At 41.3% G+C, this 254,619-nt stretch overlaps 10 protein-coding genes, 1 long non-coding RNA gene, 1 other non-coding gene and 2 pseudogenes across 22 annotated transcripts in view; 6 read left to right on the forward strand and 8 right to left on the reverse strand.

Annotated features, from left to right (window-relative positions):
* HBEGF (heparin binding EGF like growth factor) overlaps window positions 1-10,881 on the reverse strand; it is a 12,885-nt gene extending 2,004 nt beyond the window's left edge. For both annotated transcript variants that reach the window (XM_047877815.1, XM_047877825.1), the window contains exons 1-5: window positions 10,559-10,881; window positions 10,198-10,371; window positions 6,973-7,150; window positions 1,365-1,520; window positions 475-565 (exon numbers count right to left, since the gene is read on the reverse strand). In XM_047877815.1, the coding sequence (XP_047733771.1) occupies window positions 493-565; window positions 1,365-1,520; window positions 6,973-7,150; window positions 10,198-10,371; window positions 10,559-10,604 (627 nt within the window). In that variant the 5' untranslated portion in view covers window positions 10,605-10,881 and the 3' untranslated portion in view covers window positions 475-492. The remainder of the gene's footprint in view (window positions 1-474; window positions 566-1,364; window positions 1,521-6,972; window positions 7,151-10,197; window positions 10,372-10,558) is intronic.
* A 13,546-nt stretch (window positions 10,882-24,427) lies between these two features.
* SLC4A9 (solute carrier family 4 member 9) lies at window positions 24,428-36,399 on the forward strand. Its single transcript, XM_047869121.1, has 21 exons — window positions 24,428-24,645; window positions 24,988-25,148; window positions 25,419-25,532; window positions 25,968-26,023; window positions 26,149-26,306; window positions 26,570-26,657; window positions 26,997-27,151; window positions 27,345-27,461; window positions 27,633-27,807; window positions 27,966-28,099; window positions 28,273-28,535; window positions 29,850-29,908; window positions 30,141-30,329; window positions 30,458-30,571; window positions 31,767-31,928; window positions 32,076-32,254; window positions 32,996-33,068; window positions 34,745-34,813; window positions 35,063-35,236; window positions 35,841-35,993; window positions 36,346-36,399. Exons 1-21 carry the CDS (start codon window positions 24,428-24,430, stop codon window positions 36,397-36,399), a joined length of 2,865 nt encoding a protein of 954 aa, XP_047725077.1.
* Window positions 36,400-63,500: 27,101 nt separating this feature from the next.
* On the forward strand, window positions 63,501-196,444 carry ANKHD1 (ankyrin repeat and KH domain containing 1). 5 transcript variants are annotated; one of them, XM_047860564.1, is made up of 35 exons: window positions 63,501-63,962; window positions 92,044-92,197; window positions 98,120-98,276; window positions 99,634-99,781; window positions 100,502-100,649; window positions 102,486-102,719; window positions 105,189-105,283; window positions 122,454-122,691; window positions 122,921-123,112; window positions 128,651-128,760; window positions 139,568-139,624; window positions 148,754-148,841; window positions 152,171-152,298; window positions 152,495-152,638; window positions 153,918-154,020; window positions 161,771-162,529; window positions 168,443-168,588; window positions 168,739-168,850; window positions 170,293-170,438; window positions 170,957-171,099; window positions 171,858-172,071; window positions 174,095-174,270; window positions 174,486-174,648; window positions 176,861-176,956; window positions 177,434-177,550; window positions 181,441-181,615; window positions 183,284-183,740; window positions 184,218-184,364; window positions 186,600-186,749; window positions 186,911-188,523; window positions 192,657-192,833; window positions 193,882-194,133; window positions 194,660-194,835; window positions 195,582-195,695; window positions 195,963-196,444. In XM_047860564.1, exons 1-35 carry the CDS (start codon window positions 63,672-63,674, stop codon window positions 196,020-196,022), a joined length of 7,680 nt encoding a protein of 2,559 aa, XP_047716520.1. In that variant the 5' UTR covers window positions 63,501-63,671; the 3' UTR covers window positions 196,023-196,444. The 5 variants fall into 5 exon arrangements, with proteins under 5 accessions (XP_047716520.1, XP_047716512.1, XP_047716537.1 ...); XM_047860556.1 differs by having other exon boundaries at window positions 63,502-63,962; window positions 195,531-195,695; XM_047860581.1 differs by lacking the exon at window positions 139,568-139,624 and having other exon boundaries at window positions 63,502-63,962; window positions 195,531-195,695.
* LOC125146845 (uncharacterized) lies at window positions 103,135-103,266 on the forward strand (annotated as a pseudogene).
* Window positions 105,633-106,687, reverse strand: LOC125166704 (60S ribosomal protein L7a-like; annotated as a pseudogene).
* On the reverse strand, window positions 180,390-180,496 carry LOC125147208 (U6 spliceosomal RNA). Its single transcript, XR_007145059.1, has one exon. It is a non-coding gene; the product is annotated as a U6 spliceosomal RNA (small nuclear RNA).
* Window positions 196,445-199,136: 2,692 nt separating the features above from the next.
* Window positions 199,137-202,218, reverse strand: LOC125166713 (uncharacterized). Its single transcript, XR_007152510.1, has 3 exons — window positions 202,040-202,218; window positions 200,601-200,672; window positions 199,137-199,259 (listed from the first exon to the last, which is right to left on the reverse strand). It is a non-coding gene; the product is annotated as an uncharacterized LOC125166713 (long non-coding RNA).
* Window positions 202,219-202,233: 15 nt separating this feature from the next.
* EIF4EBP3 (eukaryotic translation initiation factor 4E binding protein 3) lies at window positions 202,234-204,205 on the forward strand. Its single transcript, XM_047860698.1, has 3 exons — window positions 202,234-202,469; window positions 203,529-203,702; window positions 203,851-204,205. Exons 1-3 carry the CDS (start codon window positions 202,367-202,369, stop codon window positions 203,877-203,879), a joined length of 306 nt encoding a protein of 101 aa, XP_047716654.1. The 5' UTR covers window positions 202,234-202,366; the 3' UTR covers window positions 203,880-204,205.
* An 833-nt stretch (window positions 204,206-205,038) lies between these two features.
* On the reverse strand, window positions 205,039-210,940 carry SRA1 (steroid receptor RNA activator 1). Its single transcript, XM_047860678.1, has 5 exons — window positions 210,809-210,940; window positions 210,558-210,683; window positions 206,455-206,660; window positions 205,652-205,760; window positions 205,039-205,495 (listed from the first exon to the last, which is right to left on the reverse strand). Exons 1-5 carry the CDS (start codon window positions 210,831-210,833, stop codon window positions 205,296-205,298), a joined length of 666 nt encoding a protein of 221 aa, XP_047716634.1. The 5' UTR covers window positions 210,834-210,940; the 3' UTR covers window positions 205,039-205,295.
* A 707-nt stretch (window positions 210,941-211,647) lies between these two features.
* On the reverse strand, window positions 211,648-217,526 carry APBB3 (amyloid beta precursor protein binding family B member 3). 6 transcript variants are annotated; one of them, XM_047860619.1, is made up of 13 exons: window positions 217,322-217,526; window positions 216,911-217,074; window positions 216,751-216,827; window positions 216,128-216,188; window positions 215,733-215,885; window positions 215,483-215,610; window positions 215,225-215,230; window positions 214,936-215,050; window positions 214,714-214,795; window positions 214,388-214,471; window positions 214,005-214,120; window positions 213,680-213,871; window positions 211,648-212,205 (listed from the first exon to the last, which is right to left on the reverse strand). In XM_047860619.1, the coding sequence occupies exons 1-13, from the start codon at window positions 217,368-217,370 to the stop codon at window positions 211,969-211,971; spliced, it is 1,464 nt and encodes a 487-aa protein (XP_047716575.1). In that variant the 5' UTR covers window positions 217,371-217,526; the 3' UTR covers window positions 211,648-211,968. The 6 variants fall into 6 exon arrangements, with proteins under 6 accessions (XP_047716575.1, XP_047716557.1, XP_047716552.1 ...); XM_047860601.1 differs by having other exon boundaries at window positions 213,680-213,886; XM_047860596.1 differs by having other exon boundaries at window positions 214,936-215,071.
* Window positions 217,527-217,805: 279 nt separating this feature from the next.
* Window positions 217,806-219,861, forward strand: SLC35A4 (solute carrier family 35 member A4). The gene is made up of 3 exons (XM_047860689.1): window positions 217,806-217,985; window positions 218,948-219,046; window positions 219,658-219,861. The coding sequence occupies exons 1-3, from the start codon at window positions 217,971-217,973 to the stop codon at window positions 219,853-219,855; spliced, it is 312 nt and encodes a 103-aa protein (XP_047716645.1). The 5' UTR covers window positions 217,806-217,970; the 3' UTR covers window positions 219,856-219,861.
* Window positions 219,862-220,282: 421 nt separating this feature from the next.
* Window positions 220,283-221,957, forward strand: LOC125166675 (probable UDP-sugar transporter protein SLC35A4). The gene has a single exon (XM_047860665.1). The coding sequence runs from the start codon at window positions 220,283-220,285 to the stop codon at window positions 221,255-221,257; it is 975 nt and encodes a 324-aa protein (XP_047716621.1). The 3' UTR covers window positions 221,258-221,957.
* A 1,197-nt stretch (window positions 221,958-223,154) lies between these two features.
* Window positions 223,155-234,987, reverse strand: LOC125164285 (uncharacterized). Its single transcript, XM_047856893.1, has 15 exons — window positions 234,858-234,987; window positions 234,538-234,623; window positions 234,152-234,271; window positions 233,327-233,404; window positions 232,977-233,059; window positions 232,430-232,516; window positions 232,235-232,351; window positions 228,351-228,484; window positions 227,074-227,282; window positions 226,918-227,001; window positions 225,100-225,151; window positions 224,959-225,023; window positions 224,367-224,489; window positions 223,391-223,546; window positions 223,155-223,316 (listed from the first exon to the last, which is right to left on the reverse strand). Exons 1-15 carry the CDS (start codon window positions 234,985-234,987, stop codon window positions 223,155-223,157), a joined length of 1,686 nt encoding a protein of 561 aa, XP_047712849.1.
* A 13,547-nt stretch (window positions 234,988-248,534) lies between these two features.
* CD14 (CD14 molecule) lies at window positions 248,535-250,698 on the reverse strand. The gene is made up of 2 exons (XM_047860653.1): window positions 250,451-250,698; window positions 248,535-250,361 (listed from the first exon to the last, which is right to left on the reverse strand). The coding sequence occupies exons 1-2, from the start codon at window positions 250,451-250,453 to the stop codon at window positions 249,243-249,245; spliced, it is 1,122 nt and encodes a 373-aa protein (XP_047716609.1). The 5' UTR covers window positions 250,454-250,698; the 3' UTR covers window positions 248,535-249,242.
* Between the last annotated feature and the right edge of the window lie 3,921 nt (window positions 250,699-254,619).

Raw genomic sequence — 254,619 nt, forward strand, 5'->3', positions numbered from 1 at the left:
CACTAACTGCGAGATCATGACTTGAGCCAAAATCAAGAGTCAGATGCTTAACCAACTGAGTCACCCAGGTGCCCCTACCAAAAACCTTTTTGAAAACCATTCTGCAAGGAGACCCTAACTCCACAGTAGCCTATCCTCCAACCCGTAGGTCAAGAGAAGAATTCAGCATGCCTTGGGGCGCCTGGGTGGCTCAGTCGGTTGAGCGTCCCACTTCAGCTCAGGTCATGATCTCGAGGTTCATGAGTTCGAGCCCCACGTCAGTCTCTGGGCTGATGGCTCAGAACCTGGAGCCTGCTTCCGATTCTGTGTCTCCCTCTCTCTCTGCCCCTCCCCCATTCATGCTCTGTCTCTCTCTGTCTCAAAAATAAATAAACATTAAAAAAAAATTAAAAAAAAAAAAAAGAATTCAGCATGCCTTGAAACAGATCTAGGAAAGGTGGTGATGGTGCCAGGGGGCAAAGGATGGACCATTACCTTGAGCACAGGTCTCTCTCAGTGGGAAGTAGTCATGCCCAACTTCACTTTCTCTTCATTTTCCACATCATAACCACCTCTCCTATGGTACCTGAAGGAGACAAGTTTTGTGAGCAAGATTTGCCTGCTTTGATAGGGTGTGGGTCCAGAGAAGATCCTTCTAAAGGACACTGCCATGGTGGTTCTGTCCGTTACTTGGAAAAGCCAAGAGGGTATGGCAGCCCAACAGACCTCTGGTCAAACGCCCAACTTGCCCCAGGGAATGCCTGTCTCTAACAGCAAAAGCTATAATTTGCTGAGAACTTTCACCTCATTTACAGGATCCTCACAACATCCTGATGAGGTAGGTAGACAGAGATTACAATCACTGTAAGATTATAACCCTCAGAAAGACAGGCAACTTGGTCCAGGTCTCACGACAGATAATTTACATTGCTTGAAAACAGGCACAGAGTGCTTGGCAGGTTTCCCCCAGTCTAGAACATAACCTGGACTAGAAACATGGCCTGGGGTCAAGATGCCTCAGAATTAGAAGACTATACCAATAACCATATACCACCCAAGCTCTATCAAACCACACACTAATGCCACCAAAGAACAGGGCAAAGAGAAAGAACTGTGTGAAGAGGTGGATCCATGGATGGGTTACTGTGCCTGCTATGAGAAGCAGGAGCTGCTATGGCCTCACAATTTTTGCCCTGTGCTCTGGACACCGGATTCATGTCATGCCAGAGAAGCCGGGTTCCCAGAGAACCTGTACTCCAGAATGTCGGTCAAATGCCTAGCCCCGAGTTTGGGAGGTTGGAGGGCTCATGTGATCACAGGCAGAAGACCCAGGAGGAAGGATGGAAGTGATACGCAGAAACAGCCTGCAGGGGCCCAATACTCACCGAAACATGAGAAGCCCCACGATGACAAGCAGACAGACAGACGACAGCACCACAGCCACCACAGCCAGGACGGTCGTATGGTCATAAGTATATAAGCGGTTTTCCACCGGGAGGCTCAGCCCATGGCACCTCTCTCCGTGGTAACCTGGGTGGCAGCTGGTTTAAGACAGAACAAAGCAGAGAGGAGGTTAGTGGTTTGGCCTCTCTCTATAGGCAATGGCCCACCTACCTAAGCCAAACCCCAGTCCTCACAGCCTCAGTCTATCAACCCCTGATCCGATTCCTATCCTGATAGGATAGGAATCTATCCTTCTAGTAGGAATTCAGTAGAAGATTTTTCTTTTCAGTAGAAGAAAAATCTTCAGTAGAAGATTTTTGAGGAGCCCTTCTGAAGGTTCTGTCGCCTTCCTTCCCAATTCCTCACCCCCTTCTCCATTTCCTCTGGCTGTCTGGCTGGAGATTCCCACTCCAGGCAGGGAAAGAGTGAGGGAGGACTTGAAGGTCTTAGCTAGATACGTTCCATGTGTGGATGATTTATTACATGTGTGTCAAGAGGTTTTGTTTAAGGCCTTCAGAAGACTTAGGCCCATGAGCTGGTGGGTTGAGCTGAGGGGACTGAGTATCACTCCCTCTAGTGAGGCCCCTCAACTCTGACCCAGAAATAAACCCAGGCTTCTCCACCACTGCTTCCAGCATTCAGTCCCTCTCAGCCACGGCCCAGCCTATTAATAGGTCCTGTTCATTTGCCAGGAGTCATTTTTCTCAAGTTCCCTCCATTTAACTCCCAGCTCCCCCTGGGTGCAGAGCCCAACTTGAGAGCTTAACATCAACTTTTGACCTCTGAACCCTGGGCTATCTGGCCTCCTTCATCACAGGACAAAGCAAACAAACCAAGGTAACTTCTTGCCCAGCTGTCTTGCCAGAGTGTGGAAGAATGTCAGAAACAACCCCCTGGCTTTTCACACTCGAGAAATAAATCAGATGACAGCCACCTCTTCCAACATAAAGCACTTCCTGGAAGCTCTTAGGAAGACTCAGAAGTGCGTTCAGTTGAACAAGCACATTCATGCTCCTTTCTTTATCTGAGCACCCGAGAGGCCCTTTGATGTAGATGGAAGCCCCGTGCTAGAGAAAGGCCGAGCTATCTTCCCAGTGGTCACTCAGCAGAGCAGAGGTGTGGTCTTGGTTTGTCTGACTCTGAGCTCAGTTTGCTCCCCAATTGCACCCACAACTGCACTGGCACTGTCTGCCTGGGGACTTTAGGCCACTAGCTTGCTGAAGGAAGCACTGAGAACCTGGTGGGCCTCTATCCTGAGCTGCACCTCCTCTGGGAAGTACATTATGCATATGGTGCCTCAGAGCAAGGAATTCCTTCCTTCTGCCGAGAGGCACCTGGGAAACAGATCTCTCCAGACCTGGCAGCAACAGACAGGCCAGGCTGTGCTTGTGGGGTGCCAAGCACCTCTCCCTGCCCTGGATCCTCCTGGGTGTTTTGGGGAACCACCTCACTGAAGGATAAAATGTGGGTCAGGCCCATATACACATAGCAGGGCACACAGCTCTTTACCCAGCCTCTCCATGAATCTAATCTGTTCTATCAGCCAAGGTGGGCAAAACAATAACCCTCCCCCTGCTCTTATGGAAGACACTCTTAGGAGTGCCCTTGGGAAATCACATCTGCATAACAGTTTACAGTTGATAAGACACTAGCCTTACCTGCTAGCTCAGCTGAGACTCAACATCTGGTAGACAGGTACAGACCCATTTTACAGATTGAAAGAGTAAGATTAAGGGTCAGAGGGATTGTGATTTGCCAAAAGTAACACAACTAAAAAGCAACAAGGCTAAGACTAGAAAGTAGTCATAGCAGATTCCAATTCATGATTCTTTCTACTCTGAACAATGCAGGCTACCCCAAGGAAACACATATCTGATGAGGTGATGGGTTCCTGGGGCAGTCTGACCCTGCTCTTTGACTTACTATTTTACTATTATTATTATTAACTTGAATAATAAATACCAAACATTAAAGGCTTATGTGAGCCAAGTACTCTGTGCTAATTGCTTTATAAGAATCATTTCAGGGGCTCCTGGGTGGCTCAGTCAATTAAGCATCTGACTCTTAACTTAGGCTCATGGTTCACAGGTTTGAGCCCCATGTCGGGCTCCAAGCTGACAGCGCAGAGCATGCTTGGGATTCTCTCTCTCCTCTCTCTGCCTCTCTCTCTCTCTTTCTCTCAAAATAAATAAATAAACTTAAAAAAAAAAAGAATCATTTCATTTAATCTTAAAAACATCTCTCTGAAGTAGGAGCTACTACCCCCATTTTAAAGATGGAGAGACTGAGGCTTAAGTTGTTTAGCTAATTTGCCCAAGGTTACACAGCTAGTGAGTGGTAAAGCCAGGATTCAACCCAGCAGTCTAGATAACTTCAGAGACTGTGCTCCCTCGGGGGAAGGGAAGCCGAAGCTCAGTCTGTTTTTCACTTTCAGCCATCACTCAAACCCCACAGGTAGTTACTCAGATGATAGAAATAAAGCTTGGCCTCAGAGTCCCGCAATTCAGTTACATAATCCCTCCACCCCCACCCTGAGTCAAAAGGATAATAATGTAAACATCCTAATATTACCCACCTCCCCCTCCCTTTGCAGATGACTCCTGGCTTCCCCTGGGAAGGAGGGGGGATGAGAACGTTCCAAGCATCCTGGGTGGGGGCAAGATCATGTGTCTTACCCAGAGCCAGCAACCCACCAAACTGGAACATGTTCCTCCTACCAATGTTTGTGACCCATTTCAGAATTTGTGTTACAATAGAAGTTAAAACCCTCTAGGGTCTAAAGACATCTTCCAAACTGGGTTTCTCCAGTTTGGATGTCAGAATACATGAGTTCCAGATCAGTCCCACTGCTATTTCTAGCCAAGTGATCTTGAGCAAGTTACTTTTACCTTTGTAAGCTTTGGTTTCCTCATGTGAAACACAAGAATAATAAACACCTGCCTCACTAGCGTATTTTGAGATCAAATGAGAATATACAGGTAAAATCACTTAGCAAAAGACCAAATCTCACCAAACTGTGACTTATTGTATCATTAGACGCCAGAGGGTACTGCCCTGAGGTATGGGCGGCCAAAGTCAGATGGAGCCAAAGAGAAGGGGCTCACCATCCCTTTTCAGGATCTGGCCAATGAGGCCAAGGGGAGGCTCCAGACCCATTTCTCTTCCAACTGAGTTCTCCTCAGCCTGACTGCCCCAAGGTTTCCTCCAGCCACAGGAAACTTCACAGCCAGTTGCTGGGTCAGCAGCTAGTTAGGAGCCCCAGGAAACTGCTCTTTGAGGGCAGCGTTTGGCTGGTGACACAAAAGGGCTTTCCTGTGAATGGTGGCTGTGGAGGACCGGCTTAGGAAGCCAGCTAGCCTCAAGCTCACAAGGGCAGCCTGAACACACCCTAGCTGGTGGTTCCTGGGTCTAGAGGGAAGGAGGAGCAACAAAGGGCCCCAAAGGTAGGTGACCAGATATCACATTTGCCCAAACCAGGAACTATGTGTCTTCTTGCTGCATTCTGCCCAGAGTACCAAAGGCCGGAGTGAGGAGGGCAGCCAAATCAGACACTGAATCCAGCCCCTTGAAAATCTGCTTAGGAAGCAGAGACAAGGTCTTCAAATCAGGTTGGCATGCCCTTAGGCTAGTAAAAGCCTTAAGATACCTCTAACATAACAGCTGCCCTCTATAAAATCCTATTCAAACTCTGTAAGGACAGATAGGGAAGAAGGACACAGGCCAACATCCAATACAGCCTGGGGGCATGAAAAGCACGCTGGAATGGAAGTCAGGCACCTGAATCCCTGTCCTGTTTCCATCCACTTATTTAGCTGTTGATCTCAGGCAAATCACTTCCTACTTCCTGGCTCTAGTTTCCTTACCTTTCAACTAGAGATAGCAAGCCCTTGCCAACTTCCCTAGGGCTTTTGAGAATCCTAGGACATGACTGTAATTCCCTATCCCCTAGAATAGTTGGCACCAAGTAGGCACTCAACACATACCTGCAGGGCTCAGCTCATATTAAATGTTAATAGTGAAGTTACGGGGCAAAGGAGAGAAGGCATCATCATGAATATCATCACTATCCCTAGGGCCACCTTAGCTCTGGGCACCCTTATCTACTGGCCTTAGCTGGTGGGTCAAGCCCAGCCCTCTAGGACAGCAGCCTTACAAAGGTTCTCAGCTGAGCAGTGGAAGACCACCCACCAAAGCTCTGGATCAGTTTGGCCCAGACAGATTCCTGGCCTCAATCCATCTTGCCTACCCTCAGAGTCACTGCCTCCACCCTGTGCTAATGACAGCATTTTACAAATTTAAGACAAATATTCCCTACCCTATCCCAAGACCCTATGAGGACTGTCTATGTTACTCTAAAGCAACTCCCTCCAATACCAAGCTCCTGACAAGGGCGTTATAGGAGAGGACACACAAGTGATCATGGACAGGGTAGAGTGATGTCTTGCCAACTGCCAAATATAGGGCAGCTTTGCTATGTGAGATCAGACAGGACAAGGAAACTTTAAAAAAACAAGGGATCTTTACCAGTCACAACAGAAGAGATGCCAGGCAGTCAGCCTTTTTGACAGGTTGAGAGGTGGTGTGCACCTAATCATCTCCTGGCCCTGTCCAGAGTCTCCCAGGTCACAAAGACTGTCCTTTGTAGGGACCTTGTGTCCAGAGGAAGAGTGGATGTCTGTAGTCTGATGTGGGTGTTGGCCTCAGGCACAGTGGCGACATTATGCCTGCCAGAAAGCATGGCTGTGCCGTCACCCCTGAGGGGTCGCCAAGGCTGCCGTTTGCTGGGTTTGGCCTAGCAGAATAGCTGCGGAACCCATGGCCCTTCCACCCAGGGAAGGGGTGGTGCTGCCTGACCAGGGGCTGATGCCTACTGGGTTGGGTTCCATTTCCTGTTAATCTGGCACAAAGGAAGTGTTCTCCCACTTCCATGGCCAAAGGCCAATACCTACCATGTCCCCCACCTCCTGGCCCTTGCTGGGATGAGGAAGAAGAGAGGAGGGGCTTCTCCCTGCTCTCATGATGATCACTTCCTGTAGAGTCCCGCCGTTCCTTCAAATCAATCCATATGTGCTCACTCATATGAGTGGACATATGTCCAAGCACACACATCTGCACAGTGTGAGTCTGACTGCACCTCATACCTGCCTGCAGGGCTTGGGAAAGGAGGCCACAGGAGCTCCACTCCCCCCCAGGAAGCCTACTCTGCCATGTGTCCTATTGGCTTCTCCCATCTGGAGTAGGGCATAAGGTAGGAATGAAGGACCTGCCTGCAGGTATAAGCTCTCCTAGCCATATGCTCGTGTCTGAGCAAGCAGGAAATGTCCCCAAGGATGAAAGAGCGTCACAAACCTACACCACAGGAAATTACATCCTATGCGGGGGAGAGCCCCTTCCGCTGACTAAAAATATTTCCCCTCCTCCCAACTTCCGCCTAAAGATTGAGAAGAAACTGAGTAGAATTATGAATTCAAGGAACAGTGACAACGAGGAACAGCCACGTGACTGACAAAGAGTGTGCTGAGGAGAGTCAGCCCGGAAAGGGACACTTACATGCAGGATGGAGCCCGGAGCTCCTTCACGTATTTGCACTCTCCGTGGATGCAGAAGTCCTTGTATTTCCGAAGACATGGGTCTCTCTTCCTCCCTAACCCCTTGCCTTTCTTCTTTTTTTTCCCACGCTCCTCCTTGCTGGGTGTCACCAGAGGCTGTGGCTTGGAGGAGAAAGCAGCTGCAGGAGAAAAGTACCCTGTTAAGTTTTTACTTTCCTGGGGTTAAGAATTCCATCCATGTCTGGACAGAAAACATACTCTGTGACCCCACCTGAAGTGAGAAGACTTGGGTAGACCCCTTGGCTCAGTGCCTCCCAGGGGATACAGGAGGACTGGGCAGAACAACCAGAAAGCAGAGGAGGAAGTAGAGGCTACAGGGGTCCCAAGGAACACATTTCGCAAACTCAGTTTAAGAACTTCATTCTAACAATGTTAGCTTCTATTGAGTAACTGCAGCTGACGGGGCATTTCTACCAACCTCACTCCACCGTCCGTCCCCATCTACTCCTCCACACCCACTTGGTTCTATTTTGGCCTTAAATCAGCCTCATTTCCTGATGCTGCACTCAGTGACCCACTTGCAGGAAGACAGTGTCAGAGATAAAAATTGCTTCTGGAGAAGGTACTTGGAAGGGGTTTTTTTTTGGGGGGGGGGCTCCTAAAATAACAACAGTGTACATGTCCAGGTGGCCCCCTCTGAGGCACCTATTAGCACCAGGGTACCATGAGCTCAGGCCAGAGCCAGGCTTGGGGACCACAAGCAGGCCATGCCTGGTCAGGGCCTTGCTTTTTTGACTTCAAGCAGAATATTTACCCTGCTCTGTGCCCTTTGCAGCTCATCACTTCTCTCAAATGTCTATTTACATTTATCCCCTAATGTCCCATTTATAGTTTTCCAGGATGGGGAGTATGGTGTATACAAGGGGGAGAAATATGGAAAGTAAGGAACTATCCAGAAGGAACTGGAACAATGATGACTCCCCCCCCCCATTCTTTCCACACTTCAAAGGGGGAAAAATAGCCTCACATATCCAGCTGGGACTGACTATGGGCTACACCCATCAGCCCATCGGGGGTCTGATGCCAGTCCCCCCATCCCCTGCTCCCAGCAGAAAAAAATGTGCCCACTCTCCATGGCTGTAGCCATGTGTCTGGCAGAAGGGTGAACATCACATATTAGATTAGAGACTCAGGATCCTCAAACTGGAAGTGACTTGAAAGAATATCATGGGGGCGCCTGGGTGGCTCAATCAGATGAGCAGCTGACTCTTGATTTAGGCCCAGGTTATGATCTCACGGTTTGTGAGTCTGAGCCCTACGTTGGGCTCTGTGCTCATAGCGCACAGCTTGCATTGGATCCTCTGTCTCCCTCTCTATGCTCCTCCCCCACTTGCACTTTCTCTCTCTCTTGAAAAGAAATAAATGTTAAAAAAAAATAATATATACAAAAAAGAAAGGATATCATGGCTTTCCACTTTCAGATAAAAAACCTGAGGTCCCCAAAGGCATGACTTGGTAAAAGTCATGCAGAGTTGAGATCAGAAATGTGGTCTCTGGACTCCATCCATGTCCTGTATTCTTTCCCAATATACCAAGGTGCCTCATACACCCTTGTCCCTTCCCCTGGACAAGTCTGGAGCACCTGGGATGTTGAACCAGGAATGAAACAATGAATGGGCTCTGAAGTCAGCAGATCTGTGCTCTAATTTCATTCCTGCGATCTTGGGCAAATGGCTTACTCTCTCTGAACCTTGGGGTTCTTAGTGAGTAGTGGATAGCAGGAGTTCAATCTGAGAGGGTTGCTACAGGATTAATTAACCCACAATAGCATAATGAGTGCCTAGAACACAGTAGGTACTTAATAAATGGTAATGGCTATTCATTTTAGATGATAGGATCCTCAGACCTCACCTAGCAAAGCCAAGAGAAGGGAAAGCAGGCAGGTGCAGTAGTCCTCAGTTTCCTCTGGTGCAGACCCAAGCACCTTCAGAGCTCAGGTGAGGCAGATGCTCAGAGGAATCGAGTGACCAGAGCCGTGGTGAAATTGTGGCAGGAGGGCCAAGTCAATCAGAGAGGGGAGGAAGAGAGTGACAGGGTGACAGCCAGGCTCTTGCCAGGGACAGGGAGCAGTGAGTCAGGTTTGCAGAGGTATGAGGAGCAGCCGTGTGGGTGGAGGGTGAGTCACAGCCCAGCTCTGCCCTGACTAGGAGGAGAGGGCTAGGAGAATCCAGGTTGTTCCGGCCAGGGTGGCCCAAGAAGGCTACTATGAGGAGACGAAGGGTGGCAGCCCAGGCTCAGCTTTAGAGCTGACCCTTGATTTATACAAGCAGAGACAGCACCTGAGGGAAGTTCTGGGTAAGGAGAGGGAACGGTGGCTGAGGAGCCGGCCTAGCAGCAGGGCTAGAACAGGTGGGTATCTTTCCAACCAAATACAGTAACTCTGGGGCCCCAAGGCTCGATCCCTGCTCCACCCTCAAGAATCACTGCAGGTGGCCTGGGGCAGGGCAGTGGGCAATGCTGGAGACTCTGGACTCTGCCCTGTGCCAGTACTCAACCACAGCCACATCTGCTGGTTGGAGGATCCCACCTGGCCCTTCCTCCCTTGGAGTCTCTCTCAAGGACTCAGGATGGTCAGGAGGTCTCCGGGCTTTGTGTAGGATTTGTGGACACACAGCATTTCTGTATATCTCCCTAAGGACTTAGTGTCCACCATTCATAGCCTCCCCAGGAGGTGCTGGCCTCACCTGGGGGGCCAAGTGTTCCTCATTCCCCTCTGTTTCTCCAACCTGGAGACAGGTAGATGGAGAAGACTACACACCTACTATATTCCTAGGACCTCCACCTCTGTCATTTTATACATTATAGTCATTGGATATAGGAATCAAGACTTGCACCCATTTTTGTATAGAAACTCTAGGGAAAGCATCTCAATCATGACTTGTTCCTTACTCCAGCTTACCCCAGAGGAATGTACAAGACCCCAGACCCCTGCCTTCTCAATGTGCCCAGAAGGGCAGCAACTCGGCATGTGAAATTCAACAGCAAGAAAGACCCTGGGACCCACATTTCAGAATCCCCCAGTATGCTTGTCAGGCCCCGCAGCTTTTCCTTTAAGTCCTCCATGAATACCTCCAACCCACAAGTGTGCCCAAACAGCATGAATCCTGTATCCACTTATTTTTCAATTGCCCACTGGGGTCCGAGGATGGGGAGCCCTCACACCCACCTCTGAAAAGATCCAGGTCTGTCTCTTCCAAGTCCAGGACTTCCCTGCCCCGGCTGCCTCCCGAGGGCAGCAGCTGGTCTGTTGATTCAGTGGGAGAGTCCAGGTTGCTGGTTCCAGCTGCCAGTCCTCTTCGAAGCCGCTCCAGGCTCTCGCCAGTTACCAATGCCGAGAGCACTGCGGGTGAGGGGCAAGGCCGCATTAGACCCCGCGGTCACCACGCACCAATGCTGGCGCCCGTCCGCCAGGGAGCACGGGCCCCACCAAGTGGCCCGCGCTGGGGTCGCCGCAGCGACCTTCCCCCGTGCCCCCAGCACAGTGTCCCCAACCCCCCGACCTCCGGGGGCGTTGGCAGCCCTCTCACCTGCAGCCAGAAAGACCTTCAGTACCACCGACGGCAGCAGCTTCATGGTCCTGGACCCGGCGGAGGCGGCGAGGCAGCAATCACTTTGGAGGCGGCGGCCACGGGGCGCTGGCACGGGAGCCCGGGCGGGCGGAGCGCAGGAGATTGCGCCCGGTACGGTCTGCTGCGGGCCTCTGGGTGCAAGCCTGGCTGGGACCTGCGTGGAGCTAGCGGCCGCCGGGCGTCTGTCCGATTGCTCAGTCAGTCCGCCCGCCCAAGCCCTTGCGTCTCGGTTAGGTTGGCCAGCCACGCGCCACCCGCAGGTCCCTCGGTCGACTGAACGATTCCCGGCGCGCGGCTGGGAATAAGGCTCTGGGAGGCGCCGAAGCTCCGCCCCGCCCTCTCCCCCCCTCCCGCTCTGGGCCGCTCGCCTGGCTCGCGGCGCCGGCCGCGCAACCCCCACAGCCCCCCACTCCGCGGGCGCGGCGGGGGAAGGGGCGGGAGTAGGGGGCGGCGCTCACATATTTTGGGACAAGGCCAGGGCAGCCGTCGCCAGGCTGTGGGTAGTGCTACTGACCGGCAGGTGGCGGGGACTAGTTCCTACCTTTCCCCAGACGCTTGTCGCGCTGCAGCCTTGTGACTGCTACGCTCTGCCCTTGGACACCTCTCTTTCTGCGCTGGTTCCAGGCTGGTCCCTCCAGCCATCCCTGCTCCAAACCAGGGATCTGCACCCATGTCACCTTCTGAAAGGAGACACTTCCTTTTTTGCCTAGCAATACAGCAAATAGTAAATGATAATTTATTTTATCGTTTAAAAATTAGACGCATGAAAAAAATTAGACACACGAATGGCAGCAGGTCTCATGAGCTACAAGTAATCAGAGTTGCAGTTGCAGCAAAAACAAAGGAAGTTAGTATTCCTCCAGCAGCTAGAGTGGCTTCCCTCCATGTTTCTCGCAGGGGGATAAAGTCTTCATTAAGATTTTTGAACTATGGATTATAATTCCCAGGCTTCTGGGATTGGAAAGACAACGGTTGTGCAGCAAGCCTCATACTTTTTTTTTTTTTTTTTTTTTTTTGACTTGGAACAGCACCTTCTTCTCCAACGTAAAAACTGAGACCTTCTTCCACAGGACCCAGCTGGTTAGCCTAAGTTGCTATTTTCAACAGGTGCCAGGAGATTGATGCGTTTCTCTTCCAACCTATTTGTTTTTACAGGGGTCTTCGGCAGTCAGTGTCCTGACCCAAAGAAATTACTCTCCCAGTAGATATTTCAGCTCCCAGGGACGTACTGGGGAGGGAGTTGTATGACATAGGGCTGGGTTGGCATTCAGAGCCCTCAGATTGTGCCAGATAGAGCTGCTTGCCTGATTCAGCCCATGTGTAGGGATAAAAACAGGCCTCCTATTTATACACAGGCTATCCCACTGTCTCTCTCCGTCTCCACTTTTGCAGGGGATCTGCCCTCTTGACTTGCCCCTAGCAACCACTCCCAGGCTTAGGTTTCCATAGGAAACACTATGGAAATCACTATCTGGAATCACTACAGATCCAAGTTGGAATATTGACCTTGCCACTTATTGAGTGAGTGTGAACAAGATATTTAATCTCACTGTGCCTCAATTTCCAAATCTCTCAAATGGGAATGATAATAATGTGTATTTTATAGAGAACTTTTTAAAGATTGAATGAAGAGGGACACCTGGGTGGCCCAGTTGGTTAAGCATCCAACTCTGGGTTTTGGCTCAGGTCATGATCTCATGGTTTGTGAGTTCGAGCCTCGAATCAGGCTCTGTGCTGAAATCAAGGAGCCTGCTTGGGATTCTCTGTCTCCCCCTCTCTTGGCTCCTCCCCTGCTCATGCTTGCTCTCTCTCTCTCTCTCTCTCTCTCTCTCTCAAAAGCAAATAAATAAACTTTAAAAAAATAAAGACTTTACAAAGAAACATATATAAAGCAGTAAGTACACCGCCAGTCTTATTATAAGCCCTCAGTAAATGTGACCTGTCATCTTATTATCACTAGGCATTCTATCCTGACTACTCCATTCCCTTAGAAGTCTCTTTTCTCTCCCTTCTCCCCAGGTCTGAGGCTATATGTTGGGCTGGTATCGGGCGGAAGCTCACCTATCACCTATTTGGCCAAGTGCCACTTTGGGATTATTCTTCTGGGTGATCATTAGTACCTCTCTGGATGATCACCACCCAGGCCACACCTTAGTTCTCAGCAGCTGCCTGACCACCTCCTTCCCCCAAACCAAGCCACCTTAGGGTCAGGGCTCTCCCCAGGGGAGGGCGGAGGGAAACACTTCCTGACACACAGCCAAGTCACCCCCTTCCCCCCCCCTGCTGCCAGGTTCACACCCCGCTCTCCTGTCCCAGCCTGCCTCTCCCTTTGCATGCTCTGTCCTTCCGCCTTCTCACCTCCACATCAGCCTTAGCCCCATTCATGGGGCAACTCCAAGCTTTCATCACACCTAGGAGCCTCACCCCACCTTGGTTTGCGTGTCAGCCAGGTCTTACGGGAAGGGCATGGAAAAAGAAGACAAAAGGCCTGGAATAATTTTGGAACAGTCACTTCCCCTCTGAGAACCTTGAGTGTCCTCTGACCAAAAAAAAAAAAAAAAAAAGAATCACGATTCACGCTGGGGCAGCCTCATTGTCGTCTTTATTCCACAAACATACACTGAATGCTTTTCAGGCACTAGGGACACAGCAGTAAACAAGACGACTAAGAATATGTTCTCAGGGAGCTTATGTTCTACAGAAAGGGAGACAGGCAACGTATTAAGTAAATAAAAAAGGAAAAGCAGATACAATTACAAATGTTATAAGGAAAGTTAAAATACAATGATATCCTGTAGGATGATGTGTCCCAGTGCCTGAGATGACACTTGAGATTTGGTGACTGATCAGCAAAGTCCTCTCTGAGCAGGTGACATGTAGGCTGAGGCCCGAGTAAAAAGAAGGAAACAGACTTGTGGTCATCCATTGCAAAAGCATTCCAAGTCATGCAAATCGTGCAAAAACTAAAGTGGGAACAAATTGGAGCATTCAGGGAACAGCAAGAAGGCCAGAAAGGAAGGACGGATATGAGGTGACACTGAAGCAAAGGCTAGGGACAGATAACAGAAGACATTACAGGCTGAGGTAGATGCTGGGTTTTATTCTCTATCCCTGTGAGCATCAAATAGATGTTGATGGGAAAGCACAACTATGCAGGATTTTTCATGTCCTCCTCCTTCACTTGCTCTCCAGCTGTCAAGTGCCGTGGATAAACTCCTAAGGAAGCAGAGTCCAAACAGGCCACTCCATTTCCCCAAGTGTCTATGGAACATGAACAAACTGAGGCTTGGAGACTGGCTCTGGGCCACCAGTGAGTCACAAGGAGGCAAATCCAGAGCAGAAATCCTGGCATCCTAATCTCCAGCCCCGTGCTAGGTTCCCTGGTCTCTGGAAAGACAGGCTCCATGGGACACTGACTCACTGCTAAGCCATACAGACCTTGATTTGGGGAGAGGACTCACAAACTGAGGGGGAGGAGGTGGGAGCAAGGTGTACTGGCGGTGAGAAGAAAGGGGAGAAAGGGACTTGGAGCGGGAACCAGCCTGAAACCCTGTCCAATGTGGCTGAGATGTCTATGTTAGTAGATTGGTTCCTGCAAACCTGGCTGTGCAGCAGCATTACCTGGGAATGTATTAAAGATAAAAAGGTCCAAGCTCCTCCCAGTCCTCCTAATTCAAAAACCTCCTGGGGTGGGGCCCAGGTATTTATACTTTTGTCGGTAATCCTGACATCAGCCAGGTTCAGAAGCACCGGTCTGTATGATTCACTGGGGTAACATACCGAGCATCTGAACAAAATCTGAACCTCTGAGGCAGAGGCAGAGGCACTTTTGGTAAGGATACTTCTGTGCTCAACACCTCACACACATTTTCTTGCATGAGCCTCATAATTGCCCTCAGACTAGATATTCCTCCATCCTTTAAGGGGCTAAAGCTAAAACAGGTAACAGTCCAAGGTCACCCAGCTAGTGAGAATCTAGGCCTCAATTTGAATTCCTTCCTTTTTTCTTGGGCCTGTGTTCTTAAGCTCAACACTGCCCTTAACAAATGGGTGAGACAATGGCTGCCCTCTCTCTGCTTCCACAGACAGTAACATCATCAGCTTTACAGAGGCTCAGGGCTCCACCTGTCCTGCAGTGGGATGGTGATAAGGGTCTGCCTCACAGGCTGGAAAAAGGACCAGGTAGGACAGCAGAGCAGCTAGTGAAATGAGTATACCCTTGGGAGCCAGACAGTCAAGGGTTCAAATTTTGAACAGGCTATTTTTTTAGCTTTCTAACTTAGGACTTGTTATTCAACTTCTCTGACCTACAGTTTGTTCATCTGCAAGATGGGAATAATAATAGTAATAATAAAGCCCTATTATTATAGGGCTTTGTGATGGTTAAATCAGATCATGTATATAAAGCAGAATATGATGGGTGGCACATGGTAGGTGCTTACTTGGTGATGGCTGTTATTAACAACTGCTTCAAACCTCATGCCCACCCCCAAATCCCCAAATGGTCCCTTTCTTTCTTTCTTTCTTTCTTTCTTTCTTTCTTTCTTTCTTTCTTTTTCTTTCTTTCTTTCTTTCTTTCTTTCCTTCCTTTCTTTTCTTTCTTTCCTTCTTTCTTTCTTTTTCTTTTCTCTCTTTCCCACCTCTTTCTTTCTTTCCCTCCCTCCCTCCCTTCCTTCCTTTAAGCGGGAACTTTAAAAAGGTGCTGCTTGGTCATGGGGCAACCATCCTCCCTCAGAGCTGAAGTGGTCTCTCTCTGCTCAGAGATGGCCATGCTTATGTTGAGAGGGTGGACTCCAAGGCCTCCTAGAGTTTTGAAAACGTTTACCCAAGATAGCAACCCTGGTTCAGTTCTCAGAGAATAGCATGTGTCCCCTGGGGGAGGGGACTCAGCCACCTTCCCCTTCCACTCTGACCAGGAGGAGTGAGTCCTAATCAGACCCAGAGCTCTGGCGGCCAGGGAAAGGGCACCTCCACTGAGGGTACTACTATCACCAGGGGCCATGAGCCCAGAGTTACCTAAACTTGAAAGTTCATAGTTAAGGAGTCATTGTTCCCTGCCTCAGTCTGGCTTCATCCCTGCTCTGCATCCCCATCTGAGCCAGTTGATCAGGCAGTTTTGGGGGTACAGCTGGATCTGTACTCAGATCTGCCCTTTGGAGCCCGCTTGTAACTCCTCTGCTGACTGGAGGTTCCTGGAGATAGTGCCAGATAACATACTTCGTGCACACCCAGGAGTGAACGGGATCTCCTGTCTGATTGCCTGGGGTCAGGATCTATTTGCATAGGATGAAGACTAGGAACTGATGATTTGGGGAGGGGGTACAGGGGCATGAGGAGTCCCTGTCATCACCAGATGTCGAGGAAGGAATATTTATAAGGTGCTTGGCTCAGGCCTGGATTTCAAGCCATTCTCCTCCATTTCTGGGCCCATTTCTGGGACTTTGAGGGATTAACATCTCCAGTCTTAGGATTTTGTCACTTTGGCCGTCCCATAGCACAGATGGCTGTCTGTCATCAAAGAGAGGGCAAGTGATTCTTCTTGTCCAACACACAACCCACTCTCCTCTTTAAGCCTCAGGTTCCTCACACGGAAAACGAGAGGTTGAAACAACTGTTCTTTATTCAGGCACTGGCCAGTAAGGTCCATCATGAATTGTTCGCAGGCATGCTGCTATCCAAAGGCCTGCTGAGACAATTCTATGGCAACGAACAGTGCTTGATCTATGAGGCATGATAACGTTTCTCTCGGTGCCTCAGCTTCTTCGTCTCTCAGTGTGGAGAATAACAGTCTACTTAGGGGGTCTTTGTGACTAGGGATGTAGCACCTCTGAAAGTGCTTGGCAAAATGGAAAGCCCTAAGTAAATACGTCAGTACCATTATTACTAACTTCTCCAGGGTTCAGCCTTGGAATGAGGTCACATCACATCCTGTACCAGAAATGTGTAAGTTTGGTTCCTCTTAGAAATGCGATCATAGGGGCTCCTGGGTGGCTCAGTCAGTTGAGCGTCTGATTCTTGATTTCCGTTAAGATCATGATCCTTGGGGTCTTGATCAAGCCCTGTGCTGGGCTCCACGTTGAATGTGGACGCTGCTTGAGATTTTCTCTCTCCCTCTGCCCTTCTCCTCTGCACTCAATCTCTCTCTCTAAAAAATAAAATAAAAATAAACAACAACAACAACAACAACAAAGAAATGCGATCAGAGAGCTGCAATTTAACCTTATCTATTTGCTTTTTTTTTTTTTTTTTTAAACTGAGGGTTGATCTAAGACAATGATTCACAAAGGAAGAGATACTGCCCCCTAAGGGTCATTCTACAAATCTGCGGGGAGTCCTCAGGCATTTGTAGGAAAAGATGTCAGGCTCAATTAAAACGTGCCCCACCCCCCACCACACTGTCCTACATTCCACATGCTTTGTAAAGAGTACAAATAAAGCATGCAGAATTGTATCTCTATAATTATTTCAGTTTTTTAAACTTCACATTTTTTTAAAGTTTATTTATTTATTTGTTTAAGTAATCTCTACGCCCAATATGGGTCTCAAACTCACAACCGCAAGATCAAGAGTCACATGCTCTTCCAACTGAGCCAGCCAGGTGCCCCTCTCTATAATTATTTTATTTTATTTTATTTTTTGAGTTTATTTATTTATTTATTTGAGAGAGACAGAGACAGCATGAGTGGGAGAGGGGCAGAGAGAGAGAGAATCACAAGCAGGTTCTGTGTTGACAGCACAGAGCCCCATGTGGGGTCTGAATCCACAAAACCATGAGATCATGACGTGAACCCAAACCAAGGGTCAGGCCCTTAATGGACTGAGCCACCCAGGCGCCCCTCTATAATTATTTTAAAATACTTTTGAAAACCGGGGGCACCTGGGTGGCTCAGTTGGTTAAGCGTCTGACTTCGGCTCAGGTCATGATCTCACAGCTTGTGAGTTCGAGCCCCATGTCAGGCCCTGTGCTGACAGCTCAGAGCCTGGAGCCTGCTTCAGATTCTGTGTCTCCCTCTCTCTCTGACCCTCCCCTGCTCACACTCTCTCTTGCTTTCTCAAAAAAATAAAAATACTTTTGAAAACCTATGTATAGGAAAAAAACCTGGAAAAATACATCAAAATGTTAACATGGACAGATTTCTACAAAAGAGAAAAAAGTAAATGTGTAGATGCCATATTCTCTGTGAAATTTATTTCAGGATAGTAAAGGAATGTTACCGTATTGGCTCTAAAAAAATTGATTCTGAAAGGATTGAGGACCACTAAAACCAGAGGTAGTCACATGAGAAGCTTCTATGTATCCTTTGTAAAACTGCTGTTCTAGATACTATTACATATAAGGTCCCTGGCCATTGCCTGAATAAGGTGTAATAAATTCCTCTTGTAGTTGAATGTTAGAAATTTTGACTCTCATGACCATCTGGCATAGCTCCTTCCTTTTATTAGATAATGACAAATGTGGAATTCATGTGTTCCCTTTTTGCCTCCACCTCCAGGAAGCTCACAATTAAGTTTTGATTCTCAGCTGCAATGATTATCTCTAGCCTAGAATTTTGAGGACAACTATTTCTTTCTTCTCCAATTTGGTTTCATTATGAGGGATCGTGTTTTAAATATTTACTTGTATCTATGTATTTTATTGTCTTTAAATCTTTTCTGGAAGTAAGGGAGCATAAATAATTAATGTGAAGCTCAAAAATCACATACCTGCAGTTGTCTTCCCAACACTTCCCGAGTCTGGAAATCTCGGGGGGCCTGGAAAGCCTGAGGCAGAGCAATTTAGGGCAGGTGCAGGTGCTTTTGTGCTGCAGACTCAGTCTCTCTGATACCTCTTCCTCCTCTCCTTCAAACGCCCTCACCCCTCTACTCCAGATGGAGAGTGGGCATTATGAGGAGTAGAAGCAGGATCCAACTGTCAGGGCCCACTCCAAGTGTTGGCTGGATCTGGGTGGTCTGGGGTCAAGTTGCGTATCAGGGAAGGGCACCAGCTCCAGGGTCAGAGAAGCCCAGACCTCCAACTGGAGAGACTCTCCCTCCACACAGTTCTGCTAGCATCTTGTCTGAATCCCTCAGAGCATAGGCTTTGGAACTCAGGCTGAGGCATGCAACTGACCCCTTCCTGAACCCTGGCCCACTAGCCCGCAGCTATGACTTTGGCCAAGGTACCTCTGAGGCTCAGTTTCCTTATTCAGATGGATACCTACCTCCAGGGGCCATGGTGAAAACTCATAGGGGTGACCTGAGAGGTGCTAAGGCAGTGCTGGAAGCAGTCAGAAGCCAGTGAATACTGCTCCCCAGGGGGAAGGGGGGCAGCCCTGCAGCCCTGGGTCAGTGTTACTCTTGCACCAGTCTGCCATCCCCAGCTGGGAGCGCCTGGAGGCAAGAGTTTGCATTAAATATCAGCTCCTCACTCAGTAGCTATGGCAAATGGCTTAACCTTTCTGAGCCTCACTGTTCTTATAAAAAAGTGGGAATAATGAAATGTGCCTCATATTGGCGGTGTGAGTAAAATTATTAACAGTGGTTATTTTGGGGTAAGGGCATTGTGAAAATGTGTTATGTTTTATGCATATGGGCTTTTGCTGTTTTTTTCTACAACAAATAGGAATTTAAAAAACATGAATTATTTATGTATTGTAAGTCATTTCAAAACATGCCTTTTCTAAAAAAAAAAACTTAAATTTACTGAGTGCTCACTACATTTTTGGCATTGCTCTGAGCACTTTATTTTTTGATATTTATTTTTTAATGTTTGTTTGTTTGTTTGTTTGTTTTGAGAGAGAGGGAGAGAGAGAGAATCCCAAGCAGGCTCTGAGCTGTCAGCACAGATCCCAATGTGATGGTGAGTTCATGACCCGAGCCTAAATCAAGAGTCAGATGCTTATCCAACTGAGCCACCCAGGTGCCCCTGCTCTGAGCCCTTTATATACATTATCTCATTTAATTTTCCCAACAGTTGAGGCACCTGGGTGGCTCAGTCTGTTAAGCGTCTGACTTCAGCCTAGGTTATATCTTGCTGTTCCTGAATTTGAGCCCTGCATCAGGCTCTGTGCTGACAGCTCAGAGCCTGGAGCCTGTTTCAGATTCTGTGTCTCCCTCTCTCTCTGCACCCCCTGCATTCGCACTCTGTCTCTCTCAAAATTAAACTTAAAAAAAAAATTTAGTTCTCACAACTGTCCTCTGAGGAAGATAGTATGTTCATCCCCAGTTTAGAGACAAGAAAAACAATGTGGTTTTTATTTTATTTTATTTTATTTTATTTTATTTTATTTATTTTAATTTAATTTAATTTAATTTAATTTTATTTTATTTTATTTTATTTTATTTTATTTAATTTTATTTTATTTTATTTTATTTTATTTTATTTTATTTTATTTTATTTTATTTTATTTTATTTTATTTTATTTAAATTTACATCCAAATTAGGTAGCATTGTGCAACATGCATAGTGCAACAATGATTTCAGGAGTAGATTTCTCAATGCTCCTTACCCATTTAGCCCATCCCCTCTCCCACAATGCCTCCAGTAACCTTCTGTTTGTTCTCCATATTGAAGAGTCTCTTATGTTTTGTCCCCCTCCCTGTTTTTATATTATTTTTGTTTCCCTTACCTTATGTTCATCTGTTTTGTCTCTTAAAGTCCTCATATGAGTGAAGCCATATGATTTTTGTCTTTCTCTGACTAATTTCACTTAGCATTATACCTTCCAGTTCCATCCACATAGTTGCAAATGGCAAGATTTCACTCTTTTTGATTGCCGAGTAATACTCCATTGTATAGATATACCACTTCTTCTTCATCCATTCATCCATTGATGAACATTTGGGCTCTTTCCATACTTTGGCTATTGTTGATAGTGCTGCCATAAACATTGGGGTGTATATGTCCCTTCGAAATAGCACACCTGTATCCCTTAGATAAATACCCAGTACTGCAATTTGCTGAGTTGTAGGGTAGTTCTATTTTTAATTTTTGGGGTAACCTCCATAGTGTTCTCCAGAGTGGCTGCACCAGCTTGCACTCCCACCAACAGTGCAAAAGAGATTGTCTTTCTCCGCATCCTCGCCAACATCTCTTGTTGCCTGAGTTGTTAATGTTAGACATTCTGACAGATGTAAGGTGGTATCTCATTGTGGTTTTGATTTGTATTTCTCTGATGATGAGTGATGTTGAGCATTTTTTTCATGTGTCGGCTGGCCATCTGGATGTCTTCTTTGGAGAAGTGTCTATTCATGTCTTTTGCCCATTTCTTCACTAGATTATTTGTTTTCTGGGTGTTGAGTTTGATAAGTTCTTTATAGATTTTGGATACTAACCCTTTATCTGATATGTCATTTGCAAATATCATCTCCCATTCTGTTCGTTGCCTTTTAGTTTTGCTGATTGTTTCCTTCGCTGTGAAGAAGTTTTTTATTTTGATGAGGTCCCAGTAGTTCAAGAAAACCAATGTGTAAGGAAGTTGAGCAACTTGCCCCGCTTGTTGTGAGTGAATCTATACATGTGATACACTTTCATAAAACTATAATGGATACATACATACATGGATGTATACATACACATGGATATACACATAGACAAATGAATGCATGTAGGAACAAGTGAAATCTGAATAAGGCCTGCAGTCTAGCTAACAGTATTGTACCTATGTCATTTTCCTGATTTTGATATTGTGCTATCTTTATGTAAGGTATTACCATTGGGGAAAGCTGGGTGAGGTCCAGCTGGAGACCTCTCTGTAGCTTTTTTTTTTTCCTGCAACTTCTTCATTTCTTATTCTATAGACTCTGATAAATATATAGTCAAAAATTAAAAAGTTCTTAAAAACTAAAAGTTTTTTTTAAAGCTTATTGTAAGGATTACATGAGATAATGTGCCTAGAACACAGGGTTGGATTCAGTTGACATTTCAATATATATTTTCTTTCTTCCCCACTCTGGGAGTGACTATTTTCACAGATATAGTAATAATGGCCTCCATATAGTGTGTTCTATGTGCTAGGCTTAATTTCCATGCATTGTTTCACTTAATAAAACCTAAAAGGCATGGGTCCTTTTATTATTCCCCATTTGCTCATAGGAAAACTAAGGTTCTGCAGTGACAAATCTCTTCTCCACTTGTTAGAAAGTGACCAAGCCTGGATTTACACCAAGGCAGTCTGTTCATGACACCACTCCATCCCCTCCAGGTTCAGCTCAGAGTATTGCATAAAGGTATGCTTTGAACCTTGGAAATCATCTACCCCAGCTGTCTCAGTTTAAACACGCTAGAAAGGGGAAGGGCTTTGGTCAAGAACACCTAATAAACATGTGACTGAGCCAGGATGAGAACCCAGTGTTTGGATTCCTGGATCAGGGTATTTTCCAGTGCCCACAGGCAAGGCTGCTCACCCATATAGCATACTTCCTCTGAATCCTGCCTTGGAGACAACTGGTGCCCACAGATAGACCTGCGGGTTCTCACTCACATCCCTCACCCACCCGCACAGCTCAGGCCACTCAGGACCCAAAGGTAGGAGTGGGGCCCTGGGAGAGTGGAGGCATGGTGACCCTCTACTGCAGGCAGCCTTGAGAAGTAGGGTAGTTAGGGTCACAGAGAAGGCAAGGGCAGACCCTCTGAACTTTGGCAGGAATGGGGGTGGGAAAGGAGGCTATGTGCAAGAGGTCCCTGTTCCTGTCCCCCTTCAGGCTCTCCTGAGTCACTTGCTCTGAGGTTGGGGCACATTCTTGAAGGGGATGGTCACAGGGATTCCAGGCCCTCTCAGGCCCTAGGCCAGTTTCTATTCTTCCTGGGGCTGAAACCAACTCCCACCTCAGACTCAGCACCCGGTTTCCACATGGTAATATAATGACTCACTCCATTCCTATCTTGGGACCTCCTTGGACTTGGGGCAAATCGCTCCAAGTCCAGACCTGGGGTTGGTGGGAAGGGTCATCAGCCCAAGTCCCATTTCCCAGGGAGGAGGGGTGTCCCATGTATCTAGTGGAGCGTTTGACCCACGTTCAAAAGAGCACGATTGGCCCTCTTTCTCCATCCTTGTTGCGCGGCTCCCACATCCCATCCCGCCGGGCCAATCCAGGGAATGTTGGAGCATTAAGGACCCCTCCCTTTCCTCTTGTCACCTCATCGCCCTGGCAAGTCCACTGGGGAAGCAAACCCTGCAGCCTAGTGGACCAAGCGATCCTGTCCGCGGGGAGCAGCGCCCTCGTGTGGCCTCCAGGAGAAACGCGTTTATTTCCCAGCACCCTCCCCCCCAACCCCCCTCCCCACCCCCGCCCCTTTCTATGCTCTCATTGAACAAGAATTTATTGAGTGCCGTTAGGTACCTGCTCTGGGGGCCCCGGGGAAGAAGATAGGTAAAATACCTGCTCTGTGAACGGTACATTCCAGTGTGTGTGTAGGTGTGTGTGGGGGGGGGGGGGGGGAGGTGCAGGCAATATACGACAAATACACGAGGCAGATACTAGTAGTGATAACTGTTAGAAAATGAAACTGAGAAATGTGATGGAAAAACAGGGCTGGATGGAAAAAAAGAAAAAGGTCTCCTTGAATGGGTAACGTCTAAGATGACACTTAGGTGACAGGGATCCAGTCATGTAACCATCTGGAAGGAAAACTTCCCTTGCAGAGATGAGAACTAGAAGACCCCCAGGCAGGAACAGGCTTTACATAATAGACAAAGACCAGGACAGCTAGAAAGGAATCAGCAAGAGAGAATGGTACGAGATGTGGTCATGGAGGTAGGCTAGGGCCAGACTACAGATTTTATAGGTCATGACGGAGTTTGATTTTTCTTCTAGAAGTAATAGGAATGTATTGGGTGAGGTTTGAGAAGAGTAACATAGCTTGATTACCTTTTAAAACAATTCCTATGGCTGCTGTGCAGAGAATGAACTTCGGCCAAGGAAGAGTGGAAGCAGGGGGATTATTGCAAGAGATTAAAAGCTATAGAGATAATTCAGGTGACACATGGTGGTGGCTTGGAACAGGGTAGAAGTGGAGGATGTGGGAGATGTGGTTGGATGCTGGGTTTACTTTGAAGGTAGAGCCAAGAGGACTTGCCAATAGACCACATTTTCTTCTGCTCCTTTGGCCCTGGGAACTCCATACACATACTCTAGTTGGCTCCTCTATCCTCACTGGGGGTCTGGGTTACAGAGGCAGACCCCAGGGACCCAGCTAGATTGCAAAGTTTCCAGGATCAAACAAAGGAATTTAAGACTCAGGCATTGTGTTCTCCATGAACTGTCTCCACTTTCCATTATTAGCCCATTTAATGGGAGGGGACTCTGCCTGTTGTCTCCCTTACTTAATCTAGCCTTGCTTCTATACCCCTAGTTACTCATTAAGACATTTGTTTATCCAAATAGGGGCCCTTAGGGTGTATTGGTGACACCCAAAACAGTCCTGGGGGTGGTGGTGTTTGTATCTGATACAGAGTAGGGGGCAGGATCATCTGATGGTCTCAGTCTTCAGACCCAGGCCAGTGAGTTAACTCATGTTAATTTACACAAAACACAGTGGGGTCAGACCTGATCCCACAGAAAATGCACACAACATTTTTGCCCCAGGCTGGGCATTTCTTTAGAGCCTGGGAAAGATCAGGCTAGCCTTACAAACATTCTCGGGCAGCAAGGGCTGGGGAAAGCAAGCAAGAAAGGGGATTACCCAGTTGGCTCTGGAGTCAGCAGGCCCTGCTCTGTTTGTGTTGTGCTGCATGGAGGTTGGGGGTGCATTATAAATGCAGCCAGCCAGAGGGCCCCTGGCTCAAAACCTGGGACTCAAAACCTAGGACTGCACCATCCCTGGGAGTCTGTGCAAGCCTCCCCAAGATGAAGCTGCCAGGCCAGGAAGAGTTTGAAGTCTCCAGTGCTTGTGAAAATGTGCCCACAGGAGAGCTGGAGAATGGCCCTGGCTCTTGCCCCAGCCCTGACGGCACCTCAGACACAGACAGAGGGGATCGGGGGGTACCCACGGACCCTCTGCTCTTCATTCAGCTGAATGAACTTCTGGGCTGGCCCCAGGCACTGGAGTGGAGAGAGACAGGCAGGTGAGTGGGACCCAGGGCAATTTTATGGGGTCTTGCCCCTTCCCCAGCTGGTGACTCCTCCTGTTTGGGGAAATGCTCTGCCCCAATTAAGAGTTCCTCTCTGTGCTCTCCAATTCAGGCTCTCACCCTCCATGATACTCAGTTTTCTCTGCAGTCTACTTTTGAGTTCCCCAAGACCCCAGATGAGGGGTGAATGTCCAGGAAGGGGCATGCTATGCACCACTGGGCCCAGCCTCCCCCCACCCCCCCCATTGCTCTACTTTCCCTGGCTCTCCTGTGTTCCCGCAACCTGGACCTGGGAGAGATGGCCCCAATAACACAGTCTATTCCTCTCCACCACAGGTGGGTGCTGTTTGAGGAGAAGCTGGAGGTGGGTGCAGGCCGGTGGAGTGTCCCTCACGTGCCCACCCTGGCACTGCCCAGCCTTCAGAAGCTCCGCAGCCTACTGGCCGAGGGCCTTGTGCTGCTGGACTGTCCAGCTCAGAGCTTCCTGGAGCTCGTGGGTATGCTGGGAGCCTGTACAGGGAGGGCCTGAGTAGCTATGCCATTTCCCTAAGACTTCCCCCCAAAGCCTTGGAACTTTCCAGAGCTCACCCCACTGCACCCTAGGGATTATCCGTCCCTGTCACAGGGAGGAGGTGGAAAAGCAGAATGGAGGAGCAACTTTCCTGAGATTCCCAGAAGGGAAAGGGAGCCAGGCAGAGGGGAAAGGGGAAGAGTGTGGGGACAGGGAGCTCTCAGGAGAGGGTTGAAGGCCCATCTCTATTCTTTAGAACAGGTGACAAGAGTGGAGTCGCTGAGCCCAGAGCTGAGAGGGCAGCTGCAGGCCTTGCTGCTGCAGAGACCCCAGCATCTCATCCAGCCCACAGGCACCAGGCCCTGCCAGGGTGAGAGGCCCCTCCCTGGGCCCAGGACCAAAAGCCCTGGGTGAGAGGGTCCCAGATCCCCCCTGCGCTTCTTGGACTAAGAGCAGCCTAACCCTGGCTCAGACCTCTCAACCCGGGGCCTCAACCCAGGCCTTGTGGGTGAGAAGTGGAGGTAACGGTGAGGGGAGAAGAATGGAGGGGCCAGAGTTTTGTGAAGGGACGCTCTTGACAGGCACCGTGCCAGGAGCTTTACATGCAGTATATTCTCATTTCATCTTCACAACCATCCGGTGAGGCAGTACCACAATTAGCCCCATTTTAGTGATGAGAAAACTGAAGCTCAATGAGGGGAACTCTAGTTTTCATAGTTTATCACAGGTAAACCTGGTCAGGGAGCCCTGGTGTGTCCACCTCCAAAGCCTGTACTCTTACTCTCTGCCTGATCGTGTTTCGAAGGGTCTGCTCATCCAAGAGAGGCTTCTCACAATGAGGAAGCCCCGCTGAAGGAACAGGTTTGTGGTCCTTCCTTGGGCAGGGCTGGGAGAGGAGTCAGGCCTCATTATTAATCAGTACCCTACCAAAATCTGCCTTCCCACGTAACCACTCATCCGTGTGTCTCCTTGAACCCCCCATCCAGCGGCAGAACCCTCTGAGACGGAAGCTGCCTCCGGGGGCTGAGGCAGGGGCTGTGCTGGCAGGAGAGTTGGGCTTCCTGGCACGGCCCCTGGGGGCCTTTGTACGACTGCGGGATCCAGTGGTGTTGGGGCCCCTCACTGAGGTGCCCCTTCCCAGCAGGTGAGGCTGTGGGGAGTCGGCGGTCCTGGAGCCCAGAAGGATCTCTACTGGGGAGGGGGTTGAGAAGTCTCTGGTTCAGTTCTCTGAGGGGGCATGAGTGGGGATGGTGCTCAGGGGTCTGGGGAGGGGGTGGTGGTCAGGGCTGCAAAGTAGGTGTGAACATGATGAGCGTATGAATGGGGGCTGGTAGGAAGGTCAGAGGTCAGGGCTGCCTTGTGGGATAGCAGTCTCTTATTTTCTCTGGGGCCTGGTTCCTCCCTCAGGTTTTTCTGCCTCCTCCTTGGTCCCTCCACACTGGGAAGGGGCTATCATGAGATGGGCCGGGCCATGGCCGTCCTCCTCAGTGACCGGGTGAGCTGGGCAGGCAAGCGCATGCGTGTGTGAGTGTGTGCACGCACGCGCAGACTTTTGCCAGTGAGAGTGCACACTGTGGCCTCTAGATGTGACTGAATGCAGCAATGAGGCAGAGTGTGGCTTTGTGTCTGTGCACATGAGGACTTAAGTTTTCTTGGCTACCAATGTAACCCCCTTAACTAGGACACTGCTGGCACACAGTAGGCCCCCAATACTCATTGCATGCATGTATTAATGAAGGAATGCTTGAATGACTTGCGTCTAGCTTTGAGATCGTAAAGATTCATGTAAAGGTCCAGATCGGCATTTACTGCCCCTTTCTGCCCCTATCCCTAGCAATTCCAGTGGTCAGTTCGTCGGGCCAGCAGCCTTCATGACCTTCTGGCAGCCTTGGATGCCTTCCTAGAGGAGGTGACAGTGCTTCCTCCAGGTCGGTGGGACCCGACAGCCCGGATCGCCCCACCCAAATGTCTGCCTTCCCAGCACAAAAGGTATATGGGGGTCTTCTCCACAGACCTTGGGTCCAGTTCCACTGTTGAGGAGGGTAGGGGATCCCAGGAAAGGGATACTTACCTTTGGATTCAGGGTCTGCTGGCAGAGATAAGAGCAGCCACCAGGAGGCAGCAGGCCCAGTCACGTTTTGGTTGGAGATCCTCAGGCAACCTGGGTTCCCCTTCTCTTCAGGCTCCTCTCACAACTGAGGGAGGTCAAGGGCCCATCTGCCCAGCATGGGGCCCTGGCTGAGGACAGACATGGTCACTGGCCACATGCGCCCAGCCCAGAGTTACAGCGGACAGGCAGGTGAGGTGAGCTGGGTGAGAGCAGGGGTAAGGGTCCTGGGAGAGGAGAGGGGTCACAGGGGCACAGAGGTGTATGCTCACGATGGAGGGGCTCACCCAGTCACAGGGAAGGTAGCAGGGATAGGGGCGTGGGGTGTGGGCACTTGGGTCACTGACAAACCATGGGTGGGAGGCTGTTTGGGGGCCTTGTCCAGGATGTGCGTCGGAAGGCCTTGTGGTACACCAGTGACTTCCTGGACGCGCTGCATCCCCAGTGCTTCTCGGCTGTGCTCTACATCTACCTGGCCACCATCACTAACGCCATCACTTTTGGGGGTCTGCTGGGGGAAGCCACCGATGGTGCTCAGGTGAATCGGGAGATGTGAGGTGGGGCAGGCACAAGTTTCAGTATTCTGCTAGCTACCCCTGGGGCAATGGGTGGGCCGTGGAGGCTCCCTGGAAGCTTGGGTGGCTGTACTGAGGACTCCGGTGTCCTGTGCTGACAGGGTCCTCTGCCGGCTTCTAGGGGGTGCTGGAAAGTTTTCTGGGCACTGCAGTGGCTGGAGCTGCTTTCTGCCTGATGGCTGGCCAGCCCCTCACCATCCTCAGCAGCACGGGGCCAGTGCTGGTCTTTGAACGCCTGCTCTTCTCCTTCAGCAGGTAGGAGAACACCCCCACCCTCACCAGGCCCTCACTAGCTGCACTCTTGGCCTGATCCTGGCTGGGTCAATAGGGAAGGGAGGGAGCTGTCTGTTTGGCTCCAGGGGTACCTAACCTGGGGTAAGTGGGGAGCAGAACAGCCCTGGCAATCCCTGCCTGTCTCACTCCCCCAGAGATTACAGCTTGGACTACCTGCCTTTCCGCCTATGGGTGGGCATCTGGGTGGCCACCTTTTGTCTGGCACTAGTGGCCACAGAGGCCAGCGTGCTGGTACGCTACTTTACCCGCTTCACCGAAGAAGGCTTCTGTGCCCTCATCAGCCTCATCTTCATCTACGATGCTGTGGGCAAAATGCTGAGCTTGACCAGTGCCTATCCCATCCAGAGCCCTGGCTCTCCTGCCTACGGCTGCTTTTGCCAGTACCCAGTCCTGGGAGGTGGGTGAGGGGAATATGGAGCTGGAAGAGATGGGGGAGGATGCGGGAGGGGGAGGGGATGTCCCCTTGCTGTCCCCCTTGTTAAGTTCAACAAAATCCTGAATACTTTCCCAATGACCGGCAGCACTCTTCCCCACTTTTGTTTTTTTTTTTTTTTTCAACGTTTATTTATTTTTGGGACAGAGAGAGACAGAGCATGAACGGGGGAGGGGCAGAGAGAGAGGGAGACACAGAATTGGAAACAGGCTCCAGGCTCTGAGCCATCAGCCCAGAGCCCGATGCGGGGCTCGAACTCACGGACCGCGAGATCGTGACCTGGCTGAAGTCGGACGCTTAGCCGACTGCGCCACCCAGGCGCCCCTCTTCCCCACTTTTGTTTTGAATCCATTGAGAAGTAACAGAGCAGGCCCAGTATTATCTTTTTTTTTTTTAAGTTTATTTATTTATTTTGAGAAATAGAGCAAGCAGGGAAGGGCAGAGAGAGAGGGAGAGGATCCCAAGCAGGATCTTCACTGTCAGAGCAGAGCCCAAGATGGTCTCAAAGTCACGAACCACGAGATCATGACCTGAGCCAAAGTCAGACACTTAACCGACTGAGCCACCCAGGTGCCCCAATATCATCTTTATTTCTGACAGTGCTGATAGAAGAACATGCTTATATCTATGGGGAAACGGGCTTCCTAACAATGAAACCAAAATTAAATAGATTTACCCACCCAGTCATGGCTGCCCTGGACAGGGACTGTCTTGCCACAGAAGGGCAGAGCTAAGTTGCATGCACAGGGCAGGCAGCTTATTCCCAAGAGTGGGGAGAGGAAGGGACAGGGAGAGGCATGCTCCATTCCTTCTCTCAAATTCACCAATCAAATAAATTGCTGCTCTTCCCCTAGTCTGAGTGACTGACCGAGGGGGAGAGCAGCTCAGAGTTTTACACTTGCACATACCCCTGCACAAGGAAGCAGCAGGAATGGGGAAGAAATATCTTCTCAAGAGCGCCAGACTCTGTGTTAGGCATGAGCAAAACCAGTTCTGGTCCTGATAGAAACCCACAGATTGGTGTGCTCATCTTTTAAGCAAACATTTGCTAGGCATCTGCTCTGGCTGGTCCTATGCCGGGCACCAGGGATACAGAGACGTAAGGAATTGGTAGGGACTGGGAGATGTCCTGAGGAGCACAGCATTTAGGGTCAGAAGACAGATGAGTCAGAACTAAGAACTTTCTTGTTCAGTTGGATCCATGAGATCAGGCTCCTGAGGGGCTGGAGAAGGTTTCCAGAGGAGGCACATATACCCAAATTGTTCTCTGCTTCCCAGGAAATGAGTCTCAGTGGAAGAAGACAGAACCAAAAGACAGAGGTGACATCTCAAGCATGGTGAGGGCCAGTTCCTGGGAGAGTCCTGGGAAAGACACGGTGGAAGCCAAAGAAGTCAGTGGTTCCTGGCTTTTCCCTCCCCACAGGCTAGGGAAACCCTTACAGTTCACAGAGGCCCAGACATTTGCTGTGGCTGGAGACCTCCTATCCTGGGCCCTTGGTGTCTCAGTGAGTGTCAGTCAATGTTTATTCTGCCACCCATAACCCCAAACCTGAACACCCTTCCATACAGGACCTAGGCCTGGTCAATGCCTCCTTGCTGCCCCCACCTGAGTGTGCCCGACGGGGAGGCCACCCTCGTGGTCCCGGCTGTCATATAGTCCCAGACATCGCCTTCTTCTCTGTCCTCCTCTTCCTTACTTCTTTCCTCATAGCCACGGCCCTCAAGCATGTAAAGACAAGCCGCTTCTTCCCCTCTGTGGTGAGTGTTACCTCTGTCTGTGGGAGAGTACTGCCTCTTGCCCTTGGGCCTTGTCTGTGAATGGGAAAGGGTAAAGAGGGAGGGGGCTGGCAGGCCTGAACCTGACCAAGTGTCCACTGTGTGGCCAGGTGCGCAAAGTGCTCGGTGACTTCTCCTCAGTCCTGGCCATGCTGCTGGGCTGTGGCCTCGATTCCTTCCTGGGTCTAGCCACACCAAAGCTCATGGTGCCCAGCGAGTTCAAGGTGAGAGCTGGGAGTGTAGAACAGAGGGGAGAGCAGGGCCAGCAGACAGGACTTTGGAGGAGGAAGATGAATGGATACCATGCTTTTCTTCCTCTGAGCTTCCATTTCCTTGCTCATAAAATACAAATAGTAATAATAATGACCTCACGGAGTTGTTGTGAGGATTAATGAGGTGTTGCTGCCAACACAGTGGGTACAGAAAACATGGGAGTTATTATTATAAATTAGGGGTTAAGAGGTTGGGTTCTAGTCAGCCAGCCCTGGGCTCGAGATCCAGTTCTGCCACTTCCTAGCTGTGTGACCTTAGGCAAGCCAACCCACATTTCTCATCAATGAGCCTCAATTTATTTACCAGTAAAATGGAAATAATAAATAACAATAGCTGCTACTCTATAAGTTGTTCTGAGGTTCACAGAAGATGAGTGTAAGTCACTCATCTGGCACATACCAAGATCTCAAAAAATGTTACTTATTGTTGTCATAGGTTGGCCCTACCCACCCTACTACTCCGCACTGTCTTCTTTGCACCCCTGTTTGCCGGCTCTGATCTGCTAAAGCTGGAGCTCCCTCCCAAGGGCACGGCAGTGCACAGGACAAGGCTTAGCACGGACTTAGCACCTAGACTTTGCCTGTGCATTTGGAGACCTCCTCTCCAGCTTCCCCCAGGACAGGAGAGCAGGGAGACTCTACCTGGGGTAGCCTCAGGGGCTCAGAATCTGAGATGGCAACTGGGGTCCCCTCCCCCACACAGACGCTTATAATCAGAGCAGACGCAGACACACCCAGCCCTGCCCTGGCCCCAGATCAAGGCAGGTTTGAGCCTGAGTCGCCCCACCCTGGTTGTAGGGGGCGGGGGGTGCCTAGGGAGGAGGGCTCTGTACATCAAGAAATGTGGGCAGGCCTCACCCACCATCTCCTCCTCTTGCAGGGAGGGAGGGCACCTGAGAACCAAAATCCAGAGCCCCTGGCTCCAGCCCAACTCCCAGGCTGGTTCCCCTTCTTCTGCCCTCTTTTAAGGCACTGGAATGCTTTCAACCAGTTGTACATGCACACGAACTGCTCCCACCTACCACCCAGGGTCTTGGAACTGGGGTAAGGGGGTTGGGGGTTATGGAGGAATGCCAAAGCCGGGGTGTGCAGGTGAGGTGCTCTTGGGAGACCCTCTCTAACTTGTCCACGGAATGCCCTCTCCCAGCCCACACTCCCTGGGCGTGGATGGCTGGTGTCACCTTTTGGAGCCAACCCCTGGTGGCTGAGTGTGGCAGCTGCCCTCCCTGCTCTGCTGCTGTCTATCCTCATCTTCATGGACCAGCAGATCACAGCGGTCATCCTCAACCGTGCCGAATATAAACTGCGGGTAAGACCTGCTGGGTAGGACCAGAGGCCCCTAGACCAAGGTACAGAAACTCCAGGGTGGGGTCCAGGCCCTCCCTCTCCCACTCCAGAGGACAGAGAGCCCAGATCTGGCTTAGTTTCATCCTCGATGCTCTACCACTACCTGCAGAAGGGAGCTGGCTTCCACCTGGACCTCTTCTGTGTGGCTGTGCTGCTGCTGCTCACATCAGTGCTTGGGCTGCCCTGGTATGTCTCAGCCACAGTCATCTCCCTGGCCCATATGGACAGTCTTCGGAGAGAGAGCACAGCTTGTGTCCTGGGGGAACCCCGCAGCTTCCTGGGCATCAGGTGAGGCCAATATTGAGGAGGCCAGAGTGAGAGATCCGTCAGTAAGGTGGTGTAGGGGAGTACAAGGCAGAGTGATTTGGACAGGTTAAATTCTAAGCCTCCAGAGGGCTCTCTCACTACTCCATAAGCACTGCAGTGGGGTGAATGGGTGGGTTCCGGGCTGAGATGGGCGTGTCAGGTCTTCCCTCTTCTCCTTGGCCATGGGTGTGGGAGGGCCCGTGGGAGGAGCCTCATGGACACAAAGGCAGAGGCGGCCAGGGCCAAGGGAGGGTGAGGTGCCACCTAACAACCACCCTCCACCCCCCCCCCCACAAGGTAGGAGTGCCTCACTGATGTTACAAAGTTACTGTCACAAAAACAATTTTCTAACCGTTGGAAATACAATCCGTGGAAAGTTTGTGAAATCAACTTTGAAACTGTGAAATGAAAGTTTTTATGGCAGTGTAAAAATCGCTAACGTTGCACCAAAATAAAAAATAAAAACAAAGAGCAACTATGAGGTTGAGCTGATGGAGAGGCCTGGAACATCCCAGCTCAAGTGCCCTGCCCCTTCCTTTCCACCAATTTTGCACATGATGCTAAGGCCCCCTCCCTGCTAGGCTACTATTGGGAGGGTGGGGGGGGAAGGGCTCTCTCCACTTCCCTCCTGCCAGTGCCTGTAGTGGTGTCTGGTCAGCATCTCCAAGCCACGCACCCTGGGGGCTCTCCCAGCCCCTAGCTAACTCTTCCCTCATCCCACAGGGAGCAGAGGCTGACAGGCCTGGTGGTGTTCATCCTCACAGGAGCCTCCATCTTCCTGGCACCTGTACTGAAGGTACCTTTGTTAGGCTGGCATCAGGGACAGGGCAGTAATAATAACAAATACAGCAAGAACTGACACTGGCTAAATACTTACTGTGCACTAGGCACCGTGTTAAGTTTTCTCCACACTTGGTCTCATTTGATCCTCACGTGAACCCTGAGAGACATTCATACTTCACCAATGAGCAAACTGAAGCTTGTTTGTTTTGAGAGAGAGAGAGAGAGAGAGAGAGAGAGAGAGAGAGAATCTTAAGCAGGCTCCACGCCCAGCTCAGAGTGCAACGCAGGGCTGGATCTGACAAGCGTGAGATCACAACCTGGGCCGAAATCAAGAGTCGGACGCTTAACCAACTAAGCCACCTAGGTGCCCCAAGGAAACTGAAGTTTAAAGAGATTAAGTAGCTTACAAAAGGCCACCAAAAGAGCTAGTTTCTCAGATCTATCTGAGAATCCAAACTCTTACCCGGTGGGTTTTCTACCCAGTGGAGCCGGGTATGGGCATGCTACCATCCCCTATGGGCCAAGAGGTATGGCAGTCTTGCTCCAGCCTGCCAACAAACCTTAGACTAACAGTGTGATCATCACATCCCAGGAAAACCTTGAGACAAAACCCCTTCACTTCTCCCTTACCAGATGTTTATAGAACACCTGCCATGTGCAAGGCTCTGCTAGGCACTTGGGAGAAGTGGCAGGGAGGAAGGGGAGACAGGAGTATTGAAAAGAGATATGGAGCCAAGCCCCTATCAGCAACATACACACATGAACAAAAATTAAGTAATAAGTAATCGTAGAAAGGTTCAACAAGCTAAGGCGAGGACACGGAGAATGGCATACAAGAGTCACCAGGGAGGAAAGGTTTGGGGAGGGAAAGGTCATGGAGGCTGGGTGAGAGTAGAGTAGTTGAAAGAGCCAGATAGACTGGACTGGCTGCTTGCTAACTAGGTGACTCTCATTCAGCAGATATTTACTGAGCATAAACCATATGCTAGGCACTGTTCCAAAGACTGAGGATATAGTGGTGATCAAAAGAGACCATCCACTGCTTGAAGTCTGGTGAGAAGAGACAGAAAAAAAAATTAAAACAATAAAACAGGAAAATTTCAAATAGTGATTACTTCTAATGAAAAATATAAGAGCGTAAGGTGATTAAGAGTGCCAGGGGTCCACTTTAGATTGAAAGGTGTCAAGACACCCCACCACTTCTGGGGTATCAAGAGATGAGCAGTGAGAAGCCTGAGTAGCGAGAAGGAAGTCAAGGAAGAACATTTTAGCTAGAGGGAAATAGCAAAGCAAAGCAAAGGCCTTGCAAAGGATAGAAATAAACCTCGGCATGTTGAGAGAAGGAAAGGAAGCCATATAGCAGGAACAGAGGGAGCGAAGAAGAAAGTGATAGATAAGATAGGAGAAGTAGGCCAGGTAGTGGACAAGTTAACTTAATCTCTCTGAAACCCATTTCCCCCTTTTGTGAAATGGAAATTATAAAATTTACCTCATCTGACCATCTTGAAGCTTCAGTATCAGGCATGCAAAGTGGGAAAGGAAGAGAAAGACTTGGGTCGGCTTAGGTGTGGATGCTGGAGGCTGGGGTTGGAGCCTAAGGCTGGGGTGGGGGTGGAGGTGGGGGAGTGTGGGTCTGGGCAGCTAGCAGAAGTGAACTCCTTTGCCAGCTCTCTACTTTTTTTCTACCAGTTCATCCCGATGCCTGTGCTCTATGGAATCTTCCTGTACATGGGAGTGGCAGCGATTAGCAACATCCAGGTGGGCCCATTAGAATCACCAAGCAGTCTCACTCCTCCTCTTCTTTCCTGCTGGTGCCTTCTGCTTATACTTGCCAAGTCCTCTCCTCTCCTCTTCCTGTCTCTCCTGGGCTCAGGAACTCTGATGCCAGGCTCTGAATGGGGAGGGCACCAAGGGAGCCTTCTGACTTCCCGCTCACGCTGGACTTGGACAGCTAACAGTGACACCCTCCAGGTTGAACACCCTGCTCTCCTCCTCTTATTCCCCTAGTTCACAAAGAGGGTACAGCTATTATTGATGCCAGCAAAACACCAGCCAGACCTCCTCCTCTTGAGACATGTGCCTCTGAGCAGGGTCCACCTCTTCACAGCTATCCAGCTTGCCTGCCTGGGTCTGCTTTGGATAATCAAATCTACTCCTGCAGCCATCATCTTCCCCCTCATGGTAACTTGGGGCAAGGTTGGGTAATGTCCTGGGGGTCCTGGGAGACTCTGATCCTGGGAGGGTGGCCAAAGCCTACACAGGAGGAAGACATTCCCCTCTCACTTGCCCTAGCTCTGGTTGGGAGTTTTAGGACAAAGAAAGATGGCCAAGAGATGCCTACGGATAGGTTAGTCTTGGGATACCTGATTCAACTCCATTTTTCTAACCTCTTTGGGCTGATCAACCACAAGTAGGAATATAAAGTCCAAAAGAAAACTGAGGTCCTGGGAGAGGCAATACAGACACTTTTATTACTCAGTGAGGTGATAACACAGGTGGCTTCTGGCCTTATTCTTACGCTCTGAGGAAGTTAAGAGCGATAGGCTTTGTAGTAGGACCAACCACATCCCAGCTATGTGACTTCTGAGAAGTTTCTAAACTCTCAAGGCCTCAGTTTCTTTCTCTATACAATGGGAACAATTATATCTACCTCGTAGGAATGTGTTAGCTTTAAGTGAAACAATACACAGTGTCTAGTACATAGGAAGTGCTCAACGAATGTTACTGTAGTTCATGTTTCTGCTGCTATTGCTGACAGCTCTGGGTTTTGTTTGCATCCCTGCAGTTGCTGGGCCTGGTGGGGGTCCGAAAGGCACTGGAGTGGGTCTTCTCACCACAGGAACTCCTTTGGCTGGACGAGCTGATGCCAGAGAAGGAAAGGAACATCCCTGAGAAGGGACTGGAGCCAGAGTACTCACTTAGTGGTGACACTGAAGATGTAAGCCGCAGGATGGGCCCTCTCAGGAGAAGGGGGCAGGAGTGGGGAGGACCTTCTTGACCAGGAATTATCCCTAAAGTCTAATATTTCTATTAAGCCTGAACACAATCACTCCCCTTAGCTCCTCACTGACACAGGTACACTGAAGGGGTGAGGGAAATCTTTCTTTATAGGGCCAAGGGCCCTAGTTTATCAACCCATGGGATTGGAAAGGTCTGATGACAATTTGGTGGGCTTTTTCAACCTTGATCTTTGTCTCAGTGTGGGTTTATATCCTTTCACTTTCTGGGTCCCTTTCTCTCTGCTCTGTCTCTGCCTATTCCCAACTCATCTTGGGATCTTTCTTCCACAGTCAGAGCTGATGTATCAGCCAAGGGCTCCAGAAATCAACATCTCTGTGAATTAGCTGGAGTAGGAGGAATTTGGGAGTAGAGACTCCAGGAAACTGAGCATGAGGTGAGGATGTGAGGGAAGTGCCCCTGGAGTCAGGGATGGGGAAGTGTGCGCTCAGACCTTGGAAACTTCCAGTGTGCTGACTAGCCTGTTTTGCCTTCATGTTCCAGTCCCTCATGAACCCCACAGTAGAGGAGGGAATAGAACCGTCTCCCCAGAGGGAAGAATGAAATAAGCCAGGGTACCTGGGCTTGGCTCCCTGCGGCACTGAAGTCTGGCCAGTAGAGGGAGCTGAAGCTCACACCAAATTAGATGTAGAGATGGGGGGGTGGGGGGGGTTGGTGGGAGGAAGGGGTAAGATGATGAAAGAATGTAGGGAACTGGGGAGGAGATGAAAGGAAGATAAATGTCCCTGCTGCTTTCCTTCGCCCTGGAGGCCACTTCCTTAGGCTGCTGAGAACCACACTCCAGACAAGTGGAGGGATTCTGTCACTTGCCCACTTTGCCATTCCTTCAATTTTTATTCCTCCACTTATGAAAACATTTTATGAATACTGTACTTAAGGAGTATTTAGATACTAGAGAGACAGGGGTAAGATAATCATGGTCCCTAACTTCATCAGTTTAAATTCCACTGGGAAAGACCAACAGGCAATTGTTGGAGTGGGATAGAGGTGGCTAAGGGAAGCACCAGCTGTGGGAGCAGAGAGGCCTCTAAGCCCTTCTTGGAGGGTGGCGAAGGTGGGGTGGTGGGAGTTGGAGGAAAGGAAGGGGTGCATAACTTGAAATTTGAAGAATGAATAAACACTGTGCAGGGTAAGATGGAGGGACATGTTCTAGGCCGAGGGTGCGGCATGTGCAAAAGCCTGGTGTTTTTCCCCTGTGATAAGCTGAATTTCTGGGGTCATAGAACCCCCTTCTATCCATGCTTTTCCAAGCTCTAGAGTGCAAGAAGCCCCACCATTTGCAATGGAAAATTCTAGAGGCCAGAGGGAGAAAGGGCAATTCAGTGGCAAACCCAGAATAAGATCCAATTTTTCCTTATCCCCTACCAACTCCTTTGCCTTGTTCTTTGCTCTACTGTGCCCCTGAGCACTTGCTCTGACTCAACTATGTCTTCTCTTCGTTCACAGGTGTTTACTCAGGAAGTTAGGACATTGTTGGTTTTTGGCTTAACAGCCAGATGTTCAGTCGTCTGGGAACAATGGGGCAGGACTGGAGGGCAGCTGGCCAAGACTTGTATTGCCCTCCTGAGCAGGAGGTAGAGAGTGGCAGGGAACAAGCAGGTCTGCTGGTAAGCCCTGGTGACTGACTAGGCCCTATTCACTGTCTATCCCATTAAAAGGACCTGGAAGCCCTTCCTATTTTAAACTTTCTGCCCTTACAAATTCTTCTTTACAGAATTGGGGGTCTTCAGCAAACTTTCTTCAGTTTGCAAAAGGGGAAACAAACTTTCCAGAAAAAGTATTTCTCTATTTAAAAGTTTTCTATACATATAAAAAAAAACTTTACTGATTTTTGACCACAAAAGTAAATGAGGTTATTGAAAATATCAAAACATCAAAGACACATATAATTTTGAAATGAAAACCATGCCAGTGATAACCAGTGTTCACATTTTAGTGTATATTGTTCAGATTTATTTCAAGGGACACGTTAATATTTTTATTAAAATGGGATTATACTCTTGAGTTCTACATGTTTGTCACTTAATGTGAGTTGAATATGTTCCCCTGTTGGTACATACATCCTTTATCTACCTCATTCTTTTTGTAATCTGCATAGAATGAATAACCTTATAATCTGAAAAAGGTATCATATACACAAGAGAGTATATAAAATGTCTTCTGCAAGTACAAGAATTTCTTCAGAGTATATACCTAGGAGTGAAATTAAAGAGTAATGATAGAAAGAGCACTTGTGTATGTCAGTTCATCTGTGAATTTTAAAGTTAAAAATTATATTTAATCTAGCATCTAGCATTTTAGTTGTTTTAGTCAGGAAGGTTATTCAAAAAGTTTAATCTATACAAGGCCAGAAGTGGAAATTCTTTTTTCTATAATGTTTTATTTTTAAGTAAATTCTCCCCCCAATTTGGGTCTCAAACTCACAACCCCAAGATCAAGAGTTGTACATTCCACCATGAACCAGCCAGGTGCCCCAGAAGTGGAAATTTTGAAGGCTCTTTTTAGTGCCTTTTTTTTTTTAAAGATGTTGTTTTTTTATTTTTTATTTTTTTATTTTTGAGAGAGCAAGAGTACCCGAGTGAGGTGGGGGGGGGGGGAGAGAGAGAGAGAGAGAGAGAGAGAGAGAGAGAGAAGTGGGTCTCACCTGGTGGGGCTTGAGTTCACCCATGTGGGACTTGAACTCACTAACGGTGAGATCATGACCTGAGTCAAAGTGAGATGTATAATGACTGAACCACACAGGTGCCCAGCTCTTCTAAATGTTTTTTTTAAAAAGGCTCCTAACATTACAGCCTGAGTACCTATTGATTGAGAGAAAATATATACCAAAAGTATAATTTAAACTTAGATAGTTATGTATTTTATTCATTTCAGCAGCATCTACATAATGTTGAAAACATCTTTATTTAGACTTATTTAAACATTCAACAAATACTTATTGAACATCAGCAATGTCTTGTCAGATAAAATTTCTAACATCATGGAGTTTATACTGAAAGACAGAAATAACAAACAAAAAATAACATTATCTGGGATAATGACAAGTACACTGAAGAAAATCAGTAATATGATAGGGACTGGGAGAAGTTTACTAGAGATGGATGCTCAAGGGAGGCCTCTCTGAGCAGGTGATCTTTAAGCTGGCACCTGCATGACAAGGAACCAACTAAATTATCATCTGCCTGCAGCCAAGACATGGTAAACAGAGACATGAATTTAAGTGCCCTACAGTCCCCAGATTGGGAACCACTGTCATAAGGGGAAGACTATGAGGTGAGCTCTGGCTTTAGATGTAGCCCTTAGCTTGCTCAGTCCAGGCCATGTGAGCCTGAAACATTCCTTTCCTGGCTCTAACCCACAGTCTTCAGTTTTCTGTCAGTAAAATCGGGCCACAGTCCTGATTCTAGGGTGCTATAAGGGTTAATTGATGCCTATAACATTTTTAAGATGTTTAGATGAAAAACTCAGGGCTGTATGGAGGGTTATTAGAGCCTCCCTAGCCCCAGGGAAAATCTCTCCATATCAGTAACATAGGTCCTCTCTTCTCTAGTCTGTAGCTGTGGGACAATGACTTTCACACTTTTGTGGGTATTAGGTTGTTATAATGTGAATTCCTTGGGCTCTTGGCCTGAGGTTCTGATTTTCCCTGAGGTTCTGTGTCCTTCTGTCCCCTTGTCCAGGACCTCATGTTTCCCAACACTCTAGATTTCTGTCTTTGCAAATGGACCAGAGTATATACTTGTCCATATATACTGTGGTCAGAGACATCTTAGGTCATTTTTCCTAAGAGCAATCAAGAGGAGACATTGGGGAAGGCAGGAATGTGTCTGTATCTACTTCCCAAATGTAGACCGATATTAGGAGGAGGATTAGGAGAAACCTTTGAATAAGAAGGGAGGAATTGCCGACTGGTCAAAAATGAGAAAAGAAGGTGAGTACAAGGAAAATAATCCTGGTGTGAGGCCAGTTCACTGCTTCTTACCTCTTTTCCTGGTGCTGAATTCCACTATAGGAGCTGTCCAGGAGTTGACAACAAATTCCTTCAACAAATACACATATATTAAATGTCTATTATATGCCAGGCAATGTAGTCTATTGTATTACTAGGTGTAGGAATTCAATGTGAAATAAGATCTCTGCTTTCCTGGAGCTTCCATTCTAGTAGGGGGAGGCAGCAAATAAATAAATACAATGATATATTGTAAGACTATTTCAGACAGTGGTAAGTACAATAATACAAGATAACATAATAAAGAGGGAGAGTTTGGCGAGTGACTGTCTTAGATTGGGGGTTAGTAAGGGCCTCTCTGAGAAGATAACATTTGAGCAGAGACCTGAATGACAAGAAGTCAGCCTTGGGAATAGGGGAGAGGGAGTGGAGGGAAAGAAAGCATTTTTTGGCCAAGGTAATATCAGTGTAAAGGCCCTCAGGCAGGAAGAGCTTCAGAATGTTTGAGAAGGCCCACAGAGCTAGAGTGGAGGAGTGAGGGAGACAACAGGGGAAGGTGAGGTGGAAGAGATGAGGATCAGTGTGGTAGGCTACATAATGAATACTTTGAAAGAGGCAATATGGATGAGGCCTTGTCCCTTTGGGTAAGAATAGTAGAGGCCAACCTAGAACAGCCAAAACAATCTTGAAAATGAAGAACCAAGTTATAGGCCTCACAACCTCTGATTTTCAAAATTACTTCAAAGCTCCTATAATCAAGACAGGGTGGTACTTGCAGAAGGAAATACATACAGGATTGACAGTCTAGGAACACATACTCACACTTACGGTCAATTGATTTTTGATGAGAATGCCAAGACAACTCAATGGTGAAAAAAATAGTCTTTTCAACAAATGGTTCTGGGAAAACTGGATATCTCCATGCAAAAGCAAGAAGTTGGATGCCTGCTTCATACCATATGCAATAATTAACTCAAAATGCATCAAAAACTTAAATATAAGAGCTAAAACCATCTCTTCTTAGAAGAAAATAAGCCTTAATCCACATGACCTTGGACTTGGCAATGGTTTCTTAGAATGATACCAAAACACAAGGAACAAAATAAAAAAATAAATTAGACCTCATAAAAATTTTAAAACTTCTATCCTCCAACTGGCACTATCTAGAAAGTGAAAACAACCAGCAGAATGGGAGAAAATACATGTAATTATACATCTGATAAGGGACTTGTATCTAGAATATATTAAGAAGTCTTACAACTCAATAACAAGAAGACAAATAACTCAATTTAAAAATAGGCAAGGGAAGGGGCACCTGGGGAGGCTCGGTGATTGAGTGTCGGACTCTTGATTTTGGCTCAGATCATGATCCCAGGGTCATGGGATTGAGCCCTGTGTAAGGTTCCATACTGAGCATGGAGCCTGCTTAGGATTCTCTTTCTCTCCTTCACTGGTGCATGCTCTCTCTCTAAAAAACAAGACAAAACAAAACAAAAACCCCAAAACAAAACAAAGCAAAAACAAAAACAAAGGAAGGGGCATCTGGCTGGCTTAATCAGTGGATCATGCGGCTTTTGATCTTAGGGTGGTGAGTTTCAGCCCCACATTAGGTGAAGCACTTACCAAAAAAAAAAAAAAAAAAAAAAAAAATAGACAAGGCCTCCAAATAAACATTTGTCTAAAGAATATATAATAATGGGAGGACCTGGCTGGCTTAGTCAGAAGAGTGGGATCATTTGACCTTGTGGTCATGAGTTTGACCCCATGTTGGATATAGAGATTACTTTAAAACAAACAAACAAACAAACAAACAAACAAACAAACTAGGGGTGCCTGGGTGACTCAGTCAGTTGAGTGTCTGACTTCGCCTCAGGTAATCTCATAGTTCGCCTCAGGTAATCTCATAGTTCGCCTCAGGTAATCTCATAGTTCCTGAGTTCAAGCCCCACATTGGGCTGGCGGCTGTCAGCACAGATCCTGCTTCAGATCCTCTGTCCCCATGTCTCTCTGCCTCTCCTCTGCTTGCGTTCTCTCTCAAAAATGAATAAACATATATAAAAATAAATAAGTAAATAAACTTAAAAAATAAAAAAGATATACAAATGGACAATAAGCACATGAAAAGATGCTCAACATCATTAGCCATTAGGAAAATGTAAATCAAAATCACAATGAGATACTGTTCACACACATTAGGATGGCTATAAATAACAAGTATTGGTGAGGATGCAGAGAAGTTGGAACCCTCACACATCACTGGTGGGAATGTAAAATGATGCAGCAGCCCTGAAAATAGTTTGTGTCCTTCTAAAAGTTAAATATAGAATCATCATATGATCTAGCAATCCCACTCCTAGATATATACCCAAAAGATTTAAAAGCAGGGACGCAAACAGATACTTTGTACCAATGTTCATAGCAGCATTATTCACAATAGTCAAAAGGTGAAAACAACTCTGATGACTCAACAATGCAAAGTGATGAATAAACAAAATGTATTATATCCATACAGTGGAATATAATTCAGCAATAAAATGTAATGAAACACTGATACATGCTACAACATTGATGAACTTTGAAAACATCATTCTAAGTGAAAGAAACTAGTCACAAAGGACTACATATTGTATGATTCCACTTACGTTAACTATCCAGAATAGGCAAATCTATAAAGATAGAAATTAGACTATTGGTTGCCAAAGGTTTAGCACGTGGGAGGGAAGGGGTGGGGAGGTTAAAGGTAATGGCTAAGGAGTATAGGACTTATTTTTAGGGCTGATGAAAATGTTCCAGAATAGATGTGATGGTTCTACAACTCTGTGAATACAATAAGAGCCACAAAATTATGTGGTCTGTAAATTATATTTCAATAAACCTATTTAAAAAAATAAAAAGAAGGGTGCCTGGGTGCCTCAATTGTTTAAGCATCTGACTTTGGCTGAGGTCATGATCTCGTGATTCATGAGTTTGAGCCCTACGTAGGGCTCTGTGCTGACAGCTCAGAGCCTGGAGCCTGCTTTGGATTTTGTGTCTCCCTCACCCTCTACCCCTCCCCTGCTCACGCTCTGTGTCTCTCTCAAAAATAAATAAACATTAAAAATAAAAAAAATAATAAAAAGAATGGTAGGGGCCAGAGCCTGGTATCTAATTAGCAGGGTCACAACAGGGAGGCTGAAAACCTCTAGGGCCTCCAAGACCAAAGGAATTACCACTGCTGGGCAAGAACTGGGGGAATTCTCTAATACCGACTCCAGGAACCTAACAGTTAAGTGAACCCAAGGGAAGAACCATAGTCTTGGGAGATTTCTCCAGGTTGTTTTTAGAGACCTGTGTTTGTTCATCTCCTGCGAATATATCCGTGTCCAAAGGGGAAAATGTATAATGATGCAAACTAGAGCTGTGTTCTCTTTCTAGATCCTCTGCTCTTCTCAATGATAATATATTAATGTCAGAGTCCTTAGCTCCAGCCTGACATATCTTCTCTTTATTAATAACCACAGGATCATAGAGCTGGAAGATCATCTCCTCTTAAAGATGCATAACTGAGGATTCAGAGGAGAGTTACCTGCTTGATCACACAGCCAGTAAACAGCATAGAGGGGACTCAAATTACAGTGAAACACCTTACCCCTAAATTCCCCATCCTAGTGACTAAATCCCTAATGAATCAGTAATAGCCTAAGGAAGGACAGCTGTCAGGCCAAGGGGAAGGGATGGATGGTAGGAGAGCAAGGGAGAGGTGCGGGTGGATGTGGAGGTGGAAAGTGACATATGTGGCAAAGTAGTTATTATGTTGCTTTACATTTTTTTTCTAAGTTTGATTTCTTTCCATATTTGTCCATTCTTTAAAAAAATTTTTTTTAACGTTTATTTATTTTTGAGACAGAGAGAGACAGAGCATGAATGGGGGAGGGGCAGAGAGAGAGGGAGACACAGAATCGGAAGCAGGTTCCAGGCTCTGAGCCGGACCGAGGCTTGAACTCACGGACTGCGAGATCGTGACCTGAGCTGAAGTCAGACGCTTAACCGACTGAGCCACCCACGTGCCCCATCCATATTTGTCTATTCTAATTAACCATATGGGGCTGTGGCCTGGAAGAATTGTTGGTTCTTAAAACTCATTGAAGGGCTTAGGTCATTTTAAGAAATGGGCCAGCACAGGAGGAAGGAAATACAAGTATCACTGTTCTAGGAGATGTCCCTGGCTCCTCCCAGTTCCTGCTATTGAGCCCAAGTGGGCCAGTTGTGGCCCCTTACAGCTTGTCCCTACCATTTAACTTCAGGTTTTCTAAATAAACTCCTCATGGCTGGGAAGGTCCCTGTCGTCTGCCCTATCTAGTCTCTCTCTTCACCCTATGCAGACAAAGTTTTATCTGGAGACTTAGAAAGAGAGAGAAGCAGGGAAAGGAGTATCTTTTCCCTTTCATAGATTCACATCAGAGATGCCCAGAGCACATTCAGAGCTCTTGCTCCCAAGCTTTGACTGCTGAGTTAAAGACGAGAGTTGGCTGAGTAAGGAAAGACTGAAAACCCAGCAGAGACTTCATAGATCATCTCCTCCATCCTTCTGCCTCCACTGCAACTGCTATATAGTACTGCAGCAGTCCTGAAACTTTCTGGTTTCATAACCCCTGTACACTCTTAAAAATTATTAAAGACCTACAGTTCTTTTATTTATTATTAAAGACCCAAAGAGCTCTTGTTTCTTTATTTTTTTAATGTTTATAATATTGATTGTACTTTTTTTTTTAAGAGAAAGAGTGTGTGAGCAGGGGAGGGGGCAGAGAGAGAAGGAGAAAGAGAATCTTAAGCAGGCTCCACATTCAGCGTGGAGCCCGACCCGGGTCTCGATCCCATGACTCTGGGATCATGACCTGAGCTGAAATCAAGAGTTGGATGCTCAACCGACTGAGCCCTTGTTTATAGAGCATCCTGAGCTCTTGTTTATATATGTGGGTTTTTTCTATTAGTGTTTAGTGTATTGGAAATTAAAACAGGAATTTACAAAACTCTGTAAGTTTAATTCATAAATGTGAACATAAGTAACATATTTTTATGAAAAAAATCTATTTTTTGACGCAAAATTTAGTTAAGAGTTAATTTTTAATGTGTGACTTAATAAAAGACAGATGGATTGTCCATCCTATCAACTTCAAAATTCAGTCAACTGCAATTAGTATTTTGGTTGAAGAATATGAAGAAAATCTGGATTCACATGGATATGTAGTTGGAAAGGGAGGGATATTTTAATGTTTTTTTTTTCAGATAATTGCAGTTATTATCTTTAATACCACACGAAAATTCAACAACTGTTAGTTTTCTAAAGGTTGAAATCATAACTAGAAAATTTTCATACTCTGTTACATTAAAATCCACTAGCCTAGCTTTGAATGTTGTTCTATTCATTCATGGTTTTATAACATCATGTATTGGTCATTTGGGAAATACAGTTCACTGAGTTATGCAGTTCTTGCAAATACTGACACATTTTATTATATAATGTCAAAATAATATCAGAAAATACATTTTGCAATATCATCTCCTATCTCACCAAAAAAGTCTTTAAGTTTTGGGAAACTGTCAACCAATGACAGTGGATGCAACTTTCCAAAATCCGCATTTATGCCCCAAGACTTGAATTTTATATTTGGAAACAATATACTGTCAGCTGTTTTCCTTCAAATGGCAGGCTCCAGAAAATGTCTGCCAAATACACCAGTCTGAATTACCAAAATTTATGTCAGTCATACTTTAAAGTAAAAATGATGTTCCATGAAAAAATGGTTAGTTCAACTTAAAACAAAAATAGTTGCATGAGTGTTTTCCCTGGAGACAACCAATGTTCAGCAGAAGTGCTCTATGTATACTTCTCATTTCCTCAAATAGAATATTAAAATACATGTAATGAAAGGCTGAGATTTAATTAATAAAATTAATTTTTACTTATTCATTAAGGACTTTTTAAAAATGTTTAAATATTTAAGAGAGAGAGCGTGTGTGCACGCAGGGGAGAGGCAGCAAGAGAGAATCCCAAGCAGGCTCCGCACTCAGCACAGAGCCCAATGCCAGGCTCAGTCTCACAAACCATGAGATCATGACCTGAGCTGAAATCAGGAGTCAGATGCTCAACTGACTGAGCCACCTAGGTTCCCTTGCATGTCTCTTACTTTAAATTTTTTTATTTTTTAAAAAAATTTTTTTTTTTTAACATTTATTTATTTTTGAGACAGAGAGAGACAGAACATGAATGGGGGGAGGGCCAGAGAGAGAGGGAGACACAGAATCCGAAGCAGGCTCCAGGCTCTGAGCTGTCAGCACAGAGCCCGATGTGGGGCTCGAACTCACGGACCATGAGATCGTGACCTGAGCGAAGTCGGACGCTCAACCGACTGAGCCACCCAGGCGCCCCTAAATTTTTTTAATGTTTATTTATTTTCTTTTTTTTTTTCAACGTTTATTTATTTTTGGGACAGAGAGAGACAGAGCATGAACTGGGGAGGGGCAGAGAGAGAGGGAGACACAGAATCGAAAACAGGCTCCAGGCTCTGAGCCATCAGCCCAGAGCCCGACGCGGGGCTCGAACTTACGGACCGCAAGATCGTGACCTGGCTGAAGCCGGACGCTTAACCGACTGCGCCACCCAGGCGCCCCAATGTTTATTTATTTTCGAGAGAGAGAGAGAAACAGAACGTGAACAGGGGAAGGGCAGAGAGAGAGGGAGACACAGAATCTGAAGCAGGCTCCAGGCTCTGAGCTGTCAGCACAGAGCCCGAGGCGGGGCTCAAACCCACGAACAGCGAGATCATGACCTGAGCCGAAGTTGGACGTGCTTAACTGACTGAACCACCCAGGTGTCCCTGCACGTCTCTCACTTTAAATCAAAAGCTAGAAACAATTAAGCTTAGTGAGGAAGGCATGTTGAAAATCAAGATAGGCAAAGTAAATTGAAAACCTTCTGTAAAGGATTCACATTCTAGATGCCATCAAGAACATTTGGGATTCAAGGGGCACTTGGATGGCTCAGTCAAGGGTCCAACTCTTCATTTCAGCTCAGGTCATGATCTCACAGTTTGTGAGATTGAGCCCTGGGTCAGACTCTGCGCTGACAGCCTGCTTGGGATTCTCTCTCCTCTCTCTCTGCCCATCCCCCATGTGCATGAGTGCTCTTTTTCTCTCTCTCAAAATAAATAAATAAACTTAAAAAAAAAAGAACATTCGGGATTCAAACCACCAACATTAACAGGAATTTGGAAGAAGTTGATTCTAACCCTCATAGACGACCTTGAGGGATTCCAGACTTCAATGGAGGATGTAACTGCAGATGTGATGGCAATAGCAAGAAAAATAGAGTTCGAAGTGAAGCCTGAAGATATGACTGAACTGCCACAATTTCATGGTAAAACCTTAATGGATGAGAACTTGCTTCCTCTGGATGAGCAAAGAAAATAATTTCTTAAAATGCAATCTACTCCCAGTGAAGATGCTGTGAAGATTGTTGAAATGACAATAAAGGATTTAGAATATTACATAAACTTAGTTGATAAAGCAGCAGCAGGGCTTGAAAGCATTGACTCCAATTTTTTTTTTAAGATTTAATTTTGGGGGCACCTGGGTGGCTCAGTTGGTTGGGTCAACATCGGATCCGACTCGATTTCAACTCAAGTCATGATCTTGCAGATCATGGGATCAAGTCCCTCACTGGGCTCGGTGCTGACAGCAAGGAGCCTGCTTGGGATTCTCTTTCCTCTCTCTCTGCCTCTCTCGCTGGCTCAGGTGCTCTCTCATAATAAATAAGCATTTTAAAAAGATTTTATTTTATTTTATTTAAAAAAATTCTATGTTTGTTTTTGAGAGCGAGAGAGACAGAGAGAGACAGCGCATCAGTGGGGAAGGGGCAGAGGGAGAGGGAGACAGAATCCGAAGCAGGCTCCAGGATCCGAGCTGTCAGCACAGACCCCAACATGGGGCTTGAACCCATGAACCACGAGATCATGACCTGAGCCGAAGTCAAATGCTTAACTGAGCCACCCAGGTGCCCCCCAAAAAGATTTTAATTTTTAGTAATCTCCGCACCCAGCATGGGGCTCAAACTCGCAACCTTGAGATCCAGAGTCGCATGCTCTATCAACTGAGCCAGGCAGACACCCAGGACTAACTCCAATTTTGAAAAAAGCTCTACTGTGAGTAAAATGCTGTCAAGCAACATCGCATGCTACAGAAAAATCGTTCACAGAAAGGAAAGTCCTTCGATGAGAAAAACTTCATTGTTGTCTTGTTTTAAGAAATGGCCACAACCGCCTAAACCTTCAGCAACCACCATGTTGATCAGTTAGGAGCCATCAGCATCAAGGCAAGACCCTCTACCAGGAAAAAAAAGACCTTCTAAAAGCTCAGATGATGGTTAGCATTTTATAGCTGTTCCTCTACTTATTTAACCACTTATTGATGGACAAATGTAAGGCTTCTGTGAACATCTTCACACACATATTTCTGAGCTCATGTGTGAGTGTCTCTATGCCAATTCTCCCAGAATTGGAAGTGGATTTTGCTAGATTAAAGGGTATGTGCATTTAAAAATTTGAAGGCAACTCCAAACTGATTTCCTAAAGATGTTATCAATTTACAATCCTGCTAATGGCATATGAGAGGACAACAGGGAACTTGTGAGAATAATTGTTGGGCATGAGATGATCAGGCTCTGCTAAGTGGTCTCACCAGTGCTCTTGAGGGTTTTAAAATATTTGAGTCCTGGGGCACCTGGGTGGCTCAGTCGGTTAAGCATCTGACTCTTTTTTTTTTAATTTTGTTTTTTATTTTTTAAAATTTACATCCAAATTAGTTAGCATACAGTGCAACAATGATTTCAGGAGTAGATTCCTTAGTGCCCCTTACCCATTTAGTTCATCCCCCCTCCCACAACCCCTCCAGTAACCCTCAGTTTGTTCTCCATATTTATGAGTCTCTTCTGTTTTTCCCCCTCCCTATTTTTATATGGTTTTTGTTTCCCTTCCCTATGTTCATCTGTTTTGTCTCTTAAAGTCCTCATATGAGTGAAGTCATATGATTTTTGTCTTTCTCTGACTAATTTCACTTAGTATAATACCCTCCAGTTCTGTCCATGTAGTTGCAAATGGCAAGATTTCATTCTTTTTGATTGCTGAGTAATACTCCATTATATAGATATACCACATCTTCTTTATCCATTCATCCATTGATGGACATTTGGGCTCTTTCCATACTTTGGCTATAGTTGATAGTGCTGCTATAAACATGGGGGTGCATGTGTCCCTTTGAAATAGCACACCTGTATCCCTTGGATAAATGCCTAGTGGTGCAATTGCTGGGTCGTGGGGTAATTCTATTTTAGTTTTTTGAGGAACCTCCATATTGTTTTCCAGAGTGGCTGCACCAGCTTGCATTCCCAAGCGTCTGACTCTTGATTTCGGTTCAGGTCATGATCTCAAATTTCATGGGTTTGAGCCCCGTGTCTGGCTACCTGCTGACAGTGTGGAGCCTGCTTGAGATTCTCTCTCTCTCTCTCTCTCTCTCTCTCTCTCTCTCTCTCTGCTCCTCCCCTGATCATGTGTTCTACCAAAATAAACTAAAAAAAATTAAAAAATATATTTCACAGTTCTTCAATTATTCTCTAGGAATTCTAATATCCATATGAAATCCCTAGTACACAGAACAGTATTGCTGCTTCCTTTGGACACTATTATGGCTCAATCTTGGTTAAAAATCCTTCCAGCTTAAGGGCAGAGGCACTAGGACAGTTTAGGGCTTTAACCAAATCCCAGAGGCCACTGACAGGCTTGCCCATTTCTCAGACATTTGCCCTACATAACTCTTGTAAGGGTGAAGCAATCCTCTTCAAATGGCAAACATTTTTCATCTACTAAATCTATGCTGGAACAGTCCAACCCTGGCTGTTTTTTTCTTTCTTGTCACCAGTGGTGCCAATGCCAGGGTTAAAGAGGTCCTTCTAGGTGAAAAGTTTCAGGGTAGAGTCTTGACCACAATTTTTCTTATAGCTTCTGTGAGCTTGTACTAGGCTCATGTTTCAGCTAGACTGTCTATAGTCCTCTTGGGGCCACAGCAAAGACCCTGCCACTTCCTTGGGGAAGAACATCTGGGAGGTGGCACTGTTACCTGCCCTGCAGGTGAACGCCATGCTGCGTCTCTTGCTTTATAGGCCTGCCTTGATGAGCAAGGGGTGTGGTTAACGAAGGTGAGTTCAAACACTCCAAAAGAGTCTCTAAGATCAGTCTTCAGAGTGACTCAGTTCTCACTTATAAGCCAAAATTGCTCTCCGAGTAGGAACCCCAGGCTTGCTCTCTTCTCACTTTGGTAAGCAATGCAATGATGTACTTCTGATTCTGACAGGAAACATCAGAAGGTGATGGATGGAAACGTCCCCTTAGAGATTTTTCCAGGAGGTATTGACTCTAATACACAGTTCTCCAGTTTCTTCTTTATTAAACAGGTAGTATGAAGCCTAGAGGACTCCTCAAGGGCCCTTCTGATTCAAAAGTACTGACTCACTATGAGGCAGACCACCATGACCTGGAAGATAAGCTGAGTCTTGATGTGGGGGTTTCTAAATAACTATTATCTTATCAGGAAAGTGCTCAGACAATGAGATTCTAAATTTTCACCAGTCCTGGAACCTTCTAGAGTCTGTGGCAGAGGTACCTGCCAAGGAGAGCTTCTAGAGAAGGTAGGTGTGGCTGCCCAAGTTGCAGTGTAGAAGAGGATATGAAACAAGGTGTTTGGAGTAGTCAGCCTCGGGTTTCCCACATGTGTGGAATTGCAGAGGTAGGGGCTTCACTGTAATGCACTTGGTAAGGTTCTGGGTTTCTTCAAAGGATCTGTGATTGCAGGTTGTTAGTAGCCTGTTCTTGTCAAATGAGCTTGTACAACTGCGGATCAAGGTATCTGGGATGAAGGCCTACACACTTGCTGATACCTATTCATCAGTGTGATTCTTGGGCTTCCCTTTTAATTACTCCTGAGGGGTGGAGGAAAACACACAGAATTGCTGCTAGTACTCAGATTTTAAGTATGCATCTTTCTGTGGAGGCAGTACCCAAAATATATTCACCAAGGATTCACCTGGTGGAAAAGTGACTTAATCTTCATTGCTAACATGACCTTTCTGCAGAGTGATGTTTTTTTAATGAAAACCAAAGCTACAACTCAACATCTTTTAAAAATTCGTTCCCAGTTCCTTATTGCCAATAAGTATCCCAATTTGATGAATCTTCTGATTTTACACCTATAGTGATTTTTTCTTACAACCTTTATTTTTTTCTGATCACCAGAGTAATACATTACTTATAGAAAAATTGGAAACATAAATAAATAAAAATAACCCACTATTCCACCATCCACAGATAATCTGTCTGATATTTGTTATTTTTTTTTAATTTTAATTTTTTAAATTTAATCTCTGTACCCAACATGGGGCTCAAACTCATGACCCTGAGATCAAAAGTCACATACTCTTCCAACTAAGCCAGTCAGGTGCCCCTGATGTTTGTCATTTTGAGGTATGTCATTTTCTATTCACTGTAGTGTATTGAGAATATATATACATCTTGTCTTATAACCTTATTTTTTATTTAACATAATATGAACTTCATTTTTTTTTGAAGTTTATTTATTTTTTAGAGAGCATGAGTGGGGGAGGGGCATTGAGAGAGGGGTACAGAGGATCTGAATCAGGCTCTGCACTGACAGCAGAAAGCCAGATGCGGGACTCAAACCTAGTAACCTGAGATCATGACCTGAGCCAAAGTCTGACACTCAACTGACTGAGCCACCCAGGCACCCCTGTGAACTTCATTTTTTTCTATACAATATTTTTGTTCCTATGTCTGATTAAACCTTTTTTTTTTTTTTAAGATTTTGATTTTTGGGGGCACCTGGGTGGTTCAGTCAGTTAAGCATCTGACTCTTGATCTCAGAGCAGGTCTTGATCTCAGTGTCGTGAGTTCAAGCCCCACACTGGGCTCCACAATGGGTGAGATGCCTACTTAAAAAAAAAAAGATCAGGGGCGCCTGGGTGGTTCAGTCAGTTAAGCGTCCCACTTCGGCTCAGGTCACGATCTCACAATTTGTGATTTCGAGCCCCATATTGGGCTCTCTGTTGTCAGTATGGAGCCCGCTTTGGATCCTTTGTCCCCTTCTCTGCTCTTCCCCTGCTCACATGTGTGTGCATTCTCTCTCAAAAATAAATAAGCATTAAAAAAAATTTTTTTTTTTTAGATTTATTTATTTTGGAGACAGAAACAGAGCACGAGTTGGGGAGGGGCAGAGAGAGAGAGAGAGGGAGACACAGAATCGGAAGCAGGCTCCAGGCTCCGAGCCGTCAGCACAGAGCCCAACATGGGGCCGAACCCAGCAACCACGAGATCATGACCTGAGCCGAAGAAGATGCCCAACCGACTGAGCCACTCAGGTGCCCCAATAAGCATTTTTTAAAAAGATTCAAAAAAAGATTTTATTTTCAAGTGATCTCTACATCCAACGTGGGGCTTGATCTCACAACCCCAAGATCGAGAGTCATACCATCTATTGACTGAGCCACACAAGTGACCCAGCTCATAAACATAAATTCCTAGACTCATAAACATAAATTCCTAGAAGTCCAAAGGAATAAGCATGTTAAAAATGCTCACAAGAGGGGCCCCTGGGTGGCTCAGTCGGTTAAGCGGCTGACTTCGACTCAGGTCATGATCTTGCAGTTCGTGAGTTCAAGACCCATGTCGGGCTCTGTGCCAACAGCTCAGAGCCTAGAGCCTAGAGCCTGCTTCGGATTCTGTGTCTCCCTCTCTCTCTGTACCAACCCCCCCCCTCTCTCTCTCTCTCTCTCTCTCTCTCTCTCTCAAAAATAACCATTTTAAAAAATTGGAAAAGGGGTGCCTGGGTGGCTCAGTTGGTTAAGCGTCCAACTTCGGCTCAGGTCATGATCTCACGGTTCAGGGGTTTGAGTCCCATGTTGGGCTCTGTGCTGGCAGCTCAGAGCCTGGAGCCTGCTTCGGATTCTGTGTCTCCCTCTCTCTCTTCCCCTCCCCTGCTCATGCTTTGTCTCTCTCTCTCAAAAATAAATAAACATTAAAAAAATTATAAAAAAATTTTAAAAATGCTCACAAGAGAGATCTTAAAAGTTCTCAACACAAGAAGAAAAAATTGTAACTATGTGAGGTAATGTATGTTAACTAAATTTATTGTGGTAATCATTTTGCAATATATATGTATATCGAATCATTGTGTTGTATACCTTAAATTAATACAATGTTATAGATCAATTATGTCTCGGCAAAACTGGAAAAAATAAAAATTAAAAAATTAAATTTTAGAATAGTGTTAGATTTATAGAAAAGTTGGGAAGACAGTATAGTTGCCACATAGCCCATCTCCAATCTCCTCTATACTAATATCTTAGTATCTTATATTAGTATGGTACATGTGTTGCAATTAATAAACCAACATTGATATAATATTAGCTAATTAGTACATAGTTACTAAGATCCATAATTTATTTATTCAAGTTTATTTTGTGTTTATCTCATGTCCTTTTCCTGTTCCAGTATTCCATCCAGGATACTACATTACATTTAGTTATCATGTCTCCTTAGGCTCCCCTTGACCATGGCAGTTTCTCAGACTTTTGCATGTAGTATCAAGGGTATATACTATCAACAGGAGTTATCACTGATGATGTTAATCTTGACAACCTGGCTGAGGTAGTGTTTGTCAGGTTTCTCCACTATCAAGTCACTTGTCCCTCTCCCATTTCCATATTTTACTCTTTGGAAGGATATCACTATGCACAGCCCAAACTTAAGGAGAGGGGAGCTAATGCTTCACCTCCTCAAGGGTAGAGTTTCTACACCAATTTGGATTTCTTCTGCATGGGAAACTTACCTATTGTCCCATTTATTTATTTATTCATTCAAACATTTATTTACCCATATGGACTCAAGGACATTTATTTTATACTTTGGGCTATAATTCAGTATTATTTATTTGCTCAAATTATTCCAGCTTTGGCCGTTGGGAATTGTTTCAGTTAGCTCCTATTATCTCTTTGAAATACCCTCATTATTGTGTGTGTGTGTGTGTGCGCGCGCTCACGCGCGCTCACGCGTGCGCCCGCATGTGCGCATGCATATTTAGTAATTTCTTACTTTCTGGCACTCTAAGATGTTCCGGGTTCATCGTGTATATTTCCTGTCCCAGTCCCAGATTCAGTCCCAGTCCTAGATTTCTCCAAGGAGTCTCGTTCCTCTCATTGGAGAATGTTATTAAAAGCCAAGATGTGGGTGCAAGGTGTGCATGTTGCTACTGGAATATCATTTCTAGGTCCTCTCTGCTGACAGACCAAGAAAAAATATGTGTGTATACTAACTTGTGTATATGCACATACCTATACATATTCCTACATGTATCCACTTGTAATTATATTAAACTAACTAGAAGTTCTGATGTCTCCAACTCTAATCCATTACCACATAGATCATTCTAGCTCCCTCCCCTTGCTTATCTGTAATCACCCACTCCACGGTGAGAAACAGAAACTGCCAGCCATTTACATAATTGTTCAATTCCAATACACATATATGGTTTTAGAAATGTTTGTTAATGCACATCCCCAGGGGAAAATAACTTAATCAACTATTGTACATTGCTTATGTGCTGTTCCTTTTGCCTTTAGAGTGACAACTGCTTTCCAAACTTACATAGGTCAGTTGCTTTTTCTTTCACTCCCTTCATTGAAGTTGTTTCACACATTTGTAATACAATTATATATATTTTTGTCACCATCTGCATTCCATTCTAACATATCCTGACCTACTAAACAAATGAAAACATTTTTTCATACGTTAAAGTTCACTCTTGGGGTGCATGGCTGACTCAGTTGGTAGAGCATAAGATTCTTGATCTCAGGGTCATGAGTTCAAGCCCCACATTGGGTATGGAGACTATTTAAAATAAAAGTAAAAAAACTAAAAAGTTCACTCTTTGTACTATGAAGTCTATGAGTTTTGACAAATGCATAGTGTCACGTATCCACTATTATAATTCCGTACAAAATACAGTATCATACAGAATGTTACCAATCTGAAAGTCCCTGTTCTTCACCTGTTCAACCCTTCCCCCACTCCAATCCCTGGCAGTCATTGATCTGTTTACCATCTCCACAGTTTTGCCTTTTCCAGAATGTCACATAGATTCATTCAGTATGCAGACTTTTTAGACTGGCTTCTTTTGCCTAGCAATATGTATTTAAAATTCATCTATGTCTTTGCATAGTTTGATAGTTCATTTGTTTTTATTACTCAACAGTCTTCCATTGTATGGTGATAACACAGTTTGTTTATTCATTCACTTATCAAAGGATACCTTGGTTGCTTCCACATCTTGGTGATTGTGAATAAAACTGCTATAAACATTCACATGCAGAATTTTATGTGGATAGGTTTTCCACTCAGTGGGTAAATACCCAGGATTGCAACTATGGATTACACGGCAAGACTACATTTAGCTTTGTAAGAAACTGCCAAACTTTCTTTGAAAGTGGTTGTACCATTTTCATTCTTACTAGCAGTGAGTGAGTTCTTTTAGCTTTGCATCCTCACCAACAATTGGTATTGTCAGTTATTTGGATTTTAGCCATTCTAATAGATGGAAATAAAAACTTAAAGAAAGGATCTTTTAAAAAAATTTTGTTTAGTGAACTCTGTCCAGAATACACCTGGAACTCACTGATACCAAGAGTTGCATGCTCTACCAACTGAGCCAGGTGTCTGTAAAGAAAGGATCTTGATACCTAATGCCACATTTCTCTTCAGAACGTTTGTATCAATTTTTCTGGAGTAACTTTGTTTTTATACTACTGCTCCCCACATTGATCAGGCACCAAGTCATGCTGATTTTTTACGATTGCTGATAGTAAATTTTACTTAACCTGACAGTCACTACCCTGATCCAGGCCTTCATGATCTCACACCTGGACTAAGCACAACAGCAAGACTGCTCATTTCCCAGACTCCAGCATTTCCTTGTTCTGACAAAACCCATGCAATGCAGCCAAAATAAAACAAAATTGTAATCGTCCCTTAACTTTTATCTTGATAATTTTGCTTTTCAAGAACAATGGTATGTGGCCTATTGAACCAAATTTAAAGCATTGAGTCCAGTATTTAAGATTTCTTTAACCGAATTTCTCTTTAATCCCCATTTTGAGTTCTCTGTATGGTGCAAGTTAGTCGTTTTACCATCCTGACATACAATTTGAAGACTTTTACTTCTTTGTGATCATTCCCATCATTTCTTTCCATTTGGGATGCTCTACCTCCTTTATTTCCCTGTCATTATCCTAGCTCAAAATGGTCATAATCAAGCTTTTTCCTAAATAAACTTACTCCATGTTAATTTCTCTTTTACTTCCTATCTACTCAACACTATAAAATAGTTTGTTATACTGTCTTGAATGTCTTTCTGTTCTCTATTATTCCATGTGCATTTTATCTACTTAACCATCAGTCAATAAGTATATGTGCATCAGCACAGTTGAAAGGAAGTACATTAAGTCTTCTTTTTCTTTTACGTTTTCTCTAAAGCACTTGGCACAGTGCCCTGCAAATAGCAGGAGTTGAATAAATGTTGGTTGAATGAACAGATGAGAACATTGCACAATGTGATATAGGTTTATTTAATTTAAACATTTAATTTTTTATTACACAAAAAACATGTTAACTATGAAAAAAACTAAAAAAAAAAAAGCCTGTAAAATGCAAACATTCAAAAAATAAAAAGAATTATAAATCTTTGTATAATTCCATTACCCAGAGATAATTACTATTAACCTTGGTTTTACATGTAAATGACCGTATTTTTTCTATGCGTGCATGGTATTTGATTTGAAATGATGACTACATTTTGTAATGAAATGCTTCTTAAGTTATGTACCTTTAAAGTATACCTTTAAAGGTCAAGTGGACAAACTATCTAGGTCTAAGAGCACTATACCAGTCAATTGAAGTAGACTTGTATTTCTGACTCCTGGCTCAGAGATCTTCCCACCAAAACCTAATTCTTCTCCATAACCTTAATGCATATTCTCCTTGACATGCTGTCCTTTATCCAACAATTCAAGGATTAAGGAGTTCTAGCAGAGCCCCAAGGAAGAAGGTGGATATTAATTGTTCCATCATCTCTCCTTTGTTGAGAACCTGAATGATTCCACCACAAGAGGTATTTATATACTCATTAGTTTTAGAAGTTTGAAAAAAAAAAAAATCCCTGGCATGAAAGGTGTATAATCAAATGGACCAACATCATTTATTGCCTTCATTCTTGTTGGGCAGGCAGTAAGGACAGAACTTTTAGGAGGTAAGCAGGCCTTTTTGTGTGAATATATATTATATTGTCCCTTTTTAGGAAGGATAGGCTCAGTAACAGAATAAATTCTAGGCAACTTTCTGAATAATTTGGTAAATTTTCTTAGGCTGTGTGGTGTGTTAGTCCAGCTGCATGCAGGCATAACTCTTTATTTTTTAAAATATGCCTAGTTTTGGGATGCCTGGGTGGCTCAATCAGTTGAACGTCTGACTTCGGCTCAGGTCATGATCTCACAGTTTGTGGGTTTGGGCCTTGCATCCGGCTCTGTGCTGACAGCTCAGAGCCTGAAGCCTGCTTCGGATTCTGTGTCTCCCTCTCTCTTTGCCCCTCCCCTGATCACGTTCCGTCTCTCTCTCTCAAAAATAAACATTAAAATTAAAAAAAATATATGCCCACTTCCTGGATGTCGCTAGACATCCCTCTTGCAGGTATATTCAACTATAGCTCAAATAAGTAGTTGCCTTCAGTCCAATTGCAATTTATTTTTATTTTTATTGATTTTATTTTATTTTTGAGAAAGAGAGAGAGAGCAAACAGGGGAGAGAGGCCAAGGGAGAGAGAGAATCCCAAGCAGGCTCCATGCTCTTTGTGGGGGCTCAATCCCACGACCCTGGGATCATGGTCTGAGCAGAAATCAAGAGTCAGACTGAGCCCCCCCAGGAACCCCTCTAGTTGCAATTTTACAACTTTTCAATTAAATTAATTTGTGCCCACCACTTACTGGAGGCCAGACAGATTAGAAAGTTACACATCTGTAGCACTGTTAAGGAGAAAAAAGTAAACAATCTAAATATTCAACATTATCATGTAAACAGAATACTATGAAGTAGTAAACAAAAATGACAGAGCTCTTTATAGACTAACGTGAAATATCTCTGGAATAAATCAGGTGAGAAAAGCAAAATATAGAAGCATGTATAGTAATAAGCTGCCATTTGTGTTTAAAAGGGAAAAAATAAATTGATATATATATGAAATTACTTATATATGTAAACACCTCTGGAAGAATATTTATTTATTGATTGATTGATTTTTTATTCCCTTCTGATTTTATTTTTTTATTTTAATATATGAAATTTATTGTCAAATTGGTTTCCATACAACACCCAGTGCTCATCCCAAAAGATGCCCTCTTCAATACCCATCACCTACCCATCACCCTCCCAATCCCCATCAACCCTCAGTTTGTTCTCAGTTTTTAAGAGTCTCTTATGCTTTGGCTCTCTCCCACTCTAACCTCTTTTTTTTTTTTCCTTCCCCTCCCCCATGGGTTTCTGTTAAGTTTCTCAGGATCCACATAAGAGTGAAAACATATGGTACCTGTCTTTCTCTGTATGGCTTATTTCACTTAGCATCACACTCTCCAGTTCCATCCACATTGCTACAAAGGGCCATATTTCATTCTTTCTCATTGCTACATAGTATTCCATTGTGTGCATAAACCACAATTTCTTTATCCATTCATCAGTTGATGGACATTTAGGCTCTTTCCACAATTTGGCTATTGTTGAGAGTGCTGCTATAAACATTGGGGTGCAAGTGCCCCTGTGCATCAGTACTCCTGTATCCCTTGGGTAAATGTCTAGCAGTGCTACTGCTGGGTCATAGGGCAGGTCTATTTTTAATTTTTTGAGGAACCTCCACACTGTTTTCCAGAGTGGCTGCACCAGTTTGCATTCCCACCGACAGTGCAAGAGGGTTCCCATTTCTCCACATCCTCTCCAGCATTTATAGTCTCCTGATTTGTTCATTTTGGCCGCTCTGACTGGCGTGAGGTGATATCTGAGTGTGGTTTTGATTTGTATTTCTGGAAGCATATTTAAAAGCTAATAAAATGGTTTGCTTATGAGAGAGGATCTTGGTGTTTAATGGGCAAAGTAAAATGACTCCTTTCATTGTATTTTTAAAATTCTTTTTGAGATTTGAACCATGTGAATATATTAACTATTCAGATTTCTTAATGTAAAATTATATGGTCTCAGAAATTAACAATGTAGTTGGAAAAAACAGAAAGTGTTTTAAATGAAATGTTTCCATTTAAAAAGAGAAAGATACTAAATTGGGTGGCAGTCAGGGATAAATCCACTTAAGGTGCTAATTAGCATGTCTATAAGAAAGATATAATGGTTGGATTATTACATCAGTTTATCACATTGATGAAGTTCCTCTGCCTTTGAGGGTACCAAGGGATCAATGTGATATAGTGGGAAGAGCATGGGTTTTGAGATCAGGCAGAAATAAATTCAAACCCTAGCCTTTCCATATATTGGTCTTATAAGCTTGGGTAAGTTACTTAACATTTTTGGAGTTTCAACTTCCTTATCTATAAAATGGGTGAAATCTTGATAAATTTATTATAAAGGTTAAGTGACATAACATCCAAGTACAACAAATTTGTTGGTTTGCTTCTTTCCTTCTATAGATGGGCTGAACTGAGATGCACTGACATACAGAAATTAAATAAATGTCTTGAGAGAATGCAAGTTGCATGTGAAAGAACTATAGCTAAAGTAGCTTAAGTCCCTGTATCTATAATTTCATTTGTCAATCTCGTATTTCTTACAAGAAATGAAGACTTTCATTACCTCAGATGTTTTAAAAATCCTTGGGATATACAGTTTCTCCTTTTGCCATTTCCTCATCTGTCTAAAAGATGGTCAAAAGTTGATAAGAATGCTTTGAAACACACTACAGCTACAATCTAATAAATACTCCCACTGGCTTTTTGGAGGAAAACATTTTATTCTAATGCTCATTTCTAAATTTTTTTTCCAACCTTTTTTATTTATTTTTGGGACAGAGAATGAACGGGGGAGGGGCAGAGAGAGAGGGAGACACAGAATCGGAAACAGGCTCCAGGCTCTGAGCCATCAGCCCAGAGCCCGACGCGGGGCTCGAACTCACGGACCGCGAGATGGTGACCTGGCTGAAGTCGGAGGCTTAACCGACTGCGCCACCCAGGCGCCCCTCTAATGCTCATTTCTAACAAATATGTATACTTAAAATTTTTTAAAAACATTTATTCATTTTTGAGAGACAGAGAGGAGTGTGAGTGGGGGAGGGGCAGAGAGAGAGGGAGACACAGAATCTGAAGCAGGCTCCAGGCTCTGAGCTATCAGCACAGAGACTGACACGGGGCTTGAACTCATGGCCTGCAAGATCATCACCTGAGTGGAAGTCGGATGCTCAACTGACTGAGGCATCTAGGTGTCCCCAAATATATATGGTTTAAAGAGGAATTTTGCTGTTTATTTATCACTTGAAAAATCAGTGTATTTTTTCGTTTAGTAGTAAATATCACCTTAAGAAACAATATATCAAAACCAATGTTACCCACAATTCATATTAAACTTACTGATATTTTACACTGAATACTTTGAGTGTGATTTGATATATTCACCTAATGTATTACTTGATATAGTGATGATTTCTCAATTATTTTTCACTTTTGAAACACCAGACGATGCTGTATATACAGTAATATTAAGTTCATAATTAACACAGTCTCAATAATAGCAGTCACCAAAATCCAGGATATTGGTATTCCTAAACCCTAAACTGACTACTCAATTGTTGTCAAACTCCTGACAACAAGTGTCTCAGGTAAAGATCCAGGTGAAACAAAGATTATTGCTTACTCATATTTTCCTGACTATATACAGGGTTGATTGTTAGGCAGTGAGTAGAGATTGTATGTTTCTCTCTCAAATATATTGGGGAAAATGCATAGATTTCCTTTCTCTCTGTTCTTGAGTTTCATTACACTTCTTCAAAGAATTTAATGAGTTCAGGGAGTTGCATCAGAAATTATTTTTGTATTAATGGTAGGAATGACAAGCAGTTCCTTTGTAATGTTGTACCAGTCAATACCTGTTTTTGCCTAAGGTTGTATCCATACCAATTCTGGATAATCCAGCTTTGAAGTGGGTTGGGCAGAGCTGGGTTTCTTTCGTTGGTGCTATTAGTTTGTGTTGTGACCTAGTCACACATACCTTGAAAATTTAAACAGCACCAAGGAAACAGGTTAATTAATTAAGTTCCACAAATTCTAACTAAAGACAGGACACATGGCATTTATATCAAAATAGTTTTGTAGAAAAGCTACAAGAGTTCTTTCCATTTCCTACAACTTATTATCTAGAAAGATCATTCACCTAATATATTCTGCTTATAGAAAACACTCCCCCCCCCCTTTTGCATGTGAAATGCCAAAATTTAGCAATTACCAAGCCAATGAAATGTTCACAATCTTCAAAATGTTCTTTAAATAAATGTTTGGCAGGATCCATTTTTTTAACATCGTTATATTCTTTATAGAATTATCAGATTCCAATTTCAAGGGAGGTGAAATATTAAAAATTGCACAATCAAGATACACACAGCCCTTTGTTAGAGCTGTAAGAGAGGAGACGTGCCAGATCTTTTGCTTTGAGCCAACCTAAGTCATATAGACTTTCTCTGGGTCAAGGGGCATTTGCCATACAAACTTCACCAAATGCCTTTCTTCTGGTGATCTTTGATCATAGGATTACTCGAAGCTTGAGTATTTTAAAACCCTTCTTCACTGACAAAGGAGATAGACGGATAGAGATAACAGAAGTAGAGACAGATCCTTAGGGTGGGGTGGGGGTGGGGGGATACCTCTGCCACCCCCACCCAGCCCCCGCCTTAGTTAGCTTGTTTTGCATCACCAAGAACTGACAAGAATTAGTTTAGTTGGCGGGACCCGGGGGCAGGTGGAAGACTCCTCAAGGAAGAGTAACTAAAATGGGGCTTTAAGTTTAGCACTTCGCTAAGCGCTTTCTGTTAGTTAGCTAGCTAATGTATTCATAACAACAATGCGACGAGGGACGTACTCATATTAGCCCCATTTCACAGATGAACGAACGAACTGAAAGGCACACAGATTAAACACCAAACGCTCGTAGGTCACACAGCAAATAAGTGGCGGCACCAGTACTGGAAACTGCTCCAGAGCATACACTCTTAACCACCGCTTTCAGCCCTATGGTCTGATTCCCCCGAGGTGTGAGCGGCCTTCCCACCGTCCTTCGTGGGACAGTTCCCAGTACTGAGGCATGGCGCTGTCCAGCCCTCAGGCCCGCCGCCTTCCTCCAGCAAGAGAACGCGGCCCCGCGGGGCCATCCCGCCGGTAGGTTGCAGAACCGCCGCGCCCAGCCACGTCCCGGCACGCGGGCGGGCCGAGTCGCCCCGGGCGGCCATCCCAAGCAGCCCCCCCACCCGGTGCCCTCAGCTCCAGGCGCTGGGCTCCTCCACTCGGAAAGGCTGGAGGCGCCAAGCAGGAACCGCCCTGCCCCCTCGCCTGTCCCAGCCCCCTACCCCCTCCCAAAGAGCAGGCGGCAGATCGGTTACACAATCTCACCTGTCCCAGAGGTGGCGACCGCTCTAGTGACTGACGCTCCGCTCCTCCAACCAGAGACTGCGAGGAAGGTGGGGACTAGACGAGACTGATTGCTTCATTCCTCCAATCCCCGTGCAGCAACTCTCCGGCCGCAGTCTCGGCGTCTGGCGGAGAGCGACAGGTGGCAGCTTGGTAACCTCTGTGCCTCTTGCATCCTTAACGTATAAGCCTCACCAAGCTCAGGGTGAATTCTACTCCAAATCTCACTAATTCTGGCGGGTCGTCACCTCAGCCGTCATTTTAATCAGAAGTGGAAATTCCCCAACCCTTTCCCGTCACCTCAGACGGGGGCGGGATGAATGGTACTATTGCCTGCCAATTGTACCACGCGACGTCCTGTGACAAAGTGATCGACACTTTATGGCGCCAATGAAGCCTCCCCTTGTCAGGGGTCACTATGACTGACCACGAGGCCAACTAATCCACTTTAAGGTCGTGACGCGATGGTTACAGAGGTTGACCAATAGATGTAGAAAAAGACCGGAAGTCGGCGCGTGGGGACTAGGAGGCGGGTGTTCGCAACCGCCTAGGCCTGCGCGGGTCAACGCAGCTTGGGGGCCGCGAGCCAGCAAGCGGCGCGTGACGAAGAGCCTGAGCGACGGGTCACCTGGTCCAATGATCTGCAGCCGCTGGGGAACTGCAGCCAGTGGCGAGTGTGAGGGGCGGGAGGCAGCAGGTTAGGCAGTGAGAAGTTAGTGGCGCTGCTGGGACGGGGGGAAGGAGAAGCTTCTTCCTCCTGCTGTTCCTTTCGTTCCCGGGATCGGCGGCGGCGGTGGCTGCGGGTGACTCGGCAGCGTCTCCGGCTCCGCGTGCGAACCATGCTGACCGATGGCGGAGGCGGCGGCACCTCCTTTGAGGAGGACCTGGACTCGGTGGCTCCGCGATCCGCCCCAGCCGGGGCCTCGGAGCCGCCTCCGCCGGGAGGGGTCGGGCTGGGGATTCGCACCGTGAGACTCTTTGGGGAGGCCGGGCCCGCGCCTGGAGTCGGTGGCGGCGGCAGCGGTGCGGCCGGAGGGGACGCGGCGCTGGATTTCAAGTTGGCGGCGGCGGTGCTGAGGACCGGGGGTGGAGGTGGTGCCTCTGGCAGCGACGAGGACGAGGTGTCCGAGGTACGCTTCCAGGACCCCCGTCTCCCATACAGTGTGAGGCATGAATTCTCTTTGGGCCAGCATAGGGTCGGGGCCACCTTCTCGCTCCCCCGGCGTTCTTTGACAGCGATCGGCTCCATGGCGGCAGTGGCAGCGGTGCGGGCCTAGTGCGCCCTCAGCTTACTCTTCAGCCGGCGGCTCGAGCCGGACCGGTTCCCGTCACCATCCGTAGACCCACAATGGGGAGTCCTTTGGTCTCCAAGCTTCGCGCGGGAACAAGGACTCCTCTGGCTACCTCCCGCCCACCCCGCTTTGGAGATGGGGGGGCGGGGTCTTGCTTGAGTCCCTGCCCTTGGTACTGAGAGAGAGAGAGAGAGAGAGAGAGAGAGAGAGAGAGAGAGCGCGAGAGCGAGACAGAGGGAGAGACAGACCGAGAAACCGAGTTTGCTAGCTGCAAGACCATTTCCACTATATGCCCGTGCCCAAAGTTGAGTTGTCTGACATTTATTTGCCTTGTGCCTTACCTGTGTATGTAAGAAGACTTCTTAATTTCCTTTTTTTACTTTGAAACTGGTTAGTATGAAGAAGCTCTCTGCTTTTACTCTGAAAAAGCACGTGAGCCTTTCACCTGGGACCTTTTGTGAAGTTATGCAGGAAAAGGAAATTCCAGTGCATCTTTGAGCTTGGGAATAGTTGGGTAGATGAAGTCTGTAGGTTTTTAGGCTTGGGGAAGGTGAAACCCTGGACACCTTTTGCAGAGATTAATGATTAGATCCTTCATTTCTTTTAACTCTTTAACTCTTAACTGTGTGTTTTTAGGTCTGAGCAACATGGGATGCAAGGCATCATTATCTTTTGGGCTTTAGGGAAAAAGGAGGTATTTTATGTATGTACTTTTTTCTCTTGACCATGACTTGGATATGGTACTGTTCCTTTATGGCTATTGTTCTAAGTGCTCAAGAGTATTCTGTTTTGGTTCTAAGGTGCCTGGTTCATTCCCCTATGACCAATTATTTTAACCTCTGATCTTGGTGTTAAAGTACAGAGATTTCTCTGTGTACAACTATCCTGGCTGTTGTATTTGAGAGGAATAAGAAACTATTTGTGAGTTGCTGAATACAGTTAGTGCATTGTCTTACCATTCTACCATTGTCTTACCATGCCTGAACAGGGGTTCATTTAGATTTAAAACCTTAGTACATTTTTCATTCCAACATTTTGCTTTGGAAAAAAGCATGTGGGATGTAAGGGAGCTAGTCCCTTGAATGTCCGTATCTTTGAATTTCACTATAAGTAACTTCTAAGCCAAAGTGGGACAGAATTTTATTTGAGTACACAATTATGGGGAGAGTCTCTGGAGCACCTCCACTCTTGCACTTATGGAAGGCTTTCTTTTATCCTTTCAATGGAAATTGATGACCGGAACCTAAAACACATGTACTTTTTACCTAGGAAATAAGTGGGAATTTGTTTAGACTCTAAACATTAGAGTTTGTTTGTTTGTTTGTTTGTCTAACTTGTTAGACTGAAAAGGTTTGCTTTGGTCTAAATGTGATGTCCTTGATTTTCTGGTCCATTTTCACATAATCATCATAAGTGAGATAAAAGATCACTAATTCACATAAATAATATTTTTGCGTAAATAGTATTTTTTTACATAAATATATCTGGAAAATGAGCTTTTGTAGTAACCATTTCTGTAAGGCTTGTACACACACACACACACACACACCCACTCTCAGTCTCTCTTTCTGTCTCTACCTTACTGTATTTCATTTGGAGTCTCCCTACCATGCGATTAAAGCTGTGGGCAGAATCCACAGCTCTTTGGTTTTTTGATGTTTATTATGGAACTTATATATTCATGATTCTTTTACCCATTTAGGCTAATGGTAGAAGAACTTATTTTCCTGTTACTTAACTGTTCTGTGCCTAAGAAAAATTTAGGTATTTAAGTGTATATGGGTGAGTCTCATTTTGTGTCTAGGATACCCAGAGACTTTACCAAGGTCTAAAATGATGGTCAGTGTGTATATCTTTCTTAACCTGTGGGGAAAGGAAATTTCGTTTCTATGTCTTTTTTCTCCCATACCATATAAAGAAGAAATTCCTGGAGTATCTAGTCTCTCCTGTACAGTGTGTGTGGTAGACTACAATCTCTGTGGGAGTGAAATGAAGTATCTTCTCCCATATTATTGCCTTTAAATTCCTGGTATGAAGAGACCATAATGTTCTTCAAAAAACACTCACCCAATTGGCATTTTATGAATAATCCTAAAATCTTTTTTTTTCACCTTCCCTAGATGTTTTAGAACCAAGTATTTAGAATCTACACATCCAGAGAGATAACAAGTTATTTTACAGTTTGAGAGTAAACTTTGTCGTGTTCCCCCAATAGGGCAGGACTTGGTGAGAAATAAGTAAGAAATGTGGAGGCTTAGTGTATTTGCTTGAGAATAAGTCGAAGTTCTATACATTTTGTCTACAGAGGCATAGATACTCCAAGGACCTTTTTTTAAATTCATTATTAGAGCCAATAGATTTGAAAAAACAGGCTGGTTTTCCTTGCTGGCTAAGTCAAAAAACCTAGTTTCCGGAAGGAGCTTGAGTATTTTTGTAAAATTTTTATTAGAATGGTACCACCTTACAGAATACCACCATTTGGGATCTTTGGTTCTTGTTTTAAACACTCGTGGAGTGCCTGGTAGCTCAATTGGTTAAGCATCTGACTTTGACTCAGGTCATGATCTCGCAGGTTCGTGAGTTCAAGCCCTGTGTGCAGCACTGTGCTGACAGTTCAGAGCCTGGAGCCTGCTTCAGATTCTTTGTCTCCCTCTCTCTCTGCCCCCCATCAATTCTCCATCTCTCTCTGTCTCTCAAAAATGAATAAATGTTAAAAAAAAATTTTTAGGGGCATCTGAGTGGCTCAGTCACTTAAACATCCAACTCTTGATGTCGACTCGGGTCATGATCTCAAAGTTCGTGAGTTTGAGCCCCACATAGGGCTCTGTGCTGGCAATGTGGAGCCTGCTTGGGATTCTCTCTCTCTTGTCTCTCTATCTCTCTCTCTGTCCCTACCCTGCTTGCTCTCTCATTCAAAATAAATAAATAAAATTTAAAAAAATTTAAACATTGGTAAATACCTGTTTTATATTTCTTCAGGCATAGCAAGCATGTTCCTTAGCTGTCCAAGGCCTTGAATAGAAATTGGAACTTGCATTGGATGCTATTAAATGTACCCATTGTTCAGAATAGAGGTCAGGTTGGAAACAAAAATTTAATATTTATGTATTTTGAGAGAAAGAGTACAAGCAGGGGAGGGGCAGAGAGAGAGGGAGAAAGAATCCCAAGCAGGCTCCAAATTGTCAGCGCAGAGGCCAACTCAGGGCTCGAACCCATAAACTGTGAGATCATGACCTGAACTGAAATTAAGAGTCAGATGCTTAACTGATTGAGCCACCCAGGAGCCTCTATAGTGTTTTGAATTTTTTTAAGTAAAAAGAAGAAAATTCCTAAAGAAAAGACTCTTGTAAGATTTATGACTTTTAATTTTCTCTCATAAGGATGTGTGCATATACTGTATATATTTTTAAGTTATAAAAATCATATAGTCTCCTGGTGAAAAATTCAGCAGTATAGGTAGAAGATATAACATGCAAAGTAAAAGTCATTCTCATCCCCACTGACCCTTCAAATTTCATTTTTCAGTGACAACCAGTATTAAAATTTTTCTTTCAGAAATTTTCTAAGCCTATATAAGCCTATGTATGTGTGTGTGTTTCTTCATATATACACACTGTAGAAACAAATATCCAGTTAGAAAGCATAGCTTGATATCATATTGAGGCTTTTTTCTTATCTTGAGGCAGGTGCCATATTTACAGTTATGCAAAAGCACACTAAAACTGTATACAGCAATTTATAGCAAAAGCTTTGTAGGGAATTTTTTTCCTGAAAATTATTTTTAGAGGCAAAAGTATAGGCATATGGAATTTCCATTTTGATTTTCTCTAGTTGGAGAAGAGATGTATCATTTCCTTTGGAGTTTCTTATCATTTATAATCTAGAGCAAGATTTCTCAACAGTAACCTATCGATATTTTAGTCCAGATAATTCTTATTGTGGGGGGCCATCCTGGGTATTAGCAACATACCTTTACCCACTAGATGCCATTAGAACTCATCCAGTTGTGACAGCCATAAATGTCTGCAGACATTGCTAAATGTCTCCTGGGGACAAAATCACCCCTGGTTGAGAACCACTGGTCTAGGGGCCACTGTTATCGACAGGGATGGCAGTTTTGTCATGAATACTCTGTATTCAAACTTTAGGTAAACAAGGTGAGTCAGTACTTTTAATAGCATCTCAAGGCTTATGCTCATAATCTGGACAAGAGAGAAATTGAAAAGTAGTGAAAGGTTTAATGCTGTCAATTTTCTGTAGTAAATTTATCATTTGGGGGAAATTTCACTTAAAATACTATATTATTGTTTAAAAATTTATTCTTAAAAATTAATTTCTAAACAATCTTTATGGGGACTTTATTCAAGGTAGGAGGGACTTTATTCCATAAATTATTAATATTAGTGATAACATATGAAATATAACTTAAAAAAATTTTTTTTTAATTTTTTTCAACGTTTTTTATTTATTTTTGGGACAGAGAGAGACAGAGCATGAACGGGGGTGGGGCAGAGAGAGAGGGAGACACAGAATCGGAAACAGGCTCCCGGCTCCGAGCCATCAGCCCAGAGCCTGACGCGGGGCTCGAACTCACGGACCGCGAGATCATGCCTGGCTGATGTCGGACGCTTAACCGACTGCGCCACCCAGGCGCCCTGACTTAAAAATATTTTTAATGTTTATTTATTTTGAGAGAGAGGGAGACAGATCTTAAGTGGGGGAGGGACAGAGAGAGAGGGAGACACAGAATCTGAAGCAGGCTCCAGGCTCTGAGCTGTCAGCACAGAGCCCAACGTGGGGCTCGAATTCACAAACTGTGAGATCATGACCTGAGCAGAAGTCAGATGCTCAACCAGCTGAGCCACGAGGTGCCCCTAGGAAATGTAACTTTGTATTCTAGTGAGCAAATTTTGGAGACATAGGAAATGTTTACATAAGGCAAAGTTATATGTTATCACTGTAACAATTTGTTACATTGCATGAGTATCAACCTTGCACAAGTTTCATTCTATAAAGCCTTAAGGCTTTACATACAAAATGATGTGTTGATAAATATGATTATATGAATGGTGGGCCAAACCAGAGTTGATTGGATTTGGGCAGAGCAAAACCTTATTGTGAAGTGTGAAGGACGTAGGGGTTTTCTTTTGGTTGTTATTTAGTACATTACATTGGGTGATTACATGCATACAGTTTATGAGTCACGGTGACATAAAGGAAAATACAGTGAAAAGTCTTGATCTAACTCCTGCTCCCAAGTATCCTGCCCTCTACACTTTGAATGTCTTTTTTTTTTCCTTTCAGAATTTCTTTATGGAAATACAAACATGTATTTTTATTTTCCCTATTGTGATACAAAAGATAACATACTCTTCATGTGAGATTTGTAAGTGGTAAATTTGAGAAGCAATTTAGACTTAAAAAAAAATTTTTTTTAACCTTCATTTTTTGAGAGACAGAAAGAGAGCACAGCAGCGGAGGGGCAGAGACAGAATCCGAAACAGGCTCCAGCCTCTGAGCTGTCAGCACAGAGCCTGACATGGGGCTCGAACTCATGAACCGTGAGATCAGGGCCTGAACCAAAGTTACTTAACCGACTGAACTACCCAGGTGCCCCTAGACTTTTTAATCTAATCAGAGTGATAAAATATTTTAAGAATGAAGCGTTGGAAATGAGTTTAAGCACATTCCTTTTTGAGTCTGTCTGGTAGTGATCTGATAATGTACTAGATGACCTCTGAAAATCACTTCTGGTCTTCTGATTTAGTGATAGATAAGATAAATAAAATATTTTGCTTTAAAGAAAGCAAAGCAGTTTTTTAAAAAGTATTAGTCTTGAATTGGCAAGTAAAAGAAAAAAAATGAGAAGTCTACCATTTTTTGTTTTTGTTTTTGCTTTTTGCCTAATTTACCTTCCTAGAGAACCAAAGGTATAAGAAATTCTTTTTTTTTTTTTACCAATTATAAATTAACAATTTCAGTATATCTATTTTTTTGAACCTTATTGTTTTCAGTTTTTCTCTCGTTGCTTGTCTGTAAAGTCATAGAATCTTGGTGATAATCCTGTCTCATCTGATTTTTAGGTAACTGCTACCATTTATTGAATGCATATTATATGCCAGTACCATACTAGATACTTTTGTTATTTTATTTAATCATTTCAACACCCCTTTGAGGTAGGTGTCTGCATTTTTATAGATGAATAAATGTAGGCTCAGTGAAATGATGAATCCATAAAACAAACAAAAAAATGGTTAAAATGTTTTATAGCTAGTAAATGGTAAATCTAGGATTTATTTTTTTAATAGTTTTTTTTAATGTTTTTATTTATTTTTGAGACAGAGAGAGACAAAGCATGAGCAGGGGAGGGGCAGAGAGGGAGGGAGACACATAATCCAAAGCAGGCTCCAGGCTCTGAGCTGTCAGCACAGAGCCTGACATGGGGCTTGAACTCACGGACTGTGAGTTCATGACCTGAGCCATAGTTGGATGCTTAACCAACTGAGCTACCCATGCGCCCCAGCTAAGATTTAAATCTAGAACTCATGCTATTATTTTGCTTCTTCAGATTAAGAAATAGTCAGTTTTGGGTTACAACATGCTCTTTCTCCAATAAATGCTTACTTAGTCCCTATAGAAGTTATTGTTTATCTAAAGTGAAATGAGAAAAGTAAGGATAGCGTAGTGAGTTTCTCGTAAAGGTAGTTTTTCCTACTTTTTTTATATTTTGAGAAAATGCACTTCTTACTGTTACAAAATGAATTTTTAAAATATCCATATTTGACCAACTATCACATTAGAAACTTCGTGTTGGGACTCTGGGTAAAGCCTCACAAGTCTGGAAACAGTTGAGTTAGTGACTTGTCCAGGATCACACAGCTAATTCATAGTTGAAATAGGTTATATGACTCCCGTTCTAGTTATCTTACTTGTCCTGCTGTTTCTTTTCTAATGGATTGTACCAGTGAATTTAATTAGTTGCTTAAGACATGCCTATCTCAAACTAGCACATAAACCATAGTTGGCCTTGTTGGAAAAGTTTTATATTATTTAATGAAATTGGTGACTGCCGTATAGATCATTATATTAAAAAAGGCTATTAAAAGTACACCACTGTGGTGCCTGGGTGGCTCAGTTGGTTAAGTGTCTGACTTCAGCCTAGGTCATGATCTTGCTGATCCTGATTTTGAGCCCTGTCAGCTGTGCTGACAGCTCAGAGCCTGGAGCCTGTTTCATATTCTGTGTGTCTCCCTGTCTCTCTCTGTCCCTCCTCTGCTCATGCTCTCTCTCTCTCAAAAATAAACATTTAAAAAAAAAATTTTAAAAAGTACACCACTTGAGTATAGGAGGAGCACTATTCTAAGGTAGTTTTGTAATTGAATTTATTTGAAAAGTTCAGGCCTTGTCATTATTCATCTTAAAATAATTAAATAAATATTAAAACTACTGATATGGAAAGGCATATACCCAACTTTGCACTTTTGTCAATTTGGGAAACATTGGTTTTGTATATTGTTACACTCTAATTAATTTGTAGAAATTAAAACCGGTATGCTATTCTATTGGTAGTTAATGACAGTGTGTAGTTCCTGTGAATGAAGATCATTTGCCTTATGATGATTGACTGGTTTACCTTTCTTCTGGCCAACTTTACCTAAACCAGAAAGAAAGTAAAGTTATATTTATATACATACACACACATCTATATCTATATATATATATGTATATAGATGATATATCTATATATCTATATATAGATGAATGTACTTAATGCCACTATCTATATCTATATATCTATATATGTATATGTATATCTATATCTATATCTATATATATATGTATATAGATGATATATATATGTGTATATATATATATATATATGGCTGTATTTTATTTGCTAGACTGAAATTTAGCACCTGTTTGTCAAAGAACACATTTCATCTTTATCCTTTTTTTTTTTTTAATGTTTATTTTATTTTTGAGAGAGTGCAAGCAGGGGAGAGGCAGAGAGAGAGTGAGACAGAGGATCTGAAGCAGGCTCTGTGCTAACAGCAGAGAGCCTGATGTGGGGCTCAAACTCACAGAGAGATCATGACTTGAGTCGCTGTTGGATGCTTAACTGACTGAGCCACCCAGGCATCCCTGATCTTAATCCTTTACATATAGTTCTGTTCTCCTAAAAATTTTTCCCTTAGTGAATATTTGCGGTAGTAGAGTGTTTTTGTTTTGTATTCTTTTATTTTGTTTTGTTTAAAGTAGATACCCAGCGTGTCCTGGCTATTTGATTCACCTACAATGGTGTGCAGTTTTGAAAAGACAAAGGCAAGTATACCCCCCAGGGATTAGCTCTAAGAACCAAAGAATTGTACAGGAGAGCAGTTTATTAAGTTGTCAAGGTAAATTTGATTTAACTGTTTCTATGAGGACAGTTAGATCAAGAACACTTTTTTTTTGTTTTTGCTTTGTGTGTGGTAGAATATAAATAGACAACATTTACCATTTTAACCATTTTTTTGTTTTTTTTTTTGTTTTTGTTGTGTTGGAATGTACCTAACACAAAATTTACCATTTTAGCCATTTTAAAGTGTACATTTTAGGGGCGCCTGGGTGGCGCAGTCGGTTAAGCGTCCGACTTCAGCCAGGTCACGATCTCGCGGCCCGTGAGTTCGAGCCCCGCGTCGGGCTCTGGGCTGATGGCTCAGAGCCTGGAGCCTGTTTCCGATTCTGTGTCTCCCTCTCTCTCTGCCCCTCCCCTGTTCATGCTCTGTCTCTCTCTGTCCCAAAAATAAATAAATGTTGAAAAAAAAAATTAAAAAAAAAATAATAAAGTGTACATTTTAGTGGCATTAAGTACATTCATGTTGTGAAACCATCAACAGCAGCCATCTCCAGAATGGTTTCATCTTCCCAAACTGAGATTCTGTATTCATCCCCATCTGCCCTTCCTCAGCCCCTACCAACCACAGTTCTACTTTCTGTATAAATTTAACTACCCTAGGTACGTGAAGTAAGTGGAATCATACAGTATTTCTACTTTTTTTTTTTTTTTTTAGTGCATGCTGGGGAGAGGGACGGCGGGGGGGGGAGAGAGAGAGAGAGAGAGAAAATCTTAAGCAGACCCCATGCTCAGTGGGGAGCCCGATGTGGGGCTCAATCCCACGACCCTAGGATCATGACCTGAGCTGAAACCAAGAGTCAGTCGCTCAGCTGACCGTGTCACTCAGGCACCCCACAGTATTTCTACTTTTGTGACTGGCTTATTTCACTGAGCATTGTGCGTTCAAGTTTCATCCATGTTGTAGCACACGTCAGAATTTCATTCCATTTAAAGGCTGAAAACCATACCATTGTATGTATATACCACCTTTTTTTATCCATTCATCTGTTGATGGACACTTGGATTGCTTTTACCTTCTGGCTGTTAAGAATATGCTGCTGTGAGGGGTGCCTGAATGGCTCAGTTGGCTAAGCATCTGACTCCTGATCTCGGATCAGGTCATGATCCCACAGTTCATAGGACCATACCTCACATCGGGCTCTGCACTGACAGCATGGAGCCTGCTTAGGATTCTCTCTCTCCCTCTCTCTCTGCCCCTCTCCCAACTTTGCACATGTGTGTGCACACACACTTGCTCTCTTTCTCTCTCTCTCTCAATAAATAAACTTGAAAAAAAAAAGAGGGGTGCCTGGGTGGCTCAGTCAGTTTAAGTGTCTGACTTTGGCTCAGGCCATGATCTCACGGTTTGTGAGTTTGAACCCCAGGTTGGGCTCTGCTGACAGCTCAGAGCCTGGAGCCTGCTTCAGAATCTGTGTCTCCGTCTCTCTCTGCCCCTTCCCCACTCATGCTGTTTCTCTCTCTCAAATATAAACAAACATTAAACATTTTTTAAAAAGTAAAAAAGAAGAATATGCTGCTGTGAACATGGTTTACAAATACCTGTTCAAGTCCCTGCTTTCACTTCTTCTGGGTATATACCTGGTAGTGGGATTGCAGGATCATTTAGTAATTCTATTTTTAATTTTTTGAGGAATCACCATACTGTTTTCCAAAACACCTGTACTATTTCACATTCCCATCAGAATTGCACAAGGATTCCACTTTTCACACATTCTAGCCCATACTTTCTATTTTGTTTTTGATAATGGCCATCCTAACGGGTGTGAAGTGGTATCTCATTGTGGTTTTAATTTGCATTTCTCTAATGATTCCTGATGTTAAGCATCTTTATGCGCCTTTGGCCGTTTGTATATCTTTGGAGAAGTGTCTTTTCAAATCTTTTCCCCATTTTTAATTGGGTTGTTTTTTCATTGTTTAATTGTAGATGTTCTTTGTGTATTAATCCTTTATCATTTATCTAATTTGCACCTACTTTTTTCCATCCCATGAGTTGCCTTTTTACTCTGCTGGTAGTGTCCTTTTGTGCCTAAACATTTTGAATTTTGATGAAGTCCAATTTACTTATTTTTTTCTTTTGTTTGTGTGTTTGGTGTCATATCCGTGAAGTTGTTGCCAAATCCGGTGTCATGAAGATTTTCTCCAATGTTTTCTTATAAGAATTTTATGGTTTTAGCTCTTACATTTAGGTCTTAGATGTATCTTGAATTAATTTTTGTTTACAATGTAAGGTCAGGGCCCTACTCCATTCTTTTTTGCATGTAGGTATCCATTTTTTTCAGCACCATTATTTAAAAGACATCTCCCCCATTGAATGGTCTTGGCATCCTGTTGAAAATCAATTGGCCATATATTGGAGGGTTTATTTCTGGCCTGGCCTGTTACATTGGTCTGTTTTATGCCAGTATCCCACTCTTTTGATTATTGTAACTTTTGTAGTAAGTTTTGAAATCAAGCAATGTTGGCCCTCCAAATTTGTGCTTTTTCAAGATTGTTCTAGCTATTCAGGGTCCCTTGAGATTCCACAAGAATTTTAGGATGAGCCTTTGTATTTCTGCAAAAATTGCCCTTGGGCTTTTGATAGGGATTGCTTTGAGTCTGTAGATCACTTTTTGAGTGGGAACAAGTTTTAGGTTTTTTTGTTTGTTTGTTTTAATTTTTTAACATTTATTTATTTTTGAGACGGAGAGAGAAAGAACACAAGCAAGGGAGGGGCAAAGAGAGAGAGAGACACAGAATCCGAAGCAGGCTCCAGGCTCTGAGCTGTCAACACAGAGCCTGACTTGGGGCTCTGCCTCACAAACTGCAAGATCATGACCAGAGCCGAAATCGGAGGCCTAACTGACTGAGCCACCCAGGGACCCTTTGGTGAGAACAAGTTTTGATGCAAATCTTATGTGATTTTTTTTATCAGATTAGATTTAGCAAATCAAAAGGTTTGAGTTTGACAAAATAATAAAAATCATGTATAATAGGGAGAGACTGTGTGAGCACTGAGTGATGGCTTCCCTAAAGCCTTGAACCCAGTTAACATGGTAATGTTCTGAGTAGATGTTTCTGTAATATAATCCTTTTTTTTCCCTGATTTGTCCTCATATTGACTAATTTGTGATTGATCACAATGCTTCATATATTGATTAAATGCTAGGAAGAATACATTTTATCCTTTATATCATTAGAGATGAGTTCAGTTTTGTAACAGTTATCTCAATATGGTAGTAAAGCTAGATAAATGAACTGTAGTATTTTCTTTAATGATGTGGAATTGAAAAAAATTTCACATGTGCTTTTTATGATATCTGAGTCAGAAAATAAAGGTTTGGCCACATCAGTTGATACTTCGAGAGGTACACTTTGGAAGGGCTTTCAGCTCTTATCAGTTTCTAATTAATTTTTTTCTGTTTATTTTTCTTCTACATCTGTACATTTTTATTTTTGCCTTTTAAAAATTGTACAGTCACTAAATTCAGCAACATATGTGAAACAAAATATCATTATTAAAGAGTAATCCCAAAAGGGGAAATAATCCAATTATACTGGATACATTATCTTTGTTACTTTTTATTTTGATATAATTTCAAATTTACTAGGGAGTTGCAACAATAGTACAGAGAATTCCTCCCATATATTCTTTACCCAGACTCACCAGTTGTGTCCATATTGTCCTATTCTCTCTCTCTCTATGTAAACAAATAAGCAAATAATTTATTTTTTGAATCATTTGAAAATAGGTTGCACGCATCATGCTTCTTTACCCTTAAATTCTTCAGTGTACATTCCCTACATATTCTCTTACCTAACCACAGTGCGTTTATCAAAATAAGGAATAATAAGTTTCTGAAGTACTTTTCAAATTCTAATTCCTAAAGTTTTAAAAATTGAAATATAATCCAATATCATAGGATCACTCTTTATGTACAGTGCAGTGGTTTTTAATATATTCACAAAGTTGTACAACTATGATCATTATCTGTTTGAAAGAATTTTCATCAGCCCCCCAAACGTCTCCATTAGCAGTCATTTTTGTGTCCATCTTCCTACTCCCACCCTGCTTTCCTTGATAATCACTAATATGATTTTGTGTCTGGATTTGCCAAAGACAGTGTGGGTATTTCATATAAATGGAATGGTACAGTTGTTCCTCGCTTCTTTCACCTAAGATATTGTTGCCAAGATTTCTACATGTTGTATAATGTATCAGTATTTCACTGGAAAAATATTCCATCTTGTGGATATACCACATTTTGTTCATCAATTATTTCTACATTTTTGTTCATCAATTATTTCTACATTTTGGCCACTATAAATAATGATGCTGGGTACATTTTTGTACAAGTTTTGCATGAACATTTCTTTTCAGTTCTCTTGGGTGTATGCTTAAGGAGTAGAATTGCTAGGTCATATAATTCTGTGTTTAACTTTCTGAAGAACTGCCAAGCTGCTTTTTATGCTGCTGTACCATTTTACATTCCCATGAGGGTTCAACTTCTCTACAACCTTGGTCACTTTTTTTGTTTGTTTTTTATTTATTCATTTTGAGAGAGAGAGAGAGAGAGCAGGGGAGGGGCAGAGAGAAAATCTCAAGCAGGCTCCTGAGCTGTCAGCACAGAGCCCAACACACAGCCCGGTCCCATCAACCTTGAGATCATGACCTGAGCCAAAATCAAGAGCAGGGAAGTCCAATCCACTGAGCCACCCAGGGGTTTTTTCCCCTCCCTTTTTTTAAAAAAAAATAGCCATCCTAATGGGTGTGGAGTGGTATCTCATTGTGGTTTTGATTTGCATTTCCTCAGTAACTAGTGAAGTTGAGTATCTTTTCATGTGCTTATTTGTGTATCTTTGGAAAAATGCCTATCTTTTCCCCATTTCTTGTTTGGGTTATTTGCCATATTGTTGAATTGTAAGTGTTTTTTATATATTCTGGGTACTAGTCCCATATCAGGTACATGATTTGCAAATGTTTTCTCTCATTCTATAGGTTGTCATTTCACTTGTTTGTGTACTTAACAATTTTAAGTTTTGGAGAAGCTCAATTTTTATATTTATCTATTTTCTTTCTTTTGTTGCGTGTGCCTTTGGTGTCATGTCTAAGAAACTATTGTGTAATCCAAGGTCATGAAGATTTATGTCTGCTTCCTTCTAAGAGTTTTATAGTTCTAGCTCTTACATTTAGGTCTTTGATCCATTTTGAATTAACTTTTATATAAGGCTTGAGGTAGAGGCCCAGCCTCATTCCTTTTTTTTTTTTTTTTTTTTAATGTTTACTTACTTATTTTTGAGAGAGAGAGAGAGAGAGAGGGTTATTTTGAGAGAGGGAGGGAGGGAGGGGAAGGGGCAGAAAGAGAGGAGAAAGGGAATCCGAAGTAGCCTCCACACTGTCAGTACAGAGCCAGATGTGGGGCTTGAACCTATACAAACTGTGAGATCATGACCTGAAGGATGCTTAGCTGATGAGCCATCCAGGTGCCCCAACCTCACTTATTTGAATGTGCATAACCAATTTGTCCCAGCACCATTTGTTGAAAAGACTTTTTTTCTCCATTGAATTGTCTTGACACCCTTGTCAAAAATCAGTTGACTGTGGATGTGAGGGTTTGTTTCTGTTAAATTCCATTTGTGGATGTCTTATGCTGGTTGCATATTGTAGCTTTTTGCAGTAAGCTTTGAAATTGGAAAGTGTAAGTCCTCCAACTTTGTTCTTTTTCAAGATTGCTTTTGCTATTCTGAGTTACCGGATATGGTCTCGTTCTCTTGATCTGGTCCTCAGAAGAGTTTAATAGGGAGTATTTAATATGCTATAGAATTTGTGGTCACACAAAAAGCTCCCCATTTCTTCCATTAATAATATTCTAGCTCTTGAAATTTCTACCCCTTTTATACATACTTTTTTTCAAACTGGAGGAACAACTCGTGTGATTTAAACCTGTGTTTGCTAGGCTATGACAAGAGCAAGTTGTCATAATATTAGTGTTTGATTTTTTTCATGTGTCCTCTTCTTGACAAACCATGGATATATGTTTGAGAGGAAGAAAACTGAAGTGGGAGGAGATGGTTGGTTTCGGTAGTTGTAATGTGAATGCACCTGAAATAGACTATAGTCTGTGTGAAAAATATGGACAGAATTTCTTTTTTCAGGATAATAGAGATAAATGAATAAGTGGAATAAAATATAAACCATAGTAATTAGAGTTTTTGCATCTGGTATCTTCTAACAACTACTTAAGAGGTGTGATTCCAATATTTAAGTAACATACAATTTGCTTGACACTTAAGCCAGCGTTATCACCTATGTGATTAAATTGCAAAAACAAATCTTAGATGTCACTGCTCAAATGGCTGCAATTATATTAAATTATTAGTTATTTTGACTCTATGAACAGGGAGAGTTTGTACTATATTTTAGTACCTATTTTACTAAGGATTTGATAAAGAAAAGTTTATTTTCTTTTAGTTTGAAGAGGGCATTATTTAAGGCTATAGTTAACTCAGGTGCATGGATTTGACCTCTTAGCCTCCTATTATTTAGAATAATGTGATGGTAGAGTTTTAAAGGTACTTTCTGTTGTGTATTATCTCCCCTGCCCCCGCCCTTTTTGTAAGTATGTTTCGCACCTAGCATGGAGCTCACCATGGGGCTTGAACTCAGTACCCTGAGATCAAGACCTGAGCTGAGATGATGAGTTGGATACATAACTGACTGAGCCACCCAAGTGCACCATTGTGTATTATTCCCTTGTTGCTAATCTGTAACAATCGTTTACTCATTCTCTAGAAAAGAAAGTCAGAGTTTAGTTTAGGGTAGGACCTCTTCTTGAACTCACATCATGCATAATAAAATTACGTCTTTTAGAAGTTAGAGTCCTTGGCAGTCTGTTTAATTCTGGTTAGTATTGTAGAGTAGAGTTGTTCACTTAACAATAATTTATATAGAGGCTACTATTTGATAAGCTTTGTGCTGGGGTTTTGAATTACAAAGATGAAAAACTTTGGTCTCTGCCCTTAACAACATCAGCATTTTCACAAGTATGAACATTTCAGGGAACTTATTAAAACAAGGTAAATTATTTATTCAAATTATATTTGACCTTCCAAAATCCTTTCACATATTAACAAATTATATTTAAGTGTGTCAAGGCATTGTGTACTTTAATTACATTAACTCTTTTAATATTTTCATGGTTTTGTGACTGTCCAGGATGTTAAACACAAATGTATGGGACACTATCCTGTGTAAGTTGGATGATCATTATGAATGTTGATGTTTGGATGTCTTATTTCAGGAGTTTGATGAGTTTCAAATGGCAAGTTTAAAGGGGCAATGATTAAAAATGAAAGGATACAAAGTCCATCAGCATAAGATTATTTTGTGCTCATATTTAAGCAAAACCACAACTGCTTCATTATGTTCTATAAACTCTCTAAGCATGTCCTGCTTCAGAGCATTTGGCATTTGCAGGTTGTTTTCTCAGAAACTTTCTTCTCTTAGTTATCCATGTGGCTTCTATCTCTTACTTTTAGCAGTCTGCCAAGATGCCTTCTAACTGCCTACTATACGTATGCTCCCTAAACATCTCAGGTCACCAATTTTAATTCTGAACCCATCATTTCCCCCTCCACCCCTATTTCCCCCTGCCCCTTTGTAAATTACATTGCCCTAAAGTTAGTTACTGTAGTCAAACCTCAGAGCTCACATCTGCTCTTTCTTCTCATTATACACATTTAAGCAGACACTGAGTCCTGTAGGTTCTTTCCTAACATCTTGTTTATTTGTCCCTATTTCTGAATCCTTAATGCTCTGCCATAAATAAAAACATCATCTTTCACTGGCAGTTATTTCAGTAATCCCTGACTCTGTCTACCTCCAAGAGTATACCTCTCTAATTCTTCCTCTACCCTGCTATCAGAGTAAATTCTGTAATGGCAGTTCAGTCATGTGACTCTTGACAAAAAGCCTTCTCATTTCTTAGAGAAAGGATAAATCAAATTCTTTGATGTGGCATACAGTGTTATTTAGAATTTGGCTTCTGTCTAGTTTTTCAACTCTGTCCTTTTTTTTTTAGAGTGAAAGAGAAAGAGAGCAAGCACGAGTGGTAGTGGGAGAGGGAGAAAATCTTAAGCAGGCTCCAGGCCCGGTGTGGAGCCGAACATGGGATGGGGCTCGATCTCAGGACTCTGGGATCATGACCAGAGCCGAAGTCAAGAGTTGGATGCTTTACCAACTAAGCCCACCCCAACTCTATCCTTTTTGTGCCCTACTTTATTTGCTTTTTGTATTCTATCCATACCAAATTGTTGTAGTTCTCTGAACATATCGAGCTATTATAGGCCTTGCTTTAATTTGCTTCTACTGCTTTGGCTTCTAGGATTATAATAATAGCTACTATATGCTGAGTGCTTATTGTTCACTGGGTTAAGTACTTAACCTATATATTATCAAATAAACTTAACCAGTACCATTTGAAGATAGCAATATTTATAGATATTTACAGTTTACAGATGAGGAAACTGAAGCTTAGAGACATTGTGTAACATACACAAAAGTCATATATCTAGTTGATGATGGAGCCGGGATTTGAATTCAACTATCTTGGAACTTAAAGCCCATGTTTCTAACTACTGCTATACACTGATGCTGCTGTCACTGATGTCCCTCTTCCCCATCCTGTTGGATACCTTCTTGTTCCAGAGTTGTCATCTCTAACTCATTTCCTTCATTACTACCCTAGGTGGAATTGACCATTCCTTCTTCTGTGTTCCCATGTTGTCCGTATATAACTATTACAGCATATATAATACTTTATTGCATTTACTTGATTGTCTTAATGAGCAAGAATCATGTCTTATTTGTTTTTGTCTTATTTGTTTTTGTGCTGCCAGTATACAGTAGAATGTTTGGCACATAGTAGATGCCTGATAAATGTTGAATGAATGTGTCTGTAGTGCTTAATATGCTCAGGTTACTTGTTAGCCTAAGATGAATATAATGGATTCTATATTATTTTTGTGGAGTAGAGAGTATGAGTATAGGAAGGAAATTGACCTTAATGATAGTAGTAGTGGTAATATTAATAAGAATAATAGCAACTAATATTTGTTGAGCAATTACCATGTGTTAAGCCCTGTTGTGAAATTTTAGATACAGTATCTTGCTTACTCACCAATAACCCTGCGATGTAGTTACTGCTCTCCTTATTTTATAGTTGAGGAAAATGAGTTTAAGAGAAGGAGAACAAGTTTGCTAAGATCACACTATGAGAGATGAAGTGGTATTCTAAGTGTCCTTACTCTTAGTCATTATTCTTTCTTCCCCTTCCTAGTATTAATTGGAGGTTTACGGGTGTTTGAGGCTCCTCTTAATTTATTAAAATCAATTATTTCTTTCAAGCGTTGAATGCTTGTTTTCTATTTGGGATAATGAGTAGAAGCCAGGACTTCATCTAACTGTGGGGAAAACAGGAAGTTTTTCCTTTCAACAGTAAGATTTTCTTGGCTTTAACTGCCATATACTTCATTCCTTGTGACTTTTCTAATGACTTTGTGAGCAGTCTTCTTTTTAAAAAACCTGTTGTGGCACAACATTTTGTTGTGTACGTGTTGTATGTATGCATTAGAAATAATGCAGTTTTGGGTGTCACAAATTACTAAATGAAAGCATAATTTGTCTTAAGACTCTGGCAGAGAAGTGTTAGTGGGTTTGATAATCTTGATTACATTTATTTTATTTAGACAAGTTTTTTCCTGACATTACTGTTATTGCTAAATTGAGGTATTACCATACTTCTAGTTTTTTTTTTTTTTATTTACTTAACTGGTTAGTATTTGTTTTAGTTATACTCCATTGTTTGTTTATTATAATTTTTTAAATGTTTATTTATTTTCAAGAGAGAACGAGCAAGAGAGGGGGAGAGAGAGAAAGGGAGACAGAGAATCCAAAGCAGGCTCCTCTGTCAACACAAAGCCTGATGCAGGGCTCGAACCCACCAACCATGAGATCATGACCTGAGCTGAAGTCAAATGCTCAACCAACTAAGCCACCCAGGCACCCCATTATACTCCATTGTTTAGAATATTCGCTTAATACAGTTTGGTGTAGTGAAAAAGGGTATGAGTTTTGGGGTCCAAAATACGTGGCTTCAGATACCTGGATGGTTATGTGATCTTGGGCTAGTCCCTTAATTTTTCTGAGTTTCAGTTCCTTAAAATGACGATCAGTTAGTCTACTTTATCGAGTAGGTAAGATGATTGAATGGAATAACATATGGAAAATGCTGATAGATATGAGGCATTTTATTAATGGTAGCCTATTTTTTTAAAAGCACTTGATTCATGGGAGCTTTTGTTTTATTTTTTTGAGAGAATGAGTGAGAGGTGCATGCAAGCAGGGGAGGGGCAGAGAGAGAGCAAGCTCCATGCCCAGTGCTAAGCTGATGTTGGGCTCAGTCTTACAACCATGAGATCATGACCTGAGCCAAAATCAAGAGTCAGATGCTTAACTGATTAAGGCATCCAGGCGCCCCTATTTTTTTTAAATAGCAGATTTATTATTATTATTATTATTATTATTATTAATTTTAAAGTAGACTCCATGCCCAATGTGGGGCTTGAACTTACTACCCTGAGATTAAGAGTCACATGCTCTATCAGCTGAGCCAGCCAGCCCCCTCAAGTAGCTATTATTTTTAAGACCTTCCTTTCTGCCATCTTTCATTAGAAACTTAAAAAAAAAGTAGATTCTGTATTAAAAGTGTAGTTTAGAAATTAAGTTTTTGTAGCTGAACAAAGTGAAGTTAATTTTCTCCAGCTTTAACTTAGAATTAGGAAAAGCACATTGGTTCTCTCTTGTGCTGTGTGAAACTAATCAACTTCAGAAATCCGAAGATACTGTTGCATTTTTTAAAAATGTTTATTTATTTATTTTGAGAGAGAAAAATAGAGAGCAAGCAGGGGAGGGGCAGAGAGAGAGGGAGACAGAGAATCCTAAGCAGGCTCCATAGTAATTGCGGAGTCCGATGCGGGGCTTGAACTCATGAACCATGAGATCATGACCTGAGCTGAAACCAAGATTGGGCACTTAACTGACTGAGTCACCTAAGTGCTCTACCGTTGCCTTTTTTTGAGAAAAAGATGTGGGTCTGAAATTGGCAATACAGTTTTCCTTGTAGAAAGAAACTTGAAAAGCATATATGTTAAAGAATACAGCCTTTTTTGTTCCCGTATTCCAAGATGTTTTTGCTGATTTTATTGGGCCTTACAGTATCAGCAAAACTCATTCCTACATTTATCATTATTTCGTCCTAAATTGCAACTGTATTACTTTCTCCCTTTGAATACATCTTGGGGCATATTTGTGGTTGAAACTTTTTTTTTTTTAAATTTTTTTTCAACATTTTTAATTTATTTTTGGGACAGAGAGAGAGCATGAACAGGGGAGGGGCAGAGAGAGAGGGAGACACAGAATCGGAAACAGGCTCCAGGCTCTGAGCCATCAGCCCAGAGCCTGACGCGGGGCTCGAACTCACGGACCGTGAGATCGTGACCTGGCTGAAGTCGGATGCTTAACCTACTGCGCCACCCAGGCCCCCCTGTGGTTGAAACTTTTGAATACTGTGTTTTTTGCAAAAAGAAATTGCTATGTCCTTCAGTAATTATCTCTTGGAACACTGATCCATCCTTTTTTGCCCTTCCAAGTGGAAATCAATAGTAAGCCACCTACATTCTAAAATTGGTGTAAATGCTGATTCTGGCTTAAAGTAGAGGGCTTACTTTGAGTGGGGAAAAGTAAGACATATTGGTCTATCCAAATATAAATTGTACAAAAGTGAAGAGAAATAGCAAATACATTTTTAAAAATTTTTCAGATGTTTAAAATGTTTTATTTAGCTTTCCATTTTATTTATTTATTTATTTATTTATTTATTTATTTATTTATTTATTTATTTTAAAAAGTTTATTTATTTGTTTGTTTTGAGGGAGAAAGCGCAAGCAGTGGAGGGGTACAGAAAAAGGAGAGAGCAAGAATCCCAAGTAGGCTCCACACTGCCAGTGTGCAGCCCAATGCGGGGCTTGAACCCACCAACTGTGAGATCATGACCTGAGCCAAAGCCGGACACTTAACCGACGGAGCTACCCAGGTGTCCCTTAGCTTTACATTTTAAATGATCAAATCTGAACCTCTTAAGGGAGCTCTATTTTTGAAAGTTTGTGAGGAAAAGTAGTATAAAAAATTTAGCCTTCCCTTGAGCTTTCTCATAGCTCCAGTTGGAATTCATGGGAGTGATGATTACTCTTAAAGTTAGCAGGAACAAAATTTGTGGCTACTAATATTTTAGTCTCTAAGTCAAAATACAAATTTATTTAACATGTTTAAGATAAAAGCTTCATAATTTATTGTAACATTAACAGGTGTTCTATGCAAAACAATGTGTTTTCAACTTATATGTGAGAGCTTGATAGTCTTTATTTGATATAACCACATGACTGGAGAATATATAAACAAACATATATATGTGCATTTTTTATGATCGAATGTTTCTTTTTCACTAACTTTTTGCCTCTTAACTAGCAGTTGCTCTTTCCAGAAATATACCTTAGAGAAAGTAGCAGTTGGTTCTTGACGAATATATAGGTGAGGTTTTATTATTTTGCTTTTATAAGTCTTTTTTAAAACACTAATATCATAAAAGTTTTAATTATAACACTGCTTACTTAAACTTGTTAACTTTTGGGGCGCCTGGGTGGCGCAGTCGGTTAAGCGTCCGACTTCAGCCAGGTCACGATCTCGCGGTCCGTGAGTTCGAGCCCCGCGTCGGGCTCTGGGCTGATGGCTCAGAGCCTGGAGCCTGTTTCCAGTTCTGTGTCTCCCTCTCTCTCTGCCCCTCCCCCGTTCATGCTCTGTCTCTCTCTGTCCCAAAAATAAATAAACGTTGAAAAAAAAATTTTTTTAAAAACGTGTTAACTTTTTAAATCTTATTTATTATTTTTTTATGTTTATTTATTTTTGAGAGAGGGAGAGCAAGAGAGAGAGAGAGACAGACAGACAGACAGAGTATGAGCAGGGGAGGGATAGAGAGAGAGGGAGACACAGAATCTGAAGCAGGCTCCAGGCGCTGAGCTGTCAGCACAGAGCCCAAGGTAGGGCTTGAATTCACAGACCGCAAGATCACGACCTGAGCTGAAGTTGGACACTTAGCTGACCGAGCCCCTGAGGTGCCCCTGTTTATTTTTTGTGGAATTGAGTTTTGGCCAAAGCATAGCTGGGTTAATCAATGGTTTTTCTAACTAGATTTTGGTGATATAACTGACATCATTTTTTTCAGGTGATAATATAATAGTTGAGTCTGTGGTTAATTTTGCTGGTAACTGTTGCCGTCCGGTTGTTCATTTCTGAAATGTCAAATGAGGTAAAAAATAGGAGAAAATGCTTGTTTCTGTTTTCCTTCTTGCCCTCCTTTGCATAAATTCTAGTTGAAGAGACTTTAGTTATGTTTTTTAAAAAGAAGGGAGGGAGAGAAAAAACTTTTGGGAAGGAAGACTTAAAGTATTTTTGCCTTTAGCATTTATAAAAGATTACTTATAAAAAAACAACAGTTTTTGTGAACCAGAATTCCTCTCATCTTTTTACTTCAACCGTTTATTTTTGTACCTAATCAAAGATAGAAAAAAAAAGTTTGCAATCTTTAAGACTTGAAATAAACTTTATGGGTGCCTGGGTAGCTCGGTTGGTTGAACATCCGACTTTGGCTCTGTTCATGATTTCACCGTTTGTGAGTTCGAGCCCTGTGTCAGGCTCTGGGCGGACAGCTCAGACCCTGGAGACTGCTTCAGATTCTGTCTCCCTCTCTCTCTGCCCTTCCTCCACTTGTATTCTGCCTTTCTCTCTCTCTCAAAAATAAATAATCATTAAAAATTAATTTTAAAAAGGCTTCAAATAAACTTTATTGTCATTGGCAAAAACAGTACCATTATAAGTGGAAGTTTGATGTTTTGTTGCTCAGTGTAGTTGCTGGATAGAGATGAGCTATGTAACTGTCACTGGGCAGTAGAGACATATCTGTGATCCTTTAGCTGTATATAAGATAAAAAACTATGAGCCTTCTGTATTTATACATGATAAAGACTAATTTAGCTAGATCTAACATTATTTCGGACTTATCCATTTTGTGGACCTGTTTTTGGAGACTATCTCACCAAGCCTTTTATGTTAAATATACAGAATTTGTCTAATTTACTATTTCCATAGAGCTATAGATGGTTTTCATATTGGCTGACCAGATATATTTTGAGATAATGCTATTACAATCTGAATTATAAGTGTATGTATTTCAACAGGTTTATCAGGTGAGATATTTATGAACTGCCAAAAGCAAGCCACCAAATATTCCCAAAGTAATAGACATAACTGGGTATTTTTTACTTTTATTGAGTGCACATTGAGACAGGCTTTTAAAATTTTGAAGAAGGGGGTGCCTGGCTGGCTCAGTCAGTTGAGTGGCCGACTTCAGCTCAGGTCATGATCTCACAGCTTGTGAGTTCGAGCCCCATGTTGGGCTCTGTGCTGACAGCTCAGAGCCTGGAGCCTGCTTCAGATCAGTGTCTCCCTCTCTCTCTGCCCCAACCCACTCACATTCTGTCTCTGTCTCTCTCAAAAGTAAATAAACATTAAAAAAAATTTTTTTAATAAAAAAATAAAATTTTGGAGAAGACAAGACAAAGGATATATTAGAATTGAGTGCATTTTGGTACCTCTGATTGACATAAATGTATTCAGATCATTTGTGTATATAGTTATGTATAATTATTAACTCATTCTGAGAAACTTAACACTTTTCTAACAAGTGTTGAAGATATTTAGAATTTGATCTTTTGGGCCAGCATTTAAATATAAAATGCCTAAAACTACACTTGAAAATTCAAGTGATCATCACAGGAAAAATTATAGCTATGCGAAGTGGTGGAACTTGCTGTGGTAATCATTTAGTATATACGTACATGAAATCATTATGTTGGACACCTTAAGCTCATAAAGTCTTGTATGTTAATTATATCTTAATGAAACTGAAAAAGTTAATAAAATGAAAAAAAGGAATTCAAGTGAGTGCTGATGAAAATGTATCATGTGAGATTCTTCATGAATATCACTCTTCCAGTTTGAAAAGGCATAGAATATAGACACTGGTGAGTGACAGGACAAAAGAGTTATAATTACATAAAATTTTAAAAATTACATTTATATAGTGTTTTATTATTTTCAAGTTATTTTACCTTATTTCATCATTTCAGTAGCATTGTAACATAGGTAGGGCAGGTATTACCTTTGTTGATTGAGGAAGAAATGGAACGTCAGAAACGCAGAAAGTGACAGCTTAACATCACACATAGTGCCTGATGAAACTGATACTTCAACCTAAGTCTCCTGATTTCTAGTACAATATTCTTTCCATTATGTCATGTTGCCTGATTGAAACTTGAATTTACATGCATTTTAAGATGTAGGAGAATTAAACTGAGTAAGTTGTTTTATGAATTTTAGTTTTTGGAGAGAGGTTGTAAGCCTTTTGAAGGCATGGGACACATCTCTATTTTGTGTTTTTCTTCCAAACTTGATTCTTCCCAAGCGCTTAGGCATGTGCTGTCTTGTGTATGTGATACTAACATTACTGACATCCAGGATGACATTGCTACTGATGGTCTCTCCTTCTCCTGGTGGTGACCAGATAGACCATGAGCAAATCAACTTTTGCATGTTGTTATTCAAATCTCTCCCGGGTTGTTCTGTGTAGCCTAAAGCTGTAGTTGTACTTTAGGTACTTTATAGTTTTTTAAAAAATTGATCTAAAGTTTACCTTACCATAAAATTTAGCATTTTAAATGCATTTTAAATTCAGTAGTTTTTTAGTATATTTACAAGGTTGTACAGCAACCTTCACCAGTATCTAATACCAGACATTTTCATTATTCCAGAAAGAAACTTGAGACCTATTAGTACTCACTCTCATTCCTCCCTCTCTGACTGACTCTTCAGTTAACCACTAAATTACTTTCTATCTCTATAAATCTGTTTCTGTTGGCCATTGCATGTAGGTGGAACCATACAATATGTGACTTCTTGTTTCTTCTTTCATTAAGCATAGTATTTGCAAGGTTCGCCTTGCATTCTATAGCATGTGTCATTACTTACTCCTGTGTTTTTAATTTATTTTTTTTAATGTTTTTATTTATTTTTGAGACAGAGAGAGACAGAGCATAAGCAGGGGAAGGGCAGAGAGAGAAGGAGACACAGAATCTGAACCAGGCTCCAGGCTCCAAGCTGTCAGCACAGAGCGTGACATGGGGCTGGAACCCACAGACTGTGGAGCTCTTGACCTTAGCTGAAGTCGGATGCTCAACCAACTGAGCCACCCAGGCACCCCTCATTACTTACTCCTTTTAATGGCCGAATAATATTACATTATATGGATATACCACATTTTGTTTATCCATTTACCAGTTGATAGACTTTTTTTTTTTCTAATTTTTGTCTATTGTGCATAATACAGGTATGGCCTTCTGTATACATATTTTTGTATGTTTTAAATCCTCTTAGGTAGGGGTGCCTGGGTGACTTAGTTGGTTAAACATCCAACTTTGGCTCAGGACATGATCTTGTGGTTTGTGGGTTCAAGCCATGTGTCAGGCTCTGTGCTGACAGCTCAGAGCCTGGAGCCTGCTTCAGATCCTGTGTCTCCCTTTCTCTCTGCCCCTCCCCCACTCATCCTCTGTCTCTCTGTCTCTCTGTCTCTCTCTCTCTCTCTCAAAAATAAATAAACATAAAATCCTCTTAGGTATATACATAGAAGTGAAATTTCTGGGTCTTTTGGTTATTCTATGTTTAATTTTTGGAAAGCTGCAAAACTGTTCCCCACAGGGGTCGTGTCATTTAGATTCCCACGAGCAGTATATGAAGGACCTTGTATTTTTTTAGTGTGGACCACTCATTGCTTTCCAAATGCATCTTCAAGCCCATTTTTTATTTCATTCCCTTCTACCTCTATCCCCATGTCTGACTACCTAGTGAAATTCTACTCATCCTTCAAAGCCTAAGTTAAATGCTGCTGCTTGTGCAAAGTCTTGGAAGTGATTTCTCACTGTTTAATGCATGTAGTTGTACCATTTGTTTCTCTTTGGGGCCTTTTGTGATAGCATTGGTACCTTTAACTTCTATCTTCTACCATATTTTTGTACTGTCAGGGTGCTTCATATAAAACAGGACTTGAGTAAATACCGTTTACTCATTGGGGAAATGAATGGGAGAGAATAGAAAATCCTTAACTTGGATTTTTAAAATGTTCCATGGTACCTATAATCTCTGTTTGTCTTCATAATATGTGTAATACCACATTAGACCAATACTTTTTATAAAATAGAAACGTTAATTTCTCAGTATGATTTGTAATAAAAAATTCTAGAATTTGGAATGATGGTTTTTCTGTTCTCATCACTGGTAAGTTCCTAATAATACCTAATAATTTCTTGGGCCCGTGAGAAGATTTTTATTGTACACACAGTTATCTTTTAATATAATTTAACAACTGGTAGGCTGCATTTATCTTTTGGCATGGATTTAGAATGGCATCTTTGTCTGTAATTACATATTAAAGAAGCTGTGTTACAGGATAGTCATGTGGCTCCATGTTATTAGATCTGAAGTTTATTTTGTAAAATTTTAGTACTTCACCAGATAATAAAATGTAACCAAATCATTTTCACTTTACAGTCTTTCTTAGGATGTTTTTTGGTGTCCATTATGAAACTGATGACAACAGCCAAATATGCCAAATAATGTAGTCTAAGTACTGTGGTCCTGTATGGTGGCCTTGTCTAGTAGTTAAGAGCACAGATTGTGTAGCTATGTGGCTTGGGTTTGAAACCTGTCCTTGTCTTTGTTATTTATTAGCTGTGTGACCGTGGAGAAGTACTTAACCTTTCTGTTCCTATTTTTCTATCTGTCTACAAATATGTTAACCTCCCTGGTTATACATATTTACATATTGCAGATGTATCTAGGTATATAAGTATATATTCATTATATACATGAGTAGTCATGTTCATGTTTACAATCATATATGTGTATTTTTAGCAAAGTAAAGATCGTACTGTTTTGAATTTTGTGATTTTCATTTAACTTTATAAATGCTTTCTCATGTAACTAAATTATGCTTTAAAAACATTGTTTTTAATGACTGCATGGTAGTCTATGCTGTGAATGTACAAAATGTATTTACCAAATTCCCCGTTGTAGTTTTTTTTCTCTCATTTTTGGAATTTGAATTAATGTGCAGTGACTACCCCTGCATATTTTTGTCTGGCTTTCAGATACTAAAAAAAACATTTTTTTTTTTTTAAGTTTTACTTATTTAAGTAATCTCTACACCCAATGTGGGGCTCTAATTCACGACCCCAGATCAAGAGCCACATGCTCTTCCAACTGAGTCTGCCAGGTGCCCTGTGGTTTTCAGATACTTTTTAAAGGATAGATTCCTTAAAATGGAATTACTGAATCAAAGGGCATGAGCCTTTTAAAGCATTTTGGTACACATTTCCAAATTGCTTCCCAGAAAGATTGTACATATGTTACTTGTTGAGAAAATTAATTTAGAATTAACTTGTTTTGAAATTAGAGGGTTACATGTTTATTTTCATCAGTTGCTTTTGCTTATACCATTCGTTCATTTCAACGATTATGTATTCAATACCTACTTTATATGATGTATTCTTAGGCCAGAGGATACAGCAGTGAACAAACAGGTATGTTTCCTAACCTAATTTAACTTTCTTGTCTGTAGGGCTCTAGATATTTGGCAGTGTTTTAAATACTATTTTCATTTAAGAATCAGAATTTAATAAATTGATTAGAAGAGAGGAAAAAATGTGCCTTAATGACCTATCCATGCTATCTAGTCTCTTTTACTATCTAGTCCAATTTTCATCTTCCCGGGGGCTATGTTCATGTACTTGTTTCATTTAAAAACAAAAAACGGGGGTGCCTGGGTGGCTCAGTCGGTTTAAGTGCCTGACTTCGGCTCAGGTCGTGATCTTGTGGTCTATGAGTTTGAGCCCTGCGTCGGGCTCTGTGCTGGCAGCTCGGAGCCTAGAGCCTGCTTCGGATTCTGTGTCCCCTTCTCTATTTGCCCCTCCCCTGCTCACTTGCTGTCTCTCTCTCTCTCTCTCTCTCTCTCAAAAATAAATAAACATTAAAAAAAATTTTTTTAAACAAAAAGAAACCAAGCTCTGTGCTAGGCACAGAAGATGAAATGCTCTTCAGGAAACTTGAATCTGGTGTATCTGAATTAGACTATAGTCATGTCTGAAGATAAGCAGATAGGCAGGACGCTCCCTCAAAGACCCTTCCCACAGCCTCATGTTTCTACGGTAATTTATCTGCTTATACTTAAATTCTAAATCAGAAATCATATTACTTTAAATTATAGTTATTCTGACAATATGGAGATTAGTTTCATAGATACTGCATTTTTAACTCATAAACAGGTTGAATCGTTTATTTTGGACCAAGAAGATCTGGATAACCCAGTACTTAAAACAACATCAGAGATATTCTTATCAAGTACTGCAGAAGGAGCAGACTTACGCACTGTGGATCCAGAGACACAGGCACGATTAGAAGCATTGCTGGAAGCAGCAGGTAATTTATTTCTTGTTTTGTTATTTTCATGTCTTTAAAAGTCTAGATCTCTGTAAAAAGCTGTGCAAGATTGCCCCAAAATTATATAACATTATATGAGATTTGAACTCTTAGTATGTGTTACGTTTTTTATTGTTCACATTTTATATTTAAAAAATTCTTGGTTGAAAGTTTTTAGAGAATGATTTCTGGGCTCAACCCTATTTTTAAAGGTCTTAGATAATCAGATACTTATAAATGAAAACTTATCTATTTCCAATTACATTATAAATGTGTGAGATAAATTTGGTTCCTTAAATTATGAATCTTTGATCTGAACTGATTTAAGGGTATTCTGCATGTGATTTTTTACTCATTTTAGTCTAGGGATAACTTAATTATTATAAGTTGCTAGTTTTTTAATGTTTATTTATTTTTGAGAGAGAGAACGCTCTTGTACATGCGCTTGTGTGCAGGAGGGGCAGAGAGAGAGGGAGACAGGATCTGAAGCAGGTTCTGCTCTGCACTGACAGCAGAGAGCCCAGTGCAGGGCTTGAACTCACGGACCAGACTGGGAGATCATGACCTAAGCCAAAGTCAGATGCTCAACCACCTGACTCAGCCAGGTGCCCCTATGAGTGGCTATTGTTTAAAAAAAGATGTTTATTTATTTTGAAAGAAGGAAAGAGAGAGGGTATGCATGCATGTGAGCAGGAGAGGGGCAGGGAGAGAGGTAGAGCTGCGAGTGCAGAGCCTGATGCAGGACTCAATCATACAAACTGTGAGATCATGACCTGAGCTGAAATCGAGAGTTTGACACCTAACTGAGCCACCCAGGTGCCTCATAAGTTGCTATTTTTTATTATATTATTTTATTTTATTTATTATTTTATTACTGTTGTTTATATTGAACACCCTGTTTATTATTTGCTGTACCAAGTCTCCATTCCACTATAAAGAAAGGCTTTTTATCAGCTAAAATTGTTTTAAGAAGGAAGTTAACTTTTTTAAATCTTCTATGTTGTTTTTTTTTTTATATTGCTTTTGAGATATGTTCACTTTGTGTGACACTCTTTTTAGTTACTTATTTAGCATAAATATATGTGTATGTTAAATACATGTAAGAATTTAATCTAGAGGAATGTATAGGTTATTTTTTAAAATAGTGCCTAAAAAGTAAATAAAAAAATAGTGCCTAAAAACTTGTTAGAGTGCCATATATACTTTAAACCATGTTAAAGCTATTAAACTCCAGAAAATTCAAAATAAAAAAGTTTTAAAGTATAGAAATTTGATTCAGTTACTGAGTACTCTAATAAGCATAATATTAAAGATTCAGAAAAATCACAGCAGCTTTTTAGCACATTTCATATTGACTGAACAATACAGCATCAATTTCATCAAATAATGACAAGGACAAGAGCTAAAATAAATTGAACATTTTTTGGTAAAGTTTAGTCATTTATTCTGAGGGGCACCTCAGTGGCTCAGTTAAGTGTCTGACTTCAGCTCAGGTCATGATCCCACAGTTCATGGGTTTGAGCCCCGCGTCGGGCTCTGTGCTGACAGCTCAGAGCCTGGAACCTGCTTCAGATTCTGTGTCTCCCTCTCTCTCTGCCCGTCTCCTGCACACGCTCTGTCTCTCTGTCTCAAACTTATTTATTTTGAGAGAGGGAGTGGGAGAGAGTGGGGGTTGAGCCGAGGGAGAAGAGAGAGAATCTGAAGCAGACTACGTGCTCAGTGTGGAGTATGATGCTGGGCTCAATCTCATGACTGTGAGATCACTACGTGAGCCACCCAGGCACCCCAAATTGAGCATTTTTCTATTCTTGGAAAGACAGATGTTATGTTAAAAATGAGCTTACTTGTTATCATCTTGTTATTCCTTTAATTCTGTCCTGTTATGGAAAAGCACAGGTACAATTTGTAGCCCATTGACTTTTAGTCTACCTTACTGTATCTTTTTGGAACTGATAGAAACTTAAAATTAAATTGAACAAAATAAGACTGTTTAAATTAGGGCAGAACTAGTAATAAAAAAAAAAGGTATAAAGATCACATCACATTGATAATGACATTGAATGTCCTTCCCTTCTAGTCTGGATTTCCTGTAAATCTCCTACTTGTGATTTAGGGATATACTGTATAAGATTCCTGAAATGGGAGTGCCATGACCACCCTCTAATTTGTTTGTTTGTTTGTTTGTTTGTTTGTTTGCTTTGCTTTGCTTTGGAATCTTACATTCTTTTGCTTAGAGCAGAGAGAAACTTGGAGAAAAGTCTTCTCTGTTTTCCTTTTCTTAGAAAAGGTTTAGGCTTTGTTTTCTGGTGGTAGCATATCTTTACTCTCTGGTTTAGGCTGACACTTCACTCATGTTGAGCGTACTATTCCTTAATTCCTAACTAAGGGCTTTAAACTAATTTCTCCTTTTTTCTGGCACCTCATGATTGTTATTCAGGGCTGTTTTCTGGTACATTAAGCACTTTTCTTTCCCTGTTTTCTCTTAATTCATAGAAGTCTAGAAAAAGTAGCGAGATACCTTAGAATTGCCTGTTTTTCATACATATATTGATAGAAAGAAAATAAACCTTGAAAGTAATGCTTATCTGCCTTTTAGGAGGTGTTAAAAACTATCGAATTTAAAAATTTTGCTTATTTTGACAATTTAAACTCCATACACAGTTAGATATGTTTTTGGTGTGTCCAAAGAAATTGTCAAATGTATTTTAAAATGATGTGCTTCTTTCTAAGAACTGTGCAAGTCAACTGTTTAATGAATATTTTCTTTTTGCCCTAGAGCATTTTCATTTGCTTTTTGGACATTGTTTTCAGGAATTTTTAGACTCTGTGGTTTTTTGTTTTTGCTTTTAAGTAGTCTCTACACCCAATGTAGGGCTCAAACTCATGACCCTAAGATGAAGAGTCACATTCTCCACCAACTAAGCCAGCCAGGTGCTCCTAGATTCTGTGTTTCTAATTGTGAGACTATATTAGGCATTACTAGGCTTATTAAGGAAAATAGAATTTTTGACACTATTTTAACTGAAAAAATGAAATGGAAAATATTTTTTCTTTAAGATTCTTTGATATTCTTAGAGAAAATGAAGAATCTTAAAGCTATTTCAAGAATTTCATTTATTTATTTATTTTTGTTGTTATTTTTAATTTTTTGAGAGGGGAAAGAGCATGAGCAGGGGAGGTGCAGAGGGAGGGAAAGAGAAGGAGATAGAGAATCCCAAACAGGTTCCACACTGTCAGAGCAGAGCCTGACACGGGGCTCAAACTCAGGAACTGTGAGATCATAACCTGAGCCGAAATCAAGACTTGGATGCTTAACCAACTGAGCCACCCAGGCACCTCTGTTTTTAATTTTTTTAAAGATTTTATTTTTGAGTAATCTCCACATGCAATTTGGGGCTCAAACTCACAACGCTGATACCGAGTCACATGCTCTACTGACTCAGCCAGTCAGGTGCCCCACAAGAATAATTTTTAAAAATTATGTTCTTCTAAATTATAAATATAATACGATCAAAAGTAGGTAAAGCAATATGAAATGTATTAGATAGATAATAAAACCTTCCTGTTGTTAAGGTTTACATATACTTCCAGGCTTTTTCCTGTGTAGCTTTATAAATGCGTGTATATATTTAAACACACATAATTTTTAAAACAATGAAGTAAGCGTCACATTACACAAAATGTATTGTAACTCCCTTTTTTTCACTTAATTTATTGTGGGCATCCTTGTATAACATGGTATGTCTCCTCTTTCTCCTTGTTTTGTTTTGTTTTGTTTGTAATCATTTTGGGAAAGAGTGGGAGAGAGAGAGAATGAGAGGGAGAGGGAGAGAGAGAGAATCCTAAGTAGGGTGTCAGTGCAGAGCCCATCGCAGGGCTCGATCTCATGAATTGGGAGATCATGACCTGAGCCCAAATCAAGAGTCAAATGCTTAACCGACTAAGCTACCCAGGTGCCCCACTTTCTCCTTATTTTAAAGGGTAAGATAATATTCTCTTGCTTAGATGTATCATGATTTATTTTACAGTTCCTTATCGAGGGATATTTAGGTTATTTCCTCTTTTCCCATATTACAAATAATGATGTAGCTGATATTCATTTATAATTTTTCTTATTTGTGCAAGTATCTTTATAGGACAAATTATTAGAAAGTGGTATCACTGTGTCAAAGAATGTTTACACTTAAAGTTTTGCATTTAAAAAATTATATATATATAAAATTTTATACATTTAGATCTTCAGTCTACTTGGTATTTATTTTTGGGAATGGGGTGAATTAGAGATCCGTCTTAATTTTCAAATGATAATCATTTTCTGAACAGTGTTTTTGAAATAAGCCCTCCCATCTCCTTTGATTTGAAATGTCAATTTACAAATGATCTAGGGCTTTTTTCTTTTTTAAGTTTATTTATTTTGAGAGAGAGAGAGCATGCATATGCATGCAGAAGGGGTAGAGAGAGAGGGAATGAGAGAGAATACCAAGTAGGCTCCCACACTGTCAGCACAGAACCCAACGTGGGGCCCAAACTCACAAACTGAGATCATGACCTGAGCTGAAATCAAGAGTCGAACACTCAACCGACTGAGCCACGTAGACACCTCATCTCTTGTATATCCTTGATATAATTATCTGTTTCTGTGCAGATAACATACTGTTATAATTTTCTTTCTTTTTTTTAAATTTTTTTAATGTTTATTCATTATTGAGAGACAGAGCATGAGTATGGAAGGGGCAGAGAGAGGAGGAGACAAAAAGTCTGAAACAGGCTCTGGGCTCTGAGCTGTTACCATAGAGCCTGATGCGGGACTCGAGCTCACAAACCGCGAGATCATGACCTTAGCTGAAGTCGGACGCTCAACCGACTGAGCCACCCAGGTGCCCCTCATGCTGTTATAATTTTCATGGCATCCTAATACATTTTATATCTTATTGGGAAAATTTTCCCTTCTTTCTTTCCTTGTTGTTGTTCTCCAAAACTTCATTATTTTTCTCTCATTTGCAGCAGTGATCAGGCAATGATATTATCATCAAAATTTTCTATTACAGCAGTATCTGATTCCTCACTGAATCTAGATAAAAAGATTTATTGGCAACTTAGACACCTAATAGCCCCACTAGACTGTGAGCTCTGTAAGGACGGGAACTATGCCTTATCCCTTTTTGCCTTCCCAATGTCTGGCAAATCACAAGCACATAATAAATATAAGAATGAACTTATTTCAATTTATACTGTTATCCTAGAAGATGGTTCTAGGTGGCTCTTCAACCAAAGGGAAAAACTGTTGGATTGTTTGTTATAATAGTACAGAATATTCCCTTTATTACTACTGAAAAGAGTATAGATAAATATGATCTTATACTAGAGATCTTACAGTATGACTATATATTTTGAAAGAACTTTCATTTTCCTCAATGAGCCTCACGTTAAGTTACATTTGGAATTAGGTAGGGAACAAATTAATATGATGTACATTGTAAAGATGGAAAGACTAAAACAGGTGGTTATGTGATGGCCTTTTGACATTAGTGGCAAAATTGATACCAGCCTTATGTTCTGAATGTCAGCCTTATTATGGCGACTCTGCCCTACATAGTAGTGTTTAGAAATGTAATTACAGGGGCGCCTGGGTGGCGCAGTCGGTTAAGCGTCCGACTTCAGCCAGGTTACGATCTCGCGGTCTGTGAGTTCGAGCCCCGCGTCAGGCTCTGGGCTGATGGCTCAGAGCCTGGAGCCTGTTTCCGATTCTGTGTCTCCCTCTCTCTCTGCCCCTCCCCTGTTCATGCTGTGTCTCTCTCTGTCCCAAAAATAAATAAACGTTGAAAAAAAAAATTAAAAAAAAAAAGAAAAGAAATGTAATTACAATTTGCACTTTATGTTTTTTCTTCCCCTGTGCTGCCGATTCATTGACGCATGCTGAAGGAATTGGCAAATTGTCAACTGCTGATGGTAAAGCTTTTGCAGACCCTGAGGTACTCCGGAGACTGACATCCTCAGTAAGTTGTGCACTAGATGAAGCTGCTGCTGCACTGACCCGAATGAGAGCAGAAAACAGCCACAATGCAGGACAAGTAGACACGTATGTGTATATAATGAATTCTTCTGGATATTAGACATTTTCTGGAGTGGACTTTGGGGAAGTAACAAATTTTGGTCAAGTATATCTTTTGGAGGGAATTATTATAAACTTTAGCTAAGTGGCTATTAGAATGGCTATTAATGTTTTAAGTATATATATGTATATGTATATACATATATGGCATTATATATATATATATATATAAAAATAGATATTATATTTTTATTCTTGCATTCTACTCATATTCATTGAGCGTTCTTGTGGAATGAAAATACCACAAGTGAAAAATCCAAAGTGAATAAAGATCTGATTTCTATTTCTAAGGCAGTTACTTACTCTAATGATTATCCTAGTACACTCTAAACTGACTGCTTAAGTAATAATAAATGAAATAGGTTGCTCTAATCCAAGTGCTTGCTACTCAAATATGATTCGTAAGTAGCAGTAGCAGCAAGCAGCTCCTTAGATCTCATTAGAAATGCAAAATTCCAGACCTCACCTCAGAGCTACTCAATCAGAATCTGTATTTTAACAAGAAAAATGGGTGATTCATGTGCATATTAAAGTTTGAGATTTATCAATTTTTTTTAATGGTTATTCATTTTTGAGAGACAGATAGACAGTCAGTGTGAGCAGGAGAGGGGCGGAGGGGGTGGGGCGGGAGACACAGAATCGGAAGCAGGCTCCAGGCTCTGAGCTGTCAGCACAGAGCTTAATGCGGGGCTCAAACCCACAAACCACGAGACCATGACCTGAGCCAAAGTTGGATACTTAACCAACCGAGCCACCCAGGCACCCCTCTTTTTTTTTTTTTTTTAAAGTTTTGGGGTTTTGTTGTTGTTGTTGTTTTAAGTAACCTCTACACCCAACATGGGGCTTGAATTCACAGTCCTGAGATTAAGAGTTGCATGCTCTACTGACTGAGCTAGCCAGGCTCCCTGATTTTGTTAAACACTCTGTAGTAAAATTTTTACATAGATTGAAACTTCTGTTACCAAATAAAATTTTAAACCATGGAATTATATCCCAAATGTCTTTGGGGATTATTGCATTGGTAGAGTTTAAAAACTTGTACATGTACTTTATTTAAAATTTAATATGACAATATGTTAGAACATTTCACAAAATAAAAATGACAGCTGTTTTCATATTCACTTATTGGCTTTCTGGCTTGGTTGGCCTACATGAATAATTAGTATTGCAAACAAGATGCTCAGCACACAAAATGTTCATGCAATTTTTTTTCCTTACCATATCAACATTTTTCTATGTATGACTCTTTGTATTTAATGTAATTTATTTTGAGAGGGTTCTGAGTCTTTCTGTGTTGGCTAATTGTTGATGGTTTTGTTTTCAGTCGTAGTCTGGCAGAAGCTTGTTCAGATGGGGATGTGAATGCTGTTCGTAAATTGCTAGATGAAGGCAGAAGTGTAAATGAACATACAGAAGAAGGAGAAAGTCTGCTGTGTTTGGCTTGTTCAGCAGGGTATTATGAATTAGCACAAGTAAGCAGAAATTATCTTGAGTGATTGAAATGTGGAAGGATTTTGATTTTTGTTATCACTAATAAAAGAAATTATAATTAGAGGGCAAGTTCTTTCCTTTCAGGCAGTGGGTAAAATAGAAACTGTACATAATTAATTTTGTTGCCTACACACGCAATTGGGCATGGTCCATTTTTCTGCTCAAAAATTTTTTTACTCAGAACTGTTCCTAATGAATAAGAAGCACATAGAAATAATAGTAATATTTTAAAACTCATCCTTAGAAATAATACACAGCTATAATAGAAATTAGTGATTTATTTTCATTTCATCCAGATTACCTCAATTCTTATAGTTTTTTTTCTGTTTTAGCGGTATTGGGAAATACCCATGTGTTTACCAGATAGTTTCTGTTTGGGGAGTATAGTTTTGCCGTTCTCTTGCTAGATAATCCCAAGCATAACACAAATTCTTTGAAAAGAGCAGTTAACATTTTATCATGGTTTGGCTAATGTGATTACCTACATTACCTAAAGATTAATATGTAATGGAATTGTAAAAAATAACGTCTAACTTAGTGTTTTAAGTGGTGAGCACTGGCATATTTTCCCAAAAGGTGGTTATTTTTTTATTTTTCTTCACCCCCACTCTAAAAGAATATCTTTCCAGATTCAGTATATTCTCTAGAAGTACTATTAATAGTAAGAATTGACATTCCCTCTGTGTGTATGTGTTTTAAAGGTATTGCTTGCTATGCATGCTAATGTTGAAGATCGAGGGAATAAAGGAGATATAACTCCCCTAATGGCAGCATCCAGTGGAGGTTACTTAGATATCGTGAAATTATTACTTCTTCATGATGCAGATGTCAACTCCCAGTCAGCAACAGGTAAGTAGAAAGTGATGTGTAAATTTGAGGAAAGGAAATTGATATATTTAATTGTAACCTGAGAGATAAAAATTTGATTTTTACATCTGCGCAACAGTAGTGAACCTACAGAAAAATCTTAACCATTGTTCAGGATCTCTGAGTAAAATATAAATTAATTTGATATCAAAAGACTGAGATTGTGTTTGCCTAAGAGTGACAGTTTTTCTTTTGGGGACACTTTCTTTTTTGCCATAATGATATGTAACATATAAAGAGGCAAAATTATGAACTGTATCTCTTATAATTCTTTATCTCATTTAAATCCAACTCTCTTGTCTTTAGATTATAAATTAACCTGAGATTATTTACCCTGTGGTAAATAATTTTCATGTCAGGCATACCGAATGCATTTACTATTAAGATATTCTTGTGGCAGAATGAAAGTTATTATAGTAAGGGCTGTTCTTTTAGTTATTTGTGTTTCCCAGACACACAGACTGGAGGAGCCTTTGTCATGTGTCTTGAGTTATAAGTATAGTTTTAGTAGTAGGATTCCTTGGATTTAATGAGGCAACAACATAATTTTTAAAAATTTGCATAATGAAAGCATATCAGTGTTTCATACCATTAAGTGAATATTAAATGTAGCCTTATTTTTTTTTTAATGATTTTTTAAAGTGAATTTATTTATTTTGAGTGAGCGTGAGGGTACATGCAAGAGGGGAAGGGCAGAGAGAGAGGGAGAGAGAGAATCCCAAGCAGGCCCTGTACTAGCAGTGAGGAGGAAGCCCCTAGGAAGTCTTGCTCATTTTAAAAATAAATTAGGTGAGATGCCTGGGTGGCTCGGTGAGTCAAGCTTCTGACTCTTGGTTTCGGCTCAGGTCATAATCTCATGGTTCATGAGCTTGAGCCCCATCCCCGGCTCTGTGCTGACAGTATGGAGCCTGCTTGGGATTCTCTCTCTCCCTCTCTCTCTGCTCCTCCTCTGCTCATGTTCGCTTTTGCGTGCATGCGCTCTCTAAATAAACAAACAAACTTCAAAAAAAAATAATAAAATAAGCAAGACTTCCCAGAAGGATTTGTAGACCATTTTGCTGACCACTTTGTCTTAGTTGTAATAATAGTAATATGCTTAATGTGTAACATGGTTGAACAGTTGAATTCTGAACACATTGGATTCTTTAATGTTACTCTTCTTGCTGAATCTTTAAAACAGTCTTCTTTAGTCTCATACTGTTGGATAGTTAAACCACTTCTCTTACCCCCTCTAATAAATAAAAATCCTCAAAATAAAATCAGGAAAGAAAGAAGTGGCAAACCAAGGGATAATGACCTTGTAAAGAGATTTTTCTTTTGAAGGAATTATGCTGAGGGGGGTTTATATCTTCCTACTTCATTAGCTTGTCAAGTGAGATTAAGTGTCATTTAAAAAAAAATCCCCTTTTAGCATATTTTTATCTAAAATATTCTATGTATCATTCAAAATGATTCTTTTTTTTCAGTACAGTACAATTTATGAATATTTAACATTTTCTTTCTATGTATATTCATGTCTTAATTTTCTTTTACCTTTCCTTTATACATTTTATTCGTAAGACAATTCATTGTTTTAGGTACATTTTCCATCTGACACATATCTTTAGCAGGAAGAGAAGTAAATTGACCTGCTTATAATAAATCTTTTAATTAGTAAGAAAATTAAGATTGCTACTTCTAACCAATAGAACAAAAAAACTTGAGATGATAGTTTTAGTGGTATATGTAAAGGAATTGAAGAGGTAGAGCTCGAGCATGGCATAATTATAATTGTCTCCATTTTATCATAATTCTATATTTCTTTTTGGCTTCTGTTAGGAAATACTGCACTAACTTATGCCTGTGCTGGAGGATTTGTTGACATTGTGAAAGTGCTACTTAATGAAGGTGCAAATATAGAAGATCATAATGAAAATGGACATACCCCCTTGATGGAAGCAGCCAGTGCAGGTCATGTGGAAGTTGCAAGAGTTCTTCTGGATCATGGGGCAGGCATCAACACTCATTCAAATGAATTCAAAGAAAGTGCTCTTACCCTTGCATGCTACAAAGGTACTCTCTCTATATATGAATATTTATATATATTTTTCATATCAACTTTGAATATTTAAATATTTGAATTTTGAGGGTTCTTTTTTAGTGTGTGTATATTTTGAGCAAGAGACAGAGAACAGAGAGCACGTGCATGTGCATGTGCACAAGCTGGGGAAGGAGCAGAGAGAGAGAGAGAGAGAGAGAGAAAATCCCAAATAGGCTCCACGCTGTCAGTGCAGAGCCCAATGTGGGGCTCGATGTCACAAACCATGAGATCATGACCTAAGACGAAATCAAGAGTTGGACACTCAACTGTGTGAGCCACATAAGCACCCCGAGGATTAAATATTTGAATTAATTTTGTATTACTTAGGTTTTCCTTGTGCTGTCAAATTATCTAGCTTCTAAGAGATTATATAGAAAGTCTATTTTAAGCTTTGCACAGTGGCAGTATCGTAGCCAATGAGGTTTATCCGAGGCACGATTATTGCTAATTGAAAAAAAAAAAAAAAAAAGAATATTTTAGTCTGTATCTCATAAAGCATAATTTAACAGTGTGTTTATTATTTTAATTTCTATTTATTCAGGTAGCTATGAAGTCAACGAAAACTTGTAGCATAAAACTTGAAGGTTTCTGTCATTTAATAACTTTTGTTTTATATGATTTTTCCAACTATTACTTCAAAAATAAAGCACACTCAGATAACAGTAAAAATAATAATCACAGTTGATATAGAAAACTTGAAAAACACAGAATAGGGTAAGGAAAAGAAATTTTACAATGACATGTAATGTTACCCCCTAAAGATGAAGGCATGTAAACAGTATTTTAGTGTATTTACTTCCAGTGTGTTTTTTAAGCATATATATATATATATAAACATACGTATAATTTTTAAACTAAACAACCAAACTTAACTGTTTTGTAGTGTGCTTATTTTATTTAGCAATATGTCATGAACATTTCCCATCTCAAGAAATATTTTTCTAACACAGCTTTTGGTGGTCACATAGTACTTCACTATTTCAGGAGTGGGTTAGGCTGCACATGTCATGAAACCTAAATTAAGAATTATTTGAACAAAAGAGAAGCTTTTTCTTTTTTACATAAATCAAGTCCAAGGGTAGGCTGTCTAGAGCTAGTTTAGCAGCAGTTCCACTGCTATCAAGATCTCAGAATTCTCTTTTTTCTGCTCTACCTTTCTAGTATGTGGTTTCTATCCTCAAAGTTACCTACACTCCAAAATGGTAGCTAGAGCCCCAGCAATCCATATTCTAGGAAGGATGAAAGGGTAAGGGCAAAATGGGGAGTGTCCTTCAATTTAGTAAGCTACCTTTAAGGAATCTTCATAGAAGTTCTGCCTTATAGCTACCACTTATATGTCACTGGCTACACATAACAAGGGAGGCTGGGAAATGTAGTCTTTTAGTCAGGCATGTTGCCACTCAGATAAAATCAGAGTTCTACTATTAAGGAAGACTGAAAGAGTGGGTATTGGGTAGGGAACTCGTAGTCTTTGCAAATACTTCAGATGGATGCACCATAATGCCTATTGTTGGACACTTGAATTGTTCCCAGTTTTTCACTATTATTAAAAACACTGTAATAACATCCTTGTGTAGACATCTTTGCCTAATCTCTGATTATTTCCTTAGGATAAATTCCTGGAAGTGGAATTGCTGGGTCAAAGGGTATGGACATTTTTAAGGCTTTTGATACATATTGCCAAATTGCCTTCTAGAAAGGTTGAACCAATTTACACTCCCACCAGCAGTGTTTGAGAGTGCCCTTTATCCCACCCTACACCCTCACCAACACTGGGTATTATCATTCTTTTTAATATTTGCCATTTTGATAATAGAAAATGGTGTCTCATTTTAATTTGCATTTGTTTAATAGGAAGGTTTTTTTTTCCAGTTTAGTAATCATTTGCTTTTCTTTTTTAATAACCATTTCATGTCCTTCATCCATTTTTCTACTGGAGTGTTTGTCTTTTTCTTGCTGACTATTAAGGCTTTTTATATATTAAATGTATCCAGAGGGTTGAAATTATTTTGAAAGGATTATTCTATGCCTGTTCATTTCCACAGTGAGTTTATGGTCATTATGTTAATGCTGTTTTCATGAAAAATATGATGCAAACATACTTTACCTGGCATTTGATTTGATTTCGGTGTTTTGATTTGATAGTTTGATAAGTAGTTTATAATAGAATATATAATAGTATTATTGCTTTATTTAACTTGAATTATGTGCTTTGAACTAATTCAATCTTTAAAACCTAGATACCTTGACGAGAGCCTGCTTATTAGTTTGGATTGGCTTTGTAAAAGTGTCATTGCTTTATTGAATGAAAAATTAATTCTCTTGTAAACTTTTGTATAGATACCTGAAAGAAAATGATTCCTCATTTTAATTCTTACGTATTAAATTAATACTCAGTTCTTTAGAAATACAATTTTAAAATTTGTGTTCTTTTCTTTAAGGCCATCTGGATATGGTTCGCTTTCTACTTGACGCTGGTGCAGATCAAGAGCACAAAACAGATGAGATGCACACTGCCTTAATGGAGGCTTGCATGGTAATTTTAAATTGCACTCACTTGAAACAACATTATTGAAAAACAATGTTTTGTTTAACCTTTGTTTTTGTTTTTGTTTTGTTTGTTTTGGAAGAGAACTTTTTTTAATGTTTATTTATTTTTGAGAGAGAGATAGAGTGTGAGTGGGTGAGGGGTAGAGAGCAAGGCAGACGGAGGATCTGAAGCGGGCTCGACGCCAACAGCAGAGAGCCCGATGTGGGGCTCAAACTCAGGAACTGTGAGATCAGGATCTGAGCTGAAGTAGGATGCTTAACCGACTGAGCCACCCAGGTACCCCAGAAGAGAAGTTTTTATTACTTTTATGTACAGAAAATTCAACAGCATACACTTAGCCCAGTTTGGTGGACAGTTATTTAGCCTTTCCTTTTTCCAACTTGGCAATGCAAACCACTGACTTTGGACCCTGTACGTTGCTTCCCCAGTGATAGTGGATCTCATCATATCTGTCGTTGTAATTGGTCCTGATAGCTTCCACCAGCTTAGGCAGAGCTTCTTTGTCTTCCAAGTTAAGCTGTGTGAAGTCAACAATGGTACAGGTCTTTCCGTGGGCCAGAAACCCCAATCTGGGCCTTCCCCTTGATAAAGCAGTAGGGAACCCCCATCTTAAGACACAGGACATGTAGGAAGTCAATCAGCTCAGTGGGTCCACATCATGTGCAGTTACTACCAAGTGAACCTTCTTATTTTCTATTGAGGTGGTGATAGTACTAACCCCAGCTTGAAGGACAGGTGGTCTCTTAGTGGGGACACCCTCTTTCCCTGCAGCTTTCTTCTCAGACCAGGTCAACAGTCTCTCCTTCTTCTCTTGCTTTGTCTCTGTTCTGTATTTATGGGCCAGCTTAAGCAGCTGAGTAGCTGTTTGGTGGTATAGAGCCTGGGTGAACTGGCTAATTGCGGGAGGCACTTTTATTTTATTTTTATTTTTTGTGCGGAAGGCACTTTTAAAGTTTATTTATTATTTATTTTGAGAGAGTGTGCGTGCATGAGCAGGGGATTAGCAGAGAGAGAGGCAGAATCCCAAGCAGGCTCCATGCTCACAGTATGGAGCCTGACGCCAGGCTTGAACCCACAAACTCTGAGATCATTACCTGAGCCGAAACCAAGAGTTGGATGCTCAACCAAATGAGCCATCCAGGTGCCCTCGGGAGGCACTTTTAAATGTTCATAGAGTTTATAGCCCTTTGCCACTATAGGTGGATGTAGTGGGGCCATTTGACAAAGCAGGTAAGGTTCCTTTTGGGCTGGACATCCTGTCTGATGCCAAAATTCTTGGACCTTTTCTCAGGTGGAATTGACTACCTTCTTGGCCTCCTGCTTCTTCATTGCAGCAGGGGCCAGAGCCACCTTCCTCCCTGTAACCTTCTTTCCTTTTGGCATCTTGGATGGCTGGAGGAGACTTGTTTAACTTTAATCGGAAATCTGTCAATGTAGGAAGCACTACAAAAGGCAGGCTTGGCTCTGTCATTTCCAACACACCGATAGACTTATTCCCCCCCCCCCCCTTTTTTTTTGTTTTTGTGTTAAAAGACACATAACAGGGGCGCCTGGGTGGCTCAGTCGGTTGGGTGACCGACTTCAGCTCAGGTCATGATCTCGCGGTCCGTGGGTTCGAGCGCAGTGTTGGGCTCTGTGCTGACAGCTTGGAGCCTGGAGCCTGTTTCGGATTCTGTGTCTCCCTCTTTCTCTGACCCTCACCTGTTCATGCTGTCTGTCTGTCTCAAAAATAAATAAATGTTAAAAAAAAAAAAGTTTAAAAAAAAAAACTGAAATCCTGTACTCATTCAATAACAATTTCCCATTCCCTGCTTTCCCTAGCCCCTGGCAATCACCATTCTATTTTTTGTCTATGATTTTGACTACTCTAATTATCTTGCTGAAGACCAATCATACAGGGCACCTGGGTGGCTCAATTGGTTAAAGTGTCTGACTCTTGATTTTGGCTCACATCATGATCTCAGGGTTGTGAGATTTAGCCCTGCATCAGGCTCTGCATTGAGCACGGAGCCTACTTAAGATTCTCTCTCCCTCTCTCTGCCCCTCTCCTGCTCTTTCTCTCTCTCTACAATAAAAAATGAAAGAGTAATCATAAACGTAATTATAGTAAAACCTTGGTTTGTGAGTATAATTCATTCCAGAATCATGCTTATAATCCACAGCACTTGTATATCGAAGCAAATTTCCCTGTAAGAAATAAGGGAAACTCAGATGATTCGTTCCACAACCAAAAAATATTCACATAAAAATAATTGCAATACAGTAATATAATAAAAAATATTAAATAAAATACAAAATATAAAGAAAGATAAACAAATTAACCTGCACTTCCCTTTGAAAACATTCGTGGCTGGTGTGAGGGAGATGAGAGAGGAGGGTTATTGTGTAGGACGACTTTCACTATCACTAATGGAATTACTGCTGTCTCTTTGCTCAGTGGAATCTTTTTCTTTTCATGCAACTTCAACAAGTAACCTACTCAATGACACTTGGTTTTGCCTCATTTTGAGGATTTCCTAGAAATGTGACTTTGCATTGTCATTAAACAGATTCATCGCTCACACTGCTACAGCCTTGTATGGGTGGTACTTTTCTACAAAATTTTGCCGTTTCCCACATTTTATACAGCTCCTTAATCTCATTTCAAGTGAGGGAATCCTCTGCTTTTTCTCCTCCTCTGCAGACGAGATGCAAATGTAGACTTATAAAATCTTGCATTCTCGGCCACTCACATACCTCATTTGTACTTCTTGATGATTTCCTTCTTAACTTCCACTGTAATCACCTCTTTATTCTTAACACCTTTCTTTTCAACCTGTTTCTGCATGGGGTCCATTTTATATGCTCCCATGGCTGTTGACTATAGTACAGTATTAATAAACTCTTGTCGTATGCTGTATTTAATGTAACTGGCAATAAGACAGCACAGGAAAGGGTCTATAACTATCTGCAGGCAGCCTGACCTGGAATGAAGCAAAGCATTCCTAAACTTCCACTTGAATGGAAAAGCAAAGGACTGTCCATAGGTGCTTTGAAGTGACAAAAAATACACTTGTGCCAGTTGTGGGCACTTTCTTGTGTTCTGAAAAATCACTGTTTTCTGCCAAATACCATGGCTTGAGCCCAAGCATCTGAGCATGAGAGATGATCACCCACAATCCAGCAGCAAGCAAGTGAGAAAGGGAGAGGGAGAACCATTGACTCAGTTTGATCATGTGATGTTCAGCATTACGTACCACTCGTATTGCAAGACGTCGCTCGTTTATCAAGTTAAAATTGATTAGAAATGTTTGCTTCTCTTGTGGAACCAACTCGCAGAACAAGTTACTCAAAATCCAAGGTTTTACTGTAATTAATTAATTTAAAAAAGAGGAATCTTACAGGATTTGTCTTTTTTTGACGCCTTATTTCACTTGGCATATTTTTCTCAAGATTTATCCAAATCGTAGCATGTGTCAGAATTTCCTTACTTTTTTAAGGTTGCATAATGTTTCATTTTATGTATATAACATATTTTGCTTATTCATTCATCCTATGGTGGACACTTGGGTTGCTTCCGTGCTTTAGTTACTGTGTATAATACTGCTTTGAACATACCTGTACAAGTATCTGATCAAGTCCCTGCTTTCAGTTCTTTTGGGTATATACGTAGGAGTGGTATTGCTTGATCATATGGTGTTTCTAATTTTTTGAGGAATTACCACTTACTGTTTTTCCACAGCGGTTTTACCAGTTTTATCTTTCTACACTGTACAGAGGTTCCAATTTCTCCATATTCTCACTAACACTTGTTATTTTCTGGAGTTTTTTTTTTGATAGCAGCCATCCTAATGATTGTGAGGTGGTATCCCATTGTGGTTTTGATGTGCATTTCCCTAATGATTGTGATGTAGATCATCTTTTCATGTGCTTATTGGCCATTTGAGTATCTTCTTTGTTAAATTGTCTATTCAGATCCTTTTACTGTTCTTGAATTAGGTTGGTTGTTTTTTGTTTTTGAGTTTTAGAATTTCCTTATATATTTTGGATATTAATCTCTTAAACCCATTATAAATATACCCAAGTATTTTCTCCTATTCTGTTGGTTGCCTTTTTACTCTGTTGAATAGTGCCCTTTTATATAAAAGTTTTTATTATTTATTTATTTTAAAGTTTATTTATTTATTTTGAGAGAGAGACAGCGGGGAAGGGGCAGAGAGGGGGAGAGAGAACCCCAGTCACACTCTGCTGACAGTGCAGAGCCCGATGCAGGGCTCAATCCTAGGAACTGTGCGATCCTGACCTGAGCTGAAATGAAGAGTCAGACACTTAAATGACTGAGCCACCCAGGCGCCCATGTATGTAAAAGTTTTTAGTTTAATGAAATCCAATTTGTTTATTTTTTCTTTTGCTGCCTATGCCTTTGGTATTATATCCAAAAAATCATTGCCAAATCCTATGTCATGAAGTTTTGTCCTATGTTTTCTTCTAAGAGTTTTATAGTTGTAGGTTTTTGATCCCTTTTGAGTTAATTTTTACATATGTTGTCAGGTAATGGTCCAGCTTCATTGTTTTGCATGTGGTTATATAGATTTCCCAGCATCATTTGTTTAAAAAAAAACCTGACCTTTCCTAATTGAATGGTCTTAACATCCTTGTCAAAAATCATTTGGCCATATATGCAAGGGTTTATTTCTGGAATCTTTCCTTTCTTCCTTTTGTCTAGGTGTCTGTCTTTATTCCCATACCAAATGTTGTATTTATTATAGGTTTGTACATGTTTTGAAATCAGGAAATGTGAATCCTCCTGCTTTGTTCTTCTTTTTCAAGATTGTTTTCAGGGTTCCTTTAGATTGTTTTTTTTTTTTTTTTAATGTTTATTAAAGAGAGAGACTGAGTACAAGCAGGGGAGGGGCAGAGAGAGAGGGAGATACAAAATCTGAAGCAGGCTCCAGGCTCTGAGCTGTTAGCACAGACCCAAACACAGGGCTCAAACTCACAATCCGTGAGATCATTACCTGCACTGAAGTCAGACATTCAACCTACTGAGCCACCCAGGTGCCCCCTTTGACTTTTCTCTCTTTTTCTATTCTCTGTCTCATTTATTCTGCTCTAACCTTTATTATTTCCTTCCTTCTGCCAGTTTTGAGTTTAGTCTTTTTTCAATTACTTTAATTCATTTCTAGTTTGTGTAATTTTTAAAAAAATTTTTTAAGTTTTTATTTTTATTTTAATTCCAGTATATTTAACATACAGCGTTAGATTAGTTTTGGGTGTACAATAAATTAATTCAGCAGTTGTGTACTAGTGCGTATCATGGTGAGTGTACTCTTTAATCCCCATCACCTATTCACCCATGCTCTCCCCACTCCTCTTCCCCTCTGGTAACCATCAGTTTGTTCTTTGCAGTTAAGAGTCTATTTCTTGGTTTGTCTCTCTCTTTTTTTTCCCCTTTGTTCATTTGTTTTGTTTCTTAAATTCCTCACATGAGTGGATTCTCTAGCTCCATCTATGTTGTTGCAAATGTCAAGATTTCATTCTTTTTTATGGTTGAATAATATTCCATCGTATATATGTACCATTTATTTGTCCATTCATCTATTGATGGACACTTAGACCACTTCAATAATTTGGTTAGTGTAAATAACGCTGCAATAAAAACAGGAGTGCAGGGGTGCCTGGGTGGCGCAGTCGGTTAAGCGTCCGACTTCAGCCAGGTCACCATCTCGCGGTCCGTGAGTTCGAGCCCCGCGTCGGGCTCTGGGCTGATGGCTCAGAGCCTGGAGCCTGTTTCCGATTCTGTGTCTCCCTCTCTCTGCCCCTCCCCCGTTCATGCTCTGTCTCTCTGTCCCAAAAATAAATAAACGTTGAAAGAAAAAAAAAAAACAGGAGTGCATATATCCTTTTGAATTAATGTTTTTGTATGCTTTGGATAAATATCCAGTAGTACAAATCGTGGGGTAGTTCTATTTTTAATTTTTTGAGGAACCTACATACTCATTGCCACAGTGGCTACACCAGTTTGCTTTCCCACCAAATAGTGCATGAGGGGTCCTTTTTCTCTACATCCTTGCCAACACTTGCTGTTTATTGTGTTGTTGATGTTAGCCATTCTGATGGGTGTGAGGTGGTATCTCTTTGTAGCTGTGATTTGCATTTCAGTAATGTTGAGCACCTTTTCATGAGTCTGTTGGCAATCAGTATATCTTTGGAGAAATATCTATTTGTCTTCTGCCCATTTTTAGTTTGGTTGTTTGTTTTTTTGGGTGTTCAGTTGTAAACGTTCTTTATATTTTTTGATACTAACACTTTATTGCATATGAAATTTGCAAATATTCTCTCCCATTCAGTAGGTTGTCTTTTAGTTGTCTTGATTGTTTCCTTTGTTGTACAGATGCTTTTTATTTTGAGATAGTCCCAATTAGTTTATTTTTGCTTTCATTTCCATTGGCTCAAGAGACATATCTAGAAAAATGTTGCTATAGCCAATGTCACAGAAACTACTGCCTGTTCTCTCTTCTGGGATTTTTATGATTTCATGTCTCACATTTAGGTCTTTTGTCTTTTATTCACTTTAAATTTATTTTTATGTATTGTGTGAGAAAGTAGTCCCATTTCATTCTTTTGCATGTAACTGTCCAGTTTTCCTAACATGATTTAAAAAAAATTTTTTTTAATGTTTATTTATTTTTGAAGGAGAGAGAGACAGAGTGGGGGGCGGGGTGCAGAGGGAGATGGAGACCCAGAATCTGAAGCAGGCTCCAGGCTCTGAGCTGTCAGCACAGAGCCTGATGCGGGATTCAAACCCACAAAACGCGAGATCATGACCTGAGCCGAAGTCAGACGCTCAACCAACCGAGCCACTCAGGTGCCCCTTCCCTAACACCATTTGTTAAGAACCTGTCTTTTTCTTCAACATAGTATTGGAAATCTTAGCCTCTGCAATCAGACAACACAAAGAAACAAAAAGGCATCCAAATCGGCCAGGAGGAGGTCAAACTTTCACTCTTCGCAGATGACATGATACTCTATATGGAAAACCCAAAAGATTCCACCAGAAAACTGCTAGAATTGATTCATGAATTCAGCAAAGTTGCAGGATATAAAATCAACCCACAGAAATCGGTTGTATTCCTATACACCAACAATGAAGCGACAGAAGGAGAAATCAAGGAATCAATCCCATTTACAGTTGCACAAAAAACCATAAATACCTAGGAATAAATCTAACCAAAGAGGTGAAAAATCTATATGCTGAAAACTATAGAAAGCTTATGAAAGAAATTCAAGAAGACACAAAAAAAAAATGGAAAAAGATTCCATGTTCCTGGATAGGAAGAACAAATATTGTTAAAATGTTGATACTACCCAAAGCAATCTACATATTCAATGCAATTCTATCAAAACAGCACCAGCATTCTTCACAGAGCTAGAACAAATAATCCTAAAATTTGTATGGAACCAGAAAAGACCCTGAATAGCCAAAGCAATCTTGAAAAAGAAAACCAAACCAGGAGGCATCACAATCCCAGACTTCAAGCTATAGTACAAAGCAGTAATCATCAAGACAGTATGGTACTGGCACAAGAACAGACACTCAGATCAATGGAACAGAATGGAGAACCCAGAAATGGACCCACAAACATATGACCAACTAATCTTTGACAAAGCAGGAAAGAATATCCAATGGAATAAAAACAGTCTCTTCAGCAAGTGGTGCTGAGAAAACTGGATAGTGACATGCAGAATAATGAAGCTGGACCACTTTCTTACACCATACACAAAAATAAACTCAAAATGGATGAAAGACCTCACTGTAAGACCATCAAAATCCTCGAGGAGAAAGTAGGCAAAAACCTCTTTGATCTTGGCCACAGCAACTTCTTACTCACCACGTCTCTGGAGGCAAGGGAAACAAAAGCAAAAATGAACTACTGAGACCTCATCAAAATAAATAGCTTCTGTACAGCAAAGGAAACAATCAGCAAAACTAAAAGGCAATGGGGCGCCTGGGTGGCTCAGTCGGTTAAGCGTCCGACTTCGGCTCAGGTCATGATCTCGCGGTCCGTGAGTTCTAGCCCTCCGTCGGGCTCTGTGCTGACAGCTCAGAGCCTGGAGCCTGCTTCAGATTCTGTGTCTCCCTCTCTCTGACCCTCCCCTGTTCATGCTCTGTCTCTCCCTGTCTCAAAAATAAATAAACGTTAAAAAAAAAAAACAAACCTAAAAGGCAACCAACAGAATGGGAGAAGATATTTGCAAATGACATCAGATAGAGTTAGTATCCAAAATCTATAAAGAACATATCAAACTCAACACCCAAAAAACAAATAATCCACTGAAGAAATGGGCAAAAGACATTAATAGACCCTTCTCCAAAGAAGACATTCAGATGGCCAACCGACACATGAAAAAATGCTCAATGTCACTCACCTTCAGAGAAATACAAATCAAAACCACAATGAGATACCACCTTACACCTGTCATAATGACTAACATTAACAACTCAGGCAACAACAGATGTTGGCGAGGATGCAGAGAAAGAGGATCTCTTTTGCATTGTTGGTGGGAATGCAAGCTGGTGCAGCCACTCTGGAAAACAGTATGGAGGTTCCTCAAAAAACTAAAATAAAACTATCCCATGACCCAGCAATTGCACTACTAGGCATTTATCCAAGGGATACAGGTGTGCTGTTTCGAAGGGACACATGCACCCCCATGTTTATAGCAGCACTATCAACAATAGCCAAAGTATGGAAAGAGCCCAGATTTCCATCGATGGACGAATGGATAAAGAAGATGTGGTATAGCTATATAATAGAGTATTACTCGGCAATCAAAAAGAATGAAATCTTGCCCTTTGTAACTACGTGGATGGAACTGGAGGGTTTATACTAAGTGAAATTAGTCAGAGAAAGACAAAAATCATATGACTTCACTCATATGAGGACTTTAAGAGACAAAACAGATGAACGTAAGGGAAGGGAAGCAAAAACAATATAAAAACAGGGAGGGGGACAAAACAGAAGAGACTCATAAATAATGGAGAACAAACTGAGGGTTACTGGAGGGGTTGTGGGAGGGGTGATGGGCTAAATGGGTAAGGGGCATTGAGGAATCTACTCCTGAAATCATTGTTTCACTATATGCTAACTAATTTGGATGTGAATTTTAGAAAATAAAAAATAAATTAAATTAAAAAAAAATTTTTTTTAACTGTCTTTTTCCCCTGACATATTCTTGCCTCTTTTGCAGAAGATCAATTGATTGTATAATTGCGGGTTTGCCATTGATCTTTGTGTCTATTTTTGTTCCCATACCATACTGTTTTCATTAATACAGCTTTGTAGTATAACTTGAAATCTGGAGCTGTGATACCTCCAGCTTTGTATTTCTTTTTCAAGATTGTTTGGCTATTTGGGGTCCTTTGTAGTTCCATACAGATTTTAGGATTATTTATTCTAGTTCTGTGAAAAAAAAGCCATTGGTATTTTGATAGGGATTGCATTAAATCTGTAGATTGCTTTGGGTCATATGGGCTTTTTAACAATAATTGTTCTTCAAGTCCATGAGCCTGCAATGTCTTTCCATTTATTTGTGTGTCTTAAATTTCTGTCATCAGTTAGTATTTTATAGTTTTCAGAGGATAGGTCTTTCATCCCCTTGATTAGATTTATTCCTAGGTATTTTATTATTTTGGGTACAATTATTAATAGGTTTGCTTTCTTAATTTCTCTTTCTGTTGCTTCATTATTAGTGTATAAAAATGCAATGGATTTCTGTACATTGATTTTGTATCCTGTGACCTTACTGAATTCATTTATCAGTTCCAGTAGTTTTTTGGTGGAGTCTTTAGGGTTTTCTATATGTAGTATCATAACATCTGCAAACAGTGAAAGTTTTACTTCTTCTTTACCAATTTGGATACAAAATTGTATTTCCTTATTGTTGTCTGATTGCTGTGGGTAGGACCTTTAGTACTATGTTGAATAAAATTGGTGAGAGTGGACATCCTTGTCTTATTCCTGATCTTAGGGGGAAAGCTTTCAGTTTTTCATCATTGAGTATAATTCTAATCTATTCTCTAGAATTTCCTTCCTTCTGCTTGCTCTAGATACATTTTGCTCTTCTTTTTCTAGGCTTTTGAATTTTTTAAAAATGTTTATTTATTTTTGAGAGAGAGAGAGAGAGAGACAGTGTGAGCCAGGGAGGGGCAGAGAGAGAGAGGGAGACACAGAATCTGAAGCAGGCTCCAGGCTCTGAGCTGTCAGCACAGAGCCCAACACGGGGCTCAAACCTAGAAACTGTGAGATCATGACCTGAGCTGAAGTCAGATGCTTAACCGACTGAGCCACCCAGGCACCCTGTAGGCTTTTAAAATGTGTGGTTAAACATGCAGAAGAATGAAACTAGACCACTTTCTTACACCATTCACAAAAATAAACTCAAAATGGATAAAGGACCTGAATGTGACAGGAAACCATCAAAACACTAGAGGAGAAAGCAGGAAAAGACCTCTCTGACCTCAGCCACAGCAATTTCTTACTTGACACATCCCCAAAAGCAAGGGAGTTAAAAGCAAAAATGAACTATTGGGACCTTATGAAGATAAAAAGCTTCTGCACAGCAAAGGAAACAATCGACAAAATTAAAAGGCAACCAACGGAATGGGAAAAGATATTTGCCAATGACATATCGGACAAAGGGCTAGTATCCAAAATCTGTAAAGAGCTCACCAAACTCCACACCCAAAAAACAAATAATCCAGTGAAGAAATTGGCAGAAAACATGAACAGACACATCTCTAAAGAAGACATCCGGATGGCCAACAGGCACATGAAAAGATGCTCAACGTGGCTCCTCATCAGGGAAATACAAATCAAAACCACACTCAGATATCACCTCACGCCAGTCAGAGTGGCCAAAATGAACAAATCAGGAGACTATAGATGCTGGAGAGGATGTGGAGAAATGGGAACCCTCTTGCACTGTCGGTGGGAATGCAAACTGGTGCAACCACTCTGGAAAACAGTGTGGAGGTTCCTCAAAAAATTAAAAATAGACCTACCCTATGACCCAGCAGTAGCACTGCTAGACATTTACCCAAGGGATACAGGAGTACTGATGCATAGGGGCACTTGTACCCCAATGTTTATAGCAGCACTGTCAACAATAGCCAAATTGTGGGAAAAGCCTAAATGTCAATCAACTGACGAATGGATAAAGAAATTGTGGTTTATATACACAATGGAGTACTACGTGGCAATGAGAAAGAATGAAATATGGCCCTTTGTAGCAACGTGGATGGAACTGGAGAGTGTGATGCTAAGTGAAATAAGCCATACAGAGAAAGATACCATATGTTTTCACTCTTATGTGGATCCTGAGAAACTTAACAGAAACCCATGGGGGAGGGGAAGGGGAAAAAAAAAATGAGGTTAGAGTGGGAGAGAGCCAAAGCATAAGAGACTCTTAAAAACAGAACAAACTGAAGGTTGATGGGGAGGTGGGAGGGAGGGATGGGTAGGTGGTGGGCATTGAAGAGGGCACCTTTTGGGATGAGCACTGGGTGTTGTATGGAAACCAATTTGACAATAAATTTCATATATTAAAAAAAAATAAATATAAAAATAAATAAATAAAACGTGAGCTTAGGTTATGATGTTGTTTTTTTTCTGCTCTTCTAATTTTAGGCACTTTGAGGTATAAGTTTCCCTCTCAGCACTACTTTAGCTGTGTCTTATAAATTTTAATATGTTGTAGTTTGTTTTCATTCAGTTCCATGTATTTTTTTTTTATTCCACTTGAGACTTACTCTGTGACTCATAGTTTATTTTGATGTGTATTTAGTTTCCAAACATCTGAACATTTTCCTGTTATCTTTCTGTTACTGGTTTCTAGTTTGGTTCCATTGTGATCAGAAAGTACATTCTATATTATTTTAGTTTTTAAAAATGTTTGAAGTTTGCTTCATAGCGAAGATGTGGACATATATTCCCTGTGCATTTGAGGACAATGTATATTTTGCTGGTTAGGGGTGGAGTGTTGTATAAATATCAATTAGATCCTATTGATTGATGGTAGAATTCTACATTTTTTTTTAATTTTTGTGTCTAGTTTTTCTAACAATTGTTGAGAGAAGTGTGTTATAATCTTCATCTGTACTTGTACTTATGGATTTGTGTGTTTCATTTCGTTGGTTCATTTTTTCACATGCTGGAGCTCTGTTGTTTGGTACATACACATTTTCAGAATTGCTATTTGTCTTTTTCACGATTGCACTTTGATCATTATGTGAAGTTTTTCTCTGGTAATCTTCTTTGTTCTGAGGTCTAATTTGTTAATATGGCTCCTGATATTATTATAGCTACTCTTGTTTTCCATTGATAAATGTTTTTGCCCTTTCCTTTCAATCTTTGATATGTTTGATATGCCTATATTGTTATGCTGAAGTGATTTTTTTTGCAGACAGTGTATTTTTAGGTCATGTTTTGTAATCCACTCTGTCAGTCTTAGTATTTTAATTGGTTTGTTTAGACCATTTACATTTAATGAGGGGCACCTGGGTGGCTCAGTTGGTTAAGTGTCAGACTCATGATCTCAGCTCAGGTCTTGATCTCAAGGTCATGAGTGCAAACCGTTGAGCTCCGTGCTGGATATGAAGCTTACTTAAAAATATAATAATTATTATTGATGTGGTGTTCTTATATTCTGATTCTTTGTTGAAATTTATTATTTTTTTAAAGTTTATTTTGAGAGAGACAGCACAAGTGGGGAAGGGGCAGAGAGAGATGAAGAGAGAGAGAATCCCAAGCAGGCTTCTGCTGCCAACACAGATCCTGACGTGGGGCTCAAACTCACAAAAGCGTGAGATCATGACCTGAGCTGAAACCAAGAGCTGGACACTTAACCGACTGAGTCATCCAGGCACCCCTGCAATTTATTTTTTATTCGTTTTCTCCCCTTTATTTTCTTTAATATATCATTAATTGCCCCTTTTTAAAAATCATCTATATTTGATTTGCTTCTAGGTCTATTTTTATTGTTTATTTTATATCTTGACAATTATATTTTCTTGCCTTTTAATATGTCTAGTATTTTTAGCTGTAAGTCATATGCTGTGGATTATTCCTTTTCACGGATCTTGATTATCCTGTCTTTTAACAAAAAAACAATATTTTTGGGTTAATTTATGTTGAGAGACTGCACGTGTGCACATGCAAGCCGGGGAGGGGCAGAAAGAGAGAGAGAGAAAATCTCAAGCAGGTTCTGCACTTAGCATGGAGACTGATGTGGGTCTCAATCTCACAAACCCATGAGATCACGACCTGAGCCGAAACCATGAGTTCGATGCTCAACCGACTGAGACACCCAAGTACCCCTATCCTGTCATTCTTTTTAAACTGTTAAATTTTGTTCTAGCAGGCAGTTAAATTACCAATGGATCACTCTAATCATATTGAGGATTAAATTCATCTTTACTCTTTTTTTTTTTAACGTTTATCTTTGAGAGAGGGAGAGGGGGGACATATGCAAGCAGGGGAGGGGCAGAGAGAGGGGGACAGAGGACCCAAAGCAAGTTCTGTGCTGACATCAGAGAGCCCAATGTGGGGCTTTGAACTAGTGAACTGCGAGATCATGACCTGGCTGAAGTCGGACACTTAACCAACTGAGTCACCCAGGTGCCCCTAATTCATCTTTTCTCTTAAATTACTGGTTCCTTCCTCCTTGATCTTTGGGTATTCCTTAGTATGGATCTATACCATCTCAAATGACATCCTGTATATTCACCATGATCTTTCTATTCTGCCTGAGTCTGAACTCCCAAAGCTCCAACCTTTCAGCACCCAATCTCTACTAGGCATCCTGGAGTATCATCCTCAGTGTGTTCAACTCAGCAGTTGCCCAAGTTTTTGGAGAAGATAATTTTGTATAGATTTTTGAGACTTCTTCTCTGTATTGTTTTTCCTCAGGTATCCTGCCCATCTCCCCAGGTCCTAACTGTTTTGGCTGCCTTGTATTCTCATCTTTGTTTTCTTTGCTGAAAGAGATCTTCACTCTTTGTTTAGCTTTCAGTTTCCTTAGACCATGGTTTGGGAGATGCCTAAAGAGAGAAAGTTGTAGTGAATGTAGGGTTCAACTTATGCGCTGCCTTTTATTAGTGCCTAGCCTTAGGCTGGGTGTGGTTCATGCCTCCAGTTGCTTTATCTCTTTTGCCCAATTTTTACAGTTGTTTATTATAGGAGAGTGAGTGCATTACCAGCTACAGATCTATGGTTAAAACTCTAAGTCTTATATGTTTTGTTAATTTTTTAAACATTTATTCATTTTTGAAAGACAGAGCACAAACGGGGGAGGGCTAGAGAGAGGGAGACACAGAATCCAAAGCAGGCTCCAGGCTCCGAGCTGTAAGCACAGAGCCTGATGCGGGGCTCGAACTCACTGCGAGATCATGACCTGAGCTGAAGTTGGCCATTCAACCGACTGAGCCACCCAGCCGCCCCTAAAGTCTTATAATTTAAAAAAATTCTAATAATGATATTAGACCTTTGAGATTGGATTATTCTGTTTTTACTTCTTATATTTTCCTTTGGCAAAATAAATATTGTTTATTAAAGCAAAAAGTGCTTAGTGTAATTTTTCTCTTAATATATGTACTCAAGATATGGCAGCAGAGTAGCAGAGTCAATGAAGAAATTGAAGTAAATTCACACAAAACTATTGGGAGCTAGAGGAGCTATGCACAACAGTAGTTCCCTGATCTGTGAATACTCATAAATTCTTTTTCCTTTTAAATTAGAAATGTATTTCAAATGCCAAATAACTTAATGCAGTAATTTGGTTAAAATACATTTTATTTTAGGGGCACCTGGTTGGCCTAGTCAGTTAAGTGTCTGACTCTTGATCTCAGCTCAGATTATGATATCAAAGTAGTGAATTTGATCCCAGCATTGGTTGGGCTCTGTGCAGGACATGGAGCCTACCTTAAAAAAAATATATATATATAGTGGGTGGTGGGCACTGAGGAGGGCACCTGTTGGGATGAGCACTGGGTGTTGTATGGAAACCAATTTGACAATAAATTTCATATTAAAAAAAATATGTGTGTGTGTGTGCGCGCGTGCATGATTTTACATATATCTGAAGGGTTAGTGTTTAATAGTAAAGATAGAATTTTAGTTTTATTTTTGTTTTAGTAGAACTGAAATTTTAATGCCAAGTTATTTGTTTTTGACATCATGTCAACAGTGATTAAAGTTGGTGGGCTAGTCATTTAGTTAAATATAATGAAATTTTTGTTGGATACTGAAATCTAACATTTAATAAGGTTTCTTTATTTTTTATTATTTAACAAAAATTTTTTAAATTTTTATTTTTTTCAACGTTTATTTATTTTTGGGACAGAGAGAGACAGAGCATGAACGGGCGAGGGGCAGAGAGAGAGGGAGACACAGAAACGGAAACAGGCTCCAGGCTCTGAGCCATCAGCCCAGAGCCTGATGCGGGGCTCGAACTCACGGACCGCGAGATCGTGACCTGGCTGAAGTCGGACGCTTAACCGACTACGCCACCCAGGCGCCCCTAAAAAAAATTTTTTTTTTAATGTTTATTTATTTTTGAGACAATGAGAGAGCCAGAGTGCAAGCAGTGGAGGGGCAGACAGAGGGAGACACAGAATCTGAAATAGGCTCCAGGCTCTGAGCTGTCAGCCCAGAGCCTGACATGGGGCTCGAACTCCGGAACCGTGTGATCATGACCTGAGCCGAAGTCGGATGCTTAACCGACTGAGCCACTCAGGCACACCTAATTAAGGTTTCTTTAATTAATTCTTTAATAAAAGAATTGCCTAACCTTATAAAACCTTGTTTTTATACTCAGTCTTTGCCTTTCATTAGCAATATTTTGGTCATTTTTGAAATACAGAACAACACAGCATTTGACTTTATATGGCACAATAAGAATTAAGGCCTACATAAAATTTTGAAGTAAAGAATTTGAAACTAAAGAAGGATATTTATGGTGATAGAGGGGTAGAATGAATACCCTCCATGAGAGTGACTTATTAATTGCGTTACTGTCTGTGCAGATGGACCCATGGTAATATTACTTACAAGTGAATTGATACTGATTTTTAAAAAAAAATTTTTTTTTAACGTTTATTTTTGAGACAGAGACAGAGCATGAACAGGGGAGGGTCAGAGAGAGAGGGAGACACAGAATCCGAAACAGGCTCCAGGCTCTGAGCAGTCAGCACAGAGCCTGACGTGGGGCTTGAACTCATGGACCACGAGATCGTGACCTGAGCTGAAGTCGGACGCTTAACCGACTGAGCCACCCAGGCGCCCCGATACTGATTTTTTTTTTTTTTAATTTTTTTTAACATTTATTTATTTTTGAGACAGAGAGAGACACAGCATGAACAGGGGAGGGGCAGAGAGAGAGGGAGACACAGAATCGGAAGCAGGCTCCAGGCTCTGAGCCATCAGCCCAGAGCCCGACGCGGGGCTCGAACTCACGGACCGCGAGATCGTGACCTGGCTGAAGTCGGACGCTTAACCGACTGCGCCACCCAGGCGCCCCATGATTTTTTTTATCTTTGTAAAATTCTTTGCCTCATTGTAACAAGCTAGTGCTGAGGCAAATTATAGGTTACTATCAGACCACAGGGGTTTTCCTTGGTGACATAATCCCTAGTGGTAATGACTTCATAGAATTTATTGTTATTTTTTTGCCAAGTCTTTGTTTTTTAAACAGATCTAACAAAGTTTCTATGCTTCAACATGACACCTAGGTTTGAGGGTATAGGTATATTTTACCTGGCAGTTGTATACACAATAATTGTTTGAGGTACTATTACTCTTGACTATGGATTTAACAGTTTTTTGAACTTCAATGAATGTGGAAATTTGAAATTATTTAGAATTGTAAATATGTCATAAGTCTGATTCTTTTCAATATTTGGGCTTGCTCAAAACTAAGGGAAAGTAATTTTAATGGAGTTTTTGATAAAGTCAGCTCACTTCTCATCTGGGCATAATAGTATATATGTATCTAAGGTGCATCTCCTTTTCTTCCTTTCTGACTTTTCTCAATCTCTTCTGTTCTTCCAATTTTAAAAACTCAAAATAACAACCAAACAAAAAACGTTTCTTCTTGTTTTACTTCTGAAAATCTGCAGGATGGACATGTTGAGGTAGCACGTTTGCTTTTGGATAGTGGTGCTCAAGTGAACATGCCTGCAGATTCATTCGAGTCTCCGTTGACGCTAGCTGCCTGTGGAGGACACGTTGAATTGGCAGCTCTACTTATTGAAAGGGGAGCAAATCTTGAAGAGGTTAATGATGAAGGATACACTCCCTTGATGGAAGCTGCTCGGGAAGGACACGAAGAGATGGTGGCACTACTCTTAGCACAAGGTAAAGTAGTTTTATTTCTTTAATTAAAAGATCTATTTCCTTTGGATGTTTTGTGTCATCAGTCAAGGTTACTACTACTAACATATTTTTTTGCATTGATGATAAAGTAAATTTTCCATGCCCTGAAAGGAATCCCAGAAGCTGGGAGAGATCATTAACGCTGTTTAGAGCAATATCTTTATTGTAAGTCTTTTGCCGCTAGTTTTACAAACTTTTATGCTTTTCTCAGGAGCAAATATAAATGCCCAGACGGAAGAAACCCAAGAAACTGCTCTGACTTTGGCTTGCTGTGGAGGATTTTCTGAAGTTGCAGACTTCTTGATTAAGGCCGGGGCTGATATAGAACTTGGCTGCTCCACACCTCTAATGGAAGCTTCACAGGAGGGACACCTCGAGTTGGTTAAATATTTACTGGCTGCCGGTATGTGGCTTTAAAAGTGCCTTTTAAAAAAAGGCTTTTTATATAGCTTTTGTAACTTTATCAATGAAACTTACTGTTTTATATCTATAAAAGGTGAAAGCCAGCTCCACAATTGAATTGCTCTTCTTGGGCTCCTAAACCTCTGAAATGTCATTTTTATTATTATTATTATTTTTAAAGTTTGTTTATCTTGAGAAAGAGAGAGAGAGAGAGAACGCGAGCACAAATGGGAGGAGGGGCAGAGAGAGGAGAGAAGGAATCCCAAGGGAGCTTTGCACTGTCAGCACAGAGCCCGACACCGGGCTCATTCTCAAGAACTGAGAGATCATGACCTGAGCCGAAACCAGTAGTCAGACGCATAACTGACTGAGCCACCTAGGTGCCCTGAAAAAAGGCATTTTTAATGTTTGTTTGTTTATTTTATTTTATTTTATTTTATTTTATTTTATTTTATTTTATTTTATTTTATTTTATTTTTTTAAATGTTTATTTATTTTTGAGACAGAGAGAGACAGAGCATGAACGGGGGAGGGGCAGAGAGAGAGGGAGACACAGAATCCGAAGCAGGCTCCAGGCTCTGAGCTGTCAGCCCAGAGCCCGACGCGGGGCTTGAACTCACGGACCGCGAGATCGTGACCTGAGCTGAAGTCGGATGCTTAACCGACTGAGCCACCCAGGCACCCCAATGTTTATTTATTTTTGAGAGGGGGAAGGAAGGAGCAGAGCAGAGAGAGGGAGACACAATCTGAAGCAAGCTCCAGGCTCTGAACTGTCAGCATAGAGCCTAACATAGAGCTCAACCTCAGGAACTGCAAGATCATGACCTGAGCTGAAGTCAGATGCTTAACCGACTAAGCCACCCAGGTGCCCCCAAAATGTCATTTTAAAAACGTTTTCTTATTGTTATTAATGTTTGTTTAGTGACCATAGGCTTCTCATTGACCTTCTCTTTCCATTGAATGGTTTGAGGCTTTCTGCAAGGGAAAAGTTAGCTTCTCCGAGTCTCTTTTGGAGAGATGGAGGTGGAGATGACATTATAAGAGGTTATAATTTGATACTTTTTAAAAAATATGTTTAGTTTTGAAAGACACGGAGAGCTGTGCACATGCGCCTAAGTAGGGGTGGGGCAGAGAGAGGAGGACAGAGGATCCGAAGCAGGCTCTGTGCTGATAGCAGAGAGCATGATGCTGGGCTCAAACTCATGAACCCTGAGATCATGACCTGAGCTAAAGTCAGATGTTTAAGTGACTGACTATAATTTGCTACTTAAAAAAAAGGTTTTTTTAATGTTTTTATTTATTTTTGAGAGACAGAGAGACAGAGCATGAGCGGGGGAGGGGCAGAGAGAGAGGAGATAGAGAATCTGAAGCAGGCTCCAGGCTGTCAGCACAGAGCCCACATTCACAGACCTCGAGATCATGACCTGAGCTGAAGTCGAGAACCGACTGAGCTACTACCCAGGCACACCTATAATTTGATACTTTTAAGCCTATTGATTTCTTGACATTTCTAAGTCTTCTTAAAAGAAAAAAAAAAAAAAAAGAACTAGTGGGAATTTAATTTTTGGCAGAAGTACTTAGTTTTAAAATAATTTGTGGTTAGGGGTGCCTGGGTGGCTCAGTCAGTTGAGCATCTGACTTTGGCTCAGGTCATAATCTCAGGGTCCATGGGTTCTTGCCCTGCCTTGGGCTCTGTGCTGACAACGTGAAGCCTGGAGCCTCCTTCAAGTTCTGTGTCTGCCTTTCTCTCTCTCTCTCTCTCTCTCTCTCTCTCTCTCTCTCTCTCTCAAAAATGAATAAACTTTAAATAAATTTTTTAATAAAAAATAAAAAAATTTTTGTGTTTTATACATTGTTGAGCATTAGTAAGAGATAAGTAGTTTTGAACGAAATATTTGTAGTTTATAGAGCAAAATAAGAATATACCAGAAAAAAAAATTGATACAGATAGATATATACCTTTATATATTCTTTAGAAAGTTTTTCTTTTTTATCCATGTCTGATATATTCTTTAAAACTTGATATATTAAAGAAATTAATATGTAAAGGAAAATAAAATATATAGCAAAATTTTATTCATCCTTATTACTTTATTCATCCTTTCACTGTTAACATTAATTTCATTACAGCTCAGCTGCAATTTTTTTAAATTATTACTGAAATAATTTCTTAGTGTTGTTAATGGGTCAGATGATTGTTTAGATTTTGACCAAAAGTACAAACCAATCATACCTAAAAGCTGAACTCTTCTTGCACTCACATGTTATTAATCACTGAAGTTATTGTATGCATTAATCAGTCATTATACCTCCACCATTTTCAGTAACTGTCTGTGTCCCCTGTAGGAGTCCTTACCAGTGGTTACCTTTCTATGGTCTTCCCATGTCCCTCTAAGTAAAGTCTTGCTGTTTTGAGAGGCTTTTAAAAGAAGGCATAAATGTTTACTAAGAAGTTATTGAACACCAGACATTCTGCTCAGTTCTCATGTGATCTCTATTAATTACCATTGGTCCTGGTATAGTAAGAAATATTAAACACATTCTTATGGATATGGAAACAGTGCTCAATCATGTTACCCTAAGGTAACTAACCTAATAAGTGACAGACAGTATTTAAACTTAGAACTCCTGACATTGTTTTTTCTATTGTACCACCGTGGAGTCTCATATTTAGCTACTTATGGTAATTTGAAGTATGTAGTTTCCAGAACTATCTCAGGGTTTGAGAATCAATTTTTTATATGATCACTATTTTAAAAAATTATTTTTCCACATTAGAGTGTGCTTAACTTACATGAAGTTCTTTTTAGAGTGTAGCACTAAAAAAACACCCAACAGATATTTTAATACATTGCCTATACCATTTTAAAAAATTCAAGAACCTTTTTTTTTTAGGAACTTTTTTGTTATGGCATTTTTTCAAACAGAAAATAGTATAATGAACCCTTAGAGCCTATCACCCAGCTTTACCAATTTTTAATTTATGGCCCATCTCATTTCATCTATACTTTCTCCATATCCCCCATTTATTTTTATAATATTGTTTTTTATTGAGCTATAACTGATATATAACATTAGTTTCAAGTATACAACCGAATGAGTTGATATTTGTATATATTGTGAAACGATTACCACACTAAGTCTAGTTAACATCTGTCACCATATGTACTTACAGAAACATTTTTATTTTCATTTTTATTTTAAGTTTATTTATTTTAAGAGAGAGACAGAATATGTACACAAGCAGCAGAGGGCCAGAGAGAAAGGGAGAGAAAGAATCCTAAGTATCCTCTATGCTGTCAATGCAGACTCTGACACCAGCTTGGCTCCCTCCCAGGATGGTGAGATCATGACCTGAGCTTAACCGACTGAGCCCCACCCAGGCACCCCCTACCTAAAATTTTTTTTTTTTTAATTTTTTTTTTTTCAACGTTTATTTATTTTTGGGACAGAGAGAGACAGAGCATGAACGGGCGAGGGGCAGAGAGAGAGGGAGACACAGAATCGGAAACAGGCTCCAGGCTCCGAGCCATCAGCCCAGAGCCCGACGCGGGGCTCGAACTCACGGACTGCGAGATCGTGACCTGGCTGAAGTCGGACGCTTAACCGACTGCGCCACCCAGGCGCCCCTAAAATTTTTAAATAATAATTCCTTAGTATCATTAAATGTCTAAGCAGTTTCACATTTTTCTTACAAATGTGAGTGTGTATGTTTAATGGCTTTTTTGAATTAAGATTCAAGTAAGATTTATACAACTGTTGATCAGTATGTCTCTTAAGTCTCTTTTGTCTATGGGCTCCCCTTCCAGGCTTCTCTTCCATCTTTCTATTTCCTTGCAAGTTTTGATTGAAGAAATGGAATGTTAATCCTTTAGGCTTCCCACAGTATGGGTTTTGCTAATTCTATCTCCATGATTTTATTTTACTTGTTTTTCTGTCTCTTGGGTTTCCTTCAAAGTAGTAGTTAGATCTAGAAAAAATTTGGGTATGACATGTTTGTTTGTTTTACTAGACTACTTCATAGGTAGTATTTGTATACTTTCTTCAGATGGTAGTAAATGTGTGATTATCTCTTTTTGTGATATTGTTAGCCATAAATGATCACTGCTTATATCCATTAATTCGTTAGGAGTTACAAAGTGGTGATGTTCTCACTTCTTTTATTCCTTACTTGTTTAATAGCTGGAATATGTCCATAAAGAGAAACTTCCCTTCATCACCTATCTGGTTACCCTTAGGTATAAATCATATGAAAACAGTAGTTTAATCTTTTCCCCTTTTATTTACCAGTTTCCAAAATAATGAGGTGATCCCCTAGCATCCTTCAGTGGTGACCAATGAAGTGGTTTTTTGTTTTTTATTTGAACATCGTTTGAACTTTCGAGTTTAAACATATATGATGGATTGTACTGCATCACAGTCCTTATTCTTTTAGAAGCAAAAACTCTGGAAAGGTGAGACCATTTGATAAATTTTGGTCAGTAAGGTTAGGTCCTAAATCCTTTTGATGTGACCTCGCTATATAGTCTCTGATAGTTTCCCTGCTTTCTGCTATGGCGAGGTATTTCAGACACATCTCAGTACAGATTCTGCCCTAGTCTTGGTACCAATCATTTTTCTAAAAAGCCCTAATTCCATTTTGTAGGAAATAGTATGTAGCAGAGACCACAATGTAAGCTAGAGACTGTTTCTGTTTGGTCTGTCATTGTCTCTAGGACTTTTTGGTTTGTCAGAGTTAGGAAATATTTATTTTTCTTATGGATAAATTGAACTCTTAAACAGTTCATGTCAGTGCTTGCAGTTCAGAACCATAGAGTTTTTACTTAACCTCAACAATCTTCGATCTTTGGTTTCTTTCAACCGTGCCAAAATTTCACTCCTCACCAAAGGATTGCTCATTTGATTTTACCGTAATATCCACAGAACTATTTCAGAGTACAAACCAACACTACCACCAATATGATTTCTGAAAACTGATATTTTTTGGTTTTTCAGCTCTTCTCTCCTCTCCCCTCCACTTGGAGTGTATCTTACTGGGGACATACAGGGGAATTACTGTGTTTTAAAATAATTTGCTTTATGTGCTTCAGCACATAAACTAATATTAAAATAATTTGATTTAGTCCCTTTCTGTATGCTCAAAGGCATTTTTACAAAGCAGACTGAAAAGAAAATTAAGGTGCGCCTGGGTGGCTCAGTTAAGCTTCTGAATTTGGCTCATGTCATGATCTCACAGCTTGTGAGTTTGAGACCTGCGTGGGGCTCTGTGCTGACAGCTCTGAGCCTGGAGCCTGTTTCAGATTCTGCCCCTCCCCCGCACTCTCACACTTGTGTTCTCTCTCTCTCTCTCTCTCTCTCTCTCTCTCTCTCTCAAAAATAAACATTAAAAAATATGTTAAAAAAAGAAAATTAGGATACTTAAAATACTTTCTAATATTTTCATATTTTGAATTCATCAATTTCACGAAATTATAAAATTTAACCATTTAATATAATTTTACAGTTTATGAAGTAAACGTTTGGTTTTTTTGCTTGCTAGGTGCTAATGTTCATGCTACAACAGCAACAGGAGACACAGCCTTAACCTATGCTTGTGAAAATGGACATACGGATGTTGCAGATGTTTTACTTCAAGCAGGCGCTGACTTAGTAAGATACAATTCTTAAATTTCTTTTGTGAATGTTGATGCTACATCTATTTTTAACATTTAGAAAACACAAGGAAAAGAAATCAATAGTTTGCATACTTTGTAGAAAATAACTTTTAAAAAAGTTTTGCTATTTGTTGCATTTATTAAATATATTTGAAAGTACTTAGTTTTTAATAGGTCATTTTGTTTCCTGGGTAAAACTATTAGTTGGTTTCTTCCACTTCAATCTCATTTGTCATTCCCGAACTTTTTAAACGGCTCTTTATTAGACATATCATAAATTCAGCGATATGTTTACAGAATAGAATAACCTATCAAATCACTTTGAGTGATTTCTTTTGTTTCTTTAATTAGTTTGACATATAAAAACAAAGCTACTATCCTCTTCCTAACAACATTAGTATAGTATTCTATTCTTTTTTGTTCTTTTAGTATTTTCTATTTTGGTTTTTCAAAATTTCAAATTAGATGGCAACTTCATTTGTGCAATAATTGTTGCAAATGTGGAAAATTATACATAATTTTTCACTTTAAAGATGACTGCTTCTTCCTGAAATGTGTGCTTTGACTAATTTTCATTTTGTGAGGGTACTTTAAACTGCTTTCTAGAGTTTCTCCCTGAATTACCTTTTTTTTTTTTTTAAGTTTATTTATTTTGAGAGCGAGTGTGCACATGCATCTGCGTCAGTTGGGGAGAGGCAGAGAGAGAGGGAGAGAGAGAATTCCGAATAGGCTCTGCGCTATTTGCGCAGAGCTTGACTGTGGGCCTTGATCTCCCGAATCCAATTATGGGATCATGACGTGAGCTGAAATCAAGAGTCAGATGCTTAACCCACTGTGCCACCCAGACACCCCTCCCTGAATTTCCTTATATATTTCTTAAAAATCTATGTGTGATATGCACAGCTATGAGTGTTTTAGAGAATTTATATATTAAAGTTATTTTGGAAAAACTATGCAAACATTGCCTTTTAAACCATTTCTAATAATAGACATTCCCACATAGATACCTGAGAACATTGTTGGAAAATAATTATGGGTTAACATAAATGCATAGTATGATTGTCCTATTTATTATCATTTCTACTAATACTAAATATTATACTGATAACACTAGTATTCATTCTCAGTAATCAGGATCTGCCCCATCAGTTAGAATTTCTGAGAGGTGTACCTTTTTTGCTTGAAAATTATGCAGAATGATATGTTAAGTAGATCTTAATATTCTGCCCTCTTTCTATATCTTTTTCCTTTTTTACACTTGCTTTGGGTCATCCATAAAAATTAGAAATTGAAGTATTTCATCATTTGAAATAAAGAAATAGGATACAGTATAAAAGCTATATGCAAAGTTTAATACTTTTATCCTCTGAATTCTCTCTTCTTTCCATTTTTCTATAGCAGTCATTTTCTTAATCTGTTTATTGAGAATTATTATGGAAATGTTAAATAGTAAAAAGAGGTACTGTCTGTTAAATAGAATCTAATATATAGCAAAATTTACGGGATTTTAACTGAGTTAAAAATCTGGTATGAAATATTTTTAAATGTTTTACTTTTATAATCTTCTGTAATTACATAAATAGGGTGTGATTAAAATTCGTCAGGACAATTACATTAAGTGAGCATATAGAAAGATTTGAATTTATCATACCTGTACATTCAAACTGTAAGATTAAGAAGTGGCTCAGATAAACATAAACATATATATATATATATATATATATATATATATATATATATATATATCTTAATTAAGTAGAAAGGTAATACTGTTATTCTAATATAACTTTATTTTTCTATTTTGCAATCTGTCTTTGCATTTATATTTATGTGTAATTATAACCATAGTGTAATATAGTTCTCTATTTTTTTCCACTGTGCATTCTATCGTAATCTTTTCCATATTGCTACATAGTCTCTATATTTATAACTCTTCTGTTAAGTTAATGACCCATAATATTCACTTATTAAATTGAACTTTTGACTTGCTTTTCATTTTTCACTATTATAAATACTGGTAAGATTTAATACCTACATGTGCATAACCTTTTTTCTTTTGAATAATTTCATATATTGATTTTAACTTTAAAAATATATTGCCCATTCCATGCTTTTGCTGTCTGTGGAAAGACATTTTAATGTTAATACCAGTTCTTTTCTTGGTTAATAAGAAGCGGTACTTGTTCTTTATATAAAATGCGGCAAGTATGGGAAAGTATAGTAAATTTGCTAATTAAAACCTATAAGTAAATTGTGATTTCAGGCCTTACTATATAAGCCAGAGTGGGGGAAACAGGACATAGTCAAAAATAAGAAGTGAGTAAAGCAGGCAGATCAGTGCGAATCCTGAGGAAAAGTGACTGATGATTTTTACTAGCTGAACCTTGCAAGGCAGTAGTTTCTCTCTTGTCCTCCCTTCTTTGCTGCCACCTCCTAGCATGTGTTTTGGACTGTACTGATTTCCTCCATTGGCTTGCAGACGGAAGACTTTGCACTCCCCTTCTATTCCTGGCATCCCATAATTGTGTTCCTGATACCTAGATTTGCTAGTTGTTTAAGTTAAATGAATATTTTGGTGTGTGGGGGCTGGCTGAGAACCTTCATTTGGGGGCAACTATTTTTACCTTCAGTTTTAAATAAAGATATACAAGTCAACCTTTGGAACACAGATTGAACAAACCCCTATGCTTTGTTAGATTTTGGAGCCTAACTTTTGCCACAGTTTAAGGTTTTGATATTACAGTTTTTAAAGAAGAGCTTAAAAGCTACTGTTTCCCGTTCATTAAAATATCTCGTACCAGAATCAGCATATTAATTTTGGTATTATAAAAATTTGGGGCTCCTGGGTGGCGCAGTCGGTTAAGCGTCCGACTTCAGCCAGGTCACGATCTCGCGGTCCGTGAGTTCGAGCCCCGCGTCGGGCTCTGGGCTGACGGCTCGGAGCCTGGAGCCTGTTTCGGATTCTGTGTCTCCCTCTCTCTCTGCCCCTCCCCCGTTCATGCTCTGTCTCTCTCTGTCCCCAAAATAAATAAAAAACGTTGAAAAAATTAAAAAAAAAAATTTAATGCAACAATTTGGTTTTCTTATATTGTAGCCTGAGATTAAACTGAAAAGTTTTAGGGCTTTTTATTCTAAATGTTTAGTAGATATAATTGAGGGCTTAATGTTAAAGGAAATCTAGAAATTTTCTTATTTACTGCTTTAAAAACATTCTCAGCCAGAGCTGATGGCATACTTGAGCATTTTCAGGTAGATCCTCCAAAATATGTGCATGTTCTAATTTGAAACTTAGTTATTTGAAACATCACTTTTCCTAGTTTAAAAAAATATTTTAAATTAAAAATTTTTATGGGTATTTCTAGTAAAAAAGGACATTAATATTTCATCATATTCATCCATATCAATTTGTGGATTGGTATGTAGCTTGTCTAGCTTTTTCATAATTGAATACGTTTGAATAATCTATTTAAAACCTAGACTTTTTATTATCCTTAAATAGGCCACTTAAAATGTTCTTTTTGAAAATCAAAAATTAAATGAAAAATCATCCATTGATTCCAGAATTTTTTGAAAATTCTTCCTGTTTAACAAGGAGAATCATTTTAACTACCGTAAAAGTAGAGAAATCTCTGAACAGATCATCTAATCCATATCTTCCTGGTGTTTGTGTTTCTTATTACCACAGTAATGGGAATAATTGTATATTGAAATATACAATGTTTTCTTTTTCTGCATACCATCTTTGTTTATTGGGCCCATGTTTGTGTTTAGTATTTGATGTGATTACAGGTATATGATGTAAACCCATTGTAAGAAAGTTTATATTAAAACACATTAGCATTACTTAAAATTTAAAAGAAATATTTTTTTAAAAACTGCCCTTGGAAACTACGTAATCTTGTTTCTCTGAAAAGAAATTTTTATATTATTCATGTCCTGGCACATTTATTACCTAACTCTTTGATCAGAAATTACTAATAACACCATTTAATAACTGAAATTGACTAACTCCTCTAGTCTTTTTGACACTGCTCTGGTATCCTACATTATTACTCTAGGCCATTCTCCCCGACTACTGGTCGTTAGACCAGAAGGCAGAGTTTTAGTATTTCATACTTGTTCTCATCTCTGTAGCTATCCAGCTTCAGCTAAAGCACTTAGGGCTTTATTTGTTTTACCACAGTCTTCCCATTACTATTACTTTTCATGTTTAAGGTGGAGAATTTGCGCTGTTAACTATGCAATAGTATAATTTGATTATAAAACTCTGCTTCTTTTTTTTCCTCTTGGCTTGCTTTTAATTTTGACTTTGTGTTAGCTAATATGTCAGAGGTGTTTTGATTTGGTGTTTATGTTTTTCAAACCATTTGTGAAGATGATAGAATCTTTTTCTTTTCATCATGACATGTTCATTTCAGTATTAAAACTTTGACACATTTGTAAGATATAAGTTGTAATTGTCATCTGTAGAATTTCCTTCACGTGTATTTGCCACCAAGGCCAACTTTGGAATGGGAAAAAGAGTGATATATAAATCAGGTAAATAAGTATTTCTTTCTTGTCTCCAGCTCCTTGGCCTTTCATTTCTAGAAGAGTTATATCATAGTATAACTGATCAGTAAGTTCTGAACTCAAGGAGTACTTCCTATAATAAACAACTAATACAGCTAATAGGAACTGTAAGTACATTCTAGTTATGTTCATATAAAGAGATTTAGTGACCCAACTCAGCATTTTATAGGCCAGCATTGCTATTCAAAAGTAGAACTTACTCTAGGAAGAAGTACCTATGGAAGGCATCCTATAATCCTGTATCTGACTGGAGGTCTAATGAGTAACAAAGTCTACTCTTAGTTGTTTAAAAAGAACTATGCTATGGAACATTAGAGAGTGCATATAAGTTTTCATTATAGCCATCAAGTCACTGATACAATAAGCAAACACTTGCCTCAATCTTCTCGTTTGTAAAATGAAATTTAGTATTATTTTCTGAACTCTTGTACCAAGTCATGTAAATCTTCTTTCTTTGGCTCTGCTGGGTGTTGTTGGGCAAATCACTTAAATTCTCTAGGTTTCTTTGTTTCTCTTCCTCCTCCTCCTCCTCCTCCTCCTCTTCCTCCTCCTCCTCCTTCTCTTCCTCCTCCTCCTCCTCCTCCTCCTCCTCCTCCTCCTCCTATTCTTCTTTTCCTTTTTTTATGAGGAGTGTAGACCAGATGATCTTTAACAACCTGGCTTAAGAAATCTAATTTTCTGTGGCGCCTGGGTGGGTCAGTTGGGTAAGCAGCTGACTTGGGCTCAGGTCGTGATCTCACAGTTGTGAGTTTGAGCCCTGCATTGGGCCCTCTGCTGTTAACACAGAGCCTGCTTCAGATCCTTTGTCTCCCTCTCTCTCTTCCCCTTCCCTGCACTCACTCTCCCTCAAAAATAAATAAACATTAATTTTGTGATTTCTGAAGAGCAAGTGAACTACCTATTTGGAGGAATTAGATGGACTAGATGATCTTCAGTGGTTTGTTAGTCCAAGAATGTATAAAGTGCTATGAAATCCTTAAAGAAAATGAATTTTTTTAAGTTTATTTATTTTGAGAGTAAAAGAGGGCGCATGTGCATGTGCATTGCATGTAAGCCGGGGAGGAGCAGAGAGAGAGAAAGGGAGAGAATTCTCCACAGTCTCTGCATTGTCAGTGCGGAGCCTGATGTGGGGCTCGAACCCACAAACCGTGAGGTCATGACCTAAGCCAAAGTTGAAGCTTAACCAACTGAGCCACCCAGATGCCCCAAAGAAAATGAATTTTCAAGATTATAAACCGTCACTGGTAATGGTGATAAGTGTTATATAAATTATTCTCTCTCTTAAAATATTTATATATATTAGATGTATCTTGAATTACCTTCAACATTATTTTTGTTGTTAATTTTAATTAATAGCAGATTTAACTTGTCATAACATATTGTATAGATTATCTTACTAGATAAAAGCTATTAATCCCTAAAATACACAATTAACTTAGACTATGCCAATGAAGCAAAATCTGGCATTATAATGATAAATCATTATTTCTTTGACCCTAAGTCTTTTATCAATATTTTATCCTAAAAGCTGTTAAAGAAATAGGAAGAATTTCCTTGACGTGGATTTTTGTTTTAAGTAAGCTATTTGCTCAAGAATAGAAGTCTTTCCAGTTATCTTTGGAATTATTCAATTATAAATACTTTCTTTTTTTCTTACAGTTGACGTTTATTTCAAATAGCAAGATAAACTTGTGTTACATCTTCTCATCTTATATACCTTAAAACTTTTCAAAATGTCCTCTGCATAGGATTCTTTTTTACAGCTTTGGCTTTCAAGTATATGTAGACATTGTTCAATGAGAGACAAAGGATTTAGAATACCATTTTACTTTAAGATATTTGCCACCTTGAAGATAAGGGATGGAAGGAAAGGATACCAAGGACATGAGAAAGAACATGGTTTTTTTGTTATGCTCACAATGAACCTGTTTTAGAAGAAATAAATAAATAGAACCAACCTAAAGAAGTGTGGTAGGTACACAGCCTTGCTAATTATGATATCTCTGCTGTACTGAGGAGTAGTTGGTCCTGGGCCAATCAGTTATTTTCCTCATTATTGTGGCTAAATTATTGTATAACTAAAGTTTATAATTGATTGAAAAATTTGTTTCTTAGTTTTAAATAGGTGATTTCTTTATAGGGTTCAAAATTCACAAAATATAAGTGTCCCATAGGCACTTAGTTTCCATTGACAATCAATACTGTTCATTTCCTGTATCCTTCCAGAGATATTTTATGTGTGTATGATGAAAAGTCACATATGTTGACGGAAATAGTCATCACTGTTCAATGCTTTGTATAAATTCTTTATTGAGATACAATTTTGTTTTTTTTTATAAATTAAAAAAAAATTTTTAATGTTTATTTTTGAGAGAGAAGACAGAGCATGAGTAGGGGAGAGGCAGAGAGAGAGAAAGACACAGAATCAGAAGCAGACTCCAGGCTCTGAACTTTTAGGACAGAGCCTGTTGCAGGACTTGAAGTCATGAACTGTGAGATTGTGACCTGAACCAAAGTTCGATGCTTAACTGACTGAGCCACCCATGCACCCTTGTTTTTTATTGCATTGATTTTCTCTGTAGTTTTGACCATAGCTTTTAAGGGTTTTTAATATATTAATAAAAATTGAAGCCCTTTTGCACTGATGAGGAAATTCGGCACTTTGAATATGTCATAATGGTCTATCACTAATTTTCATCCCTAACCATGAAGTAGACTGTCTGACTCTTTTTGCTTTCCTTGGATTGTATTTTACCAGCCAAAGAATCTTTTTCAAGCATTTTTTTAGAATAGTTGAAACTGAGTGTTTTGAACATAGATATGTTAACACTCTCCAGTTCTCAGTCTCTTGGAAATGAGATTTGATATGGAGTTCGTCAAAAGAAAAAGTTTTGAAGGATTAATTTGTTACCTATATTAAATATGAATAGAAATGTGAACCAGTTCCTCTTTCATAATTTTTTTTTTATTTAAGCAATATGTTGTGTGTCCTTCTAGACATTTCTATACCCTCCAAGCATATATAGAGTCCACGTATGTGAGCTATAGGTCTTTTTTTATATGAACAGATTTGTTATCACATAGACTGTTCTGTAACTTTTTTCTTAAAATATTTTTCTCTGGTGGTTCCTACAGATTTCTCATTCTTTTTCACAGATACCCAGTGTTCTATATAATTTATCGACCATGTATTTATTCATAAACTTCTGGGTTATTACAGTTTTTTAATTATTGTAAGTTGTGCTACACTAAATACTGCTAAACATATTTACGTATCTTTGCTGCTTTTGTGAATGTATATATAGGGATAAATCCCTAGAAATGAAATTACTGGTTATCAGAGGGTCCACATCTAAGATTTTGATAGCTGCTGCCAAATTGTTAAAAAATGCTGAACCAGGGGCGCCTGGGTGGCGCAGTCGGTTAAGCGTCCGACTTCAGCCAGGTCACGATCTCGCGGTCCGTGAGTTCGAGCCCCGCGTCAGGCTCTGGGCTGATGGCTCGGAGCCTGCAGCCTGTTTCCGACTCTGTGTCTCCCTCTCTCTCTGCCCCTCCCCCGTTCATGCTCTGTCTCTCTCTGTCCCAAAAATAAATAAAAACGTTGAAAAAAATGCTGAACCAGTCTATATCGCTGTTAACAGTTGAAATCTGATTCTCCACATTCTTATAAACATGAATTCGAGTTCTTTGTTTCTTCCTTCCTTCTTTCCTTCCTTCCTTTCCTCCCTTTCTTCCCTTCCCCATTCTTTTCTTCTTCCCTTTTCTTCTTCCCTTTTCTTTTCTTTCTTGCTTGCTTGCTTGCTTGCTTGATGGTTTAATTTTCTAATCTCTGATCATAACCCCCATGTTTATTTTATCTAAAAAAATCTTTTTGTGTTCCAAGTAGCCCTATGAGCTGCTCATTAATTGCTCCCAAAGCTTTTGTGAACTGTTGAAGCCTGGTATAAAGTTACTTTCTGAAAAACTATTCAGACATCATTTACAAATGCAAATTTTGAAATAGTTTGTTAATTTCTTTAACAAAATGATTTTTTTAAAACCTCAAATATTCAGACAATATTGACTCCATTTTTCTTTCTTTTTTTTTTAAGTTTATATATTTATTTTGAGAGAGAGAAAGAGAGAGAGAGAGAGAGAGAGAGAGAGAGAGAGAGAGAGAGATTGGGGCAGGTGCAGAGAGAGAGGGAGAGAGAATCCCATGCTATCAGCATGGAGCCTGACTTGGGGCTTGAACTCGTGAGCTGTGAAATCATGACCTGAGCTGAAATCAAGAGTCGGATGCTTAACTGACTGAGCCACCCAGGCACCACTTGACTCCATTCTAAAAGAGGAAAATAATGTATCTTCTACCATAGGATTTGCATGAGTTATTTTATTTTTGCATTGTCATAGTTTTATAACATTTATATTTACAATCCATTTTATGACCCAGTTTCTCATAGTTGTTTAACTTTAACTGTATGTTTAGAGGATTTAGTGTTTGCCTTACTACTTTTTCATAGCATGTAGCTTCTTAATTCCTGAGTTCCTAATCTTGACTCACCTTTTGGCTAGCTGATACTGGTACTTTGATTTGAAATTACTCTCTTCCCCCTCAAAAAAGGAGTTTACAGGTACTTGCATTTTTAAGACTACTGTATGTTGTATTTATAAATGAATGTAGCCATATAGCAAATTCTTGAACTGCTTCTTTTTTCTCCTCAAAATTTTAAGCCCTCTATTCTCTCTTCTGGTACTGAATATTTCCAAAGCTTGCTAGAATATTCCCTATTATATGTAAGTAAACTTTCTTCTGCCTGGATTATCATAAGAGTCTTTCATTATACTTTTAAACCTCTGTGACTTCATCACAATATGTCTTGGTGTTTATTATTTTATAGTAGTTTTTTCCTGGAAATTAGTGAGTGCTTTCTGTCTGAAGATTTTGGGTCATTCCCTCAGGTCTTCCCCTCTTCCCCCTCCTTCAGTTTTCTTCTGTTATATCCTTCTATGCTCCTTTTTCTATTCTGTTTTCTTCTGGGATATTTATTATTTGTATAATGGATATTTCTTGTTCTTATTATCTTTGTGGCCAATTCATTTCTTTCTTCTTTTCGTTTGCGTTGTTTCTTTCTTAAGCCCATCCTCCAGGTCACTTTTTTTCTTGTGCTTCTGTGTGGTTTTCATGGTTTCATTATTTCATTATTACTTAGTTTCTTTGGTTCTTCCAACTTACTTTTAAATCTCTTGCTGCTGTATCATTTTGTTCAAGTTTTTTAATTAAGAGTTCAGGTTCTCTTTATTTGGAAGTATAGAGATTATTTGGCTAAAATTTTATTGTTTGCATTTTTGTGAGAATTTCTCAATAGGTTCTCTGTTGGATACTTTGTACTTATTATTTATATTTGAGTGAGGCTTGCTATTTGTTGAAAATCATATGACAGTAGGGGAGGGAGAGAAAGTGAGCCTTAAGAGTCAGCTTCTTCAAGTCCTGTAGTTGTCTCAGCATACTTTCTCACCACATCTCTACCATAGGAGCACACATCCCCTTAGGTAAGCCTACCACCCAAGTAAGAGGCAGAGGTGACTTAAGAAGTAAAGCTTTCTTTAGGCCATGTTTCTTTTATTTGGAGACTTAGTTAACCCTGGTTGTTGACTGCAAGGCTTATTACACTTTCTTCTATTGTATCCCTGTCTTACCTTCAAGTACTTTCTCTCTGTCATGAGTCTAGATCGAGAGAAAATAGGTCTGTTCCATCTCTCAAGTCCTTTGGAGGTTCCTGTTGTAGTTGAAAAGTGTGAGCACCAAATGCATTTATAATTGGAGAGAAAGCTATATAACTATTTAGTCATCTTCTAGTATTTTCCTTACTTTTTCTCCCAACTTTTGATATTCCCAAATCACTTGATTTAATTATTCTCCTTGGTTAGATACTAAGACACTGCTGTTGATTCTGTGGCTCTAGTTGTATTTGAGGACAAAGGCACGAGTTCAAGAAATTCAGCAGAATTATATCTGCATGTGTTAAAGTTTATATTAAAGTTATTTTGTAGAGAACCACATCATACCCTTAAAATAAAATCATAGTCGGCTTCTGAGATTATGGTCTCTATAGATGAGACTCCTTTTAGTTGAAGATCCTGAGTTTACAAAACCCAGCACCTGAAATACCAGTCACAAGGTCTTCATGGCCAAATGTGATTTTCATTTTTGGAATAAGATCCGTGAGTTCTTCTTTTTCCTTTCACAGGACAAGCAGGAGGACATGAAGACTATTTTGGAGGGCATAGATCCGGCCAAGCATCAGGTGAGGGAGGCCTTTGATGCTTGTAAGCTACTACATAAAGAATAGATGTTATAGGTAACCAGAACTCTGGATATCTGAATTCCAGCCAAGAAGTTCCAGGACCTTGCTGGGTGACAAAAGAAATCCTCTTCAATTGAAAAAGATTATGAAGTTCCAATAAAAAGAGTTTTATGTTACTAGTAGTTTGCTTCCTTAGTATTCTTTTTATGTGGTATTCCTAAGAAATCTTAGGTGAAAATAGATTTTCTTATTCAGATACTTCTTTTGCATTCTTCCTTACTGGGACATTTAACATACTCCAGAGAGAAAGTCTCAGTTACCAAATCCTTTGCTTTCAACTTTTTTCATCAAAAATTCAAAACTCAGATAGATGCAGGGAGATATGTTAGACTTTTTTATATAATCCTCAAACAAACAAAAAAATTAGTTTAGTGAAACATTGACTCTATTATTCATGCCGTTAATTTCTATAAAGTTAAAATTATTTTCATAAAATTGTCCCCTGTAATATCATTCTGAAATTGGTTTTTAAGAAGGTGAATGTGTAAGCAAACTTTTCTTTTGAGAAAATGTGTTAAATTTGTACTGATGATTTTAAGCAAATTTAGTATCCATTTTAATGCAGAGAGATTTGTTTAAACTAAGGAGCAGTGCTTAATTTTAAAATTCAGAATAAATTGTGATTGTATCACAATTAGCTTAGACCTTCTAAAATAAACTTCCTAGTATCAAGCTGCTCTTAGTCACAATGCTTATTAAACATCTTCATTATTGGCTTATTGAGTACGAAGTTGTTATATTCATTCTATTTTGAAAAAAGTAAATATATTTCACAGAATATTATGTGAAATTACGAATTTTAGTTGTATACTATCTTAGGCTCCGATCAAGAATGTAAAGCTAAGTGTTATTTCAGATGAAGTATTTCTTTCTCCCTAGATTTATTATAGGAAATCTGATTATAAGTCTCTCTCTCTGGCTGTAAGTCTCAAAACTTGAGATGCTTTTTTTAAAATGAGGTTTGTGGCCCACCTTTTAGAAGTTGAAAGTTAGCAGATCCGAAATGGGGAATCTGCATTATAAATGATATCCCAGGAGATTCTGATGACAAGTTTTCCATATTCCACACTTTGAGACATTGCTAGAGTCCATAGATTATTCTGTATCACTGCTGAGTTCTGTTCCTTTTCCATCTTGGCTTTATAATCCATCCTTCTTCCTCCATCCAAACTGAGAAGTTTGGTTTTTCTCTTTGTTATTTGTGATTTTTAGAAACTGAGCTAAACACAAGCCCTAGACTAGTGCCTCAATCTTTTTTGCATTTCATGTTCTCCTGAGGGATATGAATAAGATAAGTAACAGCACATCGCTCAGGTAATAATTAAAATAACAGTGGTGGATTGAAAGAACATACCCCCCAGGGAAGTCCATCAGAATCCTCTAGTACATATATGGTATAAAACAGTCTCCCTCACTTCCCTGTGATTCTGGTCCTTCCCTTGACAATGTCCTCCTCCAAACTCCAAGAAGTGCTGCCTCTGTGATATAATTACAATCCTTAGATGTATACCTTGGATATCCATGGCTGTGAGTTTAAAGGAAATCACTTATTTACAAAAATAATAAAGTTTATTTTCAATTAAATTTTGTTATCTAAGCCCAAATGGGGAAAAAAAAAAAACAAAAAAAAACAAAAAACTACGCCTTTTTTCTCCTAGTGCTTATTCATCAGAACCAGAACTTTGCAGTGTATTTTTCACGGATAAGATTTTAGGGGACTTATCAGTTCTAATTATTCATTTATCAGTATATTTCAACCATGAGTGATTAGCTACCTTAATTAACTTTAAATATGACTTCCCACTTTTTAACTATTAACTTTTTATTAAAGAATAACGTATACATATTTTTTTAGTTTAACTGTTGAAAGCTGGAAAACTTTTACCTATTTTTTTCTTGGTCGAAAACTATTTGTGAAATACACAAAACTCCTAATACATTTTTTTAAAGGCCAAGTTCTCTCTGTCTAGGTTATTGTGTGTTTAATGAGTCCTTTTCAGCTATTTCAAGCTTGTTTAAATATAGGTGTAAATGACTTCCAGTCAAGAAGGTAAAGTCAGTGTTGGTCTGTTTTGAAACCTCTCTGCTCTCTGTCGTTTTCAAGTCCATAGATACAAGTAAAATATGGGAGCTATATTAGACTAAAAATATGTAGTTATATTAGAAACAAGATTTTAAAAGTCTGGAGTCTGGACTAGAAATGGATCATGGCCCCACAGCTGAAGCTGTAGGCCCGAGGAAAATTAAGAGTAAAAAAACCAAAACAAAATGGGGTGGGAGGGGTTGGGGACTGGCATGTCAGTTTCTGTAGGGACATAGGGACCGAATGCATAATAGACAGGCCAGCAGATCTACTCTGCTAGATTGAAGCAAGGAACTGGACCTTATTGCCCTACCTATGAACAAAGATGGAAAAAAAAATAAACCCTCCAAGCAACTGCCATTGGTTGCGATTAGAAATTATCTACTTGTTCTTGGTAGAATGAGGATGCAAACATAACACTCTAAATAAGAACTGGGAGGCCACTGGTTTTTGATTTAGTGAGCAGAACTGAAATTACTCCATAAGACTGGAAATTTAAGTTGCCAGTGAAAGATCTACTTTTGAAATGGACTTTAAGGACCAGATTCAGGCAAGTTTCAAACCATCTGATAATAAGGGATAAACCTATGGATGGAAATAAAAGAAACAACTCCCACGCAAAATGAGCTTTTCAAACAAAAAAATTATGGCATTCAAGACCAAATCTACATCAAGAGATAGTCAAAATGCAAACAAACAAAAAGTTAGCACAGCAGCAGAATACAAGCCCGGGCAATTGAAAGAAAAGACTTTAAACATGCTTATTTTAAGCTATAACCAATAGTCATAAAACAGTGTGAAAAAATGAAATGAAAGCCAGTAATTATGAATTAACAGACAGGTATGAAATAAAAAATTTAAACTTTGGGGAGAAAGTTGTGGAAATAAAAATTCAACATATGTTAAGTAGTATATTGGACATGCTGAATAAAAAAAATGAGTGAATCTGATGATAAAACAAGAAATAAGATATAGGATAAAGATAAAGAAATGGGAAATATGAAAGAGAAACGGAGAGAAAGGGTAGATTGAGACGCTCTACCACACATCTCTTTGAAGTTCCTGAATGAGAGGATAGAGATGCAAACAAAGCAGAGGCAATGTTTGAAGAGCTAATGGTAGAGAATCTTCTGGAATTGAAGTTAGACATGAATCCTTGGTTGAAAAATCAATCACTAAGCAGAACAAATGAAGCTGTAGAATTTGAAAGATAAAGAACAGTATCTTAAAAGCTACTAGAGGAAAAAAATGCGTTACTTCAAAGGAACAACGATCAAACTTTGACAGCAGACTCTCATCAACAGTAGTAATCACAGAAGACAATGGGAAGTAATATCCTCCACATACCAAGAAAAAAAAATAGAGTTCTGTATTCAGCCACTATTCCAGAGAAGGAAAAATAAGCTTATTTTAAGATCTACAAAGAATAAAAGAGCTTATCACCTCAGATCCTTGCCAAAAGAACTACTAAAAGATATGTACATCAATAAGGAGAGAAATATATCCTGGAGGAAGGCGTGGGATGCAAGAAGCTACGGTAAGCAAAGAAATTAGTGAAACATATTATAAATAAAAATTTATAAATACAAAACCCAAATTTTTATGCTTAAAACCAAAGTAATACTAAAATTCTAGGCAGCAATAGCATGAAATTCAGAAGGATGTGTTAGAAGGTGGAAAGGCCACACTAGAGCCCCTGTGTTGTTCAAGAGAAGAGGATCAGGTACTGAAAAACTTGACTTTTTTTTTTTTTTAAACATATCAGTAATCAGAACAAACGTAAACCTATTGGACACAGCTGTTAAAGGCAGAGATTTTGAATTAGATGAATAATACCAAAATCTAGCAAATTCTGTTTTCGGGGGATAAATCTAAAGACAGTGATAGAGAAAGGTAGACAAAGTGATGGAAAAAGTATGTAAGGCAGTATTAATACCAGATGAAGTAGAATTTTAAGTAAAAAGCATTTTTAGAGATAAATGCTCCCAACTGATCATAACAATCAGTTACTAATCAGTAACTAGCGATCTTCTAAGTAAAATAGAAAATTGCAAAGTTACAAGAAAAATAAGTCTACATTTGTGGTGATAGGATGTTTTCCATACACTTCTGTATGAAACTGATCAAATAGACAAAACAATTGTTAAGAATAGAAAACTCAAGTTTTCTTTTTTTTAATAGTTTTTTTTTTTTTTTTTTTTTTTTTTAATTAGAGTGACAGAGAGGGTGGAAGAGGAGCAGCTGGAGAGAGAGAGAGATTGAGAGAGAGGGAGAGAGAATTTTAAGTAGGCTCCACACTCAGTGTAGAGCCTGACATGGGGCTTGATCTCATGACCCTGGGATCATAACCTGAGCCAAACCAAGATTCAAACACTCAACTGACTGAGCCACCCAGGTGCCCCAAATTTGGTCTTGTAAGTAAAGAGCTAACATTGTTTCCACTATATATGCTATATATTCTTTAACAACACATGGAACACGTATAAAAATTGTCCATGTTTTATGCCACAAAAAGTCTTTAAAACAAACTTACTAGTCATATGGGCTACATTTCTTTGGTCTCTATTGCTTTAAAATTACAAATCAACAATAAAAACTTTTTAAAAATCCCATACACCTGTAAAATGAAGAAAGATACTTTTACATAGTGCATGGGTTAGAGACAATCACAGTTATAATCATAGTAAAAATTACAAAGAAGTTATCACAAAAACTACACATCAAAACTTAGGTAAGAGGATACAGCTAAAGTGGTCCTTAGAAGGAAATTTTTTATATTATATAAAATGAAAGTAAATGAGGCTAATAAAAAACAACAGGATAAACAAGAAAGGAATAAAGATAAAAGCAAAATTTATAGAATAGAAAACAACAAAAAATAGGGATAAAAAAGGAAAAATAGGGAAAAAAAGCAAAATTAAAAGCTGATTTAACAACAAAACACAACTACTGAAATAGATAAAATAAGGCAGACTATTTTTTTTTAAGGGGGAAAGGCACAGGTAAATGATAGAAACTTAAAGGTAGTTATAACTATATGATACATTAGAGATCTTTAAAATGTATAAGGCAGTCAGTCATATGAACAGTGAATAAGTTTGAATGCTGACATGAGATAAGTACTGATTTTTTTCTGTGAGTATGTAAATTATCAAAATTGACTCATGAACAGGAAACCTCAATAGAACAATAAGTGTTACACATTGAATTCAGTAGTTTAAAATCTAATCCAATGAAGGTAAGAAACCAGATGGATTTATAGGTGAGTTTACCAAATGTTCAAGGAACAAATGAACTCTTTATTATTCTAGCTATTCCCCAAAACAGAGAAAGAAGCAATATTACAATGTCAATATTAAGTTTATAACCTTGGAAAATAATTTTCTGTGTTTATGAGGGAAAAATAATCATAATTTATATGTTAAAGTTTGATTGATCTTGAACAAATATTGGCTGTGCTAACAAACCCAACATTCATAAGTAAGTAGTATATATTACTTTGATTCCTATTTTGGGAGGGGGGCAAAGACTTTTTTTAAGTTTATCTATTTATTTTGAGAGAAGCAGAGTGTGAGTGGGGGAGGGGCAGAGAAAGAGGGAGAATTTCAAGTAGGCTCCATGCTGTCAGCACAGAGCCCACACAGGAAACAGAGAACATGACTTGAGCCAAAATCAAGAGTAGGATGCTTAACTGGCTGAACTACCCAGATACCCCAATTCCTATTCTATTTTTATTATTATTATTATTTTAAGTTTATCTTAAAATAAAGTTTATCTTTTGAGAGAGGGCATGAGTAGGGTAGTGACAGAGAGAGAGAACCCAAGGCAGGCTCCCCACCGTCAGCACACAGCCCAATGGGGGGCTAGAACTCTCAAACTCTGAGATCATGACCTAAGCTGAAATCAAGAATCGGATGCTTAACCAATTGAACCACTGAGGTGCTCCCTGCCCCATTCCTATTTTAAAAGAAAGATTTAATGGTCAGGTGTTTTGGGGCAAATGATATATGTTGTGGGATTTACAGTATTGATTTTAGATGTGAAATATTATAATGCCTTATAAAGTTGGGGCATTGTTTTATCAACCATTTTCTCAAACATAATAATGTTTCTCAAAACCAAAAAGTACATGTATGTATATTTATAGGGAGGAAAATAAAACAGGCATCTTTTCACACCTTTCATTTCAGAAATTTGGTTAGTATGTTGAATTTTGGAATTTGACTTGGGGTGAGGATCTTGGGACTGTACTTTTGTGATTTCTTATCCTTTAACAGCTGTAGTAATGTTTGATATATGCAGACCTAACAGTTATTTTAAAAGTTTATTTTAAAGGAGGGCTTTCAAAATCTTTTGTCTTTGCCATTATTCACAGGACCTTGTTATGCTGATGGGTGTCATTGCTAGGCTTAAGAGATAAGAAAGAAAAAAAAAGGAAAAGGAAAAGTGATGTTATTATTGCCCACCCATGTTCTAGTAACAATGTATTATCAAATGCAGATAATGAATGTCTTACTCTGAGTTTAGCTACTACTCTTAATTTCTTGTCAAATTAACTTTTCTTTCTCTTATTTACCTAGTAGAAAATTAAAACTTCAAACCTCAGTACTATGAAAGGGAAGATTTGAGAGGTCAGTTACACTTAGGTTCCTTCTCGGTAAACCTTATTGAAACACGTCATTGTTTTAGACATTAGGTATATAATGGTAAGCAAAAATGGATGTGATTACTATGCTCATGGAGCTTACAATTTAGTGGCAGAGACATGTTAGCCAAATAGTTATACAAACTAATATATGATTGAAAGATGAAGGAGCGGTTCATATAGCTACGTCCATATAGATGGTCCCCATTTATAATGGTTCACCTAGGATTTTTCAACTTTACAAAGATGCAAAAGCAATATGCAATTGCAATATTGCAATATGCAATAAGCAGTATGCATTCAGTAGAAAGCATTCGAATTTTGAATTTTGACCTATTTCTGGGCTGGCATTATTTGGTAAGATACTCTTAAAATGCTGGGAAGCAGCAGTGAGCAGCAGCTCCAGTGAGCCACGTGGTGTCAAGGATCTCAGGGATAAACAACCAATGCACTCACAACCATTCTGTTCTATGCATAGAACCATTTTCACTTTCAGTACAGTATTCAATAAATTGAATGAGATATTAAGTACTTTATGATGAAGAAGGCTTTGTTCTTGGTGATTTTTTCCAACTGTGGGCTAACACAAATGTTCTGAGCATGTTTAAGGTAGGCTTAGCTAAGCTATAATGTTTAATAGGTTAGGTGTGTTAAATGCATTTTCTTATTTATTTATTTATTTATTTATTTATTTATTTATTTATTTAGAGGACGCAAGTGAGTGAGTGGCAGAGAGAGAATCTCACGAGGGGCAGAGAGAGAGAGAAGCAGGGCTCACCCAAAGTGGGACTCGTGCTCACCCGATACAGGGCTCGTGCTCATCCGATGCGGGACTCGAACTCACAAGCTGTGAGATCATGAACTGAGCCGAAGTCAGATGCTTAACCAACTGAGCCACCCAGGAGCCCCTAAGTGCATTTTCAATTTAAGATATTTTCAACTTAAAATGGGTTTATCTGTACATAACAATCAAGAAGTCGAAACATTAATTTTTATAAGAGGCTGAGAGATTCTACACTATCAAGATAAAAATATTAAAATCTCTTTTAGACTGTAATTTCCATCACTGCAGACCAGTTTGAAGTTTCCATTAGGTTGACAATCTACTTATTTCTCGTTGTTAGTTTGCCCATGTTGTAGATTAGGTATAGTTATATAAACTGACTAAATTGCATCCTATTGGCAAAGCACACTAAGTTTTTTGGTTCATTTATTTTGAGAGAGAGAGCATGTGTGCACATGCGAGTAGGGGAGGGGCAGAGACAGAGGTAGGGAGAGAATCCCAAGCTGGCTCCATGCTCAGCACAGCACCCGAAGAGGGGCTTCATCTCACAAGTGTGAGATCATGACCTGTGCTGAAATCAAGAATTGGATTGGATGTTTAACCGAATGAACCACTTAAGGCGCTCCAGAGCACACTATTTTTAAGTTGACTGTGTGGTAGCTAAAGGATTCTGAGTTAACTAGAATAGAGCTGAAGTAAAGCTTGAGTTAATTACTGTTCTTTATCAAGTTTTTCTTAGTAGCAAAAGAGGACCAGAACAACAGAAGTTAATGCTTGCATAGATAATGAGAGAGGGGATAGGTGAGTGAACTTTTCATGGAAGCAGTTTATCAGCTACATTTTCATACTGAGATGAATATAGTAAGAGTTTACAGTTCTTCCAGCAGGACTACTTACTACATAATATAAGCAAGCTCCTTTTAGTGGCATTTGATATTTGGATGGTTGGAAGCTGTTTTATCATTCACTTCTCTTGCTGGCAAACTTCCTAAAAGGAACAGCAGTCTTTCTGCTATTATAAAACTGTTGTTTTTGCCTTTCACTACTTACATATTTAATTTCTAAAAAAAATGTCTGCCTATGGGTATATTTTTCTTTTCCCTTTTTTCTTGAAATACCATAGTGTTTTACTTTAGGGACTGGTTTCTGCCCTTTGATAGAGTTCTCATTGGTTTCTAATCTGTTAGGATCACAATCTTCCTGCTCACCTGTATGACTAAGGTTCCTTTTTCATAATTCATATGAATAGTTAGGAAAACATCTTTTTAGCCTTATGCTTAGAAAAATGCAGCTATTTCTCTTTGAGGATCAAACTGAACATAAATATTATCTTTAAATGCTGTTTGGTATGCAAAACTGAACTTGCCCTTAAAAAAGTTACACCATCTAGTGTGGACTGAAATTAATCCTACATTTTGTAGGAATTGAAATGGGTAGTATAAGTGGCTACATTGAGTAAGTATTAAATCTCTTATTTATCATGTCATTTGTACTAAGTGTTTAAAATAGATGGTTAATGAATTGGCACTGATGGATTATTTTTTGTTTCTTTAATAGGAACATGAATCTGAAGGTGGAAGAACACCTTTGATGAAAGCTGCAAGAGCTGGTCATTTGTGCACTGTACAGTTTCTTATTAGCAAAGGTAAGGAAAATATAAGTCATCATTTGTAAGAAGCTGTGATTTCTGGCAAAAAAAATCCTTAACTGTTTGTTTATTTATTTATTTTTATTTATGTGAAAGCGACTTTTCCTACAGTACAAGCATTGTATTCTAGTCTTTTTAGAAAATACTTTTGTAAGTTTATTTTTTGAGAGAGAGAGTGCACAAATGGGGAGGGGCAGAGAGAGAGAGGGAGAGAGAGAGAAACCCAAGCAAGCTCCGCGCTGTCAGTGCAGAGCCTGGTGCGGGGCTTGAACCCACAACTGTGAGATCATGACCTGAGCCGAAATCAAGAGCCGGACACTTAACCGACTGAGCCAAGCAGGAACCTCATATTATCACCTTTTCTTGCTGTCTTTTATTTAGTAAGTGTAGAGTTCATGAGGTACTTATTGGGATTTTTCTTTATTAGTTTTGAGTTTGAAGTTCATCAACCAAGTAGCATATTATTGCTCCCAAAAGTAGGAAAAGCCAAATATAAAATATCCAGCTATATTTAATAGAGTATTGTTCAACACTTAATGATAAGGAAGTTTTGCTGGAAGGTTGGGTGGGGAGGGGTGGAAGAAAGTCCACTACTGTTGTTTACCATACACTTGAATTAACCAAGTATGCAAGGCTGTTATTTATTAATTTTATATTCCTCTAGAGATTATATTATTAAAATATATTCAAGCAAAGAAGTTCAAATGATGAGTGAAAAGGTAGTTCAAGACTGTTTATTATGAAAAAGTGAAACACTGCTAAAGCCATGTTAGGTTGAACCATATAAAACTGTCGTTTTATATATCAAAAATGGTAATATCAGCAATTTCATTTGGTTCAGCCTAACTCTGTGTATAGTGTTAAAGGTACTCTGGCATCTGATGAAAGATCCTGGGGTAGGATGCTAAAATGCAAGGAAGGTCTGCTCAGGTGATGTTATGTTTTGTGAAATAAAAATTTTAGATAAAAATAAAAATTTGATATCTACATTCCAGCAAAACTTGGGACATTTTGTGTTATTTAGAAAGCAGTATAAAATTTTATCATTTTAAATATACTTTTCTTCTTTAATTGGATACAACTAGGTTTCTTTTCTTTTTATTTATTAAAAAAAATTTTTTTTACATTTATTTATTTTTGAGAGACAGAGCACAAGCAGGAGATGGGCAGAGAGAGGGGGAGACACAGAATCCAAAGCAGGCTCCAGTCTCTGAACTGTCAGCACACAGCCCGATGCAGGGCTCGAACCCATAAACCGTGAGATCATGACCTGAGCCAAAGTCGGATGCTTAACTGACTGAGCCACCCAGGCGCCCCATCTTTTCTTTTTATTTAAAAAAATGTTTTTAATGTTTATTTACTTCTGAGAAAGAGAGAAAGAGAGACAGAGCATGAGCTGGGGAGGGTCAGAAAGGGAGACACAGAATCCGAAGCAGGCTTCACGGTCTGAGCTGTCAGCACAGAGCCCAATGTGGGGCTGGAACTCATGAACTTCAAGAGCATGACCTGAGCCGAAGTCATTTGCTTAACTGACTGAGCCACCCAGGCTCTTCTAGGTTTATTTTCTTAATGTCACATTTTTGTTGTCAAATAAAGCATATCTTTACACAATGCTATAACATAGTCTGTAAAAGCAGTTTACCTCAAACATACTGAAGTAATAATAAACAAATGGGTAACCTTTGGAATTCTCGCATGCGGCTTTACTGAGGAAGTTATCTAATCATACCCTGTGACAACTCTGCTAAGCATGTAATTAGGCTTGTCAGGAGGAAGAACACATTGATTATAGCCTTCCTAGGCTTCCTAGCTGCTAACCAATCCTACCATCTAACTTTATTATTATTAACAACCTTAAAACTAATTTCATGTTGCTAATGTAAGAATGTTTATTGGTGTGTCTTGCCCTTCCCAAAAGGTACTTTTATGTGAGTTAGGATTAGGTTCAACTGGATATTTCTGAAAATTAAGTAAATTAATTATAGCCGTGGGGCGCCTGAGTGGCTCAGTCGGTTAAGTGTCCGACTTTGGCTCAGGTCATGATCTCACGGTTCGTGAGTCCGAGCCCCGTGTCAGGCTCTGTGCTGACAGCTCAGAGCCTGGAGCCTGCTTCAGATTCTGTGTCTACAAAAAGATTTTGCATTTAGACTTTCTTCAGGTCATGTTGAACAACGCTTCTGAACAACTTACTAAATAGCCTTTCAGATAACATTTTTGGATATTGTCTTCTCTCCATATCCAGGTCCCTCTGACTCTTAAATTATACAATATGAAGAATTATATATCTCTTAATGTCTTTGAAACATTTTGAGAGTGACATATAATATTATCTGAGGCTTTCATTAACCTGTATATATTTATTAATCTTCGTCTTCTAGATTTTCCATTTTAAAAGTGATATTGAATGAATGAACTACAGCTATGTGCAACATTGTGGATGAATCTCACAAATATTAAATTGGGCAGGGGCGCCTGGGTGGCTCAGTCGGTTGAGCGTCCGACTTCAGCTCGGGTCACGATCTCGCGGTCCGTGAGTTCGAGTCCCGCGTCGGGCTCTGGGCTGATGGCTCGGAGCCTGGAGCCTGCTTCCGATTCTGTGTCTCCCTCTCTCTCTGCCCCTCCCCCGTTCATGCTCTGTCTCTCTCTGTCTCAAAAATAAATAAATGTTAAAAAAAAAAAAGAAAATTAATTAAATTGGGCAAAAGAAGCCAGACACAAAAGAGTACACTGTGTGATTTCATTCATATAAGTTCAAAAACTAATACCAGTTTGGCAGTCAGGATGGTAGTACCATTGGAAGGGTGGGTAGTGACTGAAAGAGGGCACAAGGTGTGGGACTTCTGGTATGTGGATAGGGTTCTGTTTCTTTATCTGGGTGCTGGTTACACAGGTGTGTTCACTTTGTAAAAATTTTTCAACTGTACACTTAGGATTTGTTTGCTTTTTTTAAAAATTTATGTCAGGGGCGCCTGGGTGGCACAGTCGGTTAAGCGTCCGACTTCAGCCAGGTCACGATCTCACGGTCCGTGAGTTCGAGCCCCGCGTCGGGCTCTGGGCTGATGGCTCAGAGCCTGGAGCCTGTTTCCGATTCTGTGTCTCCCTCTCTCTCTGCCCCTCCCCCGTTCATGCTCTGTCTCTCTCTGTCCCAAAAATAAATAAACGTTGAAAAAAAAAATTTAAAAAAAAAAATAATAAATAAATAAATAAATAAATAAATAAAATAAAATTTATGTCATACTTCAAAAAAACTCTAAAGTGATATTATTATCTGCAAACTTGACTTGATTCCAGCTTTCTCTAATTTTGCTGTTGATGTTTCTTTGAAGGTGCCAATGTGAATAGGGCTACAGCCAATAATGACCATACGGTAGTGTCACTGGCTTGTGCAGGAGGTCATCTGGCAGTTGTTGAGCTACTGTTGGCTCATGGAGCTGACCCTACTCATCGACTTAAGGTATTCTACTTAAAAATAAGTAAATAGTTTTTATTAAAAGATAATGAAACTATGCTTGCCTCATCTCGGTGCTTAATATTCATTACTGTTTATAAATGAATGTTTGTTGTAGGCAGGTTGCCAAGAAACTAAATGTCTATAGCAGTCATAAGCAGAAATTTGCAGATAATTAATTAATAGCATCAATTTTTCTCAGGATGGCTCTACAATGCTCATTGAAGCTGCAAAAGGTGGCCATACAAATGTTGTTTCTTATCTGTTGGATTATCCGAACAATGTTCTGTCAGTTCCTACTACAGATGTGTCTCAGCTCACCTCACCTTCTCAAGATCAATCTCAGGTAAAGTAAAACAGAGTTGATTTATAAATATAGGGTCTTCAAATCGATTGGAAGTTTTTGTTTAAAATTACTTTTAGGGGTGCCTGGCTGGCTTAGTCAGAAGAGCACACAACTCTTGATCTCAGGGTCGTGAGTTCAAGCCCCACGTTGGGTATAGAGATTACTTAAATAAATAAACTTAAAAATTAAATAAATAAATAAATAAAATTAGGTTTAAAACAATTTTTTTAATTTTAGAAAAAGAATGTGAGCTGGGGAGAGGGACAGAAGGAGAGAGAGAATCTTAGGCAGGTTTCATGCCAGTAAGAAACCTGATGTGAGGCTTGATCCCATAACCCTGGTAACATGACCTGAGCCAAAATCAAGAGCTGGACACTCAACTGATTGAGTCACCCAGGCACCCCAAAATAAAATTAGTTTTAAGCAAAATGGATTTGTTTCTCTTTTCTATTACTTATTGAGATAAACATGATCCCAAATCTTTAAGGTTTATTTTCTTCAAAAGTACATGAAAATTTCTTATTATCTTACTGAAAAAAAAATCCTTTTTACAAAACACTTAATACCAAATATAAATACAAATTTTCCAAGTTGTCATCATACTGTAGGGTTGTTTTTAATAAACACCTTAAGCATAATCTTGAACCAAGAGATAACTTCTTCCTGAGTACCTCCCAATACAGTATTAATTATTGTAGAGATAGCTACTTTTGTCAACCAGGGTATAGTTAACTAGGATATATGCATCAGAAATTCATTAAAGTAATTTATAAGCCTACCTAAAAATATGGAGAGACTGTAGAGTATACTAAGTATACAAAGTTCAGTGAAATCTTAAGTTTTTTTCCACAACGGTACCCTGAGAACTGCTAAAATACCACAATTTGGCGACTATGTTGGCTTTTCTTTTTTTTGACCCATACAGAATTTGAACAAGGGTAAATTGGCCAGTTAATATGTGACTTGTACTCTTAACTATAATCAGAACCAACAAGGCCCCAACAAGGCTTTCTGTCTAACAAGAGAGTAATACTAATTCTCTTTAGCTTAAATCATTCACGGCTTATAGATTGCCCGAGCTTGTCCAATTCACTATTCACTATTCTCAGAAATTATTCTTTGGTGAGGCTTGCTTTTTTTTTTGTTTTTTTTTTTTTTTTTAAGAAACAAAAAAATGAATTTGGTGGCGTATAAATAAAATCTAAATTTCCATTTAATTTAAGGGCCTCCTTTTTATTCTTTGGTCTGAGATGGTATTTTTTCTGAGTTAATTTTTTAGGTTCCACGTGTACCAATGCATACACTTGCCATGGTTGTACCTCCCCAGGAACCTGATAGAACATCACAGGAGAACTCTCCTGCCCTTTTAGGAGTACAAAAAGGTTAGTTATTGAATTATTTTCCTTAAAATGGGTATTTCATCACCTAACTAATGAATTCACAAAAGTACTTTAATGGTACACCGTAACTGTGTGCCCAGGATTAATTGAATTAGGGATTTCTGACAAATGCTAGTAGTCTTACAGATTATTTATAAATGAAAGAACATAAATACTAAGAAAAATGATTTCTAATTTTCTTGCTAACATACTGCTAGTTGGAGTTTTCATCTTGCACAGGTGAAAATACTTTAAAAGCATATCAGGCTGTTGATTATATTACAGTAGCAAAAATTTATCAGGCATTCATTCTGCATTTGACAATTCTTTTGTTGAACAACAGTAAAATATGAGGAATGAAAATGTATGTTTGCTGTCTAGTTAAGTCTTAGTAGCACTTTTCAACTCTGGGAGTTAGAAGTTTAAGAATTATATGTAGTTTCTTTCATGTAATGCTGAATATGGTGGGCTTACATCTGTCATGTGAACCTAGACAAATAACTATCAAAAAGTATATAAATGATATCCAAGTGAATATTAAGAAGGAGCATATGTTATTTAAAGGACTTAAGTTTATGAACTCTCATATTTTCCTGCTGTCTTCACTTGTAGATAGAAAGTACCTTCGCTTGACAATCGTGTAGTTGTCATATCTCTGAAATAAAGTAGGTAATATGTAAGGTATTAAAAACTACGTAAAAACAAATTTATGAGCGTATTTCATTCAATATATAATAACCAAGCTTTAGATTTTTGAAATTACAGTGAAGTGTGTAAGTATATGTTAGTACCTCTAATACTATGATTTGAGAAAAGTTGGTTAGAGGTGACTATTATAGCAGCAAACAGAAGCTACTTTTAAATTATGTCAATTTTAGTAATTTAGAGTATTGAGGGCCATGATCAAGGATTAGTTCATTTCTAAACTATTAATTTCAGAGAGCAAATATCTGCAATCTCTCTGACTTAAGGTAGTTATGGAGTTTTCTATTGGACACTTAGCTACTCAAACTCTTCAAAAAATAAGACTGCTATTTTTTTTAAGACTGCTTTTTTTAATCTTAACAAATAAAAAAACAAATTAAGCATGTACTTGTTAAGGAATCTGAGTATCCTAACTGACTGACAGCCTTTAGTAAAATACTTAAACCTAAATGTCTCTGTTTTTATAATTTTTTGTTTGGCTATACATTGTAGAAGACTATAGTAACTTTGGCTAAAGAAATTCAGTACTAAATAAGAAATGATTAAAAAATACATTAATAACACAGAGGCACAAAAGAATCAAGAAATAAGCTAGGAAGGACATAAAGTGTCAACAGAGAAGAAGTAAAACATTTTAAATTCAGGTTTAATATGTAAGGCAACAGAAACGTTTGGGTAAGGTTTCTTTAAGTTGATGCTCAAGTGAGTAATATTTTTTAATTACTGAAAGACCTTTACTGAGTATCTACTTATTTTCTTCACTCTGATGTTTTATTACTTACTGAATAGCATAAAAATGAACTAATTTTTTAATGATCTTTCATTTTACTAAATTATTAGAGAAGGAAAAAATTAACACTTGTATTTAGACCCTTGGGTACTTGATGTTGTCAGCTGCCAGTGACATTGCCAACCTAGTAGTTCTTTACGTAGAGCCAACTGTGATAATCCACTGTGTTAAGATGTTATTTTAATATAAATCATGTGCATCGTAGAGTATTATATCACTATGAATTAGGAAAAATTAGTTGGTGTTGTAAACATACATACTGAAGTATCCAGATAGATAGGAAAACGTTATCTTAAATTATGGAAGAAATATTATTACTTTTTTCTCCTCAAAGTGTCTTTTTCTCCTCAAAACTCTGTTTTTTCTCTAAAGAAATTTCTTTGAGTGGTGAAATCTCTGTTCAATGCTCGTGTTTTTGTTTCTTCTAAGTCCTTAGACTATCTCTGTGTTGCATGTTTGATTAGGGATGGAGGAAGAGTTCTTACTCTTTAGGACTCTCTTCCTTTCCTAGCAATCAGTTTTTAAGTTCTTAGAACATTTCACTTATGTCTGAAGTGTTTTTATTATTCATATCTGTATCCTTCTAGAACATATCATGCCCTTAAAACTTAACCAGGTATTTTGGGGCACCTGGGTGACTCAGTGAGTTAAGTGTCCAACTTCTGCTCAGGTCAAGATCTCACAGTTCATGAGTTTGAGCCCCGCGTCAGGCTCTGTGCTGACAGCTCAGAACCTGGAGCCTGCTTAGGATTCTGTGCTTCCCCCTCTCTCTGTTCCTTCCCCCCTCATGCTCTGTCTCTGTCTCTCTTTTTCTCTGTCTCTCAAAATAAACATTAAAAAAAAAAAAAGACTTACCCAGGTATTATATATATATCCTACTCAGATATTCTTTTCTTTCATGATCCATGTGCTTCGTTTGCCTAGGCTCCATCCATCTTGACCCATATTCTCCTTTTTTAGGCAACTAATCTCACTTATCCATGGTCGGTTTTCAAAGGAATCAGCATTCTAGGTGGTATTTGACAGAGGCCTCAAGATCACCTCTATAAACAAAATGTGAAACCAGGTGATAGTGGTATGCTCCGTTTTCTAGCATTATTTAGCTTTACTAACTATAGTTTTGAACGTTCAGTTGGGAAAGAATATGTAAATAATATCAACCTTTTGCCCTTCCAAATCAGTTTTGTAAATAAATTTGTTACTTAAAGCCACTCTTGCATCCAACTTATTTGTTGTAACTGGTTCTCCAGGAATTCTAAAAGATAGGACTCATAATTATCTTCTGCAGGCTGTACATCTTAGAACTAATTTGTTGCAAAGCACTAAAATGATGTCAGGATAAACAAAACACATCTTTGTGTGTACCTCAGGCCCTCTTGAGGAGTAATTTCTTTTCTCTGGAGTCCAACAACACTTCATGGGATCTTCCTTCAGACTCTGGTCACTCCTGCCTCTTCCCCTCCCCTTGGACTTCAAAGTGTAGAAAGAAGGTTGAGTTAATCATACTCCATTCCTGCTGCTTTATTGTCGTGGATTCTCTTTTGTTTTATTTATTCTCTTTTCTCCGTCTTCCCATTCCCTTACTTCCCTTGTAGGCAATGACTCTACTGTGTTTGATGTGAGTTCTTTTGTTCTTATAAAATGTTTACTACTTTGTGCGTATTTTTGATTTACATGACTGGTATTGTGCTATAGGTTGTGTTTTGTTTTTTACTTTTCTCACTCAGCACTGTTTTAAAGATCTATCGATGTGTATCCACCTCTAGATTATTTCTACTGGCAACACAGTGCTTCACCCTGTATATTTTTCTTGTTTTACTTCTCCTTTTCCAGTGATGGGTATACCAAATAGCCTCTCATTCCCCACCACCACAGACAATGCTGTGATGAAAGTCATGGTACAGTCCCCTTGTGGGTCTGTGTGAGAATTTCTTTGGGATATAATCAGGAGCAGAATTACCTGTCTGAGGAATGCATAATGTTTATCTGACAAAATGCCACAAATTTGCTCTCCGGGATGGCTATAGAAGTTTACACTCCCACTAGTAATGCATAAGGGTTCCCATATTATACACCCTCCTTCCCATTTCCATGCTTTCCAACCCTTGACTTAATTCTTACATTTGGATTTGTACATCTTTATCTCCCCTTTTAGACTGTAAGCTCCTCAAGGGCAGGGTTTATGTTGCTCATCTTTGTATGGCTCACTATGCCTTGCTTATACTAGATGCTCATATATTTGTTGAATAAATTAATGGTGCCAGGCTAAGAATTTAGATTATTCTGAAGACAAAAGAAAATTATTAAGAATTTTTTTAAGAAGAGAGACATTGTAATTAAAGAGGATGTGTAAAAAATTAAGAAGTAGTATTCTAGAGTGGTTCGGACAAGATCGCAAAAAATTTGAACATAAACTAAGAAATTAACATGCTGCTTTGTATCCCAGAATTGTTTATTAGAGTAGGTAACATGAGAAGTTCTTATTTTTATATCAAATCAGTAAAATCGTATAGAAATTATATGTACAGTGAATGAAATTGAGTGTTCCTCTGGAAATTTTACTCCTAATGTTCTCTAGTTTAGCAGATTTCCATGTAATCATGCTTATATGGATTTACATATGCCTGAATTTAATCTTTTAACATATAGCTGTTTACAGTAAAAGGCAGAAAGTTGAACTAATCTTTTAGGATGTTACACAGATGCTCTGTCTTTGGACATGCTTGGTTATCCTTACTGTATTAAAGCTGTATAGCATGCCCTGTTACTTTGGGAAATTCTGAGATAGAAATTTAGGCATAAAGGCAAAATAAGTCTTTTCTAGGCCAGTGGCTTTCATTTTTGACACATTTTGACTGTGACCATAACAGGAAATATTTTATATTGAAACTCAGAACACAATATACATCTGTTTACCCAAACATAAATTCCATTAGATAATATATACTCTACTACACTTGATGTATTGTGTTATTTTCAACTGTATTTCATCAACCTTTTTTTCCATTTAAGACCCAGTTGGGAGTGCTATTTCATTCTAGTAAGATGCTGTGTAGTAATGTAAGAAAGCAAGGGAATTGTGGAACAGCGCTTAAATGTCCTTAGACAAAATCAAGTAAGGAAATATGAAACCAAATCCAGACCCATCTGTATGTCCTATAATTTTCCCTTTGGCCATTATTTTTTATTGCACACTATCCTATTTTATACATGAAAATAACTGATGGAATTAAGCTCATTTCAGTAGTAAACTAAATTTTTGTCAAATATATGTCTACCTCATTCCCTTACTGCGCATAAAAGAAAGGCTATGTTTGAAACCGTCTCTGTGTTATGGTTTCTTATTACAAACTCTTAGTTTTATTGATGGTACAAAAGGGAAAGCTGAGGAAGTAGGATAAACACCAGACCAAAGAGTTAGATGTTGCTTTACCTATATTCCTAAATAGTACTTTATGATGTCTCTCACTGCTGCCAGTGAATAGATTTAATTTATTTGTACGTGACAGTGGGAGATGTTTTAAAGAGGTGGAACTCTTATTTTCTGGCATCTTACACAACTGCCTTCCTACCTACTAAAATTTTTGTTGCTAGAAGGATGCTTGTCACATTCTCTTCTTTTCCCAAACACAGAAGGTGTTGCTTTAACTTCTAGGAATAATTAGGTGACATTATTTGTGCTTCACCACCTTGTTTTATTCTTGATTTATAGCTTGAATTAGTGCTCTAATGTGTAGCTATGCAATCCCACTAACTCCATGATTACAGATACTCAGCCATTGGCTATTTTGGGAAGAACTGTTTTTTGTCCATTATTTTCTACCATCGTGTTCTTCCTGCTACATATGTCCTCAGCTTATAGTCTTTATATTCAGTTACATAAGTTACTTTTAGTAATCTTGTACTCTAAACTTCTTGGATTTTATTTGTTAATAAGATAGGGCTTGGGGTGCCTGGGTGGCTCAGTCCGTTAAGTGTCTGACTCTCAGTTTTGGCTCAGGTCATGATCTCATAGTTTCATGAATTCAAGCCCAGCGTTGGGCTCTGTGCCGACAGCACAGAGCCTGCTTGGGATTCCCTCTCTCTCTCTCTCTCTCTCTCTCTCTCTCTTTCTGCCCCTCCCCTATTTGAACTGTCTCTGTGTCAATAATAAATGAATAAACTTGAAAAAAAAAAAAGATAGGGCGTATTCCTGTTAGTATACTAGCGTGTTGTAAATAAAATTAATGAGCATTTAAAGGAACATTCATTCTTTGCAGAGCTACTAAATTGCTGATGTTATTGCATTTATTACACGATTGAAAATTTCTTTGCTGGACTAGCAGATGTCTACATTGCTGTTTGTGGCAGTAAATCTCCTTTTTCTTACCTGTTGATTGTTATTAGGTACTTGGAACAGATAAACCAAACCATGAATTCCTGTAAGATCTTATAGTAGTTATTAAATTATCTCACAAATATAACAGCTTTTGCTCAGGAAGATTAAAGTCTTTACCCATCTCTTAGTTCAGATAAAATTAAATATGGGCAATACATTTTGATGAGGGTTGCTTTCAAAGAATAATTCTCTTAAAATGATTGCCTTAATTTCAAAACTGTGGTATCCTGACCCTGTTAAAGTCAATATCTAGGGGGAAAACTGTTAGACTTTTTCATTAATAACATGTTGAAGATGCTTGAGGTATATGCAGTTTTGAGATCTCCGACTCTAGAAGAAAAAAACCAAAAAACAGTTGACGCTCTAATTTTTTTCCCTAGTGGTTTCATTACCCTCTTGTAATTCAGAGTATTTTAACATCAAACGGGTGATGACTTTTTCCTTTGGACTTAAGAATCATTGTGAATACATTGGATGATCTTATTTTTAAAAACCTTAAGTTACTTATATTATTCATATGTTGACTGCAATTCAAAATAGTAAACAACTATTTTTTACCCACATCTTTTTTAAAAGCGGCTCTATTGTTGTTTAACTTACATACGTTAAAGGTCCTTCGTTTTAAGTGTACAGTGCAGCGAGTTTTAGTAAATTTACAGAATTTTGTAACCATCACCACCATCTAGTTTTAATCTCTATCATTCTGAGACCTTTCATGCCAGTTTGTAATCAATCAATCTTCCTTCTCACTACTGTAACCCCAAGCAACCACTACTTTTCTTTCTGTCTCTATAGATTTGCCTTTTTCTTTATAGATTTGATATAAATGGAATTGCATAATATGTGATCTTTTGTGACTGTCTCCTTTCACTTAGTGTAATGTTTTCAAGGTTCATCCCCCTTATAGAATGTATCAGTAGTTTGTTCCTTTTTATTGCTGAATAGTCCCAATTCTTCCTAAACAGGAGGATTAAGCCTTGAGTATGCCTCAGAGTAGTTACTGTATATATTTTTTTTCCATTTTATGTCCCAATGTTAGGATTGTTAATATTGATAATTATTTTGTAATGAGGGGAGTAACTTAAGTGCAATCCAAAATCTTAAAATAACACACATTTACTTCATTTTTAACATACACTGTCAGTATGAGAAATCCTATATGAGAAGCCTGGTTTCTCCTAGGTAATACTCAGTTTCTCTCGTAGACTTTTACATGAAGAGTTTATTTAAACTCAGAATAATTGTCCTTTGTGACTTAAGTTTAATATAGTTTTCAGGTAAAGAAATGCTAAAGACTTATTAGTGGAAAATTTTAGGATAGGTCCTGAAAAAACTGATTTCATGCTGTATTTTAATGTAACAAGACAAAGGTTTTGGCCGCTTGAAAAATACTTTTCACCACTTTGATTTATAAGTTACAGTTTCCTGTAGTAACCTTTACTTGCACAGTTAATATTGTGAAGAAACAATTGAAAAGTTAAGCTAATACTGATGATATCCTCAATGCTATTTTGACACTATTTTAGATTTGACATTCTTTAAAAGTCCAATCTACTAAGCAAAATTTCGAGATTTTTCCTCTTTGATTTCCTTTCTCCCGGACCTGTTTTAATTTCCAGAATCCTCCTATCCTAAAGATTCGATTTTTTAATTAAAAAATTCCCATTTTTTGAATTGGCAACATCCCAGCGTGTGCTATGTGAAATAGAGGAGTCTAGTCTTTAATCTGCCTCCCACCGGTGTGAGTCTTTGAACATTCATTTTACAGCCTTAGTTAAAAGGGTTTTGGGAGGGAGGTCCGTGTGTGTGGGAGGGGGAGCTGATTTTTTTTTTTTTTTTTTTTAGCATGGCACTTTTTCAAACATTTTTCATGTGCTTAGGTACATCCAAGCAGAAGTCCAGTTCCCTGCAGGTAGCAGATCAGGACGTACTGCCACCTTTTCACCCATACCAGCCTTTGGAGTGCATAGTAGAGGAGACTGAAGGCAAGCTGAATGAACTGGGACAAAGAATTAGTGCTATTGAAAAAGCACAGCTTAAGTCACTGGAGTTAATTCAAGGTGAACCTCTGAACAAAGATAAGATAGAAGAACTTAAAAAGAACAGAGAAGAGCAAGTCCAGAAGAAGAAGAAAATACTGAAGGAACTGCAGAAAGTGGAAAGGCAGTTGCAGATGAAAACACAGCAGCAATTTACCAAAGAATACTTGGAAACCAAAGGTCAGAAAGACACAGTATCTCCACAGCAGCAGTGCTCTCATAGCGGAGTCTTCCCAGAAGGGGAAGGAGATGGTAGTCTCCCAGAGGATCACTTTGCAGAGTTACCTCAGGTTGACACACTCTTATTTAAAGATAACGATGTTGATGATGAGCACCAGTCTCCACCATCGGCAGCACAAATTGATTTTGTCCCAGTCCAGCCTTTATCATCTCCACAGTGTAACTTTTCCGGTGACTTAGGTTCTAATGGGACAAGTTCTCTTGAACTTCAGAAAGTATCAGGTAATCATCAGCTTATAGGACAGCCTCAGATTGCTATTACTGGACATGATCAGGGGCTGTTAGTTCAAGAACCAGATGGACTAATGGTTGCAACTCCAGCCCAGACGCTTACCGACACTCTTGATGACCTGATAGCAGGTGGGTTAAGAAATATATCTGTAATAATTTCTCTTTAATCTGTGTGCTCAACTTCTTTACACGACCCCCCAAAGACACCAACCTGGTACTTTTCCATTTTAGACCTATCTTTGTAAAATTACTTATTCCTAGAGGTGTTTTGGAAGTGAATTTAAGCCAGACAGCACTAATGCACAAAAGTGTGTTTTCCCCTCTTCTTTTTCGTTATTTGCAAAGGCAAAGAAATAAAATTGACATGATCTTTTATTTTAGAACTTTGGTATCAAAACCACCCTGTGGGGGGGAAAAAAATCATTAAAAAATTAAATTAAATTTAAAAAAAAAGAAAAAGAAAGAAACCACCCTGTGGGGGCACCTGGGTGACTCAGTTGGTAGAGCATGCAACGCTTGCTTTCCAGGTTGTGAGTTTAAGCCCCATGATGGGTGTAGAGACTACTTTAAACAAATAAGCAAAAACATATCCTGTGTTGTATCTTGGGTAGGAGACCTCTAAATAGAATTTCTTTGTAGACCTTAGAGATATTCACGTAAGATTATACGTTAAATTTTCCTGCTATTGATTTTCATATGTGGAAATCGTAATTCTAAATTACATGGCTTTCTCTTTATTTATAATTATATTAGATCACTTTAATATTTGTAATTAAAAGGGATGTTCAGAGAAAACTACGCATTCCATGTTCTTGTATCTGTGGTCAGAAGATTCAAATTACCCTGAAGTTATCATCAACTGGATGATGATTTGGAGATTGGGATTTTCATATTTACTATCCTGATGAAAGCACACAAAGACACCACACATACACACAGGAAAAGAGAAAAAGAAAGGCCTGATAACCTTAAAGTATATGTTTCTGTTTATTGTTGTGTGGAAAATTACAACTAGATTTGAAATGAGGTGCACAAGTTTACTTTCCCTTTCATTGTCCTTGCAGCAGTGGGAAAACAGTGCAATTAATCATTTACCTTCCTAAAGATGGCTGGTGAATGTATCACCTCCATGAGAGCCCAGTTCAGAAATGCAGCCAGAATGGCTGTTGACAGTGGATGAAGACCAAGAACTAAGATGTAGCTGGAGTGATATTCAAAGGCAGGCCAGTCCTCTGTCTCTTGATTGCAACATTTTTTTCCTTACTGTTGTCTGTTTCCTCTTGTCATATTCTCCTCCCCTCTTCCCATCCCAATTATGCTATCCCAGTTTCCTTTCTTCTTTTGTGAGCTTTTAGCCTTCCTAATCTTTGCTGAATCTTTAAAAATGTGGAATAAGCTTACTTAAATCAGGAATTATATTGGGCTTGTATATGACTTGTAATGGTTATAGAACTGTGATACTGCCTATGAGTTTCCTCTGATATGTAATTAGTATCACTGTGCAGAAGAGGAATATCTTAGTTTCCTAGAAAGAGAATAAAAATGCTGGGAAAGGTTTTAAGAAGTTAGATTCTTTATTCTTTAATTTGGGTTTTTTATACCTGCAGCCAACAGTCGCTTAACTCAAATGAACTTTATGTCATTAGCATTGAGAGTTGTTATAAATTATGAATAAACTCTTAAGGGTTCATTTATAGTTCTAATTTCTAATCTAATATAAGCAGATATTTGAGTGTCAAGTACAAATATGAATAATAATAATGAAACCAATCATATGGGAATAAAATTTTTAAGACTTAGGATTCTATAAGTAGCATTATAATGTTTGTAATTACATACTCAGTTTGCAGTTATGAAACGCACATTACTGCTCAATCTAGCTTTGTTGTAACTTAGAACCTGTCTTTTTTTTTTTTTAAATAATGTAGAAACAGCTCTAAAAGGAATTTGAAGATATTAACTTTATGGTAGTATTTATGGGTGGTTCTTGTATGGGAGGTGAAATTTTATTTCATTCAACTATTTGTTAAATTGAAATGGTCTTTTATAAAGTTCAAAATATTTGTTTAGAAACACCTTTTATTTATACATGTTAATATAAACTGAAAAATTAATTTCTGTTAGACATTAGTCTAGTGATAGTTGGCCTATCATTTTGTACGATATTCTTTTATTAACAAGCTTTCACATATAAATCAACCAATAAATACAAAAGTTATCTTCATATAAAAATTTTCCATTTTTATGAAGGTTATCTGTTTTAAAATATATAGCAACAATTAAATTTCCTTTTTCAGTATGACAAACTTTCTCACTTAAAGTTAAAAAATGTTATTAAGTCCCGGTTTCTTTTAATTTTCTTTATTGAAGGTGAAAGAAATCAGACAAGGGTGGATTAGGTGAATACCTAATTCTACGATTGCATGCTATATTAATATATTAATAATAATTATAGATCAGGCCAAAGATGTAATTAATTTTACCCAAATTAAATCTAGTTCTCATCCCTTGTATTTAATAAAGGAGAGAATACTGTATATCTTACAGTTTTACTTTAGAGAATATCCATTAAATAATAGCAATAAATTTTGCTCTTTAAATATAGGAGTATTTTTTTCTTTATTGCTTGTATGGCAAAATATTTTCATGTAAATGAGTTGGTTAGATAAGTAATTTAGTAAGACGGTGACTTGATTAACTTAGTATTTTAGTGTATAGTCTTATATGTGTCATACTTGATATAGTCCCAGACAGAATGTATGTAAACTCTTGATTGGGAGCATGGTTCTTCAGGTCCTTTCCTTGTAAAAATAAGTGTTGGGCTTTTAGAAGTTATCATAACGACAAGTGATTCTCAGTTCAAATGTATAGAACTAAGATTTAGAAATCTAAAATTCAAAATAGCTTTGACAATTGAGCATTTCTAGAAACATCTAGTAAAAATTTTATCATTAATATATAAAGATCAATTAAAAATCAAGTAATATCAATTTATTCACATTTATTGAGCACTTACCATGTACTAAGCTCTGTGCTCAATGCTTTATATACATTATCTCATGGCTATTTATAATAATCTTATAAAATAGGTCCTTTTCCCACGTCTGTTTTTCTGTTGAAAAACTAAGACATATGGATATTAAGTTACTACTAGGTGCCAAGATTTAAACTCAGTTCAGCCATGTTTAAAAACCTTAAGTGTAATATGCATGCATCTGATTCATCTTGAAGTTCTGGTTTTATCTTAAAGATATTTGTTATTCCCTTGGACTTCTAAAAAAATGAACAGTTTCCCTTATTTTTATATAAAGATTTTATATATATGTAAGTTTTATATAGTTTTGTGGCTAGCACATTGTTAGTGTTGTTGGCACCTTAATAGGTTCTCTTAAAACAAATTCTCGTTCAAAAGTATATTGCTTTAAGTAATCTTATAGTATAATCTTAAGAATAAAAAGGTACTTAGGAAATCCTCTTATTTTTGAGAGAATTTGCAATAAAATATCTTTAAATAATTTCTTCTAATGTTAATATTTTACTTATAGGCTTTTATTTATTTGTATATATTTACTAAAGTTACTATTATATAAAACAGATTATGGTAATTTAATTTTCTAAACTCTCACAGCATAGTTTATGTACCCGTAGTATCTGAGATTTTTATATAGTAAAGTTTATTATTATCTTCCATATTGCCTACAAAACCATGTTAAATTTCATAAAGAATTAAGTAGAATATTGCAGTTAGTTCTTCTATCACCCCATTTTAGGATAGTGCATAAATTTAATTTGAATTGTATAGTGACTTTTGTGGCAGCAATCTATATTAGTCATTTTCAGAGACATTTCATTCAGAGGTAGGAAACGTTTTAGGGTTTATGAAAATGTAATAGTCCTGGTGTAATTTTATGTTAATAAAACCTTTATTCCACATGTACCTTTTTAAATCTTGCTACTTTCTAGTCTTCATTACTTTTCGTATGTAATTAATCCTATTAAAGTCACTTTTGTGGAATGTTTCTGATTGTCATTATTGCAAAGAGGAAAAAATGTTTCTAGGATAATATTGTACAAAAATGTATGATAGCTGATATAACAACACATTTTTGGTAATAGAGCTGTTAAATGCACAAAAGTATTTTTTAAAAACCATCTCTGTGAAGAAGTCTTTTTTGTATCACATCTGACATAGTGCTCTAATCAGTTATTTAAAAAATTTAAGTATCAGGGCGCCTGGGTGGCGCAGTCGGTTAAGCGTCCGACTTCAGCCAGGTCACGATCTCGCGGTCCGTGAGTTCGAGCCCCGCGTCAGGCTCTGGGCTGATGGCTCGGAGCCTGGAGCCTGTTTCCGATCTGTGTCTCCCTCTCTCTCTGCCCCTCCCCCGTTCATGCTCTGTCTCTCTCTGTCCCAAAAATAAATAAACGTTGAAAAAAAAAAAAAATTAAAAAATTTAAGTATCTGTTTTTCATAATAACAAAAGGAGATAACATGGATAGACAACATTAATAATGATAAAAAAAAGGAGTTATGTTAGTAAGGTATATGTGGATAATTATGAGACTACTGTTATAAGCTTATTATTACAGAGAAGCTACATATTACTCTTTAGTGTCTTATTTTCTAGAGCTGTTTTCCAAACGTATCTGCTGTTTTGAGGAGGTATAGCAAAATACTATCTGCTTTTAATTCATTGATGACAAAAAATTTTTTTATTAAACTTTGTTTCCATTGTGCACATTCTTATATGTGAAACAAAAATACATAATAATTATTCCTATTCGTAACCATGATAGAAGCTATAGAAATTCATATGGCCAAGACAATTTTATATATATTGGTGGGGAGAAGAGCGGGACAGATCATGTAGAAATATATCCGAACATCTTAGGTTTGCAAGTTATTTAAGAAGTAGTATACTAAACTTAGTCATTTTTTCTTGTGAATGGTATCCTTGATTAGGATCCAGTCATATCAAAATTCTAGAGACTAAACATTCTCTAGCATGTGAAATGATTACATTTTCTGTTGAGACCTGTGTTTTTGATTTTTGGTCTAGGTAAGAGAAGGTTATTGTTATCACTGAAGCTTTGTCTTTTTTTTTTTTTTTTTCATATTATTAATGGTTATATGTTTTTTTCTGAGTATTTTCTTAAGTGAGTAGTAATGTTTATATTTTTCAATACAGTGAACAATAGTACTGAAAGTCCTATAAAATATCTGATACTTACATTTATTGAGCACTTAACATGTGCCAAACACTGTGTGTTTTAAATGTTTTTTGTTCCTTACCTAGCAGACAACTCATAACATCCCTCTGAATAGGTCCCATTTCTCCCTCTGTGGGGTTAACACTGCCTCTTAAGAAACATAAGCAATATGCAGAGACATAAAGATAGAATGTAAGTTAACTCAGTTTTCAAACACCAGACTGATATCTCTAATAAAAGTTCCAATGTTCATTTTAAGAATAGTTTTATTTTCAGACATTGATGCATTTTAGCAAATTTTCAAAGTAAATATTGAATTTTAAAACATATTCTCTGCTATTTATGTGAGAAATATTTTAATGTATTCTCTCCCCCCCCCCTTTTTTGTATTGTCTTTAGGATGTTTTTATCTAATTACCTTTTACAAACTAAGATACAAAATTTATTACTTATTGGAAACTACTTTTTCCCTATTGACAGGATAAAAGGCTATCATTTGTTGTATATTCACTAAATAATGGGCACCATGCTAATAAGTACTTTACCTGCATCATCTCAAGTGGTGTTTCCAACAATTTTTCAAGGCAGGTACTATTATTATCATCCTCATTTTACATATGAGGAAAATTGAGACTCTCCGAGGTTAAATTACTTGCCCGAAATCAGAAAGTGGTGGAACTAGGATTTAAGCATAGGTCCGTTTGACTCCAAAGCTTGTGATTTGACTACTACATTATATTCCTGCTATAAAATTTTCTGTTTTTTGTGTTTTTCTGTATACAAATGACTTCATTCTTTCAAGTAGCATTCAGCAATGTGAATATTGTTTTTCAGCTGTGAGTAGCAGAGTGCCCACTGGTTCAAACAGTTCCTCTCAGACCACAGAATGTCTTACACCTGAACCCTGTTCACAGTCTCCAAGCAATGTGGCTTCCCAGTCTATGCCCCCTGTGTATCCTTCAGTTGACATTGATGCACATGTGAGTAGATTGCTTTATTTAAACTTATTTTGCAAATTCTGATTTTCTTTGGAAAAGAAAATTATTGTACATTCATTGTACAAATAAGAATTATTTGCTCTTCAATTGATAATCCCATTGTAAACAAAAACCAACCTTTTTTCCTTTTAGACTGAGAGCAATCATGACACAGCATTGACATTAGCTTGTGCAGGTGGCCACGAAGAACTTGTGTCTGTACTCATTGCACGAGATGCTAAAATTGAGCACAGAGACAAAAAAGGTAAGACATGTCAGTCAGAAGTAAAGCCTAAGAGTTTTTCGTGTGTGTTTTTGTGTGTGTCTGCCTGTTTAGAAGATAATTGTTATTTTTTTAATATTTATTTTTGAGAGAGAGAATGGGAGCGAGCAGGGGAGGGGCAGAGAGAGAGAGAGAGGGAAAGAAGATCTGAAGCAGGCCTCATGGCTGATATCAGCGAGCCTGATATGGGGCCCAGACTCACAAACCTTGAGAACATGACCTGAGCCAAAGTTGGACGCTTAGCTGACTGAGCCACCCAGGCGCCCCAAAAACAATTATTTTTTTATTATCAATAAGTAGTTCCTAAACTATCTCAGTGAAAAGATGGAGAAGCAGGGGTACCTGGGCAGCAGCTCAGTCTGTTAAGTGTCTGACTCTTGATTTCAGCTTAGGTCATGATCTCATGGTTTGTGGGTTCGAGTCCTGCATCGGACTCTGGTCTGACAGTGTGAAGCCTGCTTGGGATTGTCTCTCTCTCCCTCTTTCTCTCTGCCCCTCCTGCTCTTGCACGTGTGTGTGTGCGCGTGCACGTGCGTGCGCTCACTCTCTCTCTCTCTGAAAATAAATAAATTTTTAAAAGGTGTATATGCATATTTCAATTAGGAATATCCAGATTTGTTCATTTACAGAGCCAAATTATTCTCAAAAATTTTTTTAAATTAAGACTGTATATCATGAGTGAAATACAGCAAGTTGTGGTTGCCTTTTTTTTTTTTGTAATTTTTTTTTAATGTTTATTTATTTTTGAGAGAGAGAGAGACAGAGCACAAGCGAAGCTGGGGAGGGGCAGAGGGAGGGGGAGACACAGAATCTGAAGCAGCTCCGGGCTCTGAGCTGTCAGCACAGAGCCCGACGCAGGGCTCAAACTCACAAACCGTGAGATCATGACCTGAGCCGAAGTCGGACGCTCAACCGACTGAGCCACCCAGGCACCCCATGGTTGCCATTCTTCTTAATCCAAAAGTGTAACATCCAGAGCTCATTATGAGTATAAACTTTAGTAGTTTTGTTTGACTTAGCATTTAGTTTTTATCAGGTATTTTGGGGTTTTTGTCACTAACAAATGAGAGCTTAGAGCAGTTTGTTAAATGGTTATAATTATCTACCTTAATGACCTTATTCTATTAAAATAATAGAAAAGTGAGGGGCCCCTGGGTGGCTCAGTTGGTTAAGTGTCCGACTCTTGGTTTTGGCTCATGTCATGATCCCACCGTTCATGAGTTCAAACTCGGCATTGGGCTCTGCACTAACAGCCAGGAGCCTGCTTGGGATTTTCTCTCTTTCCCTCTCTTTCTGCCCCTCCCCTACTCACGCTCTCTCTCTCTCAAATAAATAAATAAACTTAAAAAAATTTTAATAGAAAATTGAAAACAATGGTTCAATAAGCAAAAAACACAAATTTGACATTTTTATTTCTCCTTTAGGTTTCACACCACTGATCCTGGCAGCAACAGCAGGGCATGTTGGAGTTGTTGAAATCCTTTTGGATAAAGGTGGTGATATAGAAGCACAATCTGAGCGAACTAAGGATACTCCACTTTCATTAGCATGTTCTGGTGGACGTCAGGAGGTGTGTTAATATTAATTTTCGCTTTGTAACCATTATGCTCATATTTTAAATGTGCATATACTAAGTAATTTAGCTACATGAATAAAACTTGCCTGTGTTTTGACATGTTCCATATACTAAGTTTAATGGGAGTAGTGAATCACCTTTCATAGAATCTGTTTCTTGCCATTTAGGCAAAAAAATTTCTGTTTATCCTTACATTTATTGGGGGCTGAATGAACCATAACCCTAACACATATGAAATGCAAATTCGTCACTCAACAATTGACGAGTAGGAAGAGTAACATTTTAAAAACAAAAAAAAGAGAGAGTAATATCTTGTTATTGTAATATAATTGGGATTTCAAAGCTCCAAATTCCTGATACGAAGTTTAATCCATTTCTCCAGTTGCTGATACTTGAATATCTAGGGCATAATTAAAATGCCAGATATTCAGGCAAGGAAGTTACAGGTTCCATTTCTCTGTGCTTCCTTCATTATAAGTTGAACACTTGTTTTTTTATATTTTACTTTGTAGGTGGTAGACTTGCTGCTGGCTCGAGGTGCAAATAAAGAACACAGGAACGTGTCTGATTATACACCATTGAGTCTAGCTGCATCTGGAGGATATGTTAATATCATTAAGATTCTACTTAATGCTGGGGCGGAGATTAATTCAAGGTATGTATCTTCATTTTATTATTCATGATTAGTACATTACTACATTGGGATTAAATGTCTTCCTCTATATATCTGGACAGATACCACTTTTAATTAAGATAGTATTAAAATCAAGTATACTTTAACTAAAAGTGAAAAATTTTTTTAAAGATTGTATTAAAGTTACAAGACCAACAATTATTACTGTAATGTGCTTATAAGTAATCACAGCTTACTTCAAAATGCTAACATGGCTATTTTTAGAGAGGTGTCATTTCGGAAAGTACTTCATTATGTGTAGTTGGAAATTTATAACCTCTAAATAGGGGTTATCTTTTACATTGTGTAGTTTTCCGGGGTGCCTGGGTGGTTCAGTCAGTTAAGCATCTGACTTCTCAGCTCAGGTCATGATCTCATGGTTCATGAGTTTGAGCCCTACATTGGGTTCTATGCTGATAGCATGGATCCTGCTTGGGATTCTCTCTCTCCTTCTCTCTCACACACACTCTCTCTCTCTCCCTCTCTCTCTCTCCCTCTCTCTCTGCCCTCCCCCCCATGCTGTCACTCTCTCAAAATAAATAAACAATAAATAATATTAATCTATAGATAGATAAATAGATTTTCCTATTCCTAATTAGTAGTCTACACAAATAAAATTTACACTGGTGTTAGAAACCTTTCTTTTTACTGAATCATTTTCATCTTTTATATTCTCTATGCTTTTTAAAACGCAATAGGCAACATATTACCTAATTTTCTAAGCACATTTCTCCCTTTAGGACTGGGAGTAAACTGGGTATTTCTCCCCTGATGTTGGCTGCCATGAATGGACACGTTCCTGCAGTGAAACTGCTGCTTGATATGGGTTCAGACATTAATGCCCAAATAGAGACCAATCGGAACACGGCTCTTACTTTGGCCTGTTTTCAAGGCCGAGCAGAAGTCGTGAGTTTGCTTCTGGACCGAAAAGCCAATGTAGAACATAGGGCAAAGGTAAGAACTTTATAACTTGTCAACTACTTCTAGTATATTTCTAGTGTAAAAAGTGTGGCATTTTGGGGCACTGGACTGGCTCAGTTGGTGTAGTGTGGGACTCTTGATTTTGGAGCTCTGAGTTCAAGCCCCACATTGGGTGTAGAGATTACTTAAAAATAAAGTCTTAAAAAAAAAACATCGCTTTTCAACTCAAATTGAATGTGCTATTTTAAATTGTTGTAAGTTAAAACTGACAACCCAAAGCAGGACCAGGGAACTGTGCTGTATACAGTGGTCAGTGACACAATATCATCATTTGTGACTTTTGTTAAGAACAATGAAGAAAGTAGAATCGGCACGTTTTCCAACCTCAACCTTGAGTAGCTCTCTATGAATCTTCGAGTTTGCACTTTTGACTGTAATAAGATTTTGTGTTAAGATTATTTTGTAGAGTTCTTTTTTTTTAATTTCTTAGGTAAGTTCTACTCCCAACATTAGGCTTGAACCCACGACCCTGAGATCAAGAGTTGTATTTTCTATCAACTAAGCCAGCCAGGTGTCCCATATAGAGTCCTTTAATGTAGATTTTTAAAGAACTGCATGGATTATATATATATTTTTTTTCAACGTTTATTTATTTTTGGGACAGAGAGAGACAGAGCATGAGCGGGGGAGGGGCAGGGAGAGAGGGAGACACAGAATGGGAAACAGGCTCCAGGCTCCAAGCCATCAGCCCAGAGCCCGACGCGGGGCTCGAACTCACGAACCGCGAGATCGTGACCTGGCTGAAGTCGAACGCTTAACCGACTGCGCCACCCAGGCGCCCCATGAACTGCGTGAATTATAAAATTAAGACAGCTAAAATCTAATCTGATCGTGACAGATTCTGACAATTTCATGAGTGTTTGGCATTTAGAAAGGAGTTAGTATCTTGGCGTTTTTAATTGTTATGCTTGGAATTATTAGGAACTTACAACCCTAGAAAAGCGTAGCTTATATAGAATTCATTATAATCACACAATGAATGGCCAAATTTTTAGTCATTTCATATTTGAAAGATCTGAATGAAATTCTCATATTTTCTCTCTGAACTGCATTAGTTATGTTTCTTAAAATTTAATGCAACATTTACATTTTTTTAATCTATGAAATTAGGGAGTGTAGTTTTCCTTAAATTTTTCATAGCACAAAGAAAAATGAGCCTTTCCTGCTATCCAGTTTATCTTTTTGTATTATGCGTATTTAGTGTGGCCCAATTATCTATTAGATGTCCTAGAGAAACCCGTATTACTTTGGAAATGATACCAGTAGGAAATGTCTCTTGGCAAATATTTTGAAAACTAATGAGCAAAAGACACCTATGCATAAAATTTAAGAAGTGCTATTTTAATCTACTTTTCCCAAGTTTGAATAGGATTAAAGGAATTTATCCAGAGTTATTTAGCAAACTAACATTCTCAGTTAGATATTTTAAACAAAATTTTCCCAGGGTGCCTGGGTGGCTCAGACAGTTAAGTGTCCGACTTTGGCTCAGGTCATGATCTCACAGTTCATGAGTTAGAACCCTGCGTCAGGCCCTGTGCTGACAGCTCAGAGTCTGGAGCCTGGTTCAAATTCTGTGTCTCCCTCTTTCTCTGCCCCTCCCCCACTCACATTCTGTCTTTCTCAAAAATAAAAAAATTAAAAAAAACATTAAACAGAATTTTCCCATTAAACAGTGATGTGCCTTATTTAATTTTCTTTTTATTCATTTTTCATTATCTGTATTCATTGTGCAGAGAAGTTACTGTCTCATGTATAAATTTATAACAGTATAGAAGTTGCGAAATTGTTTTTTTATGAGTTGGGATGAGTGAGTTCATTCCAGCATGTCTAACTCAATTCAACAATTTTCACTTGTTGTTGAGTGAAATTGAAGGCTGAATACTGCTTAGTTCTTTTATGAGAGAAAATCAGAAATAGAATCCACTTATAAGTCAGTTGTTTTAGTCTGTTAAGATAATTGTATTCATTTGCTTGCATAAATTTTTGGTTTAAACAGACTGGTCTTACCCCCTTGATGGAAGCTGCTTCTGGAGGATATGCAGAGGTTGGAAGAGTTCTCCTTGATAAAGGAGCAGATGTCAATGCCCCCCCTGTGCCTTCCTCAAGAGATACTGCTCTCACAATAGCAGCAGACAAAGGTCACTACAAATTTTGTGAGCTCCTGATTAATAGGTGGGTAAATTTTATATTTACGTATAGAAGTTTTTGTGATCCTTTTTACTTTTCAGCACCTTTACAATTAATCAGATTGTTTTTACTTTATTGGCATTTTAAAGAATGGATTATTTGTATGCTATTTTATAGAAGATAAAAGACAAATAGAGGAAATAGAAAGTCACCCTCTTCTCATAGGATACAAACTATACTAACATTCTTTGACTTTATAGGGGAGCCCATATTGATGTTCGAAACAAGAAGGGAAACACACCACTTTGGCTGGCCTCCAATGGTGGTCACTTTGATGTGGTGCAATTGCTAGTGCAAGCAGGTGCCGATGTGGATGCAGCAGATAACCGGAAGATCACACCTCTTATGTCAGCGTTTCGCAAGGTAATTTAATGTGGGGGAAGAAAGCTAAATGCAATCATTTTTAACTAATTCTAAGTTGAAACCATGTGAGAAAAATGAATTGCTCTTGGAGAATAGACTGCATTTCCATACATAAATCACTGCTATCTTTCCACTCTCTTTGTGGCCAAATCTAAGAGCTACGTGGTAGCTCACCATAAGCAACTTTGTTTGTAAAACACTTGGCATCTTGACTAGTTTTGTCGTGTTGTACGCAAAACACGGGATTTAAGTATGTGGGTGAATGTCTTCTCTACCTAAAAAGGAACAAAAAGGAATGGTCTCTTTCATAAAAACTTACTGTGTCTCGTATGTATGTTAAAGCTTGCTTGTCTGCTATATTTTTTAAAGCTTTCCCACTACAATTATGATAAAGTATAAACCACTTACCATGGCTTACAAAGCCCTGCAGGATGTGGTTCATGCCCACATCCCCATACCAGTCATTTATGCTACCCTTCACCTTTGCTCACTACACTTTAGCTGCTGGCCTAGAATGCACTATATTTTTAACTGCCAGAGGGCCTTTGCTATGTGTTTTCTCTCCCTTGCTCTTCACTGGCTCACTTCTGCTCATCTTTTAGCTCCTATTTTATTTTATTTTATTTTATTTTATTTTTTTTTTATTTTATTTTATTTTATCTTATTTTTTAAAGCTAATTCATTTATTTTGAGAGAGAGAGAGAGTACACGTGCATGAGTGCAAATGGGGGAAGGGCAGAGAGAGAGAGAGAGAGAGAGAATCCCGAGCAGACTCCGTGGTGTCAGTGCAGAGCCCACTGAGGGGCTCAATCTCACAAACCGTGAGATCATGACCTGAGCCACCAAATCAAGGGTTGGAAGCTTAACTGACTGAGCCACCCAGGTGCCCCAGCTCCCATTTTATATGTCACCACTTAGAGAGTCCTTCCCTAGCACTCAGTCTGAAAAGGTCCTCTTGCTCTTTTTTATAGTACCCTATTATTTTCCTTATACCAATTTGTAATTATGCATTCAAATATGTATTTACTTTTTTAAAGCTTATCTCACCAGTTAGACTGGAAGATCCAGGAAGACCAAGCTTTATGAATATCACTCTTTATGCACATTGTTTAGCATAGTGCCCAACACATATTAGGCAGTCACTAAATAGCTATTGAATGAGAATGGTGTAAGTTTTAGGCCTTACAAAAAAAATCTTAGGGGCGCCTGGCTGGCTCTGTCAGTGGAACATGCGACTCTTGAATCTAGGATTATATGTTTGAGCTCCATGTTTGGTGTAGAGATTACTTAAAAAATAAAATCTTCTAAAAAAAATCTTAAGGGTGGGGGAGAGGGGAAAGTGGGTAATGGGCACTGGGGAGGGCACTTGTTGGGATGAGCACTGGGTGTTGTATGGAAACCAAATTGATAATAAATTAAATTTTTTTTAAATATTAAAATATTTTCTAGACGTAATTCTTTAAGTTTTTGCCCTTTCCTTTTAATTGAGGCATCATTTACATATAGTGAAATATGCAAACCAAAGGTGCATAGTTTAATGAGTTTTGATAACTGTATACATCTGGGTAACCCACACCCCTATAAATTCATAAAATACTTCTGTAATCCTAGAAAGTTCCATCATGCCCATTCTCAGTGAATTTCCTGCCCTAGAGACAACGACTTTTCTGATTTTTGTCGCCATCAGACTAATTCTGGAAGATGTTTTAGAACTTGGTAGGAAGGAAAACTATGCAAGTTTGGTTATATTGAGGTAGATGATACTTAGAATTAATTATAGATCATTCACCTCTGATCATAGCATTTAGAAAACATTTTCCCTAGATTCAAGTCATGGGTCTCAGATAATTGTGAGAATCTACCTTGTGTAACTAAGATGGACCCAAAATAATATTTTGCAAGGTAGAACATCTCTCTGTTTTAGGACCTATTTCCTTTTTAAATAAAGGTTCATTTCACACTGCCAATTTTTATTAATACATTTATTCTAGGAAACACTTGTTTTCTACAAAAGTTTTTCTATTTTCAATGGGAAATGCTAAGTTAAATTTAGGAGAAATACCTGGGCATGTTGTTTTTATTTTCATAATTTCAATTTTAAGTTTAGTAAATGATCTGGAAGTATCTTTATACCTTTTACTCTTAGGTTTTTAAGCATATGAGCAAATTTTCAAGGAATTCTTCTGTGCATTTTTTGTTGTACTTCTCACAGGGTCATGTGAAAGTTGTTCAGTATTTGGTGAAGGAAGTCAATCAGTTCCCTTCTGATATTGAATGCATGCGATACATAGCAACAATTACAGATAAGGTAGGTTCACTAGAACATTGAAACACATTTGTGTTCTTTGTGGAATTAGATGCCAAAGTGTGCAATTAGCAACCTTTGTTTTGTCCTCTGTGACACCGATCACCTCATCTGTCTGTGCTTTAGTTTCTCTATTTGCAAATGAAGAATGGATATAATAATTTTGATAAATTATTTTGAGGATTCCTTCCTGTTATGGACTATAATTACAGTGAATGCAGCTAAAATTTATAACTAGACTGTTACCTTGATTAGAAAGTTCTCTAAGAATACAAACTTTAAGAAATAGTGCTTTTTTTTTTTTTTTTTTTTTCATGAAAGATTGATACATGACTACACTCAAAGGATTGCTTATATTTGGCTCAACGAATTTCAGTTGTTTGGGCTTTATGCCCTGGAATTCAGTGTGCTTATCAACTTAAGTTTTATTTGGCCTGTTTCTATGTTCCTATATTTATATTATTCCATTTTCCACTGTAGGAACTCTTGAAAAAATGTCACCAGTGTGTTGAGACAATTGTGAAGGCTAAAGACCAACAGGCTGCAGAAGCAAATAAGAATGCAAGTATTCTTTTGAAAGAGCTTGATCTGGAAAAGGTGAGTAAGAAAAATAATTTTTCTTATTAGAAATTGTTGAGGGGGTGTGGGAGGGAGGATGGGCTAAATGTGTGAGGAGCACTAAGGAATCTACTCCTGAAATCATTGTTGCACTATATGCTAACTAATTTGGATGTAAATTTTTAAAAAGAAAAAAAAAAAAAGAAATTGTTGAGGGACGCCTGGGTGGCTCAGTCGGTTAAGCGTCTGACTTCAGCTCAGGTCATGATCTCATGGTTTGTGAGTTCGAGCCCCGCGTCGGGCTCTGTGCTGACAGCTCGAGACTGGAGCCTGTTTCAGATTCTGTGTCTCCCTCTCTCTCTGCCCCCCCCCCCCTCACGCTTTGCCTCTGTCCGTCTCTGAAAAATGAATACACCTTAAAAAAAACTTAAAAGATTTGGTAATAGCTACTGATGGCAAAGGTGTGGATAGATTAGCACTCTAGCGAATGATTTTTGTTGTATGGTATAAATTGCTATGACTATTAATGGAAATGCTTTCACAAATAAAAGGGTGGTTACCCTTATTCAGCTATTCCACTTGCAGAAATTTAGCCTCAGGTAAATAATTAGACAAATGCTCGAAGATGTGAACTTACAAGGACATTCATTGCTGATAATAGGGGGAAACGTGTAAACCTTTAAGTCTTATCATTAGAAAATTAAAATTTAGCACCTCCATGATAAAGTTGATTACAGGTAAGATCAGAAGGGAAAAAAAGTTATATTCATTTTAAAATAAAGTGAAGTTCATAGTTAGATGATTACTAAGATAGTTTTCATGTCTATAATTTTGATTTTTGTGTAACTTCTCAGGGATATGGTCAGCAGTTCCCTAAATAGGTAGCCAGTTTGTTCTTATGCCAACAGAGTGATAAAATTCCGTATTTAGCTAAATGTGCAATGTCTTCTTTCACTCGTTTCTCATTTACGTAGGGGATTGGCAAACTTTTTCTATAAAATGTCGAATAGTAAATATTTTAGGTTTTGCAGGCCATATGGTGTCTGTCATACGTCCTCATCTCTGCCATCAGAGCACAAAAGCAGCCATAGGCAATAGGTAAATGAACAAGCATGGCTTTGTTCCAATAGAACTTTATTTATAAACACTGGAATTTGAATTTTGTATAATTTTCAAGTGTCACAAAATAGTCTTTTTATTTGTTTCAACCGTTTAAAATATCAAAGTCAGTCTTAGATTTTAGGCCATCAAACATAGCAGACTGGATTTGGTATTCAGGCCATAGTTTGCCAACCTCTCATTTAGGTAAATCAAAGAGTAATCAATTTATGCCTCAAAATGATAAATTATAATTTTGAGGAAAATGCTTTACCTGATTACCATAGAAGAATGAATAACTTGATGTGTTTCAAACTCTCATCATGATGCTAGGCAACTTACTACCATGTTTTCCTTTCCGAAAAAAATGACATTTTATAGTACTAATCACAGCAAAATCTAAAAGTGATCAGAATTCTGTATGTGGCTTAAAAAATTCTATAAGGTAGAAAAATAATTTTTACAATAGATTCTGGTTAATATTTTTAAAGTGAAATGTTTTAGAATTTTATAAAGATCATGATAGCTGAATTTTAGTCAAATAAACAGATACTGCATACATGTACATTCAATTCATCTATCATACAATTCACCCATTTAAAGTATACAATTGAGGGGTGCCTGGGTGGCTCAATCAGTTAAGTGTCCCAACTCAGTTTTCGGCTCAGGTCATGATCTCACAGCTCGTGAGTTTGAGCCCCGCATCCGGCTCTGTGCTGACAGCACAGAGCCTGCTTGGGATTCTCTGTGTCCCTCTTTTCCTGCGCCTCCTCTGCTCTCTCTCTCTTTCCCTCTCTCTCTCTCTGTCTCTCAAAAACAAATAAATAAACATTAATATATAAATAAATAAGTAAATAAATAAACAAAGTGTATGATTGAAGTGTGCCTGGCTAGCTCAGTCAGTAGGCATACAACTCTAGATCTTAAGGTCATAAATTCAAGCCCCATGTTGGGTGCAAAGATTACTTCAAAAACTAAAATAGAAAAAATATTTTAAAATAAATAAAGTGTACAATTCAGTGGCTTTTAGCATATTCAGAGTTGTGCATTCTTTTTTTAAAAAAATTTTTTTTTTTTCAACGTTTATTTATTTTTGGGACAGAGAGAGACAGAGCATGAACGGGGGAGGGGCAGAGAGAGAGGGAGACACAGAATCGGAAACAGGCTCCAGGCTCTGAGCCATCAGCCCAGAGCCTGACGCGGGGCTCGAACTCATAGACCGCGAGATCGTGACCTGGCTGAAGTCAGACGCTTAACCGACTGTGCCACCCAGGCGCCCCCAGAGTTGTGCATTCTTCACCACAGCCAATTTTAGAATATTTTTACTGTCCTGGAAAGAAACCCTACACCCTTTAAGTGTCACTCACTTTATTCAATCTCTCCATCCTAGGTAACCACTAATCTGCTTTTTGTCTTTATGGATTTGCCTATTCTGGACATTACACATAAATGGAATCATGCAGTATCTGTTCCTCTGAGACTGGCTTCTTTCACTTCATAATGTTTTCAAGGTTCAACCATGTTGTCACATATATCAATACTTAATTTCTTTTTATTCCTAAATAATATCCCATCTCTCTGTCTCTCTCTAGCACACTCTCTCTCTTTCCCTCCCACTCTCTCCCTCTCTGTCTCTCTCTCACACACACGTGCACACATACACACCCATATATCCATTCATTAGGTGATGGATATTCAGGTTGTTTCTACTACATAGGTATGTAAGTTTTTCTCTTTCTTTCTTTCTTTCTTTCTTTCTTTCTTTCTTTCTTTCTGTTTTTTAAATATGGATCACTTCATGAGTTTGCATGCTATCCTTGCGCAGGGGCCATGCTCATCTTTGTATTGTTAGAGGGTTTTTAGTGTATGTGCTACTAAAGCAAGCACAGTGTTCAAGTTTTTGTATGAATGTGTTTTCATTTCTCTTGGGTATATATGTATATCTAGGAATGGCATTGCTAGAGCATGTGGTAATTCTATTTGAGGAGCTGCCAGATTGTTTTCCAAAGCAGCTGCACCATTTTATGTTCCTACCAGCAAGTGTTTGAAGGTTTTAATGTCTCCATACCCTCACCGCTATTTGGTATTATCTGTCTTTTTGAGTATAGCCATCTAGTGGGTATGGAGTGGGTATCTTATTGTGATTTTGATTTGCTTTTCCTTGATGTCTAGTAGATATTGAGCAACTGTCTTCATATGCTTTGGCTACTCATATGTTCTTTAGGAAAATGTCTGTTCAGGTCCTTTGTGTATTTTTTAATTGAGTTATATTTGTCTTTTTATTACTGTGTCATAAGAGTCATAAGACTCTTTATTACTGTGTCGTAAGATTCTTGATACAAATCCCTTACCAGATGTATGATTTGCAAAAAAAAAATTTTTCCCATTTTATGGGTTGTATTTCTACTCTATTGATGGGTCCTTTGAAGCACAAAAACTTTTAACTTTGATGGCGTCTAGCTTATCTATATATTTTTTTTTGGTGCTCTTATAAATGTGTTTTAACACTGGTATCCATGGGAAGCCTCATGTCATAAGCAAAAATACCCATTCTTTATTTTATTTTATTTTTTTACTGTTCATTTCTTTATTTTGAGACAGAGAGAGAGAAAGAGCATGAACCAGGGAGGGGCAGAGAGAGGGGGAGACAGGGAATCCCAAGCAGGCCCTGTGCTTTCAGCATGAGCCCAGACACAGGGGCTCAAACCACAAACTATGAGATCATGACCTGAGCTGAAATCAAGAGTTGGAGCCACCCGGGTTCCCCACCCATTCCTTATTTTAAATAATTGTATTATTGGTGAAATGATACACCTGCACTTAATTTTCAGTCAAGAGAGGAGAGCAGAAAGCAGGCTCTTGCAGCTAAAAGAGAAAAAAGGAAAGAAAAGAGAAAAAAGAAAAAAGAGGAGCAGAAAAGGAAACAGGAAGAAGATGAGGAAAACAAACCTAAGGAGAATTCAGAACTACCAGAGGATGAAGATGAAGAGGAGAATGATGAAGATGGTAAGAAACGACTTTTTCAAATTAATGATAAAATTCTGTTCATCAACTTCATTTTGATTACTTTTTATTCTAATTAATTCTAGTTAGATATTCATTATTTTAATCTGGAATTGACAACTGGCTTTCATAGTAAATATTTCTAAATAATTTACATTGTAAAGTGATAGACACAGAAAGGGTAAAGGCAAGCATGTAATTTGAAGGTTCAGTTGTAATTTAAGTCCCTTTGTAAAACATCATGTATGTCCTACATGTAATACAGTAAAGAGATTTGCCAGCTTCTGTTCAGTTTCTTCCCTACCCTTTCCTCCTCCATTTGGAAACTGGGGAGAGATCCAGTTCCTCAATAAATTTTGAGCTAAGACTTGGGCCCAAAGCTATACAGGTTCATTATTCTCAGAGTTGTTTTTTGTACATTCTAGTAGTGTTTGTAATAGGCAAATAATTGTTCTCTATTTGAATTCTAATTCTAAAATAATATGTGAAAATTTCCCTGAATTTAAAATTTTTAATTAAATTCCCGTTTGTTAATATACAGTGTAATATTAGTTCCAGATATACAATTTGGTGATTGAACACGTCCACACATTACCTGGGGCTCATCACAACAAGTGCACTTTTTAATCCCCATCACCCATTTAACACATCCCCCCACCACCTCCCCTCATCGACCTCCCCTCTGGTAACCATCAGTTTGTTCTCTATAGTTAAGAGTCTGTTTCTCGGTTTGCCTCTCTTTTTTTCCCTATGCTCATTTGTTTTGTTTCTTAAACTCCACATATAAGTGAAATCATATGGTATTCGTGTTTCTGTGACTTAGCATAATACTCTCTAGCTACTAATTCAAAGAGATCCATGCACCCCAGTGTTTACAGCAGCATTATCTACAGTAGTCAGACTAAAAATTTCCCTGAATTCAAACTGTATTGTGAGTTTTGGTTAACTCATGAGACTAACACCTCAGATCCTAAGAATGTTATGGTACATGGATGGAACTGGAGAGCGTTATGCTAAGTGAAATAAGTCCTACAGAGAAAGACAGATACCATATGTGTTCACTCTTATGTGGATCCTGAGAAACTTAACAGGAACACATGGGGGAGGGGAAGGAAAAAAAACAAAGAGGTTAGAGAAGGAGGGGGCCAAAACATAAGAGACTCTTAAAAACTGAGAACAAACTGAGGGTTGATGGGGGGGTGGGAGGGCGGGGAGGGTGGGTGATGGGCATTGAGGAGGGCACCTGTTGGGATGAGCACTGGGTGTTGTATGGAAACCAATTTGACAATAAATTTCATATTTAAAAAAAAAGAATGTTATGGTATAAGAGGCACCTGGCTCACTCAGTCGGAAGAGCATGCAACTCTTGATCTCACGGCTATCAGTTCGAGCCCCACGTTGTGTGTAGAGATTACTTAAATAAATAAATAAAAACTTAAAAAAAAAAAGAATGTTATAGTGTGAATGTTTTATACCAAGTTACACATCAAAATATGATATAGTATTTTTGTTCTAACAACAATAAAGATTTCTTTATTTACTAGTGAATACTGATGAAAGGAAAATATGACTTAAGGAAGTGAATTACTCTGAATTATTATGTGTATCTTGTCACAACTTGTTCTGAGTTCTGTGCTCTCAGTGTGATTTTTATCCTTTTGCTAATTTCAGTGGAGCAAGAAGTTCCCATAGACCCTCCTAGTGCAACCACCACCACCACCATTGGAATCTCTGCAACATCTGCAACATTTACAAACGTATTTGGGAAAAAAAGGGCCAATGTGGTGACGACCCCCAGCACCAATCGGAAAAATAAGAAGAACAAAACGAAGGAGACCCCTCCCACTGCACATATAATATTACCAGAACAACACATACCCTTGGCACAGCAGAAAGCTGATAAAAATAAAATAAACGGAGAACCCAGAGGTGGTGGTACAGGTGGGAATAGTGACTCCGACAACTTGGACAGCACAGACTGCAACAGTGAGAGTAGCAGCGGCGGTAAAAGCCAAGAGTTCAATTTCACCATGGATGTGAATTCCTCCAGTGATAGGAGATACCCGTCACTTCTTCTCCATTCCCAAGAAGAAAAGACAAGTAATGCCACTTCCAAAACTCAAACACGGTAAATTTTTCTGATTTGTTCACTCTCCATCCACCTTTCCTTTCTCGTGCCTGGCACAAGAATTTAAAGTACATTTTTTAGCACAAATTACGTTACACAAAGTAAGGCTACCACATTGCCTGACTGCAGTATTCAAACCTGAAGTTCACTAATATCCTAATCATGTGCACGTTATGAAGTGAGATTTTTAGAGATGTTTGATTCAATTTTGAAGCTGAAAAAGTTAGCATACCTTGATTTTATTTTAACTGTGTCATTTTTATTGATTGTAGTCCAACTTTGAGCTTCTGAGTCCATTTAAATCCTAAAGTAGATGATGAACTCTTTGTCCTATTTCTGCCTTTCCGAATTGTTGATAATTTGATGTGCCAAATTTTAATTCAAATATTTCAATGTAACTTTGTGTATAAATGAATAGTCTCTTGAGTTTCTATCTTAAAATGTGTTTTATTGGACTTGATAATTCTTTCTTCTCAGACTTGAAAGTGAAACAAATACTAATTCCTTATCAACAAGCTATAAGTCAGTGCCATTGCCATTAAGTTCTCCTAACATAAAGCTGAATCTGACTAGCCCCAAAAGGGGACAGAAAAGAGAAGAAGGGTGGAAAGAAGTTGTACGAAGGTAAGTAGAATTAGTCTTATCTTTTTAACTTTCATAGACCATGTAAGTTCTATCTAATGAGGTAGTTACCCAGTTAATTAGTGAATCATTTGAATGTGGTTATTATTTGTGCCACACTAAATCCAGATAGGCTAAAGTAAAATGAGAAGCCGTATGTAAATTTTGCATATATATTTTATATGACACAAAAAAATGTTGGCTTTACAATAACAAAAAATGTTTTATTAAAACATAACATCTACAGATGTTTCCAGATATACCATACAAAATGGTCACAAGCTTCTTACAGGAAAGATTCTACGTTTGACAGAAAAATCACAATGTTATTAGTGAGGACTACAAGGTTTGTTTAATTATCCCATTTTGGTTCAAACAATCAAATTTATCTGTATACAGTGTTTAAATAAAGTTAGACTTCACTAGAGAACCACATATCCTAAAGAACTGGCTAGCTGCTATTAACTAGTGCAGTTGCTATCCCGATAAGGGGGAAAAAGAGCCCATAAAATTAAAATAAAACTACCTTCACCCTCAAAAAAGAAAGAAAGAAAAGAAGAAAGAAAAGTACAGTAAATCCTTGGTTTGAGAGCATAATTCATCCCAGAAACATGCTTGTCATCTAAAGCCTGTGTATATCAAAGCGAATTTCAAGAACCATTGGCTCAGTTGTGATCATGTGATATTTGGTATCACATACTACTCATATTGCAGGACATGGCTTGTTTATCAAGTTAAAATTTATTAGAAATCTTCGCTCATCTAGGGGCGCCTGCATGGCTCAGTTGGTTGAGCGTCTGACTTCAGCTCAGGTCATGATCTCACAGCTCATGAGTTTGAGCCCCTCATCGGGCTCTGTGCTCACAGCTCAGAGCCTGGAGCCTGCTTCAGATTCTGTGTCTCCCTCTCTCTCTGCCCCTAACCCACTCCCACTTGCATTCTGTCTCTGTCTCTCTCAAAAATAAATAAACATTAAAAAAGAAAGAAAGAAAGAAAGAAAGAAAGAAAGAAAGAAAGAAAGAAAGAAATGTTTGCTCATCTTGTAGAACACTTGCAGAACAAGTTACTCACAATCCAAGGTTTTACTGCACCTTCAGTCACAGTGTTTATATTTAAGCTAGGATGGGAGAAATGAATAAAAGCAGACAGGCCACAGCTTTCAAATGTTTTATACAATCCAGATGATACTTTTAGCCTCTGTTCATACTTTACAACAGGGAATCAGGACAAGATACAGAAATGCTAATGTATATCAAATCATATTAAGTCACCAAAGGACTGAAATGTCTGGGCTTTTATTCTGTATTGCTTTTGAAGTTTGTGTCCATTAAATGCAAACAGAAAGAAGTCTTGGCAAAATAGGAGAAGTGATACCTGATGATCAGATCGATTTAAATGTTACAGCATGTAGCCTAGTCTATGCTCTAGCTTTCAAAATACCCAAATATATTCTTCCCAGCATTAAGATAATAAATTTTGAGCATGAAGAGTATTTTAAGGGCTGCCTCTGATACTCTTCTAGATGGAATAATTCAAGTTTGAAGGTCCCTCCTTGAAAAGGGGAATCCTGGGGTCCAGCACTGAGCACTTGAAAATAATGGGTGTTGCTCTCATCTGGTTCTGCTTTACTTAAAAAGTGCTTCTGCCAGCAAACACTGGGTTTGTTTGATAGTCCTTAGGGACAGCCAGGCCAGGCCATCTTATTAGATCCCAAGATCAGCCTCTGGTCATCTCTCGGCTCTGCTCAGCTCACATGTAAGTGGAAGTCAAGTCCCAGGCTCCACTTGTGGGTTGCTTTTTATGTAGTTCAAACCTGAACTGCATTTATACTTGTTATTGCTAAGTATAAATTACTGATATTGATAAGCTGGTCTCTCTTACTTGGTATGAAGTTTAATAGTATGTTATGCATTGTTTTCGTTTAGAAAAAGTCAGTCCATATGGTCATTGCCGTTTAGTTGATGTGTGATGTTTTCAGCAGATTGGAATGCTTAGATCATGAGTTATTTAAAATATAATTTTGTTTTAAATGACAAAGTAATATTTACTTTCACTAAGTTAAATTCAATATGAGAGGGAGTCAGTTTCTAAAACGAAAATTTATAGTAATTTCCCCTTTAAGGTTTGAGACATATTATTCTACATGAACATACTAGCTGAGACATCTTTTTAAGTAAAGACGTTTGTTTTCATAAGCTCATGTTTTGTTTCATAAGCTCATAAGTCTTCATTTTATAGGTCAAAGAAATTGTCTGTTCCAGCTTCCGTGGTTTCCAGGATAATGGGAAGAGGAGGATGCAACATCACTGCAATACAAGATGTTACTGGAGCCCATATTGATGTGGATAAACAAAAAGATAAGAATGGCGAGAGAATGATCACAATAAGGTAATTGTGGAAAATGTATATTAGTAGTTCTGTATGGAAATTAAATGTTTTTAGAAGCATACTTGTGTTACACATGGCACAATCAAGAATTTTAAGGTTAAAATTACCTCTGTTTTTATCTCTTTGATCCTGTTTTTATGTTTTGTTGGTTTTCTCCCCAGGGGTGGTACGGAATCAACAAGGTATGCGGTTCAGCTTATCAATGCACTTATTCAAGATCCTGCTAAGGAACTGGAAGACTTGATTCCTAAAAATCATATCAGAACACCTGCCAGCACCAAGTCCATCCATGCAAACTTCTCATCTGGAGTAGGCACCACATCAGCTTCCAGTAAAAACGCATTTCCTTTGGGTGCTCCAGCTCTTGTTACGTCACAGGCGACAACATTATCTACGTTCCAGCCCACTAATAAACTTAACAAGAACGTTCCAACAAACGTACGTTCTTCTTTCCCAGTTTCTCTACCCTTGGCTTATCCCCACCCTCATTTTGCCCTGCTGGCTGCTCAGACTATGCAACAGATTCGGCATCCTCGCTTACCCATGGCCCAATTTGGAGGAACCTTTTCACCCTCTCCCAACACTTGGGGACCATTCCCAGTGAGACCTGTGAATCCTGGCAACACAAACAGCTCTCCAAAGCATAATAATTCAGGCCGTCTACCGAACCAGAACGGGACTGTCTTACCCTCAGAGTCTGCGGGGCTAGCTACTGCCAGTTGTCCTATCACTGTCTCTTCCGTAGTTGCTGCCAGCCAGCAGCTGTGTGTGACTAATACCCGGACTCCTTCATCGGTCAGAAAGCAGTTGTTTGCCTGTGTGCCTAAAACGAGCCCTCCAGCAACAGTGATCTCTTCTGTGACGAGCACTTGTAGTTCCCTGCCTTCTGTTTCCTCTGCACCTATCCCCAGCGGGCAGGTTCCCACCACCTTTCTGCCTGCAAGTACTCCTCAAACACAGCTTTCTTCACAAAAGATGGAGTCTTTCCCTGCCATGCCACCCCCCAAAGAGAAAGCGTCCACACAGGAGCAGCCCATGGCCAACCTGTGCACCCCATCTTCAACTGCAAATAGTTGCAGTAGCTCTGCCAGCAACACCCCAGGAGCTCCAGAAACTCACCCATCCAGTAGCCCCGCTCCTCCCTCCACTAACACACAGGAGGAGGCACAGCCACCCAGTGGATCTGACTTAAGTCCTATGTCCATGCCTTTCGCATCCAACTCAGAACCTGCTCCATTGACTTTGGCATCACCCAGATTGGTTGCTGCTGATAATCAGGACACCAATAACTTACCTCAGTTAGCTGTACCAGCACCTCGAGTTTCTCATCGAATGCAGCCCAGAGGTTCTTTTTACTCAGTGGTACCAAATGCAACTATACACCAGGATCCCCAGTCTATTTTTGTTACAAATCCAGTTCCTTTGACACCACCTCAAGGCCCACCGGCTGCAGTGCAGCTTTCTTCAGCCATGAACATTATGAATGGCTCTCAGATGCACATTAACCCAGCAAATAAATCTTTGCCACCTACATTCGGCCCGGCCACACTTTTCAATCATTTCAGTAGTCTTTTTGATAGCAGTCAGGTGCCTGCTAACCAGGGTTGGGGAGATGGTCCGCTGTCCTCACGAGTTGCTGCAGATGCCTCTTTCACTGTTCAGTCAGCATTCCTGGGTAACTCTGTACTTGGACACTTGGAAAACGTGCACCCTGACAACTCCAAGGCACCTGGCTTCAGACCACCTTCCCAGCGAGTTTCTACTAGTCCAGTTGGTAAGTTATTTTAACTATTACTGCAGTTCAGTATGGGGCTCTTAAGTGTAATTGAATCCTTCAAGATAATAAAACACTTATTTTGTACATCATATCACATGATCTTAAAGAAATGAGACTGTGTCGGGGCACCTGGGTGGCTCATTTGGTTAAGCCTCCGACTTCCGCTCGGGTTGTGATCTCCCAGTTAGTGAGTTTGAGCCCTGTGTTGGGCTTTGTGCTGAAAGCATGGAGCCTGGAGCCTCCTTCCAGTTCTGTGTCTCTTCTCTCTCTGCCCCTGTGCACGCTCTGTCCCCTGTCCCCTTCTCATGCTCTCTCTTTCTCTCTCTCTCAAAAATAAACATTTAAAAAATTAGAAAGAAAGAAAAAAGACTGTGTCATAAATACTAAAGACCCTTTAATGATTGCTGTTTGAGGGGGCAGCAATATAGCTGTAGATAATCACTCACATACAATGAGCTGCCTTATATGGTCTATCTGATGTTTCAGTCCCTCATAGCAAGGAGGTTATACCTTGTGTCAGTCCATTTTCTAAGAATTGGTATAATGATATTAATAAAAAGGGACTCAGGATACTTCAAGGATTTCAAATTTATAGACGTTTTTAAAATCATCATGAATGTTTGCATGTCTCAGATTTAAAAAGTTTGTGTTACAGAAGCGTTTAGATACCAGTCCATAACCTACATTATTCTTTGAAATATTCTACAATATTTCAGTCTTGGGTGCTCAGGCTCAATGTTAATATTATTATTAGAGATCCAGTCATTTGTGGGCTCTTAATGTAAAAAGACCAACTTAGATTCAGCTCTTTGGTTTTTTGAAATTACAAATTAGCTGCTGAGGCGTTATAAGAAAGATATAGATATGAGTCTAGTATTGACTTGGATATATTTAGAAAACCAGTCTTTTTTCCAGAGTCAAAGAGCCAAATTTGAGTCTAATGTGCACTATTCTGAAAAACAAATTAGAAATTGCAACTGACATAGAATGGTGTAAGAGGCTCTGTTGCCTCGTAGTATTTTCCTTCCAGTGAGAAAACCGTCTTTCATAACCCAGCCTTCCTTTTTGTTTATTACAAACTGACCTATGGTGTTTAAATCTGGAAGTTTATGGATATGGTGTGACCTTAATTTTCATTTCAGGTATGCTTTTATTTACTTGTCTTTTCAGGAAAACAACTATTATATCATCCTTCCTTCTTTCCTTCCTTCCTTCCTTCCTTCCTTCCTTCCTTCCTCCCCTCCCTCCCTCCCTCTCTTCCTTCCTTCCTTTCTTTTTCTCTTTCTTTCTTTCTTTCTTTCTTTCTTTCTTTCTTTCTTTCTTTCTTTCTTTCTTTCTTTCTTTCTATGTTATTCACTTTTGAGAAAGAGACAGAGACAAAATCCAAAGCAGGCTCCAGGCTCTGAGCTGTCAGTACAGAGCCTGATGTGGGGCTCAAACCCACGAACCGTGGGATCATGACCTGAGCTGAAGCCGGACGCTTAACTGACTGAACCACCCAAGCACCCCTATATCATCTTTCAAGTAAATATATAAGCCTACATAAGATCAACTGTGGTCCAAATGTTCTCTAGGATTTTTTTTTCTTAATTTTTTATTTTTTTCTATAAATAGATATTTGTTTTCACTTTTTGTTTGGAGGAAACTAAAAGATTTTCAAAGGCCACACACAGGGTGAAAGAAGAACTCATTGCCAGTGCTCAGGCAATCAGTGTAGAAAGCATTTATCTTTGACTTGACTGGCACTGACATGTGAATTCCGAATGCCTTAGCCAGTTTGACTTCAGAACTCTCATATTCTCATGTTTGAGCTCTTTTCATTCCACATGCTGCCTCCCAGAAGATGTACAGATTATGAAATTCTAGAAAAAAGAAAAAAATCAAGGATATCTGCTATCTAGTTTGGTAGAAAACAAGGTTTGGGAACCTTAATTATTTAGATCTAAAACATCAAAATTATTTATTGCTAATAAAAAAATAATCATTTTTTTAGAAAGCAAGCATTAATCCTGGACCTTCCCTCTGGGGTCCAGGATTGGTAAGCCTGGCTATATATATGTACATATACATATACATATATTATGTATTTATTTACTTTTTTTATTTATTTCTGAGAGACTGAGAGAGACAGAGCATGAGCAGGGAAGGGCAGAGAGAGAGGGAGACACAGAATCCGAAGCAGGCTCCAAGCTCAGAGCTGTCAGCACAGAGCCGAGTGCAGGGCTGGAACCCACGAACTGTGAGATCATGACCTGAGCAGAAGTCGGACGCTTAACCGACTGAGCCACCCAGGCGCCCCAGCTTGGCCTTATATCTTAACTGCCTGTATGGCTTCTTTTGTTTCTCTTCTTTCATGGATATAGTTTACTCTCCTGGTTGTTTCACAGGTAAGAAATAGTAATACTGAAGAAAATAGAGAAGGATGTGGAGAAATTGGAAACCTCAAATGTTGCCAGTGGAAATTCAAAGTAACATAGCAACTTGAAAAAAACAGTTTTTGACAATTCCTCATAAAGTTACACAAGGGTACCATACAATCCAGTAATTCCACTCTTAGGTCTCCCCAACAGAAAACCTATATCTACACAAAAAAACTGGTACACAAATGTTCATAGCAGCATAATAACCCAAAAGTGGAAATTGCCCACAGTCCATCAACTGATAAATATGAAACAAAATGTAGTGTATTGATATAATGGGATTATTAGTCAGCAGTAAAAAGAAATGAAGTACTGATGCATGCTACAGCATTGATGAACATTGAATACCTGATGCTAAGTGAAAGAAAGGCAGTCTCAAAAAGATCACATACTGTATAATTCTATTTATATGAAATTTCCAGAATAGGTAAATCTACTGTGGTTGCTTAGAGGTGGGGATATGGAGTAAAGGACGATGGGGAGTTACAGGTAATGGGTGCAGAGTTTCTTTTAGGGAAGACAAAACTGTTCTAAAATTGATTGCAGTGATGGTTGTACAACTCTGTGAATCTGCTAAAAGCCTTTGAACCATATACTTTAAATGGATGAAGAACTGCTTGAGAGAAGTTTGACAGTTTTTCATGTTGATTTTAACTATTTTTTTTCCTGAAATGAGTACGTATAATCCTTTTGCACACACCTGTTCCCTTTCCCCGATGCATTCTCTAGAAACAGCAGTGGCATTTGAGAAGACTGCTGAATTCAGATTTACACAAACTAGATAGAAACTTTGATATAGTTTGCAACTGTTGATTTTTTGTATCAAATGGAATATTTATCTTTAATAGTATGCTTTTCCTCATTAGGAAGGAAACATTGGTAGATTGTGTTATTCATCTTCCATAGGAGACAACTGTATTTATGTAGATGAACAGCTATACTTTTAGATTTTCCACAAAAGGAAAAGCAGAAATTACTGATGGGGACCACTCAGTCACAGCATGCTCTCATTGCATGTCCCCTCTAGTGAAAGCTTTGAGATTTATCCAGAACATTATTCCAGGTGATTGCCTTTTTTTTTTTTTTAATGTTTATTTATTTTGAGAGAGTGAATGAGCAGGGGAGGGGCAGAGAGGGAGAGAGAGAGAAAATCCCAAGCAGGCTCTGCACTAACAGCGCAGAGTCCAACACAAGGGCTCAACCTCACAACTTTGAGATCATGACTTGAGCAGAAATCAAGAACCCAACACTTAACCAACTGAGCCACCCAGGAGCCCCCAGGTGATTGCCATTCTCTTTTTTTTTTTTTTTCCAATGTTTATTTATTTATTTTGAGAGAGAGCGCTCAAGCAGGGGAGAGGCAGAGAGAGAGGGAAAGAGAGAATCCCCAGAGGGTTCGCTCTCGCTCTCTCTCTCTCTCTCTCTCTCTGTGTGCCTCCTCCCCACCCCCTGCTGCTCCTGTGCACTCTCAAAACAACAACAAAAACATTGCATTCTTCTATATTTAGTGCTGTTTAGTGATATTCTTCTGGACTGCAAGAAAAAAATGGGTTTGGGCCATAATACAGTGTCACATAAATGGATTATTTTGCTGTGATCTACAAAAGTAAACTGTATGCTTTCTTCTTTTTTAAAAAGGAATTAAGTAAAGTTAGGGCTTTCCATGTTCAAGCCTTGGCTGATTTGATGTCTGGACCTGTTTTATTTCAGGCTTACCATCCATTGACCCATCCGGCAGCTCCCCATCTTCCTCTTCTGCTCCCCTGACGAGTTTTTCCGGCATACCAGGAACTCGGGTTTTCCTGCAAGGGCCTGCTCCTGTTGGGACTCCAAGTTTCAACAGACAACATTTTTCTCCCCATCCTTGGACAAGCGCCTCAAACTCATGTAGGAATCCTGGAGAAACTCTTCTCAAAGAGTCTTGAATAAGTTATTAACCATTTGTCTCAGGGAACTCTGCATAGTAACTTCAGTAAACTAAAGTTTAGTAAACTAAAGTCAATGGTATGATGGTATGCAGATACCAAAGGTTTGTACTGCAGTCATGTCAAAAATTATCAGTCATTTGTGGGATAAAAAACTGGAGAAGGGTCAAGAATCAAGAGAAGAAGTACTACAAGTAGTTTTATAAAAGGAAGGACCCTTCGAGGATAGTATTGCAAAATAATTTCTTAAGTCTGCAAAGAAGTCAATTCATGTATCTATTCAGTTTGGTATGATTTCTTAGTTTATTTTTATATTTTAGAAACCATATGATAGTGCCATTTATAAGGGACAGTATTCCTTTATTCTTAGTTATTGCAACATTCAGAACAGATGAAGTTCTAATGGTACTTGAACAGGATTCAATTTTTTAATGAGCATCATGACATAGTCAATGAGTATTGGCCCTTTTGACAAGGAAAATTACCACCATGACCTGAGAATCCCAGTAAGAAACCAAGTCATGAATTGAATCCAAGATATTTGCTAACATTAACCTTTCTTCCTTACGGAGGAAAAAGGGTTGTGGAAAGACGCAAAAGAAAACAGCCAAGTATAGAGGGCCACCAGCTTTTTTCCAGACAATATGCTAGTTACTATACAAACATTGCCACATTTGAGTTAGTTTAAAATTATGTTTTACATAATCGTACAATATATGTTTTGAGAAGATTATTTAGAACTACAATAAGAATTACTCCTATTCCTATTCTAGGCCTTCCTTCTAGCTTTTTCATCAATCTGGAAAAAAAATTTTAGACTATTTGTTTATACTCACTATACACAGAAGTAACAAAATATTCATACAACTTACATATTTGCATTTGAATGATCTTATAAAATGAAATTTTTCTTTACAGAACCCGTGTTGTGATCTTTCCAACAAGGTTTCTCATATTCTTATAATTAGTTTTTAATGTAATAAAACAATAGAGAAATATTTTGCCACCAGGTGACTCTCCTATTCCATCTGTTTCTTCGGGATCATCTTCACCTCTTTCAGCCACCTCTGCCCCACCTACATTGGGCCAACCAAAAGGAGGCAGTGCCAGTCAAGATCGAAAGATACCTCCCCCCATTGGAACAGAGAGACTAGCCCGGATTCGGCAAGGAGGGTCTGTTGCACAAGCCCCTGTGGGGACCAGTTTTGTCGCTCCTGTTGGACACAGTGGAATCTGGTCATTTGGTGTCAACGCTATGTCAGGTATAGTTACCTTGCCCTCTGTCTGGAGGGATAGCTCAAGTAAGTTGTGGGATTTTGCCCTGATAACTTAGTTCCTTAAAACAAAACAGCTTAGTTCCTACACTTAATGATCAGTAGGGGTGTATATACCTTTGAAGAATTCAGTTTCAGAGTTTGGAATGTTAGCTTCCTTTATACATAATAATATAATATGTATAATAATAATAAGTATAGATTAGACATAAAAGATTCAATGCATATTTCCTTTCCCTCTTAAGCTTTCCAATATAGAATGGGATAATCATTTGAGTTCTTCTAGAGAGCATTTACTCTTTTGAAGGACTAGGTAGAGTATTTGGGGTATTCAAAGGACTTCACCCAGTTTTCCAGGAACTGGTTTTTTTTGGCTTGCAAAGATTGTCATGAACATGCACTGAGCTTCTCATAGGAAAGAGTTCGATAAAATTTAGTGTGAAAAAAAGATTAGTAATATTTTGTCATTTTAGCCAAATAAATATCAAACCCTGTCCTCAATTCTTCTTTCCAGAAGGCTTATCAGGTTGGTCACAGTCTGTGATAGGAAACCATCCAATGCATCAACAGTTGTCAGACCCAAGCACATTCTCCCAGCATCAACCAATGGAGAGAGATGATTCTGGAATGGTAGCCCCCTCTAACATTTTTCATCAACCTATGGCAAGCAGTTTTCTGGATTTTTCTAAAGTGAGTCAACAAACATCATTGTAACGTGTTTAACACTTTGCCAGCCAATGTTAAGGAATAGTTTATACTGAAATAATTCTCCCTTTGGGTGTAATGAGTTTGTTTCCATGACTTAGCCAGATCTTTTGCCCAATTTCAAAAGTAAGTTATGTTGGCTACAGTAGTTTGTCCTCAAACTATGCTGAGGATGCTTCCCTCCTCTCAAAAAACCTGAGACATTTAGACTTCTCAGCTTTGGGTTTTGCTGCCACAGCTTTGAGAGAGGCCTCTGCCCCTCTACAAAGTTGGCTGTGAGCTCCCCAATGCCCTGTTGTCTGCTATCAGAATTTTCTGACTGCCCTAAAGCCAGACTGTGGCTGTAGGCAACCAAGTAGGGTTTCCCTCTTCTTCTTAGCACAAGCTCATTGGTGAAACTAAAATACGGAAAAGTTGAGGGTATTATCTGTGTTCATCAAAGTTGGGAAATTGCCTGATGATTTGCTGTTGGATTTCATTGGTTGGGTTTTTTTCTTATTGTTGAAAAGTGTTGCTATTTCAGGTTATCACTTTTGATTTCTCAATACCATATGATGCTGTATTTAAAGGATCCTCTGTAGTTCTGTGGAGGAAGGGAAATTAGAAAGAACTAAGCTGGTATTAATGGAATCATCCTTTATAATCACTTCAGGATTAAACCTTTCTTTCTGCTATCATAGGGTCTGCCAATTTCCATGTATGGAGGCACCATAATACCCTCTCATCCTCAGCTTGCTGATGTTCCCGGAGGACCCTTGTTTAATGGACTTCACAACCCAGATCCTGCTTGGAACCCTATGATAAAAGTTATTCAAAATTCAACTGAATGCACTGATGCCCAGCAGGTAAAATGGACTTAAAGGTCTTTTATTTTGACATGTCATTCTTTTAATTCTTTGGGTATTACAAATTCTAAATATCAAAATGACATCCGACCACCTTCATCTGAATTAAGATTTTTGATATCTATATGATGCTACTAAACATTTTATCTCATGTATGTGTATTCTTCCTAGGCACAAACAGTGAATTGCCATTGCATTTATATATTCATTTTGTAAATGTCTAAAGATTCCTAATTAGAAATTCCAATTTTTCCTCCCCCTTTTCAGATTTGGCCTGGCACGTGGGCTCCTCATATTGGAAACATGCATCTCAAATATGTCAACTAAGTTAGAAGGTCTTACTCTTTAGCCTTGTTTGAGAAACCTATGACCTTGGAAGAACCCTGGGGATTTTTTTTTTTTTTTAATGTGCCTAACTAAGAAATTCTCTCTGAGGCTTAGCAATGGAAATTTGATTGCCCATTGTATAAGAACAAAGTGATTTCCTATCCACCTGATTATGTTCTCTGGTTAGTTTAGCCATTTTGAACTTAGTGCTTTGGCTAAACATACTGAATGCTACTTGTATGCAGAAGAGAATTAGATGATTACATGTTTCAACCTTTTAGGGTGGTAAATACATGTACAATTGTTTACATACTTAAAAGGAAAAAGTTGAGTAAATTTCTTGTCATATAGTGGCTCTACTTAATGTAGCCTGTATTAATGTGAAATATTTACCAGAATATTCAATAAAAAGATGAACAGTGTTTAGAAGTGGGGTGTGATCCTTTCAGTGGTCATGCAGGTATTACCCAATCCACAATCCTATTGAACCAAGTTGTTAATACTCTACTTCTAACAGGCATCTCACATTTTATGCTTGGAGATCATTTTTAGACTGCCTTGAAAAAGCATTTTGAAGATTAGTTAACTACCTGTTCTGTGTTAAACATTCCTTGTTTTCTCGTTCTCTTCCCTATCATTTTGTAAGTGGGAAAGTTTTAAGCCCCTGCAATGTGTCTTACCTGACTTTAGCAGATAGGCCTTTGCGAAGTTTAGCTCTTTATGGATCACAAGTGTCAATAAGAACAATAGGACTGCAATCAGGTGACACTGAACAAACGTAGGGACACCCAAATCATCAACTTCAGGTTCCTTTTGTGCTTCCTGATTTTTATCTAAAGATTATTTTGTTATAGTGTTTTATGTTTTATTTGGGTTGGGACATAGGAGTGGGTGGGAATACCTCCTGTAATGCTGTTGTATTGTTGAATCAGCAGAGTAATGTTTATAAATATGTAACTAATTCTGGACTTAGTTCCACAGCCCCAAGTATGAAGAGCCAATATGTTTAACAAGCTAAACACAGGAACACTAGAATGGATTGCTTTGGCCAAACTATAGGCTATGCCAAGAATCTGATGCAATAGAGAAGGAAAAACAAGCCTCTGAAAAGAACAGTCATCAACTTATTCACGTTTTAATATAGTAGAGTGTCCTGGTCTTATGGATAGGCAATCCAGAAAACAAAACAAAACAAAAAAACGTAAGGCCAATAGAGAAGTCAAAACATGTGTCAAGGCAAAGAAGAATGTGTAAAAAATTAAATTAAAATAACTAGCAGCAGAACATTACAAGCAGCACTTTTCAACTTTCATACCAACAGGAGTTCTTAATCTTACCTCCCTGGCTCCTAAAGCCACCACTAAATGGGACACACCAAGTTCTGTGTTAGACATACCTGATTCTTTCGTTTTCCCTATCATCTTACATATGAGTCTTTAAGCTCATTTCTTATTTTCTATTTTGAATGGATTTGAAAAGTATCACACATGTTGAAGTTACTGCTTTTTTAGTGCTTGATAACCAAATCAAGTATTTTCAAGAGATGCCTTTACCTTGAGGGTGACAAAAGACCCCTTGGGTCACCTGTACACCTTGCTCTTTGTATTTACCACTAACAACAACAACAAAAATCACCTAATAGTAAAATGAATGAAACTACTCTTGGTGAAACATATACTAGTGACAGATAATATTAAGTAAATTATTCAGTGGGACAAAAATGTTTTTCCTATCTTAACAATCTACAATGCATTTGAATTATCTGGGAGAGCCCTTAACCCTGTCTTCTGCACCTTGAGTATAACAGGATAAGAAATTTTATCTCAGGTCAGGAACTATAATCCATGAGTAGAGGGGACAATTATGAGAAACCCCTAGGAGGATTAGGAAGAAACAGGAGCTGTGCAGTTGGTAGTAGTTACTCAGGATACCCTCCTCCCTGCCCTCCTACCAGCACTGTGTTCTTTTCTATTTGGATCCCTCCTCCCCAACCCATTTTGCCTGCTATAATCTCTTCTTCCTCTGTCTTGCCTCTTCCTGGCATTACTTTACTGCTATTTTACCAACCTGAACCTTGGATTAAACCTAGCTCAGGTAAGAATTTAATTACTTTCAAAATATACAAGGGATCTGGGGGGAGGCAGCATGGGTGCAGTGGAATAAGAGAGGCCTAAATTCTGTTTTCATTTCTGCCGCTTGAAGCTCTATGACCTTAGGCAAGTCCTTTTTCATTTCTGGGCTTCACTTTCCTCATCTAAAAATAAAATTGAACGTAAATGAACTCAAAAGTGTCTCTCAGTGCTAACACTTCTTTTTCTTGTGAAATGGATATATGGTATGGGAATACTGGAAACGAATAGAATGTTTACATTACTGAGGTTTGAGAGCCACTACCACTGGTTCTCACATGGAATCAGAAGCCTGCTATTGTGGGGAACAGTACTGATTTTGAGATTTTAACAGAGGCAGAAGAAAACCTTGCACATTCATAGTGAGACTTCAAATCATTAAGAAATGTCCTGCTGAGGCATAGATCAAACCCCATCAGAATGAGAATAACAGCTCTTTCAAGGAATAAAACTATATCATCAAGGTTTCTGGACCCACTTATTGCAAGTAGTATTTAATGTAATAAAATTCGACCACCAATAAAATCATTGATGTTTTAAGACCCTTTAAACCTATTGTGGCTACAGTGTGCTGACTTGCCCTTTTATAGGCCAGTCTGCTTCCTTCAGTCCCTGCTCTCAAAGGGGAAATCCTATCACCTCAGCTAACCAGAACGAAGAAGAGAGTTGGACAGCCAATGGTGGCCTCTCCCAACCAGAGGTAAGAAATCTCAGGACTCAGAACTACAATTTTCATCTGTTCTTGTAGGTTCTGGCCAAATCCTCCTCTCATCCTCAAAGCTTCTAGAAGGGGAAAGGCTAGTCATATTATAGTTTCAAGCCAAACCAAAAGGAATAGTTAGTAAACCTGGTTCTGTCCCACTGTTTAAGACCTTTGGACCACACTATAAACCCAGGAAGTGGCAAATAAGCCTGTAGGAAAACAGCTTCTGAACATGTTGTTCTCTAACCAGTCCTAGATCTCTTCTACCAAGAAGTGTTGCTGGTTGTGACGTCTTCCCAGTGGACCCTGTCCTGGGGTGAGGGGCTCTGATAACACTGTTTTCTGTTCATCCTTAAACATTTGTCACCATTTGCCATCGGGCAGATTCTTCACCTTTACTTTCTCCTGTAGCAAATAAATGAGGGAAAGATGGTTTTAAGTACCCAGACTTATATGTATTAAGACCACTTCCAATAAAGAACAGAAGGCTGGGCTCCAAGACCAGATTTGGAAAACAGGATCATGAGTCTTACCATCAGATTGCCAACCTATTTTGTGATTATGTTTTACCTCCTGTTTTATCCTCATGGTATTGGTATAAGTCCAAAGTACTTTGTCTGGTAGCAGGGACCTGATACTCCCTTATAGGCTTAATCACATCTTGGAGCCTGGGCGCAGGGCTTTTTTCTTGTTAGTTTTATTTTTTTGTTTTGTTTTGGGTTTTTTGTTGTTTTTTTTTTTTTTTTGTTCTTTTAATGTTTATTTATTCTTGAGACAGAGACAGAGCATGAACAGGGGAGGGGCAGAGAAAGAGGGAGACACAGAATCCGAAACAGGCTCCAGGCTCTAGGCTCTGAGCTGTCAGCACAGAGCCCGACGCGGGGCTCAAACCCACAAACTGTGAGATCATGACCTGAGCTGAAGTCAGATGCCCAACTGACTGAGCCACCCAGGCACCCCTGCTTGTTAGTTTTAAACTCCCATATTCTAATGGGAAGTCAGTGTTGAGACTCTGCATGCATGATATATCTGACTTTCTCTCTCAAGCCAACAACCTGTCTCTAGTTCCCCAGCCCTTAAAGCACACAGCACCTCAAAATTAAGCTCCTAGCAGTAGTATTACAGTAGTATTAGCTGTTGCTATTGCTTTGTAGTAGAAATTAACAGAAGGGTGACCTCACTTCCACACTGATCCTTCTTGAAAACATTTTACACTTCTCTTCTAGGTCTCCTCCTTGCACTGGTCTTTCTCAGTCTCTTTTGGTGAATCCCCTTCCTCTACTACCCCTTAAATAAATGTTGTTGATGGGCTCAGGCCTCTTTGTAGGCTGTATCTTCTGTCCAGGTGATCTTATCCCACACTCTTGGATTTCACTCCACCCAGATGTGAATCACTAGCCCAGATTTCTCCCCCTGAGCCTCAGACCCATGTATCTAGCTCCTTACTGTGCTGTTCCAGCTCAGCATTCCACACAGAATATGCATTCCCCAATGTAAGATAGGCATCTCATGTTTTCCCTGTTATACTACCAAGGCTCTCAAGTCAGAAGATTGGTAATTATCCTAGCTTAGCTCCCTCACCCTCACTCCATCCTTAATCAATCATCTTATCTTCCCCCCTCCTGTCCATTTCTCTCCATCCTTACAGCCACTGCTCTTCTGCCCACTCCATTTCACTAGGCTAGAATCTTCACCTTCAGTCTCACTGTCCTCCAGCCCATCCCTCTCTCCCCCAACCAGACTTACCTCACTCAACTTAGAAGCTGAGTTTTGATAGACGGCTTCCCACAATCTGCTCCCAGGCCTTACCCTCCGGCACTGTCAAGACACTTCTTTTAGGCATACACCACTTTGTAAGAAACTCGAAAACAATTTGGAAACAATAAAATATACATATTCTTGCTACCTGAAGTGTTACTCTAAGGACCTACAGACCTAAGGGACCGCATCACCTGGAATCTTATTAAAAACCCAGAATCTTAGGTGCACATTAAAATTTGAGAAGCACTGAGTTATTAAAATACAACTTAAAAAAATGTTTGATGTTTATTTATATTTGAGAGAGACAGAGACAGAGCACAAGCAGGGGAGAGGCAGAGAGAGAGGGAGACAACCTGAAGCAGGCTTCAGGCTCTAAGCTGTTAGCACAGAGCCCAACGAGGGGCTCAAACTCAGGAACCTTGAGATCATGACCTGAGCTGAAGTCCGATGCTTAACTGACTGTGCCACCCAGCCAGCAGCCAACCCTAAAATACAACTTTTTTTTAATGAGTGTAAAAATCAGAGCTAAGGGAAAATCAGATGAAGCCAGAACTGAAGTAACATTAATACTGACATATGCAGGAAGTCCTGTGGTCCATACTTAATGGGGTAGGTGGTAATGCTGATTTTGAGGAAGTCAGAAGAGAAGTGGATCAAATCAAGATTTTCTGTGGTGTTTATTTAATTTTGAGAGTGTGTGTGCTAGCAGGAGAGGGGCAGACAGAATTCAAAGCAGGCTCCACATTATTAGCACAGAGCCCAATGTGGGGCTGCAACTCACTAACCATGAGATCATGACCTGAGCGAAAGTCAGACGCTCAACCAACTGAGGTGCCCCAAATCAAGATTTTTAGTATATGTAGGTACTAGGCTTAGTACTTACTCTTCCACCACCTCTCTCCCGCCTCCTTTCATATCACTGTGCCTACATCAAAAAATCTTCTAAGGCCAGCCTCTCTGATCTTCCTTTCTAGAGGGCTAAAGACAAAGCTCTTCTCACCAGCCCCCTGCCCTTTTTTAGTTTCCTGAGGTTAGCTGTGGCAGCGAGATGAAAGGACAGGCCTCTGACAGTTACACATCCTTTAATCAGTCGAGGTATCACTTCTTCCAAAAAGCCCACTCTCCCTCCCTGACCTTTCCCTTCTTGCTGTGCACCAGACCATGGGGCCACTTTTGACCCTATATACCGTAGTTGACTGATGGGAGGCAGTGACCAGCTGTGAAGGACACAGGCTCTGGAATCAGATACGCTCAGGTCTGAAACCCAGCTCCCCCTCCCACAAGATAGGACTCGGAACCAGGGACTTAACCACCCTGGGCTTTAGTTTCCTCACCTGTAAAATGTGGCTAATAATAGTGCTTTACTGTCTAAAACTGTTGAGAGGAATGGATGAATTAACACATGGCAGTAATGTGTGCCATACCTTACTGGTCCCGGCGCCCAGCTCAAACCGTAAATAGTAAACAGCTGAGTGGCTGCAGCAGCGTCAGGCCCGCCAATGATGCGCTGGGAGGAAATGAAGGCTTGTGCCTGGGGTTTGAGGCTCTCCAGCTTTCTCCGCGTCGGGTTTGCGCTCTCCCGGGTGGGGCGGGACCCTCGGATTGAGTGACGGCTGGTGGCCCGCCCCGGGCGTGACGTCGTCCTGGTGTTGTTGCTGAGGCCGCACGTGGTCCGCTGAGTCCGCTTCAGACTTAGCTGCGCTCCGCGTCCTCTGCACGATCCGATTGCCTTCCTGCTTGTCCCGTTCGCTATGTCCACATCCACGAGCTGCCCGATTCCCGGGGGCAGGGACCGGCTGCCCGACTGCTACAGCACCACGCCTGGGGGCACGCTATACGCCACTACCCCAGGAGGTCAGCGGGCCGGGCTGGGGGGTCCGGGGGCTTTGGGCAGGCCAGCGCGTGCGTGCGACTCGAGGGAGGGCCGGAGGTGCAGGTCTTGGACTCCATTCGCAGGCCCCTCTGCACGTTGTAGCTTCCGCAGGGGCTGAGAGAGGTTTGAAACTGAAGCCCAGTACCCTGAAACCTCACAGTGATGCAACATGGCCTTGAGCCTAGCTTCCGGGTGACTCTGTGCCTGGCTCACCCGCACCTCCCAACTTTGCCGCCGGGGAGTAGGAGCCGAAGCCCCAGCTGAGCGTGGCCTCAGCAGGAAGCACCAGGTCTTGCAAAGCAGCTACAGCCGGGCTCAACTGGGCTCAGGCAGTTGGGGCCAGGATCTTCGGGCTGGCTGCCTGGGATCTTGAGCTGCTGGGCTCCCGACCCAGGGTTTCCTGCCACGTGGAGGCTGAGGGGAGGGAGGGGCAAGAACAGGGTAAGGCCCTTTGAGGACAGAATTGGGGCCAAGTTCCTCTAGGCTGGGACAGGGCCTGATAGGACTTGGGAGGGGTCAGGATAAGAACAGTATGTCCCTGTGTCTCATGGGGAAACCAGCTGTCCAGAGGAACACAGCCTTTCCCTGCACGTTATCAGAACCCAGGTGGTAGCAGGGGTGAAACGCCTTTTTATATTGTTATTTGGCTTCCTGATCCAACTGCGTGAAGGGATAAGGCCCCCACCCCCACCGAAGCCCTGAACTTCCAGAGCCAGCAGAGCCAGACAGGAACAGCCTGAACCACCTGAAGTCTCCCAGGTTTTGTGCTCCTCTTAGAACTGTGACCTGAACCTATCCTAAACCAAAAGCCCCTGGGCATCCCACTTGCCTTATGGCACTTAACCACATCTTGGTTAGACCTGGAAGTCTTAAAGTGCTGTGATGGCTACTCAGCTAAGACCCTGGCTGGGCTGCAGAGTACTATCCCTTTAGTACATGGGGTAATATGACTCCCAGTTTCCTAAAAGTCTTGTGTGTGGCACCCCAGACAGCTCCATACCCAAGCTCTGGCCTCTTATCTAGTCCCTACCCCTCAACAGGCACCAGGATCATCTACGACCGAAAGTTCCTGCTGGAGTGCAAGAACTCACCCATTGCCCGGACACCCCCCTGCTGCCTCCCTCAGATTCCCGGGGTCACAACTCCTCCAACAGCCCCACCCTCCAAGCTGGAGGAGCTGAAGGAGCAGAAGGAGACAGAGGAAGAGATACCCGGTAAGGAAAGCAGGGCCTAAAATTAAGAAATGCCTGGAGTCCAGATGCCCCTGTGAAGTAGAGTGGGAGGTTAATGCTGAGAGGGGCTTCTGCACTGATGCTGAGCTTGTAGCCCAGGAACCATTCCGACTGCCTTCTCTTTCTCCAGATGACGCACAATTTGAAATGGACATCTGATCCAGTGCAGACGATCCCGTGTGGAGTTAGAGGAATCCCTCTTGACGCTGCTGCCATCACCTCTTCCTGGGGTATTCCAAACGCCAGTTGGCCTCATCTAATTTGGAAGGGAGTGACTTGTTGGTTTCAGGCCTCCCTTAATTCTGAAGCAGCTAGACCAGGGATAGGAGTGGGCAACTTGCCAAGCCCTTAGCTCTACTTTCCCTTTGGTCTGTAGGTACTCCTCCCAGCTCCCAGCCCTCCGTCATCAGGGACTGAGGCTGGGACTGAGGGATGGAGTATGTCACTGTCTGACTGCTTAGTAAACATTCAAAGAAATGCCTTGACTCCAGTGTTCTCCTCATCACTGACCTTGCCATGTCAGCCACACAGCTGAGCGCCCCAGCAGACCTGGTTAGTATCAGCAGCCCCTTCCCAGCTGTCACTGGGCCCACTTCCAGAGCCTGAGGCAGGCAATGGGGGCAGGCTACAGGAGCCGCCCAACAGCAATTGCCTGACCCCAGCCAAGGGCTGTTCCAGCCTTTCCAGGAAGCAGCCTTCCTGTAATTGGGCCTCTCCAGCAGTCTCTCCCTATCTATTCCAAAGCGGGGAAAAAAGAGGCACTACCCCAGGGTTTCACCTTCTCCAGTCACTCCCCATGCCTTTTCTGCCTCCCACCTCTGAAGATCAGCCCCCTATTACAACACTGAAAACCTGTATCTTCCCTTCCCAGCATGATTTGAACCTCTGTAGCCCCTTCACACGGCTCTATTGTCCTCAGAGGGTTAGAAGATACTTTCAAGCCCAAATTGAGGCCCCAAAAGTCACAGTCCATGATCCCCTATCTCAGCAATCTGCTCTTTTTCTCCTTCATTGTATGCAGCTACGTTCCAATCTCTGTAGCACTATCTCAAGGGTGACAGAGTACAAATAAGGCAGTCTCCTTTCCTTGAGGGAAAAATCTCCCCTGCTATGGAGCCTCTGTTCTCATACTGAAATGAAGTCATCCAAAAAGGGATACTCAGCCCAGCAAGGAATGTGTGTTTCAGTCTATTTTGGGGGGAAATGGCAGGCAGCAAGTGATCATGCCTAGCAAGGCCATTCATGATGAAAGAAGGAAGAACAGAGGTCCACAGTGTATACAAGGAGCAGGGCAGTCAAGGACACCATAGGGGACCAGTTTGGCACAAAAAGGGCTCATCTCTCCTACCCTGGCCCACTACGGAGATGTTTTTATTGAAATGTATGTTATGGGTAACAAGTGACTTCCCTGTGGCCCAGGTGGCACCTCTTCCCCCAGAGGTAGGTGCATCAGGCCAAGGATCCCAAGGGGGCAGTCTCCCAAGTGGTTAAGAGGGAGCCAAGAGAGAGCAGGCCTCTCTGCCAAGGCATAGGAAATGATGTGAGTCTAGGGATCCCATAAGATTATGGAACCTCTTAGACACCTGGTACCATCTGGTTCTCCTCAGCTGTGTCTGTAGATTTTTCTTCATTGGCCTCTTCTTCTGAAGACAGATTCCTCTTTTCCGCAATTAATCTTTTAACTCCCACCATCCACTGACTGACCTCAGTCACATGGTCAACCATGAGTGAGCGGTGGATGTCATCTGCTGCTTCCCACTGGTGACCTGAAAGCTCTGAGGAAAGAAAAGGGCTAAACAAGCAGCTTGGGGCAAAAGAACTAGCTCCCACTCCTCTCCTCCCAACTAGTCAGAACCTCAGCATCTATTCCAGCTCAGCCATCCACAACAAATTGGGGGTTCTCTAGGCCATACCAAGTGACCTACCCGTACCTTGCACCAGCAGAGCCATCCTCTTCTTCACAGGTACTGACAGCTTCCCTCCAGCCCATTGTTCCTGCAGTAGAGCCAGCCGTCGGCTGATGTCATCACATACCTGCTTCTGAGAGACAGAAGCCCCCTCCAAGTCAGTGCTGCCAGCCCAACAGGGGCAGGGGAAAGGCAACACCAGATAGGAAGCACCTGCTTTCTCAGGCCCCGGGGAACTTCACACTTAATCTGGTTAGAAGCCCCATTGAGATTCTCATAAAACTTAGGGATCTCCTCCGAAGAGAAATGCATGTATGGCTAGAATTTTTAAATTTCCGGAGTTTCTCAGATCCTCAGAAACTGATTCTGTAGTACAACTTTACAAATAAGAAAACTAAGCACCAAAGAGGTAAAACTTACTATGTTACTTTCCTTTTAGACTCCTCAGATCCCTTGCCTCCAGAGAACAAAGAAAATACCATAGATCCAAAAAGAGGGTTTCCCTCTCCCTCCCTGAGCACAGAATCAGCAGGGTCTCTGAATGGCCTAGAGGTAGGAAAATCAAGTTATCATCACTAATGGGAGATGAATTTAATTCTTGTTCCTATCAGCCTCGTAACTGTCCTTTGGAAATCCTGTGAACCCACCTGAAATTCTGTGTTCATTTTTCTGGTAAGTCCTTAGCAGATTCTGATGGGAGTCCATAACTCAGAACTGGGTAAAAGCCAATGCTGATAGGATTAGAGGGTCTACCCTTGGGAGCCACACTGCATCTGGCTGTCGATGGCAGTCCTTCTATCACCCACTAGTGTGTCAAGGCTTATTACCTTTGTGTGACCGCGGCAATCCTCCAGTGCCTCTTCCAAAGGTTTGAGCACGTCTTCCAGTAGAGTTTCAGATTCGGTGACTGAGAAATTTGCTGGCTCCACACTGGAGGCAGGACAACTCCCCACAGGTGGGGGCCTGGGAGCCTTACTCACAGGAGGTGTAGGCCCCATTGGGGGGAGCCCCGTAGAAGTCTGTGAGGTGGGGACTGGAAAGGGAAAGTGGAATCAAGCAAACATGGCTAAAACAGGTAAGAAGCTCAACTATAACTTCATCTCTCCTAGAAGGCTACTCTCTGGGACAACTCATTCATTCAAAAATGTGTATTTATGAAGTCTACCATGAGGCAATGTGCAAAGCACGAGAGACAGAGTACTAAACCAGACAGATTAGGTTCCTAACCTCAGAGCAGAAATTCTAGAGAAAGGAAAGCACACGCATGCACACACACACACACAAATTCCCAATCTGCATGCTACAAAGAAAACATGATGTAATAAAAGAAGAATACTAGAGGGAACTACTTAGACTGAGTGTTCAAGGAAGGCCTTGTGAGGTGCCTTCTAAGTTTGTCCTTGCTCATCCACTATGTGGCATTTAGCAAGTTACCTTTAACCCCTAAGCTTGTATTCCTCTTCTGTAAAATGGGGATATCCTGGTAGTAGCACTTACTTTACAGGGTTGCAGTGTACATAATATAGGTGCAGGTGCTAGATTTCTGTGTAACAAAGTCCTCACAAAGTTAAGAACTAATGGATGAGGTACATGCATCCAGGAAGAGTCGAAGGAACAGTGAACCAGGCAGAGATAAGGGCAGTGTCTAACAGGTAGGAAAAGTCCTGATTTGTTCAAGTTACACAAACCAGCCCTGGATGGCTGGAAATTAGTAACACTGAAGAAAGTAGTATGTGCAATCTCTGGAAAAGCAAGCAAGGGTCCAGACCCTACAGGGCTTTGGAGGAGTTTGGTCTTGAGGGCTAATGGTAATGGGAAGCCACTGCAGGTTTATAAATCACAGGGGGTGATGTGACTAGTCTTGTTTCTTAAGACAATCACTCTGTATGGTCCAAGAAAGATGGATGAGAATAGGTCAAGAATGGAGGCATGTACAATGGTTGAGAGGTTAACGGAGTAGACCAGTAAATAGAAGGCTGCCATGGACCAGAGGGAAAGAGCAGATGAGGGGAAATAAAGTGGCTTTAGATTAATTTAGGAGGCAGCGACAGGACTTTATGGATTGGGAGTGAGAGGGAGAGGCGTCAAGGATGACTCTTGGTTTCTGCCTTTAGTAATTGGGTGGTGGAAAGCACTGTGGAAAAAGAAAATTAGAAGAGAAAAATCAATTCTAGGCATCAACATCTATGTGGATGATTAACTCATCTAATATTTGACCTCTTGGTTTCTTGAGCTCCTCACCTCCAATGATGATTTTCCCCACCCCTTCCTTAGCATCTCACACCTCTCTGTCTTGTTCACAACACTGCCATCTCCAAAATCTGACCACCTCCCCTATCCTTCCAGCCCCATCAATTATATTTCATGGTACATTAAAATCACTCCCTTATAAACACTCTCCCCTCACTTATCCCCTCCCATTTACCCACTTTCCTGGTAAAGCCAACTTGCCTGCACTTGCTGGAAGGAAAAACAGAACCGAGCTTTTGAGAGTTACACTTGAAATCCATGGGTACAGATTTCAAAAGGTACCCAACACTGGAATTCCTATCCTTTGCCTTGTTTTTCCATTCTTCACCACAACCATTTTCACATTTTCCCTCTCGATTTGTCTACCTTCTCCCCCTTTCCTTTCCCTGCAGTCTACTTCCAACACTGCCTCATACTTCCCTGAGAAAAGAGAGGTTGTTAAACAGCAACTCTCTCATCTTCTCACCACCAGTTCTACTAACCTGTACCTGTGGCCACTTTCCTTCCTCCTCTGAAAGATGAACGTTTGAAGGTTTCCTGCTCCTCTCAGAGGCCATCTTTCCAGCTGTATTGATGCCGGCATCGTGCCTTCTCTAGGCTTCCCTCCTGCAGTTATTCTGTTTTCCTGCACCACCACTTCTCCCACTACAGAATCAGCCCATTGGCATACAGACATGCTCTAGTGTTCGCCATCTTAGAAACAACAATCTTCCCTTACCTCTCATTCTGTCCTTGGACACAGTCTCATTTCTCTCTGCCTCACAGCAGAATTTCTTGAATGAGCTCTAGTCTATAGTTGTTCTGTCTCCTTTTTTTCCCACATTCCCTCCTCAGCCTGTTCCAGCTGGGTTTCTACTTTCATCATTCCAAAGACTGCTTCTATCAGGTCACCAGTGTCCAATCTAGTTTGACAAATCCTGTGGTCCCTTTTCTCTATCCTACCTGACCTCTCATCGTCATCCATCATGGTTGAGTCAAAATTTTACTCTATCTCCCAGATTAAATTTCAGTTGTCTTCCTACTTCTTTTCTCTGGCTTTTTTTCAAGCCCCTTTAGTAATTTCTTCTCTACTCAACCCTGAAGTGCTAGAGAGCTTTGGGGCTGTGTTGGATCCTCTTTAGGCCTCTATCTACACATTCTTTTTAAGTGACCTTATTCAAGCCCATGAAATCAAACACCATCCATATGATTGTGTTTCATTTCTGTAATTCTGGCCTAGACCTCTCCTCACAGTAGCAGCCCAAATTTAACATGACTAAGACAAAGTTTTCTTTCCCTCTTCCCCCAAAATCCCTATTCCCCCCACCCTATACCTTCCCATATTTATGAACAATACCAGCCAGCTCCTCAAGCAAAAAACTTAAGTTATATTGATTCCTCTTTCTCTCACCTATATCCATATATCCTATATGTTACTGATTTCCTCAGTAACATATGCCACATCCATCCAATTCCTACCATCTCTATACTCCCACTTTTGTCCAAATTAAATCTTGCCCATGTTTCCATAATAGCCACTTGTCTTTCCACTTCTTTCCTAAAACCAGTTTTCCACACAGCAGACACAGTGGTCTTTTTCTTTTTTCTTTCTTTCGTTCTTTTTTTTTTTTTTTTTTAAGATGTACATCAGTCAGTGTTTCTTAACCTGGGGAGATTTTGTCCTCAGGGCAAGTGTCTGGAGGCATTTTTGGCTGTCACCACAGGGTGAGTGCTACTGGCATCTAATGGGTAGAAACCAGGGATGCTACAAAACATCCTAGAAAGTACAGGGTGGTCCCTCACCACAAAGAATTATCTGACCCAAAATGTCAGTCGTGCCAAGGTTGAAGAAACCCTGGTTTGTGTCCTTCCTCTGCAGTGCTATGAGTGTGAATAACATAGGGGTACTGAAAGAGCTACATCTCAGGGCCATAGCCCCACCTGTTGGCATGGGAAATGCTCAGAAGTAAAGGCGGCCCTCCTCGGATTTAAACTTTTCTCAACGGCTTCCAGCTTTACACAGATTAAAATACAAACTCCTTTTTCTGGTTTACAAAACCCACTGTCTGGTGTCTACTCAGATTTTAATTACTTCTCAGATTTTAATTTATCTAGCCCATTGTGCTCTACCCACTAGGTATTCCTTCAGTCTCTGAATTTGCCAAACTTGTTCTCAAAGCCTTTGCACTAGCTGTTTCCAGTGTGTGAAATCTGTCTATCTCCAAAGCCAAAGCATAGCCTCCATGAAAACTGAAACCTTTGTCTTGTTCGCCCTCAGGCAGTGCTTGGCACAGAGATGCTCAGTAGATAACACTGATTAAATGAATGAATAACACGTTAAGTCTGGATGCTTATATAACCAAGTGACGATGCAGAACGAGACAAATGGTTATACCACTATGGTATTCCATGAAGAGCTACAGGTTGGAAATTTGAAAACCATAAAAACTATATTAAAAGCTGTAGGTCCGGATGAGATCCCCCTAGGGTGAAAGCAAAGAGATTTTTTTTCTTTTTTGAAACTTACTATTTATTGACCTAGGCAGTAAAGAACGGACTCGGAAAAGGGCCTGCCCTATGCCTCATCACCGAGCTCAAGCTCTCAGGGAGACCTCAGAAGAGCAAAATGGGCCCTCGGGCCAAGCTTATCCCTGGTTCCGCCCATTCTCGGCTGGTCTGCGCGCAAAGGGCCCCCACGCACCTCTGGGGGAGCCATCCTGGGAGGCGGCGACCCTCTTGGTGAGCGGCGTGCGCTTGAGACCACCAGCCAGGGTCTGCAGCCCGTAGGAGAACTGCGGCGGGTCGTTCCAGCCGCGCTCCTTGTTGCCTGCGGAGATGAGGGGACGTATGACGCGAGCCCGGGGGAGATGGAGGGCCCGCCCCCCGTGCAGTAGCTGCCCCAGGCCTGGGCAGGGGGAAACCCAGCGCCCCTAGCCCGCCGGCCGCGCTCACCCGGCTTCACGTACAGCTCCGCCATCTCCACTTCCGCAAGGTCAGCAGCGCAGCGCGTCACTTCCGGGGCGGCCGCACACCGGGCCGGACTGGGGCGTCCCCCGGGCCAGCGGGTTGCCAGGAGCCCTCCAGGTTGAACTGTAGTTCAGAAATGCCGGGAGCCCGTGTGGGAACACTGCGCCAGCTCCCTAAGGAACTCGAAATCTCCAGCTAATAAGGCATCGGGGCCCTGATCGCAAGGCACCAAAGGGGGCTGTTTTCCAAGAGGCGTCTCTAGGAGCCCTATTCCCCCATAGGGTCAATCTCCGTGTCACAGTTGCTCTCAGGAGCAAATTTAAACCACCAGAAGCTCCTGCCCCACAAATGTCCCTGTGTGATCTAGCTAGGTGGCATTCTAGCACCTCACCTCTGTTCACTGCCCTGCACATTTCTACTTTGTAGGCTCGGTAACTAGTATTCATTTTCCTTCAGGACACGGACGTCAACTCTTCAGGAAGCCGAGTAATGCCAGATTGAGTAACCCAGCGGTGCTCCCACAACCCTGAGATTTCCTAGTTGTACCACATATTATCTTCTATCTTATTTAACTCTTGTTCGTCTCCCTTTCTGAGTCTCAGAAGGTGGAACCCGTATTTTATTATATCCCACTGACTCACTTAGTGCCTAGCACACAGAAGACCTTAGAAAATACATTTGTTGAATGAATGAAATCAGATTTCCGTCACACCCATGCCCTCATGTGATTACAGGCAACCACCAACACCAAGCACAGACACAGACACTCACCTCATACGGGTTAACCCCCAACCCTGTCCCAGGCCCAATATACTCACACCCAGTGAGGTCACTGAGGGATTTTTATTTGTATTGATTTTGCTATAAAGTGTTGCTGAGGTAGAGCCAACTGTCCAGGGCTGGACAGGGGCAAGGAACACAGGGACCCAAGGAAAGGACAGCCAGGGGCCTAGGTTGTGGTGCAGGGCCTCTCAATCGTCCCTATAAATATTCAATAAATTGGGCAATAAACAGAGGGTGGGCAAGAGCCAGAGGGCAGGCAGACAAGGTTTCAAGGAAAGAGAGGCTACAGGCCCCTGGAAAATTAAGGGGTATAGAGCTGGGCATGGACCCAGAGCCTCCTTACCCAGTCCTCCTGGATTCACTTAGGGCATATGGAGCAGAGAGGGTTTCAGACGGAAGGCATCAAGAAAAGAGAAGACACCCCGTTTTCGAGGGGCTGCCCCTGCACCCCCAACCCCTCCTTTGAGCAGGGGGAGGGGCAGGGGACCTCCTGGGGAGTCCACGGAGCTGGTCCGCTTGAGCCGCAGGCGGGCCCGGGCCTGGGCACCCCAGGCCTTGCCTCGAGCTGCAGAGGCCACAAGACACTTCTGGTACTGAACCTAGGGAAAAGGGGAATGTGAAGATCCAGCTCCTTTCTGGCCCTGGACTCCCTGAAAGCCTCTGCAGAACAGGGAACTGGCCAAGGCTTCAGTCCAGTATGAGGCTGGTAGTCGGCCCCATCTTGAGCCCTTACAGCATTCCCAGGTAGTTCAGTAACAAACACAAAACTTCACATTTACAGAGCATTTAAGGAAGGCTGGACACTATGCTAAATATTTTTATACTCTGACTTAATCCAAAGTTGTTGATCAGGTGTTATTACTATTTTGCAAATGACAAAATTTAAGTTCAAAGAGAATGCCAACGTCAGCTAGGCAAAAATAATGATAGAATTCGGATTCATATCCCTATTTCTGACTGACCAGCCTGTGCTCTTAACCATACCTACCATTATGCTGACTCCTCTCCAGCTTTCACGGGAGCAGACTGCCTCCTGGCAAAGTGGATTCCCTAGTCAAGGAGAAGGTCTACAACCCAAACTTCATTCCCACCAACTGCCCCAGTCTTCTTTCATTTGAACTCAATGGGGGTGCTAAATGGTCCTATTTCTTCTCATGTCTTCTGAATCTTTTATCCATATGTACCTTAGGTGGTGTCTTAATCCACAAATGTGAATTCATTGCTTAAAACCCTTTGATGGCTCAAAGTGACTGGAGACAAAATAAACTCATCACCACATTCTCTACGTTCTTCCATGACATGGTGTCTACTGTTCTTCCTGCCCCCGTCTCTCACTTTCCTCCTCTGCCCTTTGCACTCCAGATATACTAGATTCTTTGAAATATCCTGACCCACAACTACTGCTCTCATCTTCACAGCTGGGGTTCCTTGTATCTGGCACACCTGTCCCACTCCCCTTCGCCTAACTTCCTCCTAAGACCTTCAACTGTCAGCTTTCTATCACCTCTTTCAGGTAGCCTTCCTGAGCCCCTTAAGCGGCCAGCCCCAACATCCTGTGGCATACAACCCCCTTCTGGTCTGTCTCTGGTCTAACCTAAGTGTTCTGTGAGGGCAAAGCCTGTTTCATCTGTATCAGTCAAAGTCAAAGTATGCTTCCTGGTACCCTGTAGGCACTTGTATTTATTGAAGAAAGAGTAAGCTGAACTCATAAAGTGCAGGCATCCCACACTCGAATGCCCACAGATGCCAGGAAATAACCTAAATGAGACAAACAGGAAAAACAGTGCCCACCCTACCAGGATCAGCCCCTACATGATTAGAGCTGAATGTTGAAATTTATATGTGTGGACCCAGTACCAGAACAATTATTACATGAAATGTCCTGGCTCTAACTATTGGCAACTAATTTAAACTTATTAAAGACAGCCTGCGGGCAAAATAAAAGGGTAGTTTACCATGGTCAGCCCTGGGATCACTGGTTTGTGATTTCTGGAGAAACTGCCAGTCCTGAGCCCATCACCAGTACAGCAGCTGCAGGGCAAACCCACTCACCCGTTTCCGCCCCTGACTCACCATGCAAGCAGCCTGCACAGCTTCGGAAAGCCCCCCTGCATGGGGCTGGCACCAGAAGGCTGCACACTGAAAGCTTTGATGGCCCAGGTCAGCGATGAGGCCAAAGGTGTGTGGGTCACGGCCAACACCAATAAAGGTCACAAGGCGTACAGGGCACTGCCATAGTGGTTCCTCCTCTGCACCAGCTTCTGCCTGCCCACACCAGGCCTAGTCAGTAGAGGACCAGGCACTGGCTGGACTCACTGACCTTTCCCAACAGCAAGCAATTACCCCTCAGCATCCCTCCCACCCCTCCACAGCCCCCAACTTCACCTTCTTCTGGTACCTGAATGGGATGTGCAGTCATGAGAGAGTCAGACACGCTGAGGATGGCAGGGACCCAGGCATCCTGGCCCCCCCGGTTGGTGAGAGTACCAATGGCCTCATTCAGCACGTCCATGCCTGGGGGGACATGCCCACCATGGTGTCTCCCAGACATAAAGAAAGAAGGGATCTGCAGGGAGAGTCTACTCCATCTCACTGACTTGGGATTCAGAGAGATGGCATTAGAATAGCTGGGGCTGGGCTTAGAATCCTGAGTTGGGAAGGGTGGCACATTCTAGGCCAGACAGGGGCCATGGGTGTACTCTGAGAAATGGTGGTAGATCCTTCCCTACCCCCTCTCCCTCACCTCATACAGCCTACCCCCTCAGCCAGCTCAGTCCTCACCCATGGCTTTGGTGACTGGCAGGGTCCCCATGTACAGTGCCTCATACTTCTGAGCAGCCTGGCTCACCGCATCCAGCAGCTCCACTGAAACATACACATAGCAAGTGGGCCAGGGCATTCTCTCAATGACCCCTTTCTCTGCCCTTCAGAGAACTGGAGCTAGTAGAAGGAAAACCATAAAGCTTGCTCTTCCAATTCAGAGCTTAGGATGCCTGCACACATCAGAAGTCCCACATCTCCAAGAAGTACTAAACAACCAGGACTAAACAACGCCAACTTTCACCAAAGTAGCCTGTTGCTGCAGTGCAGCACCTCCCTCCCCATACCTTGCCGTGGCAGGTCCTCAGGGGAGATGGGGTCTAGGGAGGAAGGAGAATCCTCACTGACACCTACTCGCTCTGACAAGATCTGAAACACAATGCAACTAGCATGAGATACAGTGAAAGGGGAACTGAAGTAAGGGAGCCAATACCTCCCTGACCCAACCACCTTGGAAGTTTCAGACCCAGCTCCTTACCCACATTTCCTGCCCCACTCTTGGCCCTTACCTGGGCACAGAGCCCATGCAGGGCACTGGCAATGGCCTTGGCAGGGACGTCACAGCGAAACACATGGCACTTGAGCATACAACTGTCTTTGTCGCCAGCCACAAAAGCGAAGTCCCTGGCAGGGGCAGAGATGGGGCTGGGGCAGGGGCAGTGACCAGGGTAGGGTAGAGGCTGGGTAGGCACAGGGGCCTGTAGTGCCAGCAGCAGACTGGAAAGTCAGGCAAGGGATATGGTGGGGAGGGAACAGGGAGATCAGGGTTGGGGCTCAAAGCACCAGGTTGTCGCTCACCTGTCACTGTTCCGGAAGCATGTGGGAGCACAGGAGAGAATCAGCCCAGTCTCTCAGGCTCTCCCCTATCCGTCCCTGCTGAGCTGGGCCCACCCTCCCCAACCAGGGCTGGACCAGGCAGGGGAGGCAGAGCTTGGGTCCATGTCAGAGGATCTGTGTCCAGGGGTTCAAGTACAGAGGATCAGCATCAGTGGGGATCACAGCCTGCAGGAGGGAGGGAGGAGCAACTCTCACTTGGGGGGATGTAGGGGTCCTCACCGGCCGTTGGAGCTGCCCACACCCCACACACGGATGTGCACCAGAGGCTGGCAGTGTATCAGACTATGGTCCAGAGGATTCACCAGGCTCATGGCATCCTTCTTCAGGATCATCAGCATGTTCTGGCCCTGCCAAAGAAAGGTCAGTCTGGAGCTCAGATGAAGGTGGTTGCCATGGAGAACAGGCAATTTGGCGACAACTACCTCTGCTGGGCCCTGGGCTGAATCCCTTGAAGGGCCAGCCAGCTCACCTCACCCCAGGCACCATCTGGGGGCTGGCTGCGGCTACGGCTGTGAGTCTGGGCCAGTTGCTGGATGCAGTTATTGACTGCAATACTGCTCTTCCCTGGTACCAGATCCTCTTCGGGTACTTCTACCCAACCCAGGGAGCGGACTGCAAAGCACTGATGGGTTGGGGGAAAGGACAGGAAGATCCTGAGTGAGTAGAGGCAGACGTGGAAGTGGAATAGAAGGTGGAATAGGAAGGGAGGTATCACAGGTTCCACACATATAAACCTTCCAGTACCTGCTCCCTTCACCTTTGATCACCTCTTCTCAGCCCAATACCACTCCTGACCTTTCCCTGGGAACAATCCGCCACCGCCACCACCATTCCCTGGGCTGGTTCTCAGGCCCAAGACACTACCTTAGCTCCTGGCTCCATGCTCTGGATGTAGGATTCCTCACCGTACCAGGACAAAGAGTTCCTGGAACAGAACAGAGCTCATAAGGGGACCACACCTCCTACAGAAGGGACAGTGGTGAGGCTCCAACTACTTGATGGGCATGAGATGTGGGATAAGACCCAAAACACAGTGTGCAGAACACAGTGTGTTTTATACTTGAGGTATAAAACCAGAGTGGGAGAGGGCCCAGTACATATTAATTAAATGTAACATAGAGTGTGGCTTAAAATCTGAGCAAAAATTCAGGATACTGGACATAGAACAAAAGTTACAAATAAGGAACAGGATACAAAATGTGGACCAGAACCCCAAATTGAGACAAGAGACTCTAGAACACAGGTCAGGAACCCTCCCCCCTCCGGAAAGGGCCAAGATGTAGAACATGATTTGTCAGTACCCAGAATAGGAAAAAACATGTAGCAAAATACAGAGCACAGAACTAGGGACAAAATTCAAACTATTGAGACTCAAGAAATGGGAAAGAGCCAAGAACCTGGGCTTGAATGCAGAATGTGGGTCCAGTTGCATCTCTGAGTGCCATGAAACCCCAAGCCTTTCATTCTGCCTGGCCTATCCCTGTTACCTCCGGTCCAGTGAGCTCTCCAGGCTGGAGAAGGATCTCCCCTTGGGGGGCCGAAGTCCCCAAATCCCTTCCGTCCTCTGTAGAGAGGGGGCTAGGTCGGTATAGCAGCAGGCTTAAATCCGCACATGGGTTCAGACCCCCTCCAACACACTCCACCTACCGTGCCTAGGTCCTCTGCATCTCCTGTCTCCCAGGTTGGGCGCTGCCACTGGGTGCTGCCACTGGGTACGTGCCAATAGTAAGTACCTGCAGCATCGCGTATCTTCCTCCAGCCAGGGGGCAGCCCTGGCTCTCCCTCAAGACTCTGGTCCCCCCACAAGTCATCTACAAGACACCAAACGGGGAGAGGAAACACGGGACTGGAAAGGCATATTAGTGGATTCAGAATAACACGGTCAGAACCCTCTTTCCATCTCAAAGGTGGCAATCCTTAGGCTGGAGGTACAGGAGGTCCTTTGCAGCACAAAAATCCAGGGTTCATTTGTCCCGTGGTCCTCACCCCGAAACATACCCCGTCAACTCCCTCGTTACCCCTCAGCTCCCGATCCTCCCATCGGGACCCCGTGCACACCATCACAGTTGACCAGAATGATGGCCAGCATGTAATCCTTGCCCAGCATAGCCCCGACCGCGTCCCCGCCGGCCTCTGCCGGCCGGCAATCTCAGCCCAGCTCGACCTCCGAAGCTGCGGCGCGCGCAAGCCCAGCCTCCCTGCGCTGACCAGGCCAACAGGCGCCGCACAGATACGGGGTGGGGTTGGAGCCGGGTCCCAGGGGCGGGAAAGGACGGGCCTGAGCAGCGCCGCCCGCCGAGGGGTGGCGCGTGTAAACAGACGTCTGGATCCCCGAGTGTGCGTTCCCGTGCGGGGAGCCGGGGAAGGCGCACGACGCCAACGCCCCCAGTGACATCACCGCGCAACTATGAGCTCATCGAGGGATGGACGACTTGTTACACGAACTTGCGCAGCGCGCACACGCGAAGGAGTGAGATCATTGCACCCAGGTCGTGTGCGCGCGCGGACACGCAGTTAGGGGCGTGACGGAGGAGTCACGTGCCAGTACCTGAGAGCAAGAGACCGCCAGGGCTCTGCGGCCAGGAAAGCACCTCCTCCACCCTTTCCAAAAATGCCCCGGAAGTGCCTCCGCCCTCAGTAAAGATGGCTGTAGTACTTTGCGTGAGGGAGGCGGGGCCGCGCCTGCGCAACAAGTTCGGCGGGGAAGATGGCGGATGACAAGGTGAGTGAATGTAGGGATTATCTTCAGTGTGGGGTGGTCTTCACACCGTTTTAGTCCTTGGGAGAGGCGACACTGGAGCCTCTCTTGTGTGGGGATGCCCTTATTTCCTCTAGGCTAGCTTTTACTGTTTTCGACTGACTCAACATTGGGAAGTGGAGTAGCGGAGCACCACACGAGGCAAGCAAAGCCGGGCATCTCTCCCAGGTGTCCTCTCTCGGGACCCTCGTTATCCTTAATTACCAGCAGACATTCAAAGACATTCACTCTGACACACTTTTCACTGTCTTGCATTCCCTGGCCCCCGAAATTTCCCTCCTATGGACATGATGATTCCAAGCCACACGGACACTCACATTCTCATTCAGATTCCCTTGGGCATACATTGAATTTCATACTTCTATGCGATCTAAGCCACCCAGTGCATTCACCCACTCCTGCAGACAGCCACCCACCCCAACTCCAGCCAGCGCATCCAGTCACACATTCGGTTTGACAGAAGCCCAAGCAGAAATCAGATTTACCCTACAGCGTCCAGGGAACTGCCTCAGGCCATTACTCACCACTGGTCTGGAAGTTCAGCGACATTCATCCTCATATTTATTAACTACTTACCAGTCCCTGTGTGAGGCCTGAGGACCCGGTAGACAAGACAGACATGTTGCTATTAATAGCCAAGTCAGTAGTGCTTGCCTGATAAATCTAATTGAATGTCTCCTGGCTGTTCCTCTTGTCTCCCTACACACTGCTTACTTTATGAAATTCTGTAAGGGTTGTTATAGATGCAGATCCCATCTGTCACCCCCCTCCCCGGTCCCCATGTGAATTCTTTTACTTGTCAGTGCCTTTCTTCCTTTACCACCATCATCTCAGGAAGTTTTTTTTAAAAAAAAAACACCCAGCCTCTGACAGACCTCAGCAGAGAATTGGGCTGGGTTAAGTTGTTGGATTCTTTCTTGTTCTAGGATTCTCTGCCTAAGCTTAAGGACTTGGCATTTCTCAAGAACCAGTTGGAACGCCTGCAGCAGCGTGTGGAAGACGAAGTCAACAGTGGTGTGGGCCAGGTAAAGCTGCACCTGCCCACCACTCCTTCCCCCTCTTCCCCCCTGGCCTTGGGCTTCATTGCCCAATATGCTTTTGAATGGGTGATAGAGACTTACTCAGCAAATGGTTATTGATGGCCTGTTTTCTGTGACCCCAAGGAAAGTTTCTCTAAGAAAATGATATTTGAACTTGTATCTTAAATAGAAGGTAACTAGGTAAAGAGGGGAGGAGAGATCATTTCAGGCAGATGGAACAACATATACAAAGCTCTTATGGTGGGAAGTAGCATGATGAACAGGGGGGATGAAAGTAGTTTAATTTGGCTCCAGTAATGGGAGAGCATGCTAGGAAGTGAGGTTGGAGAAGCAGGCAGGGGTCAGATTCCTCAGGGACACCTCTGTAGCTTTGTGGTGGTAGGGTTCTGTGGTTGGAGCCTTCTAACCCCAGCATTCTGAGACTGTGTGATCAGGACTTCTAGGTTCTTTTTCTGCCTCCAGAATCTTGAGAAAATCTTTGGAGAGAATACTGCAGCTTTCCAGAGTAAGGCAGAGGTCGTGGGATGATCTAAGGCCAGTAGCTCCTGGGTAGAGAATGGAGACCCTGGCTGAGTTTCCTTCATTTTTCTCCACAGGATGGCTCGCTCTTGTCCTCCCCATTCCTCAAGGGCTTCTTAGCCGGCTATGTGGTGGCCAAACTGAGGGCATCAGCAGTATTGGGCTTTGCTGTGGGTACCTGCACTGGCATCTACGCAGCTCAGGCATATGCTGTGCCCAATGTGGAGAAGACGTTGAGGGACTATCTTCGGTCATTGCGCAAGGGGCCCGACTAGCTCTGGATCCCATGGGGGAGGAAGGATGAGCATCTTGGGCCTGCAGGTAGAGGCCTTTCAACCACAGACACCATATCTGGCTTCCCCAGCTATCACCCTTTTGCTATCTTCAACTTTTCCACAGTCTTCATCCTTGCTCTCCTTCTTGCAAAAGGTGAACAGTGGCTTATCAGCCAATAATCTGGACGCCCCTCCTTAACCCCATGGGACTGGCCCCAAGACTGTGGCTTTTAGGGCCACCGGCCCCTTCCTATTCCAGCCCTGAGTGTGGAGTTTGCAGCTGACTCTGATTTTCAGTATTCTCTCTAGCAATGTACCACGGCTCTTCCCTCCTGCGAGCCGGCTCCATACTGATTTTTCCCAAACTTGTTATAATTCCCGCTGTCCCCTGGCTAGCTACACAGGCCACCTAGGGTCTGGTTTGGGCATGAGTGTAGAGGACGGGGGTATGCCAGGCCTGGGCCGTCCCAGGCAGGCCCGCTGGACCCTGATGCTACTCCTGTCCACTGCCATGTATGGTGCCCATGCCCCATTACTGGCACTGTGCCATGTGAACGGCAGAGTGCCCTTCCGGCCCTCCTCAGCTGTGCTGCTGACTGAGCTGACCAAGCTACTGTTGTGCGCCTTCTCCCTCTTGGTGGGCTGGCAAGCATGGCCCCAAGGGGCTCCTCCATGGCGCCAGGCTGCCCCCTTTGCGCTATCAGCCCTTCTCTATGGCGCTAACAACAACCTGGTGATCTATCTTCAACGTTACATGGACCCCAGCACCTATCAGGTGCTGAGCAATCTCAAGATTGGAAGCACGGCCCTGTTCTACTGCCTCTGTCTCCGGCACCGCCTCTCTGCACGCCAGGGCTTGGCACTGCTGCTGCTGATGGCAGCAGGGGCCTGCTATGCAGCTGGTGGCCTCCAAGACCCTGGAAGCACCCTTCCTGGGCCCCCTCCAGCAGCTGCTGCTGGCCGCATGTCCCTGCATATCACTCCACTGGGACTGCTGCTTCTCATCTTGTACTGCCTCATCTCGGGCCTGTCGTCCGTGTACACAGAGCTGCTCATGAAGCGACAGCGGCTGCCCCTAGCACTTCAGAACCTCTTCCTCTACACTTTTGGTGTGCTCCTGAACCTAGGTCTGCACGCAGGTGGTGGCCCTGGCCCAGGCCTCCTGGAGGGTTTCTCTGGTTGGGCAGCGCTTGTGGTACTGAGCCAGGCACTAAATGGACTGCTCATGTCAGCTGTCATGAAGCATGGCAGCAGCATCACACGGCTCTTTGTTGTGTCCTGCTCCCTGGTGGTCAATGCCGTGCTCTCAGCAGCCTTGCTGCGGCTGCAGCTCACAGCTGCCTTCTTCCTGGCCACGCTGCTCATTGGCCTGGCTGTGCGCCTGTACTATGGCAGCCGCTAGTCACTGACCATCTCCACCCGGACTCCTGACTCTATAGATTGGGCGCCACCATCAGAGCCACCTCCGAGGCCTCCCTACCCTTCTTCAGCAGCCAGCCCTGTAACAAGTGCCTTGTGACAAAAGCTGGGGAAGTGGGAGTAGCCAGGTTAGTCTCTGGAGGTGGGTGGATGAAGGGTTACCCCAGGAAACTTGAAGACTGGGTTTGCCCTGAAGTTTTTCCAGAATAAGGAAATGGGAGAGCATCAATACCTAGGCCTTAGAAGTGACCCCATCCCCAGTGGAGGAGGCTCTCCACCTCATCCTGCATGAATACAGTTGCTTTGAGTGGGTTTGGGCAACAGTTGGCTTTCCTAGCCTCCTGGGGTCACCCCAGCAGACCCATTGCCCCCAGGCCTGGTACTGGCTACTCCAGCCCAGCTGTGGTACATGACTCCCCCATAAGAGATATCACCCCCCCGCCGCCCCCACCCACTGTAATGCAGGAAAGCCCAATTGCCACAGATTATACACCCGTCATCCAGGCTACTCTTTCAAACTCCCCTAGCTCCAGCGGTACCTGGGGACATTGCCCCCTGCTCCCTCCACAGTGCTGCTCTCAACACCCACCCAGCCTTTTTCTGGAGACCCCAGAGAGGGCTGGAGCTTGACTCATCTCAGGGAATGTTGCCCCTGGGCCCTGGCTTAAGGCTACACTCCTGACCTCTCTGCTCACCCCAAGGGCCCTCTCAAAGCCCACCATCCCCTCTACAACTCCTAGGAGGTACCATTTTTCTCACTCTGGGTCCTGCCCCTGCCTAGCACTGTCCCAACTCTACACAGAGTGTAGTAATCTACACAGATTAGGGAAGCTCTACACAGAGTGACCTGGAACCAGGCACAGGGAAATTTGGTGTAGTTCAATCAGTGTTTCTAACTGTAAGCAATAAGGTCTTAATAAAGTATTCTGGGGTGCAGGTGGTTCCTGCAATTGGCTATGATTGTCCTGTGTCTGTTGCGTAGATTCTCTCTAACATAATTTTGTTACCCTAGTGCCCTGAATGTCTTAATCCTCGAGTAACTGATAGACTAGGAGAAAAGACTTCTATCTATTGCTAGGAGCATTATTTCCTTTGAGGGCTCCATGGAGTGGAGACTGTTCTGTCACAACTTTTCAAATTTCTCTAACGCACAAAACCTGGGCCCTGGAGAATTTGGAGGGACTCTTGGGAATAGAAGGTCCTGGCTGGACCTGGCAGGACAAACCAAGTTTTAGGCTAGAGAACTCATGGATTCAATATGGTTTTGATTCTTATTTCCTCTGGTTCCCTCACTGATACTCCTTCCTGCCATCTCTTCTCATGGCCAGAGGAACATCAGGCCCTGCTCCCATGGGAGCATACCTAGTAAGCTTACACACACAGACATGCACACACACACTGCTGACCTACTGAAGAATCTGGGAGAGTAGGGTTTGGGAATCTTTTTTCTTTAATAAGCTAAGTGATTCTGCTGCACACTTCAGGTTGTGAACCACCACATGTGCAGTGTAGAACTATAGTTCTAACAGGCTTGAATTTGAATTCTGGCTCTGTGACTTAGCAGACTTGTCCTTGGGCAGTTACTTAACCTCTCCTAGCTTTAGTTGCCTTACCTCTGAAATGGGGGTCAAGTGGCACCTACTACATAGGGTAGTGAAAAAGGCTAAAATGAAGAGGTGGATATTAGGTACCTAGCAGGGACTGACACAATGAGACCTGGTTAGTGGTATCGTTCATTATCCATAGTGAAGGTTAGCGTAGTTATCCCAGCTCCCTCTCCCTTCTGGGACAGTGAAGAATGAAGAAAGAAGCTGCCCCTGAAAGACTACTGATCACCAGACTTCTTCCCAGGGCAGCCATCCAGCACGACTGGCCCCAGCCTAGCCTATACCCTGCTGAAGCTGCTGGTTCTGGGCTTGAAGCTCCTGGTTCTGTGTGGCCAGTTGGAGCGTGTCTTGCAGGATACCAGCCAGCAGGCTGCGGTGGTGATGCTCTGTGGTCATGGTCTGCTCCTCCCACAGCCCTCGCCAGGCTCGAAATACCTGTGCCCAGATTCAGAGATGCTTGTCAGTCAGCCTTGGAACCATTTCAAGGCCTGCCTTCTGTCCCCACTGACCTGCAGTGTATGGCATGTCCGAGCCCGGGCAGCCTGCACGTGCATGTCATAGAGGGCCATGAGGTCCTGCTCTGCAGTGTCCCGCTCTGCCTGAAGGGCCTCCAGCTGGAGTCTCCATAGTGTCTGCTCCCGCTGCCATCTCTGCCTCTCGAAGGCCTTCAGTGATAATACATATTCTTTGTTCAGTGCCACCTGTGTGCCAGACTTTGTTCCTAAACACTTCATGTGTATTCATTCATTTTAGCCAATGAAACCCAGGGGAGGAAAGTAGTTGCCATTTTAGTTTTCCAAATCTGGTAGTTAGATTTGGAAACTGTGAATCAGAGAAGTGACCTAACCTGCCCAAATTTGCATGGCTAGTGAGGGACAGAACTGAGATGACACATCCCCTTCAATGGTTCACTATCATTCTTAGGGTAAAGTCCAAATTCAGAGGCATGGCACACACTGGTCTCTTTAGCCTCATCTCTGACCATGTACCTGCTGGGGCCCCCCCAGATGGACAATTTGCAGTACCCAGACTGTACTTTGCCATTGCTTCCCTCTGGACCTTTGCTCATAAACCATAGTCCTCAGAACGTATGCTCCCATCCCCTCACGCTCACAAGTTTTGTTTCCTAATTTGGGCAAACAAGTATATTTATTCAGTGCCTCTATGTGATGCGTATGAACTTCCCACATGGAGTTCAGTCTAGTGAATTCCTCTGGCTGATTTGTTTTTCAAGTCTCAGCCTAGATGCCATCTTTGCTCCTCTCCTGCCTGAGTCAGGCACTCTTCTTTGTCCCCACAAGCCCCTAGCTCCCTGCATCACTGCACTTAGCCCTGAAAATTGCTACATCTGTCCCCCATAAAGCTATAAGGACCATGAGAGAGGGTATGGCCCAGTCTGTTGTGACTGAGGCTGGATTCCAGCCCCCAACACAATGCCTGAACCAATTAGAAGAAGCCTCAAGTCCCCTACTTGACCCTCCTCACCTCCTTTCTGGCCACCAGGCCTTTGACTTGGTCACCTTCCACCTCTTCCTCCTCCTGTTCCAAACGCTTCAGTTCCTCTTGGATCCATATCTGGTGCTGTTCTTGAAGTCTCTTCCTCTGTGCCTGAGCCAAGAAGAACTGCAGGGCCACATCTGGGGCATGCCAGGCCTACATGGCATTAGTCTAGGCTCAGCCAGAAGTCTGTGTGTGCCACAGCCTCGGGATACGGTGCCCAACTTTCCAACAGAACCCCACCACCAGGGCTGTTCCTACAACTACATCTGGGACCTAACTGTCCTGTAAGAGCCTGTAGCCTGGACAGAGACTTGGGGCCATGGGAGAAAGGTATTGGCTCTGCCAATAGGTGCCATGGAGGCCTTAAGGATCCTATACTCCTAATGTGACCCAGTAGGAAAACAGCCTTCCCATGCCCCTCTCTTAGGAATCATAGCCTGTCAGGTCCTCTCTTTGTCAGAAGCTCCATATTTATCCCTGATGTTGGGGCACAGAAGTGGTAGACATGTTAGCTGTGCTCTGCAACTCTTCAGGCCCCCAAGAGCTTCCAGCTATTCTGGGGTACATGAGGTATTACCTGTTCCTCAGAGTCCCTAGGAGGATGCTTTTGGCGGAGCCCAGGTCCTAGAGATGCTGTTACTCCTACTACTGGAGGAAAATGCAATTAAGCCCAACAAAGGTGGAGGGCACCCAGCTCCACCCCAAGCTCCAAACCCACCTTTGGGCTCTCCCTGGAAGCCTGGGCTGTGGCTTGCTGTTGAATCTATCACCTGTTGAGAATATATTAAGAATGGGAATTCCATCCCCTTCCTCCTAGGATAGCACGTGTTAAGCTCAGGACTTTGAAATCAGACAGATCAGAGTCTCAGGCCCTCCTTTCCTCAGCTGTATAACCTCAGGCAGGTGTCTAATCTTTTGAATCCATTTCCTCACCTGTAAAATGGAACTAATAAAAGTTATAGAGGTGCCTGGGTGGCTCAGTTGGTTGAGCATCCAACTTCATTTCAGGTCATGATCTCACGGTTTGTGAGTTCAAACCTTGCATCGGCTATCAGCACAGAGCCTGCTTCAGATCCTCTTTCCCCCTCTTTCTCTGTCCCTCCCCTGCTCGCTCTCTCTCTCTCTTTCTCAAAACAAATAAAATAAACAAAAAAACATTTTTAAAAAGTTGTAGAGAGGGGCGCCTGCGTGGCTCAGTCGGTTAAGCGGCCGACTTCGGCTCAGGTCATGATCTCACGGTCCGTGAGTTCGAGCCCCGCGTCGGGCTCTGTGCTGACAGCTCAGAGCCTGGAGCCTGTTTCAAATTCTGTGTCTCCCTCTCTCTGACCCTCCCCCGTTGATGCTCTGTCTCTCTCTGTCTCAAAAATAAATAAACGTTAAAAAAAAAAAAGTTGTAGAGGGGCACCTGGGTGGCTCAGTCAGTTAAGCGTCTGACTTTGGCTCAGGTCATGATCTCATGGTTCTTGGGTTCGAGCCCTGCGTTGCGTTCTGTGCTGACAGCTCAGAGCTTGGAGCCTGCTTCAGAATCTGTGTCTCCCTCTCTTTCTGCCCCTTCCCTCCCCTTCTCAAAAATAAATAAAACCTTTTTAAAAAAAAGTTGTAGAGAGCATGAAATAAGACACCCAAAGCGCTAAGCAGTAGCAGATGCTGCTCAATAAATGGGAACTTACATGCCTAAGTCCCGAAGCTCAGGGCTGTAAAAACAAGTTGTAAGTACGAAAAGGGTAGGACCAGGAGAAGGTGGACAGAAGCAGCATTCCAGCCACCCTTTGGCAAATCCTGGAAGACAGCACCCCCTTCTGCACAGGAGAGGCCATGCATTCTAAACGGATGCAAAAGCACCATATTGAACCTAAGGACTTGGGTGTTTGTACCTCTGCTGCCTTTGATTATCTCAGTGACCCTGAGACACTCAGATCCCTTCTCTGAGCCTCAGTTTGCTGACCTGAAAAATGTGAGCAATACTGTTTTCCCTGCTTAAAGTAATTTTATGGCTTCCCCTTGACCTTCAAGACAAAGTCCAAACATCTCAATAAATTTACAAAGCCCTTTATGACCGGGCCCCTACTTATCTCTTCAATCATTCTCTCTTGACTCTTCCTCAAAATATCCTACAGCAAAATGACCTGCTTGCAGTCCCCCAAAGAGATCAAGCCCCTGCTTACTTCTGAGACTTGACCTGTTAGTTTCTGTGCCCGGAATGTTTGTTCTTCACTCATCTTTGCTGGCTACCTCCTTCAGAAATCAACATCCCCTGTGAAGTGTTTAGATGCCCCACTGAACCCTGTGTTGATAAGGCCTTCAAAGCACTGATCATGGTATTATAATTGCTTCTCTCCAGAAGATTGCAAATTCCATGAGAACAGGGGTTTCCCAGGGCCTACGTGGCACTATGCCTGACACACTGAGAAGTCACTAAAATGTTTGGAAATCAATAAATTAGTGAACAAAGAAAGGGACTCCTCATAGTGCTCTGTAGATAGGAAAGAAGGCAGACATCAATGGGGCTCCTAAGAGGTTGAGCCAGAAAACATACCTGTAGTTCTGGGAGCCCCACAGCCTCAGCTTTGACCCCTTTGAGCATCTGGCTTCCTGGGCACTGGCTCCAGGCTTTTACCACCTATGGAGAGAGGGTTTAAGGTAGGCTCCAACCGCTACTCTCTTCGGCACCTCCAGGCCTCACCTTGCTTACCCGCAACTCTCGAAGTGCCCTGCCCAGCTGGCTGAGCCCACTTTCTGTGAGGGTGTCTCCAAGGAGGCCTGAACGCAGGCTCTTCAGGTTTGCCCGGCGGGCACGTGCCTCTTCTACTGCATCCCACTGGGTGGGCCTCACCTGTTTCACCTGCATCCTCCTTCCCGAGGCCCCCAACAGAGCAGCTCTGAGTAAGCTCAGGGAGCCACCTAATAAGGGGAAACTCGGAGTGAATCACTCCTTCTGGACTCCAGAGCACACTGCCTGTAATGCTTGTAATTTTTATTAATACTACTTACAAAAAATAGCTAACACCTATCGGGCTTTTACATGGGCTTGGCACTATGCTAAGAGTTTTTGTGGATCACCTCTTTTTATCCACACAACACTCCAATGAAGCAGCAACTCTAATTTTTTCTGCCTACCCCCACATTTTCCAGATGAACCAAATGAAGCTTAGAGAGGTCAAGCAACTCCCTGGTGAGTGGCAGAGCTAAAACTTAAGCCCAATTCTGTCTGACATTAAAGCCTGTGCCTTTAATCAGGATACCAAACTGGCCTATGGATAAACATACTTTTGTCCTTCACTGCTTTATCCTTAAGGGCATGAACTGGCCTAATTTTTCTTCCTTACTCCACAGGGCCTGGCATAGTGTGTGGTCTGGGACTATGTTAGCCAAATTAATGTGTGCTTACTAATTTTGGATATGGAGAGCCAGACTTTTTCTTTCTTTTCACTTTTACTGTAGAAAATTTCAAACATGTACAAAGTATAGGAAATTCAATCTACTTATCACCCAGCTTCAATAATTGTCAACTCACAGCCATTCTTGTTTGATCTATACCCTCCACTTGACCTCCCCTAAGTCTCTGACATCATATCATTTCAGAGAGGCCTGATTTTTAATGAGTGTATGAAAATAGGCAAGTTCTCTCCCTTCTCTGATCCTCCCTTTCCTCATTTATAAATTAGGCCTCCCTCCCTAAGTTAGATGTGTCTCATGGGGTTGTGGTAAGAATAAAATGTATTAGTGCGAAAATTCTTGGTTAACTGTTGAAAGCCTCTGAAGGGCAAGGGGTTGCTTTTACTATCAGCCCTGCCTTTCCAGACTTTGGCAACCTAGCCATACTGGGACCTTTCTGAATCTTGACCCTCCCAGAGGTGAGGCTATCTCTGGACTGGGGTTGGGGCTGCAGCTGTTTTGGTGAAAGGGGTGGTCAGGCATAAGTTAGATGTCAGAGCTTCCCAAAGAACCCCACACCCTTCCCCAGGCCACCTTGAGGGTCCAGGCGAAGAAGAAGACCAGTGTAGTTGTTTCCTTCCAGGAGCCATGACACAATCCAGGGCAGAGAGCCCTCTACATCCTCACCAATAACCTTACCAGCCAACACCTGCAGCAGGGGGCAATCTCTGCCAGAAGGAGAGAGGAAGAAAAGAGGTGTCCACTGGTGAATGGGGAAAGAAATTGACCCAAATTACATCTGATGGAAAGGCTGACTATTTCCAGAACTTTGGTGCACCACCAGGCAGATTTGCAACCTTGCATAGACCCTTTTTTAAATTTTATTATTTAATTACACAAATAATATATTCTCATAGTGCAAAATTTAATTTGTCTATCTGATAAGGGACTTGTATCCAGAACATACATTTATGTATGTATGTATGTATGTATGTATGCTATTTTTATTTGTTTATTTTTATTTTTTAGAGAGAGAGAGAGGGCATGAGATTGAGGGGCAGAGAGAGGGAGAGAGAGAGAATTCCATGCAGGCTCTGCACTGTGCAGAGCCTGAAGCAGGGCTTGAGGTCACCTGGTAAGGGACTCAAACTCATGAACTGTGAGAACCAACTGAGCCACCCGGGCGCCCCTATCCAGAATATTTAAAGAGCTCTTACATCTCAGTGATAGAAGACTAATCACCCAATTTATTTTTTATTTATTATTTTTTTTAAGTAGGCAACACATCCAATGTGGGGCTTGAACTCACGATCCTGAGATCCAGAGTCATATGCCCTGGGGTACCAGGGTGGCTCAGTTGGTTAAGCATCCGACTTCAGCTCAAGTCATGATCTCACGGTTTGTGAGTTTGAGCCCCGCGTCAGGGTTTGTGCTGACAGCTCAGAGCCTGGAGCCTGCTTCGGATTCTGTGTCTCCCTCTCCTCCTCCTGCTCTGTCTCTCAAAAATAAATAAATGTTAAAAAATTTTTTTTCTTTAAGAGTCACATGCCCTTCCAACTGAGCCAGCCAGGTGCCCCTAATCACCCAATTTAAAATGGCAAAGCAAAGTGACATCCACAAAAATGGCAGAGTATGGAAGTCTGGGGATCTGTCGTTTTTCAGCAACATGTGGAAAAAATGGTCAGGATCAACCTTACAGGAACTCTGGGGGACAGTGAAAGGTTTACTACAACCAAGTGAATGTTTACCCAGGAGAAAGCAACTTAAATATGTTGAGATCTTTGTGGTGTTTTAACTTAACCTAGCCCCAACCTCCTCCCCAGCACAGAGGTTGTCTTGAAGACAACAGCCCATGTTTCTGGTGGTTGGGTGCTTGGCTCTGGAGGGAGCAGAGCAGATTTTGTTCCCAAGGAACTGTGTTTGTTGTTTTCACTGTCTAGGGTTTCCGCCAGAGGACTGACAAAAAGGGCTTCCTTTTGTTCCCCTTACCTTGGAACTCTCTCAGGGCAGAGCAGCTATCCTAGATGATAGTCCCTCAAAACATTGAAAAGATGAAAGAACAAGCAAAAATAACAGTTGGGGCAAACAACAGATGCATGGAAAGACTGGGAAGAAAAGTTGGGGAGTCAGATTGGGGGGGGGGGGAGATAAGGAAAATTCCCCCATGCACCAAGGAATCTAGAAAGCCACACACATGCCCAGAGCAGGATGCAGGCTTAGAAAAGACCTGAGAAGATGGCAAGTTTTCATCTCTGTTTTTTTAAGCTCATTGTAAGCAGGAAGTAAGGCTAAGGCAGAGATGTAAGTGGAATGGTGAAGCATAGAAGGACTGACCCAACACAGAGCCAATCTATGGAAAGCTGGAGATTTTTTTAATTTTTTTTCTTTCTCTTTTTATTCCTTTAATAAAAAATGTTTTTGTCCCAGTAGAGTAAGTAATTCTATGTCAGGTCACTAGCTAACCACTGAGATGACAGAATGGAGACTTCAGTGGCAACAAAGAATCCAGCCTTTGCAAAAATTGTTTGGAAAGTAACTAAGCAAACAGATAGTTGCAGCCCACAGCAAGCAACAATGCAAACCCTAGAGGGGATGGGGAATCTCTTTTTCAGAGTTCCCCCATTATCATATCCAAAATGTCAGAGCCTAAGGAAAAGAAATGGAGACATAAGAGACCAACATAATGAAGAATATAATCTTTACAAAAATAAAAATTCTCAAATTGGGCAGTTTCCAACCAAAAAAAATATCTGGCATACAAATAAAGATGCATGGCCCACCCACAGGGGAAAAAAAAATTAATAGAAACTGTCCTTGAGGAAGCACAGACATTGGATTCACTAAAGACTTTAATCCAACTATCTTAAATATGCTCAGAAAAGTAAAGGAAATCAAGAAAATGATGTCTCAATGAATAGAAAATACGAATAGAAGCACAGAAATTATAAAAAGGAACCAAACAGAGGGGTGTCTGGCTGGCTTAGTAAGTGGAGCATGCGACTCTTGATCTTGGGGTTGTGAGTTTGTGCCCCACACTGGGTGTAGAGCTTACTTTAAAATAAAAATAAAATAAAATAATAAAATAAAATAAAATAGGAACCAAGTAGAAATTCTGGAGCTGAAAAGTATAGTAACTGAAATCATAAATTCCCTAGAGAACAGATTTGAGTGGGCACAAGAAAGAATCTCAGCAAAGTTGAAAATAGGTCAAAAAAATTATGCAAAAAGAAAAAAGAATGAAGGAAAATGAGCCCAAGGGGCCAGTGGATGCATGAAGTGTATAAATGCATGCAGAATGGGACTGTCAGAGGAGGAAGAGAGGGAAAAAGGGGCAGAAGGAATATTTGAAGAAATAGTGCTCAAAAATTCTCCAAATTTATGAAAGACATGAATCTATACATCCAAGAAGCTCAACAAATTTCAAGAAGGATAAACTCAAAGAGATTCATGCCAAGACACATTATAATCAAACCACCAAAAGCCAAAGAGAGAATCTTGAAAACAGAATAAGAGAAGCAACTTGTGATGGTACGAGTGATCCTCCATAAGAATGAAAACCAGTTTCTCATCAGGAATTGTGGAAGCCATTAGTGCCTGGCTGACTCAGTCAGTACAGCATGTAACTCTTGATCTCCAGGTTGTGAGTTCCAGCCCCATGTTGTATGTAGAGATTACTTAAAAATAAAATCTTAAAAAAAAGGAAGAAAGAAATTATGGAGACCAGAATGCAGTGAGATGACATATTTAAAGTGCTGAAAGGGGTGTCTGGGTGGCTCCGTCGGCTGAGCATCCAACTCTTGCTTTCAGCTCAGGTCATGATTGCAGGGTCGTGGGATGGAGCCCCACATCAGTGTGGAGGCTGCTTGGGATTCTCCTTCCCTCTCTCCCCCCCTCCATCTCTCTCTCTGTCACTGTGCCCCTCTCCCCTGCTTGCTCTCTTTCTCTCTCTAAAAATAATGCTGGGAAAATAAAGTGTGTCAACTAAGAATTCCTTATCTGGCAAAACTATCCTTCAAGAACGTGTGAGAAATTAAGGTATTCCCAGATTAGTAAAAGCTGAGGGAGTTCATTGCCGGTAGACCTGCCTTATAAGAAATGCTAAAGGATGGGGCACCTGGGTGGCTCAGCTGGTTGAGCGTCCGACTTCAGCAAAGGTCATGATCTCATGGTCTGTGAGTTTGAGCCCCGCGTCGGGCTCCGTGCTGACAGCACAGGCCTGGAGCCTGCTTCAGATTCTGTGTCTCCCTATCTCTCTCTGCCCCTCCCCAGCTGATGCTCTGTCTCTCTCTCTCTCTGTCAAAAATAAATAAACATTAAAAAAATTAATTTAAAAAAAAAGAAATGCTAAAGGAGGGAGTCCTTCACCATGTCAGAGGTGAGGAAATGAGACTCTGAGGCTGCCCTGGGTCTCTGCATCCATACTTCAGCCACACCGCACCCTGTTCCCTAAAGCAGTCAGAAGATTCCATCAGACTTACAGGTCTCTGGGGAGCTGCAGGATCCTCAAGGCCCCTCGCCACATACCCCGGGTCCCAGGCCCCTCGGGAGGGTCAGGCCCTGGGCAGGACATGGTGACAGTGAGCAGAGAGCAGGCCCTGTGGAGGACAGGGTAGGATGAGACCAAATGACTAAGGGATAGGGGTTGGGGGTGACAGGTGCCCTCCTGTCCTCACCTGCCTTCATCCCCTGCAGCTTGTAAGTACAGCTCTGAGGCAGCTCTTGAGTCGGACACCTCCACCTCACTGGCATTTTCTACCACCCTGGAGGATGGGGAGACAAGCTCAACTCCTAAGCACCTCCTAAGAGGTTCTGGGGTTCTGTCCAGCCCCCCAGAACCTCTGCATGGGGAGTCCTATGGGGTCCCAAGAGCCTGTAAGAACCATCCCCAAGGTTCCAAGCTCAGTATATCCCTTAAAAGCCTATCATCTTCATCATCTTTTTTCTCCTGTCATCTGCCCATTTCTGCTCAACGAGATGCTCACATCACCCAGATGGTAATGACTGAGTGGAAGAGGTGTAGATGGATAGGGTAAGAAGAGTGGGAGGGCTGGGGATACGAGCTGCAGGGAAGATGATGAGTGGGTGTGATGAGCACAACCCCAAGTGCAGAGCTTCCCTTCTGCATGGCAGTGGGGAGAAACCTCCCACGGCTAGGTTTGGGGGTTTCAGCCCTGCCTTAAGACAAGCACCCTCAGATCCCGTTGGCCCCTGGAGACTCACAAGCCCAAAGGGGACACGTCTAACACCGATAGGTTCTCTCTCCCTGGAGAGAGCAGGTCCTGAGTCTTTCCACTGGGGCTGAGCTGCAATCACACAAGCACAACACCAGTTACAAACAGCCTTTCCCAGACCTCATCTCACAAGATCCTCCCGCTGGGGCTCCTTCAGTCAACCAGGGCACCAACATTCAGCCATTTCAGGCAGGAAATAGGAGACCTCAGAGAGGCAAGCCCACACTGGTCAGTGGCAGATGAGGCTAGACTCAGTCTCTTCTGGCTGCCTGCGAGCCTCAGGCCCTTTCCACAGCACCACCACTGGTTCCCAGGGCTCCCCTCCATGCAGGGTCTCACCTGCACCAGGCTAAGGGTGCTAACCCCAGGAACAGCGCCGCTGTGGGGCAGAGTTTCCTCAAACAGCATCTGCAACAGCTAAAGTGGAGAAAGGGGTTCAGTAGGGATGGAGAAAGGATAAATCTGTCCTTCAACAGTTTCGTGACGGTGAAGTCTATGCCCGGTCCTATGCTACGTGCTGCGGACACAGGGACACAGTGTCCAAGACAGAAACAGCCCCAGCCCTCACGGTTCACAGCAAGCCAGTCAAATGAGTAGACATTTTCAAAGAGACCTGCTGTTTACTAAAACAGGGGCCTGCCTATGATGAAGTTCTGAGGCAGCTATTTTGACTTGGGGGCATTTTGATGAAGCCCTGAAAACAAAACTTTCAAGTTTATTATCGGTATTATGAAAAACTGTGAATGTTAGACCTTGCTGGATATTTCATGTTTGCACACCACCCCATCTTGACCCTCACCCTATGGGCCCAGTCCGCTAGGGAGGGGAAGGGAAGTTTCTCAAAGGTCTCCTGGAGGTTGGGGCGCCTGGGTGGCGCAGTCGGTTAAGTGTCCGACTTCAGCCAGGTCACGATCTCGCGGTCTGTGAGTTCGAGCCCCGCGTCAGGCTCTGGGCTGATGGCTCAGAGCCTGGAGCCTGTTTCTGATTCTGTGTCTCCCTCTCTCTCTGCCCCTCCCCCGTTCATGCTCTGTCTCTCTCTGTCCCAAAAATAAATAAACGTTGAAAAAAAAAAATTAAAAAAAAAAAAAAAAAAAAAAGGTCTCCTGGAGGAAACAACACCTGAGCCTCATGAGACCTATGTTTGGTAGCTCCACCAGGACTCACCTGAGGTACAAGCCGAGGTGTCTCTGTTTCCCGACCCCGAAGCAGTAGGGACACACTGTACCCTCGGGCCACCAAGCCTAGTGTGGACTGGACTCGTGCTAGCAGCTCCTGCTCAGCCTCCTGCAGGGGACACAGGCATATCCCCCAGTCACAGGTGCCCTGACCCAGCCTGCCTGAGCAATGGGCTTGGGAAACCCTTAGCACTCCAGGATCCAGACGCCTGAGGATTCCCATCCTCCTCCCGTTTCCCTACAACACCCCCTACCTGAGCAGCATCAGAGCCCAGGACTCTGTCAAAGGTGATGCATTGTTCCTGCAGGGGAAGACAGCTCAGCATTGTCACTCCCATCTTCCAGGGCCTCACCTGCACCCCGTCCCATTTCTACCTGAGTGTCTAGAGTCTCCGGCTGAAGCAGGCAGATGCTCTGGGGCCCCTCCAGAAGCAGTGTGGGGCAACATGTGTCCTCAGGGCCTGAGAAGGATGGACTGTATATTAACTCCCGTGCCTAAGTCCTGCCCTCAACTTTGGCCTCAGTTTCCTAACCTAGAGTACTGAGCACAGGATCAGACCCCCTGAGAGGCGGAGCTTCCTCAAAAAGCATCTGCAGCAGCTAAGGCTGTAAAATGGCCTTGGCTTCCCCTCTCCCAGGAGGCTCCCCCAGGCTGCGTTACTTACAAGAGTGAATGTGTAAGGCCTTCTTCTCACCTGATTCTCTTCCACTCTCAACTTCTACCACCACAGTCAGCCTGGCCTGGGGGTTGTCCATGAGGGCTGGGGGCACTGAGCTGCCCTGGCCCAAACCAGCCTCTGCGCTTGCTACCTCTCCACACTCCATGGCTTCTTTGCCTCTCAGATTCCCCTCAATAATTCATCTCCCTGATCTGCAGGCTCTGGGTAGGGCCTCTAAATAACAACTTATCAAAGGAGGTGATAGTCCCCTCTTTTCTGAGTGAATCAGAATGTTGCATGGGATTCTTTTTTTTTTTTCCCCCTCTTTTGAAAAGTGTCAAACACATATACCTGCAGAGAGAAAGTATGATGAGCTTCCAAGCACCCAGCTTCGGCAATTACCAACTTATGACCAGTCTTATTTCTTCCTTTCCTCTTCCCATCCCCTATGGATTCTTTTGAAGCAAATCCTAGACACCGTCTATTTCATCTATAGCTTTTTCAGCATATATTTATAAGATAACTACCTTTTTTTAAATGACAGCTTTGTTAAGATATAGTTCATATACCATACAATTCACCCATTTAAAGTGTTTATTTCAAACATACCTTAGTATGTTTGCAGATAATGTGTAACTATCACCACACCCCATTTTAATGTTTATTTATTTCTGAGAGAGGGAGACAGAGTGTGAGCAGGGGAGGGACAGAGAGAGAGGGAGACACAAAATCTGAAGGAGGTTCCAGGCTCTGAGCTGTCAGCACAGAGCCAGACATGGGGCTCAAACTCACCAACTGTGAAATCATGACCTGAGCCAAAATCGGATTTGTGGGTTTGAGTTCCGTGGTGGGCTCTGTGCCCACAGTGAGGAGCCTGCTTGGGATCCTCTCTCTCCCTCTCTCTTTGTCCTCCCACCCCCGCTTGCACATGCACTCATGCTTTCTCTCTCTCTCTCAAAATAAACATTAAAAAAATAAAATCTTAAAAAATGTTAAAATAAAAAAATGGAATCACACAGTGTGTGTTCTTTTAGTGACTGACTTCTTTCACTTAGCGTAATGTTTTCAAGGTTCATCCATGCTGTAGCATGCATCGGTACTAACCTTCCTATGACTGAATGATGTTCCACACAGAGATGAAATGACTTCTGTCAGCAAATATGCAGGGTTTGCCCAAACTTCACAACTAAGAGCACAATTTCTATAAGATTGCCTTTACTACAGACACTAGTCATAAGCTTGGGGTCCCCAGTCCTTCTTCCCTCTGACAAGTTAGCTACATTTTCAGGTGTTCCCACTCTTCCTGCAGGTTCCATTCTTTGCTGGAATGACTTATAGAACTAAGGAAGGCATTATCCTTATTGTATCTGCAACAAATTTTCTGACACCAGCTGGGGTCCTATATTTCAATCCAATTTTGACCCTAACTACCTGGAATTAGCAGCAGCTCCCACAAGTTAAAATGCAAGGTCCTCATCAAGAACCGTAAGATCATGCCCTGAGCTGAAGTCAAGCATTGGACACTTAACTGACTGAGCCACCTAGGTGTCCCAGATTTGGGGTTCTGATGACTGGCCACCCTTCAGGCTCAGTAATTCACTAGAATGCTCACAGAACTCAAGAAAGTGCTCTACTTATGATTACCTTTTTATTATAAAAGATACACATGAACAATCAGATGAAGAGGTACATAGGGCAAGGTCTGGAAGAGTTCTGAGCAAAGGAGCTCCTGTCCCTGTGGAGTCAGGGTGTGCCACCCTCCCAGCACATCAGTGTGTTCACCAACCAGGAAGCTCCCTGAGCCTCACTGTTCAGAGGGTTTGTTTTGTTTTAGTTTGGTTTGGGTTTTTTAATTGAGATTTCATTGTGTAGGCACGTTTGATTAAATCATAGGCTATATGACTGAACTCAACTCCAGCCAATTACATGGTTGAATTTTCTGGTGCGCAGCTTCCTCCACCCTGAAGCTATCTAGGAATCCAGCCAGAAGTCACCTCATTAGCATGACAGAGACATTCTTACCCTTCAAAAAATTCCAAAGGTTTTTGGAGCTCTGCTCCTGCAACTGGAGACAATGACCCGCTATACTCCTGAGGTGCCTGGGTGGCTCAGCTGGTTAAGGTCCATCTTCAGCTCAGGTCATGATCTCATGGTTTCTGAGTTTGAGCCCCATAGTGGGCTCTGTGCTGACAGTGCAGAGGCTGGAGCCTTTGAGTTCTGTATCTTCCTCTCTTTCTGCCCCTCCCCTGCTCACGCTCTGTCTCTCTCTCTCAAAAATGAATAAACGTTAAAAAAAAAAAAAAGGACTGAAAAAAAAAAAAAAAGACTGGATATATTCTTTATTATATGACCAGCCACTCGATGGTTTTTCACCAAGGATCCCTTCTAGCAAAGGATCACACCTGTTTGATTATTTACATTTAGTATAGCATTTACGGAACAGATAGAACAATAAAAACATGAATACAGTAGTCTCCCCATCCTTATTTATGGAGGATATATTCCAAGACCCCCAGTAGATGCCTGAAACCATAAATAGTTCTGAACCCTATGTATAGTGTTTTTTCCTACACGTAAATATGGTGAAGTTTAATGTATAAATTAGGCACAGTAAGAGATTAACGACTACTAATAACAAAATAGAACAGTTATAACAATATGCTGTAATAAAAATCATGTGGATGTGGCAATGAATTCTTAGAAATGATACCAAAAGCAAGAACAACAAAAGGAAAAAAATGAATTTAATCAAAATTAAAAACTTTTCTGCATTGGGGCGCCTGGATGGCTCAGTCGGTAAAGCGTCAGACTTCATCTCAGGTCATGATCTCGTGGTTCGTGAGTTCTAGCCCTGCATCGGGCTCGGGCCCTGTGCGGACAGCTCAGAGCCTGGAGCCTGCTTCAGATCCTGTCTCCCTCTCTCTCTGCCCCTCCCCTACTCGTGCTCTGTCTCTGTCTCTCTGTCAAAAATAAATAAAAACATTAAAAAATAAAAAAAACTTTTCTGCATCAAAAAACCATTATCAAAAAGTTGAAAAGACAGCCTACAAAATAAGATAAAATATTTGCAAATTATATATTTGATAATGGTCTAGGATCCAGGATATATATACAGCTCCTATAACTCAGCAATAAAAAGGCAAACAATTCAAGTAAAAAATGGGGAAAGATTTATTTTTTATTTTATTTTTTTAATGAAATTTATTGACAAATTGGTTTCCATACAACACCCAGTGCTCATCCCAAAAGGTGCCCTCCTCAGTACCCATCACCCACCCTCTCCTCCCTCCCACCCCCCATCAACCCTCAGTTTGTTCTCAGTTTTTAACAGTCTCTTATGCTTTGGCTCTCTCCCATTCTAACCTCTTTTTTTTTTTTTCCTTCCCCTCCCCCATGGGTTCCTGTTAAGTTTCTCAGGATCCACATAAGAGTGAAACCATATGGTATCTGTCTTTCTCTGTATGGCTTATTTCACTTAGCATCACACTCTCCAGTTCCATCCACGTTGCTACAAAAGGCCATATTTCATTTTTTCTCATTGCCACGTAATATTCCATTGTGTATATAAACCACAATTTCTTTATCCATTCATCAGTTGATGGACATTTAGGCTCTTTCCATAATTTGGCTATTGTTGAGAGTGCTGCTATGAACATTGGGGTACAAGTGGCCCTATGCATCAGTACTCCTGTATCCCTTGGATAAATTCCTAGCAGTGCTATTGCTGGGTCATAGGGTAGGTCTATTTTTAATTTTCTGAGGAACCTCCACACTGCTTTCCAGAGCGGCTGCACCAATTTGCATTCCCACCAACAGTGCAAGAGGGTTCCCGTTTCTCCACATCCTCTCCAGCATCTATAGTCTCCTGATTTGTTCATTTTGGCCACTCTGACTGGCGTGAGGTGATACCTGAGTGTGGTTTTGATTTGTATTTCCCTGATAAGGAGCGACGCTGAACATCTTTTCATGTGCCTGTTGGCCATCCGGATGTCTTCTTTAGAGAAGTGTCTATTCATGTTTTCTGCCCATTTCTTCACTGGGTTATTTGTTTTTCGGGTGTGGAGTTTGGTGAGCTCTTTATAGATTTTGGATACTAGCCCTTTGTCCGATATGTCATTTGCGAATATCTTTTCCCATTCCGTTGGTTGCCTTTTAGTTTTGTTGGTTGTTTCCTTTGCTGTGCAGAAGCTTTTTATCTTCATAAGGTCCCAGTAATTCACTTTTGCTTTTAATTCCCTTGCCTTTGGGGATGTGTCGAGTAAGAGATTGCTACGGCTGAGGTCAGAGAGGTCTTTTCCTGCTTTCTCCTCTAAGGTTTTGATGGTTTCCTGTCTCACATTTAGGTCCTTTATCCATTTTGAGTTTATTCTTGTGAATGGTGTGAGAAAGTGGTCTAGTTTCAACCTTCTGCATGTTGCTGTCCAGTTCTCCCAGCACCATTTGTTAAAGAGACTGTCTTTTTTCCATTGGATGTTCTTTCCTGCTTTGTCAAAGATGAGTTGGCCATACGTTTGTGGGTCTAGTTCTGGGGTTTCTATTCTATTCCATTGGTCTATGTGTCTGTTTTTGTGCCAAAAATGGGGAAAGATTTAAATAGCCAGTTCTCCAAAGAAAATATACACATGCCCGAAAAGTACAAGAAAAGATGCTCAGTACCGTGGGTGCACCATATGACATTTGCACCAACAACATTTAAGCATTCTTATTTATGCACATTCTCACCAATCGTTATATTTCTTTTTTCTTTTTATTAAAGCCATACTAGTGGGTGTGAAGTGGTACCTCATTATGGTTTTGATTTGCATCTCCTTAAAGACCAATGATTTTGAGAATCTTTTCACAGGCTTGTTTGGCCATTTGTATACTTCTTTAGAGAAATATCTATTTAAATTCTTTGCCCAGGTTTTAATTGTTGTTTGTTTTTTTGCAATTCATCATGAATAATGATGTTGAGCATCTTTTCATGTATTTGTCAGGCATGTGCATATTTTCTTTGGAGAACTGGCTATTTAAGTCTTTCCCCATTTTTTACTTGAATTGTTTGCCTTTTTGTTGCTGAGTTATAGGAGCTGTATATATATCCTGGATCCTAGACCATTATCAAATATATAATTTGCAAATATTTTATCCTATTTTGTGGGCTGTCTTTTCAACTTTTTGATAATGGTTTTTTGATGCAGAAAATTTTTTAATTTTGATTAAATTCAGTTAATTTATTTTTTTTCTTTTGTTGTTCTTGCTTTTGGTATCATATCTAAGAATTCATTGCCAGATCAGAGGTCATGAGGAATAATTTCTGTGCTTTCTTCTAAGAGCTTTATAGTTTTAGTTCTTACATTTGGGTAATTGATCCATTTTGAGTTAATTTTTGTATGCAGTATGAGTTAAGGATACAAATTCATTCATCTGTATCTGGACATCCAGGTGTCCCATTGTCATTTGTTTAAAAGACTAGTCTTTCGGGGCACCTGGGTGGCTCAGTTGGTTGAGCATCCAACTTTGGCCTAGGTCATAATCTCGCTGGTCCTGAGTTCGAGCCCCACGTGGGGCTCTGTGCTGACAGCTCAGTGCCTGGAGCCTGTTTCAGATGGCTCAGTAGGTTCAGTGTCCAACTTTGGCTTGGTCATGGTCTCGTGGTTCGTGGGTTCAAGCCCCATGTTGGGCTCTGTGCTGACAGCTCAGAGACTTGAGCCTGCCTCAGATTCTGTGTCTCCCTCTCTCTCTGCCTCTCCCCCACTCGCACTCTGTCTTTATCTCTCAAAAATAAATAAACATTAAAAAATAAAAAAAAAAGACTAGTCTTTCTTCATTGAATGTTCTTGACATCCTTGTCAAAATCAGCTATCCATAGAAACATGGGTTTATTTCTGGACTCTCACTTCTCACCCATTGATCTCTGTGTTTGTTTTTATGCCAGTACCACAGTGTCTTCCTTACTCTTGCTTCACAATGGGTTTTGAAATCAGGAAGTGTGAGCCCTCCAACTTTGTTCTTCTCTTACAAGATTGTTTTGTCTACATCATCTTTGGAAATTCCATATGAACTTTGGAATCACCTTGTCAATTTCTACAAAAATTCAGCTTGGATTCTTATAAGACTTTCATTGAATCTGTGGGTCAATTAAGGGAGAAGTGACATCTTAACAATATTAAGATTCATGAATAAGGTATCTTCTTTAATTTCTTTCAACAGTATTTTGTAGTTTGAGGAGTTATAAGTTTGCTCTTCTTTTGTTATATTTACTCCTAAGTATTGTATTCTTTTTGATGCTATTGTAAATGAAATTTTTTAAAATTTCATTTTCAGGATGTTCTTTGCAAGTGTATAGATATACAACTGATTTTTTTATTTTCTTAATATTTATTTTTGAGAGAGAGAGAGAGCACAAACAGGGGAGGAGCAAAGAGAGAAGGAGACACAGAATAGGAAGCAGTCCCCAGGCTCTGAGCTGTCAGCACAGACCCCAATTCGGGGCTTGAACTCACCAGCCGTGAAATCATGACCTGAACTGAAGTCAAATGCTTAATGACTGAGCCACCCAGTTGCCCCTACAATAGATTTTTACATATTGATCTTGTATCTTACAACTTCACTGAATTTGATTAGTTCTATTATACTTTAGTGAATCCACAGGATTTTTTAATATATATGATCATAAAATATATGAATTTTTTTAAGTTTATTTATTTATTTATTTATTTAAATTTTTTTTTCAACGTTTATTTATTTTGGGGACAGAGAGAGACAGAGCATGAATGGGGGAGGGGCAGAGAGAGAGGGAGACACAGAATCGGAAACAGGATCCAGGCTCTGAGCCATCAGCCCAGAGCCCGACGCGGGGCTCGAACTCACGGACCGCGAGATCGTGACCTGGCTGAAGTCGGACGCTTAACCGACTGCGCCACCCAGGCGCCCCTTATTTATTTATTTTTGAGAGAGAGAGAGAGCACACACAAACGGGAGGAGAGGTAAAGAGAGAGGAGAGAGAGAATCCAAGCGGGCTCCACGCTGTCAGCACAGGACCTGATGTGGGGCTTGATCTCACCAGCGTGGTATCATGACCTGAGCCGAAATCAAGAGTCAGACGGTCAGCCGACTGAGCTACCCAGGGGACCCAAGTCAAGCACTCTTTCTTTTTTCTTTCTTTTTTTTTTTAATGTTTATTTATTTTTGAGAGAGAGAGAGAGCCCAAGTGTGGGAGGGGCAGAGAGAGAGGGAGACACAGAAACTGAAGCAGGCTCCAGTCTCTGAGCTGTCAGCACAGAGCCCAACATGGGGCTTGAACCCACGAATCACGAGATCTTGACCGAGCCAAAGTTGGACACTCAATCTACTGAGCCAACCAGGTGTCCCTCAAGCACTCTTTCTTAAACATAACTACAATATCATATTTTCATACACAATACCATTCCTAAAAAAACACTATAGAGATTTTTTTATATCCTCAAAGATCCAGGTCAGCATTCCAATTTCTTCCAGTGTAGGTAAATCAATGTGGCTCACAAAGAGCCACTTCTGATTTGGAGAATAAGGGGTTTCTTGGGTGTTAGAGAAAACAACACTCCAGGGAAAAGAGTGGAAACTCTTGACTCAGGGTATGAGGAAAAGAATTGATGTCTGTTTCCAGATAAGGGCACAGGAACAAAAGAGGAAGCTACAGAGAGACTGATTTTGGCTCAGAAATGGAAGTCCTATGACCTCAGTCCTACTCTTGCAGCAAAAATTCACCACACCACACCGGATATCCAACCTCATTGTGTATGTAGAAGTGGATCCCTTGCTTGTTATAATCCATCTCTTACTCCTTGTTACTTCCTTCTCTGTCTAGGGCGCATTTTTCAGCCACGCCCTCATCAATGCAACTTGCTCAATCCTTGGGTCTCACTTGGGCTGCCCTGCGAAAGCACTTCAAATTTTTCTCTGCCAGTTTTTAAGTTGTTGTTTGTTTATTGATTTTCAGAAGAAACTGTTTCATGTACAGCTTAGATTCAGCATATCAGTGGGAGAAGATGAATTCAGGATCTACCCACATCACCATTTTGAACAAGAACTTCTACCCACCCCCAATTTTGAATAACTAAATCCTACTCCTAGGTTGCTGTACACTATCAGATCAAAAAATACCACGTGCCTTGTGACCGGAACTCTGACGCATATTTTCTGGTCTCCAACCTCAGTTTTTATTTGACCTTAGTGAAGAAAAACGCTGATCAGTTTTTTTTTTCTCACTTAGCTCATGGAAACATTAAAGCCCTCAGCTCACTCTTCCTGTTCATTTAATCAACTTTTTAGTGAAGATTAATGGAGTGCCTATGTGCCAGGCACTGTTTTAGGGACTAGAGTTTCAGAAATAAACAAGATTGACACAATTGCTTCTCTCATGGAGTTTCCAACATAATACTACTCAACAAACAAACAAGATATGAATAAAGATGATTTCCAGTTGAGGTTAAAGCTGTGAAGAAAATAACACAGGATGTTGTGATCAGGATGATGAGGCAGGAGGGGCTCCTTCAATCCTGAACTATGAGGTGCCTGCCATAGGAAGATCTGTATTACAGCTTCAATTTTATAGAAGTTCCACAGTCTCCTGTTACCGCCAGAGCATCTTTGTCTAGATACTCTGCCTCCCAGCCTGGGACTAGAAGTTGACTGTTTGTGTACTTACCCTAAGGCCAACGCTTCTACTCGTGAAATAGGTACCAGTCCATTTTTTACTTATTCAAGGACCTTCCTTCAGCAAGACTCCATTCTTTCTCCTGTATCATCAAGTTTTCCCTCTCTACTGAATTATTCCCATCTGCATACAACCACGCTATTCTCCTATCTTAAAAACCGATGAACATAACATCATACTCAATAGTGAAAGACTGAAAACTTACCCTCTAAGATCAGGATCAAGACAAGGATGCCCACTTTTGTCACTTCTATTTAACATAGTGGAATCCTACCTAAAGAAATTAGGGAGGAAAAAGAAATGAAAGGCAACCAAACTGGAAAGGAAGAAGTAAAATTATCTCTGTTCACAGATGGCATGGTCTTAAACATAGAAAATCATAAAGATTCCACACACACGGGGCACCTGGGTGGCTTAGTTGGTTAAGTGTCCAACTTTGGCTCACGTCATGATCTCATATTCCATGAATTTGAGCTCTGTGTTGGCCTCTGTGCTGACAGTTCAGAGCCTGAAGCCTGCTTCAGATTGTGTCTCCCTCTCTCTCTGCGCCTCCCTTGCTCTCTCTCTCTCTCTCTCTCTTTCAAAAATAAATAAACATTAACATTTTTGAAAAAACAAGGTTCCATACATACAAAAAAATCTGTTAAAATAAACAAAGTCAGCAAAGTTTCAGGATACAAAATCAACATACAAAATCCAATGAGTTTCTATACACTACTAATGAACAATCTGAACAGGAAATTAAGAAAACAATTCCATTTACAATAGCATCAGAAAGAATAAAATACTTAGGAATTAGCCAAAGAGATTAAAGACTTGTAAAGTGAAAATTATAAAACATTGTTGAAAGAATTAAAGACACAAATGAATGGAAAATCATCCCATTTTGATGGATTAGAAGATTTTAAATTATTAAAGTATCAATACTCATCAAAGCAATCTATACATTTAATGCAATTTCCATCAAAATTCAGGAGTATTTTATGCAGAAATTTAAAAATCCACCCTAAAATTCATATGGAGTCTCCAGAGACCCCAAATAGCCAAAACAATCTTGAAAAAGAAGAACAAAGGAGATGCCTGGGTGGCTTGGTCAGTTAAGCCTTCCATTCTTGATTTCAGCTCAGGTCATGATCTCACGGTTAATGGGTTCAAGCCCTGTATTGGGCTCTGGGCTGACAGTGTGGAGCCTGCTTGGGATTCTCTCTTTCTCCCTCTCTCTCTGCCCCTCCCCCCAATCAAACGCATGCATACACATGCATGCATTCTCTCTTTCCCTAAATAAATAAATAAACTTAAAAAAAAACAAAGGAGAACAAAGTTGGAGATCTCACATTGATTTCAAAACTTACTACAAACGTACAGTAATCACAACAGTGTAGTATTGACATAAACACGGATATATCGACCAATAGAATAGAGAGCCCAGAAATAAAAATCTCACGTTTATGGTCAAAGGATTTGGATGAGAGAGCCTAGACCATTCGATGGGGAAAGGACAGACTTTTAAATAATGCTACTGAGAAAACCGTATACCCACATGCAAAAGAACGAAGTTGAACCCTTACCTTAAACATATATACCTCTACTGCTACCACCCTGATCCAGCCACCATCTGGTTTTTCTTAAACAACTTTATATTAAGATATAATTCAGAATGCATAAAATTTACCCTTTTAAAGTCTCCATGTCATTGGTCTTTAGTATATTCCTACAGTTGTGCAGCCATCATCACTAATTTTAGATTTTCATCACCCACAAAAGAAATCCAGTACCCCATTCAAGTTCACTACCCATTTCCCATCCCAGCCACCACCCTAGTCCTAAGCAACAACATAACTGTTTCTATCTACCATCATTTCTTGACCGGGTTATTAATACAGCTTCCTAACTGGTTTTCTAATTTGCCCCCTACAGATATTCTCAATGTAGCACCCAGAATGACCCTTTTAAAATGTAAACCACATTATGTCACCCTCTGCTCAAAATCCTCCCGTGGGTCTCTATTTCACCGAAAATAAAAGCCAAAGCTTTCCAGTGGCCTATAAACCTTAAAAAATTGTGGACCCTCATCTCACTGATGTCATCTCCTATATCTTCCAGAGCCTGTGTAGTGGATGATTCCTCTTTCCGCAATGTGTTTCCACCAGGTAACTGCAAGGCTCACTCTCTCACCTCTGTCACATCTTTGCTCAAAAGCCACATTCTAGTCATGTCTTGCAATGTTTAATACTCACCCCCAATACTCTCCCCATTTTGTCCCTGCTCTATTTTTTTCAACAGCATTTATCTTCTAATACACTATAGACCTTACTCTCCCCGCTGCAATGTAAGCACTTTATGAACAGGGACTTCTGCTGCTCTGTTCACTGATGTATCCTCAGCACTTGCAAGCGTTTGCCATGTGGTGGAAACTCACTAAACGAGTCTTGTTGAACAACGGAATAAACAAATGACCAGAGCATTCCGGACAGAGGGAAGAGCCAGTGTGAAAGGAAAGAATGCCAGAGTGGAGTGGCTACAATATGTTGAGGGGAGGGGACAGAGACAAAGATAGGGAAGGAAGCTAGGAGACTGCTGACCACTCTGTCCCTGTGCCCCCACCTGAAAAGTTCAGAATTCTCCTCTTACATCTCTGTCTCCTTTAAGCCCACCCCCCACCCCCCCACCCCCCCCACCCCCCCCCCACCCCCCCGCTTCCTGCTTCCTAAAATGTTGACTGATGTTTTCCGAGTTTCCCTTCCCAGCAGTCTCCCTTCTTGCTCTATCCCCTCCAGGGCTCAGGGAGCTTTTCCATGGCTATCACTTCACAGTGATAGCACATGGCTAGCACTTCTGCAGTGCATTGCTCCTCAATTCTTGCATCCAGTCCAAACTCATCTTGTCAGACCTAAACCCCAAAAACCTACTAGCTACTGGATTTCTCCACAGGGAGTTCCCTAAAGCACTTCAAGCTCTGAAGTGCCCTTCCCCCAATCTTCTTTTTCTTTCAAATTTCCATCCCCTTGAGAAACCCTACATCACCTAAACCGGAAATCTGAGTCATCCCATCTTCACTCACATTCAGGCATCCTGGGACCCATCAGTTCTGTTTCTTTCAGAACTCCTGGAGCCATCCTTCCCCCACATCCCCATGTCTACTGCTGTCCCGGTCAGGTCCTCACTCTTTCTCACCTGGACTCATTCAATAACCTCCTCAGTGCTCCCTTAGAATCTGCTAATCCATCCTCCACGTGGTCACCTGTGGGCTTTTTCAAACACATGCCTGCTTCCATTAACTGTCCACTAAAAACCCATTAATAACTCCTCACACCCTGCAGGATTACCTCTATGTCCCTTCCTGACATGCTTTTAGTTATATTATCTCTCTTCTGCCCAGAGGAGAGAGATGGCTCCTAAGCTTAATTAGAGCAAAAGCTAAAGTTCTTACTAGGTTCTATATTTACGGTGCTTCTCCAACTCCCTTTGGCAAGGGACCAAGTTTCTTTTTTAAAGTTGCAATCCATTGTGGATGATACTTTTATAAAATACAATTGAAACATTGCTGCAATGTGAAATTTTATTAAAGTTTCTAAACATTCATTCTGGACTTTCTTAAAATTTATCTTGCCTCAGATGATATTTTGAGTAACATGGCTTTACAAGGCCCTACATAATCTGGCCCTGCTATTCTCTAATGTTTTCTCTTACTGTTCTTCCCTTCCACCCCTGCTCACCCTGGTTCCCCCACATTGGCCTCCTTGCCGTTTCCTATAACATTCCAAAGCCCTCAGGATCTTTGTGCTTGCCATTGTCTCTACCTGAAATGCCATTCCGGAAGCTATCCTTAAGCTCACTTTCCCAATTCGCTCATGAGTTTGTTCAACTATCCCTTACCAGAGAGGCCTTCCTAACAATCCCATATAACATATCAATCCTCAATGCTCTCTCCTCTTTCTCTTCACAGCACTTATCTTACTTTGATATATTATATGTTTATTGTCTTCCCCTCACCCCCACCATCCAACTAGAATCTGGACTCCGTATGAACCAGAACTTCTTTATGATTTCTGCTGTATCCACAGGGTTTAGCATCGTGCCTGGCACATAATTAGCACTTGAATGGATGAATGTCTCCAGCTTCCATCACCATGATCTCCAGCCCTACCTAATCAGTTATAATTCCCAGGTCTGGCCATTATACTTTCAGGTTTCTGAGCCTTTTGAAGTGCCCATTTTTGCCTGGGAATGTCCTTCCTGAGGAAACACCTCTCAAGAGCTGGGTTAAATGTCTCCTTTTCTGTACAGCCTTCCACAGAACCACCCTTCCCTCATATAGTTGATCCCTCCCACTCACTGAATCATAACTATCTTTTCTGTGTACATCTCCCTTATTAGATTGAGAACTCCCTGAGGACATGGATGTTTTGGATTCATCTTTGTATACCAGGATCCTAGTGGGGCCTGAGGTTGAGCAGGGGCTCCATAATTTTGATGAAGAGTTCTCAAAGCTATTCAAATGAAAGGAGTTGCTTCAAGTGGTTAGTTCTCTGAGACAAGAAATGTTCCAAGAGGCTGGATGAAGTCCCTTGGGGACACTCCAGGGGGCCTCCTGACTGGGGGTGGGGGGGGGAGGTTTATTTATCTGTCCCCATGATTCTCTGCATCTGTGGTCTGGTAACCTGTGTAACTCTCCCACCAATGTTACTTTGCATCCTTCATCCCTACCTGTGTGGCTCTAGATACTAGAGGGAAGCAGATCAGTGGGTTGTGGTTATTTATATCCCCCTCCCTTCCTTCTCCCAGCTCCTCTGTGAGGCAAGTGTATAGCTCTCTGATGGATGTGGCTGCCTCCTCGATGTAGAGAAGAGACTCCTAGAAGAAACAATACCTCTTGGTCGATGCCCTGCGTCTCTGAAATAATGTGGTTTGGAGGGCACATGTGGTTAATTGCCCTGTGAAAGGTCTAAGAGGCTGTGAAGGGTCTAAGCTGTTATCCTATTTGCAATTCAAAGATCCAGCCAGCAAAAAAAAAAAAAAAAAAAGATCCAGCCAGAAACAATTATACACACATTTACTAACATAATGATCAGATCTCTGGTTCAGACACAGAATGTTTAATGACAGCATCTTGCAACAGTCCTCTGTGCCCAAATTCCCCAATGACACAGTGAAAGCCAAAATACCTGTGTGTGCCAAGGGGCTTTACACAGCAGAAGAGAAACCCTGGAATTATGAAACCCAGAGCTTATGTAGGACAGGTGGCATAGCTGTCCCTTCTCCCGGGAGGGTGGGAGAGATAAAGAGAGAGAGAATAAGTAAGTGGCTCCGGGTTTTATTGCCATTGACAGGGGGAGAAGCTGGCTCTTGGAAAGTGCACCACAGAGGAAACATGCTGTAACTTGCTAGGCACGTTTATCACTCAGATATCCTTTAACTCAGGTGCCAGTAATCTCCTCAGAAAACTGGAATGCACGGAAACCTCTGTTTCTCACACACAGCCTAGACAGGCAATATTCCCTGCCCCTTGCACCCTTGAAGTTCTATTCTAAGGATGAAGAAAGTCTAAATATAATGGATTCCACATCCAGCTCTGTGCCTAGCACATCACAACACCCAGTACACACATCTGTTGAGTAAATGACATGAATCGTTGTTTCAGGTTTTAATGAACATGGGGCAGAGGGTTGGTTGATTAAGACGTTCTGACGAGGCTTCCCAGCAGCCAGGGCAATCTGAGCCAATTCATTAGTCTCTCCTGGGCTTTAGGCGAAGCCCCCCGCCCTTTGAAGCACCGCGAGGGTTCCGGACATCCCCACAGCCAAGGCCGAACGCGCACAGGCTTGGACCACGCCAGAGTTCATCGGGTCTTCTTGGTATTTGGGGGCTTCAGGGTCCATAAAGGGATTCCCGTCCAGTGTCAGGTTACTCACCTTGGGCAGCTCTTCTAGCCCCGGCACTCTGTTCAGCCTGTTGCACCTAAGATCTAGCACGCTGAGCTTGGCCGGCAGTCCCTTAGGCACCTGCTCCAGCCCAGCGAACGACAAGTTGAGAGAGTTCAGTGTGCTGGGCCAGACACATCCAGGAGCGCCTGGGGCGGTGGCGCGCAGCGAGTTGTGGCTGAGGTCTAGGCTGTGGGGTTGCACACCCGCCGCCGCCATGGCCACGCACACGCCGTTGGGCGTCTCCATCCCCGCGTTGCGTAAAGCCAGAGCCCGAAGGGCCGGGAATTTGTGCGGACAAAGAGCTGCAGTCAGTCCGTCCTCGCCCAGTCCGGGATTGTCGGATAAGTCTAAGGTGGTGAGGGCCGGAAAGGTGCGGAGTTGGGAGCAGGGAAAAGCAAGCGAGTGTGCTTGCGCAATATTCAGTACTTTGAGGCCCGGCTTGAGCCACTGCTGCAGTTCCGCGAGCCAGGCACCTCCGGTTGCCCACGACACGTTCCGGAGACTGAGGGTGGAGAGCGCAGGCCCAGTGGCTTCCAGAAGAAGCGGCGGCATCGCGCCGGTTACCTCCAGGTTCTGGAGCGTCAGTTCTTTGAGGCGGGAATATGAGAGCGCACGCAGGAAGGCGACCAGCAGCACAGCAGGAACCTGTGCAGAGCCCACTGTGAGCCGCCGCAAACGCAGAGCCTTGACCATGTCAGCATACTGCTTCGGGTCGGCGTCTGCGTCCTTTAGAAATTGTTCCAGGCTGCGGCCGCCGCCGTGGATCTCCACCTCGACGGCAGCCATACACTGGAAGGCGCTGGACCAGTCGGGCTGAGGATCCGTGAAGTTGCAGAAGCAGCGGACATCGTCGTCGTCCACTTCGCAGGGTTCTGGTGTGGTCTCAGAGACGCACAGCATTGGCAGCAGCAGCAGCAGCAGCAAGCAGGGCGCGCGCACCTGGGAAGAGAGCGGAGGTCAGGACGGCCCCAGCTAGTCCCTGGGGTTCTTCGAGTTGTTCCCTTTCGTCCCCAAGACCGTACACTCACCATGGTCGATTGGTGCTCGGAGACTCTGTCCTGGCAAGCTCAGGGAAGGACTCTGGCTTCTTTCCTTGTGCAGCGGCACTCCCTGGTTTCTAGGCTCCCCACACGTTATCTGTCCTCTTTGGCGGCCTCTGAGAGTTTATGTAACCCTGGGGTGTCACTCTGTTACTTCCTTTGTGAACCCTGGTCACTCCCCACCTCTCTGCCACCCAACCGCTCTATGCACTACGGTTCTGGGAAATTTTGCAATGAGGAATTTTGCCAGGAGAGGGACTTTTGCAGGAAGGATATTGTAGGGCATCTGGAGTGCAATGCTCCAGGCAGTGCCCTGATGAGTCAGACACCCCAGGCTTGTTTGTTAGTTATTGAGAAAGAAGGATCCCCAGTGCCACAGGCTAGGACTCTTACCTCCCTCTGCCTCTATCCCAATGACTCAACTGGGGTAGTTTGCTTAACTTTTCTCTAGTTTTGGTGGTTACTATGAACTTACTAACATACCCAAATCCAATCACCTGAATATCCTCGGATATATAATTGGATATTTTGTGGAAGGCATTGCAAATTTCATCTGTTGACTCCAAGGGATAGGATGAGGTTCGAGAGAAGGAAGTAGGTCTGAAGAACAACTCTCTTCCTTTTTTTTTTCTGCTGACTTGTTCTTTTTAAAACTTTATTAAGAAAGTAATAGCTTTCTTAAAAGTAGAAAGAAGTGTTTAACAGAGACACATTGGCCAAGTAGCTCCACCTCTTACAGTTTCCATGTTCTTATCCTGAAATTGAGAAACAAGGCATTTCTAACCCAGTTTGCCCCCTTGCACCTAGCTCTCCCCTCCCTTCCCCCCAACACAATTCCTGTGTCCTAGAAAGGAAAGGCTGGACCAATGTTGAATGAGGATTAATTAGTAACCTACCTGTTTTGCCAAGAAAAAAAGCAAGTGTCCCAGAGGGTGGTGTAGGGGCTATGCCTCTATAACTGCCCTCGCAGTTCTGCACCTGTGGATTCTGGGGAAAGAGCTATACAAAAAAAATGTTTGAATTCTCACTTCTCCTATTTTTCAGGAATGGCTTCACATCTGTCCTCATTCCAAACAGGGAGGCTTCATCAGGCCAGACTGCTCTCTGTGTGCCTTGTTGATCATGCCCTTATACCCTGAGCCATGCCCCAAAGCCAGGCCAGGTCACTGGTGCATCCTTGAGGACCAAGATGTGAGTATAGCTCAGTGTTGAATACACTGACTCAGCAGTCAGACAGCCAGGCTTGGAATCCCAGCTCTACCACTGAGGTTGTAAGATTTGGGCAAGTTTCTGGGCCTCAGATTTCTGCGCTCCTGCTTTGTAAAATGGACCTAATGGTAGTACCTGTCTATGACTACAGAGCCACATCTATTAGAGTACTCCTGATTGTTATGTTCTTCATCAAAGCCTCTGCATTCAGAAGACTCAGGCCACTGAAGCCTGGCTCCTTAGCAAACCCCATCATTTTGGGGAAAGCACTTTGTGGTGCAAATGAAGAGGGGCAATGATGGTTTGCAAAGATCCCCAACTCACACCTTGATTCAACAAATATCTATCATTTGTCTACCAAATGTCAGGGCTGGTACAAAACCCGGGGATGCAGACATGGTCATCACACAGTCCCTCAAGTACTCCAGGAACTGGAAGAGGCAAACACAGACCCAGAGCTACAGTCCATAGAGAAGAGGACTCAGAGGGGAGAAACCAAGGACTTGTGGGAACTGTGGAGAAAGGAACAGTGAATACTGTATTAGAGAGGACATGGGGCTGTTGTTTACAGGATTGACAGTCTTGTTGGGCAGATAAGTGCAAAAAAAATCAGGGTGGGCAGCTGTAACTCTCTGAGCAGACATTTTGCCTGGTGACTTGTCTTACCTTCGCCACCAGGAGAAATATGTAGGTGTTAAAAGCAGCTTGTCCAGGGGCGCCTGGGTGGCGCAGTCGGTTAAGCATCCGACATCAGCCAGGTCATGATCTCGCGGTCCGTGAGTTCGAGCCCCGCGTCAGGCTCTGGGCTGATGGCTCGGAGCCAGGAGCCTGTTTCCGATTCTGTGTCTCCCTCTCTCTCTGCCCCTCCCCCGTTCATGCTCTGCCTCTGTCTGTCCCAAAAATAAATAAAAAATGTTGAAAAAAAAAATTAAAAAAAAAAAAAAGCAGCCTGTCCCATGACAAAGGAGATAAGACCCAGACCCTACCTCCAGCCAGAGCATGGTGCATAGCAGGTGCTTAGTAAATGGTTGTCCCGGAGCTGGATGGATGTTGAACCTGGAGAGATGTGGGGGCAGGATGATGGTCTGCAGATATTTAACTAGGTGATTTGTGGAAGAGATTGAAGGCAACTGACTCCAAGAGATGAAATTAAATTCTGGGGAAGGAAGTTGGTTTGAAAGTGCCAAATCTTAACCACTAGACTACCAAAGGAAGTTGGTTTGAAGAACTGTTCCCTTTCCTGGATTTGCTCTTTTATTTGCCAAAGTAATAGCTTTCTAAAAATTAGAGGCCTCCAGGGAAAGCTAGGTAAATGTTTTATAAATTACTGTTTCTCATTTTCAGTCATACCTAATGATTTCGGTAAGCTAATGTCCTGTCTTCTTAGGTACGCATCAAACCTGGCACACATTAGAAATCATACAAAGTCCTGGATAGTTTTCATTTAACTAATCGATAGAAAAACACTTATTTTCCTATTGTAAGTGTGAAGCTTTTTGATTGTTAATAAAAGAATCTACCAACCATCAAAAAAGTAAAATAAAATAAAAATAAAAATTGGAGGCCTCCAATAGAAATTTTTAAGTGCTGGGGCGCCTGGGTGGCGCAGTCAGTTAAGCGTCCGACTTCAGCCAGGTCACGATCTCGCAGTCCGTGAGTTCGAGCTCCGCGTCAGGCTCTGGGCTGTTGTTGGCTCAGAGCCTGGAGCCTGTTTCCGATTCTGTGTCTCCCTCTCTCTCTGCCCCTCCCCCCGTTCATGCTCTGTCTCTCTCTGTCCCAAAAATAAATAAACGTTGAAAAAAAAAATTTTTAAGTGCTACCAACACTCTACTTTCTTGGAATTTTGAAAGAGAGGAGACAACATCAAACGATTACACTGTAACTTAATGACAGCTGTGAAAAGGGTTATGAAGTATACATTGTTATAGGCTCTCATGACAGGGACGCAGGTACAGTAGTTCTGAGTAGGGGACACTGTAATTGAGATCCTGAGGGTGGTGTTAATTAAGGGAAGGGTGCTTATTGGGGGTGGTGGAGCAGAGACAGGGCTCTAGGGAGGGTAACAGCCTGTGCAAAAGCCTGGAGAAGGAAGAAAGCAAGGGCTTGGAACAAAGAGAAGATCCCAGGAGAGATGAATTAGTTGAGGCTCCCTTCCATTGAAAACTGGAGAGGTATGCAGGGATTAGACCATGCAAGGCTTACTTGGCCACAATTCAGATTTCAGAGGTAAGGAACACAGTTTTTAAATTCACCAGTGTTTCCCCAGTGCCTGGTAGTTAATGGCACTCAAAATTTGGTTTAAGAATTACTTAACCCCCCAGGCGCCTGGCTGGCTCAGTTGCATTCTACTCTTGATTTCGGCTCAGGTCTTGATCTCATGGTTCCTGGGATCTAGCCCTGAGTGGGTGGGGCTCTGCTGATAGCGCAGAGCCTGCTTGGGATTCTCTCTCTCCCTCTTTCTCTGCCTTTCCTTCGCTCTTTCTCTTTCAAAAATAAATAAACATTAAAAAAACAATTAAATATTAAAAAAAAGAATTACTAGGGGCGCCTCGGTGGGTCAGTCGGTTAAGCGTGGGACTTGGGCTCACGTCATGATCTCACAGTCCATGGGCTCCAGCCCCACCTCCAGCTCTGTGCTGACAGCTCAGAGCCTGGAGCCTCCTTCAGATTCTGTGTCTCCTTTTCTCTTTCTCTGCCCCTCTCCGTAACACGCTCTCTCTCTCAAAAGTAAATATACATTAAAAAAAAAAGAATTACTTTTATTTAGAACAGGGAAATAATTATATTTGTCTCATTTTCTTTATACGTGTGTACTGGGGATAACTCATGATGGAGAACAATTCAATAAAGTAATGCGAATCCAGCGTTCATCAGTGAGAGCCGAGTTATTGGTGAAATCTTCCTAGGGGTTGGGGTAGTTTTGAATGCTCGTCTAGGATGTGTTAGGT

This window comes from Prionailurus viverrinus, chromosome A1, assembly GCF_022837055.1.
Source record: "Prionailurus viverrinus isolate Anna chromosome A1, UM_Priviv_1.0, whole genome shotgun sequence".
Classification (NCBI taxonomy): Eukaryota; Metazoa; Chordata; class Mammalia; order Carnivora; family Felidae; genus Prionailurus; species Prionailurus viverrinus.

What these genes read in the sequence shown, in the direction of transcription:
- APBB3 (XM_047860596.1), bottom strand. Translation starts at nt 217,370, where the DNA reads ATGCTGGGCAAGGATTACATGCTGGCCATCATTCTGGTCAACTGTGAT. An exon ending in GCATGGAGCCAGGAGCTAAG is followed by an intron (nt 215,886 to 216,127) that starts GTAGTGTCTTGG and finishes CCAACCCATCAG; the next exon opens with TGCTTTGCAGTCCGCTCCCT. An exon ending in GCCAGTCACCAAAGCCATGG is followed by an intron (nt 214,121 to 214,387) that starts GTGAGGACTGAG and finishes ATGTCCCCCCAG; the next exon opens with GCATGGACGTGCTGAATGAG.
- LOC125166675 (XM_047860665.1), top strand. Translation starts at nt 220,283, where the DNA reads ATGAGTGTAGAGGACGGGGGTATGCCAGGCCTGGGCCGTCCCAGGCAG.
- ANKHD1 (XM_047860556.1), top strand. Translation starts at nt 63,672, where the DNA reads ATGCTGACCGATGGCGGAGGCGGCGGCACCTCCTTTGAGGAGGACCTG. An exon ending in ACAGTTTCTTATTAGCAAAG is followed by an intron (nt 148,842 to 152,170) that starts GTAAGGAAAATA and finishes GTTTCTTTGAAG; the next exon opens with GTGCCAATGTGAATAGGGCT. An exon ending in TGGAAAGAAGTTGTACGAAG is followed by an intron (nt 184,365 to 186,599) that starts GTAAGTAGAATT and finishes TTCATTTTATAG; the next exon opens with GTCAAAGAAATTGTCTGTTC.
- SLC35A4 (XM_047860689.1), top strand. An exon ending in TCAACAGTGGTGTGGGCCAG is followed by an intron (nt 219,047 to 219,657) that starts GTAAAGCTGCAC and finishes TTTTCTCCACAG; the next exon opens with GATGGCTCGCTCTTGTCCTC.
- LOC125164285 (XM_047856893.1), bottom strand. Translation starts at nt 234,987, where the DNA reads ATGGAGTGTGGAGAGGTAGCAAGCGCAGAGGCTGGTTTGGGCCAGGGC. An exon ending in CGGAGACTCTAGACACTCAG is followed by an intron (nt 234,272 to 234,537) that starts GTAGAAATGGGA and finishes TGTCCCCTGCAG; the next exon opens with GAGGCTGAGCAGGAGCTGCT. An exon ending in TCTTCGCCTGGACCCTCAAG is followed by an intron (nt 227,283 to 228,350) that starts GTGGCCTGGGGA and finishes TCCCCTTATTAG; the next exon opens with GTGGCTCCCTGAGCTTACTC.
- SLC4A9 (XM_047869121.1), top strand. Translation starts at nt 24,428, where the DNA reads ATGAAGCTGCCAGGCCAGGAAGAGTTTGAAGTCTCCAGTGCTTGTGAA. An exon ending in TGGTGCCCAGCGAGTTCAAG is followed by an intron (nt 30,572 to 31,766) that starts GTGAGAGCTGGG and finishes GCCCTCTCCCAG; the next exon opens with CCCACACTCCCTGGGCGTGG. An exon ending in TTAGTGGTGACACTGAAGAT is followed by an intron (nt 35,994 to 36,345) that starts GTAAGCCGCAGG and finishes TTTCTTCCACAG; the next exon opens with TCAGAGCTGATGTATCAGCC.
- SRA1 (XM_047860678.1), bottom strand. Translation starts at nt 210,833, where the DNA reads ATGGCGGAGCTGTACGTGAAGCCGG. An exon ending in GGAGCTGTACGTGAAGCCGG is followed by an intron (nt 210,684 to 210,808) that starts GTGAGCGCGGCC and finishes TCATCTCCGCAG; the next exon opens with GCAACAAGGAGCGCGGCTGG. An exon ending in CCAGGATGGCTCCCCCAGAG is followed by an intron (nt 206,661 to 210,557) that starts GTGCGTGGGGGC and finishes TTCCCTTTCCAG; the next exon opens with TCCCCACCTCACAGACTTCT.
- EIF4EBP3 (XM_047860698.1), top strand. Translation starts at nt 202,367, where the DNA reads ATGTCCACATCCACGAGCTGCCCGATTCCCGGGGGCAGGGACCGGCTG. An exon ending in ATACGCCACTACCCCAGGAG is followed by an intron (nt 202,470 to 203,528) that starts GTCAGCGGGCCG and finishes ACCCCTCAACAG; the next exon opens with GCACCAGGATCATCTACGAC. An exon ending in GACAGAGGAAGAGATACCCG is followed by an intron (nt 203,703 to 203,850) that starts GTAAGGAAAGCA and finishes CTCTTTCTCCAG; the next exon opens with ATGACGCACAATTTGAAATG.